This window comes from Spermophilus citellus (genome assembly GCF_964194105.1).
Source record: "Spermophilus citellus genome assembly, chromosome: 4".
Taxonomy (NCBI): Eukaryota; Metazoa; Chordata; class Mammalia; order Rodentia; family Sciuridae; genus Spermophilus; species Spermophilus citellus.
In genome coordinates this window covers 110,538,670-110,768,016 of record NC_138185.1, presented here as the reverse complement: position 1 = coordinate 110,768,016, position 229,347 = coordinate 110,538,670, and the positions used below count along the sequence as shown (strand labels likewise).

Here is a 229,347-nt window from a genome sequence, read left to right as displayed (position 1 = left end):
ACTCCAAAAGAACAGACCCCCTAGACAGATACATTTGTTCTGAGATAGGGAAGCAAGGCAGGAGAAGCTCAGGAAAGGGTCTTTTGAATGCCAGTTTGAAAAAAGAACACCACACATAGGACCCTAGTGTCTGGGCTGGGTCAGGAGAGACCCAGGAGCCCAAAAGGACAGCCCTGCTCCTCTTTTTTACAGTGTTGGGAATTGAACCCAGGGTCTCATTCATGCTAGGCAAGCACTCTACAGCTGAGCTACAACTCCAGCCTGATAGGCCCTCTTTTTAAGATTTGGACAAGATCTGTCCCTTTCTTTGAACACAGAAGTCCTAGAATGAGTAGGTGAAGAAAGAGAGAGAACCTCTGGGTGCCACAGCTGTTTCTGCACCAGAATAGCTCATAGCCAGGGATCTGAGCTACTGGGAAGAGGCAAGAGGTCAAGAATATCTTTGACATGTTAGTTGTACTGGCCTCCAGGTGGACAGTGTTCTAGAACACACCTGTGATGAGGCTCTGAAGAGATTTGAGCAGGCTCCATGCCTTCCGGTCTGATAACTTCAGTTCCTGAGTTGCACCAAGCAATATCCATTATCTCACTTGAACCATCCGACATGGCAAAGACATCATGATACCCTCTGTAATGTCTTACATTAGTACCAGGTTTGCAGTTTTTAAAGAATCTGTACATACTTTACATCAGGGTTTCCAAATGTCTTATCATGAGAGGCCATTGGGGACTTTTCTAAAAATATAAATACTGGAAATACAGTTTGAGAACTGATAGTTGGTGGGTGAATCTGGTCCACAGAAATATTTTATTTAGAGTTTTGAAATAAATAAATCGAATTTATATGCTCTTCAATTCAAATATATCTGCCATATTGTTTCTGATATTATTTATTTTTGACTCCTCATAAAAGAATTTTGGATCTAGAAAATATTTCAGACTTTGTTCAGCCCTGAGCTCCTCCCAGTAGGGAATGGGTACATATAAATAAATAAATAGTTGAATTGAAGAGCATATAAATTTGATTTATTAAGGGTATAAACTTTTCAGCCAGGGCCCTACTAAGCAATAGGGTCTATATGGGGCCTCTTAACCAGGTATCAGTTTTACTCAAATATTTGAGAGAAGAGATGTATGTGTATATTAAAACAACTTGGAATATCTGTGAAATGAATACAAAACTTGCATGGAATTTTTATGGCAACTTCACATTGGCTCAGCATCATGCCTGGAGGTGGGAAAGACAGAAACCCTCATCTGCACTTGATAGGTGTCAATCATTTTTCAAATGAGGAAAGGCTTGCAGGAAAGGATCTCTTCTTCCACTTCATTGCACCTCCTATTCCATCTTGCAGAGAGCATGCATCTAAAATATATGTTGACTTAATTGGGTTGGTTCTACCCACACATCCTATCATGTGTGTCACTAGAGAAAAAAACGAGTGATTTTAAAGAGCTCCTTTCTCCCCAGAGCCACAGCAGGGGAAGAGGCCAATCCCCACCAGCATCATTGCAGGGGTGTTGTACACCTTCAAGATGATTAGTAAAGTCTCTTTAAACAAAATCATGACCTCAGCCTGGAGCTGGCATCTTCCCCTTTCCCTGAATCTTGAGGGTTTATTTTTATAGTAAACTGGAAATGGGAAATCACTTTCTCCTGAGCTCCTGAGGATGAAACAAAACAGGGAATAAGTGGACGAAGCAACAGGATGGACTGTGGTTAGGTGGAAGCAAAAACTCAACCCTGGAAGACCTTTCCAGTACATGAAACATGTTGTTTTGGAATCAGTTGGAAATATTTTTTTTATTGTGTCTGGCACAAAAGTTGGAAACCAAGGATTTGGAATAAATGTTAATGTGGTGAAACGGGGATGGGGCTAAGTTGAAGAGAAGAGTTGGGGGTACTCATTTTCAGGTCTGATTTTAACTGTAAGTTAAGAGGACATTTTTAATTAACTCATTTCATCATCTGTTTAAATATGTACCAAATACCAGACCCTGTGTTGCGCTCAACTTTGTCAAATGACTAAGACAGGATCCAAGAATACCAAGAGATGGAAGGAGACTGGAAAAGACAGCCTTCAATAATAAGAATGTGTCTACCGCAGTAAGTGCTGTAACAGATATGTGGACAAGAGGTACAGCCAGTAAAAAAATATCACCAAGGATGTCCTGAAGCTCACCACAAAAACCTCTTACATAAGCAGCAGGGTGTGATGGGAAAAGCACTCACTTTGGTATTATATAGACCTGGATTTAGATACAAACCTGGCTGCTTCTCAGCTTCAAAATCCCTCTCCTTTTGAGTTACTTACCTGTAAGATGGTCTGAGTGGTCTGAATGATCCTGACTTAATTGAGTTTGGCACATAGACCAAATTAGATTGTTTGTGGAAAATGTCTAGCCCAGCACCTGGCCCAGATAGAGGTTCAGTATACACTAGTGGATTTCCAATACCAGGAAAATCTGAGCCTCGATGGGGAACAAAAACATTCTGATCTCTTGATATGAATGTTCTTCCACTGTAAATTAAGAAATTATGGTTTTGTTTTTTGACCTGCACACCAAGCTCTTATAACTTGAGGTAGCTTTTCAGAAGCCACTTAATTTTGAATACACTGACAGAAGGAATAACTTTTCTGAGCCTGAAACCAGCATCTTCCTTTAACTTATTCCTAGCTTTAATAAGAATTAAGATACTTATTCATGCGTGTGAATTTACTTATGAGACTTGTCTATCAATATCTATTCTCCTTTGTTTGACAACCTTAAATAGATAATATTAAATGGGTACAAGACCACCTAATTAGCAATTACATTTCCCACTCTTCCTTGCATATTAGTTTAACTATGTGATTAAATTCTGGCAAATAGGATTGAACAAAAATTTTTTCTGTTTTCTGCCACTTTTGAGTTGTATTTCTGGAAATGCAGATGTGCTCCCTGACACTTTTCCTGTACCCCCTGGTAGAGCAGCTGTGTTGGATCCAATGGAAATTACATGTTAAGGATGCTTGAGCCAAAACACGTCCTGGACTTGTTTGGTGGATCATAAGCTAGAACATTATTTGAAAAAGAAAGGAAGAAAACTCGCACCTTATTTAATCTACCTGGTATTTTGAGATACCTTTGTTATAGCAGTTGAGTCTACATCTTTACTAATACCTAATATTAATGCTGAGATGGAATGATATAACATGGAAATACCTAGTTCAGGGTCAGGGTATAATAATCACTCAATAAACTGATGTTCAGTTTTTATTTTAGAAATTTGACAACCTAAACACTTATTGCATGAAGTATGAAAGTTATGTAGTTAGAATGATGCGGGATTCCAAAAGGCATAGAACATGGTGATCACTGTTAAGACTAGCTCACATTCTAGTGGAAATGCGAGATTTTTAAAAAATCTTTTTGTATTTGTTCTACTTAGTTGTACATGGCAGCAGAATGCATCTCAATTTCTCATATACAAATGGAGTTCAGCATTTCAATTCTCTGGTTGTACACAGTATGGAGACACACCATTCATGGAATCATACATGTGCCTCATTCCACTATCTTTCCTATCCTCATAATCCCTACCCACCCTCCCCTTTGCCAAATCCAAAGTTCCTCCATTCTTCCCCTGCCCCTCATCATACATCAGCATCCACTAATGAGAGAAAACATTCGACCTTTAGTTTTGGGGGATTGGCTTACTTTGCTTAGCATAATATTCTCCAGCTCCATCCATTTACCTACAAATGCCATAAATTTATTCTCTTTTATTGTTGAGTAATATTCCATTGTGTATACATACCACAGTTTCTTTATCTACTCATCTATTGATGGGCATCTAGGTAGGTGTACAACCAGTACAAAAGTTTATCTATCTTGAATTCAGCTGCTATAAACATTGGTGTGGTATGTCACTATGGAATGCTGATTTTAAGTCTTTTGGGTATAACCTGAGGAGTGGGAAAGCTGGTTCAAATAGTGGTTCCATTCCAAGTTTTCTGATGAATCTCCACACTGCTTTCCAGAGTGGTTGCACGAATTTGCAGTCTCACCAACAATGTATGAGTGTATATTTTTCCCCATATTCTCTTCAACCCTTATTATTGTTTGTATTCTTGAAAACCGCATTCTGACTGGGGTGAGAAGAAATCTTAGAGTAGTTTTGATTTGCATTTCTCTAATTACTAAAGGTGTTGAACATTTTTTCATATATTTGTTGATCATTTGTGTATCTTCTTCTGAGAAGTGTCTGTTCAGTTCCTTAACCCATTTATTGATTGGGTTGTTTGCTTTTTTTGGTGTTTTTTTAGTTCTTTATATATCCTGGAGATTAGTGCTCTATCTGATGTATGTATGTATAAATTTGCTCTCTCTTCACCTCAACGATTGTCTCTTTTGCTGAGAGGAAGCTTTTTATTTTGAATCCATACTACTTATTGATTCTTGATTTTATTTCTTGCATTTTAGGACTCTTGTTAAGGAAGTTGGGGCCTAATCCGACATGATGAAGATTTGGGCCTACTTTTTCTTGTAGGTCTTTTATTCACTTTGAGTTGAGTTTTGTGCATGGTGAGAGATAGAGGTTTAATTTCATTTTGCTACATATGGATTTCTAGTTTTCCCAGCACCATTTGTTGAAGAGGCTATCCTTTCTCCAGTATATGTTTTTGGCACCTTTGTTTAGTATGAGATAACTGTATTCATGTGGGTTGGTCTCTGTGTCTTCTATTCTGTACCGTTGGTCTACATGATAATTTTGGTACCAATACCATGCTATTTTTGTTTAGATTATTTATTCCTTTTTATAACCCCTTCTCAGAAAGAGAATTACCAGCATTATCAATGGAATCTAGTCATTGCTCAAGAACACCCAACTGTTTTAACATTAATTTCTTTTTGACATATTATTGCATCGTTTTGGCATTTACTTCAGGAAGTGTATTCAAGCTTTACTTTCCATTTTTGCTTTGTGGAGGACTAGTTAATCAAAGTGACAGGGAGAGAGACATGTTAAAAATAGATGGATTGAACATCATTACCCTAGGTACATGTATGACTGCACATATGGTGCGACTGTACATTGTGTACAACCAGAGAAATGAAAAGTTGTGCTCCATTTGTGTACAATGAATAGAATGCATTCTGCTGTTATGTATAACTAATTAGAACAAATAAAAATGCAAAAAAATAGATGGATTGTTTTGGGGGGAAATGGGAGGAGGGCTAGGTCTAGGAGAGGGATCAATAATGTAAGATAGACAAAAGCTGTGGGTCCCAACAAGAGCCCAAACTGTGACCTCTGCTGGGGTCTAGATGGGTCTGACATGTTCAGGGAACCAGTAAGAAGATTCAAAAATCTCCTCAGGAAGGACTGAAGCTCCTCCTGGGAGAATAGTCATCCCAGGACAGTGGGAGCCAGGCACCACAAGCCTGACCCTTAACAAAGCCTCCACTGTCAGGAAGGGTGAGTGATCTCAGGGACAGATCAGTGTCTGACATGGGTTTGTTTGCCTGTGGGCCCAGACTCTGCCACCACCCACCCCTTATTTATACTCTGTGGTTATATATCTCTGTCCCAAGGAAAGCCAGGAACTGTATATTAGAATTAAAAGTTGTTGTTTCCCTATGGCCCTTATTAACTAAGCAGAAAGAGTATGAGTAATTGAGCATACACATAAAGGGGGAAGACGTTCTTTGTCCCTGCACAGAACAGTGTCACAGAAGGTTGGGTACCTCCTGTGCTCCTCATCAGCTGCAGGAGGAGCCTGTAGTGCCTGGTGGACACAGCTGTGCTCAGGGAAGTATCATTAGTGCCCATGGACAGGGCTTGTTTAGCAGAGAGGCTGAGGCAGTAGAGGAAGTCACTAGGTGGTGGCTTGAATCCATAGAAGACTCTACCAGTGAATGCCTACAGACACTGGCACAGTATTTTCTTGGTGGGGAGAGGGGGAGGGAAGTGAGGCTAGGATGGTGTACTCATGGCATTAACAGGTGAGAGGGGTAGGTGGAAAGAACTCGAAAAACATGGGTCATAGACTCAGAAGACTCAGTTCTTCCTCATTTGTCACTCCTTTTATATCAAGAACTTAGTGCCTAATCAGAGTGACTTCTAACTTATAGCCCAGACCAAATGCACGAAATACACTGAGGGGTCCTAAGGCAGGGGCACTGGGATGGGTCAGAGTATTGAGAAGGAAGGAGCAGGACCCTATTTCCTGAGGGGAAGGAATATGGGTCATTTACTTTGCCCCACATCCTGTGGTTATTCTTTTGCAACAAACCATAGATTTTTGACTCTCTGTTTAATGTCTAAATTTCTCAACAGACAGTAAACCTCAGGGAGGCAGGAACACGTATATAACTTTCATTACTTTAATCCTACTGTATCCCCATAATCCTGGTAAATATTAAGTGTTTATTAAATCTACATTGAATGAAGGAATGTTTCAGAATTGAATGAATAAAAAGAAATTCAGCATCTATTTTCTGAATGACCAGCTAAGAAATTTTCTCTGTCAATGGATAATCTCCATGCCAATAATCACTGAGCATTATTAGGATAAGCTCCATGTTTTCAAATCTTAAACTGTGCAACTGTCCTTGCCTTTCCAGTGAGATTCTGGAAGTTTAAATGAACTTCAGGATCAAATTTTGACTTTAACTAAGTCCTCTAAGCAGTCACAGAGTTAGGATAGGGGCAAATAAGAGTAAGGGGCCATGTGGAAACCTGGAGACATTTAAACCATTGGCTGAGCAGCACTAGCTACTACATACCAGGATGCTAAGGAAGTCAATCACATCTTAAGAAGATTCCATTAAATCAGATAGAATTAAAATAATGATTCTAGTCTGGTAAAGTGGTGCTTCCTGTAGACTCAGCAACCTGGGAGGCTGAAGCAGGAGGATCACAAGTTCAAGACCAGCTTCAGCAACTTAGCAAAAGCCTGTCTCAAAATAATTTTTTTTTTAAAAAGCTGAGAGTGTATCTCAGTGGTTGAATTCACCAGGATTCAATCTCCATAATAATAATAGTAATAACAACAACTATTATCATTAACTCTTATAATTATCATTGTTATTATTATTATTAGTAGTAGTATTTCATTTAGTCCTTGACCCATTTGTCAGATTTGAATTAAATGTTTGGTCTCTGAGAAGACAATAAGAGGTTGGGGCTGGGAAGACAGTTGAAATATGGAGTAATCCTGAACCTAGTCTGAATTCCAGGTCAACTCAAGTTCAAGTCCAGCCTTTCAGAAATCTTTTGGACTGGGGATTTAGTGATGAACCTGAAATAATGTTAGGTATCTGATGGTAAGGATTTGGCTGCTGACTGATCTAGGCTAGAATCTTGAAGGCCTAGAACTCAGGACCAGCAAGGTTCAAAAAGAAGATAATACATCTCAGTATCTGCTCTGTAATTCCTTTCTCCCTTCCCAGAGGAAGGTCTATCTGGGACTCAGGGTGAGTCATATAGACCTGGCTTTGTGACAGGAATCCTTATTTCAGATGCTCACTATAGAGAGAGGTATCAGGAGCACTCTGAAGTGTCCCAGAAAGATGGATAGATAAAGCATTTAGAAAAGAAAGGAACTTCCTAAATGTGCAAGATTGAAGTACATGATGAAATTTACTCTTTCTTTATGAGCATCAGTGGAATATTTTTGTGTCTCTCACACTGGGGTAGGGGAATGAGGTACTGAAAAGACACCAAAGCACTGTGAAGGAATGACAGGAATGATCATTTATGGAGCAATTACTATGTGCCAGCACAGGACCTCATTTAATCCCTGTAGTGCCAAGAAGGTATTTTTGGGAAACTGGGACTCAGCAAAGTTAAGTGACTCACTAAGGGTAATATGGCTGGGTTGTGGCAAATCACGGAGTTTTATAACTGTGCTGCCCAACAGCATATCTATAACTCTCCCACTATATCACACTGCATTCTTTTGGAAAGGCAATGAAACAAAGTCTTGAATGAACTCAGAAGCAGGGACATTATTAAATCCAGGTGAAGAAAACAACCATTTCTGCCATGCTATTTGAAGGGCACTGGAAAGAAGTTATTGATTCCCAGTTTTCCCTACCATACCTACCAGAGTGCCTGAAGTCTTGGCAGGCATTGCTTTGAGAAGAGCACTGGGGTCATGCCTCTCAGTCATTCTAAATGAACTAGTCTGATCTAGAGGTGGAGGGTGGAGGTGTTCTCTACTCCACTCCGTCACCTCTGTTTTGATACACCCCAGATGTCCCATCCCTCCCACTTCTCAATATTAGCTCTGAACTTCAGATCATTGTGTTTTTCCTTCTTTGGCTGGATTGTTCTTTGCTCCTTGGGGGAGGGGATGCTAATGGCCTGGAGGGTGGCCAGATTATTCCCTTTTGCAACCTCCGGCCACAGCTGCTAAAGAAAACTTATATTGTGTTTTCATTCTGCAGGATAACATGTTTTGTTCTACATTCTTGCGTAACCATGAAACATCTGGGGTCACTTAGCTGAAAACATCCTTCCAATATCACATTTGGGCTAAATGATATAGAACATTTTTCAACATGAAATGTAAGGTGTAGCAGTGTAACAACTCATTATTGCCTGTGTTCTGTGGCATACCCAGTAGGACGGACTTACAACTCAGACCCTTGAAATGAAAACCCATTGCCTTTGTGTCACATTACACAGTCCTTATAAATGGTGAGGGCCCAGAAAATGGCTTTGGACAATTAAAAGCAGGAAAACACTTTCAGGACATAGAAAGGACTCTTCGGTGCTTTCAACTGGCGGTTCTCAAATCTGTGTATGCATTGGAATCACCATGTTAAAACTCAGATCACCGATTATCATTCCCAAAGTTTCTGATTCAGTAAATCTGAGGTAGAACCTCAAAATTTTCATTTCTAACAAGTTCTTAGGTGATACTGATGCTGCTGGGTCTAGGGACCATATGTTGAAAATTTCAGCTTTAAACTTTAATCAATCTAAGTGAAGAATAGAGTTAGCATAACTGCTTAGTTGCAAAGTTCAGTTTCATGTTTGACTTTGTTTTTCTAAATGGCACTAAAATGAGAATCCCATATTTAATAATTGCTGATGGGCATACACCTAGTACAAACTTCCTAGAAAAAAAATAGTAACTAAATAAATATCTACAGGTAATCATCTAGTAAATCTCACATATGGGTATCTCCAAGGAACTAATCAGAAATATGTACAAAATTAGGATACAAAGATGTCTATTGCAGCTTTATATAAAATAATAGATATTTGGAAATCATACAAGTACTCAGTAGTTCATAAACTATAGTAATATCTATATAATGGAGTATGATGCCACCATCAAAGCACTTAGGGAAAATTTTTAATAAGAGGTACTGCTGATGATAGATTACTAAATGAAAGGGACAGATGTATATGAATTTATATATAATATATATATATATATTATATATATATTATATATATATATATATAAATAATATATATCATGTTGACTTCAGAAAACATACTGAAATGTTAATATGATGATTTCTGGGTAGTATCATATTGGTATTATAGATGCCAATCATTTCTTTCCTATCTAATCTTCTAAATTAGTCTCTTCCTTCTCTCAATAATGCCCTCTCCAAAAGGGAATTCTTAGTTGTCATATTTATACCAAGGGATACCACCCTTCCAGTGGTAGATGATTGGATGCTGTCTAGACACCTGACCCAGGATGAATCTATTAGAGACTATCAAAAATTGAACTATTAAACCCCAAAACCACATTTATATAGTTGAGAGCTCTACATATGTATAGAGAGTTGTTGTCCATCCTAGGCTAAGTACAAACACAAAACTAATGTAGATCTGCAGCTTTATCAGTCATTACCATCAATACAACACAGGCCAGTAACTAAGCAGCAGGCACACAGACACCCACACAGGCTGACTCAAACTCTCCTTAGAAAGCAGGAGTGGGTAAAAGCTGTAAACACTAAACTATTATATATATATATATATATATATATATATATATATATATATATATATATCCTGTTATGCTTCAAATAATCTCCCTTTTTGACTTGAGCTAATTACAGTGGGTTTCTTCTCTTTCTTGCAATTATTTCCTGAATTAATAGGTGATTTATTTATTTATACATGTTTGTTTTTTCTTACTCTTCCAACCTGAGTGTTAAACTGCTCTTATCAGCAGAAAAAATTATTAAAATCACAGCAGTGAGGGCTGGGGTCATAGCTCAGTGGTACAGCCCTTGCCTTGCACAGGTAAGGCACTGGGTTCAATCCTCAGCACTACATAACAATAAATAAATTAAATAAACATACTTTTAAAATTCACAGTCGTAAGCTGCAGCTGAAAAAAAAATAATTATTTACTGAAAATCAACTCCTATCCCCCAACCTCAGTCTCTCCTATTTCTGACACACTTGGGTTTCAGAAACTGAGAGGTTTTATTTGGTTGTTTCAATTTAGTACAAAATCCAGGGGACAGTTTTAGTTTGGGAAGCATCCATGCAAAATTATTTTCCTGTCCGGAGCTAAGATGATTCCAACAGCAAAGATTGATGCAGAATAAAAGATGTAGAGTGTGGTTTTCCCCATTGATTTATAGACACAAAGGTTGGGATGGATGAGTCATCAGCAAATTGAATTGGGAGGGACTGCTGCAGAGCAGCCCATACTTTGTCATAAAAATTCTGCTGCAGTGTCGCACTGGCTCGGCTGTGGTTTGCCAATTTTGAAATATGAGTGGATGCACTATAGTTGGTTACCACTTTTTTGTGACCTTTTGCCGGTTCATGTGATGTTGTTTCCAACTTAAGGGGTGATAAAATTCATGACAGAGCTATTTGAAATAAGCCTATTAGGTCATTCTTATCCCTCTCAAAGCCATCATCTCAATCTCTTCCTCACTGGGAGTCAAATTCTAAAGGAAAAAAAATTATTGGAATTGTTTTAAGAATTTTTAGATATGCTGTTAAGATCTTTGAGGGCAGAGACTGATTCTGTTATACTTACTTTTAACCCCAGTTTAATGAATGAGTGAAAAAAACAAGTTCATATTGGTACAAAGAGATGAACCTAGGGGACAAGTGCTTGGAAGTAATTTCCCAAGGGGTCCCATTTATGGACCCAGAATTGTCGTTTAGAAGCCTGAAATGACGTTGGAGATAAAGTTGTGATGCAGTTTAAGGTTTCACAAAGTTTGTATGTGATCTAAAAGGATGAGAACATTGTAAACAAGGAGAAAATAATTGGCACTTACCAAAATAAAAGAAAAAAAAAAGAGGAAATGTAAGCCACAAAAGTTCCATGAGTAGAATTTAAGAAAGCTCTTGTCTACACTGAGGAATGTGATGTGGATTTGAAACTGTGGACTGCCTAAGAGGACCTTTCCCCCCAAGAAATTTCAAGATTTTTGAAAGAGAAGACTTCCACCTAAAATGTCATGACCAATTTGACCTCCTTTTTCAAGATGGATTACCAAGTAGAGATAATCAAAGCGTATACCTGCAATTGATCCAAGTTTATATAACAATAACATTTTGCTCTTCCCTCACTGAAGTAAAACATCATAGACAGTTAACATTACAAACTCAAGTTGTTAAGGTAGAACAGGAAGATGAGGGTCCTGATAAGAAGAGAACAGGAAAACAAAGATTGCTTTTTCTTTAAGGAGTCTCTACCATCAAAATATTAGACAGTATTTGCTGCATAACAAAATACTTCACTCTTTAATGGCCTAAAACACAATTGTCAACTCATGTCATAATTTCAGTGTTCTCTGGGATGTCCTTGGGAGGCTTGGCTGACCTGCTGGGTTTACTCATGCTTGACCCATCCATTGACATGTCAGAGGTGATGGGATGACGTAGGATGGCTTCCCTCACATGCCTGGCAGTTGGAGGGTTCTTTGCAAGGGCTAGCTGCTTCTCTGCATGGCCTCTTGTCTGAGCAAGCTAGCACGGGCTCATAGTCCTAAAGTTTCAGATACAGAGAAAGGACAAGCCCAATGCTCAGATACTTAAAATCTCAGCTTGGGTCATCCTTGCTAATGTCCCATTGGCCAGAGCAAATCACATGACCAATTGAAAGTCAAGAAGTAGAGAAATGGAGTTTACCTCTTGATGAGAGTGAAAGACTTTTTGGCCTGTTTTACAATCTATCACAACTGGATAGTAGATTTAGTAAAGAAATAATAGGTTCAAGAAATTATACAGAAAGGGTGAAATATCAAATATGCTCCTTGATTATAGAAACTTTTCATTTCCTGGGCAGTGTTAGCAAAACACTACTGGAATATCATTTGGTTCAACTAGGGTAACTTGTTAAAAGGATTTCTCTGGGTTTTGCTGTCTCAGAGCTCAGTACAACTTTTGACGCTTTGAACAGAACTGCAACACCATCAAAGAATGATACTGGAAGTGTCCTAGATATCTGGGATCCTCTGTTCTAAAAGTAACGGGGACAGACAATTTCATTGGAATAGTAGAAGATCAATTTTTTTCTTCTCAAGGCCAGAAATTAAGACCCAGGAAGTAGAAGGGCAGGTGTGTGGGTAGGATGTGACAGGATAGATGTGTCATTTGAGCTAGGATCAGGGAAAAAGAGGATGTGAAAGGTCAGCAGCTCCCTGAGAGCATCCATAAAATTTACAGGAAGCTGTAGAATATGCCCAGGAGGTAAGGTTAAGGCTCATTTAAAGGGAAGGTGGAAAGAACCTGACAATTTCTTGAAGCAGTTAAAAAAAAAAGTTTTGTTAAAGGTGATGAGCTAGGGAAGATTCTATTCTCATCTTTGCCACTAAATATTGCCAGTACAGACAAACCACTTCACTTAACTTTCTCATTGACAAAACAAGGTATTTTTGACTGAATGATTTCCCCAAAGTTCCTTTCAATTCTAGCATCTTCAGGAAAGCAAGAAAAAAAGAAAAGAAAAGGATTAACTTATACATGAAGGGAATGAGTCTATGTCAGGAAGAATCCCCTTCTGAGAGCACTGAAAAGATTTGTAATCTCTAGAGCTTTAAAAGCCTGATGGATCCCTAGCATTCTTCACTCCACAAATCTTCACTGAACATCTACAGAATGCCAAGCATGGAAGACAGAGCAGGCAGTGAATAACTGTATTTTGCTCCTGACCTTGGGGTGTTTACAAGATCACTGGGTTTAATCACATAATTCTAGAGAAATTCACTAAGTAGACTGAACAGGCACTCTCAGCTTCATTATTCAATCTTTTCTGAAGAACAGCAGGATAAGTTTGGCAGAAATGGAAAGATAGGATTGCGGACACAGTTACAGGCAGGGATTACATCAAATAACCCCTCTGATCTTCAGTTTCTTCATCTGCAGATGAAAGGCATGGGCTAGCTCATCCCTAAAGTTCTAAAATTCTGAATAGGCTGCCTAGCAGTTCTTAGGCACTTTTGCTCAGCAACTCCATCTAGTGTCTCTGTGAATTTAGCAGCATAGCAATGATTGGCTAAATGGAGAGATGACCAAAGAGAGTAGTCGTCACTGAAGACAGGCTTCAGAACCCCAAGGAACAGATCAGGGGTTGATGGTGATTATAACTAATGCTTTGTGTGTGTTAGTATGTGGTATGTCAGACAGTATCTCAAGTGGTCCACACACATTTGATTCCCACAACAAACCCATGTTAGGTACAAACAAACACCCTTGCTTTACAGATAAGAAAACAAGGCACAGGAAGATAAAGGAGTCTTTCCAGTAAGTGGCAGAGCAGAAGTGACGCCCAGGTAGCCGGCTACAAAGTCTGTCCTCTTGAGTCAGAACAAAGAAAAAAAAAACGGTAAAAAGGATATAAAAGGAAGGAAAGTGAGAGCATACATTTGATCTAAAAGGCTTGTGCTAAAGTTCCTCATATCTTTTGTTCCCAAGCCAGTGTTTCCTCCAGATCTATCACTCCCAAATTTCTGGGAAATCTACAAATATTCACTCATAATTTTAAAGTTACTGGAAATTTATTCACTTATGAAAATTGCTCTGTGCAATATACTTTTAGAATATGATATGATACTTTGAGAAACCTATAATATGGAGTACATTCCAAATGTTATGTATTGATCAGATAATGGAGACAACATCAAAGATCCTGAGCCCAGTCAGACAATCATCACCCATCCTGTCATCATCAGACTGATGTCATCCCCACACCTTCTCATGCCCTCCCCTCACAAAGTTTCTTTTAAGAGACCCCCAAAAGGGCTGGGGATGTGGCTCAAGCGGTAGCGCGCTCGCCTGGCATGCATGCGGCCCGGGTTCGATCCTCAGCACCACATACCAACAAAGATGTTGTGTCCACCGAGAACTAAAATAAATAAATAAATTCTCTCTCTCTCTCTCTCTCTCTCTCTCTCTCTCTCTCTCTCTCTCTCTCTCCTTTCCTCTCTCTTAAAAAAAAAAAAGAGACCCCCAAAAGGCATGCCTCACTCTCCAAGATAACTCACATTCTCCCTTGGATGTGTATTGCTTGCTTCCCTAATAAATCTCTGCTTGGGTTTGTCAGAAATGGGAAGACAGGATTGCGGAGACAGTTACAGGCAGGGATTACATCAAATCACCCCTCTGATCTTCAGTTTCTTCATCTGCAGATGAAAGGCATGAGCTCTACCTGACACATCTTGAACTCCTTTTCTATGACGTGGTGACACTCTTGCCATTATATTTTATCCTGTGCTAGGAGCCACAAGCAAATAATATGATGCATGGCACCTTTGGTTGTAAAGTGACGCCAGCTAGCCACTGAGATGATATGATTATGTTAAGATTTACATTCATATGGAAATTGGACTCCTGCTGTTCACCTTGGCTTGCTACGGGACTCATGTTACGGGACTCCTGGAGAGTTCCCATTGGTTGGGGAAGGATAGTAGGAAGGAATTCCGGGGGAGGTCCAGGCCCCCCCCCCCGTTCCGGGGCCGGCGGTTCCGGTAGACGCGCGCGTGGGTGGACCAATTCTGGCTTGCCGGCGCCTACGGAGTATTGGCGGCTTTTTCAAAAATAAAGTTTTGTTCCTGCTTGAGTAGCTCGTGATTCTGTGCCCAGCCAAGACTGCGGCAATTGGTGGCCTGTGCGGGGAACGCCTGAAACTTAGAGGTGAGTAAAATTGCTCGCCCCTGAGGGAAGGCGACAGAATGGGTGACCATTTCAAAAAACAATGTGTTCTTGTTTTCATTTATTTTGTTTTTATTTCAAGCTCCCTAGCCCTAGAACTTTCTCAGGCGAACTGGGAAAAATGGTTGGCTCAAGGTTTGAAGTTATTCGGCCCTGAGAAAGAGAAAATTGAGATAACCATTCTCTGCTCCGTTTTTGTTTCATTCTGCTTCAGCTTTGTTTTATCCTATCTTATTGGGTTACGTTACCTTTATAGTAGACTAGAATCTAGTAAAAAACAAACCAAAAAACTGTTAAGTAAATTATTAGAGGCCCAAACTATGGTAGAAAAAACGCTAGGTCAAGCAAAAGAGAAGGTCTCTCAAGCTAGTCAGACAGAAGAAAATTTAAAGAAAGAAAGCTTAGAGGAAAAACAGCCATCAGGTGGAGAATTACAACAGGAGGTTGCTACTAACTCCGTTCTATCACCAGAGGGCGTAATTCAACCAACAGCTCCATCTACCGCTGAGCGGCCCTCAACTCCCGTAGTTGATGGACGGAATTCTGAGGCAGGACCCCAAAGATTAGCATGCCCTGTACTTGAGCAGGCAGGAGGGCAACGAATTCACCGTGCTTTAGATTTCAAAACAGTAAAGCAATTAAAGGAGGCTGTAACAACCTATGGGCCGCAAGCTCCCTTCACAATAAGCATGGTCAAATCTGTTACCAACTTGGACATGACACCAGCAGATTGGGCTAACATGTGTCGATCTGTGCTAAACGGAGGACAATATTTGTTATGGAAGGTTGCCAATGAGGAATTTTGCATGGAGACAGCTAGGCGAAATGCAGAAGCCGGTTACCCTCAAAGAAATATAGATATGCTATTGGGAAAGGGACCTTATGAGGGTCAAAGACAGCAAATTGAATATGACCCTGGCGTATACGCACAAATTGCTGTAGATGCAGTTAGGGCATGGAAAACTTTACAGGGGCATGGAGACTTACAAGGTCAATTATCTAAGGTAATACAAGGAACTAATGAACCTTATGCTGAATTTGTAGATAGACTTATTCAGTCAGCCTCTAGGATATTTGGTAATACAGAACAGGTAATGCCATTTATAAAACAACTGGCTTATGACCAAGCAAATAATTGCTGCAGAGAGGTCATTAGACCATGGAGACATGAAGATTTAAACACATATATTAAATTATGTAGAGACATTAATGAACAAGGGCAAGTCTTAGCAGCAGTACAACAGGCTTTAGATGCCAGGCCAAAAACATGCTATAATTGTAATCAAACAGGACATTTTAAAAGGAGTTGCCCCATAAGAGGAGGGTTTAACAAAGCTGGGTATCAAAGGAATAGAATACCGGGTATTTGCCCACGATGCCATAGAGGGAAACATTGGGCTAATGAATGCCGTTCTCAAACCACCATAGAGGGTATTCCATTATCAAAAAACGGACAAGGACCAAGTGTTTACCCACGATATTGTGGAGAAAGGTATCAGGCTCCATTGCCAAAAAACGGACTAGAGGGCCCAATGCCCCGGGGCCCAAAACCACAAATATATGGGGCAATGGAGGAACCCAACAGCACCATCAAGGTAGTGCCCAGGACGCATTATCCATTAAATCCCTCATCAGACAAACTAGAGGGAGCGCAGGGCTGGACACCTGCGCCTCTGCCAGAGCAGTACTAACTCCAGAGATGGGAGTTCAAATCATTCCCACAGGAGTAAAAGGACCTCTTCCCCAGGGAACAGTAGGCTTATTATTGGGACGCAGTTCTTCTACACTAAGAGGACTTATGATAAGTCCTGGGGTAATTGATCCCGATTATGAGGGTGAAATAAAAATTATAGCTAGTTCTCCAAGAGGTATATCAGTAATTTCACCAGGAGATAGAATAGCACAGTTATTAATAATACCCAGCCTGCATGATAAATTTTCCAGTTGTAATGTAGAAAGAGGTTCCAAGGGATTAGGCTCCACAGGTGTAGATTGGGCTATGCTGTCTTTAAATTTAGATTCTCGCCCAATGCTAAAATTAAATATTCAAGGACATGACTTTAATGGGCTGCTGGACACAGGAGCTGACCTCAGCATCATATCTCGTCAAGAATGGCCAAAACATTGGCCATTACAACAAGCCACTCAAACGCTTCGAGGCCTAGGAGTGGCAACAAATCCCCATAGAAGTGCTATGGTATTAGATTGGAGGGATCCTGAAGGATGTGAAGGAACTATACAGCCCTATGTATTGGATCATCTTCCCGTAAATTTATGGGGACGAGATGTCCTAGATCAATTAGGATTGACATTAACAAATAACATCAATCCTAACGCGCCCACTACTAGGGCTAAACAAGGCTTTAGGAAAGAAAAAAGATTAAGAGAACAAGAACAAGGTATGACAGCACCTATTCAAATAGATCAAGAAATAAATAGACATGGATTGGGTTTTCAGAAAGGGCTACTGAGACAATCAAAATTACTTGGAACTCAGAAAGACCACTGTGGGTTCCTCAGTGGCCCCTGACTAAAGAAAAGATACAAGTAGCCCATGACTTGGTCAGACAACAATTAGCGGAAGGACATATACAACCTTCCGTATCCCCCCATAATACTCCCATTTTTGTCATTAAAAAGAAATCTGGTAAATGGAGATTATTACAAGATTTAAGAGCCATTAATAATGAGATGGTTATTATGGGACCTGCTCAATCAGGGATTCCCCAATTGTCTGCTTTACCAAAAACCTGGCATGTTTTAGCTATAGATATTAAAGATTGTTTCTTTTCAATTCCAATTCATCCCGAGGATAGTCCACATTTTGCATTTACTATCCCTGCACTGAATCATGAAGGTCCTGATCAGAGATATGAATAGAAAGTACTCCCTCAAGGGATGGCTAACAGCCCAACTATGTGTCAAATTTATGTTAATAAAGCAATCCAGCCACTTAGAAATCAAAATCCTGAACTACAAATATTTCACTATATGGATGATGTGTTATTGGCACATAAAGATAAAAACACATTGCTAGAATGTTATGCCACACTTACAAACTTATTGAAAAATTATAATCTAGAGATAGCAATAGATAAAGTACAATTAAATCTTCCAATTAATTATTTAGGAGTTCTATTATCCTCAACCATGGTCCGTCCACCAAAAATTCAAATATGAGTAGATCAACTCAAATCACTTAATGACTTTCAAAAGTTATTGGGAGACATAAATTGGATAAGGCCTTATCTAGGCATACCAACAGGAGAGTTAGGACCTTTATTTGATATTCTAAAAGGTCCATCAGATCCAAATTCGCCCCGCATGTTAACGCCTGAAGCAAGAAAAGCATTAAAAATCATTGAAACATATATGGAAAATATGCATTTGGATATAATTGATATAAGTTTGCCTTTATTATTTATTGTACTACCAACAAAAAATATTCCTACAGGAGTATTTTGGCAAGAAGGTCCATTATTGTGGATACATTTATCTTATTCTCCTAACACTATTCTTACTAGATATCCTGAGGCTGTAGGACAATTAATACTCAAAGGAATAAAAGCAGCAAAGGGAGTGTTTGGGATGTCTCCCAATAAAATTATTACTCCATATACTATGGATCAAATTGATGAGTTAACTAATGAGTTAAATACTTGGGCAATAATCATGTGTAAAACTAGTGTTTCATTTGATAATCACTTACCATCTAATCCTTTGTTGTCTTTTTGGTCTAAGCATCCTGTAGTTTTTCCAAAAATGACAAGAAAAACCCCTATCATAAATGCTCCAAATATATTCACTGATGGGTCAAATAATGGTACAGCAGCAGTAGTTACTCCTGATCAAACTTTTACATTTTTAGTACCCAAACAATCAGCTCAAAAGGTAGAGCTTAATGCAGTATTACAAGCTTTTATGATGTTTAAAGATTCTGTATTTAATTTATTTTCTGATAGTCAGTATGTAGTTAATGCTATAGTATCCCTTGAAGATGCTGGTAGGATTTCACCTTCTTCTGCTGTTTTCTCTTTGTTTTCCACTATACAAAGTCTAATCTGGGACCGAAAAGATCCATTCTTTATAGGTCATATCAGGGCACATACAGGATTGCCTGGAGCCCTTAGTATGGGCAATGAACTAGCAGATAAATCTACATATGACATACATATTTTCTCCACAATAGAAGAAGCTATAAATTTTCATAAAAGGTTCCATGTCAATGCTAATACTTTACAAAAGCGTTTTAAAATAACTAAAGAACAAGCCAGACATATAATAAAACAATGTCAAAATTGTGTGACATTTTTACCACAAGTTAATCTTGGAGTCAATCCTAGAGGACTGATACCTAACCATATTTGGCAGATGGACGTCACACACTTGCCAGAATTTGGAAAATTAAAATATTTACATGTTACAGTTGATACTTCTTCCGGATTTTTGATGGGCTCCCTTCATGCCGGAGAAAAAACTAAAGATGTTATAGCTCATTGCTTACAAAATTTTGCCACTGTGGGCATTCCAAAACAGTTAAAAACGGACAATGGTCCTGGTTATACTTCCACCTCTTTTAAACAATTTTGCTCATCATTTGGCATTACTCACATAACAGGAATTCCATACAATCCACAAGGACAAGGCATAGTTGAAAGAGCTCATCAAACTATTAAAATGTACTTATTAAAACAAAAGAAGGGAATTGGAAAGGGGTATATATCCCCCAAAGATAGACTTAAAATAACCCTTTTTACTCTAAACTTTTTAAATTTGGATTCATCGGGACTTAGTGCTGCGGAAAGACATTTGTATCCAAAAAATGTACATAAGCCTAAGGTACTTTGGAAAGATATTCTAACAGGACAATGGAAAGGCCCGGATCCAGTGATAGTCTGGAATCGGGGCTCTGTCTGTGTTTTTCCACAGGAGGAACAGCAACCGATTTGGATTCCAGAGAGATTAACTAAAACAATTTCTACAGAAAAAGAAGATGATTTGACTCAAATCCATAACAGCTGATATCCAGAGCGCCAGCTTGGCTATTCTTACATCTGTGACAGTGATTAACCAAGGTGTTTTTTTCAATATCTATTTTATTATTGCATTTTTCCCACATCATAAAGTTCTATTTTATTTTTGAGCTCATACAAACCTAGGTTAATGTTTTTGTGATCAGTTTTATTTTTTGACTGTGGAGTTTTTAAACATTGCAATGGAGATTTCACCTAGGTATAGCTACAAGTCCTTTATTTACTATTGTCTTATGTGTTGTATGTTGTGTGCACACTTCTGTTTTGTGTTGTATGTCTGTATGTGTGTATGTCCATATTTCTTATATGAGGAGCGCTCATGAGAAAATGGATCTGAATTTTTTCTTTATTCACGTGATTTATATGGTTTAATTTAAATTAGGTGAACAGCTGTTAATGATTGTTTTTAAAGATGGTTAACAGATCTGTTTGTTTACTAATTTAAATTAGGTAAACAGCTGTTAAGGATTGTTTTTAAAGGAGTTTAACAGATCTGTTTGTTTACTTTCACCTTTCCTTTTCATTATATTTAATAATTCTGTTCAGGATAATGTCTCTTTAGCATCATTGCCAGAATTTCCATCTCCATCCCAATTCCGGTGAAGACTAAGATAAAACCAAACTACAGCTTCTATGATAGCTATCACAGTAAACTGTATAAACTGATGCATCAATGAATATAACTCAACAAGTAATGCTCAATCAAGGACTTGATTTACTTTGGGAGGAAATGGACATATTGATAGACTCCTCCGATTTGAACTGCCTGCAGAACTTGCCTGGACTATATATCAGTTACATACATTATGAAATATCGTCTGATGCAGCGAATTGTGGTACTGCTGGCATATCTTTGCTGATGGTGTCACCAGTGATGCAATTTCCTTGCCAGCTCACCCCATGTTAATTGTCGTAATGCTGGCATATCTTTGCTGATGGTGTCACCAGTGACGCAATTTTTCCAAAGGAGCCATCAATTGGCTTGGTATCGTGGCATTTCTGTATCCTCCTCCCTTCTACTAGTGATGGTCTAAATTTGGGGGCCAACAAAGGTGAGGCAAGAACCTCACCCCCCCACTGGTGCATAGGCCTATCCACAAGCATGGCTGAATGCTGGACCGGTAGTCAGTGACGGGTTGATCTGATTGCAGTGGATTCAATCTAAGACAGGAAGCTGACGCCTAAAGGTCAGTTCTCCCATGACGGGTAAGAACCATATGTTGAATTGGACAACCTACCAAGCACGGTCCCTAGCCACATTGCCTGTTGCTTAATTAAGCAGAAGGGGGAAGATGCTAGGAGCCACAAGCAAATAATATGATGCATGGCACCTTTGGTTGTAAGGTGACGCCAGCTAGCCATTGAGATGATATGATTATGTTAAGATTTACATTTACTCATGTTACGGGACTCCTGGAGAGTTCCCATTGGTTGGGGAAGGATAGTAGGAGGGAATTCCGGGAATTCCGGGGGAGGTCCGCCCCCCCCCCCTTTCCGGTAGACGTGCGTGTGGGTGGACCGATTCTGGCTTGCCGGCGCCTACGGAGTATTGGCAGCTTTTTCAAAAATAAAGTTTTGTTCCTGCTTGAGTGGCTCGTGATTCTGTGCCCAGCCAAGACTGCGGCAATCCTGTTTATAGCTAAAAGGTATAGAATATTTACCATGTTTCAAGAGGTTTGCATATTGTAACTCATTTAATCCTTTCAACAAAAATATGATCTAAGTACTAAAATCAAATTTTCAAATGAGTAGACCTGGGCCCAGAGAGAGGAAATAACTTTCAAAGCACAGAAAGCTGATAAGTGATGAAGATTCAAATTTTCATACAACCAGGGTAAAGGGAGCAGATGAAAAGATGCATCCAAACTGTTTTGCAATTTCCCCAGATATTTTTTCTTCCCATATGCTAAATTTCACAGATTCTTTGCTCTTGGTACAGGAAAGGCAGTTGTTAATGTCAAATGTTAGTCAAAGTTTATTTGTTTTTGTCCTATTACCTGCAGAGCTGATACCGCTGTTGACCGGTGACGAGTCCTTGCTTCCCCGATGTTGAAGAATAACACCAAAGAAGCATGCCGAGGCAAGGTCAGAGTAGAAAGTAGAAGTTTATTAAAGGACAGCAGAAAAGACTTCTCCCGGAGGAAGAAGGGGACCCAAGAGGTGGAATCCGTGGAAGTGCGGTTGTTTCTCCTTCTTATAGTTTTGGGGATGGAATGTAGGTTGAAAGGCCCGAGGGGTGGGACACTTCTTTGTGATGGGTTATCTTTAAGTTTGCTGGGGGCTGTTCATTAACACTTCTTTGAGGTGGACTTTGGCCTAGGGCCTTTTTGGGACTTCATTAACATTTCATGAGTTGTCCTGTGTTTTCCCTGAGTCATTCCCAGCATGGCCTCCATTTTAGATTTCACTTGATATTAGACCCGATTTACCTAACTACACTGACTACCTAACTTTAAATCTGGCTTCAGAGCTAACTCCTAAATATTTATAAGTTGTAAATCTGGTTAATGGGTAATACAGGCTTATATGCATTTCATTGGCCTCTCCTGTTTCTCATTGTGGAACATTTTTTTTCCAGGTTGTAATGAAGACATTGTGTGCCACAGGAGGTTTTCTTTTAGGGATCTTATAATATGACTTCAACTATCACTCTTATATAAGCGCTTCCTCAGACCACATCTCCACCTTTCTCATTGCCTAAAAAACATGTATGCTTTCCTGTTCCATTATCCTCTCAGACTCAATTTTCAATACTCATTTAGCAAATGTTTCTAAGCACTTACTCTGTGCCAAGAACATAGGCACTTTGAATGGTGCTTGGTACATGGGAATACTAGTGAAAGATAGGTCTGATCTCCAAGTTGTATAGAGTTTAGTGGGTGATCAGTAAATCAGAATGCCTGTACATCAGTTATTTATAATGCAAAAGAGTAGATGCCATGCTAGATTAAGCATTATATGCTTTGGTAGTGTGCAACGACATTTTATCCAGTCTGAGGAGAAGGTAAAGGTAGGATCAGGGTAGGTTTCTCAGAAAACTTATTTCTAAAATTGAAATCAGCACCTTTCTCTCCAAACCAGCTCCTTCTTATATCTATTATGGTAGTGCCATTTTTTTTTTTTTTTTTTTGCTATCTAGGCTTGAAAACTCTCATTCACAAATCTCGTGTCTAAATTAATTGTTATGCCCAGCAAATTCTCCCTTCTCAATATTTCTTCCGTTTCTTGCCTTTCCTTATTCTAAGTTAATCTTTATCTTTCCAAATCAAGACTGTTGTAAAAATATGTCATCTTAACCCTAACAAATCCCCTCTTTCCAATCTTCCTATGCATGCTCCAGATTCATTTTCCCAACATATTTTCTACTAATAAATCTCAGTAGCTCATTCAGTACCCAGATGTTTACGACCAAACTGCTTATTCTGGTAGTATTCTGTCCCAACATCTCAGTCTCCCAGAGCTCCCCTAGAAATCTGCCATCAGTCTAATGACATGATTATCCTTCTAAGTCACTCATCCTCAGACTTTTATGAATTCATGCTTGGGTGGACTTTTCTTTTTCTCCCAGTCCCTCTTTTGTTCTTGTTTGTTTGTTTGTTTGTTTACAAAACATATCTAATCTTGTCTCTTCTTAAAAGGCCACTACCATTTTACCTATTTTATAAAACCTTCCCTGAAAAGCTGCAAAATTTTTTGCTTGAACTATCCATTTGGTAATCGGAATGTATTGCCTTTTCTTTCAGTCAAATTTATACAGTCTAATCTATATACAACTGCAATGGATATAATGCCATAACCTTCATCACATCAGGATACGAAATATTCCATCACTCTCAATAATGTTTTTATAACGTAATTTAAGATGTACTTTTGTGTCAACCCTACCAAAAGTAAGTAAAGCTGGAGACTTTACAGGAAGGGTTCTTGTGTGGGAGTACCTAATAATAACGATTACAAAGGATTCTAAAGTTGCAAGCTTGTCCTGAGTTAATTTGAGCCTGATCTCATAGTCCTACATATTTTCCTAACCTCCTACAATTATAAACTCAATCTGTTTTTCACTGATTTGATTATGAGTTACTGTCTTCATGGTTTTTAGAGACTGGCTGAAATACTAATTGCTTACAAAAAAAAAAATGCTTTGCTGTCTTGTTAATTGTTGTCTTAGCATGACCCCTGTCCTAGGTATATGCCATGTCCAGACACCTGCCATCTGCTACTGTAGACCTCTGAACTGCTCTGATGCTGACTACCCTTAACTGTCGACACCCCACCTGTTAAAGAACAAGGACTTGGGCTGGGGTTGTGGCTCAGTGGTAGAACACTCGCCTAGCATGTGCACGGCCCTGGGTTCGATCCTTAGCACCACATAAAAATAAATAAATTAAAGATATTGTGTCCAACTACAATTAAAAAATAAATATTAAAAAAAAAGGACAAGGACTTTGGGTTACTTCCCCCAACTTCACACTCTTTCATCAGGAAACAGCTTGGAGATATTATCACCCATTTTTCCATAGGAATGGAATGTAGAAATTGACATTGGGGAAATGTAACAGTGGTTCACCTTATACTTCCTATATAGCCCTTGCTTGCTGCTCTGCCACTGCAACTGATTTTTAAAACAGACATGTTTCTTTCTCTTCCTCTTTCTTGCTCCTCCCTAATCTATCTTCCTCCCTAATCTCAAGGGAAATAAGATTACCTTTCTTCGCCATCCTAAACAGAGTTATCTGTCCTTGAGTACACACCCACCATAGGAATGAAGTAATCCAGACTTTGGGGATGGTACCAGAGGATCTCAGAAATGACTATCTCCTAAATTAATGAGTGAATTACAACTCCAACAGAGAACTTGTGGAATGTAGACTTTGAATTGCCTCTTTAAAAGCACTCTGTTTCTGCTGATGGAACAGCCTCTGGGACAGGAGTCCCCTGTGTTTCTCCTTTGCTAGCAAAGCAATAAACCTTCTTTAAAAAAATCTTTCTAAATCTAATGAGATGAGATGATTTTTCTGTTATTTTTTCAATGTGGTGAATTATATTGATTGATTTTTGGATGTGAAACCAACCTTGTATTGCTAAGCTAAACTCAGACATCATGTATTATACTTATAATATATTGAGGATATGCTTGCTAACAGTTTGTTAAGAACTCTCACATCTATGTACACGAGAAATATTGGTTTCTAATTGCCTTTCTTACAACATCTTTGCTTAGTTTCACTAATAGGACAATGCTGAGCTGTTGAGGTAGAAAGTATTCCCTAGTCCTTTTCTCTTGGAAAAGCTGGATATTATTGGTATTATTTCTTATATGAAAGAATTTATAAGTGAAGTCACCTGGGCCTAGATATTTTTCTTTGTGGAAAAGATCATAAGTACAAATTCAATTTCTTTGATGGATACAGGGCTATTCAGACTTTGTTTCTTCCTGTGCTAGTTTCAACAGCTTGTTGTTTTTTTTCTTTCTAGAATTTCTTTATAATTTCCATTTCTCTGTTGAGATTCCCTCATCTCTTCATTCAATAATACTGTAATTTTTTTCTTGAACACTTTATAATAGCTGCTTTAAAATTCTTATAGGCCAATTTTGATCATCTTGGAGTTTTGCATGTGTTTGGTTTCTATTGATTTTATTTTGACTTGATTAATGCATCATACTTTCCAATTTCTCCACCTAACTAATAATTTGTAATTTTCAATTGGACATTTTGATTGGTATTATGTCATTATTTTCTTCCAGAGCCATTGAGTTTTTTTTCTAATAGCCAATTACCTTTGCTGGACACAAACTCCAAGCTCTGTTCTCACTGTGATGGGTAACAGTTAACCTGAGGCTTCCACCTGTTGCTTTATGTTGAGTCCCCAAGATCACAACACATGTGTAGTTCAGTGATTAGTCAGAGACTTAAGTGGAATTTACATGCAGATGTTGGGACTCTTCCCTTCTGGCTTCCTCTTCCATGACTTGTCCCGTCACTTTTCATTCAGGTAGACCTGAATTCTTACCTCTGATGCCTTAGGCCAGTAAAATTTCCATTTTCCAGAATTCTCATGGAAGAATATTTTTTTTTTGTTTAAATATGTTTTTAGTTGTGATGGATCTTTATTTTTTAATTTGCTTATGTGTCGTGCTGAGAATTGAACCCAGTGTCTCACACATGCTAGGCAAGCACTATACCACTGAGATATATATAACCCTAGCCCCATGGAAGAATGTTTTTGGATGAATGAACCTTACATCCACATATTCTTGACATGTCTCTTCTCATACTTAAAACCCAATGCTTTTCATATGCATCCAATTAGGTTTCTTAAGCATAAGAAAAAACACTGGAAGACAATTAAATCAGTCATAAGCACACACAAATTTAAGCCTGTAATAAAATAAAAATTTCTTATTGTAGCCTTGTTATGATTTGGATCTGAAGTGTCCTCCAAAGGCTTGTGGGTTGAAGCCCTTATCTCTAATGCAGCAATATTCAGAGGTGGGACTTTCAGGAAGTGACTGAATCATGAGGGCTCTGACCTCATCAATGTCCTAATCTATTGATAACGGAATGGACTATTGAGAGATGGTGGGAACTGCAGGCAGTGGAGCATGGTTGAAGCAAGTAGGTCCCTAGGGGTGAGCCCTGCCTGCCTCCCATGTGTTTCCTGGCTTCCATGAGCTGAGCAACTTTCCTCAGCCTTGTCTTTCTGCTATGAGTTTCTGTCTTGGACCCAGCCCACCAAGACTGAAACCTCTGAAAACTGAAAGCCAAAATGAATTTTTCTTCTTCCAAGTTGATTTACTCAGGTATTTGTCACCATGATCTTGAAAAGCTGACCAACTTGGATTTTTAATACTTCATGTGGACCGCTCTCACATACCACTGCAATCTCATCTCTTACCATTCTCTGCCTAGTTCATCATCTCCAGCCACCCTAGCATTCTTGCTGTTCCTCAAACACAGCAGAGCAGTGGCTGTTCCTATCACCTGGAATGCTCTTCCCTTAGATCATTGTGTGGTTGCTCCTTCTGGTCATTCAGACCTCTAATCATACATGGTCTCTTACCATATATTATCTTACCTAAAAGAGCTTCTCAACAAACCCTCTCCCCCTGTGCAATTATACCCTAGCATCATAATCTACTTTATTGTCTTCAAAGACTAAACACTATGTGAAATTATTCATCTGTTTTGTTGTTGTTGTTGTTATTGTTGTTTTGTTTGTTTACTATCTGGCTCTCCCACTTAAAGGAAAGTTCCAAGAGGGCAGAATCTTTTTCTGTCTTGTTCATCAATGTATTATAAGTGTCTAGAATAGTCATCTAGCGTTGAATATATGTTTAATACGTACTTGTTAAGTAAATAAATAAGTGAAGAATAATATGAGAGAATTTAGGCAAACCTTACTTTTTGTCCCTATTAAACTCAACTAGGAACAAAATAGTTAAAACACATCTACGAAAAACATGAACATATCATTTAAAATCATGTCAATATTTTATTTTACTGTAGGGCAGTAGAACATTACACAATACATTATAAAATCATGTGAATCAACAAACCAACTATAAATTTCTAATTGATGGGAGAAAAAAAATCCAAGGGAATATTCTTTTTAAGTGCTCATATGGCTGCCAAAGCTTTAACATGTAGAAATGAAGTAGACTCATAACCATAAAATTGGAGATGAATGGGCCTGTAATATCAATTAAGGTTTGAATTAAGGCAACAGTTTTTTTTCAAAATTCAAGGAACATCCCTGTCTTTTTCCAGTTTTTAGGGGGAATGTTTTCAATTTTTCTCCATTTAGAATGATGTTGGCCTTGAGGTTTACATAGATAGCTTTTACAATGTTGAGGTATGTTCCTACTACCCCTAGTTTTTCTAGTGTTTTGAACACAAAGAGGTGCTTTTTCTGCATCTATTGAGATGATCATAGGATTCTTGTCTTTAAGTCTATTGATGTGATGAATAACGTTTATTGATTTCTATATGTTTTTTTTGTTTTGTTTTGTTTTTGTTTTTTTTTTGTGAGAGAGGAGAGAGAGAGAGAGAGAGAGAGAGAGAGAGAGAGAGAGAGAGGAGAGAGAATTTTTAATATTTATTTTTTAGTTCTCGGTGGACACAACATCTTTGTTGGTATGTGGTGCTGAGGATCGAACCCGGGCCGCACGCACACCAGGCGAGCGCGCTACCGCTTGAGCCACATCCCCAGCCCCTTGATTTCTATATGTTGAGCCAACCTTGCATCCCTGAGATGAACCCCACTTGATTGTGGACACTATCTTTTAAATATGTTTTAGTACGTGATTTGCCAGAATTTTATTGAGAATTTTTGCATCTATGTTCATCAGGGATATTGATCTAAAGTTTTCTTTCCTTGATGTGTCTTTGTCTGGTTTTGGTATCAGAGTGATACTAGCCTCATAGAATGAATTTGGAAAGTTTTTCTTTTTTCTATTTCATTGAATAATTTGAGGAGTGTTGCTTTTAATTTTTCTTTGAAGGTCTTGTAGAACTCGGTGAAGATTCTGTCTGGTCCTGGGCTTTTCTTGGTAGGTGGGTTTTTGATGGCATCTTCTATTTCCTTGCTTGAAATTGATCCATTTAAATTATGCATGTCCTCCTGATTCAGTTTGGGTAGTTCATATGTCTTTTTGGTGACTTCAAGATTTTCTATTTTATTTGAGTATTAATTTTCAAAATAGTTTTTAATTGTCTTCTGTATTTCAGTCATGTCTGTCATGATATTTTCTTTTTCATCACAAATTTTAGTAATTTGAGTGTTCTCTCTTTCTCTTTGTTAGTGTAGCTAAGGGTTTATCATTTAAAATTTTTTTTTAAAAGAACCAGCTTTTTGTTTTATCAATTTTTTGAATTGTTTCTTTTGTTTCAATTTCACTGATTTCACTCTAATTTTAATTATTTCCTGTCTTTTACTGCTTTTGGTATTGATTTGTTCTTCTTTTTCTAGAGCTTTGAGATGTAATGGTAGGTCATTTATTTGTTGACTTTTTATTCCTTTAATGAATGAGCACAATGCAATGAACTTTCTGCCTTCATGGTGTCTCAGAGATTTTGGCATGTTGTATCAGTGTTCTCATTTACTTCTAAGTATTTTTTTTTTATTTCTTCCCTGATTTCTTCTGCTATCCATTCATCATTCAATTATTTAGTCTCCAGGTGTTGGAGTAGCTTTTATTTTTAATTTTATTGTTTATTTCTACTTTCATTCCATTATGGTCTGATAGATTCAAGGTAGTATTTCTTCTCTGTCTCTCTCTCTCTCTCCTTTTCTTTTCTTTTTTTTTTTTTTTTGTATTTTCCAAGGGTTGTTTTGTGGTGTAACATTTGCAGGTAAATGGATGGAGCAGCAGAATATCATGCTAAGAGAAATAAGCCAAACCCCCAAAAACAAAGGCTGAATGTTTTATCTGATAAGTGGATGCTGATCCATAGTGTGTGTGTGGGGGGGGGGGTAGGAAAGAATGAAGGAATTTTGGATTATGCAGAGGAGAGTGTGGGGAGGGGAATAGGGAGGGGAAGGACAGTGGAATGAGGACATTATTATCAATATACAGGTATAATTACAAGTTTGGTGTGACTCTACACAGTGTATAGCCAGAGGAAGAAGAAGTTGTGCTCCACTTTTGTACAATGTGTCAAAATGCACTCTACTTACATATATAACTAATTAGAACAAATTAAAAAAACTCAAGGGACAATAGATACTTATGGATGGTAATTAGCTTTAGAAGAATTATATGTTTAATAATAAAACATAAAACAGCCATTTGAAATTCAAGCCAAAGTAGCAATAACAACAATATGATATCAATAAAAATAATAATGCTGAGTTCACAAAATCATTGTTTCATATCACAACTCTTACTAATACTTTATTATTCTTTTTCTTAAAATTAAAATAATACTATTCCAATTAGTCTTGAAATTAGCTTTGGAAGAAAAACATTTTGGTATAATATTTAAACCTTGAAGTAAAAAAAGCATACAATTTTTTCAAACATGTAGGACTAACGAGATATGTTATTTGTAAAGTGAATTTATTTTTTGTTATTTTCAAAAGAAGATCAGAATTATGGAAAGTTTCTCAGAAACCATTACAACAGTTTAGTTAGTGGTGCAAAATTGCCATAGAATTTTTTTCTGGTAAATGGTAGATGGAATAACTGAGTTTCACATGCTTGTCTCTCAAATGTGGGATTCAAAAGAGGGGAACTGATGGAGGAAAATCTGGCTCTTGTAATAGAAATACATTAGAAATGTAATGCTGTTTTTGTACATGATGCTGATAAGTCAAATCTAAATTAATTGAGCTAACTAATTTGTTACAGCAGCAAAAAATGAAATACTTTTCTTAGAATCTAAGTATGTGAAACTATATCTCAAAATTGATTCCCTTCAAAAATTTTCCGTAAGAGTCATATCTACACCTGAAATGCTCAGAAGAAATGATCTATAAATCAAGCAGTATTACAAAAGAACAAACTAATGAATAAATAGAAAATAAATCACCAAGGGAAAACGTCCTGCTTCACTCCCAAATCATTTACTAATGTCAGGTGTGGCTATGCTCCCACACTTAAGGCTTAATCTTTCTTTTTTCTTTTTTTTGTTTGATACTGTGGATTGAACCCAGCGGGTGTTTAACCACTGTGCCATGTCCCTAGCACTTTTTATTTTGAGACGGGGTCTCACTAAGTTGCTTAGAGCCTCACTAAGTTGTTGAGGCTGGCTTTGAACTTGTGATCCTCCTGTCTCAGCCTCCTAAGCCTCTGGGATTACAGGTGTCCATTACCATGTAGGGCTAGATCAAGGCTTAATCTTGATCTGGAAATGTTGCTGATATGATTTTGTTTTATAGCCTGATTTCCACCAACAGGATAAAAAGTAAAAGAACAATTCTCAAATTATCTTGAAGTGAAATATTTACAACAGAAAACAGGCAAGATCTGAAAATTTATAGCACATCAAAGCATATTTTTAGGCCACAAAGCAACTCTTAGCAAATATAAAAAAATAGAGATAATACCCTGCATATTATCAGATCACAATGGGATGAAATTATAAATCAATGATAAGACAAAAAGTAGAAACTACTCTAACACCTAGAGACTAAATAGTTCACTATTGAATGATGAATGGATAGTAAAAGAAATAAAAATACTTAGAAGTAAATGTATCATAATCTTTGTGGCTGTACAGTAATCTATTGTAGAGATGTGGTATAATTTACTAAAACATTCCTGATTACTAGGAATGTTTGAATATAAATTTCCTGGGTGCATATTTGTTTGCTTCTTCATATTAAAAGTTTAGGAGCAGCATTTCCAGGATGTATTAAGCTAATGGAGCATGATTTAAAGAAAATATCTAAAGTGAGGCAGAGAGAAACAAAAGGAAAATGGAAAATAAATTCTTGTAAAAGACATAGGGCATAAGATCAAAAGGTATAACATAATATTTGCATAGTCCAAGAGCAGAAAATAGAGAAAATGAGGTAGAGGAAATATCTGAACAAATAACAGCGAAGAATTGATCCAAATGAATAGAAGGTATTAACACGGTTGCAAAAGTATTATGAACCCTTTGCACTTATCAAAACAAAAACAAAACTAAATCTATGTATTATGGTTAAATTGGAAAATAAAAAGTAGCCAGAGGGGGCAAAGATATATTCCCTTCAAAGGAGCAATCGTAAGACAATGTTTCAAATCTTGGGAATACAGAAAAGACTGGAAGTAAAATGATGGTGAAAGACATAATATGTACATGTTAACCAAAAGAAAGCTAGTGCCACTATGTGCACTATGTACCTAATAACAAGGCCTCAAAATATATAACACAAAATTGTTCATATTATATTAAATGTATTAATTTAGAATCACAGTGGGAAATTGTAACATACATCTCTTACTAATTAAATAACTACACAGAAATACCAAAAGGATATAGGAAATTTATGATTAAAAGACAAATATGGAACACTGTAACCAACTGCATAACACACACTCACTTCAAATGCATATTGAACACATAAAAGCCTCTGTTTGGCCCAATACAAATTTTAACAGATTAAATCCATATATTTTATTTTCTCTGGCTATGGTATAATCAACCTAGACATCCATTATAAAATAATGACTACAAAATGTGAATGTTTCAAATTTAAAATGTACTTCTAAGTACATTTACTTACTTTCAATTAAAAAGAAAATCACAATGGAAACTAGAATGTTTATACTAAATAATAATAAAAATCCTCCACACCTAAAATTTGTAGGATTCAGTCAAGCATGCTTAAATAGGAATTTATAATCTTTAAAAAATTTTTTTTCAGTTGTCGGACACAATATTTTCCCCCCATTGGCCACAATACCTTTATTTTATTTATTTATTTTTGTGTGATGCTGAGGATCTTATTTTTCTCAAGTCTCACATGTGCTAGGCGAGTGCTCTATTGCTGGGCCACAACACCAGCCTGGGAATTTATAATTTTAATGCACACGTTAGTTTGGAAAAATTAGGTAGACTTGATATATTGTCATTATTAACATTATGCAGAGAACTATTCCACAAAATTTCTCTAAAATCTATTCATTGCAGAGCAAGATTTTTTCTCTAGCAACACTATTCTAATGAATTCTAGCAGAATTTCCAGGATATATTAATCTAACGGAACTTAGAAAATATCTAAAGGAGGGCTAGATTTAAACAGGCCTGTCACCAAAAAAGCTATTCAAATGTTCAATTAACATTAGAAAGTGTGTTTTGTTTCCTTACTAATTTCATTAGTAATCAGGAAATGCAAAGTAAAATAACTACTACACATATTGTACATGGATTCATGTGAAAAACTAGCAATCCTAAATTTAAGTAAGAATGTGGAACAGTGTGAACTCTCTAATACTGCTAGTAGAAATACAAACTGTTACAACAATTTTTGGTATAATCCACTAAAGTTTAATATAATACTATGGGTGATATACATCAGAAATGTATATACAAGTGAATCAAAAGACATGTACAAGAATGTTTATTGCAGTGGTATTTATAATAGCCCCAAACTGGTAACAACCTGATGTCCTACAACAGGAGACAGGTAAATAAATTTGTATTTTCATATAATGGAATATTCTATATAAAGATGAAAACAAATTATAGCTATTTGCAACCATATGGATAAATTTCACAAACATGTTGACCAAAAGAAGTCAGACGCACACACACAAGAAAAATGCCTACAGTATTACATTTATATGAAATCCAAAAAATAAAACTTGCCTGCCTTTGTGGGGGGGAAGGGCTGGGACTGAAGTGATAAAGGAACTCTTGGGGTACCAGAAGTGTTCTATTTCTTTGTCCTGGGTTGTTGTCACACATGTTCAATTTGAGATAATTTAATGACTGGCTGACTTAAGATTTGTTTAATTTTCTATATTTTTACTACACTTCACCTAAACAGTTTTAAAAATGCAGTTTTTTTTAAGGACACAAAATTATGTCAAAGAAAACTAATCATTGCTTTATGAGGAAAAAAATGTCAGCCAATGTATAGTGCCCCTGAGAGCCCCTTTCTTTCCTCTGAGGTGGCCTCTTATTTTTCTCAAGTCTCTATAAAGGGAACATTTGTATTTCTATCTGAAACACATAGCACCCAGGAGATTGTTTGCAATAGTGCCATAATAATGTTGTACAGCTCTAAGTCATATATACTCTACCAGGAGAATAGAAAAAGCCATGGTTGGGTAGTTATTTACCTAGTATCCCTCGATTGCATATCTGTCCTTTTATACTCTGCTCTATTAGTTGGGGCTGGGACTCTGAAAACTATTTGTCAATTGGCATCATGTTAGGTTCTGTCAAACATAGAATGTATTAAAATAGGATTTTAAGTCACACTAAAAATAATAATGTTGTAGAGTATCAGACATTTGATCTTCAGACTGTGAAGAAAAAGAATCAACATAAGCAAATTTTCTTTGTGATGTTCTTACTTTTTTCCATCCAGACTAGGATAGATTTTATTGCTATCAGTTTGAGTTATTTTTTTCCTCATATATTTTAAAGTGACTATTATTAGAACTTTATATAGTATCCTACTGACTCAGCGAGTATATCAATGTAATATAAGTTGTTAGAAATTTTGGCTGGCTATTCTTACTAATTGGAAAACAGATTTGGTAGTCTGGATCTGTTTCTCAGTGGGTATTCTTTGTTGTATTATAACACTTTCTGTTGTTTCAAACTAGCCTGGCTTCTCCCAAATTTTTATTTGGTGGCACAATTACAGGGCATAAAAATGGTATGGGAAGTATGGTGTATGTTTAATATCTATCTCTTACTATAATCTGTATTCATTTATTTTTTTAGGGGTTCTTTTTTTGCCATAAGATTTATTTTTATTTTTTTAGTCATACATGACAGCAGAATGTATTTTGACATATAATACATACATGGAATGTATATACATCAATCATAATGTCTATTCTATTCTGCTGCCCTTCCTTGTATTCATTTATATATGGATGTACATCTACATGTTTGGAAAATGTTTGGAAAGGTAGTGATGGTACATAGCTGGTTCAAGGAAAGGGCAGGTGTCTTGATATGTATACAGCCTGGTAAAAGGGAAACTGGCAGAGAATTGAAATTTCTATTATACAGTGAAAAAAGTGCTTTTATAGTCAAGTAATCACACCACAGATATTTTTTGAATTCCTTGAAATTGCATAGTGTTCAAGGCATAGGCAATACAATGGTAAATAAATTAGATATGAATGCTGCTCTCGTGGAGCATACATTCTAATGTGAGAAAAATAGATAAATTACACATGTATTTCATGACAATTGTGATCTGTGCTACTGAAGTATATAGAATATGTGAGTGATAATAAATAACTAATCAATCATATAATTAATGGGAAAGATGTTTGAGCTTATTTCTAAAGAAGAACTTAATGGGAGATGATGGGGAGAGGCATAATTCCAGGGCATTACAGGAACAGTTAAGCAAAAAAGTTTTCTTGGTAGGAAGGAATACAGTATGTCCCCAAACTGAAGAGGTCAGCACTACATTTATAAATGAACAAGGATATTCAAAGATAGTGGATTTGAATAGGACTGGTGTACCACACCCAGGGCAAAAAGGATGCAGGGACATCAAATTGTGTTAATAATTTTATTCATCATCTAAAAAATTGTAGAATATCACTAAAGGGTTGTAAGCACCTGTTCCAATGTTGGAAATAGCTTGTTTTTGTACAAAGAGTTTGTCTGGCAAATTGGACCTAGAGTAAGGATTATAACCCATGACCTTCTGGATGAACTTCCTCATGCATAAAATTGTGCATTTGGACTAGATAAGCACAAAAGTTTCCTTTGGCTCTAAAATTTCACAAATGTCTCAAGCCAAAATATGTTACAGGTCACTTGATTTCTTGGGAAAATTTGTCCATATCTAGAAATGAATACCTTTTATATCTAATTATGAGCCATAATTTAATCTAAGTAAGTGTAATCAATGTTTGTAAGAATTAGAAAAGCAGGCAGAAAGGGGGCAAGATGGGGAAATTCAGCTCATCAGGTACACTTACAATTAAGGCAGCTAGTCTCAGTAAAAAAACAGGGTGGGAAGGGACTGTCTATCAGCAATCCTTATCTTCAAACAGTAGCCCTTCAGCATCCTTCCTCCATCATTTTTAACATATGTAATTGAAGTTCTTCACATTTATGTAATATATTACAGTTTAAAGCATATCAATACTTGAGAGATTTGCTCAAATTAAACCCTTTCTATTTTAAAACTCGGGAGCAATGCGTGAAGGCCATCCTACACCCTGAAGGACAGGGCTTGTGTGTTTTGGAGGAGAGGCAGGTAGAAATTAAAGTGTGAAAGCTAAATGGGACTTTGGGAATCACCTCTAAGGCATGCTCCTTATTTTAAAGATGACAGCACAGAAACCTGTGAGGTGAGGTGCCCTTCCCAAAGTGATACCAAGTGGAGAGGCCTAGCCACAGTCCGGGGATCCTTCCACGATCCTGGCTGGACTCTGAGGATTCCCTTTACTTCTCCCTGGCGCTTTCAGGAGGCTGGTTCCGAGCAGCCTCAAGACGCCTGGCTGCCTGCAGCTCTCCTCCCGCTTTCTCCCCCTGGGGTAGTGGCAAGGGCACCTGGTGCAAGGTGGGCACGGCGCCTGCCACCAGCCTTTTGCGCTAGGAGAAGCGCAGTTTCTTCTGGATAACCTGAGACATCAAAACAGGCGGGGGTAGTTGATCGGGCAGTCATTGGCCCCAGCCGTCATTGGCAGCCGCGCACGAAGGGATCCCACCTAGCCGCAAGGCCGTGTCTCTGGAGAAGCTGAACAAGGACTTCCCAGACTTGGTGGTGTTGCCACAGTGGGCGGCCCCAAAGTGGGCCGGCTTGTTGGTCGTCCCTGGTGCAGGGTAGCCGGGTCGGCGGCCCTCCCGACTCGAACACGTTTTTCGCTGCGGCCTCAGCGCGGCGGGCTCCCTGTCACTTGTAGACTCTGGGTCCGGCAGTTCTCTTCGCTGCCTCGGGTCAACCGAAGTGCCGAACTGGGCTCCAAATGCGAAGGTCTTTGATATCTCCCTCCTCCCCCTTTTCTTTCTCCTTCCCGCAATGCTTCCCCGCCAGCAGGTAGACAAGCAGAGGGATACAAATTTCGCGCGGGCGGTGTTGAGGTGGGCCCTAAAGAGCAACGGACCGGAAGTGGTGGTTGTCATAGCCACCGAAGTGTCCAGCCTTTCCCCATCTAATCCTCTTCCCAGTACTCTCTCCGTTTTTACGAAGCCAAGGAAAACAGAACCAGGAAGTGCTGACGCACCGGACCCCTACAAATACAACCAGATGTTATAACGACGGTTTCGGTCAGGCGATTTGGGAGGGGACCAGACCGGAAATGGTAGTTTCTATGGTAACCCCTGAGCGGGTTGCCTGGGAGATGACCTCTTGTGGTCTCTCTGAATCTCTGCTGTAGCGTCACCTAGAAGGCAGATCTAACATCCTGAACTGTCTCCTGCCATGATTCCCGGGAAATACCGCTCTGCTTCTGGCCGGACTGCAAACAACGTAGGTTGGGCCTTCCTATTTGGTCTTTCTTCCCATTGGTATTGTCCTTTCTGACTGGCGTCTTTGTCCTAGGTGATGGGCTGTGTTATTGGGACCAGGACCGCTAGGTCTACTCAAGCTATTGTCTGACCGAGGTTGAGGTTCGTGGGCTGGACCAAGGCACTTGGAGAGTGTATAATGTTGTATGATGAATGTTCAAAGTCTGGTCCAGGATCTGGGCTCCCCAGAAGGTGGAGCTGGTCTGCTGTGTAAGATGCGGGCTCATTTAAATTCCTTTTATTAGTCAATTTCTTTTCTTTTTAAATTGATAAAATAATCTATTATTAGGTACGTCTATCTCCTTCACCTGCCCCATTTATTATTTATTTAGACCTGAAATGATAACTCTCGAAAGCCCAGGATACCTCAGTGGAGGGTTAAATTGGTGCCGACATTTTGAACAAATCAGCGAGACGTTTTAATTCTTATATGTGATTTTATTGATTTCAGCAAATCCTCAGAAAATTATCATTTACCCGAAACAAACAAAAATGGAGCATTCTATTCTATTTTTTTTTTTTTTTTGGTAGAGTCTTTATCCCATTTTGGGGAGAGTGTGTGTGTATGTACATAATTTAAGAGCAAATTTTATGGTTTATTTTTTATATTTCAGGTGAACTGTGGGCTTCATCTGGTTATTCAAACATCATCGCTTCCTGAAAAAAACAAAGTAAGATTTAAGCATATTAATATTTCAATTGAAGATAAATCATTTTATATTCTATACCAATAGTACTGTGATTTAAAGAGTATATATATTTTTTTAGTTGTAGATGGACACAATACCTTTATTTTATTATTTTTATGTGGTGCTGAGGATCGAACCCAGTGCCTCACACATGCCAGGCAAGTGTTCTACCACTAAGCCATAACCCCAGCCCCAAGAGTATATTCTTAACTGGAAACTTTAAGTATATTTGCTTTAGTCTCTAATGTAAAGTTTTTTTTTCTGCCTGCATAAAACCAAAATTTGTCCTATTTTAAAAACTTAATGTCATTTCATTGATTACATGAGGTAAGTTTTTTGACACTTAAATATTTCTGAAATGAAGATCCTTCTTAAAATTGGTATCAGGTCAGAGGGGAAGGGAGGGGAAGGGAGGGTGCAGAGGGTTAGCAATGATGGTGGAATGTGATGGACATCATTATCCAAAGTACACATATGAAGGCATGAATTGGTGTGAACATGCTTTATATACAGAGATATGAAAAATTGGTTCTATATGTGTAATAAGAATTGTGATGCATTCCGCAATCATGTATTTAAAAAATAAAAGCAATTAAAAAAATTGGTATCAGGTCAGTTTAATTGAGAATTTTTTTAACAGTGGATGAAATAAGGATATGTTTTATTACTGATGACATCTTACACTGGTTAAAATGTGGTAATTTGGGAGGGTATAACTACGCATTCCTTTTTAAAACAGGAAAGAAAAACTAGGTTAACTGGAAATATGTTAGGCTTAATATTACTTAGAATGTTTTCAGACTGTTGTGAAAATGAGACTCTTTTTTTTTTTTGCCATACTATTTGCCCATGATACCTCTGTCCTTTCCAGAATTTCTGGCTTTTTATTTGATTTCTAAGATTTTGAGGTAATTACGTTTGTCTACCCCTCCTGTCTTACCTCAGCACTCAAAAATACTTACCTACCTCCCAAACCACTGTTTTCAAGATGCTGCATCATGTTTCCTTTAACCAAATTGGAGACCTTTGACCATCACAATTCAGTTATTTCCTGAAAGGTTGATAAATTGATGTCATTGGAAAAATTTTAAAGGGCAGAGTTTACAAATAACAAGATGAAGAGGGTAATGAATGGGGTGAGTTTGAGAAGGGTGGGTGGAAGGACCATTATTCAAGAAGGCAGCAGTTGAACACATTATGTATATATGTGAAAATGGTTGAACACTTGGAAGATAAACCATTTGATTATCTCTAATAAACACCCCTTAACTTCTTTTCATTATTATAATGGGACATAATGAATTCCCTCCAAAGCTTTCTTAATTCTACCACTGTAGTGTTTCTAGGAATTTTGTGTTTCATCCAAGTCCTTTCCAAACCATTCCCTTACTCTCGTGTGGATACATGTAATGGGAAAATACCATTAGCTCATATAATTCTTTAGGACATAATGCAAATGATAATATAATGTTTATATTATGTATGAATGAGAAACATCACAATTCTTTTAAGATACATATTTAAGGGTTTTTGGTGTCTAATCAACGAGGTTGTTTTGGTTTTGTTTTTCTCAGTTCTTCTACCAGATAATTATTTAAAATTAATTTAGTGAAAACCATTCTGAGGTTTAAATATACAATTTTATTATGTTATGATATAATCAAAGTGATTTTTCAACATCATTTAATTTTTATTTTTAGTGTGTGTTTTTCTTTTTTTTTAATTGAACAAATGATTCTTTTAATCATTGTATTTCTGGTGATAATGTAAAGACATTGGAAGTGCCTCAAACTGGAATTTGCTTTCCTCTGATCTCATGAAATGACTCTAATTTTATGTGTGGTAGAATACATATAACATTAAGTTTCCAATTTAAAACATTCTGAAGTGTACAACTGAGTGGCAGTAAGTATATTCACAGTGTCGTTCAACCATCATTTCTATCTAGTTCCAGAACTTTTTCATCACTCCAGATGGAATATGATGTACATTAAGCAGTTGTTCTTTATTTCCCAGCTATTTCAAATCCATAGAAGCAACAAATATACTTTCTTTTTTTTTTAACAAATATACTTTCTATTCCTATGGATTTACCTTTTGTAGGTATTTCATATAAATGGAATCATACAATCATATGTGGCTTTGTGTTTGGCTTTCTTTCACTCAGCATGATGTTTTCAAGGTTCATCTGTGTTGTAGCATGATATTAATTTTTTATTATCCAGACATTTTTCCTTAAATAATATTTTTCAGGTTGAATTCAAGATTAATAGAGAAACATCATCATTTCCTGGAAGACTCTTACAGCATGACCTTGAAAGAAACTACTCAAGTAGGCAAGGTATTGTCAGTTGAGTAGAAATCAGATATAGTTCATCTTTTTGGGATAATATTAATTGTTTAATAATGTTGAATTTCTAGATAGAAATAAACTTCAGTTAAAAATGAAATGGTTGGGATGGGGATATAGATCAGTGGTAGAGCACTTGCCTAGCATGAGTGAGGCCTTGAGTTCAATTGGAAGGAAGGAAGGGAGGGAGGGAGGAAGGAAGGAAGGAAGGATGGAAGGAAGGAAGGAAAGTTTCAAAGGAAGGAAAGAAGGAAGTTTCATTAGTTATCAAATTGGCTTGGTATTTGTTTAAATCAGAATTGGTTTGATATATGTAGCACAATACATTATTTTCAATACAGAAAAAAATGTTATTTTAGTTTGAGAGTAGGCTACGATAGAGAATGGAGAATGTCCTAAATATTATAGTAGAACAGAAAAACTGGGTAATTAGGGAGACTAAGAATGTCAGAACACAAATATTTGGGAAATAAGGAAATAGTGCAAAATGGAAAGAGAAGAGTGAAAAAGAAATAATCTCTTTACTATTATTTACAATCATGAGTATTTTCTATCAAAGGCCTTCAACTTCAGTGTATACTATTTGGGATCTTGTTAAAAATGCTGATTCTTAGTGCTTCCCTTTCATCTTCCCCATTCTGATTTAGTAGGTCTTGGACAGAATTTTGAAATGTGCATTTTAATGATGCCTTAAGTGATTCTAATAGAGATGGTTTGTGAACCACCCTTCAATGAGTACTGCCTAATATGATCTGGTTATATTTCTGAAATGTATTTTTAAATTAAGGAAAAAAATCTTTTTGGCATATTTGAGTCATGATTGGTTGTTAGCTACTATGATGTGCCATTGTTAGACAATTCAAAATTCTTACATACAGTACTACCTCTATCTCTTAGGAGTTTGTATGAGAGGGTTGAGCAGTAGAGGCACCTAGATTTTCTATCTCATTACTGAATGAACATAAGGCGATTTTGAATTAGTTTTCTCTTTTTGCTTTGGAACTCCTGGGCCTTCCTTTTGGATCTGTCTAATCTGGACTGTCTTTTCTCTTACATATGTCCTAGGCTCTTTTCTTGGCCAATTACTGAACCTGGTACTAACCTAATTATAGTTCTGTAATACAGGAAGCATCTTTCTTGCCATTTCGATTCAGTTCAGTGTGTATTTATAGAGTCTGTAGTATGTGTTTGGCACTGTTTTAGGCATAAAGATATGTATGTCATCTAGAAATTCTCAGTTAGGGTTTTTTATGCTTTCATTGTGAATTTCCTTCACATTTTTAATAAATGTATTTTAATTATTTTTTCTGTAAATCATGAACCATACTTTCCTAAGTTTTCTTGAGTTATAGTAGGGAGTTGATATACTGATTTGTGGATGACTGGCTCCATAAATTTATTTAATGATAAAGAATTACCATGTGTCTGCTAAGGAGGAAATAATATGGATGTATTGATTTTTGTGAACCTGAGAAGTGAACAGTTTTATATGTAAGTAATGACCCATACAATACAAATTAAAAATTTATGTAGAGAAATATAAACCAATTTAGCTTTTCCTTGAAATATTTTCTTCAAAATCAATAAATTAAGAATTTAAAACTATGTGTGTGGAGGGAAAGAGACACTGCTTGATTGCTAAGATCCTAATAAGTCACTGGGAAATACAGTCAGGACTTTGGCTACTAAAACAATCTGAAAGATAAGGCTAAGTGGTACACATTTATGGCAATATACTATACTATCCATTCAGTCATCCATCTGACTACCACCCACTTGTGTGTCTATCCTCCCATGAATGTAGAGTACATACAACAGAGTGAATATTTTTACCAATTGTGGACCATTATGCCTCTTAACACTTTGAGATACTACTTATGAATGAATTAATTCAGCATCTTTGTATTAAAATGCAAGAATTTCTGATTTTCTTTTTAAAAGAAATAACACACACTAGATTTCCAATTAAGTTTTAGTAAACTGGAAAAACAATTTAGCTACTGATTGCCTACTGAATTTAGATGCTACCAAGAAGAAGTAAAGTAAAATGAGGTTCATTTCTTAAGGTACTTAAAAATTTAATTGGGAAAACAAAGGCTCTGCTCTGTATTTGGTAAGTTAAATAGTAATATATGATTAAACAATAACAGAGGAAACATTTCAATGTAAAATTTTACCAAGTGATATGGCATAGTGATGTGGTTACACACACACACACACACACACACACACACACACACGTATGTATATGAATGAAAAAGTTTTAACTGAAGATTTCTCTGGTCCTCAGTCATTTAGAAGATTTTTTTTTGAGACAGAGATGTCTTTAATCCATTGGACATTTGCTAGAAAAGTGAAGAATCCAAGTCCTTGTTATACAAGTACAAAGTGTTACAATTAATTTAAGACTTGCATATGCTTTTTTCCTGGGTTTTTGGCCTAGAAACATTTACAATGTCCCTTCCATTAGGAAATGGAACTGAAATTCCAAGCTGAATTAGAAACTAACTTAGGGACAAAACACATTTGTAAGATCGGCATTTCATCTAAGATCTGGGGCATACCTGGTAGGCTTTGCATTGTGACCAACCCTAGAGGGATGAGAACAGAGATGGGAATAGGTGTTCACCTGATGAGCAGCAATTAGAGAAATTCGATTTAAAACTACACAGAGATTCCATCTTATATCAGTCAGAATGGCAATGGTGGAAATAGTTTTGGAAAAACAGGGAGGATAAGAAGATGGATGAGATTAGAAAAGCTAAGACTAAGCACAAGATTATTTGTAAAGCAATTAAATTTTTTTTAAGACAAAGAATACGAATAGGATCTTCAACCAGACTCCTAAAGCGCAAAAAGTAAAATCAAGAGTCGACAAATGGGATGGAATCAAACCTAAAACCTTCTTCACAGCAAAGAAAACAATCAAGAATATGAAGAGGGCCAACAGATGGAAGAAAATCTCTGCCACTTGTACCTCAGATAGAGCATTAAACTCCAGGACATATAAAAAACTCAAAAAACTTAACATAAAAAAAACCTGATCAATAAATGGGCAAAAGAATTGAATAGGCACTTCACAGAAGGTGAAATATGAATAGTCAACAAATATATGAAAAAAATGTTCAATTTCTCTAGCCATTAGAGAAATGCATATTAAACATATACTGATATTTCATCTTACTCCAGTCAGAATGGCAATTATTAAGAATACAAGCAACAATAAATGTTGGAGAGGATGTGGGGGAAAAAGTACACTTATAATTGCTGGTGGGACTGCAAATTGGTGCAACCACTCTGGAAAGCAGTATGGAGAGTCCTCAGAAAACTTGGAATGGAACCACCATTGGACCCAATTATCCCACTCCTCAGTATATACAAAGGACTTAATATCAGCATACTACAGAGATGCAGCCACATCAATATTTATGGCAGCTCAATTCGAAATAGCTAAGCTGTGGAACCAACCTAGATGCCCTTCAACAAATGAATGGATAAAGAAAATATGGTATGTATACACAATGGACTATTATACAGCCATAAAAAGAATTAAATTATGGCATTTGCAGGTAAATGGATGGAGCTGGAGAACATCATTCTAAGTGAAGTAAGCCAATTCCAAAAAACCAAAGGCTGATTGTTCTCTTGGAACACACAATAGGGAGGGAGGGAAGAATAGAAGTTCAGTGGAGCAAAGGAGAATGAAGGGAAGGGAAAAAGAATGGGAACAGGAATCACAGTAGAATGAGTTGGACATAACTTTCCTATGTTCATATATGAATACGCAATCAGTGAAACTCCACATCATGTACTGTTATGCCAGGTTCGTGGGACCCCAGTAGACCTCCAGGAGCCAAATCCGATGCAATCACACAAGAGTCTTTATTGCAAGCTCCAGCCTGGACTCACAACCATTTCAGATGGGGGAGTCCCGAGGAATAAGTCCCAGTCCTTTGTTTAGGGAGATTTTATAGTTTTTTTTGGGATATTCTATGCGCCACAACATCACACAGCAAATCATTTCATACTTGAGTAGAGAAGGCAGCCTAACCCTAGAAGATTTTGTGTGTGGATTTTCAGGCCTTTCTACTGACTCAGTTTTGTCTCTTGCTGATAGTAAGCTCATCACACCAATAGTGATTATGAATTTTGTGTATGATAATAGATGAAAGGAATGAGGATAAAATTATCTTATTCACTGAGTGTAAATGAATTTATTATTTGATTTTTTGCCTCTGTATTCCAAGTATTATAAAGTTTTAGTCTACTTCTTAAGTTCATGGTTGGCTTGAAGGCTTAAAAAATAATTCAAAAACCTCAACTCTAATGTTAACAAGAGAAATTGAGGTTGTTTATTGTCTTCAGTTTTTCCTTTATCATCTTTAGCTGACTGGTTATCTTTAATCAATCTTGTACTGCAGTTGAGTCTTAGACAGTTTTTTGTTCATTTTTAGCCATCTGACTTTTTTTTATTCCAAACCACTTTACTGAATCATGTTTGCTTAGGTATTGTACCAGAAGGTCATCATGTCAGAAGATCAGCCTGTTGGTAAACATGATATCAATTCTGAATGCTTTATATTCTGGAACACCATTATTAATCATCTTGATATTTTATGCTATCCAAAAAAAGCAAGATGTGAGCACTGATTATCTTGTTCAAGAAGCTAGGTGGGGGATATTTTAGTTTATGTCTTGTAGATCTGAAGAAGTTAGCAAATACAATGGTATTTGTTAAAAGCTTTACAGCTTTTTTTTTAGTTGTAGATGGACGTAATATCTTTATTTTATTTATTTTTATATGGTGCTGAGGATCAAACCCAGTGCCTCATATGGGCTAAGCAAGCGCTCCATCACTGAGCCCCAGCCCCAGCTCCTTTATAGCTTTTTAGTATGATCTGGTTGGAACTTAATTTTAAGTTGTTATCATATTGTCAGGTGGCCTCCAAAAGAGAACTTTAGGTTCCTAGATTTGGTTTTCCTCTTTTGATTAGCTTGAGAAGTAGAATTCTGTGGTCACCTCAAGTTTTATTATTTATTGCTCATTGCTTCCTCCAAGCACTTCCGCATCAATTGCTGCTTTCAGATTTTTTTCTTTATAGAGGAAAATACGGTCAATTTCCTCTAGTAGTCACAGTGTCACCTTTGACCCATCACTTAAGTCTTGCTGCATTTTTGTAACTTTTCATCAGTTCTTCTTAAGCCTCCTACATTCTTCTACTTCTTTGAGTATCTCTTAATATCAACTTCCCTTAAAATCTGTCTGTAACCCTCTTCATTAAGTGAGAAACACTTATGTACAAATATATTATTTTTATTCTTCATTTTGTGTGTTTATTTATTAATTTTATATGTATATATCTACTAGATTAAAAGATGCTTAATGTTAGGGACATAATTGGCCAAGAACCCATAAACAGGGGTTGTCATATCTGTCACAGGGGTGTCATATCTGCTATGGACCTGAATTACAAGTGCACTAGATTTACTGACATCTATTTTGGTATCTTTGAAATAATATCTATGAATATTAGCTGAACACACAAAGAAAAAGTGATGATGTGAAGTTACATCTGTGATCCAAAACTACTTTCTGTGTATTTTATTAGCAAAGTCTTGCATTATGAAGCATTGTGATAAACTTTTTGATATTTTGAAGGAGATGGAAGAGTAATAAGTCCTTCGCTTCGTTATAAATCATCATGCATCTCATCCACAACAAACGTGACAGAACTATGTGGGCTGGAAATGAAAACTGCCACAACCTCCTTATCAGCATTTGGAGATTCTTCCATTCAGACACCTTCAAAGTCCAGAATTCGGCAGGGATGTCATAGTGCTGGCCCAAATGTATCTGGTAATGAGGGACTATCATCTCAGTTATTAGTGAGTTAAAATTTATTACTAGGGTTCAGAATTATAAAGGGATAAAGATAGCACTAGAGTAGTTCTGTATTTTCAACCAATCTGTAAGGCAAGGGAAAAACCTAACATGTAGTTTAGGTTTGAGGAGGAAAGAAACAAGCTCAAATTTAGTAATTAATTTCAAATATGGAAAACCATGGAAACTTCCTAGAAAAGATGTTTGTAGGTGTCAAAGTTCTCCAAATATAAGGTAACTTTATTTCCAAAATTTTAAAGGTTTGTCATAATCAAGTAATTTGTATATCATTTTCAATAGGTGATCATATTAATTTGGTGAGCTCATCAATGCCATCATTTCCTATTCTTCACCGTTCTTCTGAAGAGAAAATTCTTTACTCAGACAGATTGACTCTAGAAAGGTGAGGACAATTTTATCTATCTATTTATTTATTAATTTACTATTTATTTTTTCTAGATAATACATAGACATGGTACAAGACTTGAAAGATGTGAAAATCTTCCTTTATATTTCTCAGCTGTCCCATTATCCTGCTAAATATAGTCCTTTTTTTAAACCACTTTTTTATCCTGCCAGATGTATGGTGAGGAATTTTATATCTATATATAAAAGGACTTGACTATACTCCAAAAGAGTACTATAGTGATTCCAAAATATAGTTATGTTAGTCAGTTTTGCATTACTGTATCAAAATGCCTGAGATAGTCAACCTAAAAGGAAGAAAGGTTTATTTTGGCTCATAGTTTTGAAAGTTTCATTCCATGGTGAGTTGGTCCCGTTGGTTTTAGGCCTGTGATGACACAGTATATCATGGAGTATGTGCATGGTAAAGCAAGCTACTCACCTCATGGAGTGTGAGAAGAAAAAGAGAGAAACAGTAAGGGATCAGGGTCTCAATATCCCCTTCAGGGCATGCCCTTGATGACCTAAGAACTCCTACTAGGGTCCATCTCCTACAGGATCTACCACCTCCCAATAGTGCCATAAGATGGGGACCAGGACCAAGCCACTAACACACAGGCCTTTGACATTTATCCATAGCAATGACATTGATGAAAATGGGTTTTTAAATAGGAAAAAAAAAAGACTTATGGTCCTCATGTGGACTTATTGGGCCCAATCTCCTTCTCTCACTCTGCTGCAGTCACACCCACCTCCTTGTTCCTTGAAAACACCTTATATCTGAGGGCTTTTGTGCTTGCTGTTCCCTTTTTCTGGAAGGGTCTTTCTCTTTATATCTATAGGCTCACTCCCTTACCTCCTTCAGGTCTTTACTCAGATGTCTCATTTTAGGGATGACTTCTCTGGCCACCTTCTCCAAAAGTACAACCCCTTCCACCCTGACATTGTTCAGCCCTCTTCTCTGCTTTATTTTTCACTTAGCATTCTATAACACATTACATAAGACATTAAATATTTACTTATGTTTATTGTCTGTCTCCTCTTACTAGAATGTAAGCTCTACAAGCACAAGGATTTTTATTCAGTTCTGTATCCCTGGCACCTAGAACAGAGCCTGGTACAAAATAGGCTTTTGATAAAAAGTTAATAAATGAATAAATATATTTAGGTCTTGATATCCATCTTTATAGCTAAGAAGGTATCCATATTAGAATGGTGGATGAGATCCCAACTCCTATCCAAGTGCTATAACCAGCACAGTAACCAGCTCTTTTTCTGTTCATTTAGCAGTCCACACCTGACACAAATGGACCACCTGTTTGTTGTCAGGGAAAAAAGCTCTCTGGAGGGTCAAAGAGGGTGTGTTGTTTTTTAATCAGGTCTCTTAAGGCATTTTTGGAAGATTAATGGATTTTGAGATACTAATACTACCTAATGTTTGTAACTTTCGGAATATCATTTTAATGTTTTAAGGTATTTTGTGGTAATTTTCCTCTTAGTCTTTAAAAACCTTCCCAAGAATAGTATCTCAGCTTCATGTTACTTCATATTAATAGGTGCCAGTAAGACTGTGACATAACAAGTTAAGTGCTTCTGTTGTAGCTGGAGTGACTTGGCAATTGTGAAGATGGATCCTTGGCAGCATATCTTCTGGGGTGGAGAAGAAAACTTTAATCAGGTGGAGACTTGCTTATCAAGAAAGTTAGGATCTGGGAAAGTCATTGCTTCAGAGACTGGTTGTGAAATGTTGGCATCATAAAGATGTCATAAATTTAGGCATAGTTTGGCCAAGTCCAGAATGGGCAGTCAAGAAAGTTGGGCCAGCAGCAAGGAACTAACTCAGGATTGATTATTTGAGAACCAGTGGGTAACAGCAGTGATCTCTGTCAGGTCTTTGACACTTATCCAAACCATAGCAATGACATTGATGAAAATGGGTTTTTAAATAGGAAAAAAAAGACTTATGGTCCTCATGTGAACTTATTAGGCCCAATCTCCTTCTCTCACTCTGCTGCAGTCACACCCACCTCCTTGTTCCTTGAAAACACCTTATATCCTGGCTTCTTCTTAGCCAGGAGACTAAGGGGTTAAGAATAGAATCTAGCTCTAAGAAAGAGTGAGGCCCTGGCTGTTCTGGCTGTTAGGGCAGGTCTGGAATATCAGGAAGACAGCTTGTCAACACCAAGAAGAAAACAGGAGGAAAAGCATAATTCAGTGCGTGTGCATTACCAGCGTGTGTAATGTTCCAGTGCATGATGTGTGCAGTAATGGGTAGGAGATGTAGCAACCCATGGGTTTTATGGGCATAAAAAGCTCCCTTGAAGGGCACTGGGACATTGCTTATTGTGTCTGTTTTCTTGCTTCTTTTGGTGGAGTGTGACAGGATTATAGGGGGTGAGCTTTGGAGTTGGGACTCTGACATTGTGTTTGGAACCAAGCAATTTTATTTCAAGCTTTGTCAGTTTATATAAGGGGAGGATAGGAGGTTTTTACTTTTCCTATCTCAGCAAATATCTGATTCAAGAATTGGATGAAATAAAGTTGTGGGGTATCAGTAAGTGTAACTGAGAAATGGAGAAAAATAGAAAAAGGAAAAAGGAAATAATTTAAGTTTTTGCTAAGTTGGTGCACAAAGATAAATTTTAAATTAGAATACTTGTGATTTATTAATTTATAATTTATATGCCAGAAGGACCAACTGTAGAAGTATATTTTAATGTATTATATAAAATTTAACTATTATATGCACATTCAAGGAATTCAACTATCACTTAGTATTTTCACTTTTCTTCTATTTTGAACTAATTTCCTTAAGCTTATTTTTTAAAAAAATATTTTCTTTGTCAGTCATTAACATTCACTGATTTTTTTCTGTGTATCATTTTTTTTTTCATATGAGAATGATTCTCTTCACTTCCATTTTTCACTTGTGCTTGTAGCAGTCAGATACATTTTTATTTAAAGCTTATGTTAACTCGATTTTTATTAAGTGGAAATATTTCTAATGAGCCTCCCCACTAGAATTGTCTACATACAAAGCTATATTTTCCTTGAAGTCTTCTTTGGACTTCTAAGAGTAGAATCATCAGTACCTCCTATCTGCCCATATTATTTTATTGGTAAAATTCTTGAAGGGCCTTGTATTTATTTACTTCACATGTGATATGTTATAAGTTTGTGCATACAAGAGGCTTACTGTTTTAAATACAACTAAAGACAAATATTATTGAAAGTTTTTCTACCCTTATAGCACTCTAAATGTTCGGCAAAATTTAGAGTTAATTAAATTTAACTTTTAAGTTTTTGAGGAAATGTTCACTAAGGACTACCTTACTAGTAAGAAATTTCAGCTTAATTTTTTTTTTCATTGAAGTGAACAGTAGTTGGCTGAATTTCTTGCTCTTGTGAAAATTTCCTGTAGCTTATAAGCCTATGAATCTAAGAAACTCTTTCATGTGGTTTTTGTTCTGATGACTTAGTGGATTGATGCCAAAGGCATTTATTTCTATGGTAATTTGCCATGGTTCTTTCTACCATCTAAACATCTATCACAGAAGACATTTGAAAGTTTTCTGATGTTAAGTCAATTTCATGTGAAATAACTGACATTGGAGGTTTTTTAATATGATGAGAGCTTAGACTTAATTTTAATAATTACCTTGTCAATGTTTATTGGTGATTCTTAAATATAAAACATATAGTATGTGGGAGCTGGTAGTTGTCTAGCTTACCTTTTTTCCCTCATAATATGGGAGTGCAAAGATACTAATACTTGACAGGAGACTGGCTACTAAATCAAAATCTTACTTAAATTTTTTTTTTCCCCTAGGCAAAAGCTAACGGTTTGCCCTATCATTGATGGAGAAGAACACCTTCGTTTGTTGAACTTTCAGCACAATTTTATAACTCGGATCCAAAATATTTCAAATTTACAGAGGTTAATATTCTTGGATTTATATGATAACCAGATTGAAGAAATTAGTGGGCTTTCTACTTTAAGATCCCTCCGTGTCCTTCTCTTGGGGAAAAACAGGTATTCTTAATAGAGATGTTTTTATTTGTAATATAATGTTATGTATAGGACTAATGTTGAGTCCTGTGGTATTATTTATTTATTAATTTTTTTCCCCTTTACATAAATTTTTTTTTATTGGTTGTTCACAACATTACAAAGCTCTTGACATATCATATTTCATACATTAGATTGAAGTGGGTTATGAACTCCCAATTTTACCCCAAATGCAGATACATACATGGGTCTTGGAAGAGCATTATTTAATTTCCAAATATGAGAAATTCCTCAAATATCTTATTATTGATCTTCAATTTAATTCATGGGGGCCAGAGAGTCCATAAATTTCAATCTTTTTAAATATATTTGGATTTATGACTTGGAATATGGTTCTGTGGTTTGAGAAATTCCATGTGCTTTTGAAAATAATGTCATTGCATTATTTTAAGCATCAGTGTCCTATATCAATTAGGTCATGTGGGTAAATAGTATTTTTCAGATCTTCTCTTACTTATTTTTGTCTACTTGGAGAGAGTCATTAAAAATCTTTAAGTGGAGGTAGGACTGTGGCTCAGTGGTAGAGCATTTGCTTAGCATTTGTGAGGCACTGGGTTCAATTCTCAGCACCACAAAAACAATCAATCAATCAATCAATCAATCAATCAATGTATTATGTTCGTTCATCTACAACTAAAATTTTTTAAAAATAATTTTTAAGTATAATTCTTCTTCTATTTAGTTGTTGTCCCATCTTCAAATAGTTGTTTTTCATATTTTATTCAGTTTTTCATTGTTAACGATAGAATTAATCTGATACAAGCTGCCCCATCATTACCAGAAGCAGAAACGTTAAGATTTGATTTTAAGGAAAAAAAATTTTTTTTATTTGTTGTTCACAACATTACAAAGCTCTTGACATATCATATTTCATACATTAGATTGAAGTGGGTTATGAACCCCCAATTTTACCCCAAATGCAGATTGCAGAATCACGTCGTTTACACATCCACAATTTTACATAATGCCCTATTAGTAATTGTTGTATTCTGCTACCTTTCCTATCCTCTACTATCCCCCCTCCCCTCCCCTCCCAACTTCTCTCTCTACCCCATCTACTGTAATTCATTTCTCTCCTTGTTTATTTTCCCATTCCCCTCACAACCTCTTATATGTAATTTTGTATAGCAATGAGGGTCTCCCTTCATTTCCATGCAATTTCCCTTTTCTCTCCCTTTCCCTCCCATGTCATGTCTCTGTTTAATGTTAATCTTTTCTTCCTACTCTTCCTCCCTGCTCTGTTCATAGTTGCTCTCATTATATCAAAGAAGACATTTGGTATTTGTTTTTTAGGGATTGGCTAGCTTCACTAAGCATAATCTGCTCTAGTGCCATCCATTTCCCTGCAAATTCTATGATTTTGTCATTTTTTATTGCTGCATAGTACTCCATTGTGTATAGATGCCACTTTTTTTTATCCATTCATCTATTGAAGGGCATCTGGGTTGGTTCCACAGTCTAGCTATTGTGAATTGTGCTGCTATGAACATCGATGTGGCAGTATCCCTGTAGCATGCTCTTTTAAGGTCTTCAGGGAATAGTCCGAGAAGGGCAATAGCAGGGTCAAATGGTGGTTCCATTCCCAGCTTTCCCAGGAATCTCCAAACTGCTTTCTAAATTGGCCGCACCAATTTGCAGTCCCACCAGCAATGTACAAGTGTACCCTTTTCTCCACATCCTCGCCAGCACTTGTTGTTGTTTGACTTCATAGTGGCTGCCAATGTTACTGGAGTGAGATGGTATCTTAGGGTGGTTTTGATTTGCATTTCTCTGACTGCTAGAGATGGTGAGCATTTTTTCATGTACTTGTTGATTGATTGTATATCCTCCTCTGAGAAGTGTCTGTTCAGGTCCTTGGCCCATTTGTTGATTGGGTTATTTGTTATCTTATTGTCTAATTTTTTGAGTTCTTTGTATACTCTGGATATTAGGGCTCTATCTGAAGTGTGAGGAGTAAAAATTTGTTCCCAGGATGTAGGTTCCCTGTTTACCTCTCTTATTGTTTCTCTTGCTGAGAAAAAACTTTTAAGTTTAATTAAGTCCCATTTGTTGATTCTTGTTATTAACTCTTGTGCTATGGGTGTCCTATTAAGGAATTTGGAGCCCGACCCCACAATATGTAGATCGGAGCCAACTTTTTCTTCTATCAGGCGCAGAGTCTCTGATTTGATATCAAGCTCCTTGATCCATTTTGAGTTGACTTTTGTGCATGGCGAGAGAAAGGGATTCAGTTTCATTTTGTTGCATATGGATTTCCAGTTTTCCCAACACCATTTGTTGAAGATGCTATCCTTCCTCCATTGCATGCTTTTAGCCCCTTTATCAAATATAAGATAGTTGTAACTTTGTGGATTAGTCTCTGTGTCCTCTATTCTGTACCATTGGTCCACCCGCCTGTTTTGGTACCAGTACCATGCTGTTTTTGTTACTATTGCTCTGTAATATAGTTTGAAATCTGGTATCGCTATACCGCCTGATTCACACTTCCTGCTTAGAATTGCTTTTGCTATTCTGGGTCTTTTATTTTTCCATATGAATTTCATGATTGCTTTATCTATTTCTACAAGAAATGCCATTGGGATTTTGATTGTCATTGCATTAAGCCTATAGAGAACTTTTGGTAATATCGCCATTTTGATGATGTTAGTTCTGCCTATCCATGAACAGGGTATATTTTTCCATCTTCTAAGATCTTCTTCTACTTCTCTCTTTAGGGTTCTGTAGTTTTCATTGTATAAATCTTTCACCTCTTTTGTTAGGTTGATTCCCAAGTATTTTATTTTTTTTGAGGATATTGTGAATGGAGTATTTTTCCTCATTTCCGTTTCAGAAGTTTTGTTGCTGATATACAGAAATGCCTTTGATTTATGTGTGTTGATTTTATATCCTGCCACTTTGCTGAATTCATTTATTAGTTCTAGTAGTTTCTTTGTAGACCCTTTTGGGTCTTCTAGGTATAGAATCATGTCATCTGCAAATAGTGATAATTTATGTTCTTCTTTTCCAATTTTTATGCCTTTAATTTCTTTTGTCTGTATAATTGCTCTGGCCAGTGTTTCGAGAACTATATTGAATAGAAGTGGTGATAGAGGGCATCCCTGTCTTGTTCCAGATTTTAGAGGGAATGCCTTTAACTTTTGTCCATTCAGAATGATGCTAGCCTGAGGTTTAGCATAGATAGCTTTTACAATGTCAAGGTAAGTTCCTGTTATCCCTAGTTTTTCTAATGTTTTGAACATAAAGGGATGCTTTACTTTGTCGAATGCTTTCTCTGCATCTATCGAGATGATCATATGGTTCTTATCTTTAAGTCTATTGATGTGGTGAATAACATTTATTGATTCCCGTATATTGAACCATCCTTGCATCCCAGGGATGCATCCTACTTGATCATGGTGCACAATTTTTTTGATGTGTTTTTGTATTCAATCCGCCAGAATTTTATTGAGGATTTTTGCATCTAGGTTCATTAGAGATATTGGTCTGTAGTTTTCTTTCTTTGAGGTGTCTTTGTCTGGTTTCGGAATCAGGGTGATGTTGGCCTCATAGAATGAATTTGGAAGAGCTCCCTCTTTTTCTATTTCCTGAAATAACTTGAAAAGTATTGGTATTAATTCTTCTTTAAAGGTTTTGTAAAACTCCGCTGTGTACCCATCCGGTCCTGGGCTTTTCTTGGTTGGTAGTCTTTTGATGGCTTCTTCAATTTCATCCATTGATATTGGTCTGTTCAAATTGTGTGTATCCTCCTGACTCATTCTGGGCAAATCATATGACTTAAGAAATTTATCGATGTCTTCACTATCTTCTATTTTATTGGAATATAGGTTTTCAAAATAATTTCTAATTGTCTTCTGTATTTCTGTAGCATCTGTTGTGATATTGCCTTTTTCATCCCGTATGTTAGTAATTTGAGTTCTCTCTCTTCTTCTCTTCGTTAGCATGGCTAAAGGTCTGTTGATCTTATTCATTTTTTCGAAGAACCAACTTTTAGTTTTGTTAATTTTTTCAATAGTTTCTTTTGTTTTAATTTCATTGATTTCCGCTCTGATTTTAATTATTTCTTGCCTTCTGCTACATTTGCTGTTGTTTTGCTCTTCCTTTTGTAGGGCTTTGAGATGAAGTGTGAGCTCATTTACTTGTTGGTTTTTTCTTTTTTTGAGGAATGACCACCAGGCGATGAATTTCCCTCTTAAAACTGCTTTCATTGTGTCCCATAGATTCCGATATGTTGTGTCTGTATTTTCATTTATCTCTAAGAATTTTTTGATTTCCTCCTTTATGTCTTCTGTAACCCATTGATCACTCAGTAACATATTGTTCATTTTCCATGTGATGTAGGATTTTTCCTTCCTTCTTTTATCATTGATTTCCAGTTTCATTCCATTATGATCAGATAAAATGCATGGTATTATCTCCACCCCTTTATATTTACTGAGGGTTGCCCTATGGCATAATATATGGTCTATTTTTGAGAAGGATCCATGTGCTGCTGAGAAAAAAGTATATCCATTTGATGATGGTTGATATATTCTATATATGTCAGTTAAGTCTAGGTTATTGATTGTGATATTGAGTTCTAGAGTTTCTTTATTCAACTTTTGTTTGGAAGATCTGTCCAGTGGTGAGAGAGGTGTGTTGAAGTCACCTATAATTATTGTGTTGTGGTCTATTTGATTCTTGAACTTGAGGAGAATTTGTTTTATGAATGTCGCAGCACCATTATTTGGTGCATAAATATTGATAATTGTTATGTCTTGTTGGTGAATGGTTCCTTTTAACAGTATATAATGACCTTCTTTATCCCTTTTGATTAACTTAGTCTTGAAGTTTATTTTATTCGATATGAGGATGGCCACCCCTGCTTGCTTACGTGGACCGTGTTCGTGGTATATTTTTTCCCATCCTTTCACCTTCAGCCTGTGTATGTCTTTTCCAATCAGATGTGTCTCCTGGAGGCAGCATATTGTTGGATTTGTTTTTTTAATCCATGATACCAGCCTATGTCGCTTTATTGGAGAGTTTAAGCCATTAACATTCAGAGTTACTATTGATATATGGTTTGTACTTCCTGCCATGTTTGATTATTTATCCTTTTTTTAAAAAAATTTAGTTTGTTTCTCCATGATTATCTTTCCCCTCGCCCTCTGTCTTTACTGAGGCACTTCCCACTGATGGTTTTGGTTATTGTTTTTCCTTTTTTCCTCGTGTAGTGTTTTGCTCAAAATGCTTTGCAGTGCTGGTTTTCTGGCTGCAAATTCTTTTAACTTTTGTTTATCATGAAAGATTTTTATTGCGTTTTCATACCTGAAGCTTAATTTGCTGGATACAGAATTCTTGGTTGGCATCCATTGTCTTTCAGTGTTTGAAATACATTGTTACATGATCTTCTTGCTTTCAGTGTCTGTGATGAAAAATCCGTTGTTAACCTTATTGGTTTACCCCTGAATGTAATCTGTCTCCTTTCTCTTGTAGCTTTTAATATTTTCTCTTTGTTCTGTATATTGGATATCTTCATAACAATGTGTCTTGGCGTTGGTCTACTGTGCTTTTGTGTGCTCGGTGTCCTGTATGCATCTACAATTTGTATATATGTTTCCTTTTTTATTTCTGGAAAGTTTTCTGTAATTATTTCATTCAGCAAGTTACTCATTCCCTTGGCATGAATCTCTGTGCCTTCCTCTATCCCGATGACTCGTACGTTTGGTTTTTTAAGTTATCCCAAATCTCTTGGATGTTTTTCTCGTGATTTTTTACCAGCCTATCTGAGTTGGCTAGACTCTTTTCAAGATGATATATTTTGTCTTCATTATCTGACGTTCTGGCTTCTACTTGCTCCACTCTGTTAGTGATACTCTCAATTGAGTTTTTAATTTGGTTTATTGTTTCCTTCATTTCTAGAATTATTGTTTGATTATTTTTTATAATCTCTATCTCCTGATAAAGATGCTTAACTTCTTCTTTTATCTGTTTATGTAATTCATTCTCAATGTGTTCTTTCGCTGCTTGAATTTGCTGTCTTGTATCCTCTTTAAGGTTCCATGCCATCTGTCTAAGGTGTTCCATGAGGTCTTTATATGACCATTTTTCTGATGACTCTAGGTCCTCCTGAATATTTAGGCTGTCCTGCATTGTTTGTACTCCTTTTCTTCCTTGCTTTTTGAAGCTGCTCATGTTACTTCTTGTTCTGTTTGACTGCTGAGTTACTGTTTACTCCTATAAATTAATTTGATGCTTGGGAGGAAAGGTATTAGAAGGGAAGAGAAGAAGTCACTAAAGAGAATGAGAGTAAGCAGGTAGAATTCAAGGAAGTGGGGAATAAGAGAAATGAAAAGACAGAAGAAGAAAAAAAAATAGGGAATAAAAAAAGAAAAAAATGTTTTTAAAAAAAATAATAAAAAAATTAAAATTAAAATTAGAAGAAAAAAAAATTTAAAAACCATTGTAAAAAAAATTTAAAAAACAAAAAGAAAGAAAAATGAAAATGAAAGAAAAACCCAAATCAAAAAAAAAAGAGAAAAGAAAAAAAGGAAAAAAAAACTAATAAATGCAGTCTTAGAGTTTGATTAACTTCGCTTCCAGTAGGTGGCACTGTGCCCACCAGGCCAAGTTTCTCCTGTCAATACGCGGGAACCAATCACTGTGCAGCAGCTCCTCCCAGACTGGGCGAGTCTCCAATCCTGAGTGCCTAGGGCCTCCTCTTGTGTCTAGTCACTTCCCACTTTTCCTCTAGCCAGGCCCCTCTCATGGGCGCCGCTCACCACAATACTGGCTACACGCCAGGTCTGCTGCTCCCGGGAGCCCTGTTTTCATGAACGACTGGGCACACTCTTCCAGTTTGCCATTCCCTCAGACCCTAAGTTTGTAGAGCTTGGGGCTGAGAATCCTCAGCGAATTTTACTTGCCCTCCGGTAGCCACGCCCCCGGTAGCTGGTGCAAGAGACCTCAACAGTCTGCCCTGGTGTGAGCGGTAGTTCCATGCCTTGGATCCCGCGCCATTCCTGATTCCCTCGGGCTTGCTATCGCGCTCACGGGGAGCTGGGAGGGGCCCTTACGGGAGAGCTGGGAGGGGCCCTTAAGGTTTCCCCAATGTGTGGAGAGGGAAGGCTAGGGAATTACACACCTGTAGCCGCAGGTTTCAATGAAGTTATCTCCTCCGCCACAGTCTGATGACGTCAGTTCTCTGCCATGGTGGTATCTCTTGCAAATGGCGACAGTTTGTTTCCCTTTGCCGGACGACCAATGCAATGGGTGGGTCCTTACTGTCTCTCCCAAGCCCCGTTTCAAACCTGTGGCCACTATCTATGAAGGCTCGGTAGGCATTTACGTCCGTAGGATGAGAAGGGCTGACCAGTTGTTTCAGCCGGATGGATTAATGCTGAGTCACAGCTGTTTGTCTGCGGGAAGCAGGTGAACGGGAGCTTAAATTCAGCCGATCCGGGCTCAGTGTGTGTTCTGAGAGGCCCAGAGTGTTCGCCCCAGATCCACGTCAGCTCAGCATTGCCTAGTGATCCTGAGCAAACAGATTTAGGTTGTTTACGACTCCCTATGCCCGCACAGCTGAAGAGGTCAGAGACTTGATCTCGCCGTGCCCGCCGCCATGTTGGAATCGAGTCCTGTGGTATTTAGATTACAGTTCAGAATTGAATAAGATCTTAGAAATTATTAGACTAAACTTTTGAAAGAGTTTTTGAATGGATTGTGTTTTGGTAGTAGAGTGTTTGTCTACCATGCGTGAGGCCTGGCTGGGTTCAGTCAGTCCCTAGCATCACTAGGAAAAAAAAAAGATTAAATTTTAATTTATTTTATGAGATTCATTCTGAAAATGTGTCATATAAGAAACATTCACTGAGTATTTTATTTTCATTGCTTTCCAGTGTCTTCTCTTATAAAAAAGACTTTGGCCTTGAATTTGTGCGTTCTTAGGACATGTTTTAAGCATGTTTGTTCACTTTAGCCTTCTGTGTTTCACTTGCCATACTTCTTAGTATTTGACTAAAGTTGGATACTCACTACTTTGTGATTGTCAAATCAGTGATTGTTTTTTTTCAGATGGTTATTTCAGTATGAGTTATTTAATATTACATTTTGTATACTTCCTATTCCTTTTATACAGCTCTATTATATAATATAGCTCTACAATTCCTAACACATTTCCTTGAGATTTGTTCATGACTTTTCTCTTTATTCTTCTTTACTAAATAGCTTTCCCCCTTTTATTGTTTTTTAAAAATTATATATAACATTGGGATTCATTTTTATATAATTGTAAGGGCGTGGAATATTTGCTCTAATTCAGACCCTATTATTCCTCCTTTCCTTCCCCTCTTCCCTGACTCTATTCCTTACCTTCTACTCTATTGATCTTTCTGCTGTTTACTTTTAGTTTTGGTTTTCTTTTGTTTTTTGTTTTTAGTTAGTATCTTGTGGATATACATAACGGTGAGATTGACTGTGGTATTTTCATATATGTACACAGGAAAGTTAGGTTAGATTTATTCCACTGTTCTTCCCTTATCCCATCCCCTTTTCCTCCCCCTCAATCCCTTTCATCTAATTCACTGATCTTTCTTCTATTTTGATGGAATCCCTCCTTCTCTTTTCCCCTTTATTTTAATTAATCATTTTTATGTGGTGCTGAGGATTGAACCCAGCTCCTCACACATGGTAGGCGAGTGCTCTACTGCTGAGCCACAACCCCAGCCCCTTCTCTTTATTTTTGATTAGCTTACACATATCAGAGAAAATATTCAACCATTGACTTTCTGAGTCTGGCTTATTTCACTTAACATGATAAATACCTACAAAGAAGGGCTGTTTAATAAAGTCCCAAAATGAGTAATATCTTTTCTTCACCCATTGCAAGGTTTACAACTGACACCCTGATAACAAAGATGATTATCAAGAGAAAAGCATAGCACATTTACTTAATATAAGTTTTGTGTGACATAATAGTCCTCAGAAATTAAGATCCAAAGAAACAGGGAAAAGTATTTATTTTTATGCTTAGGTTTAATGGCAAGTGGACACTCATGTAGAAGTGTGATGGGGTATGATACAATGGTGATAAACTGGGGAGAGATTAGTGAGACCTTTTTGTTCAGATTCTTCTTGGTGTCTGTGTTTTTATTCCTTTCTTCTGGTTATAGGGCAGACCCATCTGTATTGAGAGTCTTATTATATCCTTTCAGGGGAGGTAGGTCAGGTATTTTTTTGTGGCCTTACAGTAGAAAAGTGAGAGAATGTCAGAGGGTGATCTTCCTGCTTCTATAATTTTCTGTTTCCTTTGTTTTAAAATATTCAGTATACTAAAGTGCCATGTTTGTGTTCTTAGCCTGGCACTCTTTATTTTCATTGCCCAATGATAATATAAAATACTTTTTCCAAGATCATGTTTCATAGTTTTAAGATCTCCTTTGTCCTCTGTGATTTATCACCCACAATTAGTTCAAGTGTTAAATTTTAAACATTATGTAATTTGAGAGAGTCTGGAGGAATTATAGAATCATAGAATATTAGAGCTTGAAATGACCCTCAGAGATTAGCTCTCTCATTTTGCAGATGTAGAAATGGAGAGGTCAAGTGAATTTGGCAAATTCAGATGTGTACAAAATGTATGCAGTAGGAGTGTGCCACCATAGCACTTCACTGGGAAATGTGAGAAAGTTAGCTTATCATGAATTTATATGGCTTTCCCTGTCAGGCGCTGCTGTTATCTCTCACCAACATTTCTTTACTACTTTCTGAGTTCTTTATCTAGCTTATATTGATTCTTTAGTACCACTGTCTTTATGTCCTTGATTTAGTCTTTGGGTCATTTTCTTTTTAATATTTTATTAGTTGTTGGTGGCCCTTTATTTAGTATTTTATGTGGTGCTGAGAATCGAACCCAGTGCCTCATGTATGCTAGGCAAGCACTCTACCACTGAGTCAAAACCCCAGCCCTGGGGTCAAGTTATTTTCTAAAGATATTTTTAATCATCTTTTCTGGTTTTAAGCAGTATCTAAGTATCTCTTCTAACAATTTGAAATCGTCTCTGCATCTTTTGTTTTTTTCCTACTTCTACTTTTCTGCTTCTCTGTCTTTTAAGAAATAACTTGTTTCTTTTGATAACTTGTACCTAGAAGACAAAATCTGTCTGCCCTTATTTAGGGTCCCTTTGATCTTCTAACTGTAAGGGACTTAATGACCTTTTACTGTATCCTTATCTCAGTGAAGTAAAAGCAACTCAATACCAACTCTTATTCCTTCTAATTTTCCATCTTCTTTTGTTGTTATTGTTTGTTTATTTGTTTGCTTTTGGTCATCCTTTACTTTATTTTTCATGTAAGGTAGCTAAATAATACTTCTAAATAGTAGTAAACAGTTCTAGAACTGTTTGTGTTCTTGACTCAGAAAAAAAAAATGAGTCAAGATAACTTTTCACATACTCCTAAATTGCTTATTTCTGATCCCTAAGACATATGTCAGGTGCCCTCTAGCCCGCTGACTGTCACAGTAAGGGTCATGTGAACAGTTAGGATGCAGATCTGAAGAGGATATTAGGAAACCTGGCAGAAAATTGTGGTGAAAAGGGAAGCACATCAGCCACTCTGTCTCTTCCTGTTTGTCTCAGGTGACTTGTTGCCCCTCCTGGTCAAGTCCATGAAGGTGTCTCCCTCCCACCTTGTAAGCCACTGTACCATATTTTAGTCCAAAGCAGTAAAACTACATACAAAAATCTCAAGCAATTACATGCCTCTAGGCTCACACAGCCCCAACAAAACTCTCTAAAACTAGAAAGACCCCTGCTCAGATTTTGTGTGTGAAATTGATGTTATTACCAAAGAACTCCCAACCCTACTTTGCTGTTAAAGTTCTTGCCTTCTAATTTTTCTGCCTCGACTACTCTCTGCTTATCCTCTCCAAATTTTCTGGTGTCCTCATGATCAAGGACTCATGAATAGAACTCTGTCTTCTTCTGATCACCTAGGACTATAAATATAAAACTCTGTCAGACTCTGGGATCCTGTGTTCCTTTCCTTTTGACTCCTTGAAATTTCTCATGTGAGGAGTTGTCTCTGAAACCTAAACTGCTGAGCCTTCATATAGTCCTGTAGTAGGGCCTTCATCCTGGCATCAGTAACAAAATGTGGCCTGAAGCTGTGATATATTCCTGTAGGTCTGTAGCTACCAAGGTGAGGGTGAACCTATTCTATTTCTAGGTTCAATTTCTGTCCTAGAGAATTAAAAAAAAAAACCCTTTCAGGTTACATTGCTGTTAATGTGAAAATATTTAGCAATTTGGCAACTGACTAGGATTCTGAAAATTCTTCACATTAATACCTAATCTGACCAGTAGCCTCTTAGGTCAAATGATACCTTCATTTGCTTCTGAAGTCTTTAAAATTGGATCAATTTTTAGGATATTTCAGGTACTGGGGGTGAGGAGAGAATCCACGAAAAAGGCAACTAATGAGAAGATCGCACAACATCTCCCGGATTTTTAGTTTTATTTATTGAGTAACAAACTACATTGATTCTCTAGATGTAAGAACTTTGAGCTAAAATAATCTCTATTATCCCTGGTGCATAGTTTTCAAAATGATAAAATATAATTCTCAGAAAAATAGATAATAATCACAGACCAATATTTTAATTAGTTCTATAATGCAAAACCAGCAAGATGACAAAACTAGCTCAAAAAAGGGTAGGAGGAACTGATTATCAATGTTTTAGCAAGCCCTACAGGTAAATATGTTATACAAAGAACCTTGAGAACCATTGTTTTAGGGAATGTCAGCTTGGGAGCATTACATAACCCAATAAAAATCTTTGTTAATAGCTGAGATCAGATTGCCTTAAGAAAGCTCGACTCTTTTGTAAGCCATTTTAGTAGGATATTGTAATTTTTCTCCAAATGTTCTAGGTATTTTAATAGTAAAGCAGGAAGAGGAAAACTTTTGTGGAATTTTTTATCTGGTTCCTACCAGATTCTGGAAACATTTAGTAAGGTAGAAATGTTTTTGAGGCAGTAAATAATGACAACAGCAATGAGTAGTGATAGACACATGATAAGAAGAAGGATAGATTGTGTGAGATTTTGTCCTTTCTTTGCCAATTCTCCATCTCTGTACTGAACAATGGTGGTAGGATAAGGTAGAGTCTCTAGGAACAAGAAAAAGTTGCTCGTATTCCTTGCTCTTATTGTAAGAAGAGTACAGTTAGGGATAGTTAGACAGGTAAAGTAGACATAAGACAGGAATGAGAGGGATAATGGGTAAGCTTATAAGAGGGGCTAGAGGAGGCATTTTAAAGGTAAAAATGTGTTTTTCTTTTTTAAAAATAGGACCTTGCTATATTGCCAAGACTGGCTCTGAAATAAAAAGTTCTAATTAAATTTAAGTGTTTTACAAACAAAGCAGGTCTAATAGAGAGCATTTAGATGATGCATAATTGTGTGATAAATAATTCTATAATGGAAAACCTTAGAACATTAAACTTATCCATTTAGTTATTGTGGTCATTCATTTATTAAACTAATATTTATGGGTACTTACTTGGTACTTTACTGTGTGAGTGCTGAGGCTAGAGTAGAGAACATGTCAAAATTTCTTTCTTTTTTTTTTTTTTTTGAGTACTGGGGATTGAACTCAGGGACACTAATAACTGAGCACATCTCCAGCTCTATTTTTTATTATATTTAGAGATAGGGTCTGAGTTGCTTAGGCCCTCGCCATTGCTGAGGCTGGCTTTGAACTCGACATTCTCCTGTCTTAGCCTCCCAAGCTGCTGGGATTACAGACGTGTAGCATTGCATCCAGCTTTCTTTCCTCTTGAAACTCGCATTTTGATATGGTCACACAGATGATAAAATAGTATACATGTGAATAAAATAATTTTAGGCAATGCTTAATGCTATAAAGTCCATTAAAACTGGGGAAAGAGAGCATAATGGGGATAGGAAGGATAGCTATTTTATATAGAATCATTTCTGAGATGTTTGAGCTAAGACCTGAATAATGTGAGGTCATGAACCATGTGAAATTCTGGGAGAAGAACATTAAAACAGAAAAAACAGTAAGGGTAAATAATCTAAAGCAGAAATAAACCTGTCAAGTTAGAGGCACAGGAGAAAATGGCCCTGTGACTGGAACAGAGTGAGACAGTGAGCCTATGGTAGAAGAAGCTGGCAGAAGAGTCAGTAGCCAGATGGTTCAATGCCTTATAGGCAGAAGTGAGGAGTTCAGATTGTATTCTTAGGTGAAGGGAACTACCTTGAGTCAGAGCTTTGACCTAAGGTTCTTAGAAGTAGAGTTGCTTTTCTCTAAAGGTACATTTTTATATCTTTCCTCCTAATGCACTGCATCTTTAAAATATAATTAAACCAAAGAGAAATATGTTGTTTAATACATACATTTATAACTATTATATGTATTTAGAGAGAGAAGAGAGTAAATTAAAATATTAAAATGTAAATGGTCTTTCTGATTTTGTTCTTTTAGGGATGCTTTGCTTTACTGATAGATGTGACATACACGTATTTCTCTTCAACTTATTGTACTTATTTTGATTTTCAGAATCAAGAAAATCTCAAACTTAGAGAATCTAAAAAGCCTAGATGTTTTAGACCTCCATGGAAATCAGGTATTGTTCAGCCCTTTTCTTCTTTTGAAACAATGCCCGAGAAATTTGGTATTGGAAAAGTTTTAAGAATCATACAGTGAATTTTTCAAGAGTTACTTTGCTGGGTCATTGAAATTTATAAGATATTAAGCTTATTTTTGCAAGATATGATAATTCATTAGCAGTTAATTGATTACAAAAACATTTGGAATCCTTATGGTTACAACTTAATTTTCTGTTTATTTTTTTAGTAACTTAATTTTATTTTTTAATTTTTTTTAATTTTTTTTAATTTTATTTATTTTTTTTATTGGTTGTTCACAACATTACAAAGCTCTTGACATATCATATTTCAAACATTAGAATCAAGTGGGTTATGAACTCCCATTTTTACCCCAAATACAGATTGCAGAATCACATCGGTTACACATCCACATTTTTACATACTGCCATATTAGTGACTGTTGTATTCTGCTACCTTTCCTATCCTCTACTATCCCCCCCCTCCCCTCCCATCTTCTCTCTCTACCCCATCTGCTGTAATTCATTTCCCTCCATGTTTGTTATCCCATTCCCCTCACAACCTCTTATATGTAATTTTGTATAACAATGAGGGTCTCCTTCCATTTCCATGCAATTTCCCTTTTTTTCTCCCTTTCCCTCCCACCTCATGTCTCTGTTTAATGTTAATCTTTTCTTCCTGCTCTTCCTCCCTGCTCTGTTATGATATGTCAAGAGATTTGTAATGTTGTGAACAACCAATAAAAAAAAATTAAAAAAAAAGAATTAAAAAAATTGAAACCATTAATAAGAAAGTTAAAGAACAACAATAGCATCAACAACAAAAAGTGAAAAAAAATTTTAAAAAATACTAATAATAATCATTAAAAAATAATAATAATAAATGCAGTCATAGAGCTCGATTAACTTCTCTTCCAGTAGGTGGAGCTATGCCTACTGGGCCAGGCTTCTCTTCTTGATAGGTGGGAACCAATCACTGTGCCTCAGCTCTTCTTCCCAGACTGTGCGGGTCTCCAATCCTGAGTGCCTAGGGCCTTCTCTTGTGGTTCCTCAAGCCGGGCCCCGCTCACCTGTGATGCTCACCACAATACTGGCTACACGCCGGGTCTGCTGCTCCTGGGAGCCCTGTTTTTATGGATGCCTGGGCACACCCTTTCTGTTTGCCTCCCTCAGACCCTAAGTTTGTAGGGCTTGGGGCTGAGGACCCCCAGCAAATTTGTTTGCCCTCAGGTAGCAACTCCCCTGGTAGCTGGTGCAAGGGACCTCTGTTGTCAGCACTGGTGGGAGCAATAGCCGGGAGTTCTGCGCTGCTAGTCCGACATCACTCCTGATTCCCTGGGTCTGGCTATGGTGCTCAGTTGGCTTTTACCTCTGTGAGTTCAGGTGGGCCGACTAGTTATTTCAGCGGGATCATTAGTCCTGAGTCACAAGAAGCAGGCGAACCGGAGCTAGAATGCAGCCAATCCAGGCTCGGTGTGTTCTGAGAAGGGCAGACTGTTCGCCCGGGATCCCCTTCAGCTCAATAGTGCCTAGTGGTCCTGAGCGAACACTATTTTGACAGTTTACTTCTCCCTATGCCCGCGCATCTGAAGGGGTTAGAGACTTGATCTCTCCACGTCCGCCGCCATGTTGGATCACTTAGATTTTAAATTGTCACTCATCTTATCAGCTGTTCCATTTTACTTGGCAGCTCACTCGTGCGGTGAAGAGTCTGCTCTAAGGTGCTCCGCGGGAAGCGGTGGCGGCGGCAGCGGCAGCGGCCCAGCTGTGGCCTTCGGGACCCCCGGGGAGGGGGTGCTGGCTGGGGGAGGGGAGGTAGCGCCTCGGGGCCGCGTGGGCCGGGTACTGGGCACGCGAGAGAGCGGGCAGGGCGGGGGAAAGAAATTGAGATCTAGATTTAGGGAGTGAGCGTGAGAGGAGAGATGGCGGGGGAGAAGCAAAGCGGAAAGGCGGAGAGGAGATGGAGAGGGGGCCAAGGGAGCCGGGCAGCTCGGGGGCTGCAGCCTTACTGCTCGCGCTGAGGTCGTGATGGACTCACTCCACCTTGGCTGGAGTCGTGGCAGATTCACTCCACTTAGGCCCCTTTCTTGACACGGTGCTGAGTCTTTGTCGACAGATCTCCTTTAATGATCTTTACTTCTTCTTTTAAGACATACGCTGCGGGCACGGCAGCACGGAGCATGGAGCGGCTTACTCACTTCCCGCCGCCATCTTCTAGTAACTTAATTTTAATATTCACATTATGCAACCCTAACTCAAGAACTAGAATATTACTGACTTTATGCTATTTAAGTGTTTTTCTTTCATTTTATACCCTTATTTCTTCATCAGAGGTAACCACTACTTTGCATTTCACACTACCATTCCTTTGTGGGTTTTTAATTGATTTCTTCTTGGAAAGGAATTGAAGGAATTGGTGTTTTATCTTATAGCACACTGTTTAAAAAACTATAACATAAATGAAACATTTTATAGTAGCAATTTTTTCTTAGGTTTATTTTAAGACATATTTCTGTTTTTCAAATTACGGTGTATCTTTCAGAATTCATAGGAACTATCCAGGATTTTAAAAATGCCACCATTCAGTCTAAACATTACCAACCATTATGTTGATGAAAAATGCTCTATTTCTTGTTAGCTCACCTGTATTATATATCTTATATTTCAGCATGTTTGTGATATTCTGTGTATTAAGAATAAATTTTGTACTATATGAATTATTTCTCAAGGTTCAAATGAAAAATCTGAGTCTTGTTTCAAAATAGCTGAATCCAAAAAGCAAAAGTTTAGAATATTTCAATGCAAAGATGAATAGTCTTAGTGACCTTAGGTTTCTAAAATGTTAGAAGATAAACTATTCAAGTTGACCAATTAATGTCTGGTTCTAAAAATTTAGCATCACAGTAAAAAATGAACAGAAATTAAGTGAATTTTTTTCTTTTGAATTTACTTCCATTGGAAATAAAAATCATTTAGCGCACATTATGAAATAAAACAAATTTGATATATGGATATAAAGATGTTCTGAGGAATGATGATGGTATTCAGGAAATGGATTGGAGAATGAAAAAGTTGGAGAGGGGGATCTGTCTTCGGACAGAGAACAGTTAAGAGGATAATCATAGTAATCTTGGTGAGAAGTGATGGTGGCATAAAAGTAGTCTCAGTGAGGATTTAATAAGGACATAATTGAATAAGTATTTTAAAAGTAGAAAAATTAAGAGATAGCATTTGGTATACGACTTGAGGAATCTGAGTAGGTTGACTCTCAATTCTGATCTGTATTCTGTGTTTGTGTTAACTTTCTAAAGAAGGAAAGATTTATTTTGGCTTATGGTTTCAGAGATTCTAGTCCATAGTCAGCTGGCTCCATTGCTTCATGGACTGTGATAAGAAGGGCATCGTGGCAGGGAAGGGGTGGTAAAGCCAAGCTACTCACCTCATGGTGGCCATCAAGGGAAGGGAAGGAGAGGAAAAGAAGAGAGTGGGGACAATATATCCTTCAAGGACACTTTCACAGTGACCTACTTTCTCCAATTAGGCCCACCTCCTAAAGTTTCCTACCACCTCTCAATACACCAGCCACTAGGGACAAAGCCTTGAACACGTGAGCCTTTGGGGGACATTCCAGTTCTAAACTATAACGGTGTTGGTCTTTCTGATTTTGTTCTCTTAGGGATGCTTTAAGAAAGAACAGATGCTTCAATAAGAGCCCATTTTTTTCAGGAATATCTCTCAGGGATGAGGTGAAGACCCAAAACACCCTTCAGGGAACATCTCAGTGACCTAAAGATCTCCCTCTAGGCCCCACTTCTTAAAGGTCCACTGTACCTCTTAGTACTACCTCCCTGGGGACCAAGCCTTTACATATGGACTCCTAAACCATAGCCACAGATCAAACAATTAGTACCTTCACTTTATATATTTATATCTTTCTTGAATTCATAGAATTTTATTTTACATATTTAAACATTGCTTTTTTTCCATTTATGTTTATTATAGTCACACTGCTTGTTTTCCATATTCTCATCTTATCTTTTTTCTTCCTGTCTCTGTTTTTTCTTTATATTTTGGGAGAATTTCTCAAACTTGTGTTAAGATTACTGATATCTTTTTCTACAATGTCTATTTTGCAATTTTACTAATTCCATACATTTCGAATTGTATCACCTATTTAGTTTTGACATATTTTACTCTACATCTTATTATATAGTTGTGCCATCTGCAAATATTTATAACCTTGTTTGTTCTTTTCCATTCATTTTATATCAACTAGAAAAAAATCAAAACAAATTTTAAACATAATCTCAGGTTACTTTATCTATTAGTGAATTTTCAATAAACCCATCATGTTTCTCTTGAAACTAGAGGAACTTAGATGGTGTTTCTTGAATGTAAAAACATCCAAATAACAACATGGAAGCTGGATTATAAATCTAAAAAAAGTTCTCATAGCTAACATGTTTTTGAAGTGTTAGATAAAAAATTCAGATAATACTATGATGGCAGTACAAATGGACAGAATAATCTCTAGTGACTGAATTCTTTTTAATGTCCATAATAAAAATATCATGATAACTCATTGTTACTTAAATACATTATATCAAGAGAGTGATGAAGATTCCTTTTTTTGTGTCATGCAAAAACATATCCTGTTGTGCTTCACTTGCTATCTGTAAATAATGAGGTTTAAAATCTGGGTGATCTCTTATTACATCATGGTGATGAACTCAGACTCCTCTGCTGCAGTTCAGTGCTGATGTACATATGCATATTCCATGATTCAAGTCCTCTTGTTCTAAATATTTAGTGTCTAGCATATTGCATCCTGACTAAGCACTATCTATCTCCTCTCTTAAACACTTCTAATAAAACAGTGTCCATTCTCACCTTCCACTGGGGATCATGGTTCCTTGAATTTTTCCATTCAGACTCTTGACTGCTCTCAGGATCTTGTAGTATAATAGAGTTAACATTAGTATAGTATAATATAATAATAGTATAGTATAATAATAGTATAATAGAGTTAACAAGGGGAATTTGGTATCATTCTTTTCCTTGCCTTTTCTCTAAGAGGGAAGACTTCTTTGTAAAAACAATGTGAGCTTATGCCTTGGGCTCATAGTAAGTTTCTATTTGGCAGGTAGTACATAGCCTTTACAGGACCTGGCAGTGTTGGGCACTTAGAACTCCTCCCAATTGTAGACCGATTGATTTTTTTGATGGAATTTACTTGAAATATTTACTGTGGTCAAATTGTAAAATGTGATCCTTTGGTTGAATGATTTCTTTTATCTATTATTGAATATCATTTACATCATAGGAAATTGAAAATAGAGTTAAAATGTCTTCATATGAACTTGTCACTAAATGTCACTAAATACAATGACTTTGAATGTTTTATTTGTTTTATATATATATCTCATAAATATATATATATATATATATATATATATATATATATATATATGCAATATGCTAATCATTCCTCCCTTATTTTTTTTTAACAGATTACCAGAATTGAAAATGTCAACCATTTGTGTGATTTGAGAGTTTTGAATCTTGCCAGGAACCTTTTGGGTGAAGTTGATAATCTTAATGGACTGGATTCACTAACTGAACTTAACCTGCGACACAATCAAATCACTTCTGTGGTGAGTGTTAAAATGGAATCAATATGTGCCCTTTAAGGAAATTATACAAACGTTACAGCATTGCTTTACACAAAGTTAGAATCTAAAGTTATTTATTTTTCTGAATTTAAATTGTGGGTATAATTATTAAGTTTTAAAATATGTTGATTTGGAAAATAGTAAGTTTTCCTATTTTAAAGGACATGTGTGTGTGTGTGTGTGTGTGTGTTATAACTAGAAACAGAAGTATTATCACTAAATGAATCAGCTATCACTAAATGAATACTGAATCCTTTCTTGTTTTGTCATGGGTAAGAATGAGAAAGAAGGAAGGTTATTGGTGAATGAGAGAATTGAAATTTTTGCAACAAGAAAGAAAAGGCACAGAGAGGAGAAGTGGGGTTGTGGAGATTCACATTAACATGCGTTGTGGTTTTTTTAAGAGGCTGCTTGATAGAGTGGAAAGAGCATTGCAGAGGGTATAAAAGGCCTAGTTCTGGTCTCAGCTTCACTTCTAATTATGTGATGTTGGGTAGATAACATATTCTCTGGGCCTCAGTTTAGTTGTTTTCTAAAACAAGGACATTGGTCATTGGGCTAGATTGTCTTTAGGGTCTTACTGGCTTATTGATTCTGAAAAAACACTTAACATGTTTTCTTTATTTAAACACTGTAAAAAAAAAACCAACCAAAAACTACTCTTTGGTAGTGTTGAAGCACCTTGTAAAGGCACAATCTAACATAGCTCTTTCAAGATGTTAAGTTCCTTAGTCAAGACTTAAGTGTGCTATAAGTAGTATACTGGAAAAGGTTGAGACAGAAGATGCCTTATCTTATCTCTAGTTTCATTTTGAAGTTTTCTCAGAAAATTCAGGCCATGTAAAAATGCTCATATCTTCTAGAAGGTTAGAATCATTTCAGACCCTTCTTTAAGACATGGATTTATTCTAGAACTTATAAATGCTATTTATCCCTCCCTAGATAGGGTATGAATATTGGAACTGGACTACTTATCTCAAAAGACATGTATATAGGTTAATCTTTTGCATTGCTAGATCTCCAGAAACTGCTCAGTCAGGACTTAATCTGTCCTCAGAACACTGGGTCTGGTAAGAATCCAAAACAGAAATCTATTAGCCTTAGCACTTTCCTGTCTATATTTTGGCTTTTTTTGGAAAGTACATAATACACATCCTGGAAATTGCTTACTAAATTTCCTGTTGAGTATTATCTTTAATCATTACTGTTATAGCTTAGGAAGCAATAATGTCTTATGGAAAGGGAATTGTATTAATTTCTAAAAATTAAAAAAAAATGGGACTGGGGTTGTGACTCAGTGGTAGAGCACTTGTCTAGCATGTGTGAGGCCTTGGGTTTGATCCTCAGCACCACATATGAATAAACAAATAAAGTAAAAAAATCACTGGCAACTAAAAAATATTTTAAAAATAGATAGTAGTAAGTATTGTATATATTATGTAGCTGTCAGAATGATGGGTATGATACATGTTCATTACATGAAATTGTGAATATAAATATAAAGATAATCTGAGGATACAATATTTTTTCCTTTCCTTTTCTCTGGGGCAGTTATCACACTTAATGTCTTTTTCTTTCATGATTTTGATTTTTTTTCAATGACTGCTAATGCTTAAATGAAGGACCACGTTAAGTAGTGGCTGAATATTCTGTGCAGCTGAACAATTCTTTTTTTTACCATGAGAATACTCTCTAAAATAATCAGTGGATTTTGTGACTTTTGAATCCCACACCTTGGCCTTCCCTTTAGGGTGAGTGAAAGAGGAAAGGCAGGTTCACTGTGTAATTGCCCAAATAAGAAAGATTTGGCTTTGGGGAATAGGTGGACTTTAGTTTCTCTTATACCAGGAAAAACTGCCATTTCTTCTTCATTTCCCTCTGATTGTGTTGTGAAGTCATTAACTATCTCCATAGGTAAAATACCCACACTCTCCCAACCTATCTTTACAAATAATTCATTTTGTTTAGAGACAGTTCTGAGGCTTCAGCTAAGGAGTTCTTCAGGGAGCTTCTCTGTATGGGATTTATATAGATGATATGAGTGGGAGCCAGGTAGATTTGTTGGTGTTCCAGGAATAGCTGTTGAGTAGACAGACCTTCAATTACACACCTACTTGATTTGTCATAGTTAACTACAATCTCTGCCTGCTTTTGTCTGTCCTTACTCTCATCATAGATTAAGATGGCCTCCTGTCAAGAAAGAATGTCTGCATCAAGTGCAATATCTCCCTGCAGTTTTAAACCACAGTTCTCTCCACTCAGAGTCTCTGTACTAAGATCCCATCAGCTTTCCAGCTAACTGAAATTTCATCAAAAATGTTGGCCTGTGAAGGCATCTTTCATTTTCATGATTTTTGTGAATTTACTGATTTTAGTATGTTTTATATTTCTTTACCCATTGCCTACTTCACCATCATGAGGAGAAACTTCTGATTTTTTTTTTTTAATACTGGGAATTGAACCCAAGGACACTAAACCATTGAGCCACATCCCCAGCACCTCTTGCCCCAGCCTTTTAAAAAAAATTTTGGTTTGAGACTGGGTTTCCCTAAATTGCTTAGGGCCTTTCTGAGTTGCTGAGGCTGCTTTAGAACTTGCAATCCTCCTGCCTCAGCCTCTCAAGCTACTAGGATTACAGGCATGTACCACTGTGCCTGGCCTGATGTTTTTATTTTTATTTTTTATTTATTTTTTATTTTTTATTTTTTTTATTGGTTGTTCACAACATTACAAAGCTCTTGACAAATTGTATTTCATACATTAGAATCAAGTGTGTTATGAACTCCCATTTTTACCCCAAATACAGAATGCAGAATCACATCCGTTACACATCACATTTTTACATACTGACATATTAGTGACTGTTGTATTCTGCTACCTTTCCTACCCTCTACTATCCCCCCTCCCCTCCCCTCCCATCTTCTCTCTCTACCCCATCTACTGTAATTCATTTCCCTCCATGTTTGTTATCCTGTTCCCCTCATAATCTCTTATATGTAATTTTGTATAACAATGAGGGTCTCCCTCCATTTCCATGTGATTTCCCTTTTTTTCTCCCTTTCCCTCCCACCTCATATCTCTGTTTAATGTTAATCTTTTCTTCCTGCTCTTCCTCCCTGTTCTATTCTTAGTTGCTCTCATTATATCAAAGAAGACATTTGGTATTTGTTTTTTAGGGATTGGCTAGCTTCACTGAGCATAATCTGCTCTAGTGCCATCAATTTCCCTGCAAATTCCGTGATTTTGTCATTTTTAAGTGCTGTGTAATACTCCATGGTGTATAGATGCCACTTTTTTTTATCCATTCATCTATTGAAGGGCATCTGGGTTGATTCCACAGTCTAGCAATTGTGAATTGTGCTACTATGAACATCGATGTGGCAGTATCCCTGTAGTGTGCTCTTTTAAGGTCTTCAGGGAATAGTCCGAGAAGGCAATAGCTGGGTCAAATGGTGGTTCCATTCCCAGCTTTCCCAGGAATCTCCAAACTGCTTTCCAAATTGGGCGCACCAATTTGCAGTCCCACCAGCAGTGTACAAGAGTACCCTTTTCCCCACATCCTCGCCAGCACTCATTGTTGTTTGACTTCATCATGGCTGCCAATCTTACTGGGGTGAGGTGGTATCTTAGGGTGGCTTTGATTTGCATTTCCTTGACTGCTAGAGATGGTGAGCATTTTTTCATGTACTTGTTGATTGATTGTATGTCCTCCTCTGTGAAGTGTTTGTTCATGTCCTTGGCCCATTTGTTGATTGGGTTATTTGTTTTCTTATTGTCTAACTTTTTGAGTTTTTTGTATACTCTGGATATTAGGGCTCTATCTGAAGTGTGAGGAGTAAAAATTTGTTCCCAGGATGTAGGCTCCCTATTTACCTCTCTTATTGTTTCTCTTGCTGAGAAAAAACTTTTAAGTTTAATTAAGTCCCATTTGTTGATTCTTGTTATTAACTCTTGTGCTATGGGTGTCCTATTAAGGAATTTGGAGCCCGACCCCACAATATGTAGATCGGAGCCAACTTTTTCTTCTATCAGGCGCAGAGTCTCTGATTTGATATCAAGCTCCTTGATCCACTTTGAGTTGACTTTTGTGCATGGCGAGAGAAAGGGATTCAGTTTCATTTTGTTGCATATGGATTTCCAGTTTTCCCAACACCATTTGTTGAAGATGCTATCCTTCCTTCATTGCATGTTTTTAGCCTCTTTATCAAATATAAGATAGTTGTAGCTTTGTGGATTAGTCTCTGTGTCCTCTATTCTGTACCATTGGTCCACCCGCCAGTTCTGGTACCAGTACCATGCTGTTTTTATTACTATTGCTCTGTAATATAGTTTGAAATCTGCTATCGCTATACCACCTGATTCACACTTCCTGCTTAGAATTATTTTTGCTATTCTGGGTCTTTTATTTTTCCATATGAATTTCATGATTGCTTTATCTATATCTACAAGAAATGCCATTGGGATTTTGATTGGCATTGCATTAAACCTATAGAGAACTTTTGGTAATATCGCCATTTTGATGATGTTAGTTCTGCCTATCCATGAACAAGGTATATTTTTCCATCTTCTAAGATCCTCTTCTATTTCTTTCTTTAGGGTTCTGTAGTTTTCATTGTATAGGTCTTTCACCTCTTTTGTTAGGTTGATTCCCAAGTATTTTATTTTTTTTGAGGATATTGTGAATGGAGTGTTTTTCCTCATTTCCGTTTCAGAAGTTTTGTCACTGATATACAGAAATTTCTTTGATTTATGTGTGTTGATTTTATATCCTGCCACTTTGCTGAATTCATTTATTAGTTCTAGTAGTTTTTTTGTAGACCCTTTTGGGTCTTCTAGGTATAGAATCATGTCATCCGCAAATAGTGATAATTTAAGTTCTTCTTTTCCTATTTTTATGCCTTTAATTTCTTTCGTCTGTCTAATTGCTCTGGCCAGTGTTTCGAGAACTATATTGAATAGAACTGGTGATAGGGGGCATCCCTGTCTTGTTCCAGATTTTACAGGGAATGCCTTCAATTTTTCTCCATTCAGAATGATGCTGGCCTGAGGCTTAGCATAGATAGCTTTTACAATGTCGAGGTAAGTTCCTGTTATCCCTAGTTTTTCTGATGTTTTGAACATAAAGAGATGCTGTACTTTGTCAAATGCTTTTTCTGCGTCTATTGAGATGATCATATGGTTCTTATCTTTAAGTCTATTGATGTGGTGAATAACATTTATTGATTTCCGTATATTGAACCATTCTTGCATCCCAGGGATGAATCCTACTTGATCATGGTGCACAATTTTTTTGATGTGTTTTTGTATTCGATTCGCCAGAATTTTATTGAGGATTTTTGCATCTAGGTTCATTAGAGATATTGGTCTGTAGTTTTCTTTCTTTGAGGTGTCTTTGTCTGGTTTCGGAATCAGGATGATGTTGGCCTCATAGAATGAATTTGGCAGAGCTCCCTCTTTTTCTATTTCCTGAAATAACTTGAAAAGTATTAGTATTAATTCTTCTTTAAAGGTTTTGTAGAACTCCGCTGTATACCCATCCGGTCCTGGGCTTTTCTTGGTTGGAAGTCTTTTGATTGCTTCTTCTATTTCATCTATTGATATTGGTCTGTTTAAGTTGTGAGTTTCCTCCTGACTCCTTCTGGGCAAATCATATGACTTAAGGAATTTATCGATGTCTTCACTATCTTCTATTTTATTGGAATATAGGTTTTCAAAATAATTTCTAATTGTTTTCTGTATTTCTGAAGCGTCTGTTGTAATATTGCCTTTTTCATCCCGTATGTTAGTAATTTGAGTTCTCTCTCTTCTCTTCGTTAGTATGGCTAGGGGTCTGTCGATCTTATTTATTTTTTCAAAGAACCAACTTTTTGTTTTGTTAATTTTTTCAATAGTTTCTTTTGTTTCAATTTCATTGATTTCTGCTCTGATTTTAATTAATTCTTGCCTTCTGCTACATTTGCTATTGTTTTGCTATTCCTTTTCTAGGGCTTTGAGATGAAGTGTGAGCTCATTTATTTGTTGGTTTTTCCTTTTTTTGAGGAATGACCTCCAGGCAATGAATTTCCCTCTTAAAACTGCTTTCATTGTGTCCCATAGATTCCGATATGTTGTGTCTGTATTTTCATTTATCTCTAAGAATTTTTTGATTTCCTCCTTTATGTCTTCTGTAACCCATTGATCATTCAGTAACGTATTGTTCATTGTCCATGTGATGTAGGATTTTTCCTTCCTTCTTTTATCATTGATTTCTAGTTTCATTCCATTATGATCTGATAAAGTGCATGGTATTATCTCAACCCCTTTATATTTACTGAGGGTTGCCCTATGGCATAATATATGATCTATTTTTTAGAAGGTTCCATGTGCTGCTGTGAAAAAAGTATATCCACTTGATGATGGTTGATATATTCTATATATGTCAGTTAAGTCTAGGTTATTGATTGTGATATTGAGGTCAATAGTTTCTTTATTCAACTTTTGTTTGGAGGATCTGTCCAATGGTGAGAGAGGTGTGTTGAAGTCACCCATGATTATTGTGTTGTGGTCTATTTGATTCTTGAACTTGAGGAGAGTTTGTTTTATGAACGTCGCAGTGCCATTATTTGGTGCATAAATATTGATAATTGTTATGTCTTGTTGGTGCATGGTTCCTTTTAGCAGTATATAATGTCCTTCCTTATCCCTTTTGATTAACTTAGTCTTGAAGTCGATTTTATTCGATATGAGAATGGCCACCCCTGCTTGCTTACGAGGACTGTGTGCGTGGTATATTTTTTCCCAACCTTTCCCTTGAGCCTGTGTATGTCTTTTCCAATCAGATGTGTCTCCTGGAGGCAGCATATTGTTGGATTTGTTTTTTTAATCCATGTTACCAGCCTATGTCGCTTTATTGGAGAGTTTAAGCCATTAACGTTTAGAGTTACTATTGATATATGGTTTGTACTTCCTGCCATGTTTGATTATTTATCTCTTTTTTTTTCTAATTTAGTTTGTTTCTCCATGATTAGCTTTCCCCCCGTCCTCTGTCTTTACCGAGGCACTTCCCACTGATGGTTTTGGTTATTGTTTTTCATTTCTTCCTCGTATAGAGTTTTGCTCAAGATGCTTTGCAATGCTGGTTTTCTGGCTACAAATTCTTTTAGCTTTTGTTTATCATGAAAGATTTTTATTTCGTTGTCGTATCTAAAGCTTAATTTTGCTGGATACAGAATTCTTGGTTGGCATCTATTGTCTTTCAGTGTTTGAAATACGTTGTTCCAGGACCTTCTCGCTTTCAGCGTCTGTGATGAAAAATCCGTTGTTAACCTTATTGGTTTACCCCTGAATGTAATCTGCCTCCTTTCTCTTGTAGCTTTTAATATTTTCTCTTTGTTCTGTATATTGGATATCTTCATAACAATGTGTCTTGGCGTTGGTCTACTGTGATTTTGTGTGCTCGGTGTCCTGTATGCATCTACAATTTGTATATCTGTTTCCTTTTTTATTTCTGGAAAGTTTTCTGTAATTATTTCATTCAGCAAGTTACTCATTCTCTTGGCATGAATCTCTGTGCCTTCCTCTATCCCGATGACTCGTACGTTTGGTTTTTTTAAGTTATCCCAAATCTCTTGGATGTTTTTCTCGTGATTTTTTACCAGCCTATCTGAGTTGGCTAGACTCTTTTCAAGATGATATATTTTTTGTTCATTATCTGACGTTCTGGCTTATACTTGCTCCACTCTGTTAGTGATACTCTCGATTGAGTTTTTAATTTGGTTTATCGTTTCCTTCATTTCTAGAATTATTGTTTGATTTTTTTATAATTTCTATCTCCTGATAAAGATGCTTAACTTCTTCTTTTATCTGTTTATGTAATTCATTTTCAATGTGTTCTTTAAGGTTCCTTTCCATCTGTCTAAGGTGTTCCTTGAGTTCTTTATATGGCCATTTTTCTGATGACTCCAGGTCCTCCTGAATATTTAGGCTGTCTTTCATTGTTTGTACTCCTTTTCTTCCTTGCTTTTTTATGCTCATGATACTTCTTGTTCTGTTTGACTGCTGAGTTACTGTTTACTCTTATAAATATATTTGATGCTTGGGAGGAGAGGTATTAGAATGTAAGGAAAGAAGTCACTAAAGAGAGTGAGTGTAGGCAGGTAGAATTCAAGAAAGGGGGAATAAGAAAATTGAAAAGAAATGAAAAGACAAAAGAAAAAAGTGAAAAGAAAGAAAGAAAAAACAAAAAAATAAAAATTTAAAACAAACAAAAAAAATTATAATGATAATAAAAAAATGGAAATTGAAGTTTAAAAAATAATAGTAATAATAATAGAATTAAAAGAATTAAAAAAACATTGAAACCATTAATAAGAAAGTTAAAGAACAACAAAACATCACGTACAAAAAGTGAGAATAAAATAAAAAAAATACTAATAATAATCATTAAAAAAAATAATAATAAATGCAGTCATAGAGCTCGATTAACTTCTCTTCCAGTAGGTGGAGCTATGCCCACTGGGCCAGGCTTCTCCTCTTGATAGGTGGGAACCAATCACTGTGCCTCAGCTCTTCTTCCCAGACTGTGCGGGTCTCCAGTCCTGAGTGCCTAGGTCCTTCTCTTGTGGTTCCTCAATCCAGGCCCCACTCACCTGTGACACTTACCACAATACTGGCTACACGCCGGGTCTGCTGCTCCTGGGAGCCCTGTTTTCATGGATGCCTGGGCACATCCTTTCTGTTTGCCTCCCTCAGACCCTAAGTTTGTAGGGCTTGGGGCTGAGTACCCCCAGCGAATTTGTTTGCCCTCAGGTAGCAACTCCCCTGGTAGCTGGTGCAAGGGACCTCTGTTGTCAGCCCTGGTGGGAGCGATAGCCGGGTGTTCTGCGCCGCTAGTCCCACGTCACTCCTGATTCCCTGGGTCTGGCTATGGTGCTCAGTTGGCTTTTACCTCTGTGAGATCAGGTGGGCTGACTTGTTTTTTCAGTGGGATCGTTAGTGCTGAGTCACGAGAAGCAGGCGAACTGGGGCTTCAATGCAGCAGATTCGTGCTCAGTGTGTGTTTTCTGAGGGGCCCAAAGTGTACGCCCTAGCTCCACGTCAGCTCAGCATTGCCTAGTGATCCTGAGTAAACAGGCTTTAGATAATTTACAGCTCCCTATGCCCGCGCAGTTGAAGAGGTCAGAGTCTTGATCTCTCCATGCCTGCCGCCATGTTAGACCTCCTCAATGATATTCATGTTACCCTTACAGTTTCCTGGCATAAGCAAGATCTTGGGGTTATACAAACTACTGTTTCTGTTTCCAGTCCAGTTTTCTAGAACTGAAACCCTGCTGCCGTCGCCTCCACCTCTGGGCCGTGCTCTTGGGCGCTGTGGTTGTCCGCAACCTTAGCAGCGCTGCTGCGGCCTCCGCTGCTCCTCGGCCCGGTGCCTAGCTCCCGGGGCCCAATTGGCTGCCGCCGCGGCTCTCCAGTCCCGTCCTCTGGCGCACGGGTCCCCTCGCAGGGGGATGCCGAACGACCCCAGAGCAGGCTCTGCCCCAAGGTGCAGCAGGGAACAGGCGACCGAGGCACTTGAGGCCATGGTCCAGCCTTCGGAGGACAGGGCTCGGCACGCAGCCCAGTTCCAGTCTCTAGATGCGTCAGCTGGACCGTGTAGACAGGGCCATCAAGACAGCATGCAGAAAGCAAATGGCGGCTCCCGCGGAGTGGATTTTCGGCCCTGAAACCACAGCCCAGCCAACAATTCCAATTCACTAACTCTCCCTGTATAGACAATATTAAAAAAAAAAAAAAGGCGGGGTGTACTGAGCTTTCTTTGCCTCAGGTACTTACAATCCACTGCTGATTACCCATTCAGCTTCTCTGCCGGGAGCGAAGTGAAAGAGGAAGCAGATGGGTGCAAAGCGCCCTCGGCTCTGAGCAGGAAAGCATCCGGGAGCCAAGCGTCTCTTTTTCAATCTCTTTGTTTTTTCTGCTGCTTGGCCGGGTGGTCCACTACAGATTAATGGTGAAAGGTGCTCTAACAAGCTGCGCGAAGTCTCGATTAAAGCCGTTGCTCTGAGCACCAGGCTCAGCACTTCAGCAACCCCCGTACGCAGCGGCCATCTTTTCTGGCCTGATGTTTTTAATATAGAATAGTTATTGTTTGTTTGTTCATTTGCCAATCTTTCTCTTGAAATTTTTATACATGTCAAACTAAGTATCTTTTAAGCTTGTATGGTTCCTTCCACATATGAGAGAAAAATTCTACCCTTGATTTTCTGAGCCTGACTTATTTCACTTAGCATGATGTTCTTCATTTTCATCCATTGACCAGTAAATGTCATAATTTTATTCTTCTTATGGCTAAGTAAAAATGCCCTGGTGTATGTTTATATGCTACAATTTCTTAATTCATTCATCTATATTGTCAGGCATCTGGTTGATTCCATAATTTGGCTGATGTGAAGTGTGCTTCCTTAAACGTTGAGATAGCTATATCACTATAGTTGGCTAATTTTAGTTTGTTTGGATAAATATCAAGGAGTGGCATAGGTGAGCCATATGGTGGTTCCATTCCTAGTTTTTTGAGGAGTCTCCATATTGCTTTCCAGAGTGGTTTTGCTAATCTGCAGTCCCACCAGTAATATACAAGTATACCTTTCCCCCCATATCCTTGCCAGAATTTATTATTGTTTGTATTCTTGATAATTGCCATTCCAACTAGAGTGAGATGAAATCTTTGTGTAGTTTTGATTTGTATTTCCCTGATTGCTAGAGATGTTGAACATTTTTAGTATATTTGTTGGCCATTTGTGTTTCTTCTTTTGAAAAGTCTTTGTTTAGCTTTTTGTCCATTTATTGGTTGGGTTGGTTTTTGAGTTCTTTATATATTCTGAATATTAATACCCTCTCAAAGAACCAATCTGCAAAGACTTTCTCCCATTGTGTAGGCTTTTTCTTCATGCTCTTAATTGTTTCCTTTGCTGTGCAGAAGCTTTTTAATTTGATGGCATCCCAATTATTATTTCTTCATTTTATTTCTTGAACTTTAGGGGTCTTGTTAAGGAAGTTAGTGCTAGCACCAATATGATGGAGTGTTAACCCTATGTTTTCTTCTAGCAGTTGCGAAGTTTCTGGTCTAATTCCTAAGTTTTTGATCTATTTTGATTTGACTTTCATGCAGATTGAGAGATAGGGTCTAGTCTATTTTCATTCTTTAAATATGGCTATCTGGTTTTCCTAGCACCATTTGTTTAGAAGGTTGTCTTTTCTTCACCAAATATTTTTGGCACCTTTGTCAAGTATTAGATGGCTGTAAATATATGGATCTGTCTCTGTCTTCTATTCCGTTCTGTTGGTCTTCATGCTTATTTTGATGCCAATATCATGCTATGTTTGTTATTATAGTCTGTACTATAACTTCAGGCCAGGTATTGTGATGCCTCTTGCTCATTATTGCTTTGGATATTCTGGGTGTGTAATTCTTCCAGATGAATTTAAGGATTGGCTTTCTTTTTTTTCAAATTTGATGAATAATGTCACTGATATTTTGATGAGAATTGCTTTAAGTGTATTTATTGCTTTTGACAGTATGGCCATTTTGACAATATTAATTCTTCCTATACAAGAATGTGAGGCTTTTAATTTTCTAAGGTCTTCTTCAATTTCTTTTTTCAGCATTCTACAATGATCTACAATGATCTTTTACCTCCTTGATTAGATTAATTCTCAAGTATATTTTTGAAATGATTGTGACTGGAATGGTTTTCCTTATTTCTTCCTCAGCAGAATCACTGTTGAAGTATAGGAAGTACATTGATTTATAGGTGTTAATCTTGTATCCTGCTACTTTGCTGAATTCATTTATCAGCTCAAGAAGTCTTCTGGTGAATTGTTTTGGGTCTTTATATGTAATATCATGTCATTTTCAAAGAGAAATAGCTTGACTTCTTTTCCTATTTCTATCTCCTTAATTTTCTTCTCTTACCCAATTACTCTGGTTAATGTTTTGAGAACTATATTGAATAGAAGTGATGTGTGGTACTTGTCATGTTCCTGATTTTAGAGGAAATACTTTCAGTTTTTCTCCATTCAGTATAATGTTGGCTTTGGATTTTTCACAGATAGTCTTTATAATGTTGAGGTAAATTTCTTCTATGTCTAGCTTCTCCAGCGTTTTTAACAGATCCATATATTTACATATGGATATCTGGTTTTACAACCATCTTCTTCATTCATTTTTAATGAATAGGTGCTGCATTTTATTGAAGGTCTATTCTGTTTCTATTGAGTTGACCATGTAATTCTTGTCCATAATTCTATTTAAGTTGAATAAATAGAATATGTTGAATAATCCTTGCATCCCTGGAATGAACCCCACTTGATCATGTGTTTATGAATGTGGTTTTATTTTATTTAAAAATAAAATTATTTTATTTAAAAATTTTTGCATCTGTACACATTAGGTGTATTGGTCTATAGTTTTCTTTCCTTGATATATCTTTGTCTGGTTTTTGTATCAGGGTTAATCTGGCTTCATAGAATATATTTGGGAGTGTTTCTTCCCTTTCAAGTTCATGGAATTATTTGAGAAAGACTCCTGTTAGTTTTCTTTGATGTTCTGGTAGAATTCATCTGAGAATCCACCTGGTCCTGGGCTTTTCTTTGTTGGAAGGCTTTTAATTTCTATTTTGATTTCATTACTTGATAATGATCTGTAGGTTTTCTATATCTTCCTGGTACAATTTGGGTGGATAATATGTGTCTAGAAATTTGTCAGTGCCTTCTAGAATTTTCCAGTTTATTGGAGTATAAGTTTTCAAAGATCCTCTGGATTTCACAAGTGTTTGTGGTGATACCGCCTTTATATCTCTAATTTTGTTTATTTGGGTCTTCTCTTTCTTTTGATTATGGCTAATCATCTTCTAATTTTGGAAATAGTTTACTCTTACTTTTTTAATGACTTGCGGTAAAGCATAAGATTATTTATTTGGAATTACTCTACTTTTTATTGCAGGTATTCAATGCTATAAATTTTCCTCTTTTATTTTTTTAATTGGTTAAATTTTTTCTTTTAGAATTACTTTCATACTATCCCAGAAATTTTAATGTGTTATATCTCTGTTCTCATTTGCTTCTGAGAATTACTGATTTCTTCTCTCATTTTTTCTTTGATCATTTTTCATTTCAAAGAGTCTATTTATCTATTTATTTATCTATTTATTTATTTATTTATTTATTGGGGAGGTAATTATCCTGTTTAAAAGAAACCATGGAAGGACAGCAATCCTTGCTCAACAATGATTCTCCCTTGCAAATTCGTCCCTACAAAATGAACCTAGTGCTCTAGGTTCTAGTGTTGTAGGTTCTAGACTTCTTCAGGAGAGTTTTTGCCTTCTGATCCTCCTTGCTGTGGCTGCCCAGAAGGGCAACAGTAGTATTTTAAAAATGAGGATAGAGGGAGGGTTTAACACTCAATCAGCTCTGGAATGACTACCCCTACTGCATCATTGTCAAGCTTCTTAGGCAGTTTTCTGCTACTTACACCTAAAGCACTCAGCTACTTGAGCCTACAGTGCTGTTTCACATCCATAAATTTAATGCCTTAAAACCCTATAGTTAAATCATATATCTTGAATCATAAAAAGTAGAGACAGAAACTCTTCCTTTGAAATTCTTCCCCATTTTAATATTTTGTAAGTTGGGCAATAAATTTAAATATAGCTAAATGCACTTATGGTAGGTGTACAGTCTAGTAAGTGTTGACAAATTCAAGCACCCATGTCCCAATCAAGAGGTGGGGTGGGAAAAAAAAGAGGTGGAGTGGGATTTTATCACAACTTTCAAAGAGTATTTTAAAATCTCCATTTGTTTACGTGGTTTCTGTTATTTTTTTGCTGTGATGTCCAGTTTCATTCCATTGTGATCTGATAGGATACACAGGATTTTGTCAATTTTTTGTTTGCTAAGACTTACATTGTGACCTAGAATATGGTCTGTTTTGGAAAATGTTCCATGAATTGCTGAGAAGAAGGTAAAGTCAGCTGTTCTGGGGTGAAATATTCTGTATAGATATCTATAAGGGCTATTTGATTTATAGTATTATTTAGGTTATAAATGTCTATTGATTTTATGTTTTGATAGGCTGTCTATTGGTGATAGGATGTGTTGAAATCACCCAGTATTGTTGAGTTGTGATCTATTTGAGATTTAATATCAAGGAGAATTTTTTATATATATACTTGGGTGTGCTGTCATTTGGGGCATATATTTTTACTATTGTTATATCTTTTTATTAGATTATTCCATTTATCAGGATGCTGTGGCCTTTTTTGTCTTCTCTGATTAATTTTTGCTTGACACCTACTTTGTCAGATATGAGAATAGCTCCTGCTTATTTTCGGACTCTATTTATGTGGAATATTTTTTCTGTATTTTTACCTTCAACCTGTGAGTGTCTTTGTCTGAGATGCGTCTCTTGCAAACAGCATATAGTTGGGTCTTGTTTTTATGCATTCTGCTAATCTGTGTCTTCTAATTAGGGAGCTGAGACAATTTACTTTCAGTGTTAGTATAACTATGTGTAGTTTTTTGCTGTTTTAATTTTTTGCTATATTTAATTCTGTATTTATATTTAATATTTAATTCTGTCTTGATGTTCATTTAGTAATTATTCTTCTATTGATCTACCTCTATTTGGGAGCTTTGGATTTTGTTTTTGGTTTCCTTTGTGTGCAGCTTATCTTCGAGTATTCCTTGTAGTGTTGACTTGGTGGTCATAGATTCTTTTAGCTTATCCTTGTCATGGAAAGTTTTTTACTTCCCTTTCAAATTTGAAAGAGAGCTTTGCTGGGTATAGCAATCTAGGTTGGCAATTGTTTTCTTTCAGAGTTTAGAATATCTCATTCCAGGCCCTCTTTGATTTTAGGGTCTGAATTTAGAAGTCAGAAGTAGACTTATTGGTTTGTTTCTAAATGTGACCTGATGTTTCTCTGATAGCTTTATTATTCTTTCTTTATTCTCTATGTTAGGCATTTTGATTATTATGTATCTTGAACAGCTTCTTGTTGATTTGATCTATTTGTGGTTCTGTATGCTTCCTGTATGTGGATGTCTCTCATTTCTGATATGAGGAAAGTTTTCTATTACTATATCATTGAAAATGTTCTTAATGACTTTAACTTGTTTTCTTTTATTCCAGTGATTCTAAGGTTTGGTTCCTTGATGTTGCCCCACAGTTATCTTATATTCTGATCATGTTTTATTACTTTCCCCTTTATTGCATTCTGTATACTCAAGTTTTTGTAGCTTCAAGGGCTAATGTTCTGTCTTCAAGGGCTGAAGTTATATTTTCTATGCAATCTAATCTGTTAGAAATGCTTCCAAGTGAATTTTTAATTTGATTAATTTTTTTCTATATTTCTATTTCCTTATTGAAATGGTCTTTATTCTCCTGCATTTGCTCTCTTGATTCATTCATTAGGTCTTCTTTGTTCATTGAATATTTTAATGATCATTTTTTTATAATCTGTCTCTGAAATTTCATCTCCTTCCATATCTATGGGATCCTTTGTTAAAGAATTGTGAATTTTGGAGGGATACTTGTCTGCCTGTTTCCTCATGTTCTCATAAGTCTTGGATTTGTGCCGCAGTCTGGCTGGGCACAAATCACGAGCCACTCAAGCAGGAACAAACTTTATTTCTGAACTCCACCAGCACACTCCACACACGCTCTCTGGGAACTCTCCCGAACGCCACCCACGCGGCTCCTCCAGGAACCACCAACCGGAAATTCCTCCTCCGGCACTTCCCCAACCAATGCGTACTCTTCAGGAATCCCCGCGAGAACTCCAAAGTAGGGGGCCGAGGCGAACAGTAAAGGTCTAATATACAATTGAATCAATCCAGCATCATCTTAATGGCTTGCCTCTCAACCAATACTATTGGCAAAATGCCAGGGGCCATTCGGCTTTGGCTCTCAGCATCTCCCCCCTTCTGTTTAATTAAACAACAAATAATGTGGCTTAGGGACCGTGCCTGTTAGGTTGTCCAATACTACATACGGTCCTTACCCATCATTGGATGAGCTGACCTCAAGGCATCAGCCTCCTGTCTTAGGTTGGTACCACTGCAATTGGATCTTACCCATCACTGACTACTGGTCCAGCATACAGCCATACTTGTGGATAGGCCTTTGCACCATTGGGGGGGTGAGGTTCTTTGCCTCACCTCTGTTGGCCCCCAAATTTGGCCTTGGTGCCAGTGGGGGGGTGAGGTTCTTTGCCTCAACTCTGTTGGCCCCCAAATTTTAGACCATCACTAGCAGAAGGGAGGAGGATGCAAAATGCCATGACACCAAGCCAAATGATGGCTCTTTTTAGAAAAATTGTACCACTGATGACACCATCTGCAAAGATACCCCAGCACTACCACAATTCGCTGCACCAACAGATAGTTAACAATGCATACAAGTGATACATAGTCCAGGCAAGTTCTGCAAGCAGTTCAAGGCAGAGGAATCCATCAATATGTCCATTTCCTCCCAAAGTAAATCAACTCCTTGATTGAGCATCACTTGTTGAGTTATTATTCATTGATTCATCGGTTTATACAGTTTGTTGTGATAGCTATCGCCGAAGCTGTAGTTTGGTTTTATCTTTGTCTTCACCGGGACTGGGATGAAGATAGGAATTCTGGCAATGATGCTAAAAAAAAAAATTATGTAACATTCCAGCAGGCACTAAAAGAAACAGTTTTCTAAACAATTTACATTATCCTGAACAGAATTATTAAATATAATGAAAAGGAAAGGTGAAAGTAAACAAACAGATTTGTTAACCTCCTTTTTTGTTCACACATTAAAACAATGCTCAACAGCTGTTTACCCAATTTAAATTAAACCATTTAAATCACGTGAATAAAAAAAATTTGGATCCATTTTTTCATGAGAGGTCCTCATATATATGGACATATGCACATCTAGACATACAACACAAAACAGAAGTGTGCATTTGTGGTCGTAGGCCCCAGAGCATTGGGCCCCCCTGTTTGTTTTTTTGGCAATGGAGCCCAATGCCTTTCTCCACGATATCATGGGTAAACACCTGGACCTTGTCCGTTTTTTGATAATGGAGTACCCTCTATGGTGGTTTGAGAACGGCATTCTTTAGCCCAATGTCTCCCTCTCTGGCATCGTGGGCAAATACAAGGTATTCTATTCCTTTGATACCTAGCTTTGTTAAACCCTCCTCCTATGGGGCAACTCCTTGTTAGAGTCTGTAAACAAGTCAGGATGGCGCCTGGCATTTTGCCAGAGGGAGTGGTTTGTGAAGTAACAGCGAGCCATTAAGTGTGGAGATTCCTTATTGGTTGACTGCTGTATCTAGTTTATGTTAATTAGATAAGCTGTGTGGAATGTATAAATACCCCTCCTGTCCTACAATAAATGGCTCCCACTCCTGCAGTATCAATCTACACAAGTTGTTCATCACCCCCCCAGTTATTTTGCTGCAGCCGGACTGCGGCAACTCCTTTTAAAATGTCCTGTTTGTTCATAATTGTAGCATGTTTTTGGCCTGGCATCTAAAGCCTCTTGTATTGCAGCTGCCAATACTTGCCCTTGTTCATTAATGTCTCTACATAATTTAATATATGTGTTTAAATCTCCATGTTTCCATGGTCTAATGGCCTCCTTGCACCATCTGTTTGCTTGCTCAAAGGCTAGCTGCTTAATTAATGGCATTGCTTATTCTGTGTTCCCAACAACTCTGGTAGCTGTTTGAATAAGCCTATCTACAAATTCAGCGTAAGGTTCATTAGCTCCTTGTATTATCTTAGATAATTGACCTTGTAAATCTCCATGTCCTTGTAAAATCTTCCATGCCCTAAATGCATCTGCAGCAATTTGTGAATATATAGCAGGATCATATTCAATTTGTTGCTGTTAACCCTCATAAGGTCCTTTTCTTAACAACATATCTAAATTTCTCTGAGGATAACCAGCTGCTGCCTTTCGCCTAGCCGTCTCTGTTCAAAATTCCTCATTGGCAACCTTCCATAACAAATATTGCCCTCTATTTAGCACAGCTTTACACATGCTAGCCCAGTCTGCTGGCGTCATATCCAAGTTGGTAATGGATTCGACCATGCTTACAGTGAAGGGTGCTTGGGGACCATAGGTTGTTACAGCCTCCATTAACTGTTTCACTGTTTTGAAATCTAAAGCACGGTGAATTTGCTGCCCTCCTGCCTGCTCAAGTATGGGGCATTCTAATCTTTGAGGTCCTGTCTCAGGATCCCATCTATCAACTATAGGGGTTGGGGGACCCATAGGATATGTTGTCTCTATAGGTGGAGCTGTTGGTTGGACGCTTACGCCCTCTGGTGATAGAAAGGTGTTAGTAGCAGCCTCCTGTTGTAACTTTTTCCCTGATAGTTCTTCCTCCTTTAAATTTTCTTCCTCTGTCTGACTAGCTCGAGAGACCTTCTCTTTTACTTGATCTAAAATGGTCTGAACCTCTAACAATTTACTTAACACTCTTTTGGTTTGTTTTTTACTAATTTCTAATCTACTATAAAGATAATGCAACCCAACAAGATAACACAAAACAAAACCGAAACAGAATGAAACAAAAATGGAACAAAAAATCGTTGTATCTATTTTCCTATTTTCTTGACATGTGCATTTGTGGTCTACTTCTATCTCTTCCTCAGGGCCAAACAACTTCAAACCTTGAGCCAACCATTTTTCCCAGTTTGCCTGAGAAAGTTCTAGGGATAGGCAGCTTGAAACAAAAACAAAACAAAACAAAACAAGAACATATTGTTTTTTGAAATGGTCACCCATTCTCTCGCCTTCCCTCAGGGGCGAGCAATTTCACTTACCTCCGCGCTTTGGGCGTTCCCCGCACTGGCCACCAAGTGCCGCAGTCTGGCTGGGCACAAATCACGAGTCACTCAAGCAGGAACAAACTTTATTTCCGAACTCCACCAGCACAGTCCACATACGCTCCCCGGGAACTCCCCCGAACGCCACCCACATGGCTCCTCCAGGAACCACCAACCGGAAATTCCTCCTCCGGCACTTCCCCAACCAATGTGAACTCTCTGGGAATCCCCGCGAGAACTCCAAATTAGCGTGAGAACTCCAAAGTAGGGGGCCAAGGCGAACAGTAAAGGTCTAATATACAATTGAATCAATACAGTATCATCTGAATGGCTCGCCTCTCAACCAATACTATTGGCAAAATGCCAGGGGCCATTTGGCTGTGGCTCTCAGCAGATTTGGGCAGCAATTGAGATTTTTGGGTTTTCCTTTTCTCTCTTATACACACGTCCTTGTGTGTAGTTATTTCTTTTGTTCTCAGATTTTTCTCTGTTCTTGATGTATGAGTACAAGTCAAGGAGTGGAACCTGAGTTCCTCCTTGGATGTGGTTGTTAGTTTGGGGTATTTGTCTCTCCAGTTCTATGAGTTGAAGTAATGTTAAGGCTCAGATGGGGCTAGATCATGTGTGGGGTGAGATTCACTGTTGTTTGGCAGACTTTGTTCATTAAGGTCAGTCTCCTGCTGGGTGTGAAGGCTGAGGCATGAGGATTACAAATTCAAAATCGGCCTCAGCAACTTAATGAGGCCCTGTCTTAAAATTAAAAAAAAAAAAAAGTGTCTGGGGATGTGGTTCAGTGGTTAAATGCCCCCTGAATTCAAGTCCTGATTAAAAAAAAAAAAAAAAGACAGTTTCTCTTACATAGGTTCCTCCAAGCCAAAAAAAAAAAAAAATTTTTTTTTTAAGTGCTCTTCCTATTCTCTATCTCCTCTCAGTGGCCACTGCCATGGCTGCTGGCTAAGCTGGTATATCTGTAACATTTTATTTCTTTTATTTGTGAGTTTCTGTCTGTAGTTTTTCTTACAGTCTAGTACTAAGTTTCAGTGAGTTCCTTTTGTTACCCACCTCATTGAGGAGAGCAGTCTTTTCACTTTGTAAGTCTTGTGCTGGGGACCTGCTGGGAAGTGCATCCTTTCTTTAGTCTGCCATCTTCTTCCCTGCTCTATCATGTCTTCAAAGCTAGTAAGGTTCCCAGCCTTCTCTTCCCTCTCCTTCCTTTTACCCTTTCTCCTTTGCCTTACCCTTTGTCCTTCCCCTTCTTTTGCCATTTCTTCTTCCCTCTCTGCCTCCTTCCTTCCCTCCCTATCTCCCTTCTTTCCTACCCTTTAAAAAAATAATAACTTTGTTTTTATGTTTTTCTACATATAGCCTAGAAATAGCCTATCAATTTTCATGAAAAACTCTGCTGTTCTGTTTGAATTTCTTTGAATTTGATGACATGAATCCATTTAGGATACTGAGTCTTCCAACTTCTTTATTGATTTTTATACTTTTCTCCATAGTTAGCTTATATGCTTCCTGTTAGATTTCTTTCCAGATAGCTTATGCTTTTTGGTATTATTGTAAATTTTTTGGTAAGAAATAGATCTCTTACTATTGCTAGTGTAAGGAACCACAGTTGATTTTGGCTCATTGATCTTATGTCTAACAACCTTGCTGTGAACACTTAGTTCTAATAGTACACCAGCAGATTATCTTTGATTTTCTGTCTAAACTATTGTAACTTTTTACAAATAATAATGAGTTTCCCCTTAATCATTATACATTTTTGCTATGTATTTGAATGTTTCCCTCCCAAATTAATTATGTTGAAACCTAGTCACCAATGTGATCATATTAAGAGGTAGTACCTTAAGAGGTGATTAGGTATATTGCTGTATACTTCAGTATATATTTCCTAAAAATAAGGACTTCTTTTATATTATGCAGACTGGTGCCTGTATGAAAGTGGTTTGAGAGAGTTTGTTCACCACTCATATGAGGACACATAGAAGATGCCCTCTATGAGAGATGGCCCCTCACAGTACACTGAATGTGATGGCACCTTTATCTTGGATTTTACAGCCTACAGAATTGTTGAGCACTGAATTTCTGTTGCTTATAAATTATGCAGTCTAAGGTATTTTGTTATAGCAGCTTGAAAGAATTAAGACATTTTTATTGTTTCTACTTGTTTGAGCTAGGAAAACCTCTAATACAAAGTGGAACAGAGAAGTAAAAATGGACATTCTTCCCTATTCCTGAATTTAAAGGAAACACATCACTACCTATGTTCACTAGATGCCAGAAATTATCTTCTATTTTAGGTTTGCTTGGAGTTTACATTTTTTTACACATTAAGATTATTCATATATTGGGCTGGGGATGTGGCTCAAGGGGTAGCGCGCTTGCCTGGCATGCGTGCAGCCTGGGTTCGATCCTCAACACCACATACAAACAAAGATGTTATGTTTGCCGAAAACTAAAAAATAAATATTAAAAAATCTCTCTCTCTCTCTCTCTCTCTCTCTCTCTCTCTTTAAAAAAAAGATTAATCATATAGATTTTTCTTATTTAATCTACTAACTTTGAGGGCTGGGGATGTGGCTCAAGCGGTAGCGCGCTCGCCTGGCGTGCGTGCGACCCGGGTTCGATCCTCAGCACCACATACCAACAAAGATGTTGTGTCCGCCGAGAACTAAAAAATAAATATTAAAAATTCTCTCTCTCTCTCTCTCCCCTCTCTCACTCTCTCTTTAAAAAAAAATTAAAAAAAATAATCTACTAACTTTGAAAATTATTTTTCAAGATAAATTTTAAGTCATTCTGTCATTGTTGGTCATATATTATGGAACATATTTCACATACACACATTTTTTTCCTGGAAGCTTTTTGCTCATATTCTATTTATAATATGATAATAAATAAAATTGGTCTATAATTTCTTTTCCTTTTATTGTCCTGGTATTGATGCTTCTGCTCTCATAGATTAAATCGATACTTGCTTCCTGTTTGTATATTATCTGATTTACCATTTTGGTTTTCTATTTGATATAAATCTCAATTTAAATGAAATAAGGATGATTTATTCCTTGGATGTTTGGTAAAACTTATCTGTAATAGACTGGGTATTGACTCAATGATTATAATAATTGTCTATTTTGATGCTCTTTTAGTTTTCTTTTGTCCAAGTTTACACTTTTTTGTTTTCATTTTGTCTCTATCTGTAGTTGTGTCCCCTGTCAGTTCTGATAATGTTTATTTACATTTTTCTTAATTAATAGTGTTTATTTTACTAGTAGTTTCCAAGAACCAACCTACTAGTAGTTGAACTTTTTAATAACCTTGTAAAATATGATTTTTTGATTTTTATTCTCCCTTCTGTTCTCTACTTTCTTGTAATGGATAATTGACATTTTAGTTATCAGTCTTTGATTTTCTAACATAAACATTTAAGACTCTACTTTTTCCTCTGAGAACCACTTTACTTTCTGCTCACAGGTCTTGAATTTTTATTGCATTCAGTTCTAAATATTTTCTAACATCCATTATGATATATTCTTCATCTATGTGTTTTTTGGAAGTGTATTTGAAAATTTTAAAAGATATGGATTTCTTATTCTTTTTATAGCTATTATTTTCTGATTTAATTGTATCATGGCCAGTGAATGTGGATTATATGTAATTAGTTTTTTGTAGCATACTGAGGTTAGCTTATTGCCTAATATGTGGTCAATATTTATAGTAAGTGCTTACTCTTAATATATTTGTCTAGTATCAATATATTTTTCTTACTGTCAGTATATTTGAAGCTATGTTCTAGGTGCCTACAAGTTTGAAATTGATATGTCTTCCTGATAAATTCCTTTTATTATTATGTAATAATGCTAATATTACTAACTTCTCACTGAGCAAGAACTTTATGAGAATGGGCTCTGTGCCATGCACTGTGTCCTAGGCACTTAGGATATATACTTATTGCTTTAGTATTTATTTAATTTAATGTTAGCACCAGCATTCTCTTGGTGTTTTTTTTTCCTGGTATATCTTTTGTTTTTTAATAATCTTTTTAAAGATTTCAATTTGACATAATTTCAGAAAATATTACAATGTTATAAAGTACCCTTAACCCAGATTCTGTTAACATTTTGCTGTATTTGCTTTTATTGTCTTTTTCTCTTTAAGTCAGTTTATGTCTATTTTCTCTCTTCAACCACTTAAAAGTAAGTTCCAGACAGGATGCCCCAATATTGCTATATACTTCAGTATATATTTCCTAAAAATAAGGACTTCTCTTATATAACACAGTTCCATTATCAAAATAAGGAAATTAACATTGTTATGCTATTTATCTAATCTGTAGGTCCCATTCAGATTTTTCCATTTGTCCTGCTAGTGCCTTTTATAGAAGAAGAATAATGCAGGATTCTGCATAACAATCAGTTAAACATGTCCTCTTATTCATGTGAAAGAGTAGCTGAGTCTTTGTATTTCATGATATTGACATTTATGAAGAGTACTAGCTTGACACATTTTAGAAGTAGACAATTTGTAGATAATTTGAGCTTGTCTAAGGATGTTTCCTCATGATTAGATTTAGCTCATATCCTCTTGGCAGGAATATCACAAAAGTGATGCCAGTTTATTCTTAGTGTATCCCATGAAATATTCTTTTAAAAGAAATTTTTTAGTTATAGTTGGACATGGTACCTTTATTTTGTTAATTTATTTATTTATATTTGTATGTGGTGCTGAGGATTGAACCCAGTACCTTGCATATCCTAGGTAAGCATTCTACCACTGAGCCATAACCCAAGCCCTGACATGAAATATTCTTTAAATTTCAACCTTTTTATTATACGGGATGCACACCTCCTTTTTTAAAAAACACATGATCTGAGAACCTGTCTTTAAATTAGAAGGCATACTTGTGATTACTGTTATATTTGGGTTTATTAGCTCAGTATTTATGTTTCATATTTGTTCTGCTTTTCTTATGCTTTTTTCCCCTGGTGCCTTATTTTGGGTTGATGGTATTTTTCTATTCTTTCTTATTCACTTTGTTTTTAAAATATTTTAAAATACACACTTGATTAAACCATAGAATTAACACAACTCTATCCTTTCTCAGATCAGTACCTTAGAAACATTTAATTCAGTAACCCCTCCCCTCTTTCATGTTAGTGTTGCCTAATATTTTCTTTTTACCTCTTAACCCTCAAATCAAACATTTTAATTGTTATTTTCAATCAGTGCTTGTTTGGATTAATCCACATGCCTATTTGGTCCTATTACTCTTTTCACTATTGCAGTCTTTTTTTCTTCCCAAAAAAATTCATTTATAAAAAAATTCCTTTAACACTACTCTTGTGATAATAAGCTCTCTCAATTTTTTGCTTATAAAAAATAACTTATTTGGTTTTTATTCATGATTGGTGATTTGGTTTGGTTGACAGTTATTATTCTCCCAGATGTTTGAAGTTCATATTCCATTGTCTTTGAGCTTCTGTTATTGTCATTAAAATGTCTACTATCTTCCCATTCTCCCCCAGAAGGGGGTATTTTTCTTTTCCTGGTTGCTTTTGAGATTATAAAATTTCTTTTTAAAGTCTTTCAGTTCACAATGATCTGTTTAGATGTGAAACTATCATATTTCACCAATTTGAGGCATATGTTTTTCCATATTTCAATGAGTCTGAAATCTGGATTTGTATTCGACTCAGTGGCATCTTAAAATCAATGTTTGACAGAACTTGGTTATATTTGTTTATGCTATTGTCATTTCAATGGTTTTGAATTTAATCACATTTTGGGATGTATTTTCAAAGAACATATCATAGTTTGTCCCTGGAATGAAGCATTACTCTGTTTTCCAAAAGGCATGGGAATAGAGCAGGAAAGTTATCTATTACTAGTGAAAGTAATATTTTTTTCATTGAAAGAATAACTGAAATTCCACCTTGTCTGGCTAGTTAACTTAAAATCAAATATTTTAAAAAGAAGAGAATCATGTATTGATAGAACTCTGGTTACATTTTATTATAGAGTTATGTTTTGAGAGGTTGTCTATTACATGCTAATCAATACGATTAAAGGCAGGAGAAATTGAGAAAACTCTTCAAAATACATGAATGAAATTTTAAGTAAGAAGCTGTGTGAACAATTCATGTTGACACTTGCTTTATCTTGTAATAGCAACATATACAGAACGAATATCAGTAGCTTGGAAGAAAATCTTGTAGGCAATAATGTAGGACACTTAGGTTATCATCATCAGTGTTCTTAACAGAAGACAATAATGTGTTAAAAGCATAGACATCCTTATTTGAAAAGTGATTTGGAAGTTTAACTATAAATGTGGAACTTTTGCTTCATACTTTATTGAGGTATAATTTAGATGTAATAAATTGTAAAATCTTAACAACTGAATAGTTCAGTGATTTTTATAGGAGTACTTTCATGTGATCTGCATCTATATTTTCAAATATTGCACCTTCCACATTCTCTCTGCTAATTAAATACCTAGTAGATACAGTGTGGGCATTCTCATTCTATCCTTTTATTTATTTATTTATTTCTTCTAATTTATTATACATGACAGCATAATACATTTCAATTCATAGCACACAAATGGAGCACAATTTTTCATTTCTCTGGTTATACACAAAGTAGAGTCACACCATTTGTGTCTTCATACATGTACCTAGGGTAATGATGTCCATCTCATTCCACAATCTTTCCTACCCCTGTGCCCCCTCCCTTCCCCTCCTTCCCCTTTACCCTATCCAAAGTTCCTCCACTCCTCCTGTACTCCCCTCCCACCCCCATTATGGATCAGCATCCATTTATCAGAGAAAACATTTGGCCTTTGGTTTTTTTGGGATTGGCTTGCTTCACTTAGCATGATATTCTCCAACTCCATCCATTTACCTTCAAATGCCATGGTTTTATTCTCTTTTAATGCTCAGTAATATTCCATTGTGTATATATACCACATACTATATCCATTCATCTATTAAAGAGCATCTAGATTAGTACCAAAATTTATCTATTGTGAATTGTGATGCTATAACATTTATGTGGCTGCATCACTCAAGACAATGCTGTTTTTAAGTCCTTTGGGTGTAAATCGAGGAGTGGGATAGCTGGGTCAAGTGGTGGTTCCATTCCAAGTTTTCTAAGGAATCTCCATATTGCTTTCCAGATTGGCTATACCCAATTTGCAGTCCTACCAGCAATGTAAGAGTGTGTCTTTGCTCCCCACACCCTTGCCAATACTTATTGTTGTTTGTATTCTTAATAGCTGCCATTCTGACTGGAGTGAGATGAAATCTTAGAGTAGTTTTGATTTGCATTTCTCTAATTGCTAGAGATGTTGAACATTTTTTCATATATTTTTTGATGGATTGTATATCTTCTTCTGAGAAGTGTCTGTTCAGTTCCTTAGCGCATTTATTGATTGGGTTATTTGTTTCTTTGGTGTTAAGTTTTTTGGGTACTTTATATATCTTAGAGATTAGTGCTGTGTCTGATGTGCATGTGGTAAAAATTTGCTCCCATTCTATAAGCTCTCTATTCACCTTACTGATTGTTTCTTTTGCTGATAAGAAGCTTTCCAGTTTGAGTCCACCCCATTTATTGATTCTTGATTTTATTTCTTTCACTTTAGGACTCTTGTTCAGGAAGTCAGGGCCTAATCTGACATGATGAAAATTTGGGTCTACTTTTCTTCTATTAGGTGCAGGGTCTCTGATCTAATTCCGAGGTCCTTGATTCACATTGAGTTGAGTTTTGTGCATGGTGAGAGATAGTGCTTAATTTCATTTTTGCTGCATATGAATTTCCAGTTTTCATAGCACCATTTGTTGAAGAGGCTGTCTTTTCTCCAATGTGTGTTTTGTGTCTGAGATAACTGTATTTATGTGGGTTTGTCTCTGTGTCCTCTATTCTCTACCATTGTTCTATAATTCTATTTTGGTGCCAATACCATGCCATTTTTGTTACTATTGCTCTGTAGTGTAATTTATGGTGATGCCACCTGCTTCACTCCTCTTGCTAAAGATTGCTTTAGCTATTCTGGGTCTCTTATTTTTCCAAATGAATTTCATGGCTGATTTTTCTATTTATATGAGGAATTTCATTGGGATTTTGATTGGGATTGCATTAAATCTGTATAGCATTTAAAATGACCATATTAATTCTGCCTATTAAGGAACAGGTCTTTCCATCTTCCAAGTCTTATTTAATTTCTTTCTTTAGTGTTCTATAGTTTTCATTGTAGAGGTCTTTTACCTCTCTCGTTAAGTTGATTCCGCCGTTTTTTTTTTTTGTTGTTGTTGTTTTTTTTTAGGCTATTGTGAATGGGGTAATTTTCCTAATTTCTCTTTCAGAGGATTCGTCGCTGATGTACAGAAATGCATTTGACTTATGGATGTTAATTTTATATCTTGTTACTTTGCTGAATTCATTTACTAGTTCTAGAAGTTTTCTGGTAGAATTTTTTGGATCCTCTAAGTATAGAATCATGTTGTTGGCAAATAGTTATAGTTCTTTTCCTATTTGTATCCTTTAAATTTCTTTCATGTCTAATTGCTCTGGCTAGTGTTTCAAGGATTGTGTTTAATAGAGTGGTGAAAGAGGGTATTCCTGTTTTTAGAGGAAATGCTTTCAATTTTTCTCCATTTAGAATGATGTTGGCCTTGGGCAATGTTGAGATATGTTCTTATTATCCCTAGTTTTTCTAGTGTTTTGAACATAAAGGGGTTCTGTATTTTGTTGAATGCTTTTCTGCTATTTATTGATATGATCATATGATTCTTATCTTTAAGTCTATTGGTGTAATAAATTGCATTTATTGATTTGTGGTTGGTTTGTGGTTGGTTCAACCTTGCATCCCTAGGATAAACCCCACTTGATTATGGTGCACTATCTTTTAAATATGTTTTGTATTCAATTTGCCAGAATTTTATTGAGAATTTTACACCTATGTTCATTAGAGATATTGGTCTGAAGTTTTCTTTCCTTGATATGTCTTTGTCTGGTTTTGGAATCAGGGTGATATTGGCCTCAGAGAATGTGTTTGGAAGTGTTCCCTCTTTTTCTATTTCATTGATTAATTTGAGGAGTATTGGTTTTAGTTCTTCTTGAAGGTCTTGTTAGAACTCAGCTGCGAATCTGTCTGGTCCTGGGCTTTTCTTGGTTAGTAGGCTTTTGATGGTGTCTTCTATTTCATTGCTTGAAGTTGATCTGTTTAACTTGTATATATCATCCTGATTCAGTTTGTGTAAATAATATGACTCTAGAAATTTTCTATGTCTTTGATATTTTCTATTATATTGGGGTACAAATTTTCATAATAGTTTCTAATTATCTTCTGTATTTCTGTAGTGTTTGCCATGATATTTCCTTTTTCATCATAAATTTTAGTAATTCGAGTTTTCTCTATCCTTCTCTTCAAATGCTAGGGGTTTATCATTTTTATTTGGTTTTTCAAAGAAACAACTTTTCATTTTGTCAATTTTTCAATTGCTTGTTTTGTTTCAATTTCATTGATTTCAGCTCTGGTTTTAGTTATTTCTTCTACTATTTTTGGTGATTTTGTTCTTTTTCTATGGCTTTGAGATGTAATGTTAGGTCATTATTTGTTGACTTTTTCTTCTTTTAAGGAATAAACTCTATGCAATGAACTTTCTTCTTAATACTGCCTTCAGAGTGTCCCAGAGATTTTGATATGTTTTATCAGTGTTCTCTAAGAATGTTTTAGTCTTCTCTTTGATGTCTTCTTCAATCCATTGTTCATCTTATAGCATGTTATTTAGTCTCCAGGTGTTGGGATAGGTTCTATTTTTTATTTTATTATTTTATTATTATTTTTTTATTTTATTGATTTCTAATTTCATTCCATTATGATCTGATAGAATGCAGGGTAGTATCTATCTATCTATCTATCTATCTATCTATCTATCTATCTATTGTAATTGCTAAGAGTTGCTTTGTGGCATAATATATGTTCTATTTTAGAGAAGGATCCATGTGATGCTGAGAAGAAAGTGTATTCACTTTTTTTTTAAAGAGTGAGAGAGAGAGAATTTTAATATTTATTTTTTAGTATTTGGCGAACACAACATCTTTGTTTGTGGTGCTGAGAATCGAACCCGGGCCGCACGCATGCCAGGCGAGCACGCTACCGCTTGAGCCACATCCCCAGCCCCGTGTATTCACTTTTTGATGGATGTAATATTCTTTATATGTCTGTTAAGTCTAAGTTATTGATTATATTATTGAATTCTATAGTTTCTTTGATTAGTTTTTGTTTGAAAGATCTATCCAATGGTGAAAGAGGTGTGTTAATGTCACCCAGTATTATTGTGTTGTGGTCTATTTGACTCTTGAAATTGAGAAGAATTTGTTTGATGAACGTAGATGCTCCATTGTTTGAGGTATATATATATTTATAATTGTTATGTCTTATTGGGTGGTTCCTTAAGCAGTATGAAATGACCTTCTTTATCCCTTTTGACTAACTTTGGCTTGAAGTCTACTTTATTTGATATGAGGATTGAAACCCTTGCTTGTTTATGCAGTCCATGTGAGTGGTATGTTTTTTCCTAATCTTTCACCTTCAGTTTGTGGCTGTCTTTTCCTACAAGATGAGTTTCTTGTAGGCAGAATATTTTTGGGTCTTTGTTTTTTTTGTTGTTGTTGTTGTTTGTTTGTTTGTTTTTAAATCTCGTATGCCAGTCTATGACTTTTGGTTGATGAGTTTAGGCCATTAACATTCAGGCTTATTATTGAGACATGGTTTGTATTCCCAGTCATTTTTGTTTATTTTTGGTTTTTAACTTGATTTGGTTTCTCCTTTGATTGGCTTTTCCTTTAGTGTAATACCTGCCTTTGCTGATTTTCATTGTTGTTTTTCATTTTCTTCTCATGGAATATTTTGCCAAGAATGTTCTGTAGGTCTGGGGATGTGGCTCAAGCGGTAGCACGCTTGTCTGGCATGCGTGCGGCCCGGGTTCGATCCTCAGCACCACATACCAACAAAGATGTTGTGTCTGCCGATAACTAAAAAAAATATAAATAAATATTAAAAAAAAAGAATGTTCTGTAGTGTAGACTATTTAGTTGTAAGTTCTTTTAACTTTAGTTTATCATGGAAGGTTTTTATTTTGTCATCAAATCTGAAGCTTAATTTTGCTGGATTTGAGATTCTTGGTTGCCATCCATTTTCTTTCAGAGCTTGGTATATGTTATTCCAGGATCTTCTAGCTTTGATGGTTGGGGTTGAGAAATCTGAAGATATTTTAATGGGTTTCCCTCTATATATAATCTGATCTGTTTCTCTTGTGGCTTTTAAGATTCTCTCCTTATTCTATATGCTAGGCATTTTCATTATAATGTGCCTTGGTGTAGATCTGTTGTAATTTTGTACATTTGGTCTTCTGTAAGCCTCTTGTATTTGATTTTACAATTCATTCTTCAGGTTTGGAAAATATTCTGATATTATTTTCATTGAATAGATTGTTCATTCCTTTGGTTTGTAGCTTTATGCCTTCTTCTATCCCAATAATTCTTAAATTTGGTCTTTTCATGTTATCCTATAATTCTTAAATGTTCTGCTCTTGGTTTCTTACCATCTTCACTGTGTGGTCAACTTTATTTTCAAGATTATATATTTTGTCTTCATTGTCTGAGGTTCTGTCTTCTAAGTTATCTAATATGTTGGTGATACTTTCTATTCAGTTTTTAATTTGGTTTATTTCCTTCATTTCAAGGATTTCTGGGGTTTTTTCACAATCTCTATCTCCAAATTGAAGTAATCTTTTGCTTCATGTATTTGCTTATGTAGCTCTTTATCAAAATGATCTTTTGCTGCCTGTGTTTTGCTCTTATATCATCCTTTAATTCACAGAACATTTTAATTATGTACAGCCTGAACTCCTTCTCTGACATTTCTTCTTCTATGCTGACCATGGATTCTAATAATGTAGTATATTGGTTTGTTTGAGGCACTTTCTTCCCTTGTTTTTTCATGTTGTTCATGTGTCTTTCCTTCTAGCAGTGTGGATCCAAGGTGTTAGTTTTTTTTAAAAAAAAAAAAACAATATCTTTATTTATTTTTATGTGGTGCTGAGGAATGGAACCCAGTGCCTCACACATGTGAGGCTGGCCCTCTACCCCTAGCCCCCGAGATGTTACAGTTTTTACCCTATAGACTTATAGTGTCCCTGCAGGGTTCAAATACCTCTCCTTTAAGGAGGAGATCAATATTAATAGTTCCAGTACAAACAATGTATGGCCTTAAACTAAATAGCTCCTATTAAATGTTTGTGGTTTTGTCATAATGGGGAGTTCAATTATTATCTACAATATAAACAGTAGGTTTGCAAAATGGTCTACAGTTTCTAATGGTGGACAAAGACAGAATGGGGTGGTGGTGAATGATGAGTATTAAGGAGACAGGAAATGAGGATATAGAGTTATTAGATGTTAGGAAGCATGAAAGAGGAATCAAAAGAAGTTGACTAGTATCAGGAGAAAAGAGAGAAAGGGATTTGGGGGAGACAAGTAAGTGGGAAGAAAATAGAGAGTGTATAAAAAACAAACAAAACTAAGAAAAAAATGTAAAAATAAAAAAGAATATACAATACAACTGTAATATACTATTCAGATGTCCTAGTCCTCAGTAGCCTAATGCATGAAATGTACTTGGTTTCACAAATGTTGGGAATAAGAGGGCAGGAGAAGAGAGAGAGAGAAAAGAAAAAAAATCTCCAAGGAAAATTAAAGGATTGTTTCTGTTGGAGTTCAGTATCTTTCCTGTTTTCCTTCTCATCCAGTAGGTGGCTTGTCTGTTGTTTACTGGTATCTCCACCCTCAGGATGGTGAAGATTATTAGGGTGGGAGGGTTGGTCTTGGATGCGGAACTCCTAGAGGTGGGGTATAGCACTTGCTAGTCCCCAATGGGAGATTGAACCCCAAGGATCTCCTTTGGGGCTCACTCATGTGTTGTAGGTGCCTGGCCATATCTCCTTATATCGCCTGTAGACCTTGCAATTCCTCATCTCTATTTAGTCTCTAAATTGTATCTCACTCACCCCACTTCCTTTCTACTTCCAACTCAGGAACCTCTCTCTCTGGAAGTTTTGTGGGCTGCACTCTGAGGTCTGTGCTCTGAGGTCTGCACACCTGTTGCAGAGATCTGTTTTGTATCATGCAGATCAGGGCCAGGCTTTTAGAGCTACAAACCATCCACGTAGCTGCAAGCACTGTGCTGGCTCAGTGGCTGTGAGGGAGAGGGGGAAGTTGGGGGACTATAGGTATCTTAATGTTGCTTTTAGATGCCAGCCAGTGGCCCAAGCTGGTAGTTGCCCCAACTAAAGATGGCGATGGTGGTAGTGAGCATAACCCAATATGGCGACAAAGGTGACCCAAGATGGAGGTGGAAGCTTTCAGAGATGAGGCATTGGGACAGGCCCAGCAGTGTGTTCAGAGATGCAGCTCAGTGGCATGCAGTGTCATGGCAGGTAGCTGTCTCCTGACCCTGTCCAGCGTCTCCAGGTGGAGACTACTGTGTGGTAGTGGTTTCAGTGTTCCAAGATGGAGGTGATGGTGGGGGGAGCCCCATGTTGGTAGATGTGGGTCCACATGGGAGTGGTGGCCAGGGTTCCTGCGTGGGCAAGCAGTTGGGAGTCCTGTGCAGATGCTGAGGCTGGGGGACCTGGTGTAAGCAGCTGTCAGGGGTCCTCTAATAACTCACAAAGAAACATTATTATCCTCCTGCTTGAATCCCAGGTCACAGAACAACAAGGAATGCGGCCTCCCTTTAGCCTGCCATCTTGGATCCCCTATCCTTTGTTTCTTAATCTCTCTTTTATAAAATTTCCACCATTCTAATTTCTATATGTTGCATTTTTGCATTCTCATTAATTTTTTGTTTCTACTCTCAAATTCACTTTCTCCTTAGCTTGTTTAATCTGCTTTTTCAGGCTTAACAGTATATTGAGTGTTTAATAATGACCATTTTTTTTGTTTCTAAAAGTTTTGCATTGATTTTTTTCATAAATGCCCTGATTTGTTTAGTTCTGGTGCCTTATTTTTTTCTCATGTTTTGGTTTCTTTCATGTATTTAATAATTTTAAATATATATATCCCATAATACTTATTGGATAATTATATTCTTTTAACTTTTTGGCAGTTCTGCATTTGATGCCTAAAATTTCTGCTGAATATTGCTCATGGTAATTTTTTTTATAGGTCAGTAGTTTGGGATAGTCAGAAGACTGCAAAACCTGAGTTTGTGTCTTTCCAAACAGTTTTGCTAGAAGTCTTAGAGACATAAATGCTAGGGTTCCATCATTTTGTAAGGGGTTTTCTTAGATCATTCCCATAATATAAATTCAAACTACAAATTCAAGTTAAGAAGGCTTATTATGATTAAATTGAGGCTTTTTAAAAAAATCTCTTTTCTCATAACTGTTCAAATTAGCTGCCCTAGATTATAAAGACTGAAAATCTCCCTATTCAGTGTATCAGTGCCTGCTTACTAGTCTTCTTTTTAGTTCCCCTTTAATTTTTCTTCAGGGATTACAACCATGTATAGAAGAAAATCAGATTAGAAGAATAGGATACAGCTGGGTTGACTGATATGCACTGCCATGTAATAGTACAAAAAGCAGAGAAGCCCATTAATGCCTTTGGGTAACAGGGGCAGACAGTGGATTTTTTTCATTGGCATTTAAATGTATGAATAGAATAGTTGATAAGATGGCTTACAGTTTTTATTCTTCATCTCATATGTGCTTGTGTTGCAAAGTAATGACCAGAGCAAGCAGTTATCTTGGAATTAATTTAATAAATCTTTTTATGAAAAGGAATACTTTTTTCTGTTTTCAGATTAAGAATCTGTTTATGGTTCTTAAAATTAAAATAATTACCTCTATGTATTTTTACTCTTGTCTTTTTTTGCATAAAAAATTAGAGTACTAATGATTTTCTTTTTTCTTTTTTTACTTATGATTTTCTTATAGCCATTTTTATCCTGTTTGGTGTATGCCCATGTGTTTTCACCTTGCTTCTTCCTTATTCCTCTGCAGGAGCTATTGTAAAAATAGCTCTAGTAACACATGGTCAAATTGCTGAGTCATTTAGTTCATTTACAAAGTTTAGGAATATGGAAAACAGTGTCTAAGCAGACTAAACAAACGTGTTCCTCAGATGGCAAGTCATTATTCTCCTGAAAATTAAAGAATTAAAATCTTCTCAACAACCTGATAGCAAATAATTTTTATTTAAGTCTATTTTTAAAAGGATTATGTTTTGAAAATAAATAAAATGGCTCTAAGTCTTACTTCAAAAAATATTTTCAACGTGATTTTTTCAGTATCCTTTTGCTAAATGCAAAAAAATCGACAATTTTAATAGGATTAATAATAGGAGCTATAAATATTCCCCTATAAATGCTCCCTTATATGTAAACATTTTATTTCATCTTCTTTTTTCTCATCTTAGGGATGTTAACAGTTTGACTGTTTTGTAGTAGTTTCTCTGCCTGTGAAATATTTACCTCCACAAGAGAAGTATTGCAGGCTGGGATTGTGGCACAGTGGCATGTGTGAAGCACTGGATTCAATCCTTAGCACCACATAAAAATAAATAAAATAAAGGCATTCTGTCTATCTACAACTACAAAAAGAAGGAGAAGGAGAAAAAGTGATGTTGGGAGTGTTCAATGCTTGATGGTGAAATAAATATGTTGACAAAAAGATGTAGCTTCCTTACATAATTCTTAATCCCCATTTCTCCTTTATCTATCTTCCTAAAATAATTATGTTACATTCTGGTGATAAACAGATTGAAGAATGATAGTTTCACCACCAGAATAACATTGATAAAGCCAAGCTTCAAGCAGAATCCTTGGTGTAATCTAGTCATATATTTGAGGACAAAGGCAGGACATTTATTTTGAGATTTCTTGAGATTCTAGTTTAGGGTGGGTCTTTCAATGTAAGAGCCTAATTAAAATTGGTAAATTTATGATATAGATTAGGATTGGAGAATACAGCAAGGTGAAGTTTTAAAGTGAGAGATTATGGTATTAAACTTTCATTTTCCCTGAGATTAATAATATCTCATGTTCCTCATTAATGGAGGATTCTGTTTAGCTATTATTAATATCCACATTTCCAACAGTATAATAAAATCCCCCTCTGTATAGACAAAGACATCAGGTAATCTAAATTTTCCCATTTGAAGTTCTCCCTCTGGAGCCCTATGTCCTCTACCTCTGATGTGGACTGGGGGCTCTCAGGCCTGCCATATACACATCATTCTTGGGTTTTTCTTTGCCTCTCCAGGATGGTGAAGCCTACTGACTGAACTTTACGGTTTTTTTTCCCTTCTATGATTTACTCTCTCATATTAGAGGACCCATCTTTTAGTAGTTTCTAGCAAGTCTTTTTTTTATAAAAAGAATTTATACATAGATAATTGATGCAATAAATATGGCATTCTTTTTATCTATTATAGTACTAGAATTTCAATAACAAAAGATTGTTTCAGAATTGCTAGAAAAAAAATAAAGCTGTTTCCTCACAGAAGTGAAATTTTTAACAAGAAAATCATTATGGGCAATTAGTTTGCTTTTTAAATTTCTGGAAAGGCTAACTATATGTGATTATAGGAACATATAGTTGAATTCTGATTTTTTTTTTTGAGAGAGAGAGAGAGAGAGAGAGAATTTTAATATTTATTTTTTAGTTTTTGGCGGACACAACATCTTTGTTTGTATGTGGTGCTGAGGATCGAACCCGGGCCTCATGCATGCCAGGCGAGTGCGCTACCTCTTGAGCCACATCCCCAGCCCTGAATTCTGATTTTTAGTTTTCAGTTTGTTGTGAATATTTATATAGCTATCAGGTAATAACAGTTATTGATTTTGAAGCTTTGATAAGGACTTCTGATAACATTTTGTTTTGTAAATGAAGATAAATTCAAAGCATTATAATTTTATCAAATAAACTTTTTAAAAAACCTTTTCTCACAAATCATAGATATAATTTGGATTAAAATTCAATTGCAAAAATTATATCTATAGTCTCTGAAGGAGGAATATCAGAGATCAAAGAAACAAATATAATTTTTAAAAAAGATTACTTGATTCAAAGGACATCTAGGCTACAGTTTCTCTGTTTCTCCCAGTTAGGTATCAGCAACGGTGCTTATACTCAGGAATAGATTTCAGAAAGAATTTGGGAAAAGAGGTTCCCAAGAGTACAGGGAGGGCTTATAGTTTGGCTTGCACATTTCTAGAGACCAGTTAAAAAGGAAGCTGCCATTTTCTGTGGGAAAGAGGGCCGTGGATAAAAATGAGTCCTACCACTATTCACTCCTCCATTTGGGGAATGTCAGAGAGAGGTTGCTGGAAGTAATGATTTAAGAAGTTTGCCGACATGTAAAACCCATTATCCACTGGGGGAAATTCTGTGATCATTAAGAAATAACGTGCCACAATTCTATCACTTTCATATTTTCTTTGTATAACAAGTTTTTAAAAATAAACAAATGCAGCATTTGGGGTAAAGGTAATTAAGCTCATATAATTTCAATGCACTTACCAAATCTCTTACTAAGTTCTTGGAAATGATAGGGAGGAAGAAAGATAATCACTTCTGGAAACTATAAAACAATTCCCGCCCCCCCCCCCCAGTATTCAGGATTGAACCCAGGACCTTGCCCATGATAGGCAAGCACTTTATTACTGAGCTACATCCGCAGTCCTTTTTATTTTATTTTGAGATAGGGTCCTGCTAAATTTCCAATGCTAGTCTCAAATTTATGATCCTCATGCCTTAGCCTCCTGAATGGCTGGGATGACAGGAATATACGTACTACTACTGAAAAGTTTAAATAGCTCATATAACTAGGAATCATTATAAATGATGCTGTCCTTAAAAATGAAATGTATTTATATGCTAAGTAGCACTATAGTGTTCTACAGATCAGAGCTCTGGAATTGAGGTTAACTGGAATCTTGTCCTATCTCAACCTCTAGGACAGTAGAGGCTTTCACCTTCCCATTCAGCCTTTTCCTGCTCCTACAAACAACCTCAACTGTTCACTTTTTCTCATATTTATGAGGTTGTAGATTAGGTAATTACTAAGCTTTCTCTTTGCAGTTCTGTTACTGTATCCATTTCATTTCAGAAGGTTTGTGTCTTTTTGCTTAATGAAATTAGGTAGTTTTGCTTGTATTCATTTTGTATTTATTTTTAAAAATTATTTGGGCCCAAGCATTTCAGTATTTGCTGAGGGTAACTATTTAAATGGTAGTGATGTGCTTTTAACAATTTTTGATCATACCACAAGAGCCTTTGATGTGTGCTTAGATTGGAAATTGCCCTTATAGTGCCCTTCAATAACACTATGACCTGCTTTTAGTTTTATGGGGGGAATTGTCAGTGTATTGTTTCATTTATAACGGAGTGGTGTATTTCCAAAGGTTTAAGGATAATGAGGTGAATAGCTCTGAAATTCTTACTATTGTTTGAAAGGCTAATTGTACAAATATAAAATATAAAGCTTTGAATGATTTCCTTTAAAAGTGACTTTTAACAAATGTCTGATCGTTCTGTGTTTGTGCTACAGTAAATGCTGAAGTAGCATTTTGGCATCTTTCCCAAAAGCATGCTTAAAGAGGCTAGCTGCAGCATCTCTCTCTGTTCTCTTCAGTGCTTTTTACCTTGTGAGTGGTGCAGCTTGTTCTGCGGATGTACTGAAACCCTCCCATTTAATCTGCAGTGGAGAAGAATGGAGCTCAATGTCCAGTAGAAATCAATGGTGTAGCAAGGTTACAATAAATAGAAATGACTATATATTTCAACAGCTGGGAAAGAAGGCATTTATAATAGGTTTTTTTTCTTTCAACTGATATATTTTTGCTTTCTCTTTCCTTCTAGAGAGATGTGGATACTTTGCCCTGCCTCCAACGTCTGTTTCTCAGCTTCAACAATATATCTAGGTAAGTGAAAACTCCCAACTTGTCATTTATTAATAACTTGATTGTGTGGGTTTGAGCACTTTAATTTGAAATTGTAAATGCCTTGGAGAATTTTATTGACAAGGGAGATTTTAAATTTGAAAATGATAGGACAATCTTATAACAAAGTTCTTTGCAGAAAAATGAAGCTCTTTTGTATATTATTGCCTCTATTGCTACAATGATGAAATTGATATAGCATATGCTTTTTATTTAATTATATCTTAGAGTTAGTTATTCTTGAGTAAAACATTTGTATATGGAAATTTCAATATATACTTTATTGTCCTTTGTTTGACATTCACTGCATTAGTCAGTTGAATTAGAATTTCTTTCATAAATTATAATCTATAATTTCTATAGCTACTAAGCAATTTTGATAAAGAAGGCTATATTTGTCACTGAGCTGCATGTTAATTAGGCCATAACTGCCTTCCAACTTAGTATCTCTACTTAGAATTTATTCTGTTAAGAGATAGTATGTATATATATATATATATATATATATATGCGCATAAATTTTGTGTTTCAGATGTTTAAAGTATTATCATTCTTTATATTGTGATGATATTTTATTCAGTGTCAATGTGGCAAATTTCAAAACTCAAACTGAGGCATAAAGATTTTCCAATGCAGAAAGACCACTACTTCTTCCCTAATTCTTTCCATTTTTTTCTTCCCTGTAACTACTTTGTTTGAACTAGGCTAATATGACTGTCCTCAGTTCTTTAGTTTCACTTTAAGGCTGTTCTTTAAACCTGCTTTTATAAGAGGGAAAATTAGAATATACAAAAGTTTAGAGTACATCTCTTTCTGATTCTTTGCATCTGGTTATTAAAAATTAATGTAGTTTCGTTTTTGTTTTTCTGTTCACCGTTTTCCTCATCCATCATCCGTGTGTTAAAACAAACCATTTCCCTGCACTTTATCTCTGAAAGACAGGTATTATCTCAAGTTGGTGATCTTTGTAGAGGTATTATTTCCAAAAAATACTCTTAATCTTTTTTTTTCTCTTCTATGGTAAAAGTTTTCTGATAGACTTTTTATATTGTTTTCAGCCTCTATTGAATGCAGTATTCTATCTGCCTTTTGATTTTCTTGCCAAGATAGGGTTTCTTTTCAATAAAAAGAATGAAAGAAACACTCAATTTTCATTTATGGAATTTCTACCTGAAGTACTGACAACTCTATTTAGAGAAGAGAAAATATTTTTAAGGTACTTCAAACCATTAAATTTCTTCAACTGTGATGTGAGAGAAATAATCACTTACCTTACTTTTTGCCTTGTATATAGGAAGCAATTTAAACAGAGATATAAATTTGAGTTTATAGATTCATGATGCTCCAAAGTCTCTAGGAGAGAACTTCTACACTTTTAAACTTCTAGCTCTGTAGGGAGTTGCTTTTAACTCTCTCTCTCTCTCTGTGCGCGTGTGTGTGTGTGTGTGTGTGTGTGTGTGTGTGTGTGTGTGTAACTTTTTTCTCAGAATCCTCAGGGGAGTTTTATCTGTCCAGCAGTAGAAGCCCAGAACCATAAATAAATATTTTTTTCTTTTGTCAGGCATGATGGTACACACCTATAATCCCAGGTGCTTTGGAGATTGAGGCAGGAAGGTCACAATTCTGAGGATAGCCTAGGCAACACAGCAAGACACTATCTATAAAAAATAAAAATATTAATGGGTTAAATATTTGTAAGTTTTAAAATAAAGCATGATTTCTTAAGAAATTGAGACATAAATGAGTCAACAATTTCAAGGCTCTCTTTCTCTTACTAATTACTTTATCTATGTTTTGGCATAGTCTCATACCTTCTTCTAGTGTTTCTAGCTGATCTGCTTTTGACACAAAGTGTGTTTCTTTTCTGTTCCTGCTGACACATGTGGTCCAGGAGACGGTATAGTGAATAAATTAGGCCTGAAGGGGGAAAATCAGAGAGCGCAAGCCTTGATAATATTTCTATAACTTTACTAAAGACACAAATATTTCAGATAGCTGAGTGAGCAGATAACCTGGAGTGACAATTGTAATGTATTTTCAGGGACCTATTGCCTTATTAGGTTCTGGCATAATAGAGTTGCCAGGTTTTATAGTCCAGTTGCCCAGAAATAACATAAGTCAAGAAGAGTAGAAATAGCAGTGTAAAGCCCAAACTTAATACATTTTAAGATTTTTCTCTAGAGAACCCTCAGATAGCATCCAACAAATGAAAACATCCAAATGTGCAACCATTTGGGGGGACAAAAATAAATTGACTGAATTATTCTAGAACTTCCTAGATTTTCACTAATTTGTTGGATTTTCAGTGGTCCATTCACATCGACTATTAGGTACCCTGTGAAAATACAGAAAATCACAGAATATAATGACACCCAATAGAGTTTTTAGTGCTCCAACATAGGATGAATAGGAACCTATACTGAATGGAGAGTTCATTGTGAGCATGGTAGACAGACCTCTTTTGTATGCTTGCCTACAGATATTATAACAATGTGCTTAGTTCTATCAGTAGGCATGCAAGATATATTTAGAGACTGAATGACATGCCCATGTCTATCTGTGTATCTCAATAGAACCAGTGCTTCTGATTAAATATCCTCAGAACATTCATAATCTAATGAGGAAGACAGAGACACAAATAAAGAATTATAATACAGTTAATATATACATTTGTATGTTTATACATGATATATATTTCATATATACAGTTAATGAAGTGATAAACTTAGTTGTAGTGATATTTTAAAAACAAACAAAAAGAAAAGTTTGTTCTTTATTTCTATAATGTTTTGACTGGCAATTCGTATTTATAAATGAGGGACTAATAGATAGATTTGTTTTTCAACTTAAGTTCTAAAATCTTTGAGAATGCAAATAATTCTGAATGCAGAATCTCTGCCTGCAGAGGATGTAGGGAGAAAGGTGGGAGGAGGATGTCTACTCAGTAGTGAGACTTCTCTTTAGAATATGTGTACCCCAGAGACTTGCCTTCTGGGAGTTGATTCCTTTATTCATCTTGGCCAACAGAACTTACCTACCACACTGTCATTTTCTCTTATTTTTTTCAACCTGGAGAGAGTTTGGGAGTCAGCCACTCTGAGGAAAGGTAGCAAATTGTTACCTTCAATAATTATCTGGACAGTGGACCCACATCTGCTCCTAATGCTTGCTATCTCTGATCAAGGGAATGTTCTGAGGCTCTGCCAGTGACCCTTAATTATAATGTAATAATCATGTCCATTACAGGCTCTTTAGCAATTTGGGGGTTTTACTGATTCCATCTGCTTTTATATTCTCCAGAAATTATTTAGTATAGTTTACCAACAGAACTCATCTTGATTTTCCAGTACTGCTATGGACATTTTCATACTTTTGTGTTCAATCATTTCAAAGAGATTAAAGGGTGGAGAGAGATAAGAACATGCACTCAGGAAGCTGTGCTCATCACTGACTTTACTTTGAGTGATTTCCCCAAATAGGCTATGCACAAAAATATTCTTGGAGGCTTTGAAAACATATAATTGGGCTGGGGTTGTGGCTCAGAGATAGAGTGCTTGCCTACCATGCATGAGGCACTGGGTTTGATCCTCAGCACCACAAAAAAATAAAAATGAAGATATTGTGTCTACCTATAACTAAAAAATAAATATTTAAAAAGTAAAAGAAAACATATAGTTCCTGTTTTGCTGCTGGAACATTTGCTCTGATAGACTTATAGTGGGACCACTCTAATTTTAGAGGATTCTAAGTGTTTGATTTGGGAACTACTGAGTTATATTGCCCCAAAATGAGACTATTTATTAACTTCAAGATTACTATTTTGTGAAAAAGTTCATCAAGCCCTTTATAAGAAAAAGATTTTGAAGCAAAAACTTTTCAGGGCTAACTGTTCTCTTCAGATATTTTATGATCTGTAGCCAAAACTGAGGTGTTTCATTAATTTTTTTCATGAGACAGTTTGCTATTTCTTATATAGTTAAGTGCTAATTTATTCTATTTTCTCTCTTTCTTTTTTCTCCAGTGTGGAAAACTTTTACAACTTTGGTGGTTTTTTTTTTAAACAAAAGGAAGAATGAGCTCATAATTATAGTGCATTGATTGTCCAAAAGGGAATGGTTGCTTTTGTTTCTAGAACTCAGGGAATTCAGTGTCAGTGAAAAAGAATAAAGCACTAATCAAGGTCAAATATCAACTTAGGACTCTTGATCTCATCTATTATTATTATTATTATTATTATTATTATTATTATTATTCCACATCCCCAGTCCTATTTTGTATTTTATTTAGAGACAGGGTCTCACTGAGTTGTTTCGTGCCTCACTTTTGCTGAGGCTGGCTTTGAACTTACTATCCTCCTGCCTCAGCCTCCCAAGTCACTGGGATTACACGTATGTGCCACTGCACTTGACTTATTATTATTTTTAATTGAACTAAAATACACATAACATGAAATTTACCACATTAACTGTTTTTAAAGTTTGTAGTTCAGTAATGTAGTTCAGTATATTCACATTGTTCTGCAACTCTTTTTTTGTTGCAAAACTGAAACTGTATACCTATTAAACATATGTCTCCATTGCCCCTTCTTATAGCCCTTGGAGACTGCCATTCTTTCTGTCTCTATGAATTTGAATACTTTGGATGCCTCATATGAGTGGAATCCTATGGTATTTGTCTTTTTGTGTCTGGCATATTTCATTTAGCGTATTTTCTGCAGTGTAAATCTGTGCTGGAGGATGTGTCAGGATTTCCTTCCTGTTTAAAGTTGAGTCCTCTTATATTATTCTTGAGGTAATATGGAAGAGGGAGGTTACATAATGAGCCAGCCCTGCCTTTCCCTCCTCACTGCCTTCTCATACTGCCCTAGACTCCTTTTCTACTGAACTTCTTTAAACATATCAAATGCCTCCTTGCTTAGTCTTTGTCATTGTACCTACCTAGGCCATTGGCAAATAACTTTTTTTTCCTGCCCTTTCACTGTCTAAATAGTTCCTGATCATACTTTAGGTCTCAGATTAAATGGTATCAAATGTTCTTAAACCTTAATATACATAATCATCTTCTGCTAAAATACAGGAGGACTCTACCTTCAATGGATTCTAATTCAGTAATTTTAGGTCTGGTTCAGGAATTTGTATCTTTAGCTAGTAATACAGTGACTTAAAAATATCTGTTCTCCGTGTTTTCCAAGCTTTAGGTCAAAACACATACAGGGATCCTAAATTCAACTTAGTAGTCCTGTTACCAGATGGCTAAGGGTCCTTTTGCTCAACTTAGATAGAAAAAATGAAAAACCAAAATGAATATCCTTTAGTTTTAGCAGCTCTGAGCCCTGAGTGTCAGCTGCTCTTGATCCTTAGGTGTTGGCAGTTATCCCAGCTGCTCTCAGCATCTGGATCTGGAAGCTACTCACAACTCCCCACAGAAAGAGCTAACTTCCCCCAGCAGCTCTTCTGCTATTTGAGCTAACAACTCCCAGCAGTTTTTCTGTACTTGAAGCTCACAGTTCTCAGCAGCGCTTTTGCTGCTTACCTAGCTTTTCCTAGACATTCTCTGTAGCTCTTTAGCAATTCTGACTGCTAGGTGTTCTGAGGGCTAGCAGCCCTTGGTGTTGCCATCTCTTGGTGCAACCAACATAGCCTGCTGTTTTTGAGATAACAATAAAAATAGGTGGGCTGGGGTTGTGGCTCAGCGGTAGAGCACTTGCCTAGCATGTGTGAGGCCCTGGGTTCGATCCCCAGCACCACAAGAAAATAAATAAATAAATAAGATAAAAGGTATTGTGTCCAACTAAAAATAAATATTTTAAAAAATAAATTAAAATAGGCAAAATAAAACTATCTGAATAAGGCTTTATTGGGGCTTATTCTGTAGCATAAGGTACAGTATACATAATTTCCAGACTGGCCTCATGAAAGTGAGGGAAGGATTGCTTATATATGCAAAGGTGGGACCACACATGTACATTGTACATTCTCTCCTGCCTGCTAACTGCAGATTTTCTGTTTTGTCATGTCAGCCTGGGCAAGCATACTCGGCCTGCCTGTCCTGGGGTAATGAATGGAGGAGGTGCTCCTCATCCACCAGGATGGGGGAAGCTGAAGGTGGATGGACATATTCTGAGTGGCAGAAAGGTGGAGTCGTCAAAGGTGGCCACAGGTTGTCCAAAGCTGTCCCAGTCTGAGTGAAATTTCTCTGAGCTGTGTAGGCATCTGTAGATGTCTATAGCTGTCATGATGACAGCTGTGCCTGATCATTGAAGAAGTGGCCACTAGATTGACAGCTCCCAGGGTTTCTGTGAAGCAGTGGTGCTTAAGTCCTGGCTGCTCCCACTTCTGATGGAACTTTAGAAGAAGAAGCAATGTTTGTTGATCATAGCCCACCCAGCTCAGGGCTAGGGCTCTCAGCAGGAGATTGGAGCAGTGGTTGCCACTGAAGGCACCTCCTCTTTTCCTCTCTGATCCCTCCCTGTATTACAGGTGGCACAGCCCCAGCTCAGATCCCTGCCTCACCTCTACCCCATTCTGTAGGCCCAGCACAGCCCCCTGGCTGCACCTCAGGGCAGCAGCAGCTGCAGCTGAGTAGCCAGGCTTGGAGGAGGGGTGCTGGGCTGTCATCCATGCAGCTGAGCATGATGACACCTGCTTCTACAGGCCCCTGGCAGCTTTGGTTATTAAAGGAAAATAAAGAATCTCTTTTTGGGGAGAGTTGGACTATCTTGTCATGGGTTTAAGACCAGCAAAATTAAAGTAGAATAGAAATTATCAGAGTTTGTCATACATTGTAAGGACAAATACTGTTTTATGAAGATTTTCTACTTTTGATTGTTTATAGGTGTGTCTATGAATGCATTTGTGTGTGTATTATTATTTTACTATGGAGATATGTGAATTGTGTTACAATTTAAATATGTGTTATACTATAGATTAGGTTTAAAAAGTTTGAAAGCTAGGGTGAAATCTTGCAACATAATTTTATAGCTTACTGTGTTTCTACTACTATTGCACTGTTCATTGTTCATTGTACTTTAATTTTTAACCACCCACCCCAAGACTATAAACTTGGCAAGGGCAGAGGAATAGATGTACACTGCTTACCACATCCTCTCTGGCATCTAGCAGACATATCCTTTTAGTAAAAACATTACTAACATATTTAAAAATTTTCAGGAAGAATTTAATCCCGCAAATGGGTAGATATTCCTGTGCAGCTGAAGAACTTGTTTTGGTGGGTCCTCTTTCATGTCATTGCTAGGTCATTTGGATTGTGTTTTATGCCTGGACCTGTGAGGTTTAAAGCTATACGAAATCAAAACTCTCTTGGCTTTTTAAAAAATATTTATTTTTTAGTTGTAGTTGGACACAATACATTTATTTATTTATTTTTATGTGGTGCTGACGATCGAACGCAGGGCCTTGGGCATGCTAGGCAAGTGTTCTACCGCTGAGCCACAATCTCAGTCCCTCTTGACTTTTTTTCATGCTTCCATTTAATCTGTTGATTTGTCAGTAATGATCTTGCCAAGAACTTCTAGATCTTGAAAAATATAAGAAAAAAATATACAGAGATAAAACCTTTTAGTTATGCAATGGGATATATTAAGGGTAGTGGGCATGGTTTGCTCCAGGTGTGGGCAATTTGGGGCTGTGGCATCTATAAGACATTTATAAACAGGCTGTGACTGTGGCTCAGCAGTAGAGCACTTGCCTCACATGTGTGAGGCACTGGGTTCGATCCTCAGCACCACATAAAAATAAATAAATAAACAAATAAAGGTATTAAAGAAAGATATTTATAAACAATGATAAGACAGACAAAACAATGTTGCTTTTTATTATCACCATGCCCTGGAATTTTAAAACCATGTCAGTGATGAAGTACTCCTTTATGCCAGGGTGGGAAATCTCATACCTCCTTCCTTCCCTTAGTAAGACATTGCTATTTGGGCCCAGCTTTCTCTTTATGATGTCATTGAAACTTTTTCCCCCATTTTCTTATTGGTGCACTACATTTGTACATAATGATGAGAATTTTTTTCATTACATATTCAAATATACACATAATATAACTATAATTTGGCCAATATCCCTCTTCATTGAAACTTTTAAGTTAATTTCCATTTGTTTTTTGAGAAAGCAATGCTGTTGTAAAGTCTCTAGTGTCTTCTGTTAGTAATTATAGTATGGCTAAAGGTCAGTGTACCACAAGCTTTGGGTGTAACTTTTCCTTCATCATCATTCTCCAGGGAAAGATTATCTTCCAGGTCATTTTCAAAATTTTAAGAAAATTATTTCATAATGTTACCTTTATAAGGAAGTAATTTTACCCAAGCTATTTTCAACTTTTGTGGTCTGTCTATGTGAATTGTATAATTTTTTTTAAAAAAAATCCCCAAACCGAAACAAAACACAATTTCTTCTTGAGAAAATCAGAGAAAAACAGATGGCCCTGCAGTTGTCTCATTTATTATCAATTGGTATTTGAAAGAGGAAATTATTTTACTGACCTTCAGAATGTGTTGATATTTTTTATGAGCTCAGGTTGATATCTCAAGCATCCTAGAGTTAAGATATAGACCTTTTACTCTTGAAAAATTTGAATTGTCACTTATGCTGTTTTGACTTGAAGAAAATTCATTGTCCGCAATTCTAGTGTACAGCATTTTGTTAGAATACCTTCACTTTTACTTGGTGGCTCAAGTTAACAGAAAAAGTATGTGAATCTTTTTACTGAGTGAAACAGAGAAAATCAATTTTTGGCAGCTGTTTTTTGATTACCTGCTAAGAAAAGTTTTAAATATGATAAATGACTACACACTTGTAGATATTTCATTATAAATAGTATTCACTTGGGTTGGGGTTGTGGCTCAATGATAGAGTGCTTGCCTAGCATGTGTGAGGTCTTGGGTTCCATTCTTAGCACGGAATATAAATTAAAAAGGGTTTATATATATATATATATATATATATATATATATATATATATATATATATATAAATAAATGGTACACACTTATCTGTTTAATTCCTCTTGAGGTATTTCCTAATGTGACTGACTTTCAGACATTTAATTGAGTTTTTCTAAATGTGATGGATATAAGCTAAAGAGGACCAACAAACAAGTTTTAAAAATAGGAACATTTTTCTTCATTCATTGTGGTTTTACTTTTTTGCTGTGAACAAAACTCCTTGACTGTAGAGCCTTGCTTCAGCTTTTGAATTCCTTTAGACAGAAAATAGGTGAAAATATATATCCACAACTAATTTTGTTCTGCCATTTCAGAAAAATAGACTTTAAGGTAAGATAAATTTGTTTTATCATGCTCAGGGTTGATGAAATTATTGGATCAAAATTTATTTTATTTAAAACAACTTTTTCTAAATTATTTTTATGTAATCTTTCATTGTACACCTTATTTCTGTATTACTTTGTCAATGTGCTACTTCAAGTAGAAAATAGGGATCAAAAGTAGAAATTACTGTAGAATAGAAAATAGAAAAAATGCTTTAAATGAATCAAACTTCATTCCTTCATTGGTTTTAGGACGTTCAGTTTGTTAGATGATTATGTTCTGGTTGATATTTTGCACTTTAATATATGGTCTTATTTTAATTTTTGTCCATTAAATTGAGAATTACAGTTTAATTGACTAATTTCTTCTGATTACTGTTTTATGTTTGTATTGCAGTCAAAAGAGCTTTGATTTTTGTTAGTTTCAAGTGGTTTATTGTATTTATTTATTTATTTATTTATTTATTTATTTTTGGTATTCTGAATTGAACTCAGGGGCACTTAACCACTGACCCACATCCCCAATCCTTTTTTTTTTTTTTTTTTTTTTTTTTTAGAGACAGGGTCTCACTGAGTTGCTTAGGGCCTCATTAAGTTGCTGAGGCTGGCTTTGAACTTAGGATCCTCCTGCCTCAGCCTCCCAAGCTGCTGGGATTACAGACATGTGCCACCATGCTCAGCAGTTTTGAGTATATTTGTTGATCTCATAGTAAACAGATAATATTGACTATATAGATGGATATTTACACCATGTACTTTTATCAGGTGGCAGAGTTATTGAAGACATTGGAGATTTCCTTCTGATTTAAGGTAACTAAGATTACTGCCATTCACATAGAACTTTGAAATTTAAAGATTATTCTATGAGTATTTCTATAGATAAATGAACATTAGAATACAACTCTTCACATACCTTTTTAAAATCTTTCTACTATTTTATAGATTTATAAGCTCTATAAATATATAAATAATTTTTTGCTTTGAACTAGCATTTTAAAATGAATATTTGCCTTATGTGTTCTAATTTACTAAATGACTTGTAGAGTTGATTGCCAAGAGGAAATCATTTAAGTGGTATGACTAGATTAAAGGCTTCATTCAGATATGTTATAGGAGAGCACTTGGAAACTAGGTAATTCTCCATTCAAAGCAGGGCCAGAGTTTTTCTAGGATATTGCAAAGTAGGGAATATGACCTTGGGTTTTGCCTTAAGAAGCAGTTTTCACAGCAATTTTTTTACTCCATTTTTTAAAAATTTTCCGTTTCCATGCCTTTTGCTTATTGTCTTATACTTCAGAATGGTGTTTTCTGAGGACAGATTTGGCAAAAAGTTTGCAGTTTTTTGATGAATCAGATTTCATATAGCAGGGTAGTAGGAAAAAAAAAAAGAAAAGGGAGCAAACATTCAAGGCAACTCTATCTTGTTTGTTTTATTCCTTGGTATTACTTTTAAGTAAAAGAAAGGCAGGAAAATCTAATGAGTAGCAGTTATTTTTTAAACTCTTTATATGCCTTATTTTATTATGTTATTTTTATATCAGCATTTATAGTCATTTAGAGAATTATTTCTGTAATAAAAAAGACACACAAATGCTGTCATGGATTTTATTTATAACATTATGAAATGTGGGGAGTGATACTCTATGAGATGTACAACTCCCCTCTATAAAATTTCATTGAAACTAATCTTCCCCAAATTAAAGTATTTCTCTACCTGTACCGTCTGTCTCAACCCACGCATACACACACACAGACATTATGATTTGGATATGAGGTATTCCTCAAAAGCTCTTGTGTTTACTCAGAAATATTCAGAGGTGAGATGATTAGATTATGAGAGCTGTAACCTAATTAGTCCATTCTAGTTTGGGTGATAACTGTAGGCCAGTGAAGTATGGCTGGAGGAGGTGGATCACTGGGAGTGTGCCTTGAAAGAATTCATCTTCCCTGCGACTCCTCTCCCCATTTTGCTTTCTGTTTCTTGGCTGCCATGTTTGGAACATCAGTCCTCCACCAGACCCAGAGCAATGTCATCAGCCAACCATGGACCAAACTTCTGAAACAATGAGCCAAAATAAACCTTTCCTCTTTGAGTTGTTCTTGTCATGCATTTTTTATCACAATAGCAAAAACCTGACTATCATGTTTATGGCATATGTGATATATATGCATACATATATTTACATGTATATATTTATGTGTGCATATTTTTTTTTCTTCACTACAGGAAATTTTCTTAATACTTTTATTATTAAGTTTTATTTTCATGAGTACAAAGATAGTTTGTGTAAATACCTAAGCTTTTCTAAAAAGAAGGATTCTTGAACTAAAATTAAACTAAGGCCCTGGGCTGTTTGCACACCTTGTCTCATTCTGGGTTCACACATATATAGTTGAGAGGCTGGTAACTATTCATGGCAATGAATTCACATTTTTAAAGGTAGTGATATATCAAAGGCCCTCTGGGGTTTTGTTAATGTGAAGATTCTAGAAGTTGCAGGAAAATTTTTGTGGCACATTACTAAAAGGGAGGGACTAGATTGAACTTTAAATTAGACCTAATTAAATATTGGATGTTTTTTTCCTAGGTTCAGAAACAAACAAGTACAATAAATTGAGACCAATATGTATTTTATGATTGTCTGTTTATTTTGTTCTACAAATGCAAGGAAATTCAGAGTATATTCAGAAACAAATGTAAGGTATAGATAAAATATAAATTGTATTTAGAAATAAATTTAAAGTATATAAGAAGTTTTCTCTAGTGCAATTGCTTGCTCTTAACATTATACAAATACTTCCAAAATGAATTTGAAGTACTATATAATAAAAACCTCAAATATAATGAATGTAACTATTTATTTTTATTTTTTTATTTTTTGAAAGGTAACTACACACATTTTAATTTATTTTTAAGAATATATTTATATTTTAAAAACAGGACATGACTAACAGCATGGCTTACACCTATAGACCAAGTCCACACTGGTAAGCTTTTGAGAACCATTTAATGTGTCGACAGTAGTACTGGTGCAGGCAGACAGTAAGAATAAATAATAGTGCTCCGGGAAGTGCAGTAGTGATGTTGAGGGTAGGTAAAGAAGGAGCCTCATCTGTGGAAGCTATAGCAGGAAAACGTCTTCAGTGGTGACATGTGCAAAGCTGCTCATCTCCACAACAGAAATGACCCAACCTTCCCAGACGGCCTCCCAACTAGGCTGGCAGCTGCAGGGATAGAACTTGGGCACAGTGTGGGGCACAGTGGACCCAGAGAGAATTCTGAAGAAACAGTTCAGAAAAGCATGTGTGTCACCCACACACACCCACAAACAGATTGTACTGTATATATAACACACTGTACAATTTAACAAAGGTGTTCCCAGTTTCCCTGTCATCTTTGGCACTGTATCAGGCCACCTCAAATGCTGACACACAGACATTCTCATTGGGAGGAAGGCTGTCCTGAGTGGTGGGGACAGGCCTTCTGGTGAGAGCAAAGCTATCATAGCTACATCATTAACTGAGCACCCCTAGACAAAAAACAATGTTGATTGCTAATTACAAGTGTACATGCCCAAATTATTTCATTTCTCATCCCCCAAGGTTGGGCCTAGTCAATCATTTTCTATACAACTGTGATCTTGCTTTGAAAAGTAGAATCCTGGAGTAGATAAATAAATTAGGTCCCAGATGCCAATATTTGCACTTACAGCTATAAACTAAGTTTTAAAATATTTCTTGAGTCAAAAAATAAAAGCAACTGTCTATGGACTCACTAAATCCATAACAGACTTCAATCTGTCACTCTTGTTCATGTCTTTAAGTTAGGCTCATGGTAACAGAACCTGTCCAGGGTTTTAAGTGCATATAAAGGAAAACTAGAGCCACCCCTGTATAATTAAGTACAATCTATGCACAGGAAGCCACAGTGGCTGGCTGGTCAGGGTTTCTCAGGTGTGGATGTTGGTTGAATTGAGGATTTGAGAAGTAGCTTCAGATTTGGAAGCCTTTGAAAGTTCTCGTGCAAACTCAGAATAGGGGCTGGCAACAAAATTAATGCTGAAGTTGCGCTGGAGAGGGGTGGAGTCAGGGTACCCACCACTCAGGATGCTGCCATTCAACTCCAAGTTCTCTTTGTTGGCTCCATGCCTACCGGCACGGGATGTTTTCTTTCCAGAACAAGTGGAACTGACCACTGGCTTGCTGCCAGAAGGAGGAAGTCGAGACATAGGGGAGCGGTAGACTGTCCCCTCAAAGATGGGCCTAATGCTACTATTGGCTGTAGCATTGGACATGGTAGTAGTATTCAGCTTCCGCACTTTGCCTGGTATGCTGTGAGCCAGTACTCACCGCTTGCTGGGTGTCCAGGGAGCACTGCCATAAAGCATCTCTGCCTCTGTTTGCTTCTTGTTCTTTAGTTGTCTTTCCTGCTTGGCTCTCTCTTTCTCCAATCGATGCATCTCCCATTGTTCTGCCACATACTCCATGAATTTCTGCCCATTCACCTCAAATGTTTTTGACTGCTCCTGTTCCCACATTTCAATCCGTGCCTTCAACTCTTCTTCCAGCTTAGGGAGTGTTTTCTGGAGCTTGGCTCGCTGCTTTTCTTCTTTTAGAAGGTTTCCTCCTTGGTTTACAAATCGACATGGATCTGAAGCTTTTCTCTCAAACTCTAAGAAAAGCTTCCAGCTCTCTTCCCATTTCTGGACACCTTCAAAGAGTTCTTTATGAACTTCATAGTAGTTTCTTAACCGCACAATCTCAGCATCATGTAGTTGGAGCAGATTTTCTGTGTAGTCCTCAGCATAGTAAGGGGCAAAAGCTCGTCTCTGCTCCTGGCTATAAAACCATTGGTCCCAGTACTGAGCCAGCTCTACTCGAATTGCCTCAATCACTTTCTTCATGTTTTGCATTTTCAGTTCTTCGAGCTGATCCACTTCTAATTGCAGCACTTTCCTGACCTTGGCTTTTGACCCAGTCATAACCATTGCCACAGCTTTTCTCTCTTCTTCAGGTATCTGCAACCTGTCCCAGAGTTCCCAGATTTGAGCACAAAGTTCCTCACACACTGCTTCATTTTGTGATTTTTGCATTTCCAGCTGCCGCAGCAACTTTTTTAGTGTTGCAATATTCTCCGAAGACAAACAAAAGGCATCTTCATCTTCACACACCACATCTATTTCAAAGCTTGTGTCCGGTGTGTGATCTAATTCTTCCATACACAGTATGATCTTTCTCTTTATGTTGACAAACGCTTCACTCCTAGATGCCTTTGTTTCCCTGCAAAAAGTCAACTCAAATGGATCAAAGATCTAGGAATTAGACCAGAACATATGCAACTCTCAGAAGAAAACATAGAGTCAACACTTCAACACATAGTCACAGGTAACAACTTTCTCAATAGGACCCCTAAAGTTCAGGAAATAATGCCAAGGGTTAATAAATGGTATGGCATCAAATTAAAAAGCTTCTGAATAGCAAAGGAAACAATTAACAATTAAGTATGTGAAGAGAGAACCTACAGAATGGGGAAAAATATATATATACCAAAAATCCCCAAATAATCCAATTAATAAATGGGCAAATGAAGTAAACAGAAACTTCTCAAAAGAAGAAACACAAATGGTCAACAAATACATGAAAAAAATGTTCAAAATTATTAGCAATTAGGGAAATGCAAATCAAAATTACACTAAGATTTCATCTCACTCTAGTCAGAATGTTGTCTGAACTGGTTCAGTTCTTCTAAAGTGGGAACAGAAGTACTGTCAATGTCATAGTGGGGCATGCAAAGAATTTCACACAATTCTTGATCTTGTTCTTGAAGTAGCTTCAGTTTCCTGTTTTCTCTCCTTTTTCTGTTTTCGCATCAATTCTACCTGAATGCGCAAATCTTTTTCTAGTTGCAAGATAGTTGTTTCTCCTTCTTCCTGAAATGGCTCAACATGTAACACTGCACAGGGTATTCAACTCTTTTTGGCAGATGCATATGCTTTTGATAAGCCTTTCCTTCAGGCTCTATTCTTCAGCAATCAACATATCCAGGAGATCCTTGATATGCTTCTTTACAACTTCAGTTCTTTGTAACCTCTGGTCCTCTGGAATCCCAATCAATTCCCATATTTCCTGAAGATGATTTAGGGCTTTCTGGAGACATACAATGGACTCCTCTGCGAGTACCTCACTTCTTCTTATGGCGGACGCTCCAAGAAGTCCCAGGGAATCGAGACCCCCGACCTCCTCCACACGGGTACGAGCACAGCAACCAGCAACACACACTGAAGTTCTCGCTGTGGGTAGCTGCCCCTCGAGCCGAGCCGTTGGGCCCCGTGGAATTTCAAATTTGAATGTAACTATTTAAAGCAGAAGTACATTAGCAAGAGCAAAATATTGAAATGACAAACAAATTGGTCAGTTAATCTAAAGACACAAATAAGTTCAAAATCAATCATGGCAAAACACCCCAAATATACTCTTGTCTGCAGAACTTTAAAGTTTGATCTATTGGTAGAACCTTTGTCTTTTATGATCAAACCAGAAACCCCAAATATTATATTCTTTTCAATCCAAATCCCAAAGAGAACTGTCTCCTTTTTCTATCATCTTTACCTCTTACAGTTCAATAATGTCTGTTTTATATGTGTCCAAGTAGGCCATGTTCAGCTTACCATAGTATCTATCACAGTTGGCACAGAGAAGGCACAGAATTATTGGTTTTAATTAATGAACAAATAAAATTAAATTTTAATTCAATGCTTTTAAGTATTTATAGATAATCATTTACAGTCTATTCAACAGGTTATCTTATTTAGTTGTTTGAGGATTCAGTTTGCAGCTAATTCATCATGACTATCTCTTGGACATAAATCTGCTAGAAAGTAAATAATACAGAGAAGCCAAATTAAGATTGTTTCATATTCCTCTTGGATTATGGTTAACAACTGTCTTAAGATCTTCCAGACCAAGGCAATCTTCAGTGAGTGGTTTTAAGATTTTAATGGTATACTTTTGAACATTTGAATATTTGAACATTTCTAGCCCCATGCCCTCTTCCTTCCCCTCCCATCCCTCTGTCCTATCTAGAGTTCATCTATTCCTCCCACATTCCACCTCCCTACCCCACTATGAATCAGTCTTTTTATGTCAGAGAAAACATTTGGCATTTGGTTTTTTGGAATTGGCTTACTTCACTTAGCATTATCTTCTCTAACTCCATCCATTTACCTGCAAATGCCATGATTTTATTCTCTTTTATTGCTTAGTAATATTCCATTGTGTATATATGCCACATTTTTTTTTATCCATTCATCTATTGAAGGACATCTAGGTTGGTCCCACAGTTTAGCTATTGTGAATCGTGCTGCAATAAACATTGATGTAGCTGTGTCCCTGTAGTATGCTATTTTTAAGTCTGTTGGGCATAAACCAAGGAAGATAAGATAACTTTCTATTAATGCAAAGATGTCTAATTTGGGGCTGGGGTTGTAGCTCAGTGGTAGAGCACTTGCCTCGCATGCATGAGACACTGGGTTTGATCCTTAGCACCACATAAAAATAAATTAAAAAATAAAGATATTGTGTCCATCTACAACTAAAAAAATTTTTTAATGTCTAATTTATATTTATATAGATACTTTTATCTATATAAAACAAGTGTTTTAAAATATTTATCTGGGATGGGGTTATGGCTCAGTGGTGGAGCACCCGCCTCCCATGTGTGAGGCGCTGGGTTTGATCCTCAGCACCACATAAAAATAAATAAAGATATCATGTCCATCTACAACTAAAAATATTTAAAAAAACATTTATCTACTAATTCTTAAATCTGTCATTTCTAGAATCTCTTTTTTGTCTTTCACTAATACATATTTAAGTTTATTGCTTCTTCCTCATCTGGCAATTTTCTTTTGTGTTCTTGGCATTGTGGATATTATATTGTTGAAAGTATGGGTTTTGTTGTGTTAATTTAGAAGTATGAAGTTTTATTTTAGAGAATCAAATCAATCCTGCTGAGGCATATTTTTAGTTTATTTTTTTTAACTGAGTAGGCCAGATATACTACACTTATTCTAGAACTAGAGTAATATGTTTTTATATCTACATTTATTTTATCCTGACAGTAAACAAGATTTCTGGATCAGAGGACTACTGATTATCTACTACAGAGTATATTACATTTGCCATGTTGTTTTGTCCCTTAAGGGTTATTGATGAAGGCAGATGTTATCTACATGTATTGGTAGTGATGGTAGGGAATCTCTAACACATAAGAGGAATCCCCATTTATTCATCTTAGAGTGTTTATATAGGAGCTGCTTACACATCTGTGCCTTCTTTCCTCCAGAGTAGAGAGAGACAGGGGTGGAAGCGGGGAGGCACCTTCTCTTCCTAATGTAAACGAACTTTCTTTGAAAAGAACGTGAAAAAGGAAAAGTCTCTTGGCCAATTATCAACTGGAATATAAAAAAATTGGTTCTAGGTTTTATTACACTTTGGAATGTGAATACACAGCTCTGGAAGATAAGTTTATTTTATCACTCTCAAAGTCTCTTATCTATTGAACCACCCTTTAATCTAGGTGCTAATTTTCTTTGCTCAGAAAGCCCTCACCATGCAGAAATATGAAAATATTCACATGTTTATCAACATAGAGTATCCCTACACATGAAGCATGGCTTTTCTGGGACTGCCAGTATATATTCTGGGTGTTCAGGGAGGACTTTCCTCTCTGTTTGATTGGAATTCCATCATCTCTCAGCTTCATTTGGACTATAGATACTCTTTTCATGTTATAGCTCCTCAATAGTTACATTGTGCGAGGTTTTGTGAAGTCTTACCTTGTGCATGTACATCCTAATAAATTCAGGAGTCCCCTTTGCAGGCTTATGGAATTCTATCTCTGCATAGCTCCCTCCTCTCCACTCCCAACCACCCAAATTACAGTAGTCTTAAGACCCTAAATCCAACCACTGTTTGATCTACCCAGTGAGACCTGTCTTCTCTCTTTAGCAACATTTCCATGTTCTGTGATCTGTAAAGTGCTACCAGGCAGAAGGCCAAGATGAATGTGAGTTTCTTGTATTTCTTTTCTTTCAAGGATTATAGCCTTATGCTGTTTTTTTCGACACTTGTATAATATTTTGTTCATTTCATAGTTGTCGATATTGGAAGAGTTATCTGGTATTTTCAGGGCCAAAATTGCAAGTTTTGTCTGCCAGATTTTTAAATTTTAATGCTTATATGTATATTTTTTTGTTTAAGAATTAATGATTTAATTCTATCCTTTATTGACGGTTGGCTTTTCCGTCAGAAGCTCTGCCGATATTTAAAATGAACATTTTAGAAATGAATTAAAAATCTTAAAAATTAAAAATTAAAAATCTACTTAGATTATTTAAACTCCTCTCAAATATTATATTATTTGTCCAGAAGGCCTCATACTTATGTCTTTATTACTTTATCTGCCTGTAGAAATGTCTTCAAAAAACTACAAATTCGGGGCTGGGGATGTGGCTCAAGCGGTAGCGTGCTCGCCTGGCAAGCGTGCGGCCCAGGTTCAATCCTCAGCACCACATACAAAGATGTTGTGTCTGCCGGAAAAAAATAAATATTTAAAAAATAAATAAAAACTACAAATTAGTATATTCTACTCTTTATTGAAGAGATTAAGGAAATAACTAATTAAACCAGAAATTATTTTTAAGACTGCAAAATTATGTTGTTCTCAAAAAATGAATCCTTTTTTCTTATTTGTGATGCAGAAATACATGTAGTATAAGAGCCATGTTAAATGGTTTGGGAATAAATTTATAAGGATTGATATTTCTGTAGAAACTACTGACCTGATGTTTGAAAGGGTGATTGATTTATCATACTCTTTTTCTTCAATGGAAAGATTCAGGAATCAGACATTGGAGTTCAGTGCATTTAGATATTTACATATAAATAGTCTTCACAATACATCTTTCCTGAATTGGATTTCTTGCTCATTCTGTCACTAACTGACAGAGGAATTGGGAAACAGCTACTTCTCTGGGTGGAGTGGAGATGAACAAACACCCCCATTCTGGAGACTGGATGACTTGAAACAAAAATAAGAGAACCTGGGATTATTACACATGCAATGACTCTGCATTCTCCTAGGCTTTCCAGTCAGATAATTACTTCTTTTGGGAGTTTATTTTTTTTCTATATTTTTATTGATGCATTATAGTTGTACATAACTGTGGACTTTTTTGACACATATTCATACATGCATATAATACAACAATATAATTTGGCCATTATCATTCTCCAGTATTCTTCCTCCCACCTGCACCCATGGGTCTCTTCCCCTACTCTGCTGATCTCCCTTCTATTTTCATGAGATCCCCACCTACCACCTTTCTTTTTCTTTTTCCTCTCTAGCATCCACATATGAGAGAAAACATGGCTTTTAACCTTCTAGGTTTGGCTTGTTTCACTTAATATAATGTTCTCAAGTTCCATCCCTTTTTCTGCAAGTGACAAAATTTCATTCTTCTTTATGGTTGAATAAAACTATATGTATAGGGCTGGGGATGTGGCTCAAGCGGTAGCGCGCTCGCCTCGCGTGCGGCCCGGGTTCGATCCTCAGCACCACATACCAACAAAGATGTTGTGTCCGCCGAGAACTAAAAAATAAATATTAAAAATTCTCTCTCTCTCTCTCTCTCTCTCTCACTCTCTCTTTAAAAAAAAACTATATATATATATATCACATTTTCTTTATCCATTCATTCCCTGGTAGGCACCTAAGCTGGTTCCACAGTTTGGCTATTGTGAATTATGCTCCTATAGCATCTCACTATAGTATGATGACTTGTAATTCTTTAGGATAAATACCATGAAGTGGTATAGCTGAGTCCGGGTGGTTCCATTTCTAGTCTTTTGAGGAACTTCCATACTGATTTGTATAGTGGTTGTACTAATTTACAGTCCCACCAATGTGTAAAACTGTTCCATTTTATCTACATACTCTCTAGCATTTATTATTATTTGCATTTTTTTTGATACTGGAAATTTAACCCAGGGATACTTAACCATTGAGCCACATCCCCAGCCCTTTTTATTTTTTATTTCAAGACAGAGTCTTGCTAAGTTGTTTAGGGACTTTCTAAGTTGTTGAGACTGTCTTTGAACTTGAGGTCCTTCTGCCTCAGCCTGCTGAGTTGCTGGGATTACAGGTATGCACCACCATACCCGACTTGTTTGTATTTTTGATGGCTGCCATTCTGACTAGAGTGAGATGAAATCTTAGTGTAATTTTGATTTGCATTTCCCTAATTGCTAATAATTTTGAACATTTTTTTCATGTATTTGTTGACCATTTGTGTTTCTTCTTTTGAGAAGTTTCTGTTTACTTCATTTGCCCATTTATTAATTGGATTATTTGGGGATTTTTGGTATATATATATTTTTCCCCATTCTGTAGGTTCTCTCTTCACATACTTAATTGTTAATTGTTTCCTTTGCTATTCAGAAGCTTTTTAATTTGATGCCATACCATTTATTAACCCTTGGCATTATTTCCTGAACTTTAGGGGTCCTATTGAGAAAGTTGTTACCTGTGACTATGTGTTGAAGTGTTGACTCTATGTTTTCTTCTGAGAGTTGCATATGTTCTGGTCTAATTCCTAGATCTTTGATCCATTTGAGTTGACTTTTTGCAGGGTGAAAGATAAGGGTCCAGCCTCATTCTTCTACATATGGATAATCACTTTTCTCAGCACCATTTTTTAAAAGGATGTATTTTCTCCAATATATGTTTTTAGCACCTTTGTCAGGAATCAGGTGACTTTATCTGTGTATGTTTGTCTCTGTGTCTTCTATAATATTGGTCTATGTATCTGTTTTTATGCCAGTACCACGTAGTTTTTGGTACTATAGCTCTGTAGTATAATTTGAAGTCAGGTATTGTAATTCTTCCAGCATTGCTACTTTGGTTTAGAATTGGCTTTAGTTATTCTGGGTCTTTTGTTCTTCTGAATAAATTTTAGGAGGGTATTTATTTTTTAAGAGGAGTATGTGGGGAGGTTATTAGATGGGTTAAATCATTTTCTTTCTCCATATTGTCTTTAGTATTAAATATTGTTTTAATACTAAAGCACTTCTGGAGTGCTGAAACTTAACTTGATCAGGAAGGAAAATAAATGCCTGATCTTGATGGAAACTATAGGTTAAAAACAGGAGTTATTTTCTCCTTTTAAAAAAACCTTACTTGCATGTAAGTAAAGGAGTTGGGATTCTCTATAATAAGTAGGATACTTCTTTACTCTTGCTTTGAAAGGAAGTGAAACAGGTTTTTTCACCCTACATGCATAAAAAGATATCATAGTGACTTAATTGTAAACCCTAGGGAATTGTTCAAAACCGTCATTCATACACACACACACACACACACACACACACACAAACTCATACATATGGTATACAAGTTGATGTTTTGGTATATGTATACATCACAGAATGACTATTTCAAGCTAACTTATGTATGTTTTTACAATTTTTACCATTTCATTAAAATATCTTCTCCATCTCTTTCATTAATGTACATTAATGTACATATCACTTTTGTGATAATACCATATTGTACAGTATATATCCTGAACTCACTTTTCTTTTCTAACTGAAAATTTGCTTTCAATTCACCTCCAATTCACCATCCCCCAAACCCCTGGTCACCATTATTCTCTTCTTGTATGAGTTCAACTATTTTAAATTTCACATATAAATAAGATCATATGATATTTGTCTTTCTATGCTTGGTTTATTTAATTTAGCATAATGTCCTTCAATTTTATCCATGTTGTCACAAAGAACAAGGTTTCCTTCTATTTTAAGGCTGAATCATCTTTTGTTGTATACATATACCACATTTTCATTATCCATTCATTTGTCAGTCTGTTGTGAATAGTGCTGTGGTGAACATGGGAGGGCAGATGTCTCTTTGATGTTATCATTTCATTTAGATAGAAACCCAGAAATGGGTTTTCTGGGTTATATAGTGGTTATATTTTAAATAGATATAAGATTATATTAGGAATATCCAGGTAATGTGTTACTTTTACCTCAGTAGTGGTAGCCAGTTGATCCTCCTTCATAATTTTTATCATTTCATTAAAATATCTTCTCCATCTGTTTCATCTAAAGAATTCTTTTTTTTCCCAGTTAATTGTTGAAGGACCTTGATTATGTATCTCTACAGGTAAAACACTAAATAAAACATTGTGGAGAGTGACAAAGGTTAAACATATGGCTTTTGTTTTCTATGACTGTATATTCTAATGATTAAGAACACATAAGCTACAAGTGACAGAAACATAAAACAAACTCTGTGGCCTGTGGGAAACCCAGCAGCCTGAGAATCATAGTCTGTCACTTGGCATTTCTGATATCAGTACTTTATCTCTGATAGTTCTGGTAGAAAGTTTCTGAAGAGTCTTAATGTTCAAAATTGTGTCCCTAGACCAGTAGTATTAGCATCACAGTGGAGTGTAATAGAAGTCCAGATTCTCAAGCCCAATCTACTGCATCAGAATGTCATTTTAGAAAAAGATCCCCAGGTGATTTGAATATACATTACCATTTGGGAGGCACTGCTGCAGAAGATTCTGATTGTACTTAATTAGGTCAGGTGCCCAGTTAGAACTAATCACCCTGGCCAAGGACATACAGGGCACACTGAATGCTCAATCCTGGGACATATGTTCCCTACCCTAGGATGAGGCACGGAGATCAGTTTGTGGATTGAGTTTGTTACAGGAAAGAAGTGTTCTATTACCAAGGAAAAGGAAACTGGGTAGGAAGTTAATAACAACATATATTCAATAAATTATTTCTTTCTTCATTCTTTGCTCATATTAATATTAAAGCTAGCTAGCCCTTCATTTTTAGGGTCATATTTTATCCAGTTTCCTGTGTGTGTGTCTGTGCATGCTCATGCACAGGCACGTGTGTATTCACGTGTGTTCTCCTTCCATTCTCCCTCACCTCGCAAAGCCATCTGTCTGCCTGACCTAGATATCAAAGCTTTTCCCTTCTTCCACAGCATGGTCCTCCTGTCCTTTTTCAGAGAGTCACTTTTTAAAAATACATATAAACGTGTTAAGGATTAAGCATAAAGGCAATGCATATAGCTAGTGGTAGAACACTTGTATAGCATGCACAAGGCCCTAATTTCATCCCCCCCCAACCCCAACAGAAATTTTAAAGAAGGATTAGACACAACTATTAAGTCTGACTTCACTTCATTATACTCTGTGTAATGTATGTTTGTTTGAACCACTGTCTTTCATTCTGTCACTGAAGCATTAATTTTTGGAGTTCTGCCTTTTAAAGTTGTGAAGTATCTGTTAAAAATGCATTTGTATTTACTAGAGTGAGTCATACTTTTAGCACTCTGGAATTGTAATTCTTTCAGTAAAAATTATTTACATGGAAATAAAGATAGTTATAATACTTTGCTATTTTTATTTGTTTCAATACCAAAATTTTCTGTGATTTGTCAAGCTAGTTTCTTTCATCTTTTGATATGTCCTGATGTTTGAGCACTTCTTTACTTTCTAGGGTACCAAGATGTTTCAGGCTCATCTTGTATTTTTGAATCAGCCATTTCAGCAAGTTCTAATTCCCTTTAATGGAAGATGGTATTTAGAAACCAAATTTGAGTGTTAGATATGCTCATTGTTACTGGGATATAGTTGCTTCTAGTCTCTGTAGATTGTGTTAGGAAATTGTATGTGTATGTGTGTGAGTATGTGTCATACATCTTCATCTGTATATATGATAAAGCTGTGTGAGAGGGCACAAAATTTCATCTATGGGCTGCACAAGTTCTAGAGATTTAATGCATGTACAACTTGGTAACTGTGGTCAACAATAACACATAATATACTTGAAATTGCTAAGAAAGTAGATCCTAAATGTTCCCAACACACACGCACACACAATATTAAGGTGATAAATGTATTAATTGTGATAATGACAATGTTTTGATATATCAAATATATTAACATTTAAATAATTTTTCCTATTTACTTTTTGATACATTTTTTTCCTCCCACCAAACAAAAAACAACTCTTAATTAAATCCCATTTCTTGGATAATATGTAATTATTGAATATGTAAAAAGTCCTTGAATATGTAAAAAGCAGTTACTAACCCATACTTCTAAGAAAGATGCGTAACTAGGTAGAGTGCAATGTTATATACATATTATATTTGTCTTTAGTCTAAAGATACACAGTCAAGACTGTGTTCAAAAGGGTTTTTTTTTGTTGTTAGATCAACAACAACACTTCTCTATGTTAATTTTATATACTGCTACCTTACTTAATTCTTATATTGTTTGGGTTAGTTTTATTCCTATGCCAACACTGTCCAATAGAACCTTCTTTACTAGTGGAAATATTTTATACCTGCTCTGACCAGTATGTTACCACAAGCCACATGTTACTATCTGAATATAAATAAAAAATTAAATAAAATGAATAGTTATTTCCTCAGTCATAGTAGGCATGTTTCAGGTGTAGCCACATGTGGCTGGTAAATAATATTTTGGATAGAATAACTCTGTGGTTTTCCATGTATACTATATGTCATCTACAATCAAAGATAGTTTTGCTTTCCAAGTCTTATACTTCTAATTTATTTCTCACATTTAATTACATTGTCTATTACCTTCAGTAAAATAGCATATAGTAATGGAATAGTGAACACACTGGCCTTATTCTTGATCACAGTGAAAATGCCTCACATGTTTTCACATTAAATAAAATAGTGGGCTGGCTTTAGGGCTATCTGCAGTTATCTTTGATCATGTTAAGAAAGTATTCACCATGTTCCTTGTCACTAGCAATTAGAGAAATGCAAATCAAAACTACTCTATGATTTCATCTCACTCCAGTCAGAATGGCAGCTATTATGAATACAAACAACAATAAATGTTGGTGAGGATGTGAGGAAAAAGGTACACTTATACACTGCTGGTGGGATTGCAAATTGGTGCAGGCAATACGGAAAGCAGTATGGAGATTTCTTAGAAAATTGGGAATGGAACCACCATTTAACCCAGCTATCCCTCCCCTCAGTCTATATACTCAAAGGACTCAAAACAGCATACTACAGGGACACAGCCACATCAATGTTTATTGCAGCACAATTCACAATAGCTAAACTATGGAACCAACCTGGATGCCCTTCATTAGATGAATGGATAAAAAAAGAACGTGGCATATATACACAATGCAATATTACTCAGCAATCAAAGATAATAAAATCATGGCATTTGCAGGTAAATGGATGAAGTTAGAGAAGATAATGCTAAGTAAAGTTATCCAATCCCCAAAAACCAAATGCTGAATATTTTTTCTGATATAAGGAGGCTGATTCATAGTGGGGTAGGGAGAGGGAGCATGGTAGGAATAGACGAACTCTAGATAGGGCAGAGGGGTGGGAGGGGAAGGGAGGGGGCATTGAGTTAGAAATGATGGTCAAATGTGATGGTTATTATTATTATTATTATCATCATCATCATCATCATCATCATCATTATCATCCTTTTGCTTAGAAGACCTTAGTGCTTTTTCCCCCAAAGTACATATATGAAGACACGAATTGGTGTGAATATACTTTGTATACAACCAGAGATATGAAAAATTGTGCTCTGTAGTGTAATAAGAATTTCAATGCATTCCACTGTCATATATGAATTAAAAAATAATTAAAAAGGTATTGTGTTCATTGAAAAAAAAGAAAGTATTAATCAACTTATGTTTTCTTCAAAAGATGGATGTTGAATGACAACCAGTGGAATAGAAAACACAGAGACAAATCCACATAGACAGTCATCTGCTCCTTGACAAAGGTGCCAAAACATATATTGGAAAAAAGACTGTGAAAACTGAATATCCATATGTAGAAGAATAAAACTAAATCCCTATCTCTCACTCTGCACATAAGTCAACTCCAAGTAGATCAAAGACCTAGAGATTAGACCAGAAATACTTCCTTCAGCTGCTAGAAGGAAGGAAACATAGGGTCAACACTACAATATATAGGCACAGGCACCAACTTCCTTATTAATAAGACTCCTAAAGCTCAAGAGATAAAAACAAAAGTTAATAAGTGGAATGACTTCAAATTAAAAAGCTTCTGCATAGCAAAGGAACAAAGAATGTGAAGAGAGACCCTTCAGAACTGTAGAGAATCTTTGCCAGCTACTCTTCTGACAGGAGATTAATGTCCAGAGTATTTAAAGAATTTTTCTTTATACCTAATATCATGCCCTTAGTTCCCTATTATTAACTCCTTTACTTCCATGTCATTTTTAATGCTGTCCTTTAATTCTTGTCCTGCATGTACAATAATCAAGAACTTATTTTAATTTCCTCTTTCCTTCTTCCAGCTTTCATATTTAGTTGCATTTTTACTTTCTGGAAAGTACAATACATTTTATATAATACATAGCATGTTGTCCTTCCTTCCACATTCTTGTCTTTATTTTAGTTTTAGATCTACATTACTTGTTAAAGGCGCATTGTCAGTCCATTGCTCAAGTTTTCCCAGTCATCTCAATAGATGTAGCCATCTGGTATAGTCTTCAGAGACTCTTGAGTATAGAATATTCTGATATCTTGCCTGTTTAAAACTGGTTTTCTATACCTTACACTTGAAGGACAGCTTGTCTAAATATTCTTGGTTCACTCATTCTTTCCTTGGGGCTTTTTTTTTTAAAAAAATACTGTTTCACTGTTGTTCTGAATCATAGAGTTGTGTTTAGAGTTATCTGATACTAGTTTGATTAGAGTTTGATCCTTGCGCTTAGAAGACCTTAGTACTTTTTTCCGCCTTTATTTTTAAAGTCTAATAGTTTTATTGTCATGCATTGGTTTCCCCAGGCATTTGTTGGGTATTTTTGGTATGTTTATTTAGGTCTTTTCATATTTCCAGAAAGTTTCTTGGATTATAGTTTTAAGTATTTGTTATGTTCAGTTGTTTGTTGTTCTTTAGGAACGATCTCTAGTTATACATATTTGTTTTCTTCCTTGACTTTCTTTTACTTCAGCCACTTTCCTTCTTTACCTCATTTTCATTCTCTTGATTATGTCTCTGCCTTTCTTCATTGCTGCTTGGTAAAATATTATTTGGTTTTACTCTCTTTTGGAACCTTGTATTTCAGTCTTTGATTTTGAGATTATTTTGGCTTTTTTTTTGTCATTTCTTTCCTGTGGTTCAATCAACTCTTCATTTCTTCCTTCATATTATTAATTTCTGCTTTTAATTTTTGAATTTATTTTTCAAGATAGTTTTTTATTTATTTCAGATGCATATTTGAGGGTGTTTAATTCAGTTTGGAATATTGTGTTGCATGTTACAGTTTCCTCCTTTATGTTACTTTTGAGAGAAACTGACTGAATTTCATTTTCTATTCTTAAAATAGTTTTTATAGATTTAGTCTAGTTTGTTTTGCCTATTTATTTTACAGATATGTATGGTTTATAAGAATCTCAGAGGCTCAAGGATGATGCTTCTGACAGTGTAACAATGTACAGTTTCTTCAATGTTTCATTTTCTTTTTGTGGTAGGGAGAAGAGGAGGTTGTGTATTATTCCTACTTTATTTTTTGGTTCTCTTTTGTCCTGCAGGGCTGTTTCCCCTCTTTGCTCTTTCACCTATTCCCCCTTCACCATCCAATCTCTAAAGGGCTCCTCTACCTCCCTTTCTACCTTGTCAAAAGCAATGACTTTTGAAGACTACTACCTTGAATAGCACATGCACTTGAAAGTACATACTCTGATCTACTTCTACTTTTCCAGTATTTTTAGACTCTTTCTGATGATGATTTCAGATTGGCTTTAGGTCACTGCTGGTTCCTTTCTTCTCCTTTCACACAGTTTTTCTCCCATATTTCCTTTTCTTTCCATCAAATTATCAGTAGATGTACCTAAGAGAGTTTGTTGGGATTTAGTGTTTATTTTTGTGCTTCTGAGTGACTTGATATTTGGGTATTATCTGTCTTTTAGTTTATGTTATAGACATTAATTTTGTGTTCTTGTTCTGTGGGGTTTTTTTTTGGGGGGGGGGTGAATTAGAGCATTCAGTTTATGCCTCTGCTTGTTCCTCATGTATGTTCATATGCATATGTATTTACATATTATGTGTATATTTCTATTTTTCTCCTACTAGAATGTGATTTCCTTAAAGGGAGAAATTAGTTTTACTCATCTTTTTTGCCTTTACAATAATGTCAGGGCCTTTTCTTATTGAGTTTTAAAACAAGGTTTTTAGTATAAATGTTAGTCTGTTTATAGACTCTCTTATCTATCCCTTCCCCAAGGCTACTGATACCTAAAAGATTATAACATGAAGTTAAAACTTACCTAGCTTTGTTACTGTGCCTGTGTAGGCTTAGGTAGCCAGTACTTGGAATCATTTATTACTTGAGAAGCTGAATATATAGAAATTGCCATCTTGCCCATGAATGAAAGAATATGATATATATGCACATATATATGTAAACATATGTGTGTTTATATGTATTTTAAAATGATGTTATTGAATATAGTGGGAAGGTCCCTGGCTTCCAAATTATTATAGCATTCTTGTTATTCTTGTCACTTCACTATTATATGAAATAAATGTCAAATCTTTATTCACAGTATGAAGAGATAAACAGCAATGCTACCTTATAATACTATATTAAAAGTTGATTGTGAAGGCCAAAAGTACTAAATAAATATTTAATGTTTAAGATTAATAATGTCTAAGATTTATAATGAAATCTTAGAGGAAATTATTCTGTGTTCACCAAAACCAGTTTCACATTGAAATCTTGCTGACAACCATTCTGTTTGGGTCATGCAGCAAGTTAAATTTGATATAACTTTCTCATGATAACTGCCATTTAAAAATAATAAATTAGAGATCAATACCTTTGACAGTTTATGTTTGGAAAAAGAAGAAAATGATGGATATGGATATGGGGGAGCAAACCTAAAATATACATAGTGATTTATGTGTAAGTGTTATGGGCTGAATTGTGCATCCCTTCACAATTCACATATTAGAATCCTAAGCCTCAGGACCCCAGAATGTGACTGTATTTTGGAGAGCCTGTTCTTTCACTTAGAAATATACCATATATAGATGTTTTTATTAGTAGAGGTAGGCAAGGGGATAATAAAAAATTAATAAGCCCTGGACAGGGCATGCTCCCTGTAAAGGTGTACAGGCACACATCATAAAACTGTGGTATGGAATGAGTGGAATTCTCAAAAGCCGGTGTTCTTGGGTAAGTCACTACGCCTCTCCAGAGCTTAGTCTTCCTCACTCAGATAATAGATATAACAATAACTACTTTACCTAGTTTCTTTGCACACTTGGATTATTCAACTGGCATTATGGCTAGTATAATTACTAAACAATTAACTAAGATGTTGAAAGTGGTTAAAATGAGTATGCCTTTTAGAATTATCCTTATTACATTTTGCATAACAGAAATAATAGTTATTTTCTTTATTGAATTGTTGTCAATGTCACTGTTATAACAGAAGACATCTAAAGTCTCAGTTTAACATTATTACTTCTGGCTAACTTTATATGTCTCTATCTCCTCCCTTAACATGTTCTTTATGTTACAATCTATATCTACAGCCTTCTGTTTGTTTCTTTCTGATATGACTTTAGCTTCTCAAAAAGTGCCTGTAACTTTTTAAACGTTATAGAGGGGGAGGGAAGAGGGACAGGAAAAGGGAGGGACTACAGAATGTAATTGGCCAAATCACACTATGTATATATTTGAATGTGCCACAGTGAATATCACCTTTATGTATATATATAAAGCTCCAATATGAAAAACACTAAATAAATAGAAGGAATACCAGTAGAGTAAAGGAAGGGAGGGAGAGGGAAAAGCAGAGGGAAAGAGGACATACTAGAGACTGAAATGGAGCAGATTATATTCTATGCATATATGATTATGTCACAAAGAACTTCACCTGTTATGTATAACTACAAACTATTTTCATATTTTCCACAAGGGAAATTTGGGTATCTTTTTCATGAATGTGAAAAAAAATAATCTCAATCATAATTTTAGTTTGTAACCTAAAAGAAGGACTTCTTATTAGATGACATTTTAAATTTCTTAGAAGAACCTGTTAGTGTCTAAGAACCCCTACTACCAAGAGGCACTAAAAAGAACTCTAGTGACTAATTGCAATGAACATGCATCACATGGATGATTGCTTGTTATTCAACACCAAGGATAATGAAAATTAAATAAAACATTAAAAAAAGGAAGAGAGAAAAGTTAATTTTTCTTACTGTAATGTTAAAACTGATTTCTAGGCTAAGCTGTTGCTAACTGGTTCCATTAGTAACGTTAATAAAGTTTCCCATCACCTTTTACCTGAGTATTTAGCAGTCATTGGTAATTATTATTGGGCTGTACTTAGGGATTACAAAGTTGTAATATTTTAGCCTCCTCTTCCTCTTCCTTCTCTCCTCTTCCTTCTTCTCAGCTGCCTAGTTTTCTACCTATAATTCTTCTGTACAGAAAACTTTTCTTATCCATTTGATTACTCACTCCAAAGATTAGTTGGTACAGGAAAGTCAGGATAAAGTTATTCCCTTTATCTCTATTCGCTATCTTTGAATTTTAATTTTAATTATACATTTTTATTTCCAGAGTTTTAGTATCTTTTCCTATCTGCTTGTATTTTGCTCCTATTTTCAAGCCTGTTTTTATTTTTTGCAATGTAGTTTCTAAAAATATTCTGTTTGATAATCCCATTATTTGAAGTCTTAGTCAATGTGACTATGCCACTTGTTTCTACTGGCTGTCAACCAGAGTGTGTTTTCATTTCCTTTTGAACTGTGAATTGATCTTGCTGTTGTTGTTTGGTACTTTATCATTGGGAATCCTTTGAGATAGTTTCCTCCATAGAGAAATTTAATCTGCTTTTATTGTATTCTCATAGGCATATGCATATTTGGACTTCTTCAAAAAATTGTTTCTCCTTTTGAAATATTTCAGACCACACATTTAGTGTGGATTCCAGCTTCAAGTTGTGGTTTGTGGTTCAAAGTAATCCGGGAAGAATGTTACTTCCCTTCTACTTAGCCCCAAGTTGAAGTAGGCAATATTTCAAGTAGGAAAGTTTATAACTATTTCATTCCGTTTTGAGAATCTAGCTCTTGAGGTCCCAAATTTATGGACAGGAACATAGTTAGACTTGTGTGTCTTTCTTTTGGTTCTGTCCTCCAGCCTTGGAGATCATAGAAACCAAAGCTTAGGTTTCAGCAGATGCTCTCAGACCATAAAGGCCAACCTTCTGTTTGCTTCTCTGGGCTTCCATCTTTACTCTCTTTTATCTTTTTTTCTTCATGTAGTCCTGATTTGTTTTAGTAAGTCATGAATGCATTTGAAAAGATTTTTTTCAAATATATTTTATCTTGCATTTTAAGTCATTCTGTCAGCAACGCAAACACCTGCATTGTATACTCTTTGCTTTAACTGTGCTTCACTCTTCAAAAGTTACTTACATATTGTTATAGGTGATTCTAGTTATTTTATGCTTATCAGTTGTATATATTTCAGGCTTTAAAAGAACACTTGATGATTTGTTCTAATAATTCCATTTCCTTTCAGCCTGCTAGGTACATAGAAACTATTTAGTAAAATTTTCACTGATCAATATTAAAGAAGTGAACTTTTCATTAAGATTATTTCAGAATTCATGATACATTATTGAGACAAAAGAATAAAAACTCCTTTTCTAAAGTACATAGCTTACTTTTAGAGGTAACTTTCCATTTTGAGTTATTTGACTGATATTTGGGAATTGTTAGTTAAATACCTATGTAGCATACATGCATTTATGGAAATTTTATTTCTTTCTTTGTATTTTATTAAGTAAGTACAAAATGCTATAAAATATTTTCTTTTCCCTTTGAGATGCAAATTTTAGTCAGGAGGGACAGATTGTTCTTCTATAGGTTCTTTAGCAGATAGGAAGCAGATGTGGCATTGGGAGGAGGCTACCAGGATAAGAACAAATACATGAGTAATCTGGAAAAAGATTAAAGTCAAATCATGAATTAAATGTCAGCCCAGCTTTTGGACCAAAACTTTTCCATTCTTGACTGAAGAGATGAGCAACTCAATGTTCTTAACAAAGAGAGAGGGGTAGAGGGAGACTGTTGCCAGTATTCCACTATACTTACTGTTCTATTTCCAGATTTTAAAAAAACAGTCTGATTTTTATTTGCTTTTGTTAGTTGGAATATAACCCTTCATTACCCTGTATCCATACTTAAGAATATTGTTCTATTTGGTTAGATAATATCTTTAAAATTACATGCATTTTGTCAGTGTGCTTCTAGGAATGTCTGGCATGCTTATTGGTCAAATGCCTGGCAGATGGAAATGACATTTGGTGAGGAATCTTCTGGACCAATGCAAATTTACTGTTACTTTAATAAAACTGTACAAAGCATAAAGACTTAAATAATCATCTGCACTAGCAACTAACCTGGTAGCTTGCTGTGACGATAATACCTGCTAAGGATTTCAATGATTCTCGATGCACTCTCTGTTGTGCTTGAATTGTAGTTATAGATCAGGTGGGCACCTGCAGGTCTTTTAAATCTCTAAAATGCTACATATTGATTATATTCATTGGGCATACTTTTTTCTCATATACATACAAATATGATTTGAATTCACTGAAGATACTCTTTAGTTTTAGGTATAAAACCACCCCATATTAGACAATTAGAATTGTGATTATTAGATCACTTTTATTCCCGAAAGTAATATTTGAGAGATAGAGGTGGAATAGTTATAATAACTTTGGTTTTAAATTATATTGAGTGATAAGAATTAAAACATAGACTCAAATCATAGTCTGTAGTCTAATCTGCATAAATAGTAAATAACAATAAAATTACAATCTTCCTACAATAAAATGAAATTATCCAGTCTACTATGCTTCTGGACCTATGGTTTCCATTTTTTTAGTGCATCTCTGATTAGTTATGTATATAGCTAGTAATAATCTTTAATATCATCTCTTTAAGTGATAATTTCAAGAACAACATAAGAAAGCTTATATTAATTTTTATCAAGAATAAGCCCTTTGGAGGTGAAAGATTTATACAATGAAAACTACAGAACCCTAAAGAGAGAGAGAGAAGAAGATCTTAGAAGATGGAAAAATGTACCCTGTTCATGGATAGGCAGAACCAACATCATCAAAATGGCGATATTACCCAAAGTTCTCTACAGGTTCAACGCAATGCCAATCAAAATCCCAACGGCATTTCTTGTAGAAATAGATAAAGCTATCATGAAATTCATATGGAAAAACAAAAGACCCAGAATAGCAAAAGCAATTCTAAGCAGGAAGTGTGAATCGGGAGGTATAGCGATACCAGATTTCAAACTGTACTACAGAGCAATAGTAACAAAAACAGCATGGTACTGGTACCAAAACAGGCAGGTGGACCAATGGTACAGAATAGAGGACACAGAGACCAATCCAGAAAATTACAACTTTCTTATATTTGATAAAGGCGCTAAAAGCATGCAATGGAGAAAGGATAGCATCTTCAACAAATGGTGCTGGGAAAACTGGAAATCCATATGCAACAAAATGAAGCTGAACCCCTTTCTCTCGCCATGCACAAAAGTTAATTCAAAATGGATCAAGGAGCTAGATATCAAATCAGAGACTCTGCACCTGATAGAAGAAAAAGTTGGCTCCGATCTACATATTGTGGGGTCGGGCTCCAAATTCCTTAATAGGACGCCCATAGACCAAGAGTTAAATACAAGAATAAACAAATGGGACTTACTTAAACTAAAAAGTTTTTTCTCAGCAAGAGAAACAATAAGAGAGGTAAATAGGAACCTACATTCTGGGAACAAATTTTTACTCCTCACACTTCAGATAGAGCCCTAATATCCAGAATATACAAAGAACTCAAAAAATTAAACAATAAGATAACAAACAATCCTATCAACAAATGGGCCAAGGACCTGAACAGACACTTCTCAGAGGAGGACATACAATCAATCAATAAGTACATGAAAAAATGCTCACCATCTCTAGCAGTCAGAGAAATGCAAATCAAAACCACCCTAAGATAGCATCTCACTTCAGTAAGATTGGCAGCTATTATGAAGTCAAGCAACAATAAGTGCTGGCGAGGATGTGGGGAAAAGGGTACACTTGTACATTGCTGGTGGGACTGCAAATTGGTGTGGCCAATATGGAAAGCAGTATGGAGATTCCTAGGAAAGCTGGGAATGGAACCACCATTTGACCCAGCTATCGCCCTTCTCGGTCTATTCCCTGAGGACCTGAAAAGAGCATACTATAGGGATACTGCCACATCAATGATCATAGCAGCACAATTCACAATAGCTAGACTTTGGAATCAACCTAGATGCCCTTCAATAGATGAATGGATTAAAAAACTGTGGCATTTATACACAATGGAGTATTACGCAGCACTAAAAAACGACAAAATCATGGATTTTGCAGGGAAATGGATGGCATTAGAGCAGATTATGCTAAGTGAAGCTAGCCAATCCTTAAAAAACAAATGCCAAATGTCTTCTTTGATATAAAGAGAGAAACTAAGATCAGAACAGGGAAGAAGAGCATGAGGAAAAGATTAACATTAAACAGAGACGAGTTGGGGGAGAGAAAGGGAGAGAGAAGGGAAACTGTATGGAAATGGAAGGAGACCCTCATTGTTACACAAAATTACATATAAGAGTTTGTGAGGGGAAAGGGGAAAACAAAACAAGGGAGAGAACTAAACAACAGCAGATGGGGCAGAGAGGGAAGATGAGAGGGAAGGGGAGGGGGGAATAGTAGGGGATAGGAAAGGTAGCAGAATACAACAGTCATTAATATGGTATTATGTAAAAATGTGGATGTGTAACCGATGTGATTCTGCAACTTGTATTTGGGGTAAAAAATGGGAGTTCATAACCCACTTGAATCAAATGTGTGGAAGATGATATGTCATGAGCTTTGTAATGTTTTGAACAACCAATAAAAAAAGAATAAGCCCTTTGGAATAATTCCAAGTCATTATTTGCTTTCATGTCTTCACCAAAACCTTATACACACTTATTGAATGAGGGGTTAGATGTTCTGGTGGTAGTCGTGATATATTTCTGGACTGCAAGAAGCTTATAGTTTAATTCTATTCAGTTATGTTGGGCCATTGAGGGAAAATAATCTTCAACATAGATCATCTTCTGGCTCTGTTGCTTCTGCTCTTCACTTAATTCTAAGTGTAGAATTCAATTAATTTTGACAAAGAATGACTCTTATAACCACAACTGCAAGTGTCTTCCTGAGGAAGAAACCTTGGTAATACTCTAGATTCCTTTTATCACCTCCAAATGATTCTAATTTCTATCCATTCTACATTCTAAACTTCCAAATAAACTATCTCCTTTTTACTCTTACAAAAACTATTATAGTTTTTTATATTTTTGGCCCTATTTTTCACCTCTATTACTACAATCTATTTTAGAACTAGTTTTGACTCGGACCTCTTTCCTTTGTTTTATACCCTCTATAATGTTACTGAACTGTGATTTTCTTAAGTGCGGTTCTGATCATATTAGTGCCCTTGGCTTAAAATCTCTTCATAGTTTCTGTCTGAAACCTTAGTTTCTGAGAGAGGGACTGATGTAGAGTGGCAATCTTTCATTTTTACCTACGTACATTAACCTGGTTTTAAAATATCTTCTTGTAATTATCAAAACATTTCTCAAAGGCAATTTAGTGCAATTAAAAAATAAGTTAAAAAATGACAATGTAGTGCATACAAATTGTGACTTTACCTTTTAGATCAGTAAAGTGTGAGTTAATAGATTTAATATAAGAGTATATTTTTACATTGATTGTGATGAAAATGTAGATATTTAAATATGACAGTAAAAAACAGTGAACTTCATTCTTTTTTTAAAGAGAGAGAGAGAGAATTTTTTAATATTTATTTTTTACTTTTCGGTGGACACAACATCTTTATTTTATTTTTATGTGGTGCTGAGGATTGAACCCAGCGCCCCGCGCATGCCAGGTGAGCGTGCTACCACTTGAACCACATCCCCAGCCCCTGAACTTCATTCTTGTTATAAAACTTGCCTCCACTTTAATTGTCATTCCCTAGGTTATTTTATGTACCATAAATATTCCATGTCTTCTAGTTTTTCTTAATAGGAATTTTCAATATAAAGCCTGGATAAATGAAAGATTTATAAGCTTAAGTGTACATATTAGGTATTTTGAGACAATGACCTCCAATATAAATAAGCTTTACCAAGCTGCTGAAATATATACAAAAGTGATTATTCCTTTCTTTAAAAATGAAAATCCCAATAAGAATCTCGGAAAAGTTATTATAGATATTAAGAAATGGAATTTACCGTTCAAATGGGAAGGCCAAGACCTAGAATATTGACATAATACTGAAGAAGAACACAGATGGAGGACTCACATTAGCCCATTTCAAGAATGGTTTGTATGGTTAAAATAAGAAGGTGATAAAACTACAATTTCTCTAATCACAGTTTATTGCCATCCAAAGGGATTAATTTTTTTTTATTTACAATGCTCAATAATGGGGCAAATAACAAGAATAAATCTCAAGAGAATACACTTGATTGATGAGGTACAGATATTGCAAAGTGAGTGAGATATAATTTAACTTAAATTCCAAAGTGTTACAACCTAATTGCTCCAGTAGGATGCAAGCATGCCTTTGTAGATGTTAAGTCAAATTGAAATTTGAGCAGTACCTTCCTATGAGAGGTTCTTGGGGAGGGATATTTGATCAACATATCAGACATCCATGACCACACTCAAGGATGCTCAACAGTAGCAAGCAGTGCTGCTGTTGGTGGGTGAGGCTTTGTAGAATTGTTCAAAGGCCATCAAAGGGTAGCCCTGCCATAAGCTAAATTCTCAATGTCTGTCAAAATTGTGGATTTATATATGTTTTGGAGTCTTCTAGTTGAAGCTGATAACTCACATACATGATCTGATAAGATGTGATATAATGTTTTCATGGGGATGGTGGTTACATTCCATGTTCTTTATTTTTATTTGTTTTTATTTTTATGTGGTGCTGAGGATCAAACCCAGTGCCTCGCATGTGCTAGGTGAGCGCTCTACCACTGAGCCACAACCTCAGCCCCACATTCCATGTTCTTAGCACAAGAAAACATGCTATTCACATAGTAAGCTGTGTATTTGGAATAAATTCAAAGCTATATTACAAAGACTATAATGACCAAGGCATTGGCTATTAGTAAAAGAATAGACATATTTATCAACCAAACCAAGTAGAAACCCAGAAATAGACCCACACAGATACTGCTAGGTATCTTTGACAAAGAAGCAAAGTTGATTCAATGGAGAAATGATAGTCTTTTCTGGAACAATTGTATGTTGATGTGGGGAAAAAAATGAATGTAGACATTGGTCTTACATCTTTTAACTCAAAATGGATCATAGGACTAAATATAAAACACAAAATATTAAAATCCTGAAAGAGCCGAGCATAGTGGTGCATGCCTGTAATCCCAGTGACTTGGGAGGTTGAGGCAGGAGGATAGTGAATTCAAAGCCAGCCTCAGCAACTTAGTGAGGCACTTAGCAACTCAGTGAGACCCTGTCTCTAAATAAAATATAAAAAAGGACTGGGGATGTCGCTCAATGGTTTAGCACCCCTGGAAGAAAATGTAGGAAAAACTTTAGACAAGCTTGGATTTGACAATGAGCTTTTAGATTCAAAACCAAAGGTTTGATCCATTAAAGAGAAAATCAGCCAGGCATGGTGGTGCATTTCTGTAATCTCAGCTGCTCAGGAGGCTGAGGCATGAGTATTAATTTTGAAGCCAGCCTCAGTAACTTAGTAAGGCTCTAAGCAACACAGCAAGACCCTGTCTAAAAATATAATAAGAGCTAGGGACGTGGCTCAGTGTTTAAATGCCCCTGGGTTCAATCTCTAGTACCAAAAAAAAAAAAAAAAGGAAAGAAAATCAATTAAGTTGGACATCATAAAATTAAAACCTTCTACCCTGTGAAAGACATTGCTAAAAGAGTATAAAAACCAGCCACAGACTGAGATAAATTTTTGCAAAACAAAAATCTGATAAATCACATATCCATAATATTAAGAGACTTTTAAAACTCAATCACAAAACAAAGAGGGGAGGCTCAAGATGACAGAAATGAGCAAGGCAGCAGTCCTGGACCTCCTTGCAGCAAGGGGGGAGGCAGCGAAGGAAAACCAAAATTAAGAGAAATTTACTATAGGTATATACAAACTTGAGGAACAGCAGAGATCAACTACAAAAAGTTTTTGTTCTTATGAGGTTGAATAGAATGAGACCTGGCCCCAAAGCAACTATAGGTGTATAGGGCTCAGTGGTATTTCTTAAAATGGGGCTGATATTAGGATCAGCAGAGATCACACAGTGAATTAAAATATCATCATCTGAATAATCACCCAACACAGGCTCTTAAGAGAAAGAAGCTCACAAACTAGTCCTTCATGTAGATGAAGTCAGAACCATACCGATAGATGGGGACACATACAAATAATTTAAAAAAGCAAGGCAACCAACCATTCCAAACAATTCCAAATGCCTCAACAATAGACTTCTTTGACACCACAGTGTAGGAAATGTGAGAGAAGGAATTTAGAAAGTTCATAGTTAAGCTGTTATATGAGGTGAAAGATAATGTAAGGAGTGAAATCAGAGAAGATACACGAAGTGAAAGGTCACTTTAATAAGGATATAGAGATTCTGAAAAAGATGAATCAGAAATCCTCAAAATGAAGGGATCAATAAGCTAAAATAAAAATTCAATGGAAGCATAACCAATATATTAGACCACTTTGAAGATAAGAGCTTAGGCAGCAAAGATAAGTATATAATCTTGAAAGTAAAGTTGATCATAGAGAAAAAGATGTTAAAAGATCATCAACAGAATTTTCAAGAAATATGGGAGCGCATTAAAAGGCCAAATTTAAGATTCATTAGGATAAATGAAGGGTCTAAAATATAAATTAAAGGAATGCTCAATTTTTGAAATGAAACAATGTCAGAAAAATTTTCAAACCTCAAGATTGAAATGGAAAATCAAATACAAGAAGCATATATGACTCCAAATATGCAAAATTACAATGTACCCACACCAAGGCACATTGTAATGAAAATGCAAAATAACTGAATGGGCATTTTAAAAGTTGCTAAAGAAAAATAATTGGTCACATTTATAGGTAAACCAATGCAGATCTCAAAAGATTTCTCAACCCAGACCCTAAAACCTAAAAGGTCTTGGAATAATATATAACAAGCTTTGAAAGAAAATGAGTGCCAACCAAGAATACCATATCCAGAAAAAAATTAAGCTACAGAATTGAAGATGAAATAAAATCCTTCCACAATAAACAAAAGCTAAAAGAATTCACAATTAGAAAGCCTGGACTACAAAACATACACAATACAACATTTCATGAAGAAGAAATGAAAAATAACAATGGCAGAGAGAGAAACTACACTAGAAGAATAGTCAATCAGAGACTTTAAATCAATGTAAAAACTAGAAATAAAATGACAAGGAATAAAAATTATCTCTAACAACATTGAATGTAAATGGTCTAAACTCATCAATCAAAAGATAAGGCTGGCAGATTGGATTAAAAAATAAGGCTCAGGGCTCAGGCTTGGCCCAGATCTTCCCACATTGACCTGTGTGAGACTCAGGCTCAAGAGTAGGACCGGGTCCATCCTGCCACTGGCAGACACCCACTGGAGCTCAGGCTCCAGGACAGGACCGCTTTTTCTGACCAGCAGACCACTGCTGGAGCCCAGGCCTGGCCCAGATCCATCTACAACAACATACGTGGGACCCAGGCCCAGGGTAGGTCCAAGTCTGCCACCCCCGCACACACACACACACACACACACACACACACCTGGGAGCCCAAGCCTATCCCCCTTCCATCTTGGGATACTGCTGATATTACCATAGCCTTCCCCATGCTCCCCTACCTTTTGACAACAGACAGGGCCTAGAAGCAACTGCATCACAAAGACAGTGTAAGGTCCACCTTTTCAGCCCCATCTCTGTAAGATGTTGTATGCATCTTGGGGCACCTCTACTATTATCTTGAATTACCTCAGATATTGCCACCAGTATGTTTAGTTGCAGTAGCATACATTGAGGGATACCAGCAGGGTCTGGTAGCCCAACATCAAGGGGAGGTACAGAAAATCTGCACGGATACTACAAGAATTTAAGGTGGAAATGGTAATATCTCAGATCCACACTGCAAGAAAGGAAGACACATAGACAACATGAAAAAACAAAGGAGGAATGTGCCCCAAACAAACCAGGATACTACAATAACAGAACCCATGGACAGTGAAGTTCATGAAATGTCAGAGCAGGAGTTCAGAAGGCTCATAATTAAAATGATCTGTGAATTAAAAAATGACCTAAATAAGCAAATACAGGCAAAAATTGATCACCCCAACAAAGAGATAAGAGAGCAAATACAGGTAGCAAAAGATTACTTCAAGAAAGAGATAGAGACTCTGGAAAAAGAAAACAGTCAGAAATTCTTGAAATGAAGGAAACAATAAACCAAATGGAAAACTCAATAGAAAGCATAACCAACAGGCTAGATCACTTGTAAGAAAAAACATCAGATAATGAAGACAAAGTATACAATCTGGAAATTAAAGTTGACTACACAGTGAAGATAGTAAGAAACCATGAACAGAACATCCAAGAATTGTGGGACCTCAAAAGACCAAATCTAAGAGTTATTAGGATAGAGGAAGGCACAGAGTTTCAAACCAAAGGAATGCACAATTTCTTCAGATAACATCAGAAAATTTCTCAAGCATGAAGAATGAATTGCAAAACCAAATACAAGAGGCTTACAGGACACCAAATGTACAAAATTACAACAGATCTACACCAAGGCACATTATAATGAAAATGCCTAGCATACATAATAAGGGTTGAATATTAAAAGCTGCAAGAGAGAGGAATCAGATCACATATAGGGGGAAACCAATTCAGATCTCAGCAAGTTTTTTAACACAGACCCTCAAAGCCAGGAGATCATGGAACAACCTCTGAAAGAAAATGGATGCCAACCAAGAATCTTATATCCAGCAAAATTAAGCTTTATATTTGATGATGAAATAAACACTTTCCATGAAAAACAAAAGTTAAAAGAATTTACAGCTAGAAAGCCTGCACTAAAGAAGATCCTCAGCAAAATATTCCATGAATGGGGAAATGAAAAACAATTATGAAAATCAACAGAGGGAGGTATTACACTAAAGGAAAAACTAATCAGAAGAGAAATCAAGTCAAGTTAAAAACCAAAATAAACAAAAACGCCTGGGAATAAAAATCATGACCCAATAATAACCCTGAATGTTAATGGCCTAAACTCACCAATCAAAAGACATAGACTAGCAGATTGGATCAAAAAAAAAAAAAAAAAAGACCCAACAATATGCTGCCTCCAAGAAACTCATCTCAAAGGAAAAGATATCCACAGACTGAAGGTGAAAGTTTGGGGAAAATCATACCACTTACATGGACTGCAGAAGCAAGCAGGTGCATCCTCATATCAAATAAAGTAGACTTAAAGCTAAAGTCTGGACTTCAAAAGGGATAAAGAAGAACACTACATACTGCTCAAGGGAACCATATACCAAAAAGACTGAACAATTATAAATATATATGCCCCAAACAATGGAGCATCTATGTTCATCATAGAAACTCTTTTCAAGTTCAAGAGTCAAATAGACCACAACACAAAAATTTTGGGTGACTTTAACACACCTCTTTCACCACTGGATAGATCTTCCAAACAAAAGCTGAACAAAGAAACTATAGAACTCAATGATACAATCAATAACTTAAACTTAACTCTGACATATATAGAATATTTCATTCTTCAATGAGTGAATATACTTTCTTCTCAGCAGCACATGGATCCTTCTCTAAAACAGACCATATATTATGCCACAAAGCAACTCTTAGCAAATATAAAAAAGTAGAAATACTACCCTGCATTCTATCAGATCATAATGGAATTAAATTAGAAATCAATGATAAAATAAGAAATAAAAGCTACTCCAACACCTGGAGACTAAATAATATGCTCCTGAATGAACAATGGGTTACAGAAGACATCAAAGAGGAGATTTAAAAAAAATTTTAGAAGTGAATGAGAACACAGATACAACATATTGAAATCTCTGGGACACTATGAAGGCAGCTCTAAGAGGAAAGTTCATTGCATGGAGTTCATTCCTTAAAAGAAGAAAAAGTCAACAAATAAATGACTTAACATTATATCTCAAAATCCTAGAAAAAGTAGAACAAATCAACACCAAAAGCAATAGAAGACAGGAAATAATTAAAATCAGAGCTGAATTCAATGAAATTGAAACAAAAGAAACAATTGAAAAAAAATGACAGAACAAAAAGTTGATTCTTTGAAAAAATAAAATTGACAGACCATTAGCCATGCTAACGAAGAGAAGGAGAGAAAACTCAAATTACTAATATATGTGATGAAAAAGGAACTATCACTACAGACACTATAGAAATACAGAAGATAGTTAGAAATTATCTTGAAAACTTGAACTCCAATAAAACAGAAAATATCAAAGACATTGACAAATTTATAGAGTCATATGATTTGCCCAAATTGAATCAGTATGATATATATAATTTAAACAGATCAATTTCAAGCAATGAAATAGAAGATGCCATCAGAAGCGCCTACCAACCAAGAAAAGCTCAGGACCAGATGGATACACAGCCAAGTTCTACAAGACCTTTAAAGAAGAACTAATACCAATACTCTTCAATTTATTTCAGGAAATAGAAAAAGAGGGAGCACTTCTAAATTCATTTTATGAGGCCAGTATCACCCTGATTCCAAAACCAAAGACACCTCAAGGAAAGAAAACTTCAGACCAATATCTCTAATGAACATAGATGAAAAAATTCTCAATAAAATTCTGGCAAATTGAATATAAAAACATATCAAAAAGATAATATACCACGATCAAATGAGGTTTCTTCCAGGGATGCAAGGCTGGTTCAACATATGAAAATAAATAAATGTAATTCATCACATCAATAGACTTAAAGATAAGAACCATATGATCATCTCAATAGATGCAAAAAAAAGCATTGGACAAAATACAGCACCCTTCATGTTCAAAACACTAGAAAATCTAGGGATAACAGGAACATATCTCAACATTATAAAGGCTATCTATGCTAAGCCCCAGGCCAACATCATTCTAAATGGAGAAATACTGAAAGCATTACCTCTAGAAACTGGAATAAGACAAGGATGCTCTCTTTCACCACTTCTACTTAACATAGTTCTTGAAACTCTGGCTAGAGGAATTAGACAGATGAAAGAAATTAAAGGGATATGGATAGGTAAAGAAGAACCCAAATTAGCACTATTTGCTGACGATATGATTCTATACCTAGAAGACCCCAAAAATTCCACCAGAACTAGTAAATTAATTCAGCAAAATAGCAGGATACAAAATCAACACTCATAAATCAAAGGCATTTCTGTATATCAGTGACAAATCCTCTGAAAAGGAAATGGGGAGAACTACCCCATTTACAATAACATTAAAAAAATACTTGAGAATCAACAAAAGAGGTGAAAGACCTCTACAATGAAAACTACAGAATGCTAAAGAAAGATATAGAAGACCTTAGAAGATGGAAAGATCTACCTTTTTCTTGGATAGGCAGAATTAATATTATCACAATGACCATACTACCAAAAGTACTATATAGATTTAATGCAATTCCAATCAAAATCCCAATGATATTCCTCATAGAAATAGAAAAAGCAGTCATGAAATTCATCTGAAAAAATAAGAGACTCAGAATAGCTAAAGCAATCCTTAGCACCAAGAGTGAAGGAGATGGCATCACTATACCAGACTTTAAACTATATTACAGAGCAATAGTAAAGAAAAAATGGCATGGTATTGGCACCAAAATAGACTTATAGAACAATGGTAGAGAATAGAGGTCACAGAGACAAATCCACATAAATATAGTTATCTCATACTAGACAAAGGCACCCAAAGCACACATTGGAGAAAAGATAGCCACTTCAACAAATGGTGCTGGGAAAACTGGAAATCCATATGCAGCAAAATGAAATTAAGCACTATCTCTCACCATGTTCAAAATTCAACTCAAAGTGGATCAAGGACCTAGGAATTAGATCAGAGACTCTGCACCTAACAGAAGAAAAAGTAGACCCAAATCTTCATCATGTTGGATTAGGCCCCAAATTCCTGAACAAGAGTCCTAAAGTGCAAGAAATAAAATCAAGAATCAATAAATGGGATAGATTCAAACTGAAAAGCTTCTTCTTAGCAAAAGAAACCATCAGTGAGGTGAATAGAGAGCCTATAGAATTGGAGCAAGTTTTTACCACAGGCACATCAAATAGAGCACTAATCTCTAGGATATATAAAGAACCCCAAAAACTTAACACCAACCCCCCACACACACAAATAACCAATCAATAAATGGGTTAAGGAACTGAACAGACACTTCTCAGAAGAAGATATACAATCCATCAAAAATATATGAAAAAATGTTCAGCATCTCTAGCAATTAGAGAAATGCAAAACAAAATACTCTAAGATTTCATCTCACTCCAGTCAGAATGGCAGCTATTAAGAATACAAACAACAATAAGTATTGGCAAGGATGTGGGGGGGAAAGACACACTCATTCATTGCTGGTGGCATTGCAAATGGGTACAACCACTCTGGAAAGCAGTATGGAGATTCCAAATGGAAAACTGAATTGAAGCACCATTTGAGCCAGCTATCCTACTCCTTGATCTATACCCAAAGGACTTTAAAACAGCATACTACAGGGATACAGCCACATCAATGTTTATAGCAGCACAATTCACAATACCTAAACTGTAGAACCAATCTAGATGCCCTTCAGTAGATGAATGGATATATAAAATGTGGTACATATACATAATGGACTATTACTCAGCAATCAAAGAGAATAAAATCATGGCATTTTCAGGTAAATGGATAGAGCTGGAGAATATAATGCTAAGTGAAATTAGCCAATCCCAAAAAACCAAATGCTGAATGATTTCTCTGATTTAAGGGTGCTGATTCATAATATGCTACAAGGGTTAGGGGTTGGGAGGATTAAATGAACTTTAGATAGGGCAAAGGGGAAAAGGGGAGGGAGGTTAAGGAAGGGAGCATAGGGGTAGGAAAGATGTTGGAATGCAATGGTCATCATTACACACAAAATAAGGCCCAACAATTTGCTGTCTCCAATGGACTTTCCTCATAGGCAAAGACATCCACAGACTGAAGGTGAAAAGATGAAAGAAAATGTATCATTCTCATGGATCTCATAAGCAGGCAGGGGTTACTATTCTCATTTCAGATAAATGTACTTGAAGCCAAAGTTAATCAGAAGATACAAAGAAGGTCATTTCATACTACTTAAGGGAATCATACAACATTTATTGTTATTTGTACTCTTGATAATTGTCATACTGGATGGAGTGAGAAGAAATTTTGGTGTAGTTTTTTTTTAACCACCTCAAAAGTTATTTCTTCAAAATTGATAACAATACCTGATAACCAGATCCATGGTAATAATACATTTTATATATGAAAGACTTAACTAAAACAATTCCAGAGTGCTACTAGCAGAGGTAACACAGAGGTGAAATGTGGTACTTCCAATGCTGTCTTCTGTGAGATCAGACAAGTATTCAAAGCATGAGAACTCAAATAGGTGCCCCATGGGCTGGTGGCTGCCCTAAGGAGGTCTTAAGGAAGCACTAGATGCCAAACTTCAGCACTGCCCCCAATTGCATGTGTAAGAGCATGCAATCTGACCTGGCTTTCTTCAGCTTCCTAGGGGATCTGGTCAGATGCTAGAAGTGGGTGGAGAATTGTAGGAGAGCTGACTTGGATGATAAGAAAACAACCTGATCAACTAAATAAACATTATCGATTGTGTGCCAAACACTTCAAGACATCTATGATCTGTAGAATTCTACATTTCACAGGGGGCATCAGAAAAGTAAAGAATTATTGTGTTATTTTATTTCTCAAAATTAATTGAAGCAGATACTTGTGAAGTCATTGGGAGAGTCCTTATAGGACTCTCAGCAAAGTGGATACAAAATCAACTTTTGATTAATAATGCAATACCAACGATATTTGATCTTACCAGTCATTTGACAATCCACATAGTAGACACAGAAAATGAATAAAAGAATTGAGTAAAGATGAAATCAGGACACTGAATTAGAAAAAAAAATTGACAGAACTTATGAACAGGAACCAAAAAAAAAAAAAGAACAGCAATGCTCAGAAAGAACCCCAGTGCAGAAGAATAGGGTGATGAGCCAGATGAAGATATTTTACCTTTGAGCTTAAAGAGAAGGAAAACAAAGAATACTCTTAAAGTCTTCATTTGAAGTTTTGATTCTTATGGGGAAAATATATATATACACATACACACACACACACACACACACACACACACACACCTCTGAATGGGCATGAGGCTGATGAAATCTCAGAAGGTCTCTTCATTCCTGATAACTTTCAGGCCCTTTTGGAGTGCTAGATAAATTTTGGTGAAGAGGTCCTTAGAAAATGCTTTGAGACCTCAGCAGCTAACAAGTTGTTCTGTTCAAGAACATAGCAGAAACAGATGTTAGAGATCTGTGAGAGCTGCATTCAGGAAGAAACCCTCAGGGAAGGGAAAGACTCACACTTCTCTTCCATTATCACTGAGGATGTGGTGGACATAGCAAGGGAAGAACACCTTCCAGTGTTGGTGAGGTTTGTAGATGAAACTCATAGCCTGAGAAGAATTTGTGGGCTTCCTGTCTTATGAAGCTAATGCAGAAATTTTGGCTGTGAAGTTTCATACTACAATAACTGAGAGTGGGGACTAAATATGGAGTATTGTCATGGCCAGGTTTACTTGTGTCTAGTGGATTATCTTCCAAAATGAAAGTTGTTGCTTCTAGACTTTTATAACAATATCCTCCAGCTATTCACACACTCTGCTCTTCCTGTGCTTTGAACATGTGGTTGACAAAATCAGTGCCTGCAATGGGGGTGCCTATTGCATTAGGAACAATTGAGGAAGTTTGTTCTTTTTTCCATCCATCACCACAATTGCTTTTAGAACTTGACAATGTAATTTCTGTTCTTTTTCAGAACAGAGAAGAAAGGGGTAAAGAACTGAAGGAAATTTGACGTTTTCAATGGATAGGCAGGCATGATGCTTTCAAAATTTTGGTGGATCTCCTGCAAGCACTTGTTTTAGATTGTATAAATAGTGACACAAATATTAGATGGTATAACTGGTCGAACATTTGTGCTCTGTAGTGCAGTAACAGATTTTGATTACATTGTTACCACCGTTGTTCATTAAAATGTCTTATGTTTTACAAGAGCCTTTAGAAAAAAATCTCTAGGGATAAATTTTTGATGTCTTCTTTGCCACTGTAGCTTGATCACAGTGCTTTATTCATTCAGTGAAGTAATGGAAAATATTAAAGTTTATCATGAATTTTGGTTTGAGGAAGCAACAAATTTGGCAACCAAACTTGATATTCAGATTAAACTCCCTGGAAAATTGCGTAGGGCTCATCAGGGTAACCTGGAATCTCAACTAATCCCTGAAAGTTACTATAAAGAATCCCTAAGTGTTCCAACAATGGAGCACATCATTCAGGAACTTAAAGATACTTTCAGAACAGTTCCTCAAAGCTCTTAAATGTGTATCCCTGGTACCCTTAGCCATGGGACAGCTTAAAGTCAGTACATCAGAGGAGCACCATGCTGACATGAACAGAAGTGACTTGCCTAATTGTGACATGCTTTCAGTCAAGCTTCACTGTTAGAGAATCAAATGGAAACACAAGGGAAAGATATAGAGCTTCCATCCACCATTTATGAAACCCTCCATCTGCCTGATATCAAGTTTTTTCCTAAAGTATATGCCTTGCTGAAGGTCCTGTATATTCTCCTGTGACAAAGTTTGAGAATAAACACTATGAAAATGGACGAAAGCGTCTCAAAACATACTTGAGGAACACTTTGACAGACCAAAGGTCAAGTAACTTGACTTTGCTTAACATAAATTTTGATATAAAACATTATCTGGATGTAATGGTAGACACATATATCAAACTCTATACAAGTCAGAACTTCCTACAGACAATTCAGAAAATACCCCAAAAGACTTTTAAAATGCGTTTTTCCTTACGGAAAAGCCATAAGGTGTATGTAGGTCACTTAATTACTAAGTATTCTCTCACAGGCCTCTCATAAATACATTAGGCATTGGTAATCTGCCAACATACATGGCACCTATTTGAGTTCTCATGCTTTGAAAACTTGTCTGATCTCACAGAAGACAGCATTGGAAGTACCACATCTCACCTCTGTGTGACCTCTGCTAGTAGCACTCTGGAATTGTTTTAGTTAAGTCTTTCATATATAAAATGTATTATTACCATGGATCTGGTTATCAGGTATTGTTATCAATTTTGAAGAAATAACTTTTGAGGTGGTTCAAAAAAAAACTACACCAAAATTTCTTCTCACTCCATCCAGAATGACAATTATCAAGAGTATAAATAACAATAAATGTTAATGAGGATAGTGAGAAAAGAGTATATTCCTACATTGTTGGTGGGACTGCAAATTGGTGCAACCTCTCTGGAAAGCAGTATGGAACACTAGGAATGGAACCACCATTTGACCCAGTTATCCCACTCCTTGGTATATAGTCAAAGGATTTACAATCAGTATGCTACAGTCACACAGCCACATCAATGTTCATAGAAGCACACTCCATAATAGCTAGGCAGGCTATGGAGCCAAGGTAGGTGCCCTTCAACAGATAAATGGATAAGAAAAATGTGGTATATATACAGAATGGAATATTATTCAGCCATAAAGAAGAATGACTTTATGACATTTGCTGATAAATGAATGGATCTGGTAACTGTAATGCTAAGTGAAATAAGCCAATCTCCCCATCCAATGGTTGAATATTTTCACTGATATGTAGAAGCTAATAGTAAGAGGAGGGGGCCATATTAAAAAAAATTCAGTAGATTAGACAAAGGGAAATGAAGAGAAAGGAGGGGCAATGGGAAGACGAAAGACAGTTAAATGAATCTGACATAAATATATATACACATGAATATAACACATTGAGTCTCACCATCATGTACACCCACAAGAAATTAATTAATAAAAACTATTGGTAAATGACAGAAAGATCACTAGGTAACAGGAGTTGTGAGAGGGAAGGGGAAGAAGAGGTATTGGGGACTGAATTAGAACAAGGTGTATTCCATGCTTTTATAATTATGTCAAAATAGATTCTACTGTTATATAAAACTAAAAGAGCCAATAATATAAAACAAAGAATCCAATTAAAAATGGGCAAAAGAGCTGAAACCACATACAGATGGCACATTATACATATGAAATAGCTCAATATCCTTCATTATAAGGGAATTGCATATTAAAATGAGATACCACTATACACCTATTGGAAGAACATCCAAAAACACTGACAAATACCATATGCTGGTGAAAAATAGAACGCTTATAAGAATGCAGGATGGTATAGCCATTTTGGAAGACAGTTTGATAGTTTTGATAGTTTCTTACACAGCTAAAATAAACCATCTTACTATATAATCCAGTAATTGCACTCATAGGTGTTTACTCAATTGAAATTAAAACATGTCCATTTAAAAAGCTGCTGACAAATACTTATAGAAATTTTATTCATTTTCACCAAAAAATGAAATCAACCAAGATGCTCTTAATAAGTGAATAAAAAACTGTGCTACATTCATACAATGCAATATTTCTCATTGATAAAAACATTAGCAATGAAGCCATGAAAAGACATGGATGAATGCACATTAAATGCATACAACTAAATGAAAAAAGTCAATATGAAAAGGCTAAATTCTAGTAGTATTTAATTCCAATTATTTGACATTTCTTAAATTTCAAAATTATAGAGACAGTAAAAAGATCAGGGATTTCCAGGAATTGGAGTGAACAGGAGGAGAATTGAATGGATAAACCATTTGGGGGGGGGCATGAAGACTATCCTATATGATACTTTAATGGTAGATATATGACATTATGCATTTGTCAAAACCTGTAGAACATTACAGTGATAAATCATGAACCTCAATGTGTGCAAATTTTTAAAAATTTTATTATTTCGGAGCTTGGAAGATCCTTGAAAGGAATGCAAATTATAGCAAGAAAATCTAACTATAGATTTTTAAATGTATGAAGAAATCTCCCTGAAGGGGTGGGGGACAGAGGCACTGGCTTATATAACATTGGAAGTGAATCTTTGAGACTCAATGCAAAAGGAATTATACTTAGTCATTGTATTTAAGTTGATAAAATTATTTTCTATTGTGAATACAGTTTATAAACTCTGATACCTCTATTCAGATATACTGGAATTGAATAATTAAGTAAATAGGTAGCAGATAGTAGAAACCAGATTTCTCTTTGTTGCAGTAGGAATTTTCAGACAAGCAAGGGCAGTAGGCTAAAATGATCCATTCAGTAATAATTTAGATTTGAAGACATCACTATGAATTGTCATGAATTACCTTAATATAGATATAGATGGTTATAAAGAGAAATGTTAAGATATTTATATATATAAATAAATATACCTATGATATATATTATATATATTATGTGTGTGTGTAATTTTTTTCTTTCTCTCAGCTGAGAGGGCCTAAAAGAAATGATACTAGGTTAGCAAAAAGTATATCTGGAGCCCCTAGATCTTTGTTTCTAATATCTTCTAAAATAAATAGAGCCATAGTTCCTTGGAGAAATGGTAGAGTCTAGGAACAAGGCAGGAAATATTTCAATCTAAAAAACATTGTAGAACTAGAAATTAAGGAAGTACTACTACTAGTAATAATAATCCATATTGATGGTCAAGGAACATATAGGAGCCAATTGAAAGAATTTCCAAAATGGCCGAAGCTGCAACAATTAGAACAAGAAAGTAAGTAAAGTGGTATTGATCAGTAACCCAAAGCATAAAATAAATACACATAATTCTAAACTAATAGAAATAAATAAATGCACCCCCAAATACAAAAAAGAAAAATTCTAAATTATTCCTAGATACTACAACCTCAAGGAGGGGGACATACTTAGCTCTTTCCTAAGTGTAGGCTGCACATCATATAGTGACTTCCTTTCAAAGTGTTCAGTATGAAAAAAGGGAAAAGAATACTAACTTTACATTGGGGAAACCTGAAAAACATGGCCTGAGCCAGATGATCAAGGCAAATTATCAACAGTGGTAAGTCATGTTAGCATTGGTTCCTTAACCCTAGTGTAGTCATGAGAAAGATATCCGACAAATCCTAATAGAAGGCATCCTACAAAATAGCTGACAAATATTCTTAAAATTGCCAAGGCTATTGAAAATATTAAAATTCTGAGAACTGTCACAATCAAGGGGAGCTTAAAGAAACGTGACGACTAAATATAATGTATCCTGGATGGGCTCCTGGGACAGAGAAAGAATACTAAATAAAAACTAAGGAAATCTGGATTAAATTTGGACTTTAGTTAGTACAACTGTATTAATATTGGCTCATTAATTGTAACAAGTGTACTGTACTAATACAAGATGTTAATAATAGGGAAAATTGAGTGTGGAGTATATAAGAACTCTTTATGTTCTCAATTTTTCTATAATTCTAAAGTTGTTCTTTTAAAAGTCTATTACAAAAGCATTATTTGAAGGCCTCAGAATAATCCAGCGGTTTGTCTCTCCTGTAGTTTTGACAGTGTTTCCTGTCTTGCTGACTCTACCTCCCTATCAGACATCACTTTTGATGGCAACCCAATAGCTCAAGAGTCATGGTACAAACACACTGTCCTTCAGAATATGATGCAGCTGCGCCAGCTAGATATGAAGAGAATCACGGTGAGAACATTTTCAAAGTGTTTGCCATATTGTTTTCCTAAATGTGGATTAGGAAATTGAGATACCTACCTTTTGCTTGAAATGCTTCTTAATTTTATTAATTATGGAACTGTGCATTATCATAACTGTATACTTCATAATTATAATTTCAATTTTTACTACCTACTCCCATCTCCAATTTCCTTGAAGATTTTTGTAAATTTATAAATTTTGCCTTCTATTTAAATTAATTATTATGCTTATTTTTCATTCTTGCTTAATATCCAACTAATAATTTATTTTGGAATGCATGGTAAGGACTTCATTAAGTGAATGACATAGTGCAATGATTAAGAACTTGACTGCAGGAGCCAGACTGTCGGAGTCTGAATACTGGCTTGACTACTTTCAACCATGTGACCTTTGGCAATTTGATTAATATTTCTATATTTCATTTTCCTTCAAATAAAAAAAAATCATAATTGCTCTGTGTCATAGAGTTGTTGTGAAGATAAAGTATCAAACTTTGGAGGGATATGAGGCTCCTAGAAAGTTTTGTATGCAGTTATTTATGTTAATGTTGTACCTTCCAAAGTAGCTCTTTTTAAAATAAATTCCCTTTTTCATGTACTTCAATATTTTGATATGGCTGCTGATCTAAGTGAATCATGCAAATGTGGCCCCTTCTTTTTAGGTGCACAGTGCACATTAGCATATTATCGGCTTTAAGAAGTTCTCTAAGAAAGAGACTTGCCTGACTTTGTTTCATTGCATTCCAAATTTATTTATTTTTTTTCAGAAAATATCTATTAATAACCTTAGTTTGATTATCTGTGTCCTAAGAAAAAATCCCAAGCCACTGTTTTTTTTTTTTTCTTTTAGCGTCTGCTAATTTTGATGTGGGTTGTCTTGTCACCTAGGTTTACTCAATTGCCAAGTGACTTGTTCTTTGTATACCATCTTTGCAGTATGTGCACTTATTTTTTTTTTTCATTTGCACCTCAGCAATATTATGGACATTGAGGCAAGTTAGCAAATATTGAAGTGTGGATGAAAGACTCAATATCAAGAGCCTCCTAGGGTTCTCCCTCTTTCTCTTTGTTCCAGGATGGACATATGATTCTTTGTCCTCTCAGATTATTTAGATCTGTACTATCAACATTGTTTTGTATTTTAGGCATAATTCTTTACCCTTACCTCCATGTCTTTCTTAATTAAGCATTCTTGATACTTCTAATTGCTCTTCTCATGAGGCTGAGTTGAGTGGGGAAAGACAGCTGTAGAGCAGATTTACACAAATCAGTTCATAATTATGTGTTTTTCATAGTGAATGTGTATGGCAGACTTGTCTACTGAGCCAATATAGTCTTTTTAAAATTTTTTTAATGTATTTGTTCTAATCAGTTACACATGACAACAGAATGCTCTTTGATTCATTGTACATAAATGGAGCACAATGTTTCACTTCTGTGGTTGTATATAAAGTAGGGTCACACCATTCCTTCAATCATACATACACCTAGGATAATGATGTCCATCTCATTCCACCATCTTTTCCATCATAATGACCCATCCCTTCACCTCCCTCTCCTTTGGCCAATCCAGAATTCTTCCACTCATCCCATGCCCCACCCCCCCCCCATTGTGGATTAGCATCCATTTATCAAAGAAAACATTTGGCTTTTGGTTTTTTGGGATTGGCTTACTTTGTTTATCATGATACTCTCTAACTCCATCCATTTACTTGCAAATGCCATAATTTTATTCTCTTTTATTGCTGAGTTATATACTACAGTTTCTTTATCTGTTCATTTATTGAAGGGCATCTATGTTGGTTCCACAGTTTGGCTATTGTGAATTGTGCTGCTGTGAACATTGATGTGGCTATGTCCCTGTAGTATGCTATTTTAAAGTCCTTTGGGTATAGACCAAGGAGTAGGATAGCTGGGTCAAATAGTGGTTCAATTCCCATTTTTCCAAGGAATCTCCATACTGCTTTCCAGAGTGGTTGTACCTATTTGCAGTGCACCAGCAATGTATGAGTGTGCCTCTTCCCTCACATCTTTGTCAACACTTATTGTTGCTTGTAATCTTGATAACTGCCATTCTGACTGGAGTGAGTTTTGACTTGTATTTCTCTAATTGATAGAGATATTGAACGTTTTTTAATATATTTGTTGATTGATTGTATATCTTCTTCTGAGAAATGTCTGTTCAGTTCCTTAGCCCATTTATTGATTGGGTTGTTTATTTTTCTGGGATTCAGTTTTTTGTGTTCTTTGAATATCTTAGAGATTAGTGTTCTATCTGATGTGCATGTGTTAAAAATTGGCTTTCATTCTATAGGCTCTCTATTCACCTCACTGTTTCCTTTGCTGAGAAGAAGCTTTTCAGTTTGAATCCATCCCATTTATTGATTCTTGATTTTATTTCTTGCACTTTAGGACTCTTGTTAAGGAAGTCAGGGCCTAATCCAACATGATGAAGATTTGGGCCTACTTTTTCTTCTATTAGGCGCAGGGTCTCTGGTCAAATTCCTAGGTCCTTAATCCACTTTGAGTTGAGTTTTGTGCATGGTGAGAGATAGGGGTTTAATTTCATTTTTGCTGCATATGGATTTCCAGTTTTCCCAGCACCATTTATTGAAGAGGCTATCTTTTCTCCAATGTGTGTTTTGTGAACCTTTGTCTAGTATGAGATAACTATATTTATATGGGTTTGTCTCTGCATCTTCTACTCTGTACCATTGGTCTTCATTTGAGTTTTTGTGTCAATACCTTGCTACTTTCTTTACTGTAGCTCTATAGAAAATATAAGGGCTGGTATTGTGATGCCTCCTGCTTCACTCTTCTTGCTAAGGATTGCTTTGACTATTCTGAGCTTTTAAATTTATTTATTTATTTTAATTTTTGTTTTGGGGTACCAGGATTAAACACACAGGCTCTTGACCACTGAGCCACATTCCTAGACTTATTTTGTATTTTATTAGAGATAGGGTCTCACTGAGTTGCTTAGCGCCTTGCTAAATTGCTGAGGCTGGCTTTGAACTCACAATCTTCCTACTTCCACCTCCTAAGCCACTGGGATTACAGGCGTGCGCCACCTCTCCGGGCCTGGCCTTTTATTTTTCCAAGTGAATTTCATGATTGCTTTTTCTATTTATATGAGGTATGACATTGGAATTTTAATTGATATTGCATTGAATGTGTATAGCACTTTTGGTAGTATGGCTATTTGACAACATTGATTCTGCCTATCCAAGAGCATGGGAGAGCTTTCCATTTTCTAAGGTCTTCTTCAATTTCTTTCTTTAGTGTTCTCAAATTATTCCATGAAATATAAAAGGAGGGAACCCTCCCAAACTCATTCTACAAAACTCGTATCACCCTAATGCCAAAGCCAGACAAAAACTCATCAAGGAAAGAAAACTTCAGACCAATATCCCTGATGAACATAGACACAAAAATTCTCAGTAAAATTCTGGCAAATCACATACCAAAACATATTTAAAAGATAGTGTACCATAATCAACTGGGGTTTATCCCAGGGATGCAAGATTGGTTCAACATATGGAAATTAATAAATGTAATTCACCACATCAATTGACTCAAAGATTAGAATCATGTGATTATATCAATAGATACAGAGATACCAATAGCAAAATACAGCACCCTTTCATGTTCAAAACACTAGAAAAACTAGGGATAGTAGAAGCATACTTCAACATTGTAAAAAGCTATCTATTTGTAAACTGAAGGCCAATATTATTCTAAATGTAGAAAAATTGGAAGCATTTTCTCTAAAAACTGGAACAAGACAGGGAGGCCCTCTTTCACCACTTCTATTTAACATAGTCCTTGAAACTCTAGTCAGAGCAATTAGACAAAAGAAATTAAAGGGATTCAAATAGGAAAAGAAGAACTCAAACTATCACTATTTTCCCATGACATGATTCTATACTTAGAGGATAAGTGAAGCTGCTAAGTGAAGCCAGCCAATCCCTAAAAAACAAATGCCAAATGTCTTCTTTGATATAAGGAGAGTAACTAAGAACAGAGTAGGGACGAAGAGCATGAGAAGAAGATTAACATTAAATAGGGATGAGAGGTGGGAGGGAAAGCGAGAGACAAGGGAAATTGCATGGAAATGGAAGGAGACCCTCAGGGTTATACAAAATTACATACAAGAGGAAGTGAGGGGGAAAGGAAAAATAATACAAGGGGGAGAAATGAATTACAGTAGAGGGGGTAGAGAGAGAAGAGGGGAGGGGAGGGGAGGGGGGATAGTAGAGGATAGGAAAGGCAGCAGAATACAACAGACACTAGTATGGCAATATGTAAATCAATGGAAGTGTAACTGATGTGATTCTGCAATCTGTATACGGTGTAAAAATGGGAGTTCATAACCCACTTGAATCAAAGTGTGAAATATGATATGTCAAGAACTATGCAATGTTTTGAACAACCAACAATAAAAAAATAAAAATAAAAATAAAAACTTTAAAAAATTCCACCAGAAATTTTCTAGATTTAATAAATGAATTCAGCAAAGTAATAAGATATAAAATCAATATCCATAAGTCAAATGCACTTCTCTACCTCACTGATGAATCCTTTGAAAAAGAAATTAGGAAAATCACCCCATTCATAATAGCTTAAAAAAAAAACTTGGGAATCAATTTAACAAAAGAGGTGAAAGACCTCTATAAGAAAAACGACAGAACACTAAATAAAGAAATTGAAGAAGACCAATATAATCTTTAGGACAGTAACCATTCTTCCTCTTTCTTTTCCTGACACATATAGATACTCTATAATTTTTTTCCTTTTCCTTTTCTTTCTTGCCTAATTCTGAGAATGTAATTGAATTTACTAATGTTTAATAAAGCCTTATTAATTGAGTAAAATTTACTTTATTTTCTTAAATAAAATAGAATCATACTAGTTCTTTTACATTCTATAAGATATATTTGCTTGGTAAGGAAATGGGAGAAGGTCATGAGAATAGAATTGGGGGCGTCTGTACTGATAATTAAAGAGCAGTAATATTTATAGAGCATATAAATATAAACATAAAGCATATCTGTTCCTTCATGGTTTAATTTTAACAATTAAAATTTGGAAACACTGTCAAAGTTACAGAAAAAAAGTACAGAACAAAGAATGTTTTTTCTTGAACTCTGAGAGCAAAATGCTGACTTGATTCTCCAACAGCTGTATAAGCAAAGACATCTCTTATAAAACCTCACTACAACTAATGAAAATGAGAAATAAACATTGAAATATTACTAGCATCTAACTCTTGCACCACATTCAACTCTCACCAATTAAGTTAATAATGTTTTCTGTAGCAAAATGCTCCAGTGTTATAGATGCCTTTTGTTATCATGCCTCTGTGTGTGTGTGTGCACATGTGTGTGCATATAATTTGTTGTTTTCCTGGAATAGCTCCTTGCTTTTTCTTAAACTTTCATAACTTTGATAGTTATGAAGATTACAGGTTAGTTATTTGGTAGAAATGATCTCAATTCAGATTTTCTACTGTTTTCTCATGATACATTTTTTACTTATAGATTTGGCTTAAATGTCATAAAAGTGAATTTATGTTTGCATTGCATCCTATCAAGAGATTTGTTATTCATATTTATTCCTTTACTGATGACGTTTACTTTGATGATGTATTCCAGGTTTTTTCCTTGTGACGTTATTTTTAATAACTTTGTAATCCCATTCCTCAAAGAAATTTTAACTTATGCATATCAGTGTGAACCGATGATATTTAGTTTCACCTTTTTAGTTGAGTGTGGAAACAATGGCCCTTTTAAAGGATTCCTGATAGCAGGTGTTTGGAGCTGGCTACATGTTTTTGTAAATAATGTTTATTGGAACAAATTCCTATTCATTTGATGGTGTCCATTTATCTGTTGTCTATGTCTGCTTTGATGTTGCTATGGTAATATTGAGTAGTTACTAGAGACTATATGCCTACAAGCCCCAGATATTTAACATCTGGCTAAAAAATTTTTCTGATATTCATTCTATAACAATTTTTTTCTTAAGAAAAAAATCTTGATTCAATTTTGGTATAAATTTACTGTATAAACATTTTAGTTGAGGTGAATTACACAAATATGTAATGATCCTAACTGTATGAACTCATTCAGGCATTGTGGAATATTTTTAATTTTCAAATTAAACAGTGAGATTTGATATCTGTCAGATAGAACAAAGTACTAGCTCAAGATGGTTTAACATTTTAACATTAGGTCATGTTATACTCTTCTCTATCACATCATACCCTTACAAAGCTGAGTTTTCAGTGGTCATTATGACAAAAACTATGCCCAAACCAGTGTGGAAACAGGGAATAAGGGTGGCAATGTCCAATCTGATGCTTAAATCTTATGTTTGAGAAGTTATGAAATGTCCTACAGATTACAAGCATTACATTGATAAATAATTGTGATTATTTAATATTTTTCTTTTGATTCACATATATTATTTTTTCCAAATGGCTACTAAATTGCTTAGTTAGTTGTTTGGATCTCTCTACTTAGTAAGTGGAGCTGCTAATATTCATTTGGCCTAAAAGCGCTGTGAAAATATTCCTGATGAAACTTTTAGGCCCCATGAACTGAGAGGTTCTGTAATAGGGTTGTAGTAGACACTAAAAATGACAATATAAGATTCACAGTTTGTGCCTTAGAATTAATTACAGTCCTCCAAAGAAGCCATTGAGCTATAATTTGCCACTCCTTGATCTATTACAGAGACAGGCTTGTAGCCAGATGATGATGCAAAATGACAAACCAAGTTGGATAAGACAGCTAGATCATATGTGTGCATGTTTGTGCATATTCATATATATGATATATCCATAGAAATGTATATATATGCACATGCTTACATATGCTTACATACACACTTATATACTTATATACACATTCTTACATGTGTACATGCATGGACACCCTAAATGATATTGAAGAGCAAAGCAACTCCTAAGTCTGCCCAAGAAACAGGAAAATTACCAAAGGAGAATATATCTGTGGAGAACAAAGGTATGCAAAATGCAAAGGGGTGCTGAGAGAATATAGCAACTGATGGAAGTTGAATATGGCTAAGAATTGAGTGTACATGCGGAGAATAGTGGGAGACATGCCCACTACAGGCAAGGGATAGGGCATTTTATATCATTATATAGTTTATACTTTTTGTCTTAATCATAATAGGAAGAAACACTTGAAGAGTTTGAGGTAGGTAAAATAGTTTTAAAAATACTGTCCAGCCTGGGTAGCAGCCTGAAGGATGAATTTAGGAGGATGGGATGGGTGACGAGAAGCAAGAGATTAGTCAGGGTAAGAGATTCAGCGGAATAATAAGAAATAAGATGATGCTATCTATTAAGGCTTCAAATTCTATCTTCCTTTAGTTATTTCTTCTAGGAAGAAGGGGGCTTTGTCTACTAATAATAGAATAAAGCTTAATAAGATAAAAGTAAAGCCTAGGAGAGCTGAATAAATAAATTTGAATCCAGGCCCATCTAGACCAGGGGTTAACAAACTTCATCTATAAAAGATGTAATGGTCAATTTGAATTGTCAACTTGATTGAATTAAAAGGCTTCTGGGTGTGTCAATGAGGATGTGTCTAGGAATGATTGGCATGTGGGATACCAACTGAAGTGGAGACCCTCCCTAAGCATGGGCAGCACCATCCCATAGGATGATGGCTTGGATTGAATAAAAGTAGGAAGCAGCAGCAGATGCAAGCTCAGTTCTTATTGAATGAGTTCTTGATTCTTGCTTTGATGGTCTGAGGATATCAGACTCCTGCTTCTTCATTCTTTCAAAGTGGACTCTGCTAGTGATTCTCCAAGGAGTTTCCAAAAGCCTAGGGCTTGGACTAGGGTAGCACCATTGATCCCTCTTGTTCTGGGGCTTTAGCCTCTTGCACTGCTGCAGCTACTGGTTCTTCCAGCTCTCTAGCCTGCAGATGGCCATTGTGGACTATCCAGCTTCTGGTCACATAAGCCAGCCTAATAAGTCCCCTTTTTATAATTATACTTCTTGTTGACTCTGTTCCTCTAGAGAACCCTGACTAATACAAAGGATTTGAAGGTAAATATTTCAGGCTTTGTGAGCTAATACAGTCTCTGTTGAAAGTACTTTCCCATTGCAGTGTAAAAGGAGACATGAACAATACGTAATTTAATGAGCATGAGTAAATAAGTGTTATTTACAAAAACAATTAGCAGGATGGATTTGACCTGAGGACTAGAATTTTTCAATCCTTGATCTAGAGCACTGAATAAATTGCTAGACCATTAGAGAGGTAAACTTTGGTAATAATAGAGTAGCCGAGAATTAAGGTGAACTAATCTGTTTTTTAATCACAAAAGAAAAAATATAAACTCTCCAAATTATGACAATCAATATTATAAAAAATATAAACTCAATTATTAAAAGTTGGTTTTAAGTACTTAAGGAATTGATCACTAGGAGGCAGCATTAGTTCACTAAAAGCAATCCATGCAAAACAATTAGTTTCCTATTTTAAATTTTTAAAACTTTTAAAATTGATATAGTATCTAGACATATTTATGAGTACATTATAAGGCATACATACAATGTGATGATCAAATCAGGGTAATTATTAATAGACCCTTTCAGAGAAGTGTTGCAGACTGTGTTTTGATACTTAAGCAAAGTATTTGGAAAAGTCTTTTTTGACATCATTTTGAATAAGTTGTATGACAACGTGGTTAAGTTGACAATTTTTCAAGTTTATCTACAAAACATGAAGGAATGGATTGGTGCCAGCCTTTAGAAAATCTGTACTGACATGAGATGAGGGGTTTTCCTCTTGCCTGTTTTATTCAACATTTTTGTTAAGGTCAATATAAGAAAATTTTAATGTTACTCTGTTAAAGTGTGTAAGTGACAGAAACTGAAGATGTTAGAGATCCTCTTATATTGTTTGATCAAATCAGAATCCAAAAGTAACCCAATAGTCTAGGATAGGGCTTGGCAAATTATAGCTTACAGGCCAGATTTGTTCTGCATCCTGCTTTTGTTTAACTGTTAAATAGTTTTTATAGTTTTAAAACATTGTTTTTGTTTTTTTAAGGGAGAACAGAGAACAATATAAGATAGAAATCTTAGATAGCCCAGAAAACCTAAAATATTTACCATCAGACCCTTTACAGAAAAAGTTTACTGACCCCTCATCTAGAAAAATAAACAGAATTTAATAAAATTTTTTAAAAAGCTAAATTGAAAATATTGAGCTTTACCTCATACTAACAATGTGACAGAACAATTTTCAGCACAAATGCAGGGTTGTGGAGAATGAGATTTAGCAGTTGTGTGAAAATAATGCATTAGAATTGATAAGCTCAACCTGAGTTAATTACAAGATGTGATTGTTAAAAGCTAATGTTGCTTAAAATAATATTCATTTATAGAAATAAAGAAATTAGGAAATGAAGACAGTCATTCCATTTTTTTCAATAGTCAGATTACACCTGAACTATTAGTTTTAGAGGGGTGAGAGAGAGAAAGAGAGAGAGAGAGAGAGAGAGAGAGAGAGAGAAAGGGAGATTGATTCAGACAGTCTGAGGAGTAGAACAAGGGTCATTATACAGAAAATTCTGAGAAGTCAAATTTTCTTCCTTTAATTTCTAAGGCAGCATTTTGGGAATGCAGGCACAATTCTCACAATTCTGAAAGAGAAACAATGTCAAAGTTTTTACCTCAAATGCACATTTAATTGACTTAATATAAACATGTTTACAGTTTATTCACCCACCTCCCAACCCCCCCACCCCCCGCCAAGAAAAATGGAATAACTCATTTCAGACAAAAGTAAGTTTCTTCTTTTGGTAGACATTACTAACACTCACTGATGATTTGGTTCTCTTCCTTTTGTTTTTTTTTTTTTTGTTTTTTTTGGTACTGGGGATTGAACTCCGGCACTCAACCACTGAACCACATCTCCGGCCCTATTTTGTATTTTATTTAGAGATAGGGTCTCACTTACCACCTAGGTTCCTTAACACCTTGCTTTTGCTGAGGCTGGCTTTGAACTTGTGATCCTCCTGTCTCAGCCACCCGAGCTGCTGGGATTACAGGCATGCGCCACCGAGCTCTCCTTATCTTTTTGACATGTGGAAATGTGGTATTTCTACACCCTTTTGAAGTTATGTGTTGCTGTGTAACTTGTTTTGGCTAATGAAACATGAGCAGAAGTACTATATCTCATTTTCAGGCAGAAGCATTTAAAAGCCTGTGCAAGATTCTCTGTGCTTTCTTCCTGTGGTCATTATGGAAATATACGTTGGGTTGAAGATATCATCAAAATAATAGTACCCAGGAACATTTAGCCACTGCATTGAAGACATTTGGAGTAGTGTTTGCATGTTCAAAAATAAACATTTCTTATTATAATCCAATGTCAGTTTTAAAGTTGTTTCAGCAGCATAACCTATTGTGTTTGGGCTTTTCAACCTCCTGCTAGTATTTAACAGCTAATTCCTGGCCCAGTAGAAGTCAGGTGATGTGGCTCCTAATCCTTGCTTTAACACTACCTATGACCCTGGAAAAATCAGTTTTCTCTGCTAAAAGAAAAATAAAGCTATCTCTTCTAGACCAAAACACTGTGATTTTTAAATCTATTTCAATGTTTTATATATTCAAGGAAAACAACGGCAGTTATTCTAGAGTGTGTGGTTAAAAATGCATTGCCTCTTTATTTTAAAAATTCCACATAGTAAAGGACTACTATTTATTTTGGAGCAAAACTTCTCGCATACATTGTTTGAGAGCTGCAATAATCTGCTAGCAAAGTATAATCTAGGTTATCAAACACCTATTAAATCATTGCACTGCTTAATTAACTTGAAATTATTTCTATATTGGGTCTTCATAGTCAAACTAAAATAAGGAAAAAAGTAGGGTTTTTTTTTGATCCCAATCTTTTCCCTTTCTTTTGCTACATAAAGAGTATGGCTTTTGTCCCAGATACTGGAGTGGACTATTATCATGAAGGAGCCAGAATTTTACAGGTTTTTTCCTTCTTACCAACAGATTTATAGCTTATCTTCATAATTAGAGGTTTATTTTTGTTTCTAAATTTAGTTATTCTATAATTATTTGAGTTGAAATGCAGCCATCAAATGTAAAAATTCCTTAAAACACTCAATATTTAAATTGATTGGTAAAAATCCAGTTTTCCAAGGTTTAGATTTCCTTTTAAAGCCCTACTGCCTTTAATAGAAACTGAAATTCTTTTTGAAAATCTGATGAAATCATCTCTTAAGTATGTGTAGTACGTGATCCATACAGTTTCCAGTACTGCTTGAAATTGGCTCTTTGAATAACCAATCTGTTTCTAGTTTACATTTTATAGATGAGTCAACACTGAACATCAGTATTTTTTTATCTTTTAAGAAGTTTGTTCTGAAATAGGTTATACTCTATAGGTACCAAATTAGTATTTATTTAATAAAAGAATTTAATATAATCATTAAACCAGCTATTTTGTGATGCTAGGAATCAGAGTTCTGCATTTTTTATTTAGTTTATTTCTCCTCATTACCTCTATTTAGTTTTTTAAGTTAATAAGAATTATCTCCCATTTTGAGAAAAAGCACTTGAAATTTGTCAAAAATCACATTAAATTTCCATTCCCTTTAAAACAACTAAATCAGTGGGCTAGGATGTGGCTCAAGAGGTAGCATGCTCCCTGGCATGTGCGGGGCGCTGGGTTTGATCCTCAACACACATAAAAATAAAATAAAGATACTGTGTCCACCTAAAATAACTAAAAAATAAATATTTAACTAAATAAAATAACTAAATCATATGGTAGACTTCTAATGAATTCTAATCTCACTTTTTTCATCTCTAAAATTAATTTTCAAAAATTTAAATATAAATTTATTATAAAAATACACTACAATTATCATTTCTAGCGAGACATGGCTTCTGGTTCTTATCCAGATGTTGTCACTAGCTGTGTTACCTCATATAAGTTACTAACTTCTTAGAGCGTAGTATCCTCATTTCTAAAATTAGAATCTCTTAGTGGATTCTTTTCTAGTTTTCTTTTTTTAACTCTGTGATAATTAATGTTTGTGCATGTTTTAAGTGTATTTCTTTATCTATCTTAAGTCTTTGTTTTCAGGAACAAATATAGTGGCCCACCTTGTAGAATATATTTTCATGTCTTCTTTGACCTTCCTTAATATATATTGGTGAGGATAAGCTAGATTTTGCTTTAGCACCAACTTCTCTAACCTCATTGGGCTAAATCAACAAGTTTATTTCAGGCTCTTAATAGTCTGCCATGGTATGTAGTCTGGGATCTGTGCTTTTTGTTTTTGTCTTTGGAGGGCTCAGTTTTCAAAGTACCCACTATCTAGAGATTTGCTTTATTTACTAGAGTAGAGGTTAGAGAGAAAACAGCCTCATTATACTGCCTTTGAAAACTTCCACCTAGAAGTAAATATATGTCACTTTTGTTTATATAACATTGGCCAAAGCAAGTCATATGGCCATAGTTTCCTATTTCTTCCTTCAAGGTTATCTTGAAGGAAGAAATTGTTTCCTCAAATTGGGACATCTTTTTCACTACCTATAAATCTTATGGTAATGAAAAGTAAAAAGTTAAGTGGTTGTAACTTATTAAAATTTGACATTCTTCAGGGGGAAAAGGTAAATCTGTATAACTAGGTTACAACTTTACAAAATGTGCTCATTGTAAAAAAATAAAAGCTATACATAGAAATTGTGAGAGTATTGAAGTTATGACTGGTTTTTTAAAAAAATTTTGTGAACTGAACAGTAATATACTTCATAGTCTTTATTTTTTCCAACTTTATTGAGGTATGACTGACAAAATTTCAAATAAAACTTATACAAAGAAAAGGTCTCCCCCTTTCTTTACTTTTTTGTTTGTTTATATTAATTACCTAGGTTCATCTCGACTGCAGAGTTTGAAGTAGAGTTAAGAATGTTGTGTTTTTAGCATACATAAATAAATAATTTTTTAAGAAGAATTTTTTTTAAGACTTAGGAGGAAAGAAGAAAAGAAAGAAAGACATACTGACTTTTTCTTTGAGGGCATATTTCCTGTTAGCAAGTAATATACTCCTTAAGAAGAAAACTCAGACTTTCAAGACCAAAGATATTTAGCATTAAAAAATGGTTACATACATCATAAAATTTTTGGCAAAACTTTTTTTTTTTTTTTTTTAGGAAGAAGAAAGGCGTATGGCATCTGTAGTAGCCAAGAAGGAGGAAGAGAAGAAGCGGGAAAGTCATAAACAATCTTTGCTTAAGGTATTTTTTTCCGCCACCTGAATCCATGAGTGTGTACACTGAAGCTAGCTAGCTAATCTATTGGAATATTGGTTTCTAAACTTTAAATTTTGCATTACTAAACACTCCTATAACTTTTATAAGTTACTATCTATAAATAGACTTGTACTTAGGAAATGTAATATAATAAACATTATAAAACAAATGCAAGGAGGGATCCAACATGGCCGCCGGCGAGGAAGCAGCGATTCCAATGTCTCCACATTAATGGGATCAGAAAGATCCATTGGAACAGCGGCAGTCTACCTACTGAGGAACTTCTAGCAAAATTCCGTGAAGAGGGGACCTGCCGGGAATTGGTAGGTTTATTAGAAGTGTCAGTTTGTCTCAGACAAGTGGATCTTGGCCGGTCACGCGGGCGCGGAGGTCGAGTCCCGCAGCCACCAGCCGCTTCAGAAAGCGGCCGGAGGCCCCAAGCGGCGCGGTCCGCCCAAACCCGCAGACGGCACACGCCATCTCGCTGTCCCGGAAGGCCCCGTTCTCGCTCAGCGAACGGCCACTCCACCCGCCCGGATCTTAGCCACGTGGCGGCAGCCCGGTGCAGCGAGAAGTGTCCCCACCGGTCCCAGCAGACAGCCCGTGCCCTCCGGGCTCTACTAACAGGCACGCCCACCCGGCGAACGGCTCCCCCCCGAGACAGCGTGAAGGGAATCTAACCAACCCTTTACGAAATAGCGAACTGGGAACTAAAACCAGAGATTGTGTCAGACCAGAATCAAGCCAGTTCCACCCCTCCCTTCGGACACTCCGGCAAGGAGCCAGGGGCCCGCCATAACAGAGAGGGGAAGTCACCAAAGTTCGGCCAAAGAGATTCCTTCCCAGCGGAATCTACTTTAGCAGGTGTGTGACTCCCACCCACACCAGATACAAACAACCGGGAAACTTAAAATCTCTCCGTGGGCGTGACCATAAGGGCCAAAGGACTCTCGACCCCCAACTCCCCCTACTGCCAGTGACGTGAGTGTGACTGCAGGGGCAGAGGGAAGCAGAGAAGACTCCCCACCCTCAAATTCCCCAACCGCGAACTGAGAGGGTGTGACGGTAGGGGCGGAGGGAAACAGAGGACACTCCAGACCCCCAACTCCTCCTACCGCCAGCAGTGTATTTGTGACTGTAGGGGCTGAGGGAAGTAGAGGAGATCCTAGACCCCCAACTCCTATTACCACCAGCAGCGGCACCAATGGTCTTAGCTGCCAGACTCCGAAGGTGTGCCCCCCAGAGGGGTCCAGAAAAATTAAACAATTGACTCCCAGACTACAGCTCCACAGCACTGGGGCTTAGATGAATGACAGCGAGAGTGCTCAGTAGTTAGGGAAATAGAGCACTCGTTGGGGCTGAAAGTGTAACCAAATCCTTGGGGAACTGCCTCCGGTGAGCAGGACCTGGCTGGCTGGCAGGAGGAAGGGGGAGGAGGGGCCGTAGAAGTGAAACGGCTCTGGAACAACAGGATTGAGAGACTCCCAGGAACCGCCTTACAGGGATTGCTGTTGACACATTGAGGGCAAAACTCAGCACGGAGGGCACAGCTTTGCCTACGGGAAGAGAAGAAAATGGATCTCTAAGACCTAATTTTATTTCCTATTTCATTTTAATTTTTTCTCTCCCTTTTCCCTCTCTCTCTCCCCTTCCAAGTTTTACTGCTCTTTCCATTCTCCTCTATGCTATCTATCTCCCTCTCCTTCTTTCTTTTCAAGAGCACCTACCTTCCCCTTCCCCCCACCCCAACTTTCATCCCCAAGCATTACGTCCTCCATTTCGCGTAACTGTCTAAATACAAATAGGTGTGCGCCCTCCCCCCGCGCCTGCAAGGTAGCCGGACCTGCAACCCACCAGCAGGTCAGGCCCAGCAACCTGGGAGTGGCAGAGCCGCCCCCGCACGCCTGCAAGGTAGGCGCACCTGCTACCAACCAGCAGAACAGGCCCAGTGGCCTGCCGATGTGGTAGACACAGTGCCCCAATTGGAGGAGGAGCAGAGCCCCTGCCCGCACCTGCGCAGGAGACTTTGCAACTATACAAGAGTAATACAAATATATAGGGGGAAAATTCAACAACACAACAGTCTCAGTAAGCAGAAAGAAACGTGAACACTATGAAGAGATAAGGAAAGAAAGGACCACAAGCAATGCAGGTCAACTCAACGTTAGAAGAGGTAATATCTGCAGCAGATGGAATGTCAGATAAAGAATTCAGAAGATACATGCTTCAGATGATCTGGAGTCTCAAGGAAGACATTAGACAGCAAAATCAGACAATGAAAGATCTCTTCAACAATGAAATACATAAACAAATCCAGGAAGCAAAAGACCAACTATACAGGGAGATAGAAGCTATAAAAAACAAACAAACAGAAATCCTAGAAAGGCAGGAAGCAATAAACCAACTTAAAAACTCAATTGAGAATACTACCAGCAGAGTAGAACACTTAGAAGATAGAACGTCAGACAATGAAGACAAAGTATTTCAACTTGAAAAGAACATAGACAGCTCAGCAAGACAGTTAAGAAACCATGAACAGAACATCCAAGAGATATGGGATAACATAAAGAGACCAAACTTAAGAGTCATTGGGATACAGGAAGGCACAGAGCTCCAAACCAAAGGAATAAACAATCTATTCAATGAAATAATACGAGAAAACTTCCCAGACTTGAAGAATGAAACAGAATCCCAAATCCTAGAAGCCTACAGGACGCCGAATGTGCATAATCATAAGAGATCCACACCTAGACACATTATAATGAAGATGCCCAACATACAGAATAAGGAGAGAATTTTAAAAGCTACAAGAGAAAGGAAACAGATTACATTTAGGGGTAAACCAATCAGGATAACAGCTGATCTCTCAACACAGACTTTGAAAGCTAGAAGATCCTGGAATAACATATTTCAAACACTGAAAGAAAATGGGTTCCAACCAAGAATTGTGTATCCAGCAAAATTGAGCTTCAAGATGGAAGATGAAATTAAAACCTTCCACGATAAACAAAAGTTAAAAGAACTTGCAGCTAGAAAACCATCTCTCCAAAAAATCCTCAGCAAAACATTACAGGAAGAGGAAATGGAAAATAACAATGAAAACCAACAGTGGGAGGTAGGACAGTAAAGGGGGGAAAATAATCAAAGAGGAAAACAAACCATATTCAGTAACATAAATAAACAAATATGGCTGGACGGATAACCCATATCTCAATAATAACCCTAAATGTTAATGGCTTAAACTCACCAATTAAGAGACACAGGCTAGTAGAATGGATCACAAAACATGACCCAACAATATGCTGCCTACAGGAGACGCATTTGATAGGAAAAGACATACATAGACTGAAGGTGAAAGGTTGGGAAAAATCATATCACTCATATGGACTTCGGAAACAGCAGGAGTGTCCATACTCATATCAAATAAAATAGATTTCAAGCCAAAGTTAATCAAAAGGGATAAAGAGGGACACTACATACTGCTCAAGGGAACCATACACCAACAAGACATAACAATCATAAATATATATGCCCCAAACAATGGTGCAGCTATGTTCATCAAACAAACTCTTCTCAAGTTCAAGAGTCTAATAGACCACCATACAATAATCATGGGAGACTTCAACACACCTCTCTCACCACTGGACAGATCTTCCAAACAAAAGTTGAATAAGGAAACTATAGAACTCAATAACACAATTAACAACCTAGACTTAATTGACATATATAGAATATACCACCCAACATCAAGCAGTTACACTTTTTTCTCAGCAGCACATGGATCCTTCTCAAAAATAGATCACATATTATGTCACAGGGCAACTCTTACACAATGTAAAGGAGTAGAGATAATACCATGCATCTTATCTGACCATAATGGAATGAAACTGAAAATCAACGATAAAAGAAGGAAGGAAAAATCATGCATCACTTGGAGAATGAACAACAGGTTACTGAATGATCAATGGGTTATAGAAGACATCAAGGAGGAAATTAAAAAATTCTTAGAGATAAATGAAAACACAGACACAACATATTGGAATTTATGGGACACATTGAAAGCAGTTCTAAGAGGAAAATTCATTGCATGGAGTTCATTCCTTAAAAAAAGAAAAAACCAACAAATAAATGATCTCATACTTCAGCTCAAAAATCCTAGAAAAAGAAGAGCAAAATAACAGCAAAAGAAGTAGAAGGCAAGAATTAATTAAAATCAGAGCTGAAATTAATGAAATCGAAACAAAAGAAACAATTGAAAAAATTGATAAAACTAAAAGTTGGTTCTTTGTAAAAATAAATAAGATCGACAGACCCTTAGCCATGCTAACAAAGAGAAGAAGAGAGAGAACTCAAATTACTAGCATACAGGATGAAAAAGGCAATATCACAACAGACACTTCAGAAATACAGAAGATAATCAGAAATTATTTTGAATCCTTATACTCCAATAAAATAGAAGATAGTGAAGGCATCGATAAATTTCTTAAGTCATATGATCTGCCCAGATTGAGACAGGAGGATATAGACAACCTAAACAGACCAATATCAATTGAGGAAATAGAAGAAACCATCAAAAGATTACCAACTAAGAAAAGCCCAGGACCAAATGGGTATACAGCAGAGTTTTACAAAACCTTTAAAGAGGAACTAATACCAATACTTTTCAAGCTATTTCAGGAAATAGAAAAAGAGGGAGAACTTCCAAATTCATTCTACGAGGCCAATATCACACTGATTCCAAAACCAGACAAAGATACTTCAAAGAAAGAAAACTACAGACCTATATCTCTAATGAACCTAGACACAAAAATCCTCAATAAAATTCTGGCGAATTGGATACAAAATCATATCAAAAAAATTGTACACCATGATCAAGTAGGATTCATCCCTGGGATGCAAGGCTGGTTCAATATACAGAAATCAATAAATGTTATCCACCACATCAATAGACTTAAAAATAAGAACCATATGATCATCTCGATAGATGCAGAAAAAGCATTCGACAAAGTACAGCATCCCTTTTTGTTCAAAACTCTCGAAAAAATAGGGATAACAGGAACATACCTCAACATTGTAAAAGCAATCTACGCTAAGCCCCAGGCTAGCATCATTCTGAATGGAGAAAAGTTGAAGGCATTCCCTCTAAAATCTGGAACAAGACAGGGATGCCCTGTCTCACCACTTCTGTTCAACATAGTTCTCGAAACACTGGCCAGAGCAATTAGACAGACAAAAGAAATTAAAGGCATAAAAATAGGAAAAGAAGAACTTAAATTATCACTATTTGCAGATGACATGATTCTATACCTAGCAGACCCAAAAGGGTCTACAAAGAAACTATTAGAGCTAATAAATGAATTCCGCAAAGTGGCAGGATATAAAATCAACACACACAAATCAAAGGCATTCCTGTATATCAGCAACAAACCCTCTGAAATGGAAATGAGGACAACCACTCCATTCACAATATCCTCAAAAACAATAAAATACTTGGGAATCAACCTAACAAAAGAGGTGAAAGACTTATACAATGAAAACTACAGAACCCTAAAGAGAGAAATAGAAGAAGATCTTAGAATATGGAAAAATATACCCTGTTCATGGATAGGCAGAACTAACATCATCAAAATGGCGATATTACCAAAAGTTCTCTATAGGTTTAATGCAATGCCAATCAAAATCCCAAATGGCATTTCTTGTAGAAATAGAGAAAGCAATCATGAAATTCATATGGAAAAATAAAAGACCCAGAATAGCAAAAACAATGCTAAGCAGGAAGTGTGAATCAGGTGGTATAGCGATACCAGACTTCAAACTATACTATAGAGCAATAGTAACAAAAACAGCATGGTATTGGTACCAAAACAGGCGGGTGGACCAATGGTACAGAATAGAGGATACAGAAACCAACCCACAAAACTACAACTTTCTTATATTTGATAAAGGGGCTAAAAGCATGCAATGGAGGAAGGACAGCATCTTCAACAAATGGTGCTGGGAAAACTGGAAATCCATATGCAACAAAATGAAACTGAATCCCTTTCTCTCGCCATGCACAAAAGTTAACTCAAAATGGATCAAGGAGCTTGATATCAAACCAGAGACAAGGCATCTGATAGAAGAAAAAGTTGGCTACGACCTACGCACTGTGGGGTCGGGCTCCAAATTCCTCAATAAGACACCCATAGCACAAGAATTAATATCTAGAATCAACAAATGGGACTTGCTCAAACTAAAAAGTTTTTTCTCAGCAAAAGAAACAATAAGAGAGGTAAATAGGGAGCCTACATCATGGGAACAAATCTTTACTCCTCACACTTCAGATAGAGCCCTAATATCCAGAGTATATAAAGAACTCAAAAAATTAGACAATAAGATAACAAATAACCCAATCAACAAATGGGCCAAGGACCTAAACAGACACTTCTCAGAGGAGGACATACAATCAATCAACAAGTACATGAAAAAATGCTCACCATCGCTAGCAGTCAGAGAAATGCTAATCAAAACCACCCTAAGATATCATCTCACTCCAGTAAGATTGGCAGCCATTATGAAGTCAAACAACAAGTGCTGGCGAGGATGTGGGGAAAAGGGTACACTTGTACATTGTTGGTGGGACTGCAAATTGGTGCAACCAATTTGGAAAGCAGTATGGAGATTTCTTGGAAAGCTGGGAATGGAACCACCATTTGATCCAGCTATTCCCCTTCTGCGTCTATTCCCTAAAGACCTAAAAACAGCATGCTACAGGGACACTGCTACATCGATGTTCATAGCAGTACAATTCACAATAGCAAGACTGTGGAAGCAACCTAGATGCCCTTCAATAGACGAATGGATAAAAAAATGTGGCATTTATACACAATGGAGTATTACTCTGCATTAAGAAATGACAAAATTATATAATTTGGAGGGAAATGGATGGCATTAGAGCAGATTATGCTAAGTGAAGCTAGCCAATCCCTAAAAAACAAATGCCAAATGTCTTCTTTGATATAAGGAGAGTAACTAAGAACAGAGTAGGGAAGAAGAGCATGAGAAGATGAATAACATTAAACAGGGATGAGAGGTGGGAGGGACAGGGAGAGAGAAGGGAAATTGCTTGGAAATGGAAGGAGACCCTTAGGGTTATACAAAATTACATACAAGAGGAAGTGAGGGGAAAGGGAAAAATAATACAAGGGGGAGAAATGAATTACAGTAGAGGGGGTAGAGAGAGAAAAGGGGAGGGGAGGGGAGGGGAGGGGGGATAGTAGAGGATAGGAAAGGCAGCTGAATACAACAGACATGAGTATGTCAACATGTAAATCAATGTAAGTGTAACTGATGTGACTCTGCAATCTGTATACGGGGTAAAAATGGGAGTTCATAACCCACTTGAATCAAAGTGTGAAATATGATATATCAAGAAATATGTAATGTTTTGAACAACCAATAAAAAAAAGAAACTGCAACTCACTGGAAAAAAAAACAAATGCAAAAGCTGGAACTTGAGAGATGAAAATAAATATAATAGAATTTGTAGTATTTGTTTTTATATCAGTGCTTTACCTTGTGTATCCATCCCATGGCATGTGCAATTCACCTTGAATGGCACTGTAATAGACTGTCATCTTCACTGATAAATGTTACTGATACACACACACACACACACACACACATTTATTTATTTATTTTATTTTTTAGTAATTGGGACTTAATCCAGATGCACTTTACCACTGAGACACATCCTAGCCCTTTTTATTTTTTGAGACAGGGTCTCTCTAAGTTGCTTGGGACCTCACTAAGTTGCTGAGGCTGGCCTTGAACTTGCAATCTTCCTGCCTCAGCTTCCTGAGTCTCTGAGATTACAGCCATGTACTGCCATGACTGGCTTATTGTATATATATATATTTTTTTTCTTTAATAAGTTGTACTCCATGTATGTATACCTTTATTTTGTTTGTTTATTTTTATATGGTGCTGAAGATTGAACCCAGTGCCTAATGAGTTTTGGTACATGTTTCTGCCTTTTTACTGATTCAGCCAATGAAACTTATTCTTTCATATATTGGCATATTCCCAAAAGTTTGCCCCAAATACCCTAGTTTATAGGAAATAAGCCATAGACAGTATTTTTAAAAATCTATAAGAGCGAGATTTCTCATTGCCATGTTCATTTAGAAAAAGTAGTGTTCCCTGTCATGCAATTGCTTCTGCCAGATACATAAGTGAAAAAGTACATAGATGAATTAATGAAGAAAACACATGCATACATAAAATACAGAACACTCTTGTATGAGCTCTAGAGTATGGAAAGGAAGAATGAACAAAGAAATTCTATTGATTATTTAACTATAAGGCTTCCAGTTTTAGTAGAGCTTCCAGTTTCAGAAATCATACTTGACTTCACCTTTCAACTGAAAAAAAAATTTTGTTATGTACCCAATTCAGCTGCATCTTACCACCAGCATGTGGGAAAATGTGCCATTAAATTTTTAGCAAACATTTAAAAGAATATTTGGAAGGTTTTAATGAAAACTTTGGAAAATAGCTGATGTTTCTCTTAAAAGTCACTAAGTACAACTCTTTAATTATGAAGATTAATTAGCTCTTTTAATAATAGGAGAAGCAAGAGGAATCAGTAGACCTGGGTTCTAGCCCTCATTCAGAATTGGAGTCATGATAAAACAGATATTTAGCCTTTTCTAAGGATTATTTTCATGTAATACTATATATTGATCATTAAGAAAATGGGATGGGTTGAATAGGAAAAGATTATATAGACCTACATCTTCTGCCTTGTTTCTTTTCTTTCTATTATTATATCCTTGGAAATGAAGATAAATGGTATTTATGGCATATACCAGTGTGGTCTTACCTGGACTGTAAATAGACTCAGATGGAAGAAGTTGAATTTGGCACCTTCTAAAATATTTATCACTTTAACATAGACTTAGCAATTGATAACAATCTAGCAATTACCAAAATCTAGCAATTACAAACATAATTATAGCTAATATGCCAAATGCTTCAGTGATCTTTGAAAATAAACTATGCATTGGTTGCCACCTTTGCCTCGGAGAATCTATAGCATTATCTAGCTTTTTTTTTTTTTTTCTTGCTCCATATATATCTAGAGCCCTCTTGTGGCCTCCTGGCCAGACAGTGAACCCTGCCTGACCTCAGGATATACTCCTGTCCTACATTCCTTTTTCCTGGCCCCAATAAAATTATCCATTCTCTTAGTCTACCTGGTATTGATTTGATTTTAATAGCCCAAGTAAAGGAAGCTTAACTTTTATGGGTATAAGAAAATGTTTGCATTTTCAGAGACTATCTTGTTACAAATTTGTTAACATATCCAATAGTGTAAAGTTATTTCAGTGCCTTTTTTCTAAGCTCTGTTATCTAAACCTCAGTAAGTATATTATTCTCTGCCAACCCCCTGTCATAGAGAAAGCCAAATGCATGGGTCCAGTGACCTTGGTACTGAGTAAAAATAACAGCATTGCTTAGATTAAGAATTGAGTTGGCACAGTCATCAGTAAATAACTAAAATAGTATTCCTTTAGGTAAAATGCCTTTTTATTACAGATTAGGAAGATATTGTTTTTCCAGTAGAATAGCAGAATCCTACTTGCTTTACATAAGGAGGACATTTAAAAAATATCAAGATATTTCAAAGTTGTATACATAATAAGTGTTATCCATTAACTATACAAATTTGAAATATCAAATAATAGAAAAAAGAACCCATGCCTAAAACATTTTTAAATAGAGAAACAGAAATTTTAAATGTTTAATTAATTGTAAAGATTAGTTAGCTCTTTTAATAGTAGGAGAAGCATGAGGAATCAGTAGACCTAGTAGGTTCTAGCCCTCAATTTTTAATTTTTAATTAAGCCAGCCACATCACTTTTCATTCCTACAAAATGACACACACACACACACACACACACACACACGCTAGAATCTTAAAGAAATATAAAGAGGCACAACTAAAAATAATTACTCTGTATGTATATAGGCATTGAGGAAATGGGCAGAGATTCTTTCTAACAGGTGAAGAAGAACAATCGGTATCACATTCAGCTGACTTTTCATTGGACGGTTATATTCTTAGGAAAGAGGAAAGAGAAAATATCTATTTTTGGCATTCTGATCTAATTGATAAACCATTTTAAAATGATAACATTTGGTAGTAAAAAAATAACTAGAATAAGAATTCTTTGTTCCAGTTAATACAGACAACATAAATAGAATTAAAACATTATAATCTATCATAATTTCCTTCAGTAACTTAGAACTGCTTTTCTCAACAGGGTTTCTGTGAGAAAATTGATCTCTAATGTCTCAAGGCAGTAGTTCTCAAAATGGGGTCTGTGAACTAGAAACTTAGCATGAAGTGGAAGCATGTTAGACACACAGACTCATAGGTCCTAGTCCAGAGACACTAAATCAGAATGGGGTGAGATTCAGCAATCTGATTGTAAAGCCCTTTAGGTGATTTGAGGCACTCTAAAGTTTAAGAACCACTACTGTAAAACATCCATTGCTTATAATGAATTAATTTCTTTCCTTGTCTTCTAGAATGGTACTAGATGTCTAGAAGAATTTCAGCCTAGCAAATTTCTTTTTCATTTTCAGACACAACAGTTTATACTGTGAAACTTGGAACACTGATCAACCCCCTCCCCCCACACACACAAAGATTATTCCACCATATTTGTCCTAATTATTGGGTAGGAAAACTTTAATGCTTATTAGTCTTTCTTGCTATGTTTAAAGACAGAGGCATATACATTTTTGTCAAATCAAAATTTCAGATATTAAATTTTCACTGTCCAGTGGTTATATGTTTATTTTTAATAAAATTCAGTTCCTACATACTAATTATATTTTGTATGTAATTTTTTCTTGAGGATGATAGCCTATTATTAATATATTTGAATATATAAGATAAATATAGGTGTCTTGAACTTTGTTTTAGAATGTGTATTGGGTAACTATGTTTAAGGAATAATTTGATTTCAAAAGTGTTGTAAGAAGGTGCAACAATATGCTCCTTGGATTCTCTTTTTAAAAATTTATATTATTTAATTCTTGTCACAATTACCTTTTTTTAATAGGAGAAGAAAAGGTTAACAATTAACAACGTAGCTCGAAAGTGGGACTTGCAACAACGAGTGGCCAATACCGCTACAAACCCAGATAGAAAAGATTCTGACTCTCCTCCTCAGGACCCTTGTCAAAGTGATGGAAGCACCATTTCTGCGTTTCCAGAAGAAACAGGGTATGAAATTGTATCTCTCAAGATACTAGTGTCGTTAGAGAATTGAATTTGGAGTGGAGATGGGGAAACTTTTCATGTGTAATTATTTTGAAAGAGTAGTTTTCATAAGAAAACTTACTGAAAGGGGACGTTTAAATATGTACAATGGAAAAGTTAAAAATATAAATCTGACTCTAACATTTTCCTGATTTACCAGAATAAATAACTAAATAAATAAAATAAAAACCCTTTGGTTGTTTCCCATAGGAAAAATTTCTAGATTATTTAGGACATCCTATAAGGCACTCTGCCCACCTCACCTGTGTCATCCCTCACCATTAGCCACCTTCTGGGGCTGCAGCTTTGCTGACTTTCTCTTGGTCCATTTACTTCCTACCTCAGAACCTCTCTTATAGGAACAGTACTACTTCCAGATACTACTTCCTTGCCCCATTTCACTGATCCTGCCCTGACTCCAACAGAGATCTTGTTTGATCCTTATATTCTCCAAATACCTTCTCTAACTTTAGAGACTAGATCAGTTATTTCTTCCTTAGTACTTACTATAGCCACAATTAAATAACTAGTTGGTAATTAGTTAGTTCATATCAGTGATGTCAATACAAACTTCATAAAAAAAGGAAATCTTGATTTTCTTGTTGTATCCCTAGCAGAAAGCACAAAATCTTACTCCTTAACAAGTATTAGTAAGCAAATCAGCACAAAATCTGAGTATTTACTCCAGCTGTGGCCTGTGTGTTCTGTTTCTTCTAGTGGCTCCACACCTCTTTCTTGTATCATAGAATGAGCAGTTCTAACTACATTGTCTGGACTCTACATATTTAATTTACTCTCAAGAAAGCATATTAGAATCAAGTAAATGAGGGGGACATAAAGTGTGTGTGTGTGGGGGGGGGCGCTCGCATATCTTTATGGTGTATATATAACGTAAATATATATACATAATTTAACAGTAAAACTAAAAATAAAAGATAGAATACATTTAAGTTTTAATTTAGTGAAGTACATTTGTTTCATTACCTTAACCAAATGTTGAAACATATTTCCAACTAAATATAGTATGGCTTTCATTTCAGAGTTTTAGTGAGACTTCTTAACGCCATTCACATACAAAGAATGTACCAAAGGAAATAATTTTGGAGGCATTAAAATAATGTTTTTCAAATTTTCTGGAGTGAGAGTCTACCATATTTTTAGACAAAATTTCTAAATTTTAATTATAGGATTATCATATTAATCAATGTATTTCCTCCAGCTCAGTAGGGAAACCACACGTAAGAGCTGTGTCAGCTAAAAAAATAAGGCTGAAATTAAAAAAGAAATTTTGATTGATGATTTATGTAATATACCATTCTAAATAGCCCTGGAGCTATTTTTAACACCGTTTAAATATCAAAATATAATTTTACTGAATTAGAACTGTAACATTTTATAATGTTAAATGTTGTAGCATCAGATTTTAGATTTATAAAATAATACACATCAGTACTATTTCTGATTTTTTAAATGTTTTTTCTACTTAAGGTTTTCCAATTCTGCATTTATTCAAGTAATATTGCCATGTGTTATCCTAAAATTTTAATAAGATTTTTGAAAGTTCTTTAATACACTGAATTTATTTTTATAGTATTGGTAGTTAGATGGGGGTCTAATCTGATGTATTTTAATTAGCTAGTCAATTTTCTAGTAGTCTTTCTTAATTTAATGTTTTTAATGACAATACCGTCTTTATGTTAAATACATATATGAATATATTTGTGTACTGCCTATTTCATTCTACTAATGTACTTATCTGTTTTGATGCCAATATCAGATTCTTTTTATAGTAGTTTTGCAGTAAATTTTAATAACTAATAGGGGAAGTTCTTTTTAATTTTCAATTCTCACACACCTGCTCTTCCATATAAACTTTAACAATCATTTAATCTAAATATAAATGTTGAGAATCTTATTTTAAATATATTGATTTATTAATTTCGGAATAATTAACCTTGTTACAATGATAGCATACTTTAAGAAATATGGAATGTCTCTCCATTTTTTCATGGTCTAGTTGATATTCAGAGGGAGCTAAGTGACAAAACATTGAAATGTTAAAGGAAAATTCTGAAGAACTAAATCAGGTTAGAGATGCTGAAATCATAGCAACTACAGTCTGAATTGTTGAGTGAGTTTGATCTGGAAGCACATAGTAACCTGGGATAACAGTAGAGAAGACAATGTCTGATAAAGAGCAAGGAGGTAAGGGACTGAGGACGAGAAATAAAAAGCCTCAGTGGGGATGACAAAAGGATAAAAATGATGGGTCTGGGGCCACAAGAAGGCAGACTAGAAGAAAGCTGTATTTATTATTGCTCCATGACCCGGGATTCAAGCAGCAGGAATACTGCTTCTCTGCCAGGTGGGTGAAAAAAGGGATTTCACTAAAACTCAATATTGAGCAGCCTGAGTGCCTTAGAGACTTAGAAATTTGGGGTACATTAAACCAAGAAGAAAGACAAAATTGAAGCCAATCTACTAGCAGTAGCAGTAGCATTAGCACAGAAGGAGGGAAAGTGCTGAGAAATACAAAGGATAGACTTACAACAAAGGACATTATGAGCCCAGAGGCAAATTAGTAGCTTAAAATATTCTAATTTCCTACCTAAGGAAAATAGGAGTGAACTTTGCTTTAGCTCTGAAGTGAACATACCTGGCAAGGGAGTATCGAGGGTGAATGCCAATGAATCACCTATTTTAGGTGGAAAATGATAGTTTATTGTAATTACACAGCAAATAGTGTTTAGATATTAACATAAAAACTATACATATCCTGTTAAATTCTGAGAGCTACATATATGTTTATTTGTAGGGAGCAAATAATGGATGAACCTGAGTAAATATGTTCATTAAAAGAATGTCTCATTTTTCTATTATTTACACAAGAATAGTTGTTTCCCCTAGTAAATAAAGTAATGGTTATGTATTGCAAAAAAAAAAAAAAAAAAAAAAAAAAAAAACAAAGGATAGACTTAGTGTGGAAAATCCTGAGATCTGAGGGGCAGTCTGCCCTAGGCTGATCCAGAGACTATACTGCACATTATACTGGTACATGAAAGATGCCTCATTGTTGAGATGGGCAAAAGGTGCGACTTATGCAGTCGAGGGGGAGAAACAAAGAATGTCCACGCACTTCAGTCCTAGTCAATGCTTTATTCACTCAAATCACCAAATGCAATTTCACTCCATAGATTCTTAATCAAGAAAATGACAATTCTTAATGCTAGGCACTGAAATAGACAATTCACAGCAAACAATTCTAGATTAATTCTAAGCACTGCAAACACACTTAATCATGACAGACTAATGACAGATGTTCCCTTTGCAAGTTCAAGTATCAGATCAAAAGTCTCAAGCCTTAGGCTTTAAGTCCAGCAGATGCACGCTCACTCAGACCGAGGTGATCCGGTCAGGAACCAAGACTGGCTTCTCCTGGGGTGGAGCTTATGGCAGTTGAGGAGAGGGTAGTAGGGGGAAATTGCGGCTCTCACCAGGGTCAAGGTGTGGCTGTAGGAAAATGCAGAGGATTAGCAAACACTGATAAATGTTGAGATGTCAGTCCAGGTCCTCATCAGGCTCTCAGTCTGAGGGCATCATTGTTAGCTAAATGTCTGTTCATTTGCTCCATTATTTATACTAAATTTTGGGGCTTTTGATCCCTCTTTCAGTCCTTATCAGCTGCCACTGGGTCTCTCCAATGTTTCGTCATTTACCTTGGGGTTAAAACATCTGGTCTGGTGGTCCCCACCCTGATCTTTTCACCTTTCCCTCTTATCCGGCAAGGACACCCTGCCAGAGACTTAACTGTGAGTTTATCAGGGTGGGGGGAAGTGACTTGTTTGTGCCTGAGGGCCATACTGGAGGGCTCCGTTAAGTGTGCCTGGTTAGACTACAGGTTTCAAACTGGAGTTTTTAAAATGAAGTTGCTTAGGCTCAGGCCTAAGGCCATCTTCACATTCATGTTTCCCAATTGTCCCCTGAGAGCCAGGAGCCATATTGAGGTGACCTCACCAAGGCTTTGGGAACTGGGAGATCTGAACTGTTTCCTTTACATGGTCCTGCTGGGCACCTGCCACATGACCTAGGCTATACCTAAGAAAATGAGAGTTAAACAGGCTTGGAGAGTATTTTACTCAGGGTAACACAAGTCAGAGAGGCCAAGGGGAGCCCGACTCTGTACCCACTTTGAGTCTGGCAGCTTGCAGAACCAGTTGAAACAGGTCGGAAATTTGGATGGGAGCCTAGACTACACTCAGGGATTAAGCCCGGGAAGCCTGGAAAGGCAGTATCTGTGGGCAACAGAAGCCATAAAGGATTGGCTCCCCTGCTCCACAAGTGAAACCCAGAGAGTCTCCTAGGATACAGCTCGCAGTGGAGACTGGCAACTGCCAGGCCCTAGAGGTATGTTGATTTAATATCTCTGGATCAGTCACCACCCAACAAAGCATCTGGGGACTGACTAGACCTAAGCCCCATCTTCTTAAGGAGCTCCACCTATGGGATTCCTCTCACAGAACTCTGTAGCAGCCCCACCCTGGGACTGCATCCATCAGGTTGTTGCAGACCAAACCCAGCTGAAAGTACTTCCCATCCCACCCTGCCTCATGCGACTAACCAGGGAAGCTGAGAACTTTTCAACTCCACCTGGAAACTTAATGAGCAACATGAAAAAAACCACAGCCCCTGCTCTCGTGTTCAGTACCTATCTCAAGAAGAAACAGAAAGAAAGATAGTTGGGCAGACAGTGAACATATCTTTTCATTGACTATTTTGACAACCTCAATGGAAATGATTCCTTAATTTTTCATCAAGGATGTCTTTCTCTCCCTCTCTCCCCACTTTTCTCCTGTGTGTATGTGTGCCTGTGCACTCTCTCTCAGTGGTTCATGAACATTTATAATATACCTATTTGTTTCTTTTTTCTCATTTGTAGCATTTTTGGAAGGTAGTCATTTTTCTTTGTCTTTGAGGGTTAGTGGTTTTGATTAGTATTTTTGTCTATTTCCCTTGTTTCTTATCTTTTACTAACAGTCAAATTCTATTGTTCACTCTTTCATTAATTTTTTACTTCTATTTTCTCTCCTCCTCCCTCATGACCATAACATCCTACATCACTTCTGCATACTCCCTGTTAATCTTTTGAAATTGCAAACTCTTTTCTACCCACCTTTCTGTTATTCTTCCCTCTTCATTAACTCTGTTATTAACATCTTTAAGCAATAACTAGCTTACATAATGCCTGCTAATGCTGTAGGAACTATTAATGCTATAGAAGTCATAGATGACACAGGTTGTTTGAGTTTATGCCAGACATAATACATGATAACTTTCTGTTTTTACTGATGGGAATTGCTGACCATATCATTTGTTTATTGTGACATTGTAGATGTCATAGTAGGAACTACATATTTAGTTTAATGCTATATATTCTTTGCATTGTTTGTTATTGTTTGTCTTCCCCTAATCTGTGAGGTACTGGAAACCTACAGGGATACTATAAGTTCATAGAGTAGAAACTCTACTGCTTCAGATTTGTACTGATAAATGGGTAGACACACAAACAACACGAAAAAGCAAGGAGAACCATCACAATGCAAATATCCTCAGTAACAGACTCCATTGACACCACAATGGAGAAAATGTCAGAGAAGGAATTTAGAACAGTTCATAATTAAACTGTTATATGAAGTAAAAGATGATGTAAAGAATGAAATCAGGGAGAAAATAGAAAAAATGAAAGATCATTTCAATAAGGAGATAGAGATTCTGAAAAGAACCAAGAAGTACTCAAAATGAGAGTCAAAAAACAAATGAAAGAGGTTGGGGTTGTGGCTCAGTGGTAGAGCACTCACCTCGAATGTGAGAGATCCTGGGTTCCATCCTCAGCAACATATAAAAATAAATAAACAAAACAAAGATATTGTGTCCATGTATAACTAAAAAAAAAATATTTAAAAAAAAATACAAAAATTCAGTGGAACGCATTGCCAGTAGAATAGACCACTCAGAAGGGAGTTTGGGGCAATGGAAACAAAGTATATGATCTTGAAAATAAAGTTGATCATGGAGAAAGATATTAAGAGACAATGAACAGAATTTTCAAGAAATATGAGACAATATGAAGGTGATTTTAAGAGGAAAATTCATAGCATTGAACTCATACAGTAAGGAATATAAAGATACCAAATAAAAATCTAACATTATATCACAAGACCCTAGAAAAAGAAGAACAAATCAACACCAAAATCAATAGAAGACAGGAAATAATTAAAATCAGAGATGAAATCATAGAAATTGAAATTAAAGAAATAATACAAAAGATGCAATGCAAAAAGTTAGTTTTTTGAAAGCATAAACAAAATTAATATACCTTTAGCCAAACTAACCAAGAGAAAGAGGGAGAAACTCACATTATTAAATATTACCACAGACACTACTAAAATGGAAGCTAACCTGCAATAATGGGGTTTGAAGGAAGAATAGAAGTTCAGTGGATTAGACAAAAGGGAATAAAGGGAAAGGAGGGATATAGGAAAAAGAAAGACAGTGGAATGAATCTAATGTAATTTTCCTAAGTACATATATCATTATGGCACAGTGACTCCCACCATCATGTACATCCACAAAAAATTAATTTTGAAAAAAATTAAAAAAATAATTATGGGTAAATGGCAGAGAGATCATTAGAGGGAAGGGAACAGGGGGTAGTGAAAGAGAAGGGGAAGGAGAGGTATTGGGTTCTAATTAGAATTCGATATATTCCCTGCTTGTATAATTGTATCAAAATGGATTCTACTGTCATGAATAGCTAAAAATAACCAATAAAATAAAATATAAAAATATGATGGTCATGTTTTCTAGGCTAGATTTAAGGAATTGAAGTGTGGGTTTGTCAACAGATTGAGAGAAAATTTTATATTCCTATAACTGAAAAATCTAAATGACGTTGAACATGAAAATATGAAATGAGAGGATTTATAATGAATGGGAATAGTGGAAATTTATGGTCAGAGTGAGTTGGTTTTTTTGGTTTTTTTGTTTTGTTTTTTTCAATTCTGGGGATTGAATTTAGGGGGCATTGAGCTACAATCCCAAACCCCTTTTTTATTTTTCATTTTGAGACAGGGTCTAAGGATGACCTCAAACTTGGGATCCTCCTTCCTTAGCCCCTTGAGTTTCCTAGGGGGGAGATATATATATATATATATATATATATATATATATATATATATATATATATAATTTTTTTTTGACTTGGAGAGCGATGGTTATTGGAGATTGAGGGATTGAACTCGGGGGCACTCAACTGCTGAGCCACATCCCCAGCCCTGTTTTAGAGATAGGGTCTCACTGAGTTACTTAGCTCCTCGCCTTGCTCAGACTGGCTTTGAACTCATGATCCTCCTGTCTCAACCTCTGAGCTCCTGGGATTACAGACGTGTACCACTGCACCCAGCCTGGGTTTTTGACGTTGAAAATTTTAAAGGTAGAATATATCTAAACAATAACATTAAGAACAACATGGTGGGGGCTGGGAATGTGATGTGACTCAAGAGGTAGCGCGCTCGCCTGGCATGCGTGCAGCCCAGGTTCAATCCTCAGCACCACATACAAACAAAGATGTTGTGTGCGCCGAAAACTAAAAAATTCTCTCTCTCTCTCTCTCTCTCTCTCTCTCTCTCTCTCTCTCTCTCTCTCTCTTTTAAAAAAAAAGAACAACATGGTGGCCTTGGAAGTAGGTTATTGGAACAGTAAAAGTAAAGATCACTATAGGAGAGATCAACTGAAACACCCTTTATTGTAGACTGAAGTTAGTGATGGTATAACTGGGTGTAGAAACAGGACCCCAAATATTTAACAAATAATCATCTCCATCTCCTGTTGTCTACCATGTATCCTTTCCTCTTGTTCAGGGATGTTCACTATTCAGGTTTTACCAGTGTTGATAGCTACAGTAAGTGCAGAAGTGTCTTTTTTATTAAATGGCTCTTCTATCTGGAAAAACTATCTCTGATAGGTGGATTTCAGACTACTAATGTTTCTTTCTTGACATTTGAACTTTTAGCTTTTGGCCAAAACTTATGTGACTCTCTAAAATGACTTAAAATTACAAAGCGTTCATTTTTATGGTCTCAAAAATAAGCAATCAAGAGAAAGATGAAATATCTATTAGTGAAAATCCTTGTGCCTTTTAGTTATTGCCAAATTTTTCAGAATTTTTATTGGGAATTCCACAAAGTCAGAGGCTTTTACTCAAGAAGCATAGAGGAAGAATTTGAGAAAGTTTGAAAAAGTGATAAATAGGTTCAGTAGAAAGGAAGTAAGAAAGTATAGGGGAACTCAAGCTTGGAAGGGCATCTGATTGGTACCTTCTTGACCAGAGGCACAGAGAAGAAGAGATATCTCCCTGGCAAAAAAAAAAAGAAAAAAGAAAAACCACCAATGTCATCATATTCTTCACCTTCTTCCAAGCCCAAACTTTGTCTTTTCCCTCTCCCTTAGAAGAAGAAATAGAAAGCTCACATAGAATATTTGAACAAGAATGACAAAGGGAGGAAAAGAAATGAACTTATCTTTATTATTTAAGTAGCAAAGAATCTTTAGGAAAGGGATCTACAATTTCTGGCAAAAGATTTATTTCAATAAATATAAATTCAAAGTGCCATGGCAACACTATTACACACTCTTGGTCTGACCCCTTTTTAATGACCTAAGAACTAGTAATTCAAGACATTTATACATGAAGGTGGAAAAATAAAACTTTAGGGATAGATACTAAATAATTGATACAGACTTTAATGCAAGATCAGTTATTTATAACTTGTGGTAGTTGTAGACTTTTCTTCAGTTTAATTGTGGTTATCTGAGTCCTATAAAATCTCTTACATATAAAAGTTTGGAGCTTGAATTTATTTCAGCCAGGGACTTTTAACCAAAATATCTATGTTGGTTTTTAAATATTAAGTCATTTTACTTGACCGCCCAATAGCATTTAACATAGGTGACTGTTCATTGTTGACACTCTTTTCTTCATCTTTCTTGATACCATATTCAACTGATTTTCCTTTTATCTTTGTGGCTACTCATTTTTAAATTTTTTTTTAGTTGTTGATGGACCTTTATTTAATTAATTTACTTATTTATATGTGGTGCTGAGAATCGAACCCAGTACCTCACACATGCTCAGCAAGTGCTCTACCACTGAGCTACCACCCCACCCCGGCTACTCGTTTTTTAAAGGTTTATTTTACTGACTCCTTTTCTATCAAGTCTTTAAATTTATTTGATGCTATTTTTTTAATTTATGAGACTTTTGCTATAATAGATGAAGATTCAGCTCAGCTCTTTTTCCTCCCCAAACTATATATCTATAGTTCATTTACTTGTAACTTTCATAATATATAATTAAATCTCTATTTTTTGTTCCCTATAAGTCCACTACTCTTCTTTTACTTCTCCTCTCTCTTTGTACATTACAACTTCTATTGCTATTATTTTTCTAATTTCACTCGTGCTTTCCTCTTTAACCTGTTGTCTTTTTAACAGTATGGAGTTTAATTTTCAAATATTTCTGCTATTTGTGAATGTTCCATATTTCTGCAATTACTGTTTTCTAGTTTTATTCCATTGTGGTCAGAGAAGATATTTTTATTAGTTTAATCCTTTTAAAATTTACTTAGACTTATTTTGTGGCTTGACACATGATCTGTCCTGGAGAAAATTTCATGTACTAAGAAGATTGTACATTCTCTTGTTGGATAGAGTGTTAATGTATGTCTGTTAGATTTACTTAGTTCCTGGTGTTCTTCAAGTCCTCTTTTTATGTTGATCTTCTGTCCGTTATTGAAAGTAGGGTAGTAAAGTCTTTAACTTTTGTTATAGAAATATTTCTCCCTTCATTTCTCTCTGGTTTTGTTTCCTATAATTTAAGGATCAGGTATGTATGTTTGTAGTTGCTATACCTTCCTTATGGATTGACCCTTTTTTCAATATAAAATTGGTTTTTAGAAAAATTTTTATATATAATCTATTTTGTATGATGTCAGTGGCCACCACAGCTCTCTTAGCTGCTATTTGCATGAAATATTTACTTCCAACCTTTCAATTTTAACATATTTATTTATTTAATCTTGTAGACAACTTATATTTAGATCTTTTTAAAACCTGTACTCTGCTAATCTCTGATTTTTAATTAGAAAATTTAATCTTATCAAGTCTTAATAGTCAAGGACTTATTTATACCATTTTCCTATTTGTTCTCTGTTGTTTTTTGGTCTGTTCTTCAATTCCTGTATAACTTTCTTCATTTATATTTAATTTTTTATGTACTCTTTTTATTCCCTTCTCATTTGTCTTATTGTATTTTTGTAAATTTTTTTCTTACTTGTTACCAAGGAGATTACAGTTAGCCTCTTAATGTGTAACAATCTAATTTCAATTAATACTAATTTAGTTGAAGTTGTATATAAAAACTTTGCTTCTGGATATATCCTCCTCTTTATGTTGTCATCTTTATAATTACATCTTTAAGTGTATGTATATTGACATGCATTTAAAATTTTTATATGCATTTGCCTTTTAAATCATAAAGAAAAAAGAGGAATTATCAACCAAAGATACAGTAATACTGGCCTTAATATTTATATAAATAATTATATTTCCTGATTTTTAAAAAATTTCTTCATATGACTTTCATTTACTATCAAGTGTCCTTTAAATTTAGCCTGAAGGACTCCTTTAACATTTCTTATAGAACAGGTCTCCAGGTATGAACTTGCTCAGCTTTTGTTTATCAGAAAGTATCTTTCTTTCTTTCTTATTTTCAAAGTTCAGTTTTGTCAGATATAAAACTCTAGGTTAACTTTTTTTTCATTCAGCACTTTAAATATATCTTCCTACTGCCTATAGCCTTCATGATCTCTAATGAGAAATCATTTAATACTTATTGAGGATCCCTTGGGTATAATAAGTCACCTCTCTCACTGCTTCAAGATTTTCTCTTCATCTTATATTTCAACAGTTTTATTATAGTGTGTCTTGGTGTGGATCTCTTTGAGTTTTTCCTAGTTGGGACTCATTGAGCCTCTTGAATGTGTTGGTATATGTCTTTCACCAAATTTGGGAAGTTTTCTAGCCAGTATTTCTTCTTCAAATATTCTTTCTGCCCTTTTCTTTCACTTCTGACCTTCCTGAACTTCCCTTATGTTTGTGTTGGTTATCCCACAGTTGTTTAGATTTCTGTTTACTTATAGTTGTTCTTTTGTCCTCCCAGCTTCTCAATTTCAATTGTTCTACCTTTAAGTTCACTGATTCTTTTCTTTTTCTTTTTTACCTGCTCAAATCTGCTGTTGAATCTCTCTAGAAAGCTTTTTATTTCAATAAGCACCTACAAGTCTGTAGCCTTCTGCAGGGCCAGGGTCTTCTCGGGTCTTTTCTGGGCATGTGTCCAGCACTAGTCATGCAAGTTGCCTTCTAGATACCCTGAGATACTTAGGGGCAAAACCCTAATCCTCCCCAATATCTCCTTTCAGCCTGCCTATTGCTTGCTCCAACTTTTATCCCTTGCTCCATGTGGCAGCGGCTAATTCATTTTTACCTTTAAACGCTTCTGAAAAAATGCTACCCAGAAGCCACCTCAACCCTAAGGAAGCCTCAATGCAAGTAAAAAAAGGCAAGCCCTTCAGCTATCCTTCAGGGAACCACCAGAAATGTGAAAACATTCTGTATTGCTTCCTCTGTTAACCATATGCCTGCATCAGGAATGTAGGATGTCATCCTTCATGGACACCACCAAGCAGGAAAGGCAATATGGTAGCAAGGTATGTTAAAATGCCCCAGAACTGTCTTATTGAAATTGAGCAGGGTTTTTTTTCTTCATTAAGTATTGCCCCTGGTTATTGTAATTTCTGTACTTCAGAATTCTGAAAAAAAAAAAAAAAACAAAGTTGATTTGGAAATTTTTGCTAGGATATTTGGTGTTATTGTGGAGGGATGGAGTTTGGAGTTCCCTACTATACTATATCTGCACCCTTTTTAGGATTCTAATATTTTTATATTCCATGAGCTATACTTTTACATTTCAAGATTAATTTCACTTATATCTATCCTATAATCATAACATTTTGTCAATTGGTAGCATTTAAAAAATGAAAAGTCATTAATAGAATTTAAGTTTCTGTGTTGTATCTATTTTTTACTGCAGAGTTAAGCAGTATACTATGATTATATCTTTTCTTTTCTACTTCCTAAATCATTTAGGGAAAAAAGTGTAAAGTTCAAATGACTTCTATATTACACTTCAAAAGTTGCCCCAACACTTGTCCTTTTTTAGTTTGCTTTATATTTGAGCTGTGGCTTTCTTACAAAGATTGCTTTATTCTGGAGTTTCTGATTATCTTTTTTCAAAAAAATGAAAAATAAATTTACTACCTGTAATCTCCTAGTTTATTTTTTATTTGTTCTTTTTAAATATACATGTACTTTGACATATTATACATACATGTACAAATATACATATGATTTATTCTAATTAGGTTCCCATTCTTGCCGTTGTATATGATGTGGAATTTTACCAGTCATGTAGTCATATATGAACATAGAAAAGTTATGTCTGATTCATTTTTCTGTCTTTCCTATTCCCATCCCCCCTCCCTTTCCTTCATTCCCCTTCATCCAATCCAATGAACTTCTTTCTCCAAGCACCTTATTGTGTTTTAGCATCCACATATCAGAAAGAACATTCAGCTTTGGGTTTTCTTATTTGGCTGTTGAATAGAATCTACTCTTCTTGAAGTCTGTTGTTTCCTTTTGGATCATTCTTTATAGTTTATTATTTTATAACATATTATTAGAAACTGTTGACATTTTTTCTGGTATTATTTCTTTTTCTCATGTTCTCAAGTACCTCTGTTCTTTCGTAGAACAGAAATGGCAGAGTTCCTCAGATTTTGGGCCCTTCCTGGGCTTTCTTATTATTCTCTGATTTTCCCCAAAGTTATATACTTCTTTGACTTTAAATAACGTCTATATGCTGAAAATACCATAACATATATTTTTTTCCTTTATATTTTACCTTTAGATTATGTACATACAAAAAGTTCTTGACAAATTAATGTTCTAAAAATGTTCTCTCGTTTTGTCTTCCTAAAGATTTAAAATTTGGCCTTTCCAAAGTCTTTATTACACCTGGAATTTATTTTTATTTTTGAGATTAAGGTCTGATTCCCTACCACCACCACCATGGGAATAGCCAGTTACCCTAATGGCATTTATCAAGTATTCTTCTCTTTTTCCACTGCTCTGTAATGCCACTCTGAGTGTTTTCTTGTCAGTGAGAGAGGTAGTTGGGAGTGGTCTTTTACAGATCTTCAATTAATGCCCCTGTGCCTCCCATCCTCTATCATACTTACTCTTCTTCCTTTTCCACAGTTCATTCAAGCAGTTTGACTACTGTCTTTGTTCTTATCTCCATTGCATATTCAAGGCCATCAGTTTTTCCCCCTCTTCATCATTTACTAGTCTTTGTGTTCCAGTTCTCATAAATTTGCTGAAATCTCCTGCTACCTCCCCTGATGTGCTTCTTGTGAGTTTATATCTTTTCAATTACTTCCCCATCCTTTAATAGGTTTTTAAACACATTTGTTGTGTCAATCTGCTCTTTTATATAGAAGTACAAAGTAAAGAGTTTTAAATGTTAGAAGTTATACATTTTCTGTAAGTCTTTAAAAATTTAATTAAAATTTATCTTTTGAAGATGATGCGAACCTTATTCTTTTTGAGGGTGGAAGACTACTCTAGAGAGCCATGAAGTCTCTTCCTTAGTGTTTCAATTTGTTTTTTAATACTGCATGAAATTTTCCATTTTAAGTAATCATTTGTAGTCTTTAGTGTTTTGTAATGCCAAAGAAGTGGCTAATTCTTGTGTTACAGTGTCTGTGACCTTTGGCTTATGGGTGTGTAACTAAATGCCTGGCAACAAATGTCCATGAAAACATTATAGACACATTAAGGGAAGAAATTCTTTAAAACTTTGCTATATCCCATTAATGATTTCACTGTTCACTATACTTTGGACAGCTCTACAGTGAAATGACAGATGGCAGGTTTCTTTTGCCTGGCAGAAATTGGAAAATACTGGTGTAATGTTTTCTTTGCTTACATTGGATGTGTGCAGTGAAACTGGTTTATTTTTGGTCATTTCCTGTCTATGAACACTGGTATTTTAGCCAACACTACTATAATAAAATATAATGCATAAAATGAATTTCCACACCTATGAATGTTGTAATAGAAATTCATAAAATAAGTTATTATAGGAATCAGCACCACTTATTCACTAGGAAAAGAATCTTCCGAAAGATTTTAAGTATTTCTTTTCTAGCCTGTTATAAAAAGCCTAAAGGTTAAAAAAAATACTAAACCTCTGAAATGCTGTCTTTTTTTCCATCTAGACATTTAGTAGTATGTTTTACATTTAGTCTGCCTTTCGGAAACTCATTACTTTATTGCTTTAAGTTAAGCATCCTGTCTTTTCTTAGGGTCATCCACTAATTGAGAAGAAATACAGTATTTTTCTTCATTCTTATATAAAGATCAAGTCAAATAGATGAACATTTGGACTTGAAATTAACCACTAAAAATCTTGAAGATTATTCCTATTTGATGTCTCACTGTCCGCTATATTTTACATATGAAGAAACTGAAACTCAATGAAATTGAAAAGCCTAACCCTCAAATCATCTAAAATTTGAATGAAGGCCTGATTTTCTTGCCAGTGCCATTTCTACTAACTGTATCATTTTTTTTTCTGTTATACTCTTATAAGGACTAGTTGACACTATTGCACTTGTATTCTTACAGTGCAGTAGTGTCAACTAGCTTCTCTCTGCTCTATCAGCCACACAGTTGATCAACTTATCTATCTGAGGTGGATCCTTGAAGGTCCATTTCATCTTATTTCCTTTGTCTTTGTATTCCCAGCACCAGTACTTAGATCCATGCATGGTGCTTTGAAGTTGCTTAAAAACATGCATTGAAAGGTCTTATTACATTTTTATTTTAAAACATTTTCTGTTCCTAAATCCTACAAGATAAAATCAGACTTTCCAGCTACTACTCACCTGTATATTTCAGCATTCTAGTCCCGTGTTTCAGTGTTCTAGCCATACTTAAATTGTGCTTACATGAATATGTTACATATAATCAGACTTCTGTCTTTCTTCATTATGCCCCTCTCCTCCTACTTCTGATGAAATTCTACTATTCATCACTCAAGAATCAGTTTAAATGCTACTTCCTTTTGAAACCTGATTTCTCCCCTCTAGAAGAATTAGTCGTTTCTTACTGTATTTCTATAGCATATGGTTTAAATATTCATTATATGACAATAAGCACATTATATTACACATAATATATATATTTCTCTTCCTTTACATCCCCCATCCAGAATGGGAGCTCCTTGAGAGCAAATATATCTTGATTTATTTTTAAATCTCCAAGGCTTATCACAATATCTGACACATAATAAGCTCTCCACAAAAACCTATTGATTTAATGAAATGTTGAGGTCATTTCAATTGAGAAATTATGTCTCCTGTGCTTATTGGGTTGATTGCAGGGTGGGATTAGGGAATTTATATTTCTGGAACCACAGCCCAATAAAAGTGAGCAGTAAGTTTAATATATCCAAAAATTTGCACATGATCTCTATACTGATTGCCCTTATCAATAGACATAATTTAGTGGCCTATGCCAGAATTCTTAGCACAATGTCTTGTATATAGTGAACATCTTCAGATGTTCAATAAATTAATGAGTGAATGAATTAATATATATATATATATATGTATATATCTATATATATATATATATATATATATGACTAAAAAGATATCTACTGTACATACAAGGAAAACTGGATGGACAATCTCCAACATAAAAACATTGTTTAAAAACTTACTAAGTTTTATTTGTTTGTTTGGTTTTGTTTCTATGCTGAGGATTGAACCCAGCATGTTAGACATCTTGTATGATAGACACACAGTGTGCTCTACTTCTGAGCTATATCCCCAACCATCTAAGTCTTCTAGGGAAATCAGGACATATCTCCCAAGAGGAGCAAATTTATTAATATTGGTCAGGGTTTGAGGCTAAAGTCAAAGACGTAACACAGAAAATAACTGAAATGGGTTAACAGATGCTACATGTCCTATTGAAAAGGATGAGTTAGTCTGTAGCCCAGCAAATTTATATTTGTTTTTGCCAAATATCCATGTGAGATCTATATAAGTTGGAGAAAACTTTCTTCTGCTTTTATTACCATATTACTGTTTTGATGATTGTAGACAATTTTTATTTCACTTCTTTCTCAGCAGTTTCTTTGGTCATTGTTTACACAAAATAACTAATCCCTTTCTAATGATAAACTTTTTATTTTGGAGTCTCTTTTTAAAAAATTTTACTCACACAAACAAAGAAAATAAAGACATTTTCAAATATATAAGACATCACTTCCCAAAGGACTTATTCATATTTTTTATATAACTATAGTGACCCATCATTTTCCCATTAAAACTAAACTTCTTTTGCTGGTTAAGCTTCTTTTGCTGTGGTCATAAGGCATCCCTATGCCAATTAGTTTTTTCTCCCCTTCACCTTCTTTCTTCATTATATGTATTTGCCAAACCTGAGACAACCTTCTTGCTAATGTTACTCTTTTTCTGGGCCTATATCACTGATTTTACCCCATTTGTGAAACCATAGCTATGGTAGGAACATCCTTCTTAAAATTCAATAGATTCTTATGAAGTTTTTCTCACTTTATTAATTCATTATAGAAATATGAGAGAGAAGATGGGAGGGGAGGAGAGGGAGGATAGTAGAGAATAGGAAAGGTAGCAGAATACAACAGTTACTATTATGGCATTATGTAAAAATGTGGATGTGTAACCAATGTGATTCTGCAATCTTTGTAATGTTTTGAATAACCAATAAAAAAAAAATAAATATGTATCAAGAAAGTATGTGCTAGGAACTGTGGTTGGCTCTACCATAGCAAATGTGGCAAAATTCAAGCCTTCAAGTATCACAATGTTTAGTAAGAGAAATAGACAACAGATAATTGCAATGCAGTGCAGTAAGTGCTACAGTAAGAGTATGCACTCTTCATCAAGTCTTCTTTATTTTAGTGGCAGTGAAATGCTCAAACTGCCATCCTTTGTCCTATTCCAGTAATGCTTATATGCTCTACCTAGCTCCATGTATTACCCAAAGTACAATAAATGGAACTTATCCTTATCTTATTTTTGTGCTATCAGCCTTTACCTTTCTAAGACTATCATCTGAGACTGTTCATATACTACTGCTCATTGAATGTTTGGATATTATCTCTCTTCAGCCTTAAGTCTGATAGAAATTAAGCCTTTTCATATTTTCTTGGTTGCATATTCACTTAGAATATACTGGCATTACTACTTTGGTTGTTACTGAATAAACAAACATGTAAAAGGTTAAGTAGTACAGTCAAAATAAGTAATAATGATTTGTCAGTCTTATTTCCCAACATGAGCATTATAAAAATGTTGATGATCTTTAATAATACATTAATATACTATAAATTATGTAAAGCCCATTACTAAGCTTCAGAGTCACCAAAGTTAAAAATATTTATATATGGTCTTTAGCTTCAATGAATTCATTCTGTAAGAAGAGGCAAAATTGTAAACATATATACAATGTGAGAATTGACATATTGGAAGAGTGTGCAGCACAAAGGAAAACAACACACAGGCTAGTAAATAGTGCCTGAAAGCAAAAATGACAGACAGAATGAAAACACATACAACAAAAGCCAAGCAGTAAGCTGGGTGCAGTGGCACATGCATGTAATCCCAGTGGCTGGGGAGGCTGAGGCAGGAGGATTGAGAGTTCAAAGCCAGCCTTAGCAAAAGCGAGTTGCTAAACAACTCAGTGACACCCTGTCTTTAAATAAAATACAAAATAGGGCTGGGGATGTGGCTCAGTGGTTGAGTGCCCCTGAGTTCAATCCCTGGTATCTACCACCCCATAAAAAAAGCCAAGCAGTGTTTAAATTTTGAGGTTGAGTAAATACTTACATCTCTTTTTTTAAATTGCTTTTATTTTTTAAATACATGACAGCAGAATGCATCACAATTCTTATTACACATATAGGACAGAGTTTTTCATATCTCTGTATATAAAGTATGTTCACACCAATTCATGTCTTCATACATGTACTTTGGATAATGATATCCATCACATTCCATCATCGTTTACATCTCTATTCACAAAATTTTGAGTTGGATCAAGGTATTTTACTTATTCCTTAGCTATTATCATTTAGGTAGCCTTTTATAGATAATGTAGCTTCTAATTTGGAAATACTAACAATTACCATGTTCAGTAAAGTATATGAAGAGATTTTGTGAATATATAATATTAATAATGGATTGCTTTCATTATTTTTTTATTTCAAACTGGGGAGGAAATCTTCAAAAACTTTAACAATTATATTTTGTATACACTTATGGAATTTCAAAACACATGAGGAATTCAAAAATACAAAGTCAAAGATACTACTTAATCTAGCATATAAGAAGTAAACTAATAGCTATTATGTTTTCCAACATGTTTATGTATTATGTAATTTTTACTATAAAAATATTATTTTGTAAAAGACATTTTTTCTACCCTGATAGTTTCATAGATTAGACAAACCTGTTTCTATTGACATGAAAAAAAGATTCATGACATATTAAAGATATATTAAATGCACCTTGTGTGGTGGTACAGGCCTGTAATCCCAGCTGTGCAGGAGGCTGAGGCAGGAGAATCATCAAGTTCAAGGCCAACCTGGGCAATTTAGTAAGGTCTTTTCTCAAAATTAAAAAAAAAAATCTGGTGATATAGCTGATTGGTAGAGTACTCTGAGTTCAATCCTCACAATCACATGTATACATACACAAAAATATAATAAATGATTCTTTCATTAATATAACTAATTTGGGTTTGTTCATAATATTTCTATTTTAATTAAAGTATATGATTAGAATAATATAAATCTTCCACATAGTCTATTGAAAATTAATTACAGAATTGAAAAAAATGAATATAATATCAAAGGAGCTTTTCCAATGTGGCTTTGTATTCTTTTATTTGGTTTGCACGATAAAACTTTCACTTAAAATTATGCTTTGGTTTTTCCAGGTCTCTAGACTCAGGACTCAACAATGCTTTATTAGGTTTATCTGTCACAGACACATACCTTGTTGAAGTGGATGGGGATACACTTTCCCTGTATGGTTCAGGAGCACTAGAATCTCTGGATCGAAATTGGAGTGTCCAAACAGCAGGAATGGTCACGACAGTCTCCTTCACATTCATAGAGTTTGACGAAATTGTCCAAGTGCTCCCCAAATTAAAGATGAAGTTTCCTAATTCTCTGGTAAACATTTCCCTTTGGTAATATCTTTGAATTATTCTTAATCATGACTTGTATGTTCAAGCCGAAGGTCTGTTTTAACTTTTATTTATGCAGGAAGGGAGACTAAGCTTTTGTGTTGATTTTCTGGTGCTGGGATTTAAATTAGTAGTCATAAATGATCTTGTATTAGAGATTTCATCTCTGAAAATGAGCCTTTATGTAGTATGAAAGACCAACAATTTTATTCAAATTATATTTCTATTTTATAAAGCATTCAATAAAATTGCATAGCCCTATTATGTATCCAGGTATTGTATCTGGCACTGATGAGACAATACTAGGTATGTATTATGTAAATTATACAGTAATTTATATTTACAATAGTCCTCTAAAAACATTGAAAACAAATTTAGAAGCATATTAAAGTTGCTTTGAGAAATTAGACTTCCCAATTATGGTGTTATTATATTATTTATTATTAAGCATTTTCAGAACCTGTAATTTTTATAATGAGTTTCCTCTTGAGTTTTTATGATTATTATTTTTCTGTCTTTGCTGATTGATTTTCCTCACTTGCCCTTTTATACCTTACTTCCTCCTTCTTAAATAAGATAGGTAGAGGTGCAGAGTATGTTAGAAAAGAGCCTCCGAATTCACAAAACACTTGCATTAATATTTCAGTTGTAGAGATTTGAGTTTTCTATAACCAACTTAACCAGCACACACTGTATTTGGCAAGATACAAGTAATAGTGTTTAAAACTAATTCTTAGAAGTTTTGTAAACCTTATAAAATTCTGAATTTTTTCTTTCCAATTTTTCTTTTGTTTAATTTCAATATAAAATGTATAATGTAACATCTGAAAGAGTCCAAATTTTTTCATGTTTATATAACTATTAAGAGTTCTAGCTTGTTAATAAATGAGGATATCCTTTGCAGAAGGAATCATCCAGAATTAAATACTGGATGAATTCCATCAATGATGTAATAGTGGGATTAAAGTTATGTAATCCAGTTGATTTAATGTAATTGAAGACATATTTGCTAAGCCTGAAGCTTGTGGATTTAGTTAGGAAATGATCAGTGAAGCTTTAATGTTCAGTGAAGTTTTAATGTTAATATTTTAAGATGGTTAAACTCAGTATTCAGATTTTTTGTGTGTTTTATTATTACAGCACCTTAAATTTAAGGAAACAAATCTTATAATGCTGCAGCAATTTAATGCACTAGCCCAACTTCGTCGTATTGACCAGTTGACAATTGATCCTCAAGGAAATCCAGTTGTCAATTTTACACTATGGAAATACTATGTACTATTTAGGCTAAGCCATTTTAGTATGCAGAAAATAAATGGAACAGAGGTAAGTAAAGGACTATGCAAACTGCAGAATAAAAATGTTCCCTTTGGGGAAAATAATGATTAAAAATGGTTAAGAATCTAGGTAATCATGATAGAACTTTTGAAAAATATATTGTTTTAATTTTTACATTTGAAATGTCAGAGATCTAAAACTCTACCCTAATATTCTAAAACACTAGACAAAATTTTAAAATAAAATAGTAATAAGTTCATGGTGAATAGTTTCCAATTGGAAACAATACCTTTATTTTATTCATTTATTTTTATGTGGTGCTGAGGATTAAACCCAGCACCTCGCATGTGCCAGGTGAGTGCTCTACCTCTGAACTATAACACCAGCCCCATAATATGCACTTTTATTGTTGTTAGTAAATACTCAGATAAAAAGTTGGTAGGAGGGACCGTTTTTTGGTTGGTTGGTTTGTTTCTTATGTTTTGTTTTGGTAGCAGAGATTGAACCCAGGGGCACTTAACCACTGAGCCACATTCCTAGCCCTCTCTCTATATATTTATATATGTGTGTGTGTATGTGTGTATATATATATATATATATTATATATGTGTATGTTATTTAGAGACAGGGTCTCACTGAGTTGCTTAGAGATCTTGTAAGGACTAACAGTTTTAAACAAAAAAAAAATTGTAAATCTTCAACAGGTAATGTGATCTTTGTATTTTTCAAAGTGCTTTTCACACTGCCTGGCATGCAAGAAGGAATGAGGAAGTGAAACTTAAATGTCAGTTAATAAAGTAGAGGAAGGGAAGAATAAAATGGGGACAGAGGGAGAGAATAACTGTATGAATGTGAGAGGAGAAAATAAAGTGTAAGCAACCATCTGGACTGCTTTGTTAATAGTTGTAACAGCTACGTGTATCATAACTATATTGGATAACTCAGACCTGAATCTGAATAGTTGGAAAATTATTAATTAAAAATTATTTTTAGATTAATTCTGCTGTCACAGGTAATCTCCTAGCTACTCAATGACCGTGTTCTCTTTAATTATTAATTTGGAAGAAAAAATAAGCTATTCCTCTACATCTACTGAGTTTAAATAATTATTCAAAAGAACTAAGAGCCTTTCATATGTGTTGGTCATATTAGAATACTTCTCAAAATTCAGAAAACTTCCTTACTATAAAATAAACTGTAGTCAAATTTGCTGGCACAGTAACTATATTTCCCTACAACTGATAGACTGCAGCTAAGTCCAGCCTAGACTCCAAAAGTCTAGCATATTATTAGGAGAATAGAGATCTCTCTGTTGATGTAAAAACAACCATATGAAATCTACGTCAACCATGGTAGGTCCATGACCACAGTATCAGCCATCTATAGAAGATGTCAGGCAAATCTGGAACCTTCACGTGACCTTTCTTCAGCCAGCTCTCAAGAGATTTTGTTCAGTCTTGTGTATGCTTCTGGACCCTTCAGTACTTCCCCAAAGAGAAATCATGAGTCCCTGGTGGGCCCAGGTAAATAGTCCCAAAGGTTTCAGAAATTAGTCTGAACTGAAAATAGAATGGTTATTTAGTTATTGGTAGGCAATTCTCCCTCATTAATGACCAAACTGTTACCCCAATTAACTCTTCATAGGAATTTGCTCAGATATGGATCATTACTACAGGAATAAGCATTCTTATGAAGCTTTTAAATTAAAAGGGATAGTATAATTATATAAAGTAGAGAAGAATTTCTAGAACGGATATTGTAATTCCAGTAGCTTGGGAGGCTGAGGCAGGAGGATTGCAAGTACAAAGCCAGTCTCAGCAATTTAGTGAGACTCGAAGCAACTTAGCAAGACTCTGTCTCAAAATAAAAAAAAAAATTAAAAAGGGGGCTGGGGATGTTAAGCTACTCAGGGTTCAATCCCTGTACCAGGAAAAAAAAATCCAATATAATTTACTCTGATTTAAATTTTTGAAAATGTCAGTTCCAGGAATATTTGATACTTTATTAAAACATGTAATAATATAATTCTTGATATTATATAATAATATACACAGCATTTCTACTTCTCTTTGTATAAGAGAGAATGATATTACTTGAGGTAGAATTAATTATGAGCATCAAGAAGAAAAGATGGAGTAGTGGCCTACATTGGCCACTAGGTGACTATATTGGACCAAATACCTTAGTTGTCAGCTAAAGGCAGAACTTGAGGCGCCAGGTAAGAAAGTCATTCTGTACTCATTTATATGTATATGAACTATGGGTTTATTTTTCAGAAGATGCCTGTGTAGTATTACTTTAACAGCTAATGTTAGGACTAAATTCTTTAAAGATCCAAAATTTAACTATACCAGGGGTTCTCAATCTAAGTTTCATTGACATTTCAGGCTAGATAATTCTTTATTGTATGGACTATCCTATGTATTATAAAATGTTTAGAAACAGCCCTCGTCACTACACTCTGTAGCACCCCTCCACCAGTTCTGATAACCAAAAATGTCTCCAGGTAATGCCAAATGTTCCTTAGGGAGCACAATGGCCACTGAATGAGACTCATGAATTATATAGTGCAAACAAACTGACACTGTTTAAAATGCAAACAACCCTATTTTATATTAAACAAACAATAAAAATTAACTCAAGTCTTACTTTCAGCTTTTAGTACTATCTTGGTTGACCCAGGAGTGAACCCTCACAGGATCTACTTGTGACATGCTATTCTTTTTCTGGAGAAAGGCTGATGTGAATTTAGAATGAATAGCAGCATCTTTGCTAATCCTGTGAGAATTCCATCTCTCAAAGAAGGAACCAAATTATCCTTATAGGAAGGAGCAAGCTATAAACAACAGCACAGCTTCCCCTTTACACATTATTAAAATAAATCTCTTCCATTGACACATGGGAATATTCCCATTAAATCATTCTAATTTAGGAAGCTATAGGATTTCTGGGGAAATTTTTCATTAAGAATTTAAGACTTCTCAGGCATAATTCTGAGGAAACACACCTAACTTATCATCCTCCAATCAACTTCCATAAGCCCACATTTGAATATCTTCACCTTAATTAGGTTCAAGGAAGAAAGAAAAATATCAATGAAAACTTCTCTCCCTATAGTTCAGGGGAATGTGCTTTCCTGGGCTAAAAGAAAATATTTAATTTAAATATTTCTTTGGAATTATATTGTATCCAAATAAGAAACAGTGTCATTTTGGACATCTCCCTGTTTTTTCTCTTCAGGTGACACAGAATGACATGATAATGGCTGAAAGGCTCTTTGGAATCCTAGCACATGTAGCATCTTCTGAGTTACCTCAGTACCGTATGATTTCAATTCTGGGTGATGCCAGGTAACCTTTTATTTTCACAGTTTTTATAGGTTACTGTCGTACTAGAAAGAAATTCCACATACCTCTTAACTGTTCCATTTATGCATCCTACAAACATGTATCCTAGACTTACTTTGTGGCTGGCCTCATTCAAAGTATGGGGGATATAAAGACAAATAAGACAAAGTCCTCGTTCTTGTGTGGCTTATAGTCTAACAAGTTAAAGATACACAACAACATAAAATCTTTCAATATAGAAGAGACTAACCATGTTTTGGAACAACATTGGGAAAACAAGTAACCTTTTATCTAGTTCATAAGAAAATAACTAGGAGTTTTCAAGGTATGGCATATAGGGGAAAGAAATCTATAAAAGTACAAAGAATTATAAGTAGTTCAATGTAATTGGAGCATGGAATGATTATGCATAAGTCATAAGATATGAAGCTAGAAAAATTGACTATGATCTGAGAACCTTGCAATCCATACAAAACAAAAAAGGAAAGTTATTCTTTGAAATTAAGCACAACAATCATGTTTTTAAGTTTATATCTAGAAAGACAGAGGTTGAGAATGGAAAACAATCAGGAGGATGGCTTATAGTTTAGTTGAGAGATTATGAAGAGCCAAACTGAGGAAGTGAGAATGGAGAAGAGGATTATGTGAAAAACATTTAGGTTTGCCTGACAGAACACTGACCTACAGGACATAATGTGGTAGGGAGAAGAATAGTCAAGGATGATATATCAGCCACAATTCAATTACAGATAATAGAAGTCACTCTGGCTAGCATATGCAGGAAACTTGATACACAGGAATTAGGTATCTACAAAATCTTTAGAAAAGTTGAGGAAGCAGTCTCTAGATTGGGCCTCCAGATTATTCCCAGAATGATACCATAGAAGCAGCCCACCAAGAAAGCTGCCACCTTGCTGTAATCATGGATAATAGGAGATTGTTGTTACAGCTGAGTCCCACTATCACACCATTTTCATTCACTGTATTGGGGATTGGAAAGTTGCTTGCCCCTTCCCCAAAACCTGGCTCCAGAGCTATGTTGCCCCGCTATAATTCACATCAACAAAATGAATACCTTGTATGTTACCCCAGCTTCTCCACTTAGCCCAGTTGTGTCTGAATTTAAATCTAACTTAAGTGTATCTGATTGATCTGTTTATTCCATCTAGAACCCCATAAAACCATTCTGTGTGTGTGTGTGGGGGGGGGAACTAAGGGACTTATTGAATTTAAGAAATGATGATATAGAAAGAAATCAGTAAAAATTTGTATAATTTTTACTGATTTCTTTCTACATCATTTTAAAATACTATACTACAGTGCATAGTATTTTAAAAATTTAATAACTTGAAAATAAAAATCCCCCAAAATCCTGAGTTTCTTTCCTACAGGAGAGATAATAAATACTAATTAACAACAAAAACTAATGGAGGGGAGGCTTTCAAGATGGCGGAATAGAGAAAGAATGTCCCTTTCCTGGTTGCTCCATGGCAAGAAACCAAGAAATCAGGCAACTTCTCAGTAAAGTTCATGAACAAAAAAGGCTGGGGTGGGATTGGGCAGGGGGGACGGGATTCATTACTGGACACTCAAAGCAGATCAGAAACTCAAGATGTTGAATATAATAAAATAAGGAAGAAATCCTTAGTGCCTCAGCCTCTGCTACTGGTAAGCCAAAGCAGTCCCTCCACAAGCAAAGTGGAGGGATAAGGGAATTAAAGGAACCTGAAATTTTAGGAAGACTGAGACATGTCTGAGTACAAAGAGTTTAGAGATCAAGGACACTGACCAACTAAACTGAAGGGCACTCTGCATAATGTCCTTGTAAGGGAAAGAAACTGCATGTCTCCCAGCTGTGTGTGGAAAACAGAAGAAGGAACCATTTCGCAGCTGAGAAGTGCCAAGAGCTGGAGTAGCCAATTCCTTGCAAACCCACAATTCACGACATAAGTTGAGCCTAAGTGACCAGGAGAAAATCAAAAGGTGGAGAGAGGTTTACCCAGGGGACAACGAGTCATGGAAACCCACCCAGCTCTCTCCCTTCCCCTCCAAACCAGCTGCTTGCAGGACTGGCTGGGAAAGATGCAACTAGCCAGGGTTTCGAAAAGGTAGGAGGGGGACAGATTGAGGTTGGAGACTAAACCCTAGACCAGGAAATGTGGACTCCGCAGGTGACAGAGTGGACTAAGAATTGTTTCCTCTATCACATGAATAGAACCCAGAGGAGATCCCTGGGGTGCAGTCTTCCAGCATGGACTGGCAACTGCTGGGCCCTGGAGGTACACTGATTTAAAATGTCCAGACCAATTGACACTCATGGAAGAAAGAGCCTGGAGCCTGCTTAAGCCTAAACCCCACATCTAGGAGTTCCACCGACAGGATTAATTTTCTCATTTTAGCAACCCCATCCTGAGGTTGGAGCAAGCATCATACCCCAGGTGACCCCACCTAACACTGCTGAAAAAGGAAAGCCAGGAATCTTTTGAACTCCAAAAGAAACAATTCTTTAACTTTTTGTAGAGATTTTTTTTTTCATTTTCATTCTTTCTTTCTTTTTCTTTTTCTTTTCTCACTCTCTTTTTTTATTTGTTTATTTAATTGTGACCTTAATGGTTCATGGACATTTATACATATTCATAGTTTTTAATTTCTAGCATTTTTAAAGCCAGTTATTTTTCATGGGTCAGTTTTTTGAGGACTAAGCTGTTTGATTAGTCTATTTCAGTTTTGTTTTGTATTCTTTTATTTTTAAAATTTTTACTTTATACTTTTGCTCTCTCATATCTGTTTCCCTTGATTCTCTTTTCTTCTACTAACAACCAATCTCTATTTTTCTCTCTTCACTCTTTCTTTAATTTTTTACTTCTATTTTCTGTCCTCTTCCTTCACAATTATAACATCTATCACTTCTCTTCTTTCCCTATCCACCATTCAAAATTGTAAGCCCTTTTGTAGACTTTTTTTTTTGTAGTCAATAACAGATCATATCCTTTTTGTTTGTTATAACTCTGTAGATGTCATAGCAGGAACTGTTTAGTTTAATGCTATATATTGTTTGCATTTGTGGTGGTTTATTTGTCTCCCCCTAAAAGGTGAGGAAATGGAAACCTTCAAGGACACTATAAGTCTACAGGGTAGAAACTCTACTGCCTCCGATCCATACTGTTACATGGGTAGGCACACAAATGTGAAAAAAGCAAGGGAACAAATCACCCCAAACAAACCAAGATACTTCAATAACATAATCCATTGATACCACAGATAAAGAGTTTAGAATATACATAGTTAAGGCAATCTTTGAGGCAAAGGTGATGTAAGGAGTAAAATCAGAAAGAAAATACAGGAAGTGAATGATCACTTCAATTAAGAAATACAGATTCTTAAAAAAAAAATCAAGCAGAAATCCTCAAAATGAAGGAATCAATAAACCAAATTGAAAATTCAATGGAGGGCTGGGATTGTGGCTCAGCAGTAGAGCACTCACCTAGCACGTGTGAGGCCCTGGGTTCGATCCTCAGCACCACATAAAAATAAATAAACAAAATAAAGGTATTGTGTACAACTAAAAAAGAAATAAATAAAAATTCAATGGAAAGCACCAACAGACTAGACCACTTGGAAGACAGAGTTTCAGGCAATGAAAAAAATAAATAGGATCTTGAAAATAGTGTTGACTATGGAGAAAATATGTTTAATAAATCATGAACAGAACTTCTAAAAAATATGGGGTAACCTGAAATGACCAAATTTAAGATTTATTGAGATAGATGAAGGTTTAGAGATACAAATGAAAGGAATGAATCATTTTTTCAATGAAATAATATCTCAAACCTAAAGAATAATATGGAAAATCAGATACAGGATGCTTACAGGACCCCAAAGGTTCAAAATTATGACAAATCCACACCAAGGCACATTGTTATATAAATAAGGATAGAATTTTAAAGGCTACCAGACAAAAATGACAGATCACATTTAGGAGGACACCAATCCAGATCTCAAAAGATTTTTTAACCCACACACTAAAACTTCAGAGGTCTTGGAATACTCTATAACAAACTCTGAAAGAAAATGCATACCAACCAAGAATACTATGCCCAGCAAGATTAAACCTCAGAATTGATGATGAAACAAAAATTTTTCATGATAAACAAAAGTTAAAAAAGAATTTACAACTAGAATGCCTGCACTACAAAACATTTGCAAGAAAATATTTTATAAAGGAGAAATGAAAAATAAATGTGAAAACTGGTAAAAGGAGGAAGTACAGAAGAAAATCAAAGGAGGAACTAATTCAAATTAAAAACTAGAATAAATCAAAATGACAGGGAATGAAAATAATCTCTCAATAATAACATTGAATGTAAATGGCCTAAACTCATGAATGAAAAGACACAGACTGGCAGATTGGATTAAAAAACCAGACCCAATAATATGCCATCTCCAAGAGACTCACCTCATAGGCAAAGACATCTACAGACTAAAAGTGTAAGGATGGGAAAAAATCATATATCATTCACATGGATCTCATAAACAAGCAGGGGTCTCTATTCTCTATCAGATAAAGTGGACTTCAAGTCAAAGTTAATCAAAAGGGACAAAAAAGGACATATCATACTGCTTAAGGAAATTATACATCTACAAGACATAAAATAAATATTTAAGCCCCAAATAATGGAGCATCTCTGTACATCAAACAAACCCTTCTCAACTTCAGGAATCAAAGAGACCACAGCATAATAATGCTGGGTGACTTTTACATACCTCTCTCATCACTGGATAGATTCACCAAACAAAAAGTAAATAAAGAAGCTATAGAACTAAAAAATGCAATTAATGATTTAGACTTAACAGACATATAAAGTATATTTTATCCACTATGACTGAATATACTTTCTTCTCAGTAGCACAAAGATCCTTCTCTAAAATAGACCATATCTTAGGCCATGAAGCAACTCTTAGCAAATACAAAATATAGTGATAACACCTTGCATTCTATCAGATCATAATGGAATAAAATTAGAAATCAATAATAAAATAAAAAATAGATGCTACTCTAATACCTGGAGACTAAATAATATGCTACTGAATGACCAATGGATAGCAGAAGAAATCAGGGATGAAATAAAAAAATACTTAGAGGTAAATGAGAATAGCAGTATAACATATCCAAAACACTATGAAGGCACTTCTTAAGAGGAAAATTTATTGCATTGAGCTCATTCATTAAAAAGATGGAAAGTCACCAAATAAATAACCATCTCCAAGCCCTAGAAAAAGAGCAAATCAACACCAAAAGATTATTAAAATCAAAACTGAAATCAGTGAAATTGAAACAAAATATCCAGAAAATCAATGAAAAAAAGTTGGTTCTTTGAAAAAATAATTAAAATTGATAAACCCTTAGTCAAGCTAACAAAGAGAAAAAAAGAGAAAACTCAAATTACTAAAATATGTGATAAAAAAGGAAACATCACAGTGGACACTAATGAAAAACAGATGATAATCAGAAAATATTTTGCAAATTTATATTCTAATAAATTAGAAAATAATGAAGATATTTCAGACCAATATTCCTGATGGACATAGATGCAAAATTTCTTAATAAAATACTGGCAAATTGATACAGAAACATATTAAACATATTAAAAAGATAGTACACCTTGATCAAGTGAGGTTCATCCCAGGGACGTAAGGTTGGTTCACCATATGGAAATCAATAAACATATTTCATTAATCAATAAACTTAAAGACAAGCATCACGTGATTATCTCAATAGATGCACAACTAGCATTTGTCAAAATACATCATCTATTCATGTTCAAAACACTAGAAAGACTAGGGATAGTAGGAATATACCTCAACTTTGTAAAAGCTATATATATGTTAAACCCAAGGCAATATCATTCTAAATGTAGAAAAGTTGAAAGTATTCTCTCCAAAAACTGGAACAAGACAAGGATGCCCTCTTTTACTGCTTCTCTTCAACATAGTTCTTGAAACACTAGCCAGAGCAATCAGATGAAAGATTCAAGTAGACCCCATGATTAAATCAATTCTAGAAATAAATAAGATCATTTCAAAATAATAAGTTCAGTTTAAATTTAAATTTGTATGCATTTTTAGCATAGCCTTCTAAACTTATGACCCCAAATTGACACAATTACAAGTCTACAGTTAGAGTGAGATGTTTTTATCACCTCCAAGTAAGAGAAAAGGGACATAAAATACTTGAACAATATGACAACATATTTGACCTAACATTTAAAAAATATTATCTCCAATGTACATTCTTTTCAGGTATAAACGAAACATTTATTAAAGTTGTTCAAGTACTATCTATAAAGCAAATGTCAACAGATTGAAAGAATTGAAATCACATGGACTAATTCTTTGCTCAAAATGTGTTTAAGCTTTAACCCAGTTACAAAAAGATAACCAGAAAAATTCCTACATATTTTCAAATTAAGAAACATTTATAAATGACCTATAGGTTAAAGACAATTTCATAATGGAAAACTGAAACTACTGTGAGTTGAAATATAATAAAAGTGCCACATTTCAAAACTTGTGAGGTCACTAAATTGGTACTAAATGGAAACAGGTTAGCCATGAACTGGGTGCATTGGAAAGATTAAAGGCTGAAACTATGGAACTAAACCTGTATTTCATGAAATTAGGAAAAGAACAGCAAAATAATCATGAATAAATTTAAAGATATAATATTCAAAACAGTTAATTATTTGAAAAGACTAAAAAAGGGTAATATATAATGTGTGGACATTCCTTTTATAATTTAACAATCAAAATAAAATGTAAATACAAATAAAGACCTATATGCCACCCTCTTATGTTTTTTACAAAAGTGAGACAATTATACAACCAAATTTCTAATTAAAAAATTGCGATTTATATCACAATTAACTTTTTATTCATTCACTGATTATAATATTTAATTACATAGAAAATGCTTATTATTATGTAAGAATAAGTGAAATAAAGCATACAAAATGGTATATATGGTATGATCTTACCTTTTCTAAAATTTATAGGAGAAGCTTCTCAGAAATATGTCAAATGTGAACAGTAATAGATTTATGTGAACTTATGCAGTATAGGCTAATGGATGACATTTATCTCTTTATATTTTTAAAAATTTATGCTTCCCCAAAATTTCTAAAATAATTGTTATACTTTTAAATAAAAAAGAAGGGATTTTTAAAGATATATCCCTCTTTTGTTCCCAATCTTCAATTCACAGTAAAGTGTTAGTATCACTTCATTCAGAGATATACCCTATGATGGATTGCAGCCCTCTGGAATTCAGCTTCCTATTTAATTACTTAACCACCTACTTAGGACCTTGCCTGATATGCTGACAGTTGGAGATTTTTAGTTTTTTGTTTTGCTTTTTTTAAAAAAAGTTTAATCAGTATTCCATTTCATTTTCTAGCTATGAGTAAAACTACTGAACTACATAAATGACATTATGAAGTATTTGTGTAATTTGTAAAGGGTAACTAACATGTTTTATAGAATATAAAGACTAAAAGTTTGTTCTACTACCTCCTTATTTGGATTGTTTTGTGCTCTGATTATTTTGTGTACATGTGTGTTGTTTTTTATTAAGGTAATTTTTTTTCATTTTAGAAATACTTAAGGCATTTTTTAATGGTTGTTAATTATAGAATAAAGAAAAATATATAGAATATGTTAATTTATAGAATGGATACCAAACTGAGTACAAATAAATAATAAACACAGATTCATAAAGCAGATGTTCAGAAAAGCATAGGGCTCCCCTCTAAAGTCAACAAAAAATAGATATTTTTTAAGTCTGATAAGCAACTCTCAAAATCTCTTTATTATTTTTCTTTTTTAACAATAAAATAGCCACTTTATTTCTATTGATTTTAAAGCATAATAATTAGTCTTTTACTTTTGTTCTAATTAGTTATACATAACAGTATAATGCACTTTGATACATTGTACACAAATGTAGCACAACTTCTCATTGATGTGGCTGAATCACTATGATGATGTGAAGTCCTTTGGGTATAAAACAGTGAGTGGGATAACTGTGTCAAATGGTGGTTCCATTCCAAGTTTTCTGAGGTATCTCCATACTGCTTTTCATAGTGGTTGCACCAATTTGCCATCCCACCAGCAGTTTATTAGTATACCTTTTTTTCCCACATCCTTGCCAACATTTATTGTTGCTTATATTCTTGATGATTGCCATTCTGACTGGAGTGAGATGAAATCTTAGAGTAGTTTTGATTTGCATTTCTCTTGTTCCTAGAGATGATGAACATTTTTTCATATGTTTGTTGATCAACTGTTATTTCTTATTCTGTGAAGTGTCTGTTCAGTTCCTTAGTCCATTTATTGATTGGGTTATTTGGCTTTTTTGGTGTTAAGTTTTTGAGTTCTTCATATATGAATTCTGGAGATTTGAGCTCTATCTAAGGTGTAAATGGTAAAATCTCTTTATTATTTTTCTACAGGAAAAAGCAATTCCGGTATCTATTAGAAACCAAAGGAAAAAAACCTGGCATTGTCAGTGAAGAAAATAATGATAACAAAAGACTTGTAGGAGAAAACACAAATCGTGCTACACTCAATTATACCACAAGAGAATTTTATCATGAAAAGCTAGAGGTAAAATACCATTAATCTTTGAAATCTGGTCCCTGGATATATTCCATGTGGCTCAAGGTTTGGATGTTGCGTGTTTCACCTTCCTTTACATACAAAGCTGAGGACAGTAGACACCAAGGAAATAGAAAGGAGTAGAGAGCTCTGAGATGAAGAAGAGCACGTGGTTCCATCTTTTTTTTAGTAGAAAAGAATATTTTAAAGAAATTTATTCCCAAAAATTTAGATCAAAATTGGACTAAGGATCCTCATCTATCTGAATTAAGAAAAGAAACATAGGCTTGTGTGGGCAGTTAACCAGCCTGTGCCAAACCAGGAGAGGACACAGCATAATCTCCATCTCTATTCTCTTGTCTTAGGCTCTTAATGTTTTAATTTATATATTTCATTATACACCTTGAACTTCTGTGTTCTTAATTATGTAATTTAACCTGTTGTGTTCCCAGTAGGGATACTTAGCCAGGAAAACTGGAACCAGTCTTTTAGTTCTTTATGTGTTCAGAAGTTTATTGGGGTAATACAATATTATGGCACTACAAGAGCTACAAAGAAGAAAAAGGCCTACAAAGTTCCTGCCTTGATGAAGCTTACAGGAAAGCTGAAGAAACAGTCATCTAAATCACTGTAGAGTTTTAAGATTCTTCAACCGAATTTTTGTTTGTTTTTGTGGTACTGGAGATTGAACTCAGGGCCTTGCATATGTTAAACAACTGCTGTAATACTAAGCTATATACCCTGCCTCTTTTATTTTATTTTGAGATGGAATCTCACTAAGTTGTTGTGGCACAGTCATGAAATACCAGAAATGTGGGGGACTGAGACAAAAGGACTGCAAATTCAAGGCCAGCCAGAGAAACTTAGTATGACTCTGTGTCAAAACAGCTCAGTGGTAGAGTGCCCCTGAGTTTAATCCCCAATACCACAAAAAATAAAATATCTAAAGATATAGATGTATCACTGAACAGGTGGTGCATGCCTTTAATCTCTGCAGCTTGTAAGGATGAGGTAGAAGGATCACAAGTTCAAAGCCAGCCTCCACAACTTAGCAAGGTGCAAAGCAACTATCTCAAAAATAAAATGGATCTAGTCTCAAAATAAAGAAACTGCAGATGTGGCTCAGTGGTTAAGCACTCTTGGGTCCAATCCCCACTACCCCCCCCCAAAAAAAAAAAAGATAGTTGTATTTCTATGTCTCCTCACACAAGGTTTGTGTGTGTGTGTGTGTGTGTGTGTGTGTGTGTATAAGGAAAGAGAGAGAGAGCACATGAGAGAGAGAAAGCATGCATGCTGTGTATCCTCATCAAATTTGAAAGTGAAACAGCCAGATAAGTGGTTTTCAAATGTCTTTTAAACAATTATGAACTCTTTATTGATGCCATATTGTAGCTGAAAACCCAGTATGTGGAAACTGTGGTTATAGAAGAAAAGTAGGGGACTCGGAACTTCATTTGATTAGATTTTCTATTCATTTCCCTTCACCCCTCTCCTAGTTCTGAAGTGTCTCTTTGGAATCTATGTTAGTCAGATTTTCTAAGAAAATCAAGTTAAAAGGAGGAAAGATTTGTTTCAGCTTGGTTTCAGTCCATGGTGGCTTGGCTCTGTTGTTTCCGGCTTGTGGCCAGACAGAACATCATGGCAAAGGGTATATGGTAGAACAGAGCTGCTCACTGCATGGCTGCCAGGAAAAAGAGAGAGAGAGAGCGAAGGGGCTGGGGTCTCAGTATGCCCTTTAAGGGCATCCCCCCCGCCATGACTTAACTTCCTTCAGCTCCCTTCCCACCTCCTACAGTTTCCACTACCTCACAGTAGTGCTATCAGCTAGGACCAGGCCTTCAATAGATGAGGTTTCTAAGGGACATTTAAGATCAAACCTTAACAGAATCCTTTAAGAATTACAGCCTAAAAATCATTTGAAAACTCAATTCTATAATATTTTTATAGCATCCTAGAAAATGTTCATATTCTCCTTTAAATTATTATAGTACAAGAAGGAGATGGGGGTATAGCTCTATGACAGAGCACTTGCCTAGCATGCTCTAACACTACAAAAAGAAAAAAAGGGAAGGTCAGTGTTTAATGAAATAGTTGACTAAAACTGAACAACTCCAACTATTAATGATCCTAATACTACCTTATGTAGTAAATAGAACAAGTCTCTTCCATGTGGAAACCCTTCAAATACTTGAAGTCAACTACCTTATCTCATTTCAGCCTTCTTGACATTTGTACTTTTCACTCATTCAAAAAATCATCTTTGAGCACCTACCATACACACTGTGTGATATAATAGGTTATAGAAAGATACTGTCTTTGCCCTCAAGGATCTCATATTCTAATGGAGGAGATAGATTTATGTAAGGGTTATTAATCATTATTCTAAGAGAAGAGGAGAGATAACTAACCCAAATCAAGGAAAGCATTCTAAAGAAGATGTTCCCTAATATTTAAAAAGGACAAAATAGAGCTATGTGATGATATATAGATACAAGGCAATTCTGGCAAATAAAATGATGTGAATAAAAGGCACAAAAGTATAAAAAAGAGAGAAAGAGTGACAGAAATTACAAGGCAGTTAATTGTTGCAGTACAGAGGTTGAGAAAGACAGTGTTAAAAGATGAAACTGAAGTGTACTGGGAGAATCATGCTCAAAGAGAATAAACATAATTTGTTGGCCATTAGAGGCTTCTTGGTATTGCTAGAAGAAGAAAAGACAACCTGGCAGGATTATGAGCCTTCTTCCTAAATATGGTTCTACGAATTAAATTATAGGTGTGTGTGTGTGTACATAATTTAAATGTACAAATTTTTATAATAGAGATTTTTTAAAATGTCAAAGAGCTGCATATAAAACAAGGACAATTCATAGAGAAACCTACCCAGTGTTTAAGGAACAGATAATTCCAGAGATTTTTAAGTAGTTTAAGAGTATTTAAAAAGAAGGAAAACTTCCATTTCTTCAAGACAAACAGCATTAAATTTATTATAAAACCTGCGAGGAAAGAAAAAGTCAGATCAGATACTTAAGAATATAGTTGCAAAAATCTTTTAAAAATGTCATCAAGTAGAATGCAGCAGAACATTAAATGGCTAATAAGCTTTATAGCCACATATAGTACATTCTGGAAATGCAAGAAAGATTTAATATGAGAAAATTAATAAATCTAAAGTGAAAATCATGATTATTTCTATGTACATCAAAAATAAAGTTCACAAAATTTATCGTTCATTCTTGACTTCTTTAACTCTATTTAAATAGAGTCCAGAAAAATTGGATAGTAACTGTCATAGTAATGGGGAAACTCTGGAAACATTAGCATTACTAGCAGGCAAAATTTTAAGTTGGCCTCATGATTTCTGCCCCCTTGTATCCACATTATCCCTGTATAATCCCCTCCCCTAAGGATGTGTAAACTCTATGACTTTACATATTAACCAATGGAATGTAGCAGAGTATACAGGCTTTGCAGATACAGTAGGTCTGCCTTTATACTCAAGGGATAATTTTCAAGACCCCCAGTGAGTGCCTAAAAATTGGATTCTACTGTACCCTATATATGTCATGTTTTTCCTGTGCAAACATATATACCTATGTAATTTATAAATTAGGCAACTAGAGATTGACAATGATAATTAAAAATAGAACAATTACAATAATATACTATAATGAAAGTTATTTGAAAGTTATGGATTGTTTCTCTGGAATTTTCCATTTAATATTTTCAGACCACAGTTGACTACAATTAACTAAAACCACAGAAAGCAGAACCACAGATAAGAAGGAACTGAGTAGTGGAAAAAGGTATTATCTTGAGTGAGCCTAACCTAATCTGGCAGGTCCTTTAAAGGAGTATTCAAGCTTTCCCTGAAAGATTCTCCTGTTGGACTTGAAGAGAAAAGCTGCCATGATTTGAGAGGGCCACATGGCAAGGATCTACAAGAACTTTTAGGAGGTGTGCATAACCTTGGGCCAACAGCCAGCAAGAAAATAGGTACTTCATTCCTGTCACTGCAAGGAAATAAAGCTAAATTCTGCCAGCAATTATTTCAACTTAGAAGAGGGGCTTTAGAAAGGAACACATACTGGCCAACACCTTCACTACAGCCTTGTGAATGCTTTAGCAGACCACCCAGCAAAGCTATTCCTGTACTCTTGATACATGGAAACTGAGGTGATAGATGTATGTTGTTTAAACTGCAAAGTGTGAGTTAATTTGTCACACAGAAATAGAACCCTAATACGCCATTGAAGTCAATATCAAGACAAGAACATCTAATATCATCATTATTTGTTGCTACAAACAATACATTTAGGTAAAAGAAAGAAATCAGTGGTAACTTCAAAAGATGGGGACTTTCTAGTACAGTAGACAGTATTACTGAATATTTGAAAATTCCAAGAGAATTAATTGAGAAACTATAAAAAGCTGTAAGAAAATTCAGTTCCAGCTTCCACATTACAAATAATAAGCAGAAAAAAGATATAATGGAAGAAAAGTTCTTATAGTAGCAACGCAAAAAAGTAAAATACTTCATGCTGTGGTTTAGATATGATGGAACTGTCACCCAAGGGTACATGTGTTGAAATTTAATCTCTATTGTGAGATATTAAGATGGTAAAAACTTGATCCAACCATGGTATTTAGAGAAATGTTTAGATAAAGTCATCGTGTGGAATCCGTATGACTAACTGACTGGTGGCACTGTACGATGAGAAAGACCAAAAGATAGACATATGCATTCCCTGTCTCTTGCTATGTAATTTCCTGTACTGCCTCAGGACATTGCCACCAAGAATGCCATCACCAGATGTACTCCTAAACGCTGGATTTCCTGAACTGTGAGCAATTGCTTTATAAAGTAGCCTACCTTGGATGTTTCATTATAGTAATGTAAAATGCACTAATAAACATATAATAAACCAAATGTAAATATGCAAGATGAGTATAAGGCAAACTTTAAAGCATTAACAAAGCACACAAAATATTTATACAAATGGAAAAACCTACCATGTTTTAAATAAGAAGGCGCTCAAGCAAAATATGTCAATTTTCTTTAAGTTAATTTAAAAGTATAATATAAACCAAATAAGAATATCAAAAATGTTTTGTTGAGGCTTTTTATAAACACATTGATCCTAAGGTGCATGTGGAAAAATAATAACTAATAGCCAAAACTTTGAAAAAGAAGAACAATGAGAAGAAGGCTAGCACTATTAGATATTAAAGCATATTTTAAAGGCTTATCAACTAAACTAGAGTGGTTGTGAAGAGATATACTAATGGAATAGAAAGAAAAATTCAGGTTTATTTCCAAATATAGAAGATTACATCATATAATTAGGGAGCAATTTCAAATAAGTCAAGGGGACTATCTACTAATGATTTGGGGATAACTGAAGAACTATCTGGAAAAAAAAACTGGATTCAGACATACCATCTTATATCAATTGAAATTCCAAATTGGTCAGAGATTTTAAAGTTTAAAGTGAAAGCATGAAAATTCTAGAAAAATCCACGAGAAATGTCTTCATGAGGATCAAATAAGTAAAGACAAATGACAAACTGGAAAAATAGTTTGCAACTCATATCCCTAAATTTTAAAGAGCTTTTAGAAATCAAAAAGATAAAGGGCCAACAGCCTAATAATTGTTGTATTGTCTATTCAAAAGTAAATTTAAAATAAGATACCATTAACTATAACAACAAATACTGAGGAGTGGGTAATAAAATATATATAAGCCCTTTATTGGGGAAATTATGACTTTCTAGTTGAAAGTCACTAGGGAAAAACTAAATAGTTTGTTAATGTACAGAAATGTTCTACATTAAAAATATGTTAATTCTTCCTAAGTTCATTTATAAATATATGCCAGTTCTAATTCAAGTGTGAATGTGATTCTTGTGGAACTTCACCACCTGATCCTAAAAGTTATCTGATAGAGTAAAGGAACTATCATACTCCAGAGGAAAGCAGAAATAAATTGCCTTAGCAGACATCAAGCATTATTATAAAGTGATGGTAATTAAAACAATATAGGGATAAACAAATAGACTCATGAACAAAACAGAGGGCCAGAGTATGCCATACTGGTGAGGGAAATGTATGCAGGTAGTAGGCATTACAAACTACTGACAACAGTCTGTTTATAAGAAATGGGATCTCCAATCAGAACAACGTATTGAACACATTCACACTATACTACAAGAAATTAACTCTAGATCAAATAAAAACCCAAGTACAAAAAGAAAAACTTTAAAGTTCTTATTTTAAAAATAGGAGACAATTTGTATGACCTTGGTTGCATAGGTTATGATTTTTTAATACTCCAAGTGCACAAACTGTAAAGGAAAAATTTGATAAATTTAGCAGACAAGGTCATTGAGATTATTTTTAAATATAAATAACTGCAGTGGAGTCATACAAGCAAAGTCTTGATTAAAGTGGTTTGATCAAAAAATAAGCAATGAAGAGGTAAAGACAGGGAATATTGACTCCTGTTTTGAGGAAATTCAAAGGGAAAAGAAGAAATCTGAAGCCACATAGTATTTTGAAAAGAACACTAGGCTTACTGTCAGGAGACTTGGACTTGAGCCCCTGATTACCACTTATTACCTGAGAGACCTTGCCCAAGTCCCTTAATCACTCTCTTTTAACTCACAGGCCAGCATTCCTTCACTTACACCACGCTCCCCACATCTTGAAAAATACTTAACTCACTACAGCACAAAGTCCTCAGTCTCTCTTCTCTGTACATACTGAGTTGTTGAGAAAATAAGTTCAGGTGAGTTTCTCACAAAACAGGTTAAGTAGACCCTTTTATTGTTCCTGGCAAAGTTCTGTCACTTGGTAGTTGTCCATCCATTCTCTTGACTCACCTACAAAAGATTCAAGATGGACCTAGAATGCTGAAAAGGACTTTAAAGAATCTGGCTCTGTTCTTAGATAAGGAAAACTGGAAACAAGTGAATTATTCAGGGTCACAGGTAAACATTTGACTGATCTGCCTCTAGAACTGAGACCTTCTGATTTCTGATCATGGATTATTTTACAATATATTGTGGTGACTTCTTGACCATCCAATGAAAAGAATGCTTTTTTTTTTTTTTTTGCCAGAGTACTGATTATATTTAATGGATGACCATTTCATTCAGCACTTAAATTACTATTTTATTTTTTAGTTAGCTGCTTATATATGTAGGCCGTCTCCCAACTAGACTGCCAATTCTTTCTCTAGGGAAGGTTTAATGCATGATGTCTAATCCTGAGAAATTGTCTCAACCTTATTGACCTTGTTTCCCATTTGTAAAATGGAGATACAGATTAAATTCTAATACAAATAATACAACTATAATGATAGTTAAAATTACTCTATAACAAATCCCACCATTGACGTTTTCCCCAACCATCTTTTTTTTTACAAAAAAAATATTTATTTTTTAGTTTTCGGTGGACACAACATCTTTATTTTATTTTTATGTGGTGCTGAGGATCGAACCCAGCACCCTGGGCATGCCAGGCAAGCGCACTACCGCTTGAGCCACATCCCCTGCCCTCCCCAACCATCTTTGTAACAACACATTTCTAGTTCCATGAAATAGCATAAATAATATTGTATAGAGTTCATCTCATCAGGATTGAACTTGCAAAATACTTGCTTTATGAACCCCAGGAATATTATGGGATAAAAAGAAATAAGTATATCAATGCATTTGAGAAAGAAAAGACTAATTCAAAGAGTAAGAACTCCTTGATGGGTCAGGGAAGAAAGCTATCTATTATGTGTTCTTCACAGGATCATTTGGACAGGCAGAGTGAGTTATCCTGGCAGATACCTGATGAGCTTTCACAGGCACACAGAGTAACTGGCTTGGAGGAGGGAAGAAATGAAGAAATAAAAATTCTTTCAAACACAATTGCTAAATTAAGGGCTATTATAACAATTATAATTCTGTTTCAACATGTCGTAGGGGAACAATAGAAGCAACTATAGCAGGAAATTTTAAAACACCAAAAATTGTATTTATGTCAGTTGCCAAAAGTTAATTTTAATTTGTATTATGTGTAAGTGATATGACAAAATGCAGCATTTAAAATTTTTTATTTTTGTTATCTCTAAACTGTTATAAAATTTTGTCTAGTCTTAATGATGGAACTCTGTCTTTATTTTTTTAAATTCAAAATCTATAATGAGAAATTTGGAAATGTATTTGAGAGCATTTACTAAATAGGTTCTGTACCTTCTACTTGTGTAAATGCATTGCTTGTTATAAAATATCGCTCTTTTGGTTACTGATCTCTAGTGAATCACACTTGGCCTTCATGCTGCTGGTTCCTATGTAGCTCAGGTTCACTGAGTGTTAAAAAGAAGCAGCTCATGCTGTTTTCATCAAGCTAACTTAGTGCAGGTGACTGAGTTCCAGACTGTGTTTCAGAGTCAGAGCTAAGTTAGACTCATCAAAGAAGCAGCCAGCTGGACCCATTATTGTTTATAATCTATCAAAATCTTGTGCATGTTTTTAGGATAGGTCAGTTCATGATCTGTTGCTTTAGCCCATGAACAATATCACATCAGTATGTTAACCCCTCAATGCTGAAATTATTTTAAGATGTCTTACATGACAAAAGAAAATTTCTACAATTTTCTAGGAAAGTGCAATTTGGATCTACTAATTTTATATTAATTAATGAAGAATTTTTTAAAAAAAACATTTTGTTGTAAAAATGGTAAGAATTTTTAAAAAATAAGAAAAATAGAAAAAAGAGGAAAAAATACCTGAAGACTCTCTTACTGATACTTCAGTACATTTTTTTCAATATTTTTCTATGTATTATTTCCCAATTTTTTACTAAAAATTTCAAATGTACAGCCAAGTTGAATTTAATGGTAAATACTCATACACCCAAACCTATGTTTTACCATTAACATTGTACTATCCAGTTTCGTTTACTTGTTTCATTGATGAATCTCCCATCCCTCTATTCATCCATCTGTTCATGTTGTTTTTAAAAATCATTTCAAAATAATTGTAGACATTCATATGCTTCTTCCTAAATAATTCAGCATGCATATCATTGATTAGAGTTTAATATTTGATATAGCTTCTTAATTTGAAATGAAATTTATATACTGAAATATAAACCTTAGGTATACTATTGTTGAATTTTGACAAATGCACATACTCATGTAATCCAATCCCTATCAAAATTTCAGTTTTTCTTTTTGTGCTTAATATTATAAGCATTTTTCAAATTAAAAATCTCCATAATTTTAATGACAATATTTATAATATTCTAAATTTAGCTTTTTAATTAACCTTGATATTATTTTGGTATTTTGATTTAAGTTGGTTCTAAGTAGTGGATCTTTTTCCTAAATCTATTATCAACATCTATTATTTCCATCCTTCTTCATTGATATGAATTAGTTCTCTATAATTCTGATTATGTGATATTACATTGATTTTCTATATATATTATGACATTTTTCATAATCAAGCCTTGACACTCTCCAGCAGTATCAATAGTCAAAATAAATGTTGAATTCTTAAATTCAAGTGTGTGTATGTGTGTGTGTGTGTGTTTGGTTTTGCTGGGGGTGGATCCCAGGGCCTCATGTATGCTAGGCAAGCCCTCTACCGCTGAGTTATACCTCTAGCCCTAATAAAATGGCTTTCTTTTAGACTCTGTGATGAAATTGGGGCCTAATTCCCAAATATCTTCTGGCCCAAAAATTCCTCTGTCATGTTTAGAACTAGGTTTTTCATTTGTAGACTGCTAGACTCAGAAGTTGAGAGGGAAGGGAACACTATTTATTTAGAAGGCTACCTTCAGGTCCTGAGCTTATATATATTCTTTTCCTCTTTGTACACTCTTCTCCAACTTTATCCGAAGATCAAGGCCACATATTTCAATGTAATATTCCACTATATGCTTTCCTAACCTAGAGAGTAAATTCAGAGTATAACTATTTAAAATATGTGGATATTAACTAAATAAATACCAACAAAATTGTCAGTGTCTGTACCCTGCCACATTAGCCACTGAAAGCCATGAGACTGTGTGCATTCAGCTGACTTGTGTGAGCTAAGCCACCACTGAGATAGGAGAAATAGTGTAACGATCTAGTGATTACAGTTAAATATATGTGTGTGTGTGTGCGTATGTGTGTGTGTGTGCGTGTGTGTGTGTGTGTGTGTGTATGATATTGTGTGTGGGAAAGGGATTAAGGAATCAAAATAAATTATTTCAGGTTTCTCTGGTTCAGCTAATCACTGCTTTGGCTTTTGGATTGGTTATGATTTTAAAAACGTTTTTTTCTTTTTTTTAACAGGAAATAAAGGAGAAAAAGAAATTCTGCAAAATGTATATAGAAGACCTTGTGAAGGAAGCCACAGAAATCAATATGAAAAATGAAGCTTTGCAGAAGCTTTGGCCGCAGATGTTCATTGAGCTTGTTAGGGATGCAGTCATAGAAATCCGCAATAAAAATTCCTATATGAAGCTCTGCCTACAGCAGATAACTGACCAAAAATAGAGAGGGCTTTTAGTTACCGTTGATTTTGGCAGTTTTACTTTTTTTTAAAGGTTGAAAATATGCAGATTAAATATGTTAAAACAACATTATCCTACAAACTAGGAAGAGTAGCATCAAACGTTATTGCCTATTGTTCTCAAAGTTAAAGATTAAGAAGGAAAGCAGGAAAAAGGGAGGATTCATTTCATATATGTGTTGACCAGATGCTTGGATGTTAGGTTGGCAATGCATCTTCCGTTCTTGCTCTGATCAGAGCCCCCGCTATAGCCCAAAGCACATGGCATTTGCTGATGGGTCAGCATGAGTTGCTTCTACCTACTTTCAGCTGATGGTTTTCATTCGTTTGCCTTTTTATTTTATGTCATGATTTCAAAGCCAAAAATATGTTCTTTTTTATGAGTGAAGAATAAACTTAATACATTAGTTAAAAAAATTTTTTTTCGCCTCTTTAGTCCAGTCAGTATTGTCATATTTGATGTATTTTTATGTTCTGCTTTTGTTGGGTAGGATCCCTGCTGTTCACCTACGTGGGAGGAGGCCCCATTCTTCTAGGGATGTATTTTCAGGGCACAACAGGGAGACCTGGGAGTCCCTATGGGCAGAGAATATTAAAATAAGTTAATACTAGGATAGAAAGAAAATGCTTGATCTTAAAAGGATCCTGAGTGAATGTAAAATGCAGTCACAAATCAGTAAGTCTGCTTTGATGAGAGTTGATTCCTTCTTAATGACTGCCATGAGGCTCTTTTTATAGGCATCACACTGTCATGGATTAACATTTTGGCACTAAGCTACCAGCTTACTAATTTATAACCCATCTAATTCTCAGTTTTATCATAATAGTACTTGCTTCTTAAGATTGTCGTGAGGACCACAGGAGATAGTGCATGCAAAGCATTTCTCACAATGCCTGGCACTCAGCATATAACCAATAAATGGAGCTGTTATTCTTAACTGTTTGGGACACCAGTTGAACCATAAATTTTGTGCCATAGATGCTTGGTGATCCCTCAGCCTCTCCAAATTGGAACAAGGACCATTTCTCATCTGGCTGGTGA

At 35.7% G+C, this 229,347-nt stretch overlaps 2 protein-coding genes and 1 pseudogene across 6 annotated transcripts; 1 reads left to right on the top strand and 2 right to left on the bottom strand.

Moving 5' to 3' along the window:
• Positions 1-35,409: 35,409 nt before the first annotated feature.
• Positions 35,410-36,941, bottom strand: THAP10 (THAP domain containing 10; the record flags this gene model as incomplete). The annotated part of the gene is given in 5 exon segments (XM_081292765.1): positions 35,410-36,410; positions 36,414-36,441; positions 36,443-36,495; positions 36,499-36,527; positions 36,530-36,941. Coding segments are annotated over 5 exon segments (672 nt in total). The 3' UTR covers positions 35,410-36,260.
• A 32-nt stretch (positions 36,942-36,973) lies between these two features.
• On the top strand, positions 36,974-228,701 carry LRRC49 (leucine rich repeat containing 49). Of its 4 annotated transcripts, XM_081292759.1 has the most exons (17): positions 36,974-37,287; positions 37,940-37,996; positions 40,268-40,355; positions 46,024-46,221; positions 46,546-46,648; positions 50,480-50,683; positions 64,277-64,343; positions 69,854-69,997; positions 107,794-107,855; positions 160,196-160,343; positions 173,580-173,663; positions 184,793-184,956; positions 204,220-204,457; positions 205,612-205,797; positions 208,990-209,099; positions 217,604-217,757; positions 228,086-228,701. In XM_081292759.1, exons 1-17 carry the CDS (start codon positions 37,240-37,242, stop codon positions 228,287-228,289), a joined length of 2,259 nt encoding a protein of 752 aa, XP_081148885.1. In that variant the 5' UTR covers positions 36,974-37,239; the 3' UTR covers positions 228,290-228,701. The 4 variants fall into 4 exon arrangements, with proteins under 4 accessions (XP_081148885.1, XP_081148886.1, XP_081148888.1 ...); XM_081292760.1 differs by lacking the exon at positions 46,024-46,221; XM_081292762.1 differs by lacking the exons at positions 36,974-37,287; positions 37,940-37,996; positions 40,268-40,355; ... (2 more) ...; positions 50,480-50,683; positions 64,277-64,343 and adding an exon at positions 66,500-66,560.
• LOC308647340 (protein regulator of cytokinesis 1-like) lies at positions 121,115-123,049 on the bottom strand (annotated as a pseudogene). Its single transcript has 2 exons — positions 122,874-123,049; positions 121,115-122,444 (listed from the first exon to the last, which is right to left on the bottom strand). The product of its transcript is annotated as a protein regulator of cytokinesis 1-like (transcript).
• Positions 228,702-229,347: the final 646 nt, after the last annotated feature.

Coding starts and splice junctions, on each gene's coding strand:
- LRRC49 (XM_081292759.1), top strand. CDS start 37,240: ATGATTCCCGGGAAATACCGCTCTGCTTCTGGCCGGACTGCAAACAAC. Junction 50,684..64,276: donor CTTCTCTTGGGGAAAAACAG/GTATTCTTAATA, acceptor TTTGATTTTCAG/AATCAAGAAAATCTCAAACT. Junction 209,100..217,603: donor TCAATTCTGGGTGATGCCAG/GTAACCTTTTAT, acceptor ATTTTTCTACAG/GAAAAAGCAATTCCGGTATC.